At 37.0% G+C, this 248,752-nt stretch overlaps 13 protein-coding genes and 1 long non-coding RNA gene across 30 annotated transcripts; 7 read left to right on the plus strand and 7 right to left on the minus strand.

The window, feature by feature from the left end:
- Positions 1 to 551: 551 nt before the first annotated feature.
- LOC109068141 (syndecan-2-like) lies at positions 552 to 30,438 on the minus strand. The gene is made up of 5 exons (XM_019084999.2): positions 30,017 to 30,438; positions 4,282 to 4,396; positions 4,028 to 4,191; positions 3,642 to 3,762; positions 552 to 2,547 (listed from the first exon to the last, which is right to left on the minus strand). The coding sequence occupies exons 1-5, from the start codon at positions 30,074 to 30,076 to the stop codon at positions 2,384 to 2,386; spliced, it is 624 nt and encodes a 207-aa protein (XP_018940544.1). The 5' UTR covers positions 30,077 to 30,438; the 3' UTR covers positions 552 to 2,383.
- A 1,708-nt stretch (positions 30,439 to 32,146) lies between these two features.
- LOC122140777 lies at positions 32,147 to 35,062 on the minus strand. Its single transcript, XR_006157349.1, has 7 exons — positions 34,689 to 35,062; positions 34,520 to 34,589; positions 34,178 to 34,287; positions 33,933 to 34,066; positions 33,810 to 33,852; positions 33,218 to 33,434; positions 32,147 to 33,106 (listed from the first exon to the last, which is right to left on the minus strand). It is a non-coding gene; the product is annotated as an uncharacterized LOC122140777 (long non-coding RNA).
- Positions 35,063 to 35,975: 913 nt separating this feature from the next.
- LOC109068140 (probable thiopurine S-methyltransferase) lies at positions 35,976 to 40,777 on the plus strand. Of its 3 annotated transcripts, none has more exons than XM_042745493.1 (10): positions 35,976 to 36,133; positions 38,191 to 38,302; positions 38,365 to 38,461; positions 38,901 to 38,993; positions 39,083 to 39,215; positions 39,758 to 39,810; positions 39,895 to 39,970; positions 40,061 to 40,145; positions 40,258 to 40,302; positions 40,439 to 40,777. In XM_042745493.1, the coding sequence occupies exons 3-10, from the start codon at positions 38,367 to 38,369 to the stop codon at positions 40,555 to 40,557; spliced, it is 699 nt and encodes a 232-aa protein (XP_042601427.1). In that variant the 5' UTR covers positions 35,976 to 36,133; positions 38,191 to 38,302; positions 38,365 to 38,366; the 3' UTR covers positions 40,558 to 40,777. The 3 variants fall into 3 exon arrangements, with proteins under 3 accessions (XP_042601427.1, XP_042601428.1, XP_042601426.1); XM_042745494.1 differs by having other exon boundaries at positions 38,191 to 38,268; positions 38,337 to 38,461; XM_042745492.1 differs by having other exon boundaries at positions 35,985 to 36,133; positions 38,167 to 38,461.
- A 1,062-nt stretch (positions 40,778 to 41,839) lies between these two features.
- Positions 41,840 to 92,460, plus strand: LOC109075419 (exostosin-1c). 2 transcript variants are annotated; one of them, XM_042744862.1, is made up of 13 exons: positions 41,840 to 42,089; positions 42,243 to 42,587; positions 50,300 to 51,543; positions 82,102 to 82,195; positions 85,436 to 85,543; positions 87,498 to 87,617; positions 87,913 to 88,045; positions 89,629 to 89,747; positions 89,976 to 90,071; positions 90,193 to 90,279; positions 91,140 to 91,300; positions 91,423 to 91,594; positions 91,934 to 92,460. In XM_042744862.1, exons 3-13 carry the CDS (start codon positions 50,606 to 50,608, stop codon positions 92,117 to 92,119), a joined length of 2,214 nt encoding a protein of 737 aa, XP_042600796.1. In that variant the 5' UTR covers positions 41,840 to 42,089; positions 42,243 to 42,587; positions 50,300 to 50,605; the 3' UTR covers positions 92,120 to 92,460. The 2 variants fall into 2 exon arrangements, with proteins under 2 accessions (XP_042600796.1, XP_042600797.1); XM_042744863.1 differs by lacking the exon at positions 42,243 to 42,587.
- A 1,022-nt stretch (positions 92,461 to 93,482) lies between these two features.
- On the minus strand, positions 93,483 to 97,483 carry LOC109075443 (mediator of RNA polymerase II transcription subunit 30-like). Of its 3 annotated transcripts, none has more exons than XM_042745550.1 (5): positions 97,328 to 97,483; positions 96,734 to 96,952; positions 96,226 to 96,384; positions 95,136 to 95,225; positions 93,483 to 94,131 (listed from the first exon to the last, which is right to left on the minus strand). In XM_042745550.1, the coding sequence occupies exons 2-5, from the start codon at positions 96,932 to 96,934 to the stop codon at positions 94,036 to 94,038; spliced, it is 546 nt and encodes a 181-aa protein (XP_042601484.1). In that variant the 5' UTR covers positions 96,935 to 96,952; positions 97,328 to 97,483; the 3' UTR covers positions 93,483 to 94,035. The 3 variants fall into 3 exon arrangements, with proteins under 3 accessions (XP_042601484.1, XP_042601483.1, XP_042601482.1); XM_042745549.1 differs by having other exon boundaries at positions 96,734 to 96,973; XM_042745548.1 differs by having other exon boundaries at positions 96,734 to 96,973; positions 97,460 to 97,479.
- Positions 97,484 to 98,074: 591 nt separating this feature from the next.
- LOC109075430 (neurochondrin-like) lies at positions 98,075 to 102,176 on the plus strand. Its single transcript, XM_042745085.1, has 7 exons — positions 98,075 to 98,177; positions 98,595 to 98,808; positions 98,889 to 100,016; positions 100,492 to 100,736; positions 100,906 to 101,121; positions 101,204 to 101,346; positions 101,607 to 102,176. Exons 2-7 carry the CDS (start codon positions 98,608 to 98,610, stop codon positions 102,023 to 102,025), a joined length of 2,352 nt encoding a protein of 783 aa, XP_042601019.1. The 5' UTR covers positions 98,075 to 98,177; positions 98,595 to 98,607; the 3' UTR covers positions 102,026 to 102,176.
- Positions 102,177 to 103,458: 1,282 nt separating this feature from the next.
- Positions 103,459 to 113,847, plus strand: LOC109075434 (transcription factor AP-2-epsilon-like). 2 transcript variants are annotated; one of them, XM_019091338.2, is made up of 7 exons: positions 103,459 to 103,634; positions 105,681 to 106,130; positions 108,011 to 108,065; positions 110,563 to 110,788; positions 110,874 to 110,992; positions 111,292 to 111,430; positions 112,632 to 113,846. In XM_019091338.2, the coding sequence occupies exons 1-7, from the start codon at positions 103,590 to 103,592 to the stop codon at positions 112,891 to 112,893; spliced, it is 1,296 nt and encodes a 431-aa protein (XP_018946883.2). In that variant the 5' UTR covers positions 103,459 to 103,589; the 3' UTR covers positions 112,894 to 113,846. The 2 variants fall into 2 exon arrangements, with proteins under 2 accessions (XP_018946883.2, XP_042600858.1); XM_042744924.1 differs by lacking the exon at positions 103,459 to 103,634 and adding an exon at positions 103,904 to 104,297 and having other exon boundaries at positions 112,632 to 113,847.
- A 449-nt stretch (positions 113,848 to 114,296) lies between these two features.
- LOC109075438 (proteasome subunit beta type-2-like) lies at positions 114,297 to 121,758 on the minus strand. The gene is made up of 6 exons (XM_019091342.1): positions 121,531 to 121,758; positions 120,323 to 120,445; positions 119,921 to 119,991; positions 115,291 to 115,453; positions 115,152 to 115,201; positions 114,297 to 114,490 (listed from the first exon to the last, which is right to left on the minus strand). The coding sequence occupies exons 1-6, from the start codon at positions 121,619 to 121,621 to the stop codon at positions 114,389 to 114,391; spliced, it is 600 nt and encodes a 199-aa protein (XP_018946887.1). The 5' UTR covers positions 121,622 to 121,758; the 3' UTR covers positions 114,297 to 114,388.
- A 7,128-nt stretch (positions 121,759 to 128,886) lies between these two features.
- LOC109107934 lies at positions 128,887 to 131,251 on the minus strand. 2 transcript variants are annotated; one of them, XM_019121107.2, is made up of 2 exons: positions 131,113 to 131,251; positions 128,887 to 130,202 (listed from the first exon to the last, which is right to left on the minus strand). In XM_019121107.2, exons 1-2 carry the CDS (start codon positions 131,124 to 131,126, stop codon positions 129,188 to 129,190), a joined length of 1,029 nt encoding a protein of 342 aa, XP_018976652.1. In that variant the 5' UTR covers positions 131,127 to 131,251; the 3' UTR covers positions 128,887 to 129,187. The 2 variants fall into 2 exon arrangements, with proteins under 2 accessions (XP_018976652.1, XP_042601084.1); XM_042745150.1 differs by having other exon boundaries at positions 130,979 to 131,118.
- A 1,506-nt stretch (positions 131,252 to 132,757) lies between these two features.
- On the minus strand, positions 132,758 to 143,141 carry LOC109108369 (claspin-like). 4 transcript variants are annotated; one of them, XM_042745148.1, is made up of 24 exons: positions 143,004 to 143,141; positions 141,794 to 141,905; positions 141,280 to 141,623; positions 141,034 to 141,198; positions 140,886 to 140,942; positions 140,722 to 140,794; positions 140,114 to 140,216; positions 139,515 to 140,017; positions 139,242 to 139,430; positions 138,985 to 139,139; positions 138,660 to 138,859; positions 138,531 to 138,583; positions 138,205 to 138,389; positions 137,420 to 137,945; positions 137,274 to 137,334; positions 137,071 to 137,161; positions 135,209 to 135,327; positions 134,885 to 135,046; positions 134,449 to 134,570; positions 134,169 to 134,296; positions 133,973 to 134,090; positions 133,737 to 133,813; positions 133,407 to 133,568; positions 132,758 to 133,080 (listed from the first exon to the last, which is right to left on the minus strand). In XM_042745148.1, exons 2-24 carry the CDS (start codon positions 141,852 to 141,854, stop codon positions 132,964 to 132,966), a joined length of 3,771 nt encoding a protein of 1,256 aa, XP_042601082.1. In that variant the 5' UTR covers positions 141,855 to 141,905; positions 143,004 to 143,141; the 3' UTR covers positions 132,758 to 132,963. The 4 variants fall into 4 exon arrangements, with proteins under 4 accessions (XP_042601082.1, XP_042601080.1, XP_042601081.1 ...); XM_042745146.1 differs by lacking the exon at positions 143,004 to 143,141 and adding an exon at positions 142,394 to 142,623; XM_042745147.1 differs by lacking the exon at positions 143,004 to 143,141 and adding an exon at positions 142,045 to 142,184.
- A 117-nt stretch (positions 143,142 to 143,258) lies between these two features.
- Positions 143,259 to 161,721, plus strand: ago4 (argonaute RISC component 4). Of its 7 annotated transcripts, none has more exons than XM_019121108.2 (19): positions 143,259 to 143,425; positions 147,279 to 147,450; positions 147,958 to 148,078; positions 148,216 to 148,397; positions 148,492 to 148,628; positions 148,730 to 148,864; positions 152,040 to 152,075; positions 153,063 to 153,150; positions 153,286 to 153,433; positions 153,542 to 153,661; positions 153,810 to 153,971; positions 156,177 to 156,325; positions 156,624 to 156,808; positions 156,887 to 157,046; positions 157,493 to 157,808; positions 157,983 to 158,117; positions 158,889 to 158,990; positions 159,073 to 159,272; positions 159,361 to 161,721. In XM_019121108.2, the coding sequence occupies exons 1-19, from the start codon at positions 143,407 to 143,409 to the stop codon at positions 159,467 to 159,469; spliced, it is 2,676 nt and encodes an 891-aa protein (XP_018976653.1). In that variant the 5' UTR covers positions 143,259 to 143,406; the 3' UTR covers positions 159,470 to 161,721. The 7 variants fall into 7 exon arrangements, with proteins under 7 accessions (XP_018976653.1, XP_018976654.1, XP_018976655.1 ...); XM_019121109.2 differs by having other exon boundaries at positions 156,192 to 156,325; XM_019121110.2 differs by having other exon boundaries at positions 153,810 to 153,938.
- A 970-nt stretch (positions 161,722 to 162,691) lies between these two features.
- LOC109068643 (claudin-4-like) lies at positions 162,692 to 166,884 on the plus strand. Its single transcript, XM_042745152.1, has one exon. It carries the CDS (start codon positions 165,160 to 165,162, stop codon positions 165,844 to 165,846), a length of 687 nt encoding a protein of 228 aa, XP_042601086.1. The 5' UTR covers positions 162,692 to 165,159; the 3' UTR covers positions 165,847 to 166,884.
- Positions 166,885 to 166,987: 103 nt separating this feature from the next.
- Positions 166,988 to 168,716, minus strand: c19h1orf109 (c19h1orf109 homolog (H. sapiens)). The gene is made up of 4 exons (XM_042745153.1): positions 168,180 to 168,716; positions 167,933 to 168,112; positions 167,696 to 167,814; positions 166,988 to 167,293 (listed from the first exon to the last, which is right to left on the minus strand). Exons 1-4 carry the CDS (start codon positions 168,446 to 168,448, stop codon positions 167,253 to 167,255), a joined length of 609 nt encoding a protein of 202 aa, XP_042601087.1. The 5' UTR covers positions 168,449 to 168,716; the 3' UTR covers positions 166,988 to 167,252.
- A 39-nt stretch (positions 168,717 to 168,755) lies between these two features.
- On the plus strand, positions 168,756 to 173,170 carry LOC109107939 (borealin). The gene is made up of 11 exons (XM_042745151.1): positions 168,756 to 168,905; positions 169,034 to 169,134; positions 169,209 to 169,337; positions 169,508 to 169,545; positions 169,659 to 169,731; positions 169,817 to 169,881; positions 170,742 to 170,824; positions 170,940 to 171,035; positions 171,274 to 171,403; positions 171,487 to 171,573; positions 172,877 to 173,170. Exons 2-11 carry the CDS (start codon positions 169,041 to 169,043, stop codon positions 172,907 to 172,909), a joined length of 828 nt encoding a protein of 275 aa, XP_042601085.1. The 5' UTR covers positions 168,756 to 168,905; positions 169,034 to 169,040; the 3' UTR covers positions 172,910 to 173,170.
- The last annotated feature ends 75,582 nt before the right edge of the window (positions 173,171 to 248,752 follow it).

Consider the following 248,752-nt stretch of genomic DNA (forward strand, 5'->3'; position numbering starts at 1 on the left):
AAATAATAATAAAAAAAAGGTATAGCAATTTGGTTCCTATGAATCCAAATACTGCCGTGATCTTATAGAGTAATATTCAGATTTGTATTCCGCCAGACAATGACACTGATCTAAATAAGAGAAGCACTGCCATCAAGCAGTGTTACAGTAATCCCTGAGGAGAACCAATAAAGATTAATAAATACAGAGGTCATCTGCACTGCTGAGCCCATGTGTAAACACTCTCAGCAGAAATCCCTTCAGTTCCCATTTTACAGTCCCTGCAAGAGATTCCAGACACACATTTATTCATGATTATATTCATATATAATGATTGCTTTAAACACACTGAGTTAATTAGATCAAAGGATGGACGGACAGACAGACAGATAAAATGGATGGATGGATGGAACAAACGAATGATAAATAGAACGAACGAACGATACAACAAACAATAGAACGAATGAATGACAGACAGACAGACAGACAGATAGATAGAACAAAGGCAAATAGATGAATAAATGGATGGATGGCTGTATAAACAGATAAAAAAAGAAAAGAAGACCAGAATATTTAGGCCACAATGTTTATTCAGTAGTGTTGTTTTAACTTATAGGTACAATACTGTCTGCTTTTTGTACAACTAAAAAAAGTTACCATTTCAGTCTGCTGTGCTAACACAATACCGATCACTCTAGCTATTCTGGCGTACACATCGCGTCTAAATGACAGACATTTGCACGTTTCCAAATGGTAGGCACTTTTAAGGCAAGGTTTAAAACATTTGTGAATATACATTTATATATAATTCTATATAGATTTTTCCCATACATGAATAACTAATTGGATGCAAAGGTCAGATGTCTACTCAAAAACAAAAACTAACAAACTAACAGCTAACAATGAAAATTCAAATGTGGCCAAAGGAATAAACAGCAATGTGAAAATCAAATGAGTCTTTGGATTTGCCTATGTTTTCTCAGTACCTTGCTTCCTTCAGCTCCAGCTTAGATTAGGTAAGGGTCAGTACAGTCACTTTGGGGTGTTGGTCACAGTTGGGTACATAAACAGGGCAAGGAAGGAAAGATACACAGGGAGTCATGCTTCTCAAGGCAACTTCACAACCTTTATATGGATCTAGAGAGCGTGAGTTTGATCATACTGATCTGTATGGGACATTACTGGCCTCCATAATGGTTTTTGATGAGCACTGAAGAGATACATTAACAGCACTCAAACTGGGCGGCTGACCTTCAGCTTCTTCAAACAATCCCAAACTAGTGGAAACTGTTAAAAAATGAATGATTTCAATGAAAGTGATTACAAGTTGCTAGTTTGTTTGGGCCCAGTAGGAAAGCAAAGCCTCTAACAGTAAAAAAAAAATCAGGTCTACTCTCTTCATGAACTAATAGAACAGATCACTGCAGTGTGACGTGAGAATAAATGCGAGCTTTTCATCACTGAAACATCAGAACGGCGCTCTGATCAAAGGAAATGCATGTCTGGAGGTGGGCAGGCCGTGTCAGATCCCCAGTATGAGCTACCTCAAGCTCTCATCACAGAGGACAGGCTCTGGGCTCATCAGTTTGATAAATCAGCCTCTTTTCAACCATGTGAGAAGCTTCAGAGTTGCCAAGATGAGAACGGATGAAAAATGGCACTGGTTGTTTTTCTTAACCTGCAAACACTCAAGCGCAGATGTAACTCGAATCACTTTGCAAGACATGGGTCTTTTGACGTATTTTCAGTTCTAAGCACCAAAATAAAACAAACGCTGAATTGCGTGTTGTGTAATAATAAAATGAACATTGCAACCTGGAAGGAAACATTTACACTGACTCGTTAAAAGAGTTATTAGACAGAGTTCAGAAAACTACAGAAAAGCATTTTTCAACAGCCGAGAAAATGATAAATTAATGAAACACTTGTGATCAACATTAGACATGCTAGGACAAAAAAAAAAAGATGAGAAATGAAGTCAGGACTGATACAGAACAATTATATTCAATTATTCCACTTTAAAATTTTCTTTACAAATACATACTGCTACAGTTAAAAAGTAGTCAGCGACTAAAAACAGCTCCTTTGACAGAAGACAGATGCAGATATCCTCACCTTTACAGATTGTGTTTCTTTTAAGCCTTTTCAAATACACAGAAAATAATGTTTAAATACAGAGATTTGCCATAAAATGAGCAATGCTTGTTTTTTCATTAAAAAAAAAGAGGAAAGAAAAGGTCTTAATTACAATACTCTATGCAAAAGCTTTCCTTTATGATATTTATTTTTTTCCTCAATCATGTCGTATGTTTTATTCTTTTTTTTTATGCAGAACGAGTTTGTCGTAGTCACTGATATTAGACCATCACTCTGGTTGGTGAAGCTCGGTTGTACATGAGTGAGTCTATGCGTAAAACTCCTTGGTGGGAGCTTTCTGATAGGCCGCTCCAGACGGCTTCCTCTCCCCGAGGTCGTAGCTGCCTTCGTCCTTCTTTCTCATGCGGTACACCAGAAGGAGGATGAGGAAGATGGCAAAGAGGAAGCCGATAACTCCACCCGCAATGACAGCTGGAACAGAGGTTTAAGAAGGCCTAATGAGTCAGTTTGTTTCAATTAAGATAAGCAGACATAGCTGAGTTGCTGCTTTCTCACGGTACATGTGAAATCTCATTCCTGTCCGACTACGTGACTAAAGTGCCATCTGGGAGTCTGTGGCTCATACAAAGCAGACTCAGATTAGGTCCAGTAATCAAATAATTAAATAAGGAACCCCTCAACACTGCTGGAGGGTCAAGAGATTGAGCAAGAGGAAGTGTGGAGGAAGACAGGAAGACATTTTTTCTTCTCATTGTGATTCTGTCTTTATTTGACAGGATATTAAAGCTGAGTGTGCTTAACTTAAGAATTTGACCTTTGAACATTGAAAAATTGATCTGTTATTTTGACAGAGTTGTATGGTAACATGCTCTTTATGTTTTGTGCATCCCTCCTAAGACAAAAGATAAAGTGGGCGCTCTAGTTGAAATGTGTAGTAAACTTTTGTAACTCCCAGTGAGGGCTGCAAATCAAGTTTATGAAAGTGCACACCGCAGCACCATGAATTATAAGCAGGAATTAATTATAAGCAAGAATTTCAAATTTAGTAGCAAAATTATTATAAAAACATTTATGTACACTACCATTTAAAACGTTGGTGTCAGTAAGATTATAATTAAAATTTTTATCACTACTAGTATTTTTTTTTTCAGCAAGGATGCATTAAATTGACACTTTTACATTGTTACAAAAAAAAAACTACAAAAAAAAATCAAGTTGAACATTCAATTCATCAAAGAATGCATTGCGGTTTCTGAAAATATATTAAGCAACACAACTGATTTCAATGTTGATAATAATAAAAAAATGTTTTTGAGCATAAAAAATTCATATTAGAATGGTTTCTGAAGGATCATGTGACACTGTAGACTAGAGAAATGGCTTTTGAAAATTCATCACCTCAAAAAATAAATGATATTTATTATTTTTGAAATTATAGTTATAAATATATTGTTATGTAAACTGTAATATAGTTTACAATATTTTACTGTATTTCTGATCAAACAAATTATGGCATCTTCTAAAAATACTTGATAGCATCTATTTATAAATTATGATTTACAGACCTGCCAAAACCTCTGTCCTCTGGAAGAGATTTTCCGACTGGACATCCAGAGGTGATCGAGGGAGGCTGGTGGTGCTTGTGACTGGGTTTCTACGTAAGTCTTCTGTGGTAGGAACTGGGTCCTAAAGAGAGTGAAGAAGAGGATGTGTTACTCTCAATTTGGAATGATGTATGACTTTATGACAGCAGTGGGCTCTTTGCTGGCTGCATGACCGTATATTAATGTCATCTACACTCATAGATCCACTTGTGACCAAGAGACCCCATTTACACCTGCTTTCAGTTTCAGGCGATCAGATACATGGGACCTTCTACGCCCCTATTACTATCACTTGTGATCAGATCCCCTGAGATGGGTGATAATAGCACCTTACAGCTGGTACCCACCTGTATCCTGACTCGTTTCTTTGTGTCTTTGGGGACATCGCCTGACGTAGATGTCTCCACTTTCGGTGTGAAGTCTTTGGTGGAGTCCTGTGTTGGCTCTGCTTTAGGCACGATGAATAATGTTTTTGATGTGACACTTTCCTCAATAACTTCACCTCCAGTTCCTGAAAGACAAACACAATCTGTGCTTCAACTGCAATATCCAACATGAAGGGATCAGATTGCGCACCTTGAATCGATGAGGCATTTCTCACCTGATCCTGATCCAGAAGTGAAGTCGTCGTCATCTTCAGGGTAGCCTCCTGACCCGGCCTCCTCCAGGTATAAGTCATCGGTCAAGGAGGTGGATTTGGCTGCAGAGACTGCTATCTGCAGAGGTAAAAGTAAAAAGAAGTCATAAAAATGGAGATTAAGACAGAAAGGAGTGTTTTCGTCTTTCATTGTCTGTGTCTTATTGCTCAAACCCCTCGACTCAAAGGACCAGAGGCTATGAAATCGATTTTTTTCAGTAATGTGTTCAGTTTGAAACTAGTAAACTGCCCATCTTGCCACACGATGAATGAGTATTCCCTGTCTCCCCTGCTTACTGCTGAAATCTGAAAGTCAATATTTTCTGCCTTAACACGTATTATACACAGCCTAACCTTCTCATCAAAGACTCGACGCAGACACAAACCCAGCAGCTACAAGAAATATTTGCTCCACAACTGAGCATTCAGAATGAACTGCAGACTCAGCTGTTTCTGTAGAGCCACATTATGACATTTTAAAGCACTGCAGAAACTTTCCAACAACAACATTCACACTCACAAGACCACATCCACAACACACAAAAAAGAAAAAATACAAAAAATATTTTTGAGTATTAAATAACAACAAAAAACAACAACTGTTCGTGCATAAGCGTTTATTTAAATTATGTAATTGTCATTCTTTTCAATACAAATACTCCCACTTTCTATGCCAATTAGGTTTATTATACATTGTTCCCCATTCACAAAACTCACTCATTTGCCATTAACTCTGCACTACTGAACAGGATTTTATTAAGAGTGGCATTTGTGTGCATATTCTAGCAATCATGGCAGCAGTTATTCATCAAATGATGAGCAAATAATGGAGTAGAATACTGTAATCGCGTATACTTCCAGATATGCGGTGTAATGACGTTTAAAGAGTATATTAAGGTGTCTGCTTCACAGTTATGGAGAGAGATAGTCCCAAGTATGCCAGATCATGGTAGAAGTTTTGATGCCACAAACCCCCTAAACCTGAAGTGAAACATTAAAATATGTAATGTAATAAAATGAAAAATACCTGAAAATTAGTTTCTTTATTAAGTTGCTAATTTTTCTAGCCTCCATAAGAGTACTATAAGATTTATAAACTGGGGGAGAAAAATAAAACTATAAAAAATAATTGTAAAAAAAAAAAATTACTAAATAGAAATATATTACCTGAAAATTACATTAAGTTGATCGTTTTTCTACCCAACACCTTACAATTCTTTTAAGAATAAGATTCAGAAAATTAAGGAGACACATAAAACTTTAAAAATAACTGTGATCAAAAATAAAATAAAATAAAATAAAAACAGTCCGAAACACCCTGATCTGAGGGAAATTATGCTGTGCTGGATTTTGCAGAGATTTTTGGCTGTTTACGCAGTTGTGTCCAAGAATGCCCAACTGGAATACTTAGTTGGACAGTTGACATTGTGCAGTTTAAAATTCTAGAACCCATGACCAATCACAATAAATGAATAAACAACAACAACAGCAACATACTGTATTTAAATATCTGTGCCAAATTTGAATAACACTGTTCCAGTGTAGCACAGATTAGGATACACTTTCAAGTGATGATATAATCCGAATGAATGTGTGTTAACTATCTGTAGAGGTTCTTGTGGCAGTGCTAATCATGTTCCTTTGTGTTTTTTGGTCTTTGTGGAGTGGTTTACCAGCCCCATGGCAACCAGCATTGAGCGTCATTCCAACCCTGCCTGTGACCATCTCTCCATACTGATGCATCCTAGAAAAGGGCCCATAATGTGGTCACCATAAATCTCACTACAGGGCCAGGAATAAGGCACAGAGAGTCTGTGGCACATATTGGTATCTTTGTTTTAAGTGCTATCCCTCTTCTCAGCCAAAGTGAAATAACGTGTGTATAGTTTTTTCTTTTTTCACAGAAGAACAGACTGAGAAAACTGTTTTCCTACAGAAAACTTTTTCGGGGAAATTTGTTGTTAATGAATGTATATAAAACTTAATTTTGTGTATTCACGTTTGTGAGACCTAGTATCTTCTTTTATAAAAAAATAAATAAATAAAAGCCTAGGCCGTCTCTCACAAAGAGGTAGAGCTGTACAGAGGATGGTGAATGGACGCAATGATAAAACAGAACAATAACCAGCTCATTCAAGAGCAGCAGTGACTTCCCTCAGAAAAGCATTCAAACCAAAGTCCTGATCAAAGGAGAAATTTGTTCAAAGCAACTTTATCTTAACCTTTCTAACCCAGCACTGCTATTCTCTCAGTAGACAATTCACTTGGCCAGCCCACACGACACTGCTGTTGATCTGGTCAAATTCTTTCCCCACTGATTGAAATGCAAAGTACAAAGAGCACAATTATCTGGGCCACACACACAGGCGCATCAGCAGTGCTCGATATCTTGAGTCAATTCTTTTTGTCAATGGGATTCTAGTCAAAGTTCTGCAACGAAGTGTCTAATGTGTCTTTATGTCTGGCTACGGACAATAAACAGCCCACAGAGCTCTTAAGATCCTTTCAAAACCTTTTGAAGGAATGCATTTTACTTGAGTGCTCTTGAACGATTAGTGTTTAGTTTGAAAAAAAAAATGCACCAGATCGATAAGATAATTTTGTGCTTGAGTTGTGTATTTACATTCTGTGATCAGCATGGAAAATTGAAATGTGCAACAAACAATTAGTGATGATTGCTTAGACAAGCTCTTGAAGTCGGGGCTATTAAACTTCACACACAACTTATCCCACACCATTACTTCCAAGCACATGAATGATACCTAAAATCGTGGTTTGATGAGAAGTTTGCTATTCCTAAGTGCTATTATTTTTGCAAGTGATTCGACTAATGGTGGACCATGAATCAGGCAAAAAAAGTTGCATTTACTTACACAGAAGAAGTGACCCAAGCCATATTTGGGGACAACAATATCAGAAACTTGGAGGTGGACACTTTTGACATAGATGAATGAACAACCACCTAGAAACAAACCAGGCCACTCTAGTTACCAGCCACAACACCTTATGAAACCACAAAGCAAAACACTACAAAAACAGCAACACATTTATTTTTTCATTATTTTTGTCTTGAAAATTTGTGCAAGATATTTTATATATTGTTTAAATAATATTATTTAAAATACATATATTTCAATATATGTGTTTGTTAGGGCTGCACGATTATGACAAAAATCAGAATTGTCAATTATTCCCTTGAAATTGTAATTTTGATTATTAATTATATTATAATTATGTTTATACCATTGTTTGATGCAACTGCATGCGGTATTTTTATATGAAAATAAACAAGCTGAAAACACTCTACCTGAAAAACTTTAGTCCTTTTCTATAGTATTAAGCCTCAGATGTCAAATACGCACCGGATTGGTTTCTTCTTTATATTATAAAAAAGTAAAAATATGAATAGTATCCTAATGTTATACTAAAACTAAAATTAAAATAATGGGGAATACCCTTAAGATAACATGTAGAAAGAAAAAAAAATGCATCTTAAGCACGCAGAATAACATAAGTGGACTTTGAACCATGAATTGCCGCTTTGAATGATTACATAATTGTGGCATCCATAATTGTAATCGCGATTAGAAATTTGATTAATTGTGCAGCCCTAGTGTGTATGTATATAAATACATAGAGTAAATAAAATATAAATATGAACATACAGTATATATACTCGTAAATATACAAAGCGGTTTACTGTGTGTGTCTGTGTATGTATATATGTGTATATATATATATATATATGTGTATATATATATATATATATATATATATATATATATATATATATATATATATATATATATATATATGTGTGTATATGTGTATATATATATATATATATATATATATGTATATATGTATATATATATATATAAAAAAATGTATACATACATTTGTATACATTATATATTTGGTTGAAATAATGATACATTGTCATTCAGTGTTACATAATATTTATGTAAAAATTAATTCAACATGCTTATTCTGATGTGTACATATTAAAATATATAAAAGAATAAGGCAGCATATTAAATTTTGTGTTTTAAATAAGTAAAAGATTCTTACTGACAATTAGGCAAAACCTAGGATAGTGGCAAATTTTACAAATGTAAAATTACAACTAATTAGCATTTGGAGTGAAATGAATTAGTTATTAATTGATTCTTAAATAGATTTTTGTTGTAAATATGCCTGACAAGATTGTTACACTGAATGACATTTTAGTGGGTCTCTAAATCAGGAAAAAATAAATAAATAAATAAATTAAACAAACTGAAAAACTTTTTAATTTTTTGGGGGACAACAGCAACAATTTAAAGCAGTATTACACTCATTGTTTTTATGCTTAGATCCTTTTTCGTCTTTGACCCATATATATATATATATGAACATACAGTATATATACTAGTAAATATACATAGTGTTTACATATGTATGTATACTAGTATATAATAATAATACTAATAATTATTATTATTATTATACATTATCATATATGTGTGTATGTAGATAGATAGATAGATAGATAGATAGATAGATAGATAGATAGATAGATAGATAGATAGATTCAATTTTATTTTCCATTTTAAATTTCTAGACTCTGTTTTAATGGTTAAATTGAATTTTATTAATCAAAAAGCATGCCTATTTAATTGAAATCATGAAACTTACACAATTTAACAGCAATTTATTGAAAGTTGAACAAATTTATTACATTTTTATGGCCCTATGAAATTCTTTTTTTCTCAATCAAATTTATTATTATTTTTATATATTATATATAATAAAATATATATTATATATTACCAAATTCATTTTTTTTCCTGTTAATTTTCTGGATTCCATTTTAATGGTTTCATTAAATCTTGATAAATCAAAAACATCTCTACATAATTGATTTCAATTTGTACTGTGTATGTACATTTTTCTGGTAAATAAATTGTCTGGTAAATGCTTCCTTAAAAATAATGTTTTAATAATGTTTACTATAATTACATTAAGTAATATATTTCTGTCACAGTTTCTTCAAGTTAAACCAAACTTTTATTTTAACGGGTTGCTGTGAAGACCTTAAAGTTTCAGTTTGCATATGATATGAATGTACTGTAGTTTTGGATTCTGCTATTCCATCCATGTTTTATATGAACATATATAGTATTCATATATACATATACATACATACATATATACATACACCCACACAAATTTAAAATACAGGTACATACATTTTGTTGTTTTGAGCATCCTACCATGATTGCTACGTGTTAAGAAAAAACAGAATGCAAGAATGATTGGGGCCATATGAACTGGCCTGATTACACAGGATGTCCTTAAGACTGATTAGTCGACTAGCCGTTTGTCCCTAATATGTATTTTTGCACATCCCTACCTGACACACATTTCTCATCTGTGACTTTGTCCTGCTGGGGAAATGTTGTCATGTACCAAGTGCAAATAAGTTCATCAGTGAGGACACTGACTGAGGGGCAGTAACGAGCACTAGACAGTGGCCTAGTCAGGCAGGGAATCAGCAGTAATGAAGGGGCCAGCAGTTTGTGGCCCCCGTTATGAAACAGTCACAGCATTTACTTTTGTCAGTCTCTAATGAACAGGCAACCAGCAGGAGGCTGCTCTGTTTCCATAGTGAGGCTGGGTGTGAAAGACAGAGACGGAGAAATCAGGGAGGGACGAGCGAGAGGACAGTGACGATAAATGAAATAAAAAAAGAGTGATGGTGGGAGGGAATGGGGACATAGGGGAGCGAGATTACTGCTGCTAAGGACAATCTGCTGCCTTCAGGTTACCATCGCTAAAAGCCTGTCAAACTGCACATCTATGCCTAGCAACCTCTGAAAGGCAAGTTCCCACTGCCTGACATATGCTTTAAGCCATGTCATTGTTAAAGCAGGCAGGGGAGAAGGACAAACGTGGCAGAGCTTTATTTGGTCCGGCTGTCCCCCACTGCATGTTAGCAGAATTTGCAATTCTTAAGAACTGAGGATGATGCATACATCTCAAAAGGAGTGTCAGGCTTGTGTGTGCATGCATTCAGATACTACGCAGGCAGATACTCTGGTTTACACTGATACCTTATGCTAAAACAATATTTTGGACTCTATTTTGTTACTTTTAAACCCTCAAATGTGATGGAGCCTGTTAGTTTATCTGTTTAAAAAAAAAACTGTGAAGGTATAGATCTACACCACAATCAATACTGAAGTCTAGTGCAGCACCCCGGTCCAGCAGTCAAGGTGCGTTTATAAGGAAGTTTGAGGATTAATCACGACTGGTTGGCAACGGCTCTCATGTCACGGCCCAAAGAGAGTACAAGTAAAGAAGCGATGTCTGTAATGGAGATTAGAGAGGTTTATTTTGACCGCTTGAATACTTGAGAGATAAATCACCCAACACTTTCTTTGTTAAAGTTTCACTTATGGTACAGTTTAATTATTTTGTTTAAAACATAGACTACCTTTCAAACATTTGGGTTCGGTAAGATTTTTACAATGTTTCTGAAAGTCACTTTTGCTCACCAAGGCTGCACTTATTTGATTACAAACACAGAAAATAACTGTAATATTGTGAAACACTAACAATTTAAAATAAAGGTTTACTTAGTATGTTTAAATTTAATTTATTCCTGTGATGTCAAAGCTGAATTTTCAACAATAAATAATTCATGAATAATAATAACATAATTCTCCAAAAATAAAATAAATAATCTAATAAGATGCTCACGAAATATTTGTTATTATTATCAATATTGAAAACAGCAGTGAATAAAAGTATTAATTTCTTTAAAAGATAGATAAATAAATATCATACTGACCCTACATTTCTGAAGGTTAGCAATTTAGTAACAATTATGCTTTCAAAAAAAAAAAAAATACCAATTCGCCAATGTAGTAAGCAAAAATAAATGTAGTCAATGTTTATTTTCAGAAAACAAGTCAGAATTTAGGCTACTTCATTATACAGTTTAATAAAACTAAAATAAACAAATAAAATTTCACATTTTACCAAAAAATATTTGTATACTTTTTTTTTTTTAACCAAATTTTTATCAAATAAAAACTTTTATAAATTTTATCAGTTCAATTCAAATCTAACTTGTTTTCAGAGAATATATTTTTTGGAAAAAACAAGACAGACACACTATTTTTGGCAGTGTAACAACAAACAGGCCACAGTGTTTCTGATCTATCAACTCAAAGGGCATATTGTATGTGCCTTGCATACAGAGAAGTACACAGTGTAAAGTTCCCAAATTCAACTGGTGTTCCAATGCAAACTAAACAAACCACAATGTACCATCCAAAAAGTCACCAATCATTGACCAATTATTAGGCTGAATAAAAAATGCTTTACAAAATGTAACACATTTTTGTGTTTTCATGATCATTGCGGTCACTTCCAATTACTTGTGCTAATCCCTAATGGAGAGTCAACAATCAAACGTACTGAATGTAAAGGATTTGGCAACAATGGTACACTGTTGTATCTACGAAGTCACCAGCAACACATCAGCCACACATTAGAGATATTTGAAGCTGTGTCAACACAAATACAGACCTGGAAGTTACAGATATGGCTAATTAAACCGTCAAAGGGACTTTTCATGCAGCGATTTACTCAGGAAATGCTGCACTGTGGAAGAACATAAAAGCAGAAGGGGTATTATCTCTGTCCTTCTAGGCCTGATGTTTCATTGCCTTCCTAAGGTTCATAATCAGGAACTAATTAACAGGAAAATGAGCAGAGGGGAGCTTCTCTACGAAGTGGACACCAATCAAAGTTAAGCCCAAACCCAAGCGGGCCTGGAACATGTCCAGGAGGAACATTTGTGAGGTGACATCATTCACGGGCCACGAGGAGACTGATCTACAAACCAGAATCTCCTCATCGGTCCTGTGAGATGCAGAAGGCCTTTCCTTTTTCTCCACGGGGAGGGTTAAGAAATGCTTTGAAGCTGACTTTGACTGATCAAGGGATAGGAGCTACATAAATTTCTAGAAGTTTTAGGGAAGTGCTCATTGAACTCTAATCCTCAGTCTAACAGCACACAATGAAGAATCAACCGTAGACCTCCAACATATAAGCCTCCACAGCTCTGTGCACCAGAGGTGACTGTATTAATCAAAAAGAAAGCTCACAAAGAACCTCTCCGCGGATTCATTCCAGGCTCTTCATTTCACACAAAGAAAGCCTCTACGGTGAAGTTTGTAGTCCTTCATGCAATATTTCAAGGCCTGTCTTCATGCAGAATCCAAAAAATAAAGTATTTTTTAAAAAACAAATAGAAAACGGAGACAGCTGCCGCTGAGAAAGCTGAAAAAGAGCCCATTTATCACCAACGAATCTGGGATGCAGAGGGTAAATGTAAACAGGGGAACTGAAGTTCTCAGCAGGTGGAGTGTCTTTGGTCTACACTGGCAGTCATTTGTCCGCAACTCGCACTCTCTTACAAAAAACCCCCCAAAAAAATCATGTTCAGCAGAAAAGAGAGCACACTCCCACAAAACATAAATATGCTCTCAGATTCCAAAACAAACGGCTGTCTGACATACACAGGCCGGCGCCACATTCCTGGGCTAGTGCCCCATGTAAGGATACCAAGGGTCTCCTTGCTGTAGCTGCAGGGGCAACAACTTTTGCAACAACAGAGAAAGCACTCCACCAGACCTTATGCAAAACATAAAGGTCTAAAAGGATTTCTATGAAAAAAGTACTTTAAAGTGCACCAAAAAGATCAAACCAATGTTATTCATCAAATATAGTCATATAGCCTAAATAGCAGTAATTTTAGGCAGGTAGCAAAAGCTTTCATGTGCAAGCTTATGTATGGCTTCTTGGCCACCTTCTCTGCTGTAACCTGGCCTTCCACCTCATAAAGGACCAGGCAGCCAGTTACAGCCAGGCCAGATAGATGCCGGCCCCTGAAACTGACCAGGGCCATAAATACCCGATCCCAAACCTGTGGCAGGGGAAATATGTAAAGGCATTCTGATAATATTTGACAGCATTCTGCTACCGCTTCACATTGAAGACTGCATGATTGCTGCATGAAAGCTTGTGCATTTAAAGCTTTTGCATTCTATGTCAAGAACATAGTGTGTAAACTTATAAATAACATATAAATTAAATATAACATTGTAACTTGAAATTTGTTATCATAACTTGAATGATCTCAGCTATGCAAATAAAAAATAAATAAATAGTATTTTCCTCCAGACACATCATACTGCAACTATGACTTCCCGTATGGCTCCCTTGAGAGGATGAATAACAAATTCATGGTTTCCAGGCCAAACAGAAACAACTGACATTCTGCCTGGAGGTGTAAATGCTTAAGAATATTATCTGAACTATAATAACGCACAATACAACTTCAAGATCGACAATTTTCACCCCAAGGTCAAAAGCAAATATCCATATCACCTTTGTTCAATGACGTCCAGTTTGCCAGTAGATTTAAGAAATACTAATTTCATGGGACCCTCCTAATAATTAACTCTTAAACTGTATTTTAAAGGATTTCTAATCCGAGATTTTAGTCATGGTTTTGCTCTCATCTCCAAGGCTTCTTATGACTCCACAGTGGATGGCGCCTGCCCGGTGATTCCTCGACCCAGTTAAACTGCTTTTGATACTCACTAGAAACCCAAGAATTTTTTTGTGAGCCATGAAATGCTATATGCTGGGAAATAGGCTTCACCCTCCCAGTCATGTTTTGAATAAAGATTAGCAGTTACAGTCAAAGAAGATAAAGTTATGGATTTGTAGCTGCGCAGCAGTTCTGTCCCCTCTGGTTAAAGAAAAAATGGGACAAGTGTGTCAACCTTGCAGGGATTTGATTTCACATTTGATTTTATAAAACACCTCTCATGCATCTGCAATTCTTCCTACTATGAGGGAAGAATACAAATCAAGTTTAAGTGACTGATGGGGGGGAAAAAGATATTAAATCACCTCATGCCTCCAGGGGAAAACCTCAACACAACTTCAAGACAGCATTACTTTTTATGAGGTTTCATGTGCAAAAAAAATAAAAATAAAATAAATGGACTGTATTCAAAATAAGCATTAATTTAAAAAGGGCTTTCCAGCATATAATTAGACCACATAATTAACATTTTTCATGTTGCTTATTTTATATTTGCTGAACAAGAAATCTGTACTTGGCCAAGACTTTTTTGTTTTGTTTTACATAAAAAAAAAATCAAATAGGCTAAAATAAAAAGCAATAATAATCAAGACATGCCATTTAGTAAGACAGTCTTAATGAACAGCACTAGTTGATCCTACAGAGAGAACTTTGCACACGTTTACCCAAGGAGAAAAATCATTGATTCAGGAACATAAAATACACACTGAGCAAGATGAGCAAGTAAATCAGCAGTAAATCATTAGGAGATTCAAAGATTTTTTTCTTAGAGATAAAAAAAACAAACAAAGGCATCAACTCCTTAAGACATTGGGGTGGGGTGGGGGGGGTTGTCTATCCACTTCTCTCTGTCCTTAAGCATTCTCAGACATGTTAAACTCTCACCTTTACTTCCATTTCACATAATTGATTTACCTTTCATATAAACCATTATATTATACCTAGGTAGTGTATTTTACTGGTACTTTAAGGCCATATATGAAAGGTTTAGAGAAACTACAAATGTATTCAAGACTACAATGCTATTTGATAGCGTGAAATAAATATGAACACAATAGCAGTCATTTCTTTCATAATTGATAAGGGCACTTGTGTTTTCGATGTGCTTTTAAAGCGCTTTAAAAATACGTGTTTTAATTATGTCCCTTATTTAAACCAGAGTAAGTCAAGAAAATTGGTTCTTTAAAAGGGACTGTTCAGTTAAACAGTTTAAAACAATGCTGAATTTATACAATCACTTATAAATAATTCATAAATATATAGAACACTTTAATAAAAATATGCTTGTAAATATTATGTCATGTAATCAAAGTTATACAAATGATACAATTCCATTATTCTTTCTTATATAACTTACTTGTTACTAAATTAATTTATAAAAATATGATGGCTCTTTGATTGAAACAATGGTTTCAATGATTACAAAAGCCATTTCAGATCAAATATAAATCTACTGAGATACATATTGAATATCATAAAAAGGCTGAAACATATTGTTATTTACTTTACAAAGGCCTGTAATTGACCACAATTATAATAAAAAAAAAATCCCACAAAAATCTAAAAATAAATATAATAGGCTTTTTGAACCGATTATGTGGTGAAACAAATAACCAATAATGCAATTAGCATGGGCAGAGCAGAAAAGATTTGTTTTGAACAGATTGCTCAACAACTTCCAATCAAATTTCTTGTAGCTATGTTATACGTGATCTTTTCTGTAAACCACTTAGGCAAAGGTTTACTAAAAACATTTGTCTAAATATATATTCTGTGCTTTTTCTAGGTGGGTTTTCAGAACATTGACCCCAATGTGACAAAGTGCATGCTTCCATCTTTGCTGCACTCTTACCTGAACCGCTCTTTAAGGTGTTTTAACAACTCAGGTTTGCACTGACACAGACAATCTGCCAAGACAGGAAATGAAAGCTCAGTACAGCGCGCTGGCAGGTACTCTCATAGGAGCCCAGAGAACATGCTGCGCAAGGATCAAGGTGGATGTTTAAGGAAACAGATGCTTTGGCTGTGTAGAGGTTCCATTTTGAAGGCTCCTCAGAGAGAACAGCAGCTAAACGGCATTAGTCAGAATGAACAGAGCTGGACCGGCTGGCCTGCTGGCGTGAAGTCATACTCAGAGCACCTCATGGCTCTGCTCCGTCAATGTTTGAAAGGCATTCAAATGCCTGAGAGAAACACAAAGTCGACACACCAGATCTTCAAAAAAAAAAAAAAAAAAAAAAAAAGACAAAAAACGAAAGTAGCTGGAAATCCCAGGCTAATAGATACTTTAATTAAAGGAATGAGGCAAAGGTTAAATGTGTCAGTTTTTCAATGTAGAACTGAAGTAGTGTATCCTATTCCAATTTAATATGCAGAGACAAATATAAATACATTTCCATTGCTAAACTGATTCAAAGCGCTATCAAAAATTACTCTTGTTTGCAGCCCAAAAGCAAAAACACTGGATCAACCAATGAGGTTATTTTGGGGTGGGACTACCAGGTTGGCTGACCAATGAGGCTTTGAAAGTACAAACTTCACATTTAAATAATGTTCAAAAAACACATTTTGCAGTTTCACATTTTGAATGAACAATAGTAATTATTTTTAAATAATACAAAACGTAAAATAGTAGTAGCCATTTAAAGAACTTCATCTGACATTTTTCCCAACTTAGTGAAGTTACAGGCTGGTACTAACAGTACAAAAAAAGAATCACATACCAAACTCTTGACACTTTAATACCTGGAGAAGCAGAAGGGAAGCACATGTGGCCACATGAATATGTAACAAAGGATAAAACACACATGTTCCTGAGCAGACCTTTGCTCGGGCTGTTCGGTGTTGGCACAGCATCATGAGATGGATGAATGCTGCCTTTCAGGCCAGAACATGTCTGGCAAATCCCCCAGGTCTCTAGAAACACAGGTGGTGACTTGAGAGAAACCCGGTGGGGGGGAAGCATCTCTACAGCATATGTCATCAGCCCTGCCGGTGTGCGGACAAGCAGGGTCAAGAAGCAGGGCTCAAGAATAAGTATGGCCTACTGGCCCGAGGCCAGAGTGAGAGAGTTTCAGGCCAGTAGATGTAATAGTCACTCGCCCTTTTGGGCCAATGCTGCACTGCCATAAAAATAAATGAATAAAAATAGTACATTTGTTGACCTTGTTTATCGGTTTTCCAGCAACAGTTATATTTTAACAGTACAAGTTTTCAAAGTAAATATAAAAACTGATATACACTACTGTTCAAATGTTTGGTGATTGTATGATTTTTAATGTTTTCCGAAAAAAAAAAAATCTCTTATGTTCACCAAGGTTGCATTTATTTGATCAAAAATACAGTAAAACTGTCCCATTATTACAATTTAAAAATAAATGTTTTCTATTTTAATATATTCTTAAAATGTAATTTATTTCTGTGATGGCAAAGCTGAATTTCCTTATATCATGAATTGGTGCTCCAGAAACATTTCTTATTATTATCAATGTTGAAAACCATTGTGCTGCTTAATGCTTTTATGAAAACTGTGATACATTTTTGAAGGATTCTTTCATGAACAGAAAGTTCAAAAGAACATCATTTACTTGATATGCAAATATTTTATAATATTGTAAGAGCCTTTACTGTTACTTTGATCGATATAAAATGCATCCTTTGTGATTTGTGAAAAATCCAAAGAAAAATCATTCAATAATTATTTAATAGAAATATTAAAATCAACAGAAAATAAATGTTTCTAGCAATACACAAAATACATGGCAAAAATCAGAACTACTGTGGCTGGATTAAAAAAAACACCCTTACTGCTGAGCCTTGCAATTTAATTTACTGATTTTGTTAGGTGGGAAATGTCCTTTCGAGATACCAACTGAAAAGGCCTTGACAAAGGTAAAGCTGTCATTAACATATTATCTACGATAAAAAAAAACTATTGTATTCAATCGCTGATTTAATATTAAAGCTATTGGCATGAGTGCATCACAACAACTATTTCACATTGTCTTCCAAATAAAAAAGAGGAGCAGCTAAGATCTGGCATGGTTTTTGCACCACACAAAGCTCCTTTTACACCATTCCCATAATGCACTAGGACAGCGGGTCAAAATGTGGCAGCGTGAGATTGAAGATAACAAACCCCAGTCATGTGACCAAGCCGGGGACAGGCGCCTCTCGCAGCATTCACTTCAAACGATCCATGTTTCACTGAGTCTGCATTGATAAAGGCTTGGCTTCCATCAGCATTAGGCCAGGGCTTTGTGCTCAGACTACTCCACCCCAGCCCTAAAAACTTCAAGCTGCCCGAGGGACAATGATGTATAAATTAGCTGCCAGTTCAAAGTTTAATTTAATCCAGATTTCAGCCACTGCTGAAGTGGAGCAGAATGGCTTAGAAAGTCGGTGGGATGCTTTGTCCAGTCTCACGCCTGCCTCCCCACCTCCCCTTCTCCGACAGGAAGTTCTGGAAGAGTTCTTTAGTTTCAGCTCATTAACCTCTCAGTGGTTAGAGAACCCCGAGCATGCAATAGTCTGAAGCAGAAAAGGAACAAAGGACTGGACACGACAATGCCACAATGTCTTTCTAAGAACATTAAGGAGATGAGCATTGCCTCTGTTTTCTAACACTCTCCGGACTCCTGCAGTGTTGCAATCATCGCTCTACCAAAAGGGAAGTTTTTTTTTAAGTGCCAGCTAGTCAGGTTTCACTAATAGCGGGAGCTTTTTCCTGAAAGTTTGCGCTGACACAAACTATTTTTCGCCCATCCGTTTACATAGGCATCAAAAATGATGACTTGCCAGAGTTGTTCATCACTTGGTGCTGCAAATGGGCCCTTATCTGCAGAGATAAAAGCTGGAGGCGATTTCAACGCTTCAGTGGCTGATCTGTTCCAATCCTCACTCTGTCGCAATTGAATTCCCATCCAACCTTTGCCTTAAGAGGATTTGCCCTCAAGGGAGTCAGGAGGCCACGGCATTTGGGAAAAGGGGGAGGGGAATTGCCAGGAAAAAACTTTTCAAAAATCCCAAAATTGGTGACGAGAGAACAGAACAAGACCTTAAAACTAATGAAAGGTGACATGCTTGTCTCTTTTTCCTATTTCAACAGAGTCAGATTGAAAGTCGAACAGCAAGATATTAGATTGCAGGTAGGGGTGGGACAATATATCGATATGGCGATATATCGTTGTCCTTTTCCATGCGATACGAGAATAGATATGTGGCGCCAAATATCGATATTTTAATTAGTACAACAAGGCACTCTATATAGATATCCCTGCTCCCAGCATCTAAAAATGCATGGAAATCGCAGCCACACCATTTCCACCTTCTTTCCAAAGCGCTCTGAGCAACCATGAACCATGTTCTCTATAAAAGATAGGAAAGCAGGAGGAACCGAATGATAAACAGATTTCCAACCACTGTATTAGCTCTACTGTTATATATATATATAAATATATATATATATATATATATATATATATATATATATATATATATATATATATATATATATATATATATATATATATATAAAATTCATGGAAATGAGAACTAAAAAACTGCACCGGAACAGCTATCAGCATGGACCACAGGCACCGATCACGTTATTACTGCAGCGCGCTTATTCAGTCCATGAGTAGGCTAACCTCTCCGCTCAGATCGCAGGTGGATTTTCATATGAGTGAGAGAACGCTGCCGGCACGTCCAGTTTTATGTGAACAAAACTTGATGCTTTCCCTCTCTCTCAGATATTACAAGTGCGCATTATGGAGTGGGCACCGACCAGCAGAAATGTAAATCTGCACCTATGGCATGGACAACGAAACAAAACCTCATCAGAGCCATAATGTGGCACAGAAGTGTGCAGTGTGTGTGCTTGCCGCGCGTCTACATTTGAAATAACGAACCTGAGCACGCAAAAGAGGCGATGTGAATGGCTATATTTTTCCTGCATGTCGTGTGCGGGGCTCTGTTTTTATGATGAGACGAGAGGAAAGGTTAAGAAAGCACTCCAGGTAAATTTTGAAATGTACCTGGTTTTTATATATATATATATATATATATATATATATATATATATATATATATATATATATATATATATATATATATATATATATATATATATATATATATATATATATATATATATATAGTTGATAAGCAGTTAAATGTGTTGGTTTACACACAAAGTCCAAGAATAAAATGATTAATTTATTTAGCATGTTAAATTTGCTTTACAGAAATTTTGTGCTGTTTTCTAGCAGTTTGGACTTGAATAAAGAGAGAAAACTTGCACTTCACCTTTTCACAGCCATTTTGTTTTAATAGTTAGACAGATATCGTGATGTATCATTATAAAATTGTCTAGCAATATGTCTATTATCGCAGAATCACTGTAACGTGATATTATCGTTATCGTGAGCCATGTATCGTGATTCATATAGTATCGTGAGCTACCCTGCGATTCCCACCCCTAATTGCAGGGTAAAGTGATGTTTCGGTGACACAGGCATCCAGCTGGTCCGTGTGTGTTGTTTTGATGGAGAGAAAACATTTAGCATGTATTAATAAAGTGAACGAGGGATCCAGGCCGCAGGAGAAAGCAGCAGGTGGTTATTTCTGATCCCATTATGTGAAGCTAATCCACAAACTAGAGCACACGGTCTTCTTACAACCTACAATTTCTGTTCTAGGAACAGCAACACCTTTACTTGAAGTGGCCTCGGTCTCATCTGTGGCGAAAACATCTGTTGTTTCGCTTCATCAATCAATCACCTAGGAGAAGCGGTGGATTCTGGTATGATTATAAAGTGCAGGGCATTTTCTCAAAGCATGTAGCAGATGAAACATCATGCTGCTCTTTCACATATAGGCAAAGTTGCATTACGGATTAGAGCTTTGCGAAGACATCGGGGTCACAGTGGCACATGCATCAGCTTAGTTGGATTGCTAGAGTTGACCGGGCAAATCGGGCCACATACTAAAGTATCAACAAACCAACCTATATTCAAGGTTTCAGTAAACAAATGAACAAAGACAGTTATAATACTGCAGTACTTAAACTATATGGTTAAGAAACATGTAGGACAATGCTATATCAAAACAAAACATAGCCTTTACTGTCTTTAATTCACTAAATTAAATGCTACAAAACAAATGCTGCAAAAAGACATTCAAGATAATCAAACCACAAGAGAACAGCAATATAGACATTTGAAAATGTAAAAAAAAAAAAAAAAAAAAAAAGTAGTCACACTACACATTTTTATATAACTTCAAAAAAATATCCAATATTGAAATTCTGCACTATTTTGTTAAGTAAATTTTTAAAACATTAGAAAACTAAAATAAATACTTGCAAATGCTACAAGTGAATTTAGAAATTTAAGCATTTTCGGTTACGGTTTTTGGCCAAGTGCTTCCAGAATAAATTCATGCAATTATTATAATGCATGAAAAAATTACATTAGTTTTGAGGAAACTATATCAAACATGAGTTAACATTAGATGATTGCAAAGGTAATCTGAAAATAAAAATAATTATCCAAAATTGGCCAATATATTCACGCGATACTATTAAACAAAAACAAACACTAATATCAGCCAATAACCAATATGGTACCAATGCACCCTTTAACAGACAATAGGTTCCTACTTAAAAAACACTATTTCATATACTAAACACTTGTAATACAGCAAAGTTTTGGTCATGTGTGAAAAGAACTTGTCAAAAAATATTGTTAAATAAGCTGCAGAAACTGGACAGACATTGAAACAAAAGAGCTTCATTTGTGAATAACAGATGTGGAACATTTCCCATCCAACAATTTAATGTGCTTCATGAGTGAAAATGGCTATTAATCACAATCATCCTGACTTTCTTCTACTTATATATGCTATATTTTGTCAAAGAAAATGGACTGTTGCCTTTCTAAATACATATAGTCTTCCTAACAACAGAAACGGTTTTAAGAGGATTCTTAAAGCATTCGGCCAAATTCAAATTTATATTTCATTCTATGTAAATAATTCAGCTTTGGCAAACAGGAATAGGTCCTGTACAAGAGCTTGTCTGAGCTTTAAATCTTTCATGATGAAGAGCGCAGATGAGCAACTGGAGGAAGAGATGGTTCTTCCCAACAGACCTCAGCCGCTGCAGAGTTTATCAGGACAGAGAGGGACCCGCTCCACAGTCCACCATGCGAGACTGTTGACAAACTGAACCACAAGAAACAAATCTCAAATCTGTGCCAAACCTCACACACTGTTCTACCCTGCTCGTTTTACTCTCTGCTGTAATTCAAAAGGAATGTGTGTGGTTTGAATGAGTTTCCAGCCCCAGAAGCATTGAAAAAAACCCTTCCAACATATGACTAACCAAGAGCCAGTCTGATCCAACGTTTGCTGATAAGACTCATTTTGGTTGTCCTATGGAAACACTGAGACACTTTAAAGGCACAAGTGATGGTTAATGCTAGATGTTTGTCAGTCTAAGTGGTAACAGAAAGAACTAGAACTGTGCCGAATTGGTCTAGTGGTGACCCAAGCCACACCAAAGAGGAACCACCGCATAATGCTTCTGCTTCGGTTTATTAGTGTGTACACAACGTAGAGTCAACACTTAGTTAATTATGCCTTGTGATACAAGCTATGCTTAGATTTACTCAGTTTTTCCATGAAAGGGGCCATGATTACACAGAAATATGTTTGCGATCTCAGTATTGAATGTGTCTGATTTGTACTGTCAGTGCAGCGTGAAAAAAGAAAACAAAGCGAATATTAGCTGGGGAAGTTTGACGAAGGTGATACAAAGCAGGAACAGATGCAGAATACAACAAAAGGAAGTTCACAGTGCCAAAAAGCAATGTTTAATGTCCTACGGTGCCTATATGCAATAACAAAGGACACATGTACATTATCCTGAATGTGATGGATGGGTCGATAACAAATTAAGAGTCCACAATAAAGAAAATGAGAAAAAAAAAAATCTAGTTTAAATCACATGTGCCAAGCTACTAGAAACAGACTCTTTGTATTCATATTCGTCTCATATGGTTTTGAAAAACCTTTGCACATTTTCAAAAAAAGATTTTCGTATACTTTGAATACATGGAAAATGTAGACCTCTTAATTTATAGTGCTCACCCGCGAACCTTACCCGAGTCCACTTAAAAAGGGTGGTCTGGGGTTCGGTTCATATATGGTTCACTGCTGATGTAAACGCAATCGTTTGCAGTACATTCATAAGACAGACGTAAGTGCCGTTATGTTCTGAAGCTTTGGATACCAAACCAATGGTTCAAAAACATAAATACACAAAAATAAAGAGAGCAACTATGCATTTTGCTGCCTTCCCTTGCGCTGTCATTACTAAGCAACGGGGTAAACAGCTTTTGGATTGATGACACAAAGAACCACGATTCGAACCCAAATGAAATAATATGAATACAGTCTAGCGGGGGCAGGGGGAGGGGGGAGCATTTGAACCCGAGTTCGGACTAGGCAAGTGAACCAAGTGTGAAAGCACCCTAAATTGCATTTTTAACATATGCTTTAATAAACAGAAGCAAACCAAATCATTTGCATTACATTATTGACCTGAATTCTGAACACTAACCTGAAGTTTATAAGTGAACTGTCTCAGTTGGTAGGTTATGCCAGAACAACAGAGTTTTCCACAGTTTTATATTGTATGAAATCAGACTGCTGGTCCTCGACGGTCGGCTCAGTGCTGAGCGTGTCAACTTCATTTTGCGAACAATGACAGTGCACTCATTTGGACAGGCTCTTCCGAGTTCACTCTTTTCTCATTTAAACAGTGTGACGGAATGCTACTAGATGAGAAAGGAGATCAGAGTGCAGTTTACAGCACACAAATGGGTGTTAACAGAGTGCATTAGGCCAGATTAACGGCGGCGTGTGGGGCTGTCGAATTAATGCATCCAAGCACATCAAAACTCCCAAAGGGTCTGTATGCTTTCTGAACCACAGTGATTAAAGATCAACAAAATCTCCTCTTGGGCCGCTCGTTTCATTCCCGCAGTCGCTTTCTAAGCAATGTACCCACTCATGGCCTAATTAGGTGGACACAGTTAAAAGAAATTGGATATGGTGGCTGCCACCAGTATCAGTGGGTGCAATCGATAGTTCAGAACAGCTGGAGGGGACCAGATTTCAGTCTTCAGAAACCACCAGAGAAAAGTCAAGTTATCAAGTCTCTTCAGCATCACCTCAAAAATCTCCTAGGATGCTCCGGTGTGTTTTAAGCAAGATCATATGCGACGAAGCAATCGAGACAAAAGGGTAAAATACTCTGCTTTCAAAGTGCAGCTTTTAAGAGGTACGGTTTCTAAATGGTTCCCATAACAACCACTTGTCACATTGTCAGTGGCATGTGGAAATTAAAGAAAATATTAAAATAGCAACCTAAACCTATGGTTAATTACTGAAGTTACACTGAAAAATTATTTGTGCATTTTAATTAGGCACATTCCTAGATGTCAAAGAGTGCTTACATGTATTAGCAAAAGCAATCTAGTATTTCTTCACAGGTACTTGTGGTTTACAAGTTAATCAAAACAGTTGACAGCATTTCTAAACATCTACACTTTACAAACAGCAAGTTCCTTTACTAAACAGCTGAAAGTCACTATATATATATATATATATATATATATATATATATATATATATATATATATATATATATATATATTAGATATAATTCCTCTAAACAAAACCGCTAACATAAAAAACACTCTCATATATATATATATATATATATATATATAAAAATCACTGTACATTTAGAGGAGTGGCCTTTGGGGCTAAAAGGAACCTGCAAGTGGCCATCAAAACATGTTTTTAATAAATTAATAATTATTTATTTTTCAAAATTATTATTATTTTATCCAAGAAAACAAATTAATTAAAAATGCAAATATACAAATACACAAGTCTGTGAAAGACATTTCCAGAAAAAAATATTACCTAATTAATTATAATAAAATAAAAAAAATAAAAAAGTCACATCAATCACACAATCACAACTGATCAGAATGAGCTTTGGCTCACGTGATGAAAGTTGTTTATTTTTTTGCAGAATAGGATGAATTACAGACTTGCAAAACATCAAACTATGAGAAACGCACACTGCAGCACACAGATGGTGTCTCACACTGTTCTTACATTTACACTGCACAAGATGGCTTCTACACTCATCAGCTCACACAGTTAGACGTCTCCTCACTTAACTTTCCAAAAGCTTTTTTCATTATGAATGACATTTTCTAACAGCGGAGAGCGACTAGGCTTATGAAACACGGGATCTCACACGTTCCCCTCATGCACAGCAAATCACTCTGGTATCACAGGCTTTCTTTTTACAGTGTACTTTTGGGTCTTAACCATGGTAAATAGTATAATGAGTACAAGTGGCAGGTGTTTGAAACTTTAACTAGGAAACGAGTTGACAAAAAGATGCTGGCTTCACTGTTTTATTCTTAATGAGACATAAGAAATTACTGTTACACTACTGTTCAAAAGTTAGAGGTTGGTAAAAAAAAAAATATTTTTTTAGTTAAAGACTCCAACGCTTACCAAGAATGCATTTATCTAAATAATAATAATGAAAACAGCAATGTTGAGAAATTATTACAATTGAAAATAATCATTTCCTATTTTAATATATTTTAAATTAAGTTATTCATTTGATGGCAAAGCTGAATTATTAGCAGTCATCACTCCAGTTTTCAGTGTCTCATGATTCTTCAGAAATCATTCTGATATGTTTATTTGCTGCTCAGGAAACATTTCTTATTATCACTGTTGAAAAAAGTTGTTGCATAATATTTTTTGTTGAAACTGTGGTACATTCTTTTTGAGTGTTCTTTGATTAATAGAAGGTTTAAAAAAATCAGCATTTACATGAATTAGCGATCTTTAGGAACATAATAAATATCCTTATTGTTACTGATCAAATTAATGCATCTTTGATGGACATACAGTGTACTAGAATTCACAAATGACTCAGACTACCTTTTCAAGCAAACTCAGTGTGGTTAACTGGTGTGCACCAAAGTTCAGAAAACCACTTTCATACCAACCAAATTCTGACGTCAAACAGACCCTGGCCTGCCCCAAAAGCTGCAGTATGAAAGCAGTTAAAACGAACCCCCTTCCATTTCAACCGCTGTTCTAAAACCACAATCCTCCAAAGTAACTTTCCATTTGCTAAGCTAATAAAGATCAAGAAAAGTCAGACTAGGAGCAAAAGGAACGTGTTTTAAATGGTGGAGCATGCTGAGGGTTTCTTTTTTCCACAAGCCTGTGTGTTCACATTGGGGGGGCTCGGGGTCACGGCTTTGCACCCTTGAGGCTCCTTATGGTCTACAGTAACCAGGCCAAAGCAGTGCGTTGGCAGCAGCACTTTCAGTACTCGCTCTGTATCGAGCATGTCAGTCTGCCACTGCTCCCACTACTTCCGAGCTGGACTCAGCTTGCATTGTTTGTCGATTCACACTGGTATGCATGACTTTATCCCTGTGAAAGAAATGCATCCGATTCTCAAGGGGGGTAAAAACGTGAACAGAGACGCTTTGAAACGAACGCACATACGTGTTGCAGATGTTTGTGGTGTCGACATAAACAAGCACAAGGCATGTGCCATCAGAGCATAGCGAGGCATATCTCCTTTTTCCCTCCCCTACTCTGCCTCTTCATTCTTTCCATCTGCTGGGAAAGAAGATAAAGAATAATGCCACTGTTCTTTGGAGTAACCGAAGACAGGGTAATAATAATGACGAGCTTAGCTGCAGGGAGAGAAGTTGGCTGGGCTGAGGTTGCATGGCTGATGACAAAACAAGAGCACTCTGGGATTCCTTTACAGGCCTAGCGGCCCAGTGCCTGCTGAGACCATTAAGGATTATGCAATGTGGAACAGTTAGAGTCAATCAAAAAGAGCCCCCCCAGGGAAGAGAGGTGGGATGTAAGATTTTCTCCCGTGTGTCCACTTTAAATGCATGCCAGAGAAGAAAAAATGCTTCAATTACATTACCTCTCAAAAGTGTTGAGGGCATTTTTACGTTTATGCTCACCAAGGCTGCATTTATTTGATCAAAAATACAGTAAAAACAGCAATATTGTGAAATTTTCTGTTTTAAAATATAATTTATTCCCATAATGGAACATTGATTATTTTCTTATTATGAGATTCCAACTTTATTCATTCAGCAAGGTGTTAAAAAAAAAAGATAACAGCCATCTAGAAATCTCATTTCCTACTGCTAAAAGGTGCTGACAACCTACTCGCTGATTTGTGGACATGTTTTCATTAACACAAAGTCATCACTGACAATCAAAACCTGAAACTTCAGCATACATCTGCTAAATTCTGTAGCATGTTACACTATTATTATTTCATAAGCCAATATTCCACCATAAACCATTAATATTTACAGGACAACGTAAACGGGGAGCACTTCTGAGCCCTTATCTCGCAGACTCAATACATTTTTTAGTACGCAGGATTATTGCGGATGTGTGACCATCCGCCTTGCTAATCAGGAATAGAAAAACAGCCTCAGGTGAGAGACTGGCAGAAGCAAAGGGTGAAAATGAGGTCAGCATGCTACTATCTCTCGCTCTTGGTCACTCTTCACATTCATTTAATCATGTAAGCATCTGGACAGAGTATAAAAAAATACATTATTATAAAAATAAAGGTTCCTTATTGACGTCTATGGTCCATGAAGAGCCTTTAAAATCCATGGAACTTTACTAATCCATTTTAATTTTCATTATATTGGAAAAAGTTTCTTTAGATTAGATTTTTTTAAAATGCTTCTTTTAAGAACTGTTTACTGAAAGGTTCTTTGGGGAACCAAAAATCATTCTTCTATGCCATCTCTTGCACCTTTTGGCAGCTTTATTTTTAAGAATGTAGAGAAAAAACTATAAAAGAGGTTAAACATAGCGCTGGCAAATATTTAGCTAGTTACCAAATGTAGATTTAAAAAAGCATGTATTCACATATCTATGAAGTGCTTTGAAAAACTAACCTAATTAAGGACAATTTTAAATAAAAACACTTTAGGTGGCTTATGCGTCATTTTATTTCTGATGCTAATTTCTTTCTAAACACACAAAAAAAACTTGGTTGGGTGAAAACTATTCCTTGAGATCTGCCACAGGCAACAAGAGTGCAGTGGCCTTGCAAAACATCTCCATTTTGAAGGCAATGTTCACACTTCCCACCAAAACTTCATGCAAATTACACGGTCAAACAACTGGCCGCAGACAACACACTGTGACAGGTTCGTAGCATACAATTTCAGAGAAACCAGAGGTCAAGAGGCACAAAAACAGACTAAATAACATTCTCAGGTCACATTCGCAGAAAAACCATTTCTTTTTGTTTATAGGAGAAGGGGACGGTTGCTCTCACTGGCAAACACATGGATCATCATGGAGGTTTCAAGCCAGATAACTTTAATTGCTCTGTGTACATGATGCAGGTATAGAAAATCTATAGGCTATGCTGGGTCTCATTGAGATTGATGCTGCCTTTACGCCTCTAGGCCAAAGGAGTGAGTGAGATCCTGATCAATGGGAGGAGACAGTACAAACCAGCATGCCAGTCAACCATGGAATTACAAAGCACGGGTGCCAAATACTTGGCATTTCGTCAAAAAATTACTAGCAATTGGCTTATTCGGGATCCACGTTCATCAAATGCATTGCCAATTAACTGTATAATAAAGCAGGCAGGCAGAAATGCAAAGAAGTCCCTGTGTAAGCCTGTAAGGTTAATGAATGCTCCAGAACATACATTTTCCATCTCGGTCTAGGACAGGGATCCTTAAATCTGGCCCATGAGATCCACTTTCAAGAAGAGTTTAGCTCTTACCCTAACCAAACACTCATGAGCATGCTAATCAATGTCTTCAGGATCATTAGAAAATCACAGGTAGGTGAGTTTGATCAGGGTTGGAGCTAAACTCCGCAGCGCATTTGCCCTCCAGGGCAAGATTTGAGAAACACTGGTCTAGGATTATAAAGAGTAACGGTGGCTTTTAAGAGAGCCTATGCAAAACAGTCAACGATCGCATGTGTGCACATTCCAGCAAACCGAGCCAAGTGTGACCAAGAGAGAGTTAGTGTCTGATTTACAGCTTCTGCATGTTAAGCTGCTCTAAGAAGCACCTGGTCACTTTAAGCAGGGGGTTTATGGAGAAGTTGGATGCGTTTTGACTTTAAACATAAGTGTTACAGATAAAATGGGTGCTATTGGTTTGAAAATATAGGTGTATGGTTCAATCTTAAAGTTCAGATTGCCAACAGTTGTCGAGAAGGCAGTGCACATTTACAAATACTGCTGATAGTTTCCACTGCAGTCACTTACATTTTAAACAAAAAAAGGTTAACCAAACCAAGTTATTTCTGCATTCCCCACTTCATTTTTACCTGTCTAGAAATGTCTCCACAACCAATTTAGTGGTTTTTATGGCCTAATTTATTGTAGCTTTATACAAGTCTGTGACTCTGATGATGTTGAGAGAACACTATCTTTCTCTGCCATAAATTTCACAATACAAGAGTGAAATAACTATCAAGCCTCATTTCTCATTTTCCAAAAATGTCACAAACACATAAAACGCAGTATTCCTACCGTTCATTAATACCTAGCTTAATGTCTTCTTCACTAGATTCTAGTTATTACTATTTAAAAATAAAAATAAACACACAACATTTGGTGTGTATCAGTAGGCTACTTACAGTAGGTAAAACAACAATGCCAAGCTGAACTGAAAAACACTGCCGTGATTAATGAAACTGATACTTGATGCATTACAACTGACGCGATACATATCTAAAACATTAATTATCATTGACACATGGCAAAGTATGAATCAATCCAGTGAAACAGTGTTTGACTGGTTACTTTAAAACGTGGACGGATGCCTGCTTGAGTTTACGCTCAACTACCCCCCAGAAAACTGCTTATTGTTCTCGGTTGAAACTCACCCTTTCCCCGGAAAGAAAGGCTGTCAAGCCGAGGGTTAATATCATCCAAACGTTCCTCATAATTCCTTAGTCTTCGCTTGTGAAAAGGGAAAATAACGTCCCCGTGTCTGTTTCCACTTTTGGAGAAACTCTTCCCTCTCTCGCTCGCTCGCGCTCCAATCTCGCTCTCTCAAGGGACTCAAATCCCACCGGCTACGTGTTGCTTTTTTGTCTGCTTATTCCTCCGCGCACTCTTGTACAGTAAAATAGGTCGTTTTCGATATGTTTCGCCAAGTCTTGCGCGTTGAGTCTTCGGCCGTATGCGGTTAAAGCTGCACTCGTCTCGCAAAGGTGAATTTAACTTGAGGTCTCTTAGCCATATGTCTCAAAGTGGAGCTCTGCTGTCGAGCCACCCGCAGGACTGAGAGGAAAATACGGGTCAAACAGAGGGAGAGCTTGAGCAATGATTGACAGAGAGCGCAACCAAATGAAAAGACGACAACTTCATTTCTGGTTTTCGAAATGTTTGTTTTAAGACGTCAGATTTAAGTACTAAAACCATAATGATTATGACACTATGTTATTTTAATAAGCTATTTATTTGTAAATTTCCAATTACTTAAATACATTTCATTATGTAAAGCATTTTGAGCTCTCTTTAATATTTTGATATGATATATCTGATTTGGACTGAGTCTGATTTTTTCAGTGAACAGGTTGAACCAGATTTCCAAACTGGTTTAAACGGAATGAATCGTTCCGAACTGAGTCAGTCACTCAATCACTCATTGAACTGTGAATCTGAAAGTGACGTGAAATGCGACCAAGTATGGTGACCCATACTCGGAATTAGTGCTCTGCATTTATCCCATCCAAAGTGCACACACACATCAGTGAACACACACACACTATGAACACACACCCGGAGCAGTGAGCAGCCATTTATGCTGCGGCACCCGGGGAGCAGTTGGGGGTTCGGTGCCTTGCTCAAGGGCACCTCAGTCGTAGTATTGAAGGTAGTAGAGAGCGCTGTACATACACTCCCCCCACCTACAATACCTGCCGGTACAAGACTCGAACCTGCAATCTTTTGGGTTACGAGTCTGACTCTTTAACCATTAGGCCACGACTTCCCCCAATCTGAGGCAAATATGTTCCAAATTCTTAAAGGATTTTAAAATGAATACTTTTTAATTGTATTTTTTAGGCATGTACATATTGGTGGCACCAGGGCGGTCACTAGTGGGGTCAAAGGTGGTGACGATTATAGGGGCCCATGGCTGAGAGGGGCCCCCCTGCGATCTCAACCGACTGGCTGAGGCCAGCCTAAAAAGAGCTCAGGACAGTTGACGGGCCACTGCTGCGCATCGTCACGGAAGCTTATCATTTGCACATGTTTTTAAGCCTTGCCAATTTAAACATTCAAAGGAGTTTAAAGCATTCAAACACAAGACATGGAAAAACTCAGATGACTACTCACGCGGTGTTCGGTGCACACGCGGTGTTCGGTGCACACGCAGAGAGCCGCGTCTCACAGACAACAACACTGAACCGTGCTCTCCTTTGCATACTCCTGTAACCGAACGAACAAATACAAATTGCAGTTTAAACATGCAAACAGAAAAAGATGTGAAAGAGCCCAATTCAGCACCCACACACGGCATTCTGTGCGCACAGGGCGCACGCAGAGAGATGCGTCTCAAAGCGATTGAACACCGAATTTGTCTCTTCTTGCTCTTGTACCGAAAAAAACATTTAAAATGATGTCAAAATACCCGTCTTGGAGAGCATCCTTGAAAAAACTGTTGGTTATGTCTAAAGTTAAAGTAAACAGTGGAGAAAGAAATCGGATGTGTATCATTATAATGGATGACTTGTCTTTTAAAGTGACCGTGCCTAATTTACTAGCTGCTGTAATGTTAATCCAAGAAAAATGAAAGAAAGAAAATCACTCACTGCTCTTGACAGAATTACTTTTGTAGTTTTAAGAAAAATAAATCCACAGTCAAACCAAAAATTATTCAGACACCAGATATAATTTTTGATATATTTTTACTAGTGGGTGCAGGACACAAGTTAATTTATGTAAGTGAGTATAAATAAATAGAACAAACATACAAATTAAACAATTTCAAACAGTGCCCACTGGTACAACCTGTACTGGGGCCCCGCAAACCCCAGCTACAGCCTTGGGTGGCACTATAAAGAGTATATCTGCAAGAACTCATTAATTCTCAATGCAATGTCTCCCCCTATTGCACAAATGCGTAGCGCGTAATGGTAAACAATATTGTGCAGACTAATTTTTTTTTTACCTTCTCTGAGTGGTCATGATCTTCATTTAAACACCACAATCTATGAAACAAAATTAAGTCTGATCGTTTTTGTAACAATGCAATGCATTTGAAACGAATTATAAAGCAGTAAATTGTTTAGAGATAACTGGACTCTTGCTTCCTAAATCTTGAGTACTGCCAAAGGTAACCAAATAACCCCCTGCACAAAAACACATTCACCCCTCCCTCTTCTTGATTTGCAGACCAAGATTATTAGCAGTGGTGTCCTAGATTACCCCGGCAATTAAGGTGATGGTAAAGCCTCTTCTGCCAGAACCCTGGGGCCTCTTTTGTGTCCTTAATAAACACTTACATATACATCAAATTCAGCAGTTATCCAATACTAATAACGATACTATAAAATTATTAAACCATTTTTCTAATAGTTGATACAAAGGTAATGTGATGCATTTTATTTAGCCAACTTTGCATACTTAGCTTTTTTAGTTTAATATATTTTTCCATTAATCATTTCCATTCCATCCCTAACATAAGGATGTGTTCACTCCTAAGAGGACTGAACTGAATAACAATATTGAGTGCCACCTAGTGGCATGTATTGTTATTTCTTCTTATTGAACATGATTTTAGTCAACAACCCTCATGCAAAGCACAGTGGACAATAAATAATAGCTGAAAGAAATTTGCATGTTGTAAAACCCACAAACAACAAAAGGTAGTTTTGTTATCCCCAATCTCCTTTTAACTCTGGCCTCCCTGAGGCTTCAGGGTCATTGAGCTGAATTAGATCAAAGGCTTTCCGAGAATTCCAAAGCTAAATGCAAAAGAAAGTACAATCAGACTATTAGAAACACTTGCAAAATAGAAGCATACCATGCTTTTTCATAATTATAAATAATTTAACCATAGCATAATTAAATATTACCTAAGTGATTTTAGCTGCTCTATAAGACCCTCCATCACAGCTTCTAAATCAATGCATTAAGTTGAGGACACTTTAAGATGCCTGAAGCCCCCAAACAGGTGAGAGGCCTTTTCTTGTGGAGTAAGCAGAAGAGAGGCCATCAGAAGGGAATGCTGGGTTATGATTATGTTCAGGGCTGGGCGCCGGTTTGACTTCCTGGGTTAAAGGTCAGCAGACACTGAGCAAGAGTATGAAAGAGAAGACGGGCCAGTAAAAGCATAAATCTTCACTTGAAGTTGCTTGCACACAGAAGTTTATCACGTTACTAGCAACATATCACAAAGAGTTAAGACAGACCTTCTAAAACCTCTACATTAATACATGCATAAATAACGGCTTTTTTCAGGCAAATTTAGTATAAATGTGTCTCAAATCATTTCTATATGTTAGACACGTATGTAGAGAAACTGAGGTAGAGAAAACACACTAATGTCATCATGGGAACCATATATGAAACTCTTGGAACTGCAGGTGGTGGCTTATATAATATTCAAAGACCTCTAAAAATTGTACATTCTTCATGAATCACAATGGTCAAATGACCTGCACATACCTCGTATAGTTGTATGTTACAGTGAGTGGATGACACCTTGATCCTGTAGACATAAATCAGGCTTATTATTTCCTCAAACATGCTCTGATTCAATAGCTCATTAGTATCAATAGCTGTTCTGACCTGTCAAAAGTCATATGGTGCTGTTGAGCCAGATCTATCCCAGCAGCAGCCTGACATGACAGAGGGCAAGCTGCTTTTGTGCCAGCTCCACCTTAGCACACGTTTCTCCATGCATCTGCCTCTCAGTGTCCTCTCTGAAAGAGCAGGAAGGTTAAGGATGGCATGCTGTTAATGCAGTCTCCACAGATTAATACAATTAAAAATTCTGTTACTTAATTCATGCCCGGCTCCGAATTCAAACTCACCCCATGAGAGACTTCGGTCTTTCCTCCAGAGTTTTTTTTTTTGTTTGTTTTCAAAGTAGCAAGAAAAGTAGAGCAAGAGATTGGCAAGAAACCCATCCAGCTTTTTTCTCCTGCAAATATTTTGGCAAAATATATTTGGAATCATAGAGCTGCACTAACATAACTGCAACTAAAATGTACATTTAATTTAAGGATGACTAAGAAGTGAATATATTAGACAGTAAATAGGAAGAAATCAGTAAAACAAGAGAAAATGAAGAGCGAAGAGTATGAAGATATAAAAGTAATCCGCAAATTAAAATACATAGTGAAATAAAATAGAATAAAAATGAAAAAACTAACTTTAGCAGAGAAAGAAAATGAAGAGGAATGGGAAGCCTGTTGTTTTCCTGTAGCAAACAGACTGCTGCCACTGCAACACATTAAATGTATATTAAATCATCCTGGTTATGGGAAAAAGACCATTTTTCATGGCTCATATTGTTTTCATTATGTAGCAAAGTATACAGACCTACATTTAACATCCTGAATTGTGACACATTCCTTTTGTTAACATTTTATTGAGGTCTTGAAGGCATCCAATTGAGCGGGTCTCACAGTATTCCTTTGAAAAATGAAACTGAGTAAATCAGTTGCTCAGGATAATACATCAAAGTCCTGCGTAATGACCACCATGCCAGGAGAATGAGGTTATTAAGCCAAAATTATTTCCTGATGTCTGCCAACCATATGAGCTATAATGTTAGAAAACACAATACTTTTGCCACTTCTATGCTTTCTGTACTGCTCTTGCTATGCAGATGTTTCGGGTGGGGGAGCGGGTTCTTCTTTTTCTTATCCATTTTTGTTTGGCTTCGGAATTACAAACAAATCAAACCTAAAGTACTGATTTTGCTTGTGCAAAAAAATTATAAAATATACTAAAAAAAATAAAAATAAACGCAAAACCATGACAAATAGTGAGAGATTGTTAAGGAACATTATAATAAAATACCGGTTAACAAGACATGGCACCAGTTTTTTTTTTATATTTTACCTTATAAACTCCAGGCTGCGTGTTTTATTACTTTAATAATAATTTAACTTTACATTAATTATTTTGTTTTGTAGGGTCCAGAGCAAGATATTCATACTAACAATTTATAAATTTACATCAAATCCTAACTAAACCACATTGGTGAAAGTACAGACATGTATGAAGATATTAAATACAAATAGATTTTTTTTTTATCGTATTTCATTTTTGTTTCAATTTTGTATTGTGTTTTTATAAAGCCACAACTGTGTTATAATACTGTTTCCCCCCATATATATGCTAATATGTAGCCTATTAACACCAGTTAGGAGCAGCTTTATCCACAAACATCATAATAATTATTAACTGTAATTTTTTTATTGTTGTAATTATTATTTAACAAAAGCACAAAATGTTATTGTCCCCGTATTTTTATTTATAGATAATAACAAATGAGATTGCAATTATATTTTGACCACTGAACTAGGAAATGAGAAATGTTTCCAGTGTTTTCATATAATCAAACTGAATTATCACTAGTGCAAACGGCTGCTTGCTCTAAAACATATTCGGTGTGTTCATATTCATAGTACTGAAATTGTTTTGTAGCGCAGTCCTGAACATATTAGCATGAATTCCTATCGTTTCAGTCAGCGACTCTGCAAAAACTCACTCAAAATAGATTCACTGTACTAGTATGCTACTGTAAACTACGGAACCGGCAGATTTCACGGTATCCTAGCGGCATCTAATCCACAAACTGAAGGCTGCGCCCCTTCGGAAACGGAAGCGCCAGAACTACGCTTGACGTTGTGTGGGAAGCCACGCCCACTGCGCGCAAACTCTTCCTGTTATGAAACCGGTGCATGTGAGCAAAGACTTTGAAAGGGACTCTGATATTGAAGCTGTTATTCGAGTGGTTACTGAATTGGAAATGTGAGGTAACAAATTTTAAATCTTATCAAACATTTACAGTGACTGCGGCAGATTCCTATAAATGTATTTTGCTTGATGACGCTCAGTGCTTTTTTTAAAGACTGGTCAATTGTATTGTTCACTGCCTTGAAAGTGACAGAAAGTTATTTGTTTTGTTTGTACAACATTTATGTTTTCATTGAATTCAGAGTTCGAGTTTTTATAAGATTTTTCTCATAAAACACGTCGCTGCTGCAAAGAATGCAGCCAAAACTGTTTTACAAAACAAAAATAAAACCAGCAATAACACAATAATACAGAACTACATAAAAGGCCAAAGTTCTCTCCTTTCGCCGGTGACAGTCCGTTGTTATGAGTCAGAGAATAAATTTATTGATACTGTGACAGTTTTGGGATTAACAGACAGAGAGAGTAACAATTCAAAGATGACATGATATATGCATTGTCATTGTGATTATGCAAGTTGTTCAGGTTGTAAAAAAAAAAAAAAAAATATCTGTCTACTTACAACACACAGACATGAGTGAGTGAGTGAGTGAGTGAGTGTGTGTGTGTGTCAGGGGCGTTTCCTCCGAGGAGGCAAGGGAGGCAGTGTCTCCTCAAAAAGTTGCATGCGCAAATAATCCATATTACAAAAATTAAACAGCGCAAATAGGACTTAATATGATATTAAAAGTATAAAAGTCACTCGTTTTTATGAAGTAACACTGTCCAACAGCGACACCCGCAGGTAAAGTTACAGCGGAGGCTTGCCTCCCTTCACTCCATTGACTTTCTACAGAGACCCTAAAGCAGGGTTTCTCAAATCTTGCCCTGGAGGGCCAATGCGCTGCAGAGGTTAGCTCTAACCCTGATCAAACTCACCTACCTGTGATTTTCTAATGATCCTGAAGACACTGATTAGCATGCTTAGGTGTGTTTGATTAGGGTAAGAGCTAAACTCTGCAGGAATGTGGATCTCGTTCCGTGCGTCATACGTCATTTCGTTATTTATGTGTCATTGCACATGCGCAGTTCTTTCAGTTTCGTGGTTCAATCCGATCGAGTGTTTACATGCACTCTCAATCATATTAGAAAAGTAATAAACCACCCCCTTCAAATCCGATCGAGCTACAGTAAGGTGTTTACATGAAGGCTTTTCAATTCGATTGAGCCATCAATCCAATTACAAACTGATTATTTGGTTGCATGTAAACATAGCCATTGAGATGAATTGGAGAAAGTCACGTGAGAGGAGGCAATGTCTCCATCTCGCTATAATTGGATATGATCGGTTAAGGTTGGATGTGATTGGTGATAAATCCCAATGTAAATGTGATAAATCCCATCTCTTGTTTTTGTGCGAGCTCTCGGCCTGAATGAAGAAAACAACTTTTGATTTTAATAATTAGTAAATTTTGAAATTAATATGAACTAGGATTAATTAACACTGTATAAGTAGGTTATTGTTTATTCTTAGTTCATGTTAACTAAAGTAGTTAACTAATGTTAACTAATGAAATCTTATTGTAAACTGTATCCAGAATATTGTTCAAATTGTTACTGCCCTTTGTTATTTTGGAATAAATTAAAAAATGCATAAAAACACTATGCATTAAAAATATTGAATAAAAAAAATTATATAATAATAAAATACAAAATAGAAATATATTTATCTTTTTTTATGTAACATTTATATATAAATACATATATACATAAAACTGCCTCCTCATTTTAAAACACCACCACACACCACTGGTGTGTGTGTGTGTAATCCCAACAGTATGCAACCTGAATATGAAAACCAAACATTTTTTCATGCAGAAACACCAATAGAATTGTTCTATTTCATATAGTCTTGATGCTATTTTCTTTATGTAAGTGCATGTCATGCAACTTGTTTAGCTTGACAGATGAATTTGATAAAATAAATATGGGCCACAGTAGCTTGAGTAGATCAACAATGATGTCAACAATGGAAAGCGTTTTCTACATATTTTTTAAATGCTGATCAGCCTATTTATTTTGTTTTCCTAACTATGCATAATTATGTGCTTAGTTGCATTTTATCATTTGCACATAGCAACTGTCTGCTACCCTGAAGACACCAGCTGAAGAGAAGAGAAGAGAAGAGAAGAGAAGAGAAGAGAAGAGAAGAGAAGAGAAGAGAAGAGAAGAGAAGAGAAGAGAAGAGAAGAGAAGAGAAGAGAAGAGAAGAGAAGAGAAGAGGAGAAGAGAAGAGAAGAGAAGAGAAGAGAGATGTCTGCCCAGGAAGACCGAGTGATGGCTTTGTCCGAGTGGGAGGACAGGTGGCAGGAAGGAAGAACTGGTTTTCACAGATCTGAAGTGCACAAGTAATCACACATTTAGTCACCACCAACACTACAGTCAAGTCACCTTATTTCTGTACAGATTGTTTCAAAGCAGCTTCACAGTGATAAACAGGAAAATAACAGAATCAGTGTTACCAACTTAATCAAATATGAGACATTTACATTCTTCTGTAAAGCAGTTCTAAACATAAAATAATGTCATTATTCAACTCAACTGTTGATTCAGTTCAATAACCGTAATGATGTTGCAAAATGCTATGCTATACTATCATTAATCATGCATACTAACACGTCATATACTGTAGCTCCATGATTTAGACACCATCCTGTGTTGCTTATGAATAATGATCCTTTTGAATTTTCCATAAATGTTTAGAGGAACCACACAGTGTTATCAATGTATTCTTTTTCTTTAAAGTCTTGCTTCAATTGTTTCCTATTTTTTGTACCTTTTTGGTAGTTTGCTGAAAAACAACTTGGAAAAAGTGTTATGTGGACGAAAGGAGGTTCGATTCTTCTTCCCATTATGCGGAAAAGCTGTTGACATGAAATGGTATGAGGTCGAAAGTATCTCTGTGTTAAATGAGTAATGTCTAAAATCTTCCTAGCACTTCCATAATATGTGCAAAAAATGTTTCTCAGGTTGGCTGATATGGGTCACACAGTTGTCGGAGTAGAAATTTCTGAAAAAGGAATCAAACAATTCTTTGCAGAGCAAAATCTTGCTTTTGATGAAGAACCAGTACCAGCCATTCCTGGAGCAAAGGTTTTCAAGGTATCTGAAGGTCCTGCATTTGTCATCCATACTTATTGCTGGGCACAAACCAATGATAATATTAGCCCTAAAGGATTATAGTGCCCATAAATCATACACTGAGTTATTATCCACCTTATTTTGCAACATGTAAGTAAGACATTTGAATGTGCAAGACTTCTGATTAATTAGAAAATGTTAAAAAGTTTAGCGCCAGAAAACCAGTCTGTTTATGATTCTAATATTGAATTGAAATTATATGATTACACATACCAGTTTGCATTATAAAGGAGCATATAGCAGACAACTTTTTGTACAGTTAAAATAACTGGAAATGGATGAGGTTAAGCATAACGTAGATGCACTGTTATATGTATTGTTATAATGGCATTTTCTGTGTCTTCGTGGCTTCCTCCGATTAGATTCATACAGACGGATGCCCCTCAGTGTAATACACTCCCACTGTGAGATGGTCACAATGCTTTAGTTTTCTTTAATGGAAGTAGACAGTGTGATGTCTTTGTGTCATGCCCAATCACCTAATCCATTTTCCTTGTTCTCAGAGTGCAGATGGAAAGATCTCCATCTATCAGTGTGATTTATACGAGTTCTCCAGGTACATTTTATACTTTCTAATTTTAGATGATAAAACATGTCACATGAAATGCATTTGAATGCATCTGTGTCTGTCCATATATAGTGCTGTTGGAGGAAAGTTTGGAGGAATTTGGGATAGAGGAGCGCTGGTGGCTATAAACCCATGTGACAGGCAAAAGTAAGTATTAAATAAACGTTTTACATTATTTATTTAATTATTATTTATTTAAGTGGGATTGCATGTAAATACATATTCTCTTCATCTCCAATATGCTACTCTCCTTGTGTCCTTAATGAACTATGACTGCAGGTATCTTGTGGACACACTGGAATATAATCCTGAGCTCTATAAAGGTAATGTTGAGGGGGGAAATAAATGGAATAATTCATTATTATTATTAGTGATTATAAAGCATATGTGTCTTGTCTTTAGTATTTGATATTTGTTGCCATATTTGACATACAGGTCCACCATTTCTTGTATCAGAAGAGGATGTAAAAAAAATGTTTGGTGAGTTTTGGTCACTGTTCTGACATGTCACTTTAACTATTTTGTACCTAGATGTTTTCATCATTCATTATGTATTATAGAGCTTTTATTTCTAAATAGTTGTATCCAATAATCATGGAGATGTCTTATGTTTCAGGAGGTGGATGTGACATTGAATTGCTAGAGTCTGTAGATGCTTTTGAGGAAAAGCACAAATCATGGGGACTGGATTCACTGACAGAGAAAGTGTACCTTCTCACTCCAAAAGCCCAATGATCAATCATAAGATCTACTGGAGGGCAATTAAAAAGTAAAAATTACTTAATAATGCAATAAATAATTGGCAAAAATAACATGGTTAATAGAAGACAATTTGCATTTTTCTATTTTGATAACTGTAGCCTGAAAGTTGTTGATTCAGTATTTGAATGTAATGCAAATATTTTAATAAATTCCATATATATATATATATATATATATATATATATATATATATATATATATATATATATATATATATATTTAAAAATATATTTTATTGTTCATTTTTGTTTCATAACTGTGTGTTTATTTCATAACATAACATGATAAGTGATGTGAGCTCTTAGTTTGAGCACAAGAGGGCAGTAGTTTGTCAGAAGTAAGCACATATTTAGTGACATGATTTGCACCTGCGAGTTCTAAATTCGGTACTGCTACTGAATGTACTGTGCGAATAGTTTCGAGATTTTTCAAACGAATGAAACTCATGAGCCGGTTCTATTGAAACATAACGCCTTCCCGGACTCCAATTTATGATTTTGATATTATGAGATTTGATATTACCAGTGGTATTTTATATAAAAATTAAAATATTTAAGTGCGTTCATGCCGCTTCTACAAAGTCATTAAAAGCCTGTAAACATATTTTTGCAAAAATGAAGCATCTCTGATTTGTTAAAGATCTGATCTATTATGTTTAAATCTGTTCAAATTTGGCAACAGACTCTTTTTGAGGCAGTAAGAAATGTGTTCACATAATCATAACCACAATCACAACCGTATGATGATCACTCCCTTTTAAACTCGGATAAATAGTTTGTCAACCTTCAAGTCGTCAAGGTATTTTCTGGTTCACCGCACAGCGTCGGTTCGCGACCTCCAGCGACAGTGACGCGCACCGCTGGCCAGATGTGCGCCTGTTTACTTTAAATATAGCTCGTGCGAAGGCACCCCGAGTCTCTGAGCCAATCACGAGCGCCGGGGGCGGGGTCGACTGGAATGTTGTGGATGCGAGAAAATGAACAATGTAGCCTTATAAACTGATGCTGTAACGGATGCTATCCATACGCATCAACTGTATATTCACGTGCAGAAGTAGGGACAGAGGGCTAATCATAACAACGCTATTATTTTGCTACTAAACAACATTTGCGGAGTGCACCATTGAGCATCTTCTGAAGAAGCACAGTGAGATACTACCATAAAAAATAAAATAACCTACATACATTGTGCCATCTGCATCGCATTGTTTGCATAGCTCAAGGTTTCTTAAGGTTTTTGTTTTTTTTTTTTTTTTTTTTTTTTTTTTGTGATAATCAATATCATGCTATTTCAGTTCAATTTTAGCGGCCACTCGCAATCCACCCCAAGGGCACTGCGACCATTGTTTCCTTGTCATATTTCATACACAAGGCAGCGACAGCTCCCATCCACCAGCTCTCTAAAATATTAACGTGGCTGCTGGCGTTTCAGTGTGCTTAATGAATACATATACAGGCGGCAGTCTAATCTCTTCATTCATCCACATGATCTGACGCGCAATTAAGGTAAGAAACCCACATTATTATAGCGGAGCAACGCCTCTTACGATGAGCTATTACTGTCTGGAAGCCGATAACTCAAACAAACCAGCCTCAGGATAATTGTAGCCCGCAATGGAATATTAATATTTGCCCAAATGTGCTTCTGTATCATTAAAGAGTGGGAAGAGAGGCAGGGCACGCGGGAGGAGGTGTGAGATTACGCGCGCGCTGCTCTGTAACTCAATCAGGTTGTAGAACTGGTAAAGCGAGAAGACACACGCGCTCCAGAGGAGAGGAGGAGGTGGAGAGAGAGAGACGGAGGTTTGAAGACAGCCGAGGTGTCTACGGCGCTGGTGGACTATGTGGCATGAGTGTCATTGCATCACGTAATATTGTGCTAGGGAAAACAAGCAGGGCCATTTGACAGAGAGAGGAGAGAAGGAAGCGTTCAGTATCGGCAGTGGATGAGGAGGATGAGGAGGAGGATGCAGCCATAACGAGGGACCAACGCGATAAGAACAGGTAACGCACTTAATCCGACCTTTAATCATGAAATAACGGTAAACAAGCCAGAACAGTAGAATAAACGTGTAAATGTAGAAATGGCAAATATTAGTTCAATTTAAAGTGCTGAGACGTGATGGATATCCGGTTATTTAAAATTTTAAATAATCGAATTTAAATAAATATTATTTAAATATAAAAATTAATCGTAAATGCATAAATATTATAAAATAATAATTAGCATAAACGTAAAATATATGTAAAAAAACAAGTAGTAGCCTATTCTGAAACATTAAAATATACTAAGTAACATTAAATCAAAAATAATATATGAACGTAAATTGTTAATAGTAAACAAAATAAGTATATTCCTTAATATAGACTCTTAAATATGAAAAAACTATTTGAATTTTTTTTAAATATTAAATGAAATCATGGGATACTCATTCATTTTTGACAGTGTATTTATTTTTGAAGTGTATTTCAGTAAGAAATAGATACACTTTTTTTATAACTTTATGTAAGAATGGATCATTGGCAGTTGTAGTCTGCATACCGAAGACAGTAGATCAGAGCTTGTGATTGCAAATTAGACATGTTAGGCATCTCAGCTATCACAGGTGTATCCGGATCGTCACAGCATTTTAATGTTGAGCGCTGTAATTGTCTTTTTAATTAGATCCCAAGATACCAAGAAGTGGTTAAGATTCAACAAAACTATCAAATCTGTGTCAGAGCAGTAATAGGGTTTTACAAGATGAGTTATCTGAAAGGCTTGCAGAGGCTTTAGAAGAAAACTAACACATGCAACTGGCCTTGGAATCTGAATAGATTTTTGTTGTTATTGTTGTTCATTTGATTTTTGTGCCATTATGCGAGCGCCACGTGACATGAATGAAGTGTCCACCCCTGCAGTGGAGCTGAAAGAGCAGGGAAACCGGTAGGGGATGCAAAAATGTCAGGAATCTCGGCCCTTTTGACAGGTTCTCATAACTCATTCCATGGCGTCATATAACAAAATGTACATGACTTCATTTGGGCCAGAGGAAGGTAAAAGAGAAGAGGGACTTGGGAATGAACAGCCAGGCATTGTGGCAAGGAAAGCTGTCATTTAAAGCCGTTGAGATTTTCAGCTGCTCCGATCATGCAGTTATGACTACTGCTGATAACCTCCAATTGTCCCAGCCCATCCTGTTTGTTAGGATAATTAGCCCTTGTGGCATGTGTGAGAGGAGCATATTGTTAAGACATAATTAATCAAGCCTGCTGGTAATTATTGTTGTCCGTAAATTAAAACATAAGGGTAGCAGTGGGTGTTCAAGAAGATGTAGCCATCTTAATAACCATATTGCACCTTTTTGCACCAGAGAGCACAAGACAGTTATTAAACGAAAACAACTTCTTTGCCCTCAATTTTTCATTTTCATCTTCCCATCCTTCTTTTCCTTCCTGGCTTTTCGTGAGGATTACTGCAGAACATCATGTCAGATTTTTATAAACATTCCCTACTTTGAAATTACACTGACTTTAGTCATTTGGGTCTGTGTTTTTGCAAAAGCCCATCTGAGCTGAAGCCAGACTGATGTCCCAGCAGGCTCGACCACGAGCTCAGCGTGGGTCAGTCTCAGTACCGCAAACATGCAGCAGAACTAGGCTGGGCCGTTGGCTTCGGCTCTGCTGTCGCTCTCCCTTGACCTGTAATGACAGAGTTTTGTGTTTAATTTTAACTCCGTCTCACCCACCTCACCACAGTATTTGTATTTCTCCAACATCAGCTGCTGCTAACTTTTTTTTTTACACGTTGCAATCCAGGGCAGCTGAAGCTAAGCTGTGGAGGAAATCACAGAATCTGCTGTAAGAAGAAAAGGCTTTGTGTTTGAATATTAGCCGCTAGCTAATACTAGTCACATTGTGCTGGAATACGCAAATCCCATATGAGCTGGGTTTGGAAACTTGTGGTTAAGGATGTGGATGTGTTAAACAAATTATTTGAACAACATCACGCTAAGGAAATGTATTAACTAAGTGTTAATGAGAAAAAAAATTAACACCACATTGCCTCAGGAAGCTGTTCAAGTAAAGTGGTGTACTGTAACTCGCTTTGGTATAAAAAAAAGCTAAATAAGAATAAATAATAGTAATAGTAAATATTATACACTATATTCACAACCTTTCAAAAGTTTGGGGTTTGTAAGATTTTTTGTTTTGTACGTTTTTTCAGAAAGGTCTCTTAAGCTTGCCTGTATTTATTTAAACAGAAATATAGTAAAACATTAAAATTGTTTAAAATATTTTCAATATTAATTTAATATTATAATTATAATGATGTTTAAATATTTAAAAATATATATATATTTAATTTTTTTTTAAATATATTTTAAAATGTAATTTATTCCTGTGATGGCAAAGCTAAATTTTCAGCAGCCATTACTCTAGTCTTCAGTGTCGCATGATCTTTCAAAAATCATTCTAATATGCTGATTTCAACGTTAAAAATGGTTGCAGTGCTTATTACTTTTGTGGAACTGGTGATATATATTTGATCAGTACAAAATTTGATGCTTAGGTCAAAGGAACAGCATTTATTTTAAATACTTTTTTTTTTATAAGAAAGCCTTTCTGTCACTTTTGATCAATTTAATCCATCCTTGCTGAATAAAAATATGATTGCACAGTTTGCATAGTTTGTTTGACAAGCCCGAACAGTCTGACACAGCAACACTGGTTCAGCCAATGACGTGAGTTTAGGGTAGAACTATCTATTTGTTTGACCAATGGCAGATTGGGGAGCACTTAGAAAAACCTATCTGACATTATTTAGCAGGTCTGCATTGCAGAAATCGTACATTTCATATTTTAAAGCTAATGAAAATTTTATTATATAGAGTATAATTTAGATGTGGAAGGAAAACACATTCTCCAAGCAGGCTTTTTAGTATAGATCTGATTTATTGGTGGTAGAGGGAGATGGGCCAGGGGAGATAAGCTATATGTCCAGCTGTCACACACTCGTCATGTGAGAAAACGGCTCAGGCCAGAGCAGTCTGGGCAGCAGGCATGACACAGGAAACTAACTCACCATGCACACAACTGCTGCCTCTTGGCTACATCCACCTGCTCGCTGTCCTTCTCCATATTCACTGTCCATTGCCAAAAGACACTAGCGTAGTTTCTTTACAAGTGGAGAACACTTGTTCTGAAAAAGTTAATGAAGTGTCCAGAATACAGATCACTCAAAGTTTGGAAGGCTTCACTTATTCAGCTGTTTCCTGTCATGGTGATTGAGCAATATGCCATCACATCTCGATCTCATTACACTGCCTGCAGCCTGTTTCTGGAGCCCTACCCCGTTTGAAATACGGTGCAGAGAAAGAGCGGGAGAGACTTACAGTGGCAGTGAGAAAAGAAAGCAAGAGCGTTGATGAATGAGAAAAATAAAAAGTAATTGTGATTGGAGGAAGAAACTGCAAGGAAGAGTAAGAAAGAAAGAGAGAGAGTAACAGTCCCTGTGGGGCTGAAGCTAGTGATCACTCGCTCCCTGTCGATCCAACCTTCTGTCAGCTGGATGCAGGCTTGGGGAATGATGGAATATTTGGAATGTGATTACATAATCTGGATGTAAAAGAAGGAAAGTGTGTTCTTACAGTTACATTAAAAAGATCATTATTTTGAGCTATACTATAGAGAAAAAACCATGACCCATGATTCTGATTTTTTTTTTTTTTTTTTTTGTATAATGATTCCTATTTTAATTTGTGATGGTTCTTTTAATCTGCATTTTAATTCACTGTTTTCCCCCTTGTGTTTCACTATGTGACATTGTTCTGACATGGGGGGCAAAAGTAGGGATAATTTTTTTTAATTATAGATTTTTTAGATATATATGTTTATCATTTTGATATTTACACATTAATTATAACAATTTAATATTATATATAAAAATGTATTATAATGTAATATATTTATATGCTAATAAAAATGCTTAATAAATATTACAAAAACATTTGTGTGTATGCATAATTATTTAGATAAATATTGATAATAAAATTATGTAGTATAAATATAAAATTATAATAAATAAATAATAAAAACTATATACACATTGGCAGCCAAAAGTTTAAAATAATTATTTATTTATTTTCGTTGAAAGACATAATTAATGTTCACAAAGGCTGCATTTATTTGTTAAAAATAGTAAAAACAGTAATATTGTGAAATATTATTACAATTCAAAATAATTGCTTTCTTTTTAAATATATTTTAAAATTTAATTTATTCCTGTGATGGCAAAGCTGAATTTTCAGCAGCAATTACTATAGTAAAAATGAAATTAAAATATACATTTTAAACAATGTAATAAAATAAAAAATAAAAAAGTTATTTTAAACGCTGATGTTTCAAAATATTACTGTTTTTACAGTATTTTTGATCAAATGCAGCCTTCGTGAGCAAAAACATTAAAATCTCAATTATTCTTAATCTTAATTATTCCAAACCTTAACATATAATTTATTTTTATTATTTATTTATTATCATTTTGTTTATTTTTATTATAGTAAGGATGAGAGAGTAAGGGAGACAAAACCCAGGTTCACTCACATCCAAATTTGCATTGTCCTATATTCACTAGGTTGGTTCTGGCATCCCTAGTTAGGCATAGCATGAGTGATCCTTACGTCATGCTAGTAGAAATCTTAACTTCAGTACATTTTCAAAAGAAGACTTGAGCTTAACTTCACCTGTGAGGCATAAAAAGCCAAATGAAAGGAAAGAAGGGAAATCAATGTCCTAACTAAGGGAGTCATGCATTAATAATGAGCAGCTTGTAATGTAATCCTCTGCATCTGTTTCCCGACAAATATGTGCTTGGCCTGCAGTGTTTCGTGAAGGGAGCTTTACCGTAAAAATGCCAGCACGCACATCTTACGCTAGCTTCGTGATCACACACACGTTCACTACAAACAGCATACTGCATTTCACCTCATATTCTGTACCAGTCACACATTATTAATGCATATAAGAGGAGTCTCCATAAGCATACACTCACATGCATGCATGCATGCATAACAACACACAGGCCCTTTATATTCTTTAAAAGCTTTAGATTAGTTTGTGCTAGGTCAGACAGTGGTCAGACAGCTTAAAGAGATAAGACAGAAACTCTAGGGGAATTTAGCAGAAAGGCAGAGGTAGGGAAGAGTGAAGAGAAAACCAAGTGAGGCAGGTGAGACCTGAAAGCTGTCTTTGTGCATTGCCTGGCGATAGAAACACTGACCTTCTCTGTGAGATGCTTCACACAGAGACAGGTACACATTTTGATGAGAGGAGGGCACTTTCTTGACAAACACCTCCCCTTCAAAACCGTTGCGTGCTTCCCGGCAGAGCAAACAAACAAACCGAAAAGAACCTCAATCTGCCTTTAGATTAACAGGCATCAGATTCAGTCTCGGCTCTCACTTTCGATATAGACTTCTCAAAGTGCCTTTTTTTCAGCCCCTTCATCTCAGTTCAACTGGAGCTTGCAGAGGGTAGATGCTATCGCTCCCCAGCTCATGTTTTGCACTTATGCTCTTGTGCACTCGAAACACTGCACCAGTGTGTGTGTGAAAACAGCAGAACCGACTGAGACCACAAGACTAAATACACCAATTTCAAATCAAGCATGGCCTCATACCGATGCACACACAGTCTTTTGTGCCCACCACCAGGGTTGGGCATGTGATGAGACACTTGATAACGCACCCGTGGAGGGCTTTGATGTTGTGCAAAAACTCACTGGACTATGCTGTTTTGTTAACTTCCCCTATTCAAACTGTGAACTGTCCTTTTATACATACAGACAGGCTGAATGGGAATCATAAGGGGCTTTTGCATCAGAGAAACATTTTCATAGTTCCTGTAACTACTGGAGGAAGTGCCCGCTTTTTGGTGTGTTCGCACTGCAGAAACTAGGAACTCCATTTGGGGGAGCTACATTAACTCCTACTTTAGAGTAGGGTCTAAAACAGTTCTATAGGAACTATCATTGATGTAAGTGTATGAGATTTAGTCCAATTTTCAACAAAAAATTCACATTCACATCAAAAACAGCTCAGATCATGGTGTCCCTCCATTCACTGGTTGTAAATGCTGCAAATAAAGACGTCGCTGTTGGCCGCTTTAGAGTTCTTGCTGCCGGTGCGAATGCAAGCAGGAAAATGGCCCAAGGGGATAGTGGCTCTGTAGGAACCACCATGCTGGATAGAGTTCTTAGAATTGCACTGTGCAAAAGTCCCTGTAAGGAAATTTATGGCTCTGGTTCCATGGGTGTAGTTTATCCAAACATGAAATTCTGTCAGCATTTACTTAAATACAAAACCGAACGGAAAATATATTTTTTTAAATTTCCAATTTTGGTTTGGACCCCAATGACTTTCAAAACATTGTTCAGAATATCTTCTTCAGAAGATCACTTCAGGGTCAGCTGAACAGCACTTTGGGCAAGATGGAAGTTCAGTATGTGAGTCTTAAAAAAAAAAAACAAGGCTTTTTTTTTCACAGAAAAATTTAAATGCCCCTATTATGCCTTTTTGACTATTACCTTTCATGCAGTGTATCATGTAGCTCTATGTGAACATAAACTATCTGCAAAGTTGTGAAGCCGATAATGCACGATAGTTAAAGTAATTATCTGTCAAATAAAAGAATCGACTCGCAATTGCCGAAACCAGTCATCATCAGAATCCGGCTCCAGTTGGTAAGCTACAATCCATACAATCTTTTCTATGTATTGACAAATCTCCAGGGCTGTCCTTCTGTCATGGCAATTGGCGTTTAGTTTCCGACACGCGCTGTACACTGTAGACCAATCCAGAGCCATAGAGAGATCTCTGTACAGCTCTGGACCAATCACAAAGGACTCCGCCATCTGGCCAATCACAGCAGTGAGTGATCACGGAAAGGAGGGGTTTAGAGAGACTGATTCTTTGAACTGCTTCGCACGAGTCGTTTATGAATTAAATCTACTTTCTTAGAAAACGAACATGTTTTTTGACCTTGCATGCATATAAACCTGTTTTAGGAGACTCATAAAACAATATTAGCAACCTTGCTCATAGGAATCATTTGTTTGGGAATCAGACTACATTTGGTTGTGCTGTATGGTTTTAAATTAATAAAAAGAACCAGCTCATAATAATAATTTGTTTGAGAATCAGACTACACTGGTAATGCTGTATGTTTTTAATTAATTAAAATAGCAAAATCAGCCTACAGGTTTTTTTTTTTCATTAAAAATAAGTGACTCATGAGTTTCAGACTACAGGTTATGCAGGATTTCAGCAAAAATGTAGACATTTTACTGCATTACAAACAAAATATCAAACCAAGTGGCATTTTAGGAGCTTTATTAACATTTTATGAGCTTTATTATTAGTTAATGCAGTGATACTCATACATTTGACCGGCCTAATTACATGCAAAAAATGTATCACACTGTACATGAGAATGTTGTCTGGTATTCATGTTCATTTTTTTAACCACAGTGCACCACTTTCCAAAAAATGCCTGAAATATGGCCCTTCACACTGTAATCCGCTGCCATCCATGATGCATTGCTTGTTCACTAATGTTTTCATGTGTTTGAATCTGTTGGGTGTTTGAGGATGGGATAAGAGTGTGTGTTCATGGCAGTACTGATATAAATGAACAGAAGGCTGTGTACTGAAGTGTGTTGTTAATTTCTCTGCTAGGGTAACGCAGAGGGGATTCACTGAGCCATGCAGAGAGAAGGACTACCAAGAGAGGAGAAATTGCACTGTATCACTTCCAGCGGACGACAGCGGAGCACACACGTACTTCTGTCGCATGGGCTTACCGTCCTGTGAACACACAACCGAGACGGAGAAAAAGAGCGCATTCGTGTCTCTGGTTTTTGCTGATGGACAAGTGGACATTGGGGCTATGCTGGAGCTTCGGCCCCTGCTGTCCATCCCGTCTCCCCCCTGCTAAAGCTCCCAGGACAGCCCTGGAGCACAAAGGGTGAGAGAGACGGCCTCATGCAGGCACGCAAGAAGTACGTGCTTCTGGGCCTGTGCACGTGCTGCTGGTTGTTGCTCTATTACTGGGGCGGCTTGCAGGAACGGCTCCTGGGCCTCCTCACCCACAGGAGGGGGGAGGTGGTGCGGCCCTGGCCCAACTGGTTGGATCGGGACCTGCTGCCGGGTTACGCCGACCAGGCCGAGCTACAAAATGCTGGGGGTCCGGGTGACTCACCAAGGCAGCGGCGGCAGTCGTGGGCTGGAATCTACAAGGACAGTCGCTGTAGGATGGACACCTGCTTTGACTTCGCCCGATGTCAAGGACAGAGTAGCTTCCGGGTCTACATCTATCCGCCGGAGAAGGGCGAACGGGTGTCCGAGAGTTACCGTAAGATCCTCACCTCGGTCGTGGAGTCGCGGTATTTCACGTCGGACCCTCGAGAGGCATGTTTGTTCGTGCTGGGCATCGACACGCTGGACAGGGACCAGCTTTCGACACAGTTTGTGCCCAACATGGACGAGCGAATTCGAGGTTACCCACTCTGGAATGATGGGCGGAACCATGTCATCTTCAACCTTTATTCCGGAACCTGGCCCAACTACACCGAAGACTTGGGTTTTAACGTGGGCCAGGCTATCCTGGCCAAAGCAAGCCTGAATACGGAACACTTCCGACCGGGCTTTGACATTTCCATCCCTTTGTTCTCTAAAGAACACCCTCAGAAGGGTGGAGAGAGAGGCTGGTTAGTTCGCAACACCGTCCCGCCGAGACGGAAGTACTTGTTGATGTTTAAAGGTAAACGTTACTTGACGGGCATCGGCTCAGACACTCGCAACGCTTTGCATCACATCCACAATGGCAAGGACATCGTCTCACTAACAACATGCCGCCACGGCAAGGACTGGGAGAAGCACAAGGATGCGCGGTGTGACCATGATAACCAGGAGTATGAGAGGTAAGTCATGTAAATGAGCCAACGGGGAGTTTCTGTACTTAATAGCTTGAGGTTTTAAGAGGAATGTTGGCCGTTATGAGATCAGTTTCGGTTTCAGTGACTCAATGGAGTTTGTCAGTTGCACCCTGGGCTATGAACTCAGGTTCCTCTGTGTTAAATACAAGAAGCAGCTATCGGTTACTGCAGGGTGTGGGTTACTTATGTAATACATGGCAAAGTGTCAAGAGTGAATAACGCTGAAAATGTATCAAGTGTTCTTTTGAGGATGACATATACGGGGTATTGTACATCATAAATGTGTTTAAAGAGATTTTGACTTGCTGATGTTAGTGTTACTATTCATTTTTAACATTGCGTATTCAAGAAACATGAGCAGAATGAATGCAACAAGTGATCCTTCGCTAAGCCCCACCTCCCTTGGTTCCTGTTGCTTACTCAGACAAGCTTTACAGAACACCAAATATGAATGAAGTGAAGATTCCCATGATTGTACGTAAAATGTGCTCATAAAGTGGTATTCTTACTTGGACTGGAATGAAGTGTTACACTAAAAATATTTTTTCTGTCTTTTTAAGTATTATTTTAAATTATGCACATAACAAGATTTATTTAAAGATAAAAAAGAAAAAAAAAATACTGCTTATATCCTCTCAAGGTACTTTTTTACCATTATATAGCAACTTTGTTTTATCATGTTTTTTATTATTTATTTATATATTTTTATATATATATATATATATATATATATTGTTTTTAAATTCCTAATAATTTTTTTTTTTGCATCTAAAACATGCAGTTCATAGACTTAAATGAAAAAGAACATAAAGAAGGCAGGATTAGTCAGTGCCATTTTAAGGCGGGGCTTAGCTAAGATTAATTTATATGATTTGCTTCCATTTAATCAGTGAGGCCCATTGTGTTTATATGAATGGAGTATAATTTTATATTATAAAGCATATTTATCCTATTATCCTATCTCAAGTTATTGTGCACAGCTGTTCTGTGAATCAAACCACAAAGCTTAAAGCATTTTTTGTGCTTTTCTAAATTGTTTTGTAACACATGCATGACCAGTGCAATTAAACAGATTTGGTTGGAGAGATAGCTTACTGTAGAAGAAATATGGGAAATGAAGGGAGGAGAACTAGTACAGGGCCACAAAACTAGCACAGAGAATGTGTATCAAATCTACCGTGGGCCTTACAGGATCAGATGCGGCCAAGAAGAAACCGAAGAAATGGTCTCGAACAGTTGAACAGTGCTTCGGGCTTGTTTGCTTTTGGTTTGTGGTGGGGACAGAGCTCCACTCAGAACTGGATGAATGTGTTCATTTATTCCACAAGATAGGTTGGGGGGCTCTCCCACGCAGGAACAAACTTAGCCATACTTGTTAGCAGTACAGGTGTTAGGTGGTCTGGGATCCATGTGAGGAAGAGAAACATTCATGAAATACTTTATTTTTTAACTGGAATGAACATGGTGGCTTGCGTCGTGGAGGTCTAAGCAGGAAAAGTGTGTTTTTTTTACACTGGCAGAGATGATTGTGACTGTTGAGGAGTGGGCGATATGACCAAAATCTTATATGGAGGTTTGAAAGTACAGTATATATTACAATAAAGGTCAATTTGGCAAGAAAATTTAACCCCAAAATATTTTATATATTACATAACATGTAATACATTGTGTATAATTCTGCCATTGGTACAGAAACAGCTTTAAAGGCATAGTTCACCCAAAAATTAAAAACTGTAATTAATTACTTACCCTCATGCCATTTCAAACCCTAAGACATTTGTTCAACTTCGGTACAAAAATTAATCATAATTTGTGTTTCAAGGATGAATGAAGGTCTTACAGGAGGGTGAGTAATTCATGACAGAATTTTCATGTTTGGGTGAACTATCCCTTTAACATTGTGATATTTAAGAAATAACTTATATATAATAAATAGGACTGCATGAGCCATGTTTAAAGCTAAAGTAAAAAAATATGCTGAAATATGCCGAGTTGCACACCTGAGATCATTGTAAAATGTAATTTATTCCTGTGATGGCAAAGCTGAATTTTCAGCAGCAATCACTTGAGTGTTCGGCATCACGTGATCCTTCAGAAATCATTCTAATATGCTGATTTGCTGCTTAAGAAACATCTGTTAATATTATTATTATTATTATTATTATTAATGTTGAAAACAGCTGTGCTGCTGATTTTTGTGCAAACCATGATACATTTTTTTTCAGTATTTTCCAATGAATAGAAAGTAACTATTTATTTAAAATAGAAATATTTTTTGATCAATTCACTGTAATCTCTTTCAAAATTAAAAAAATCATACTGACATCAAACTTTTAAATGCTAGTATATACTGTATAATTATATAGCCTATAAACGATATACCTAATGGCTGAGACATTTCTACTGTTCATACCGCACAGCCCTCTGTGGAGTTTTGAGAGTGTCAGACCCAAAGTGTATAAACTTGAGGAAAAATGTGAAGACATGCGGCGACACAGCGAATTGGGTCTCTCTCTTATTTCACTGCTCTGGTACCACAAAGAAGCTAAGGCGCCAAACTCAGAAATAGAACTTCTAGGAGGTTCTCTCAGGTTAATGATCACCAGCATCTGCTACTTCCACAGATTAACCTGAAGGCACACCGAGCACCCTACTGAACTCTTGCCCAGGGTGGAGAGATAGGGATGAATCCGGGGATGTGTCAGGAGTGAGAGAGAGGAAATTGCTGCAACCAAATGGCCTACATTCATTCACTTTTCAGGGCTCTTTAAAATAAAGGGGATGGGGGGTTGAGGGGGGACTTGCATTGTACTGGGAATGTAAATGAGAAGGAGTGAGAGACCTTGTGTGAAGAAAAATAGGGCAAGCTGTTTCGGGACAGTTTTGGGACACACACAGACGGAGGATTATACTGCAATACTGATTATACTTTCTTCAGTACCACCGTAGACTTCTGGGAAAGCATTAGAATGCGGTTGGATGTGTGTGTGTGTGTGTGAGTCTGAGAGTGTAATAGTAAAATGCGGTAGGTACCTTTCTTGACAGTTAACAAGGTCTCCATGACTACACTCCTACCATGTGCAAGACATTCGTACAGAAGAGGTCATTATTCTCGATTCTCAAGGAGAAAAGAAGAATAATGAGCTGCCTTTTTACTTCTGCCATTGAAAATAAAACACAACTACAGGAAAACACACTCTCCAGGCGTAAAAATACTATTTTTAGTGAATTATCGCCTTGGAAGGGAATGTAAATGATCACAACTGCGCTTAATGAACTTAATAAGGACCTTAACGATGGGCCTCTCATTCGTTCCGTGACCTTGTGTGTGCGTATTTGCGTACAGTCGTTGGCAGGATGCAGTAAGAAACGCTACACCCCACTGTAATTAGGGGGATGTAAAATTGTACCCCTAGAGAGAGTGTGGTTTGTGTGGCTCGTGCACAAGCCAGCACAAACTAGGTTTATTTAGAACAAATAAAGAGAGAGGGAGAGGGCCGTCCATCTTCCTCTCTGGTCTTTTGTGCGCTCTCTTGTGTTTTTTTCCCAAGTTCTCTCATTTTCTCTCACTGGGATTCTAACCCCCCCCCCACCTCCCCATCCCCCTCCTTACCACAACACTCACCAATCCCTTGTCCCTCTTTCCCTATCTATCCAGGCCAAGTATTTTACATACACATGCATTTGCTTATTGGCGTGCAGATTGAGGCATGCTAATTTGCTCTTCATGCATGGACACTTTTTTCAGTCCAAAATGCACCTCAGACACATAGATGTCACATGCACACTTATCAGTGTGTGAAACATGTTCACTCGTTTGTCTTCATGACCAGGATAAAATCATGAAAGGTCAAGGCCATGACCTACATTTCCCAGGATTCAGTGTAGGTTAATCCTAGAACCTGATAAAACTTATTACATTAGGCAACTCAACTCAACTCAACTAAAAAAAAAAAAAAAAAAAAAATATATATATATATATATATATATATATATATATATATATATATATGCATAAGCATCTAAATGCAATTTATATATATAATTTATTAGGTTTAACAATAATTTACAAATACATGTTATAAAATATTAAATGTATTTTATTTTATTTTTCTTTATTTTATAAATTTATAAATTCTTTATTTTATTTATTTATTTTACTTTTGATAATAGGGAATATATTTATGTACTTTAAGCTCAATTATGTATTTAGATATATCTAAATGTGGATATATAGGTAAGACAGATAGTTTATTATTTTATTATAAAATAAAATAATATATATCTAGATAGATAGATAGATAGATAGATAGATAGATAGATAGATAGATGTGTGTACCCTAAGTATCTATACACACACACAAACAACCTGTACATTTTAAGATTTTATCAGTACATGCACTCCATTTTATTCCATGAACTGATCTACAGGAACATCTCTATTCGATGTCGCCTACGCATTTCAGTATCTCACAGAATGTACTGCAGACTATTTCAAACATAGTTGCTGGTTGATACTGTATTGTGTTGTGCGGTGTTAAACTAGGACATTGAGGGCTGTCAAACAGGAATCAAATTCTGCACCCGGTAGGCAGCTGTAGACATGCACATATCAACAATCGAACTGTCAAACTGACTCCATCGATGTTCCTGGTGTGCAGGCAGCCAAAGTTCTTCAAAGTGTATGACATCCTGCCACATTTATTATATTATTTTTGAACCTGGCAAAATGTAGAGTTTACAAGTTGCCAAAATGTCGCATTTTACTGCATGCTAGACAACAGACTCATTCATTACACCACAGAAGAATACTGATTCCCAAAAGACCCATTACCAATATGAGACATATCAGTCACATATGTAAAAATGTATACTCATTGTAAATAGAGGAAAATGTCATTAGGTTTACGGCATTTATAAGGTGAAATAGAATATTATTTATATGCCTTTTGAAACAAATCATTCAATCAATCAGCTTCGACTCGCGGGAAGAGCAAATGTTCGACTCAAGAGCAAATGTTCTCCATGTTAAATGGTGTGTATGAATAGTAGCTCATAATTTAGGGCTCTAATCGGTGCTTTATCTCGCTTTGCAGAGGTGGATTTGAGAGAATCCATCCGTATCACGTCTGTTATTGTCTGTCTCCATTGGAGCTGAAAGCTTTTGAGGAGGCATGAGTCTAAAACTCCAGGAGACTGATATAAAGAAGCATCCCATACCCTCTTACCCTGTTTCTCCGCTTCCTATTATTTAAGCCATGAAATGCCCTGGTTTCCTGTGGTTTGCCTCCGATTGTACAAATATACACAGAACACGTTTCTACAATCACTCTGAACATAATCAGACTAGTTTTTAGAGTCCGTAATATGTAGCCCCTAGTGAAATGCAGCTTCCATTGATATATATAGATATAGATATAGATATAGATACATAGATATATATAGATATAGATATAAAGATATATAGATAGATAGATACTGCACCTGTACTTTGATAGAAAGGTATGTTATGGATTACAATCAACCAAACATTATTCAGACAGCTGTTAGTATGACAGTTTTTACACAACTATCAATACTTAGTTGGGCAACCCTTAGCCTTTTAATGACTGTCTGTAGTCTGCTGGGCATGCTGTCATCCAGGTTCATGCAAACCTGAACTTCAATTTTTTTCCCCAGACTTGGTCTGAATAATTTTTGGTCCCAGATTTGTATCAGTTTTACTGGTAGTCCACTGTATGAAGAATTTTTGGATATAATTTGTCACAGTTTACTTTTTTTGCTATCCTCACTTACATAAATGAACCAATAGTGTCCTGCAACCACTAGTAAAAAAATATAAAAAATTATATCTGATCTCTGAATAATTTTTGGTTTAACTGTATATACTTCGGTTATTTTCACACTTAATTATGCCCATTATAATGTATTTTACAAATTTTTGTTACTTTGTTCATTTTGTTTGCTCTATGGTTCATCATCTTTAATTTAATAGCATTAGAGCTGCTCCATTGCAGCGACTTAGTGCTGTAATCACGCGCTTTGCTGTAATAATGCAGGGAACCACTCGTTATAAATCTCCTGTGATATTTTCACAAATAGAAGTTGCTTTTTTTTTTTTTTTTTATCTGAAACGTGCTGCAATTTATATTCCAAAGCCACTCATATAATGCAGAAACACTCAAGCACGCAAAACACGTGCAACGCATGCATGAATTTGTACTGGTGCAGAACGAGAGGGACCATAGTAATGTACTGCCTAGCGCATTACACACAGGCTGCTAGATTCACTTTCGCCAGAAAGTCATGTATGCCTGAGGTTAAAAATAAATGATCTTTATAGTGAATGCCATTATAAATGGTCTTTTTTATGATTTAATTTTAATCCAAGCGCGTGTGCTAAGTGAGTGAACATCAAAGTTCACACAACAAAAGCGTGCAAACTCCCCACCCCCTTCCGTTAAGTAACTTGTGCATTGTTTTACTTACTTTTTGTCACACCAGAACGAACTACAGACTTTTCCAGTGATGAAATATAGTATATTCACTTGACAAGATCGTGCATCTCCACTGCTGCATGCTCAATCCACTCAGCGTGCTTTATTAGCTATAAAGGCATTAATACTGAATGTTTAACATTATATTTATTGTATAAATATCCTACGTAGACAACCTTAATCTATAAAATTATCTAATAATAATTCTGCTGTCTGTTGTTCTGTTGTCTGTGTTTCTTTGTCTTAATATGGCACTTATCTATGCTGTGTGGTATCGGCATTTGGTATCGGAGCATTTAACGAGTATGAGTACAGGAGCTCAGTATCGGGCCGATACCGATACCATAAACTTGCAACTGCGGTTAGATAGCAGCGATATCACACCACCTTAATGATTAAGTATCTTTATGAAGTCTTGATGCCAAGTGTGCAGAGTATCCATGGAAACAGTGGTCTAAACCCATATATACCAGATTTAAGTCTGCATTTTTAAATAATCCTGGGGAATGGACCGGATTACTTTATTTTAAGTACTGCATAGAAATTTCAACATCAGCCTACCTGTAAAACTCACTATGATTAAAAAATCAAAATGTGTATGCTTGACAGTCCATTAATAAGTGTTGTAAATAAGTACATTTTAAAATATTTAAAATATAATTAATAAATATAAAATTATAATTATATTTTACAATTATTATTAATAATAATAATTTATATTTATACACTTTATATTTTATTTATTTATATAATATTTATATATTATATAATACACTATAATTATATAATGATGTACTTTAATAACATTTAATAAACATTTACTGCTTATATTTCTACAAGTATAAAATACAAATTAATGGAAATAGGAATGGAAATATGGTAAAATGTATTAAAGGAAGCTGTGAGCACTGCACTCTTATTATTGAAATTGAAAATCAGCCAAAATAAGTCATTTATCTAAATTAGTATACTTGATAATAATATTAATAATAATGATATTTCTAAAAATATTTAAAGTTATCAGTTGTAAACAATAAAAAATTATGATCCAGTGTTTACATTTTAAAATACTGACATTACAAAACATGATAAGCGATAAAAGTGATAACATTTTGCATGCAGATTCCTTTCAGGACTATTAGGCCTATTGTTAGCGGTCCGTTTTTTCTTTTTTTTTTTTTTCTTTTCCTTCATTCAACATTTAAAGTGTTTGGATGTGCAGTGAATATTTCATATGCATGTTGTCCAGTTTAAAACCATATTTTAATTTGGGTAATCTGGTTTACTCTAATTTACAGGCAGTCTTTAATGATTCAGTATTACACGTGGATGAATGCTGAAGTGTTGTGCGCCATGCAGCTTGAACAAGCGGCATCTTTGTGTTGTAACTCACTGGTTCACGGCCCGTTCCAAACACATAATTCCCTCTCCCACTGCATGCTGTTGTTGGCCTAATTTCCATAAACATTGATCCCCGGCAATCTCCATTGTCTCCCCCTTGTTTTCTGTTCTCATAAGCAAGCCCTCATTGTTCATTGGCTGCCAGCCCCTGCTCTCCCTGTAACTGACCGCGATCGCACATGCATCCTGTACATGTGGATGTTTTGATATTTTGGGACCACCACTACACGCCCTGTCTTTTCTCAGTGTGTCCCCACATAGCCCAGTGAGCATGCTGTCCTCTCCGTCCCCAGCTGTCTCTATCCCATCATCCCCCTCCGGCTAAATTGGCGGCAGTGCCCGGCACACGTCTAGAGTTGAGAATGCAGAAATCAGAGCCTCCCTCTCTATCTTACAACCCTGCTCTCTTTCACCATCTCACATTCTCATTTTCTGGGTATGGATAACGGTTGACCTGTGCTCAAAGATTTCCACACCCCCATCATAAGCTCTGTTCCAAACCTAGCTGCGTATTGCTTACTTTGGAAGCTGCCTTGTACAGCAGCATCCAAACTGAAATGGAAGCTCATAAGTGAGGATTAACATAGGAAACAGTGTTGCATAGCACACACAAAATGCTCTGCAGGTGAGACTCAACTTAATTTCAATAGAGTTTCAGAGATATCTATCTATCTATCTATCTATCTATCTATCTATCTATCTATCTATATATATATATATATATATATATATATATATATATATATATATATATATATATATATATATATATATATATATATAACCATCTATCTGTCTATCCATCCATTTGCCTGTCTGTATGTCTGTCCATCCATCTTACATCCCTATCTATAGCCCTACAAAAAAAAGAAAGAAAAAAATATATTTTTATGACATTTTTTATGAACTTTTTTCGCTATTTTTCAGTAATGAAAAACAATGTTTAATTAAATATTCAAATTCCCTATTTCCCAACTTTCCATCCTTTCTTCTTTCTCTTCGCAAAGCATTTCTGTAGAATGCATGCAAAACTGCCCTCAGATTTGGCAAAAACAAGGTGTCGAGGAGGCAGCATGTTGCCTTGCTTTTGGAAAAGCCTTCTCGTAAGGAGAGCACCTGTGAGGCTTTAAAATGCAATACTTCTTGGAACAGATCAATTCTCTCTGCTTAAGCAGAACTTGAACGCTAGCTGTTGTTTTTTTCATGATTTTTTTTTCTTTCACCCTCTCAAAATATCTCTGATTACCTCAACCTGCATTACACTTCTGCATTTCCTGTCTCCTATTGTTTCAATATCTCTGACTGAGTCTTATCCTGCGCAAAAACCTCTTTCTCTCTTTCTCTTTCTCGCTCTCTTTCTGTTTCTCTCTCTCTCTCTGCAGTAATGCGATCAGGTGCAGTGAGTGAGTTGTCTCCACTCCAGTAACTGCATTAACTGCCTCTTTTCTGTAGCATCTGCCCTTATTGCCCGTATCACTGCTTGCAAGGCCAGGGTCACAAAGGCCAAAGCTTTTCCTGGAAAACACACGCATACACATACTCCATCAGAGGTTTGTAATGGAGGCCTGGCAACCTCTCTCTTTCTACCATTGGTACATGCGATCTATATTAATTTATCTCCACCACAGTGGCTCTGAAGACGCCAGTGAATCTATAGATCAGATAACCCCGCAAGCCTCACACATGCAGACACACTAACTGCTCCCTGTGCGGAAATCTGGGCACCAGCTGAAGTACAAATGCCCATGATTTACACTTTCTGATTATTGGACAATGTTTAGATTACTGCTGCATGGAGAAAAACAAGTCATTCTATGAAACAAGTGCCATTTCCAGTAAGGTAATTTTTTAAATACTTCTGTTAACTGTCAGCTTGGTGTTCTTTTTATTGCCTTTTTCTTAGCAATCATCGTAAATTAGTTTTACATTACAGAATTTAGTACAATATTTTTAATGAAACTTATTCTAATCTTGACAAAACACATCGGTGGAAAGATCTGAGTCTCAAACTTCCATATTTGGTGATTATTTCACAATAGAAGTAATGTACAAATTTGTAACCTCAATTTTTGTCGCATCAACTTCAAATTTGGAACATAATTCATTTAGATGTATGACTTTATAATATGTTATATAAAATAGAATTTTTTAGTTTTTTTACAGCAAACTTAAACTCCTAAATTTAAATTTTTAAATGCTTCACTTCATCAATAATTGATAGCAATGAATGATACAATGATAGCAATGATAGAATGATAGAATGATAGCAAGTTGAGCTATCATTCATTCATCATTATTGTCACAGTATAAGTATTTAAATCACATATTTATATATTTATAAACGCAATATGCACACTTTAATTGTGAATGTATCTAGATAAACCAAAATATTATATTCACATTATGCAGTATGTAGACTTTTGCCATTAAAAAAATTAAGGATTTGTAATCTTTATTATACAGACAACAATCACTGACCATACTGAAGACAACCCCGTTTTAGTCACACTTCCAAACAGCTCTCTAGTGTGCTGGGCGGCATTGAGCGGATTTCTTCCATGCCAGTGAATTACTGCGTGCTAAGTCAACCTGAAACTTCCGCTCTAGCATCTTATAATGAGGTGCCAAGCCTGCTCTCGCCCCTGAAATTTCCACTAGCATGGCCAGTAACTACACATGTGCATTTATTTACTGTTTACACTCACACATGCACCTTTGAAAAGCATTTGTTTGAAGCCTTATATTTCTATATCATTTTTGTCATTCGAGTGCCCTACTCAAACAGCCTTGTGTACAGTAGCTAGTGACCCTTGAAAAGACAGGTTCCCTTTACACTTCAAATCAGCTTCACGCTATTCCAAACAAGCTCTCAGACTCATAAACAAGCCCTGCTGTGGGTCATTTTTCACAGAAGTGCTTCACTGCTTTTTTGCTCCCCTGCCTTCCATCTTGGAATAATTAAAATGGAGTGTGCAACTCTTGGTTTATCCATGAATGTCACCACGCTAATGCACAAACTGATGCCCGCTTCAGTCTGCTTTCAATTAATTGGACATTCTACTTAACAAGGCAGCCTGGCACATGGCGGCTGGAGTAGCACGGAAGAGCATGAATGATGTGGGTGATGGTGCATCGCACACACACACACTCACAGAAAACACTGAGGAAGAGAGTCACTACACTAGTGGTGGTGATTGACAGTGCCAAGCTGTGAATGTCTGGCACCCTGCCAGTTGTTTCTCATTTATGGGCGCACTCACCAACCCACCCTCCTGCCGGTCTGTTCACCATGACTAGATTCACTTGCATCAGTATGGAAAGAAACTGGTCGCATTCACTCTAGAATGTTCTAACAGGGCTCATTCATACAGTAATGCATTGATCCAGTGTGAGGTAGCTTAGTACTTTCGTTTGAGCCTAATTGCTTTTAGAAGACGTATCGGAAGCCAAAGCGGCGGCAGTGCGAGACAAACTGTCTGTTGACTAAAAACTGAACTAAACAACTGTCTCTGCTCTTAAATATAGCAAGGTTTTCAAGCTGTGCTTTTTCACATATAACATTCTGGGCTCCCTTAGGTGGAAACCCAGGGACACATTCTGGACCGTAAGGCTGGGTGGATTATTTTGAGGTGTACATGCATGAATAGTTCAATGTCGTCCAAGGGAATGGGCCATCTGACGGCTGAATATATCAACCCTGAATTTTCCATTAGAATAGAACACAACTAGGCTTTTGCAACGGCCAGTGTGGGCAAAAACAAGAGCAGTGTTTACAGCCTGAATGATGGGTGACATTTCCAAATGTTACATGCAAATAGACTCGCCGCTGACCTTCTCGTACTCTACTTTTGGACCGTTTGCCCAACGGCTGGCCAAACTCTTTCTAATTGACTCCGGGACCGCCACGGCCAATCAATCACAAATCAAGTTTATTGATTGGCTGTCAGTCCTGGTAAGGACAAGCATGCTGATTTTCTCAAATAAGACAGATGCTAGAATCTGAGCATCACATTTGGGCGCTAACAATGATCATGATAACTAAACATCAGATTTAATATGGAAATTGTTATAAAGTAATTAAAACAATTAAAGGGATAGTTCACCCAAAAATGAAAAATCTGTCATTAATTACTAGCCTTCATGTCGTTCCAAATCTGTAAGTCCTTCGTTCATCTTCAGAACGCAAATTAAGATTTTTTTGATGAAATCCGAGAGCTTTCTGACCTTCCATATACAGCATACAACATTTAAGGCTCAGAAAGGTAGCAAGCAAGGACATCATTAAAATAGGCTAGTCCATGTGACATTAGTAGTTCTTTATGAAGCTACACAAATATTTTTTGTGTGCAAAGAAAACAAAAATAATGACTTTATTCAACAATTCATCTCTTCTGTGTCAGTCTCCACCGCACGTTCACGAGAGTACCACAACACATGCGTTGGTGAGCCAACATGAGGGTGAGTAATTAATGACAGAATTTTTCGATGAACCATCCCTTTAAAATAGTCTTCAAAATATCTTCTTTTATGTATCACAGACAAAAGTAAAGTAAGTAATAAAGGTCTAGAACATGAGGGTGATCAAATGATGACAAAATTATCATACTGCAATACAACATTCATACTGCGAAATGTTAAACTAGTTAAAAACTAATTGACCTAATTAATCAATTAAAAAGTTCTAGTAAAATCAGCATCATGAGCATTAAGGATAGAGACCAAGATTTCTGGTCATTTCTCATCAGGCAGAGCTGCTGGGCTTAACATTCCATTTACAGAGTTTCATGTCTTTGTCAAGGAAAATTTGGCTCCCCTTGAGCTGACCGGAGGGCTTGGATCAGTATGGTAGGCGTTATGTCATGTTTCCCTTCATGGTGCTAAAACAGTTGTCTGCACTGTACCGCAGTATGCAACTTGTCGCTATGTGACATACGCTTATTATGAACTGTAAAACAGGATTATTTTGCATCCATATGGCACGCAGATGTTAAATAGATGCTAGTGTCTGTGAATATTATGCCATAATCATGATCACAAGTGAGAAACTGATGCAAATTGACAAATGTGCAAATTTTTCTGTCTTGTAGCTCATTTTCTTCTTCTTTCTGTGTGTGTGTGTGTGTGTGTGTGTAGGTTTGTAAGTAAGCTGAGATAGCAACTCACTCATCTGCAACTTCAATTACGTGTCAACAAACAGCCAGCTAACACTCATGTGCCCCAGTGAGCTTTTAGTCACTCCCCGCCAGCTCGATTACACACACACACATAGATTTTTTTTTCCACCATTACCACGCATTATTTATGAAACCTTTTTAAAAATTAAATTTGAAACCAAATTTTTAACAAGGCCTCAAATAGGAGCTCAGAAATCCATAACTAACTTTAAAGAAAAAGACCTGCTTTGACTTTCTGCTGGTTGGTTTGAAGTGTGAAAAAAAGCATTTTTGATAGATGAAGTGTAATTTTTCCAGTGTTAAAATAACTTTTCTAGTTTAATACACAGAGACAATTAAAAGTGAAACATCAACTTCTAACATTAGAAACCTTCAGCTATATGAAATTATGAACATTTTGATTGAACAAGCTGTTGTAGACACTGTGGTGTTTGCACAGGGAAAAAATGAATGTGGTTTGTGTGTTTGTTTATGTGCGCATGTATGTGTGTTTTCTCGCCTCAACATACCCTGAACTGCATTGACTCAACACATTTGGTGTTGACACAGGCAGTGTTGTGATGTCATGTTGACATATGTCTCCTTGTGTGGGTAGGAGTATCCTTATGGACAGAAAACACTGCCAGACTGCATGTTTCTGGAAAGAATAGTAGGCAAGGAAAGAGACTTGATATGCATTTTGCAGGTCAGCAATTTACAGCATAGATGCGATGCAGACTGTGCCAGGAGACGCTTTACAATAAACAGACAACATTTTAAGTGCTATAGAGGCCTATAGCTGAAAGCATATATGTATTGGAAAGGAATTAGAGTTTATTTCACTATACAGTGAGATAGAGAGAGTGAGGGAGAGCAATTCTGCCTCATATTTACAATGTGAAATCATCATTTTTGCATGAGTAAAAGACAAAGTTTGGCAAGCAGTGGTGGTGAGCATCGATCAGCGTCACAAACAGCAAGTGACGGAGACTAGCTGCAGCCATCACACCTTCTTTGTGCGTGTGTGTGTGTGTCTCATACTGTGACAGCACTGTATCAGAGCTGGACAGATGTGAGTTCTGTAACCATAGTGATAATGAGGAAGAGAAGATCCATGTTAATTGCTACTAGCGAGGCTCCTCTTCCATCTGTCATCTTATACACAAACACATACACTTTCACACTTGTACATATTTGGCAGTGTTGGTGCATTCTGAATGATGTTTGGTTGTGGATCTGTTCATCTCATGATTTCTGCAGGTTTTCACTGTGTGAACCTAAAACATGAATAAAAAATAGAAAAAATAAATAAAAAATAAAAATAAGCAATACATTTAGCTAGATGTTAAAGCAAACAGTACACATCAACCTAAGTCTAAGGGTGCTATTTGGTCCAGAGCCGGAGATGTTACAGAAACTGTACAACACTCTGGGATGCACTGTGATCTCCATTACCACTGAAAACTAGTCTTCATCAGCCTCTCTGATAACCCCAGACTCTCTGCTGGACAGGAGGTGAGCAGGTTCAGGCTGCTGGTTCTGGAACTCCGAGAGGCTGGATAAACAATATCCTCCTGCTCCTCTCCATTAGAGTCCAGCCAGAAGGTCAGACTCACCGTCTGCCTCATATGAATGAAAGGGAATTCTTCACATTCTTACTGGAGACTGTTTTTGTGTGTGTGTGTGTGTGTGTGTGTGTGTGTACAAACACAAAGCCAAAATCTGTTGACGAATGGCGGTCACGATGGTATGAGATCACGCTGAGTTCTTTCTCCATGCTGATAAATGACGTCAAACGTGCACGCACGCACACACACTTATCCTTGTCCTGACCTCTAATAGAGTTATTTATCTGTTCAAATAGGTTTACACAGGTGTCACACACTTGATGTACCTCTCTGCATGCTCAGGCAACACACACATGCACAGCAGCCCACCAGACAGCTGTGGCAAGTACAGTCGTGAGGAACGAATCACCATTAGCCTGTAGGAGAGATGTCCACAAGCACGATCCAAAGTCTACAGGAGCACAGAGGTGTCACGTGACCAAAGAAATGAGCGTATCCTGCCGGGCTGAACTATAATAGTCATTTTTGGAGCTGCAGGGGTCAGTGTGATTACTAGAGCGCCAACTCAATAATCCGCTGAGAAATGAATGGAAGTATTATTGAGGATAGCATACATATTTCATAGGCTTAATCATATGCTAGTCGCCAGTTAACACTCTTCTAACTTTTGCAGGAGCAGCTTCGTCCCTGGAAAAAACATCATTTGGCAAATGTTTTTGGTGAAATCTTAAGTGTAAATGTGAGGATGCCGGTAAAGGTGTAGCATTGCGTCAACAGCGTCATGTGATGATTAAAGCACACAAGTTGTAGATGTGTCAGGACTATAAAACATAGCAGTAATGTGAATTACCTGTCAGCCGTTTTTACGTGATAGATTCTCCTACATGTTCATCTGTTCAAAACAGGATATTTAATCTCTCTGCAGCTCTCTCTCTCTCTCTCTCTCTCTTTCTCTCTCTCTCTTTCTCTCTCTCTCCTTATCCCCCTCTTATTCTTGTCAACCGTGACAGATGAAACGTATTTATCCTTCAACCACACATCATCTCTTCCTCTCCCCACATCTTCTTCCTTCTCTCTCTCTGACTCTCAATATGTGGTTTATACTTAAAATAAAATAATATTTTAAGCATAAATCATAATTTATTTTAATTTGATATAAAATCTCCCTTTTTGACTGTATATGAAAATTAAATTCATGTAGAAATGTCATACTTTCAAAGGTTTTTATGTTTTTTTTTTAAACAAATATTTTGGATCTAATATTTTTCTTCTTCATCCTTTAACTTCATATTGGTGAAAAAAAAAAGTTTTTTTAATGTGATATTTGTTCTTTATATGTATGTATATATACATGTTGGTATATACATACATAAAAAATATGTGTGTGTGTGTGTGTGTGTGTGTGTGTGTGTGTGTGTGTGTGTGTGTGTGTGTGTTTTAGGATTCAAGTTCTGACTTGCGCACACACACACACACACACATATATATTTTGTACCCTATATTAATAGACCTTAGTGCCTTAAACTCTATAAGGGTAGAACACTGCATTATGTAGGATTTCTAAACATTGTCACCACATGCCATAAAGAGAGACGTCATAATTCAAGACAAAACACAAGCAGACTGAGACGGAAAAACAAGACATCAAGAGGGAGGGAAAATGAAGAAAGGTTTGATTTTTCTTTCTGTTCTACCTCCACCTGTGTATGGGAGTGGTGTTAGTGCAGCTGCTAAAGTTCAAAACACTATTTGTTTAAGCTCAAAAACAGTTAAATGAGTATTTTAAGAGTTTGAAAGAATAAAAGCAGGATTAACTGGCATATTATCAGGGAATAAAGTGAATCCCACACTGATGTAATGAGAGAAAACGTGTTTATTTTGCATTGCACGCTGCAAGGTTTTAAAGGGTGAGTGGTTTTTAATGGAGTGCATGGCCCAAAGCTGAGGGATGAAAGGAACAGTTTGTCTAGCTTTGTTATTTGCCGTTCTTTTAATGGCGAAAGTACACACATACACACTATATGTACAATTATAATACACATACGCTCATAGTGTCTCTTTGTACACACAGGACACACACTCTCTAGCACACTCCCACAGCCATAAAAACACAAACACAAACACAGAGGAACATAAATCTCAAGCGTATATTCAGCCACTCAGAAAAAAAGATTTAAGAATCAACATCAATATAGTTGTGAAAAAAGAGAAATATAGAAGAAGAGGGAGCTAGAGACAGATAGACGGTCATTGATGTGTAAATTTGCAATAAATAATTCAACAGCAAACCAGGAAGAACTGAGATGTTCTCAAACTCCTCTATCTGTCTGATTATTTTCTCACAAATTTTCTTCTTTTTCGTCCCTCTGTGTCTTTGAGTAACAGGCCTTTTGCCTCTGTCTTCATTTCACTTTCCTTTGCATCTATTATTTTTAGAGATTTGACAGAGACTTTTATCTAATGAAATACGTTTTTAAAAATCGTTTTCTTAGTTTTTCTTGGTATTTTGGTCTTGTTGGCGAGTAAAAATATTGAAACATCCTTAAAACAAAATAAATATACTTGAAAAGCAAAATGGCATAAGATATTAAGATATGTTTATGGTTTATGCCTAAAATAAAACTACATTTTAATTTATAATTGATTTTTTTCCCCATTTATTTTAAGAATAAGCCATAAATACTTGTTTCTATTTTATTTTATTTTTTCTGTAGGTATTTTTCTACAGGAAAACAAATCATAATGTATGAACAGTTATATAAACACACACCATGTGTTTGTCTGCTGCATATTTTACATTGGAAAAAAAGAGAGATTTAGCTCAGAAATATGTCACTGTGTATCATTTTAATTATGGTATGTTTACATTCCATACTGTAGGTTTATATCAAGAATTTGTGTGTGTGTAATAGGATCATGTGGAAGAGGTTTGTATCAGTCCAGCTTACAGAGCTTAAGATCTTCATTCAAATCCCATCGTAACTGAGAGAGAGAGAGACAGAGAGAGAGAGAGATGACCAATGAAAAAGCTTAGCAGAGAGAAACACTGGACTTCATACTGAGACACATTTTGGGAAGCATCAGGTCCAGATCCAGGACAAATAGCAGAACAGTGCTAGACTGAGCCCTGTGGTTTCCTATAAGAAGGGCTAAAACAATGAACTTCATACAAACACATAATCATGTGCAGGTCAGGGAGGAGAACAGTGTTGCCAGGTCTGTGCAACAAAGACACCTCTATCACCAATCAAAACTGGCCTTATACCAAAAAAAAAAACCTAATAAACACAGATTCCCTTTTATGCCATTTCAAATTTCCTTTTATTTGTGGAACTACTGTATAGTGTAAGCAGCAGCATTACAATTTAAAATGTAAAAAAAAAATAACATTACATTTACAACCACTGAAAAAATATCAAGCCTTACAAAGTCAGAAATGTCACTGAAAGATATACATTAATATTTAAAAAGTACGACTGAGGCATGCCATAGGGGTTGCTTGGGTTAAAAATATATACAGCTTTTACTTCATATATAGGCTTATTTCACTTGTAAATTCACTGTAATATTAACCACACTTGGTCTGTCAGTTTTTATCACAAATAGAGTCCATTATAAATGGTTTGACTTTCAGAACTCTCAAACCGCAGGATCAAACCGTAGACCTGGCAAACCAGTAAAGGCAGTACTGGTAAAAGGTGTGTAATAACAATAGAGTGCTGCAGGAATGAGTCCTAAAACCAGAAAACAAGTTAGCATTTGCACTTTTAGTTCCATCGTCCTGAAGTCAGTGGTTTAATTTAAACAGGTTTTAGTATGCCTTAAATAAATTATGTAGTTAATACAACATTTTTTTTAAAAAATTGTTTCATTTCTACAGCATGAAATAATCAGAAAAACCTTGCTTTTCAAATCTTGGCTACTACAGAGGTTGTGGGGGGAAGGGGTCATTAAACGTCATCATGCCAAACAGGAAAAACATCAACTCACTTGTTCACTTTCACAGCCTTGTTGTTTTTATACTCGCACCTTGCAAACTATTCTAAAACATGTACACTTTAAATAAAGATTAAAAGAAGCAAAGTGGTAGTGATGTTTAAGTCTTGCAACCATGGTGTAGTTTGTTTATAAGCTAACTTTAGCTTTTTACTTCTGGTGATTGCATTTAGTCTTGGAAAGCCAATGGAAAAATCCTGCTTGGCTTTTGTTGAGGGAACCAGGGTGATGCTAACTTCCAGATTAGCCTTCAAAAATATGTCATTACTGCAGCACACTTCTGCAAACATAATAGTGTAAACTTTTTTATATTTTGCACTGAAATCCACTTATATTGTCAATCAAGGTTTCTTGCACCAAAAGCTGTTAGCATTCCCAGTTATCTCAATGAATTTATCAACATACACAGCTACTTATGAATGGTTGTCATTGAATAAGGTAACCATGCGTCCTCTTTTTCCCGGACATGTCCCGGCTGGGATTCCGAAATTGCCAAAAGTGTCCTTCATGCTCTTTACAGTCCCCATGCAATGTATATACGTGTATTTGCATTGCTTTGACTGTTCTCTGTAGATCCCACCTCCTTGTAAACTACCATTAGTCAGTTATGTGCAATGCCTGCACAATGAGAGCATGTCAAGAAAAGACAAAAAAAAAAGGCGCAGATAATGTAGTTACAGCATTTTACAACACAAACAAACCTAGACCTCTTTGTTATGGCATGTCATAACCGTCACTTTTTCTCAACGAAGTGTTTCGCAATTTCGACACCAAGCCGGTTTTGAAGCTTAAAGTTATTAAATAGATGTGTGAACAGAGGGAGCTTTGCATTGTGAACGTTAGCCTGTGTCCATGTATTATTATTGCACTCTTTAGTTTCAGCATTGCAAAATAATCCAGTTTTCCATTATATGATCCCATTAAAACACACATACAAAGTAAATAGTTTTGGTGTAAATGTGTGTTGAAGGCTGATAACAGATGAAGGTGTCAGCGGTGGGAGCTAATGTGACTGCTCTCAGTGTCACCGCATTGCTGCATGACTCATAAAGCAGGCGGGGTGAAAGGTGTGTGTTCACAGAGGGCTCTGGGACACCAGCCAAAGTTGTCTGGAGTGTGTGACAGAAAGTGACACGATGAAAAGAGAGAGGATTATCATACTGTTGTGTAGTAAAAAAAGAAAGAACCTCAGATGAGATTAAAACATCTGCCTGGACACGTAACCACACACGCAAACCGCAACATCCAGGGTTTACCACGGCACAAACTGAGAGAAAAACGGGCTCTGGAAGGAGTAGGAATTGAAGAACCACAACAGAGAGAGAGAGAATGAATGTGTGTATGTTTGTGTATGTCACAGATGGCATCCTGTTTCTGCTATAATAAGATGAGGTTTGGACTGGTCCTCTCCCACACTCTCTCCTCCTTCTTGCTTTCATCCATTTACCCGTCTCTTTTTCTGCAAGAGGATCATTTAAGCTTTTATTTCACTCAGGGGTGATTCTAGGATTGTAGCCATATGGGGCTGAGCCTAAAGAAATCAAAATCACTTGATATGCAATGTTGTACTGTAGCAATACAAACGGCAAATGTTTCTTAGTAAATGTGCATCATCGTCTTGCATTTTAATCTGTAATTTCACTTTTTTTTGTGTGTCACATGGCATCCCATAATACCATAGAGAACAGTGGCATTCCAGGCTAATTTTTATATTTCATGGTCTTGTATCAGCATGAAGGGATTTATTTTGTGATAATAGTTTTGTGATTATTTTATTACTGTAGACAGAAAACAGCTATGTAGGTTTATACAGTGTTGCTATGGGCAACAGTTAATATTTAGAAATATTTGACCACTGAATGATGCAACTGACCAATCAGAATCAAGTATTACAGGGTGCTGTAAATGCCAGAATACTTTATATAATTCATTAAATTTCATTTAATTTTATAACATTTGGGAAGGGAAGATTTTGTGTGAAATATACAAATTTTCTCTATCATTCTCTCTCTCTCGCTCTGCTCTGTCTTTCTCTCATTCTATTTGTTTTAATGTGCTTTATTGACATTCCAAATGATTGTACATTTGTATTGCCAAAGCATTTCCAGCTCAGTCGTGTCCCAAGAAAATGGTGCAAAACAAACAAAATGTAAAACAAAACAATGGACTTAAATTATGGAAAATAGTGACATACAAATAAAAAAAAATATTTTATATATACATAATATGATATGCTGTGTTTGTGTGTGTGTGTATGTGTGTGTATATATATATATGTATGTATGTATATATGTATATATGTATATATATATGTATATATGTATATATAGATATATATATATATATATATATATATATATATATATATAATGCGGGGTTAAAAACAACCCAATTTGGGTTATTTGGCAACCCAGTACTGGGTAAATATTTGAAACATGCTGGGGCATTTTGTCCCAGCTGCTTGGGTTAAACGTTTTTACCCACCATGCTGGGTTGTTTTATTTAAGTCATCTGTTCTTTAAAAATTAATATATTGCTGGCTTAAAATGGGCTGGAAATTAAAAATCAAACACAGAATTACTATAGCCGGTGAAGGGCTGCTGTTCGTCGGGGGAACTGTGAACTTCAGACCGCGTATCACTCGTAGCTGAAATAAGCCGCGAGGCCCGCAACTGACTCCAAAACATGCCCATACACAAACAGTACTAAGATTAAAGAACAGTATTATAATGAATAAAATCCATTTATGTTATGCAAGGCAAAACGCATTTCCAAGGCAAAACAACCGCTGCTGATGCAGCTGACTGACATGATCTCATCCTTATGTTGCGTTGCGTAAAATAATATAATTTACACCACATTAAAGACTTTATAAATGAAATAAGATGTATACAAATCTTTATTTCCCGGAAAGAGTGCACCAAATCAGCGGTGGAAGCGCTGAGATCCTTTCTCTCCTGTAGGACGCAAAAAGCCCGTGCTCTGACTGTAACTCAGCAGCTGGGTTGTTTTGTCGGAGACAGGCTAAACCCAGCGGTTGGGTAGAAAAAAAATAACCCAGCATTAAAAATGACCCAGCAACTTAGTCACAGAAAAACTACCCAGCACCATTTTGTTTATCTTTTGCTGTAGAGTGTCAGTAGGAAATATCAGTTTACATTTCCAAACATTCATTTTGCCAATAATTGTAATAATCCAGTGAGATTTTTGTTTGTACAAGGAATCTGACAACAGCCAGCGCTCCACACAGAGATCTGATCTGATCATCATCGAGTCTGTCTGGAACGACAAGAAGAAACAGAACAAATTTAAACACACTAAATCCATAAGAACTTTGGCAACGTCTCCAAGATGCTTCAAGAAACCTACCGGCAAAGCTACAGTACTGTTAAAAAGTTTTAGGCACTTGTGTAAAAATGCTGTAAAATGAGGATGCGGTCAAAAATAATGTCATAAATAGGTTTTCTTTATCAATGAACTTCTATTAACTAAATTAAATCAACATTTGTTGTGACCATCCTTTGAGTTTAAAACAGCTTTTGCTCTAGGTGCACTTGTGCATTGTTTTTCACGTAGCTTTGCAGGTAGGTCTCTTGAAGCATCTTGGAGATGTTGCCACAGTTCTTCTGGATTTAGTGTGTCTCAGTTTGTTCTGTTTCTTCTTGTGATTCCAGACAGATTGGGTGATGATGAGATCAGATCTCTGTGTGGAGCACTGGCTGTTGTCAGACTCCTTGTGCAAGCCAAAACCTCACTGCATTATTACAATTATTGGCAAAATGAATGTTTGGAAATGTAAACTGATATTTCCTACTGACAATCTACAGCAAAAGATATAAAAATAATTGACTTAAAACCATTTTTTAGCTGGTGAAAATAATAGTGTTCTAACAATTTTGGCCACCACTGTATATATATATATATATATATATAAATATATATATATATATATATATATATATATATATATATATATATATATAAATTGTAGTCCGTTACTGATTACAAATTACATGGCAAAAATTGTAGTTAGGAATGTAATCCATTACATTACACATTTTTAGTTACATAATCAGACTAATTTTTGATTACTTTTAGATTGCTTTTGACCTAACTTGTTTATCATATTGATTTAAATAACATAATCTTGTACCCTGTTGATATAATAAAACAGAGAAAGAAAATATATTCCTTTTGTTGTTATTATCAACATGAAGGTTTTCCAAACTGGGGTTTCTGATTTTAATTGAATTATTATTAATAATAATAATAATAATAATCTAATAATGTATTACTATTGTGTGAATAATATGTAATCATGTAATCAACAAAAAAGTAACTGTAGTCTGAAAAAAAGTATTTTAAAATACAATATAATCCCATTACAAGTACTTCATTTTTGGAATCTGATTACATAATCCGGATTGCATGTGATCAGTTACAACCCAGCACTGTATATATATATATACATATACACACACACACACATATTTTTTTTTTGTTGCAGAAGTTTTTATTGCAGAGGTCATCTGAATACCAACTCATCCAACTTAAACCAGCTGAGATCAGCACACCCCTTTTAAGTTGTTTATGTTGTAAAGAAAAGTAAAAATTATATTAACAACTGAATAAAAACAAGAAATAGCAATAGAGGTTGGTTAGAGAAAGAGACAGAAGGCAGATCACTCACTGTCCCTCATACTGTGGCAATCACAGTGCTCCTAACTCTCTCTCTCTCAGTAAGATGACGTAAAATGAGTAACATTTGGTTCACAATGGTTCACAGTACATTTAAGAGCTGATAATAACAGATTGTCTGACTCCAGGGCTGGAAATAGCCTTTGGAGACACACCCTTGTTCCCTATACATTTCTGTTGTGGGTATGTGACGATATTTCGGTCTGCCGTGTAAGTCGTATAATGCAGCCTGAAAATAATGTCACAGGGATTTTACTGATCTTAATTTCATGTTACATGATGTGAAAATAACAGCTCTTGTCAGAATAATAGCTTGTTGATATTTAAATGTCCTAAATGTGTTCTTGGATTTATTACATGTACAAGTGTAAATTTGAATGGAGATCTAAAATGTCCCTCAACCATCTCTCTCTCTCTCTCTCTCTCTCTCTCTCTGTCCAACAGAATATTTTAATTGAATGGTTTTGCCCTGAGCTGCATTGTATGCCAATACATACGCATGGCCAGTAAAACCAGATTAAATATCTAATCCTGCAGACAGCAAGAGAAGGACAGAGGGTTTGTGTGTGTGTGTGTGTGTGTGTGTGAGAGAGAGGGGGGTGACAGAGGAAGTGAGAGAGTGATTAACACATGACCTTTGTCCCTCTGCAACGGATGAGAGATGAAGATCAGCGGTCCACTGGTGGCTCTCTGTCAAAGACGACAGGACACACCCATCTGTGCGCGTGTGTGTGTGTGTGTGAGAGAGAGAGAGAGAGAGACAGCTTCAATCTGCCTGTCTCTGCATCATGCTTTACAAGCCTCAATATCTGCAGCACAGAAACAGAGCCTAAGTCAAGGTGTCTGTCCTTTACATAAACTTGTTTTGCTATAGGACCCATTTTTTATATTGGACAAGTGGTGACCTACAGTATAACAGTAACTAACCACCATTTTTCATATATTCAGGGTCATATTTTCTTTTACCTTGCAAAATGCAATTGCTTTTTGAGAATAATAGGAATGTTAAATAGAAAGCTTTTTCTTCCTCATTTTAGAATTTTTAAAAAATGTGACTTTATCAGAACAGACTGTGCTACATTATGCTCAAATCATGGTTATGTTATATATAATATTAACATTTAATAAATAAATACCATTTATCTGATCAAAAATACAGTAAAAACAGTAATATAAATTACTAAAATTAAAAATAATTGCTTTCTATTTTATTTTTTAAAATAAAATTTATTTGGTGCTCAAGAAACATGTATTATTATTAGTAGTAGTATTAAAAATTGTTTTGCTGCTTTATATTTATGTGGATATTGTAATGCATTTTTTTTCAGGATTCTTTGATAAAAATAAAGTAAAAAAAAAACAGCATGTTATGTAAAATATAAATCTTCTATATGCACAAACTATATGTATATATAATTATGTTATAAAGGATATTAACATATAATAAATAAATAATATTTAATTTATTTAAAAATACAGAAAAACAGTAATATTATAAAATATACTAATTTATATATAAATCTAATTTATTTGGTGCTCAAGAAACATTTATTATTATCAGTTATAAAAAATAATTTTGCTGCTTTATATTTTGTGGATATTGTGATACACTGTTTTCATAATACTTTGATAAATATAAAGTTCAAAAGAATAGCAGTTAATTTGAAATATAAATCTTTATGCACAAACTATACGTATAAATTTGTTTTAAATAAAATATTAATATTTAATAAATAAATAACATTTATTTAGCAAAAATACAGTAAAATAGTAATATTATGGAATATTACTATTTAAAATAATTGTTTTCTACTTTATACATTTTAATGTAATTTATTTGGTGTGCAAGAAACATTTAGAATTTTTGTCGATGAAAATAGTTTTGCTGCTTTATATTTTTTATGGATATTGTGTTTCACTGTTTTCAGAATTCTTTGATAAATGGAAAGTTCAAAACAACCGCACTTATGTGAAATCTAAATCTTTCCTAACATTATAAATCTATATAAATATTTACTGTCACTTTTGATCAATTTATTGCATTCTTGCAGAATAAAAGTATTAATTTCTCTCAAAACAAATCTTACTGACCTCAACAAGTGACTTACTTATAGTTGCCTCTGCATATTGCACTGAATGTTTTTTCTTTAAATTTGAAATTTTATAAAATTGCACACATTAAATTTAACCATCTCATAAATGAACTCTGCCAGTCGTAATAAATGCATACTATATGGGTATACAATGCACAGATACAGTTCAAATCATCAGCATTCAGCAGTATGAATACTATCTTTCACACTCACCACTTGCAGCACAAACAGGCTCTCTTTCACCCACACTCATTCACACACACACATACACAGAGGCCTCCGGTCCACAGCCGTTGATGACAGCTGAGCAGCCAGGGAATGTTTAGCAGCTCTGATACACAGACAGCACAACAGCTGCCTCCTCAGTGCTCCTCTCAATAACAGAAAGAGATACAGACCAGCTACTGGCACTAGCTAACCTGACAGGAAGTAGCAACCTGAAACGGGAAATAAGTAAAGAGTGAAACAGAGGTGTGAAGCCAAAGGAGAAAGAGAGACAGAGAGGGATTTCCTCTATATTCCATCTTAGATATTTCACACACTTTTCCACCTGGAGAAGGTAGATATCAGAAGCATGTCTGCAAGTGCTTTCTTGAGCATATGTCTGTGCATGGGCACACACACACACAAACACACACACAGTGTCTGCCATATATGAACAGAAATAACAGCAGACACACACCTGCAGCTATCTATTCTTAACTGAGTGTGACATGGCCCTGAGTTTACTTAGCAGGGGAACCCAAACACACACAGCAGACTCAGACACCCCGCTGGATATTTCTTTGTTTGTTTTTGTTGTTGTTTTTTTGTTAGTGATAAGACAGTGGCAGGGGTTAGTTAAGTTTTTAGTGAATCTTTCTGCAAGTTACACTGTTACGCCAGTAGGTTTGAACAACTGACCATCTTTATGAGTGAGCCATTTGAATTGTTTAATGAATAGACTGAAACAAAAATGCTGATTCATTGAGGAACGAAACCGCTGACTATCCGTAATAGTGAGTCATTGAATCATTAATTTAGTCAGTTTGTTCAAAACACAGATTCAATAAAATGATAGTTCACAAGTTCAAAAATCTAAATTCTGTCATTAATTACCCACCCTTATGTTGTTCCAAACCCATAAAACCTTTTTTCATCTTTAGAACACAAATTAAGATCTTTCTGATTAAACTTGAGAGTTTTCTGACCCTGCAGCAAGGGTACTACCATATTTAAGGCAAAGAAAGGTAATAAGGTCATTTTTGGGTGAACTATCCCTTAAACAAACAAAACAAGTGACCGTTGTTATAGCTGCATCACATTCTGAGTAGGTATACCTCATGACCGTTAAAGGAATATGTTCCAAATTGTGTAAATGTGTGTATGTGCCGACTGTTTTATGAGGCAATGAATCATTCACTCAACTGATTTGTTCAAAAACATTGATTTCTTTAGGATTGGAACAAGTGACTGTCATATGAGTGAAATATTTGTATATTTCAAAGTTTTGATTGATAATTTACTTAAATTTTACTTAATACTTAAAGGGATAATTCACCCAAAAATGAAAATTATATAATTATTATATCAATATATCCTTAATTATAATAACTCACCCACACATCAAACCCATGATATGTTTGTTCATCTTCGAAACACAAATTAAGATAGTTCTGATGAAATCCAAGAGCTTTCTGGCCCTCATTAATGGCAGCAGACAGTGACACAGGAGAGAAGAAACTGTTGAATAAAGTCATTATTTTAGTTTTCTTTGCACACAAAAGTATTTGCATAGCTTCATAAAATTACAGTTGAACCACTGATGTCACATGGACTATTTTAATTATGTCTTACTATGTTTCTGTGCCTTGACCGTGGTAATTCCATTGCTGTCTATGGAGGGTCAGAAAGCTCTCAAGTTTCATCAAAAATATCTTAATTTGTGTTCTGACGCCGTAAGTTTTTTTTTCCTGTCCTGGCTGCTCTTTTCCATATAATGAATAGGGATAGCTGCTTTTGAGCTCTAAAAAGAACAAAAAAATGTGTTAAAAGTAGTCTGTATGACTCATGTTATATATTCAAGGCTTCTAAAGTCACGGGACAGCATTGTGTGAGGAGCAGACTGAAATTTAGTCTATGACTATGACTAAACCCTAAGCATACACACACATTACCAACATGACGACGGTACAGAGTTTAGATATATTTGATGTAATTTTATTGTCTCATGACCAATTTAGAGAGACATACTGAACACACACAGATATCCCAGCAGAACTAGCCTTGTTCCATGCATGTGCCAGTATATGCATGAGAATCTCATTTATTAGCTCTTCAAAACAAAACACTGTTAAATGATTTATTTGTTCCACTATTTGCAAGTAAATGGCTTCATTAAAATACACTAGAGCAGACAGAGGAAGAACACACACAGTGGGGGACGTCAGCGGGCCAAAGCTACCGCACATAAACACACGCGTCATTATAAACACACCGTGCATATAAACCAGCCCTGCCTCGTTTTTCTTCATCACAGACACTCAGAGATGACTGATGTATTTACTAATATACAGCGGTTCTCTTAACAGGTAGTAAACAGGAGAGCAGATTAGAGTGTCTCCTAACAATCCAGCCTCTTACAGCGGCCGAGTGCATAAAGAGGTCTGATGATTGCAGGGTAAACAACCAGCCATTACACTCGCTGTATCAGAACATTCTCTGCTGAAAAGAACTGTTTACATTAGTGCACATTCCCAGGCTAGTTTATGATGGTTAGTGTCCAATTCATATTGACATAAAATGTAACCATAAAAAAAGAATAATAATTTTATTTATGTATAATATATATATGTATATATATATATATATATAGTGTGTGCGTGTGTGTGTGTATAGGCTACATATTTTTTTGTATAATCACAGATGAATTGTACAATTCACTGTTGCCTTGCAGATGTTTCATGTCTCTCATTCATGCTTCTCTTTTTATTCATACATACTAGCATCAATTAAACTCAAATTAATATTTAATGTCCATCTATGTATTTTTTTTTTCTTTTTTTGGTGCAGTGAATTAAGCGGGATGTACAATCAGTCAGTCATTATCACAAAATAAAATAAAAAAGTCCAGAACAACTTACAGAAAAAAAGTCCAACTGGGTTTCTATTTAGGAATTTAATACAATCTCTCTATGCCATTTTTATTTATTTGTGAAAATGCACTCTGTTTTGTTGCTCAAAGATGATGCATGTTGAAAAAAATAACTGAAATTGAAAGGCAGGTCAAAAGAGATTGGCTCTTAATTTTCAGAGTGCTTTGAGAGGGGTGCCAAGACAGAAAGATGTATGGTAGCAGTGTTTACTCCACTGGCACTCCGGTAAATAAACACACCTCCTGCTAAATGCAGATAGAGACGCTTTCATACAAGTGTGTTTACACTCCCATTGGAGGTTTCACTCAGGGCCAGGTGGCGTGGACTTGTTCTGCTGGGCTGATGGAGAACATTTGGTTCTTTCAGCGTTGTAACGGTCTACCCACACATGGATAACCTGTAGCCAAGCTAAATGAGTGGTCTTACAGTAAAACCGAGACTCAAATGATATCCAGTTAGAAGCACACACACAGTTTAGCACTTATACCAGAAGCAAAACATTCTTATGTGTCAATGAGAGGATCATTGACATGGCAGAGATGTTGACAAGTAGAATATACAAAGCTGGAGATTGATATAAACAGCTTCTCAAGAACTAACCACAAATATTAGAGCTACACCTGCATGGAATTTTCAATCACAGTGTTTGTTATTTTAGTATTATTAATATATTATTATAGTATTTTGAATTAGTTTTCATTTTTATATTTGTAATTTCATTTTATTTTAAGCAATTTTGTTATGTGCTTTTGTCAACTTTTTTACTTCTAGTGAGTTTTAGATTTATTTGTAGCTAACAAAACTGACAATGATGTCCAAAGTTACTTTGCAAGGCCCTTGAGAAACAGTTTACATTATTCTTTTTTTTTTCTTTTTTTTTTACTTTCCCTGTGACTTTCAGCAGACAATTAATATTGAATATGTCAGGCTGCATCAAATGTTTTTCTGTTCAGGGCAGATGGCAGCTCAGCACTTGCTGTGCTGACAGAACATCTATCTGGGATCAGATCTGTTGTACAATACCCAATTTCCATACTCATTAACACACTCTGGGTCGACCACAGTTTTTTCCCACCTTCACCCTCACTTATCATCCAGCGGTGGCAATCACACAAAGCTTCTGGATGCAGCGTATTCTTAGAAACCATAAATGGTTGCCAGGGACAACAGCTTGAGGAAAAAACGATGGCTTGCTTGGATCAAAACACCCTTCTAGCATGGCTGCATTTTAAGTAGTGCCAGTGTGGCTCTCAAAGAGCCTCTCTTTAAACAGCATTTGAACGGTTGTTCTTTGCGCTGGGTAATGGGTTTCCTTAATGTTGTTGTTTTTTCAATTTACTTTCAGCTTTTTGACACTTTATTGATAGCACAGAGAGAAAAGAAACAGGAAATGACGGAGGAACTCATGTCACTTATATGATCACCACAGATCAACATGTTAGAGCATGTTCACTAACCGCCTTTATTATATATATATATGTTGGTCTGTAATTTTTTTTTAAAGAAATTAATATTCCTTAATCACCATGGTTGCTTTAAATTGCTCAAAAGTAACAGTAAAGACTTGGTTTGTTAATAAATGCTGTTCTTTTGATCTTTATATTTATCAAACAACCTTAAAAAAATCTATCACAGGTTACACAAGAGTAAGCAGCACACCTGTTTTTAACATAATATAACATAAAATCTTGAACACCAAACTACAGTTTAAAATACATTACAATAGAAAACAGTTATTTTAAATTGAAATAATATTTCAGTATTTCATTACTGTTCTTACTGTGTTTTTGATCAGCCTTGGAGAGCATAAAAGATTATTTTCTAAAACATTAAAAATTCTCACCGACCCCAAACTTCTGAATATTAGTTTATCCCTACTTTTGTTACTTTTTGGATCAGTTCACGTAAAATCTGGATTCTGTTGCAAATCCTAAGCACTAGGCCATGACTGTGCGTTTGCCATATTTTAACCTAATTTTATTTGTTTCTATTTTCCTTCCTAGATTTGACTATCAAGAGCTGCTCCACAACTCCACCTTCTGTCTTGTTCCCCGCGGTCGGCGCTTGGGGTCGTTCCGTTTCCTGGAGTCTTTGCAGGTAAGACATTTTTTAATTGACCCTGAAAATTGACTACAGCCAAGTATGCTTCAACAAGCCTTTTAGAGATGCAAGAAAGGTTTGGTAGATTATGAAAACAGTCAGGTCTCGGAGTCTCCCAGATAAACAGCACATTAGCCATCGAGTGGAAAAACTTCCCAGGCGCATATATTCTTGGCGTCCTGGTGGTGTGTGTGAAAGGGCCGGAAGCTCATGGAGGGTGCCCTCGCTTCGACTCTGCCGAGCTGTGCTGAATGGATAAATCCACAGAACGGTGGGTTTGGCAGCCAGCTCGGCCCTCACACTGATTCCTCGGCACTCCCTCGCTCTACTCCTCTGTCTTTTTCTCTCTCTGTGCTTTTCCATATAAGCCCCTGTCTGAGTTCCATAGATCTCTTTTCTTTGGAGGCAGCCAAAGCCACAGAAAGAACTGGCAATTACTAGCACTGCTGAAAGTTCTACAACAGAGGTTCACAAACATTTCAGGCCAAGTAGCACCTAGTCAGGGGTAAAAACTGGTGAGGTGAGGTGGCTGGCACTACACATTTTCAAATCAAAGATGAGGGACCGTTACAGCCCTGTTACACTTTTTCATATTCCTTTTAATTTTTTCAGCAGTGGGTACATTGACATCTCTGGGCACAAGCCTACAGACTGTGTGGGTGACATAATGCCATCTTTTGATTAAAGGGGTCATATGATGCGATTTCAAGTTTTCCTTTCACTTTGGAGTGTTACAAGCTGTTTGTGAATATATAAGATCCCTAAAGCTGCAAAGACTAAAGACTCAAACCCAAAGAGATATTCTATTTAAAAGTTAAGACTCGTCTGAGCCCTCCTAAAACGCCTCGTTTAAACACGCCCCCACATGTCTACATCGCTGTGTGGGAACACACACTCCCCAAATGTTTTCACAAAGAAAGAAGACGTAATTTTTATTCTCACCATAGTGTTGTTGCTACTGCCGCCCGCCATGTTGTGGAGACGCAGTATGTTTAGTTGTGAGAGCGAAACTACTTTGTTTGGCCTTCCAAAAGAGGACACAACTAGAAATCAGTGGTTAAGTTGTATTTACAACACTGTTTCAGAACAGTTCAAACCAAATATACGTGTGTGTGCAACACATTTTATGAAGGACTGTTTCCTGAATCTGGAAGAGTAGTCTACAATGCCATCTGTTCTGACTCGCAGTCTGTAAGTACGTTTCATATTTAAAGAATTTGCCACTGACTATTCAAACTTGAGTTTTGAGCAATGTAGAGTAGTGCTTGTTGTTTGTCTTTTCTCTGATCACAAATGCAGACATGTTTATTTGCTTACACGGCACAATGCAACGCGTAAAAAGATAGTATAAGTCATTATAATCAGTAATTATGTCCCCACTGGATGCAACAAATGCCTCATTTGTAATGGGTTTTATTGGTTTTGTCTTGTCTCGCCATTGTTGTGACCGGGACACGCATCACATTATGGTAAGGGACGTAACATTTCTGTCACACACTTGAGGTATTCAGCCAATCACAATGCACTGGATAGCTGGCCAATCAGAGCAAACCTTGCTTTTTCAGACCGATGAGCTTTATAAAAATCGACGCGTTTCAGAAAGGCGGGGCATAGAGGAGCAACAATAATGTACAGTACATGGAAAATAATGTGTTTTTTGAACCTTAAAACCGCATAAACACATTTCATTACACCAAATACACAAAATAATGTTTTTTTTTTAGCAATATCATATGACCCCTTTAATATACATATTCGTATAATTAAGATAAATCATGTTGATGTCTCATCAATCCCCTGACTGCCCTTTTTGCAGATTTATGAATGGATGCTACTAAAACAGCATCTGAAAGACACCTTCTGAAAGGATTTCAATGAAAAATCAGCCAACGTTTCAGTCCAGTTTAAAACATTAATACTATATTTTGGAATTCTGTCTAGTCTGACAAGAAGTGCTTGGAACACATGATGACACATTTAAAATTGAGGGATAAAATAAAATAAAGTAAAATAAAAATAAAATAAAATAAAATAAAATAAAATAAAATAAAATAAAATAAAATAAAATAAAATAATTAATATAGTACAGCCTAACTGTAGGCTATTTATGGATGTAAGCAATGTAGCAACTACAATAACATTTAAATCTAAAAAAAAAATGTAAATGTGGTCATGTGTGGTCACAGGTTTGAATTTTACATCGGCTTCAAACCTGGCTCATCCAATTAACAACAGAACAATCTTTTTTATAAATGTATATGGATCATATCTACAGCAGTTTAAATAAAAAATCTTAATACTGCAAATTAGTACTGCAAAAATCCACATGCCACAGCATTAGAACTGCTGTTCTAGGACATCCTCTGACCCCTATCATCCAGATCCTGCTTTTTTCCTCTCTAATCTCACAACCTCTCTCTGGTGCTGATTCCTCGACACACTCCTTTTAGAAAAACGGCTGTGCAAGCAACCACAGAATGGATCGGTGCCAAGAGGGATCCGTGCTAGTCGGGCGGCCCTAGAGCCATCATCCCAGAGCATGAAACAAAGGCCAGCTCCTGCATCTCTGTGGGCTTAGTAGGCCAAGGTAGCAATCAGTCACCTGAAGCAATTTGTTGCTGTCTGCCCCTGTGTCCTCTAACGCTGTTTAGGATGAAAGCATGGCTGCACACAGCTAGAGGGGTTGTGTTTGATCTTGGCCCGTTCTTAGGATTGCACTCTCTTGTGATTTAATTAAAAATCTCACTGTAGAGCAGAATACGAGCTGAATGACGAAAAGAAGAAGAAAAAAGGCAAACAAGGAATCTGGGAGGAAAAGTAGAGCAACATCAAGATGGAATAGTAAACAAGAGGGAAGGCGAGCAACTCCACTTCAATAAATCATGGACCCCTGTTTCTCTCCTACCTCACCCTCCTATTCGGGGTGAGGGAGATTGGGTAATTAACACATCTGTCTGGCGGTGTGTCTGATAAAAAAGCTGGATGGGAGCAGTGAGTCATGCACAGGCCCCTCTGAGACTTCTTAAACAACCAACAGCCTTTTCATCACACGCTATATATCTCATAACCTTGCCTAAAGGGAAAAATCAGATGCGCTATGTCTATTTTTCAGTGCATTTGGGGTGAACTTGGTCTGTTTCTTGTGTGTGTTTTTGTTTTTCATTAGATGAATTGATTATGCTGATGCTAATTAAAGTCTAAGCCACTGTCTGTCTCCTGTGGTTGTATCCCTCACAGGCCGCTTGTATCCCGGTGTTACTCAGTAATGGCTGGGAGTTACCTTTCTCTGATGTCATCCAGTGGAACCAGGCAGTCATCGAGGGCGACGAGAGACTGTTGCTACAGGTAACAGACCTTCGTGTGAAGAACTCGAATGTCACTTTTCTGAGAAGGGAACATGAGGATGGAAGAAACTGCTAATTAAAACATGTTGGTAGTTGAAAATAATATGCACAAGCACTTTTTTATCATGAAGATTTCATATGAATGTATAAGGGAAAGTGTGTGTTCTTTGTCACCATTATCTAGTTTAATAAAACATTTTATTAATGTGCAATTTGTTAACATTAGTTAATGTATAAGGTATCATGAACTAACAATGAACATTTTAGAGCATTTGTTCATCTTGGTTTGTGTTTATTTATATGCCGTTTCTTTGAAATCAAAGAATCCTGGAAAAATGTTACACAGTTTTCACAAAAATATGAAGCAGCATAACTGTTTTCATCATTGATAATATAAAGAAATGTTTCTTGAGCACCAAATGAGCATATCTGAATGACTTCTGAAAGAGCATGTGACACTGAAGACTGGCTAATGAAAATTCAGCTTTTCCATTAAAGGATTAAATCACGCTTTAAAGATATATTTAAAAAAAAAAAGTTATTTTAAATCATATTAATATTTCTGAACATATCTGTTTTATTGTATTTTTATCAGATAAATGCAGCAAAAGACATCTTTCAAAAACAAATAAAAACAAAACAATTTTTTTTTTAAATCTTACCAACCCCAGATTTTTGGATAGTAGTTAAAATTAATTATATATATATCTATAATATATATATTATATATTAGAATAATATATATATATATATATAATATATATATATATATATATATATATAATAATATATATATATATATTTATATATAATTATTTATACAACTTGAGATGTTAATGTATTAGTATATGTAGAAATTAACATTAACCAAGATTAATGAATAAGTATGTAACAAAATATATATTCCAATAACGACAAAGTGATCAGAACCCCTATGTGAAAAAACATGTTTGCTAATTCAATTGCACTTTATAGTTATTGTGTATTTATAAAGTATCTTGAGGCTAAAAACACTGCACTAGAGCATATACCATCGTTTTGTCATGATAATGACCAACTGGCTGTAAATAAATACAGTACGTTCACAAAAAGATGATGTGATATTGATTATTGTTTGAAACTATTGTATTACTTTACCTGTATGCCTTATCTTTCCTCTAAAAACAAGTCTAACAACAATGTACAAAACACTTGACGTTGCAATAAACAATAAGACGAACACTGCAACAATATTACTGTAATGAATGTAACTGTAATGAATCTAACTTTCAATAAAATCAATAAATGAGAGATTAAAGATGGCACTAATGAAACGAGCCAGCTGTATCAAAATGATGCGACAGACATAAAATTAGTGTCGGTTTCAAAAATACAGCTTTGGCACAGACGACGATGAATATATGTAATATATATATATATATGTATGTATGTATGTATGTATATATATATATAATATATATATATATATATATATATATATATATATATATATATATCGATATATATAATATATATATATATATAGCCATTATAAATACTATCTATAATATATTATAGATAATATATTATAAACTATTATAAATACTAAATACTTCCAGTTTTTCATAGGTCTATTTAGTTATTTTTAGCTCTACAAAACTGCTCGTTATGTTGCTTGAAATGGAAAACAGGTATTCCCTTCATTATTTTAATGCAATGTCGTAAATCCAAACACACTAGAGCAACTAGTTTCTACTGTTTACTGCACTTTGTTATTCTTCTAGTAAATAAATTACTTCCACGTTGAAAAATAAGGTGGGTACTGTAGCATCTCACCGCAAAACACTTTTGTCAGTGCTGCACATTTGTGTCTGGAAGAGTTTGTGGAGGTGGTCGACAGGTAAAAACTCAACTAAGGTTTTTATGGGAACACCAATTAGCCTCACCAGTGAGTTCTTGTCACTTTGTTCCCTCAGGTACCTTCCACGGTGCGGGCTGTGGGCACTGACAGGGTGCTGGCTCTCAGACAGCGTACACAGATGCTCTGGGAGGCCTACTTCTCCTCGGTGGATAAGATTGTACTCACCACACTGGAGGTGAGAGATGGGTCAGCTTAGCTGTGTATACAGCGGCGGATCTGACAGAGAGGAAGGTCTGTCAGGGGAAATTAAACCAGTGCAGGATGCCATACATCATTAGCACATACTTAGTCCCCTGCCCTTAGGTTAATTGGCAAATGTACTGTCAGTTTTGAAAAAAAGTATGGCTTTGGTCTGCCCTCTGTTGGCCAGCAGTTGAAAATTGACATCTTTAAAACCAATAGGGATTAAACGTGCTTTTGTGATTTGATATGATTGTTATATTTAATGCTGCCGTCTTGATGTCTGTCAGATCATAAAGGACAGAGTGAACTCGCACATCTCCAGAAATAAATTCATGTGGAATGCCTTACCTGGAGGGCTGCTGGTTCTGCCCGAGTACTCAACGCACTTGGCACACTACCCCTTCTATTACTTAAACCTCGGTAAGCCTGTGCCAAATCTTTTGAAATATGTTGTAGTATGCATATTTATTTGGAATGGAATACTAGATGTACTTCATTCTGTGCCATAAATTATGCTCTTAAGAATAAAAGTTTATTATTGGCATCTATGAAACTCCAATCTTTCCATTGCACAAAATGTTCTTTATGATGGGTGGGGTGTGGGGGGATCATTAGATTATTAAAATGTTCTTTACACTAATAAAAAGGTTCTTTGAGAATCCCCAAATGGTTCTATGACAGCGCTGTAAATCCCCTTTTGGAACCTTTATTTGTAAGAGTGTGTATTGCCTGAATACGAATTCGACTGGAACAACAAGCAAGCAAATAATGAATAATAACAAAATGCACATTATGAACAAAAACTATAAATATGTTTACACATTTATATTCTATGTTGTTGTCACATGACCTCATTATTGTATATTGCATGTTTTATTCTGGGAACTGAATCCACTTATCACCTTAGCTATTTAGCATTTTTGTCATATTTTTTGTAAATTGTGTTTATAATATATAAATCAAACAACCAGTCAAGAAAGATGTTAATAATCATGGTTGATATTCAATCATCATTCATTCATTTGTCACACTGTAAGGTTGATTGTATTGCATTATGGGATACAGTATTTCACACAGTATGCTCTGGTTGTATACTGCATATTTTGACAAATTTAACAAATGTAATGATTTGACTGTATGCAACAGTATGCATACCACAAAAAAAAAAAATGTATTAGTTGTTTGGTAGCAGTGTTTGTTATTAACCAAAATGAAAACTATTAAAATAAAATATAAATATTAGACTAAAATCTTAAAAATTAATTTACAAAAATGTTTTATATGGAAATAATAAATATTGCCTTGACAGTTAACAAAAATAAGTCTGAAATTACTAAAACTTAAATCAAAAAAATAAGTTAAAACTAATTAGAAATGTTAAAAATGAAAATGAATAAAAACACACAAACTGTAAAAAAAAAGTACTAAAACTTAAACTAAAATTAAAATGAAAACTGAAAATAAAAGTTAATTCAAAATATTAATAAAAATACTATAATCTAGTGCTGTCAAACGATTAATCACGATTAATCGCATCCAAAATAAAAGTTTTTGTTTACATAATATACGTATGCTTTCTGTGTATATTTATTATGCATATATAAATACACACACACGTTTATATTTCAGAAAAATATGTTAACTTTATATATTAAATATATTTATTTATAATATAAATTATATGAATATAAATATAGACATGTAAATACATCTCAATATTGTAAAAAATATATTCTGTATGTTTGTGTATTTATATACTGTATTCATAATAAATATACACAGAACACACACATATATTATTCAAACAAAAACTTATTTTGGATACAATTAATCGCAATTAATATTTTGACAGCACTACTATAATCGCATATAAATAATATTAAAATAACACAGTAATAGTTTGCCATTTCAAACATTGCGCAATTGAGCGCTATACTAAGTATATATTAGGGATAGTGTCTCAATGGCAAAGCACGCTCACTCTTTTTCCTCTGTTGATGTAGGTATCAGTCCAGGTCAGGAGTTCACTGCAGTAATTCATGCCACCTCACCTCTGGTCTCCCAGTCTCAGCCAATCATGAAGCTTCTTCAGGTCGTCTCCAAATCTAAATACTGCTCACAGGTACAGTACTGCAAAGACAGTGTTTATAAAAATATAGAGCAATACAGATTTTTACAAACTTAAAGTAGCAGTTATTGCACCACTAAAGAATGGCCTTTTGTCAATGCAGATCCACATCAGTTCAGTGTTAATATAGTTGGACACAGACAAAAGCCAACAAGAAGACACCTCAACCAGTTTGGTGTGCATGCTGTGATAGTGTGTGTTCTTGTTTGGGTTTCTTGTCAGATCATCATCCTGTGGAACAGTGAGAAGCCGCCCCCTCACCGGAGTAAATGGCCGCCCATGCCAGTGCCCCTTATCATCACAGATGGCAGAAGGAAAGTGAGTATTCAAGTGAGAGAACAGTCAAGTCATGTCTGTGAGAGGTGGTGAGATCTTGCGCTCTCTCTCTCCACCTCGTGTCTCACGCAGCTCTTTTCTCTGACACCTTCTGTGCTTGCAGACGAGCAGCCGTTTCCTGCCTAATGCAGCTATTGAGACGGAGGCAGTTTTGAGCCTAGATGAAGACACAGTGCTGTTGACCAGCGAGGTAAAGAGTTCCCTCTTCATCCTGCATGGTTTTATTTCACTTTAATCTATTTGAAATTAAACTTTCATTTATTTATTAAAATTGTGATCATTATTTTATTTATTTATAGCATACATCTATAGTATACATTTTTTTAGTTTAATTTAATAAAAATTCACTGTAACTGTAAAAACAGAACTAGCCACCATGATTCTTGGGTGTTCTAGGCGGTTGCTATGGTGCAGTGTTGTTTTAGTATATCTGAGATGCTATAATAATTTTTTAATAATAATTTGGATTAGTTGAAATTTTCATATTTTCAATTTTCAATCTGTTTTAGTTTAGTTTTAGTAGTTGTGTTGTGTTTTTATATATTTTTTAATGTTTATATAGTTTTTATTCATTTTTATTTTACATTTATGTATTTTAGTACATCAAGTTAAATTAAATGAAAATTAAAAATGTTTGTTTCATTTTGTTTTATCAAATATGCATTTTATAAATTCTCTAATTTTCATGTTTTTGAAGTTTGTTTTTATCTAATATTTATTATTTTTCAGCTGTACATATATATACATGTATATATACACATACATACACACACGCACACACATATATATAAATATATATATATATATATATATATATATATATATATATATATATATATATATATATATATATATATATACATACACAAGCATATATAAAATAAAATTTCTCATTTTTATGTACATTTTTGAAGTTTGTTTTTATCTAATAGTAGATGCCCCTGGGTCATAAAAAAAAGAATCTAAACTAAATGAAAAAAATCAGATTGCATTGTTTTGACACATGACAAAGCTAATTCGTGTTTTTCCTCTGTAATCTGACACTTCCAGATCAATTTTGCTTTCCATGTGTGGCAAAGTTTCCCCGAGAGGATTGTTGGCTATCCTCCCAGAAGCCATTTCTGGGACCCTGTAAAAAAAGCCTGGGGCTACACCTCAAAATGGACCAACGAGTACTCCATCGTCCTCACCGGAGCGGCGTTTTATCACAGGTAATTGGCTGCAGCTGACATATCCTGACAGTGTTGACATCTCTCACGCTTCATCAAGCTCTCTTACATGATCAGCAGAGACAGTGCCCTTGATTATGTGTTGATGTCTTTGCATCTCACAGGTACTACCATCACCTGTTCTCTCATTACCTGCCCTCCTCTCTGCGTGCGCTAGTGGATCGCACCTCTAACTGTGAGGATATCCTGATGAATTTCCTGGTCTCCTCTGTGACACACCTGCCACCGATTAAAGTAGCGCAGAGGAAGCAGTACAAAGAGATGCCCATCCTCCAGGTGAGGCCAGAGAGCCAACACTTTGTACTTAACAATTCTGCTTATAGGTTTACATACCCCTTGCAGAACGTGGTTTACATACCTTTGAATCTTAAAGAGATAGTTCACCCAAAAAAGGTGTTTTTAGGTCATTGTTTTATGAGTGATAAAGTGAGTGCTTGTTAGTGTTATGGAAGAATGACTTGATTTGAAATAATTGAGATAAAAGTGTTTTGGTAGTTTTAGTCCATTTTGGAAATGAAATGTATTGCTGTGCCAAGCTGAATAATAGTAATGAGAAGTGTGTCCTAGCAATTAAGTGTGATTTATTTTTGACGTCTTATTTCCTGTCCATTCTAAGGCACTAAGATGGCCCCATGGGCGAACCCTGAGCACTTCACCCAGAGGCAGGAGTGTGTCAACACCTTTGCAAGCTGGTTTGGATACATGCCTCTAGTGCACTCTCAGTTTCGCCTGGACCCCGTACTCTTCAAAGACCACGTGTCTGTCCTGCGCAAGAGGTACAAAGACCTGGAGCGCGTCTGAGCCAAGATGAACGAGTGGCGATGGGTCACAAACTGATACTAATGCTGATGCAGAGACTTATCTCTGTCCCTCCGTTACTGGCTGCTAGCTTGTGGTGGCCAGCTGGTGGACAAGAGACAGGTTTTTGCCTCTAATGACAAGTTCTCAATTTATGACTGACAGCTTCATGGATGAGAAAACATCATAGATCTGTCAATCATTCCAGCTACTGTTTGACTGGAGGAGTTTGTAGCATTAAGGGTGCCTAATGGTGCATTGGACTAACACACGAGTCACAAAGCAACTGACTGATTACATGAAGTGGTAATTACCTGACCAATAAAATAATTCCAAAATGCAAACGCTGTGTGTGGCTGTATTTGTGAAATTATGGTATTATTTTGCTGTTCCCAGCAACTGTGCCTAAAACTATTACCCAAAATGTGGGTAGCTAATAAATTATAAAAGCCATTTTACTCTTCGATATCAAGACATTAGATGAAAAGTATTATTTTTTGTCATGAATCTTTTATTTTTTTTAGACAATTTAGAGTTGAATTAGAAGAATACAATTTATATGAAAACATAAGGAAAAATTGTATAATTACAGATGCCCAGGCAAAGGACTGAAAGGGACGTTTGTAATGAATTGTTCAAAAACATTCTTGAACTCAGGATTCACCGAATTAAATCACAGACAAATCTCAAAGAGCAGTTACTGAATCAACATTGATTTGAAAATGAAATGGAGCTTTGTGCACTTAAAAGTTTGTGAAAATTAATGTTAATTTTAATGTAATTACTGACTGGTAGTTTATACAACATGTAGTTTAAGATGAAATGTTGCAGTTTTATTCATGGCTGGTATGAGTTTTTAAAAGCATACACTACTGCTCAAAAGTTTGGGGTAAGATTTATGTTTTTGAAACAAGACTTTTAAGCTTACCAGAGCTGCATTTATTTACAGTGTAACCAGAAATGTGAAATATTACTATTTAAAATAACCATTTTATATTTGAATATATTTTGAAATGTAATTTATTCCTGTGATGGCAAAGCTGAATTTTCAGCATCATTACTCCAGTCTTCATCGTCACATGATCCTTCAGAAGTCATTATAATATGCTGATTTGCGGCTCATAATTTCTTATTATCATCGATGTTGTAAACAGTTGTGCTGCTTAATATTTTTATGGAAAATGTGACAAATATTTTCAGAAATCTTTGATTGATAGAAATTGAAAAGAACAGATTTACTTGAAATATTGAACCTTTTTTTAAACATTATAAATATGTTTAGTTTTAGATGCATGTTACACAGAAGGTAATGTCAACTGCTGATGTTAATTCTGTTTTTGTATTTCCTAAAAGAAAAGACATGACAAAAGAGTTGTTTTTCTTTATTATTTTGTATAAAAGATTTTAGTTTACAAAAATCATCCTGCAATTCAGACGAACCTTTCCCCAGAAGGCAGATATCAGGAGTGTAATGCAGAGCGCAGGGAAACACACACTCTACCCGAGTACATATTTGCTGAGGAGCAACAGTGTGAAACACATCACACAGTTCAATGAATGCACAAAGGATCATATTAGGCACTATTATTTACAAAGCTTAGTCCGCAGTGCTCATTTATCATGCCAACAACATGGTTAGCTTATATCATCTGCATGGCTTTTACATTACTTCCTATTTCTGATGCTAATTCAGTACTTTGATAAAGCCGTTATTAATCAGAGCATTGGGATTTAACACGTAAATGAGGCAGGACCAGAAAAGAGCTGCCAAGCCTGATCTCATTTGTCAAGATGAAATATTATACATTTCTGCCGTACACTGCTATCCATGTGAAAGCACCTGAACGTGTGAGAGTGAGAAGACCGTAGATGAGGGCTGACGGAGGACGGTCAGATGTTTACTAGGAAGCGTCCCGCTGTCATTTTCGCATGGTGAGCATGGCATTGACGTCCCACAGGAGGTTCCTCATCTGGTCCATCAGCACCTTCATTTCCTGGTTCTTCTGCCTCACTTTCTGTTAAGAAAAAAACATGAGAGGAGAAGCTCAGAGCACTATTATTACATGCAACCTTATTACATGGCATGCAAGTATTTTTTTAAGAAATTAAAACTTTTATTCAACTAGGATATATAAAACAGATAAAAAATTACAGTAAAGACATTAATAATGTTACAAAAATATTTTGTCAATTATTTTAAATGACCTAATTTCAGACCTTGATCTAGATCACAGACTGGAACTGTGACCATGAGGTTATGTAAATCTGGCTATTGTATTGTTCCCAATGTTTCAAAAATAAAGAATAAAAAAAAAAAAAAAAAAAAGAAGGAACTAATTTCAGAGAATCAAAGAACCCTGAAAAATGTATCCGTTTCCACAAAAATATTACCCAGCACAACTGTTTTCAACATTGATAGTAACAAGAAATGTTTCTTGAGCAGCAAATCAGCATATAAGAATGGTTTCTGAAGGGTCACGTGACAATGAAAACTGGAGTAATGATGCTGAAAATTCACCTTTGACATCACAGTAATAGATAACATTTTAAATTGTAATAATGTTTCACAAAATTACTTTTTTTTTAATCAAATAATGCAGCTGTGGAGGGCATTTATATTCTACCTTTTATGATTAATTTATATTTTAACCTACAAATTACAATTCCTTAATTTAAACATACATTATACATATTTGCAGATTTTACACATTTTATACATTTACAGATTTTATACATTTGCAAATGATAGCAAATAAAAATACTTTTTAAATTATATAAATCCAAATTTGAATATTTTATATATATATATATATATATATATATATATATATATATATAAAATATATGTACATACATACATACATACATACACACACACACACACTTCTCATCCACAGTTGGTTCACCCTCCGCCCATAGTTATAGGGCTGTTTTTTCACCCAAATAAAAGAGCAAATATCTTGTAGGTATATACTGCAGTGTAATAGTATGTTCAGAGATATGAAACAATAAAACAAACCTCTAGAACCTCCTGTCTCTCCTGAATAACAGCTGGGTTGCACGGCTCCACTCTCACAGGTGTCGACTCCTCCCCCACATAAGGAACCAGCTGGAAGAATGAAAGGAAACACATTATTGAAATTATATCTGTAATAATAACAATAACAATAAGCCCACAAATAAGCCCACAAAGTATTTCAAAACACTTGTTTACTGTTCACACTGCCCTGATGGATCAGGATTCTTGAAAGATTAACTTTTTCCACACTATTCTTAATATTAAGTATAACAGCTAATAATACACAACATCACAGCTACCTCTGTTGGCATGAAATGAAACTTTGGGGCTTTACTGCTGTGGGTGGTCGCTGGTAAGTTAAATATTGTTGCAAGCTTTATACAAGTTTTTAATACATCCACATAAACTCTGTGAGGAAGTTGTTTATTCAATTTACATAATACATACAAGTAACCTTACATGTAAATCTATTTTAGTTGTGCAGTCTGACTATATGAGACGATATGAGGCCAAGTAAGCCTAGCCGCTTAATTTGCTATTGTTTAAAAATGTTTTTAATAACATTATTTTCATAATCTACACTATTGTAATGAATTCAGCCAAGCATGACATGTAATCTCAAATGTCATGTTGATACTCACCTCTATCATTGTATTAAATGGTATCTATGACTTTGGCATTACCAGTATTTTGCACATCTAAACCCTTTATGATCAATTCATGTTAATAAGTAGTCAATTATTCTGCTATAAAGATCTCACTGAATTACATTACATGCTATCAAAATTTCATCTTCCTTTCTGCCATATAAATAAATACCAGCAACTGCACCAAATTGAGTATGAGCTCCATACTCTCATTATACCATACTTGTGCTGGATGATGATTAATTGCATCAATTAACAAATAAAATACAAAAAATACTTTAAGATCTGATGTATCAAATATGATACAAAACATTGTAGTGCTGGATGATGATTAATTGCATCCATTAATATTTTAACTAGGAAAAGGGCTGAGTTTATCAAAAGGCCAAATGAACAAACAGAAGAGGCTATATTGTGCATCAAAAAACATGGATGAGCCTCACCTCAGCTGTAGACTCCTGGAGGTCAGGTGTCATTTCTACACAGCGTTCATATAGCAGACGCAGCTTACGGAAGAGCAGTGTCAGCTGACGCAGATGCTCCTGCAGCTTCCCAAAGCGGTCCTGATAAGCTGCATGACTCTGTGTCACACCGTTGGGAAGCTAGAAGAAACACAACCAGACTTTTCATTCTATTACGTATTAGTGTGTTTGAATTGTGGTGCATGTGCTTTTTAAATGCTGCTCTGATTATAAGAGATATTGATATTAAGTATCAAAATATGACATTCATTGAATAGTTTTAACTTTCAACATTTCTTATTTCTTAATCCAAATGCTGAAAAAAAAATATATATAGTACTAATAGTATAATTATATGTCTTGATTTGATCAAATGTTGCACTTGGACCATTATTTGATAATGAAGCAACTAGGAATGATTAGCTACTAGTACTGTGCACTAGCGTTCTCAGAATCCCTGTATATTTAAAAATCGTGGACGCACACTCACCTGAGTGGCCCGTGTGATCTGGAAGATCTCCATAGTGCGTGTGACGATGTCCTGGACAGTCTCCTGACCGATGCGGCACAGATACACGGGAGAGATTTCCCGCAGGGCACCTTGTGGGGGCACCCCGGGCTGCGCAAGGCCAGGAGGCATGTGTGTCTGCTGCTGCTGCTGCTGCTGCTGCTGGGGGGGCATGACAGGCATACCCGGACCAAGTCCCTTCTGCGGGAGTGGAGCAGACATCTAAAAATAGACATCATTCAAATATAAATCAAACCAAAAACAAAAAAAAATCGCTTTTTACGATACAAATTCAATTTAATTTAATTCAAGTTTATTTGTATAGCGCTTTTTACGATACAAATCATTGCAAAGCAACTTTACAGAAAATTAAGTTTCTACAATATTTAGTAGTAGTACTGAATAAATACTATTTAACATTGAATAAAATATTCAATGTTAAATATTCAAAATGTAATATTGAATAAAAACTATTTAACATATCTGTCTATTTATGAATGGATGAGATTGGATGGATGGAGGGAGCATTGAATTCCGCGCTCAAGTTCGGAGCACGGACTTTGTGTAGAAACTCACTGCGCTTATTGTTGTAGCTACTGGTCCGTAAGAAGTTTACTTCTGGTGGATAACAGTGATTATTGCTGAATAAATGCGGGACTACTCCACTCGCTCACATTCGATTTCAAACAGAGGAGCATTAGCCATTACCTGTTTCATCATTTCCTGTTTCCTGTGTTACATAGTCAGGAAAAGCAAAGCAAAGCACTATTTATTTATTAATGAATTCATTTGTTTTAGGTTTAATATTTTGGGTTATATTAATGTTATAGTATGATATTAATGTAATATAAATATTATAATTATGAATAGTATATTGTATTGATATTATTTATATTTTATTAAAACAATTATTCATGTACTATATTAAATCAGTCTTGTTTATCTTTTTAGTATTTTATTTAATTTCATTAATTTATTTTTAATTAATTTTAGATTTTGGTATTATTAATGTTAATATTTATATTACAATATAACATAATATTGATATTTGCACTGTAAGTATTCAAGTGCCTAATGTAATTTACCTTGCTTTACTATTTATTATTTTGTTTTTGAGTTATTTGCGTATGCATTACTCAACGTGCTTAATAAAATGAAAACCCTCTTATTTTCGCAGTCTGGCATCATATTTGTGTTATTTCATTCAAAATGTGCACATACACAGATATTAAGGCTTTTCATTTCTTTAAAAAAAAAACGGTTCTCAATATTATTCGCAAAATCAGCCGCACACATCGCATTGCTGTTTTTATTTTGTTTACCGAAGACTATTATTTTGAAATCGACTTCTCTCGTTATGTCTCACGAGCGTTTCCGCTTCCACGTAGCGCCAACGTGTGTGTACGATAATCCTGCCTGCCTCCAGGTTTGTTCTTGCATATGGTTTATGTTTATGGCTTTTTTTATTATTTGATTTACACTAGTCTACATAATTTAAGACATGTATATGTGTTGAATATGGTTTTAAAATATGTTTAGCTTAACGTTTGTTCGCTACTTAGTACACTCTTAACGTTAACGTTAGTTCTTTTACACTGCAATTATAAAACATCAAACAACAGTCATTTACCTTCACAGCTGTGTGATTTAACCTTACGTGAACTCTTAAATCTGTTAACCTGCGGACCTGATTATGCCTTAGACATTTTTTCAGTCCCGAATCTAACATATTGAAGCACTATCAGTAATTACACACCGGTCATTACATGCATACATTTGGACTAGTATCTAAAGAAGTTGACAACTTCTGATGCATGAATAAATATCTGATGGTTGTTTACAGGTTGGCCCAGAAGATGGCAGAGAATGGGTGTCATCTCAACCCAGAGGAAGTCCCTACCCCGCAGCATCCACCCAGTACGGAGCCAAATGCAGCAGAAGGGAGCAGTTCTGAACCCAGTGGCCTGTCTCCGTCTCAGAGAGAGGTTCTGGAGCGCTGTCTACATGCTCTCACTCATGCTAAGAATGACAGCCACATTTTAGCAGCACTTCTCCTGGTAAACAACAGCTTATCCTCCTCATCCACCCTACACCGAAAACATATATTGTATAGCTCATTGTTTTCTCTTGCATTTAGATCACAAGGTTGTGTCCACCAGGACAGCTGGATACTGGGACTCTACATCAGATTTTTGAAGCGGTAGGATTTAATCTTCCCGCACGCCTTCTGGTTACAGCATTTCGGGGTGACGACAGCTCCGGGTTGCCCCCGGAGGAGTTGATCTCTCTGGGCACTGCTCTATTGGCTGCTCTCAGCACGGATGCAAGCATGGTTGCTCATCCACAACTTCTCAGCACAGTACCTCTGATCCTGAGCATACTGGAGAACGGACCCAACTGGACAGAAAAACAGACAAAAACACTTGGGAATGAAGACCAGAGCGGCTCTGGATCTCAAACTGGAAGTGCTACAGATCCCCAGACCACTTCTAGTACGTCTGCCTTGGATGAGGCTTTGGCTTGTGACTGCTATCAGGTTCTAAATGCTGTATGTGCTTTACCGCAAGGCCCCGAGCAGCTTCTCACCCGTGGTGCTGTTCTGGCTCTATGTAGAGCCGTAATCAAAAAACAAACTCTCAGCCATGAAAAAGGGCTTCCGCTGTTGGGACACCTGTTGTCATCAAGCATAAGACCACGGGCTTGGGCTAAACACTCGTCTGATCTTCTCTTGCTGTTGCAAAACGTTTCGCAAAACTTCTGCCGAGTTTCAGATCAGGACAGGTTAGAGATATGCTCTCAAATTCTACCGTTTCTTCCTCCACCCGGGGTCGAGTCAGAAAGCCTGGTGCTTAAGGAGATTGTGGGTAATCTATGGGCTTCTCTGCGGCCTTTGGTTCAAGGCAAGCTCAGTCAAGAGCATTTAGGCTCGGTTTTGGTAGTATCTGCCTGCCTTCTGGACCTGTATGGATGGGAGTCAACAGGACCTCCTAAATTCTGCTGCTTGCTGGTGAACCGGGCATGTGTGGAGGTGAGGATGGGTCTAGAAGAGCCGCCAGGTACAGAAATCTCCCCCCAGCTGCAGCACATACTTACTGCCTGCTATCGCATCATGGAGGCAGCTATGGAACAAGCCTGTAGCCAAGGGACAGTTTCAAACCCTGCTCAGATACAGACCGCTATCACTGGCCTGAGTCTTCAGCAGAGCAGACAGGTCCTAGGAGCTCTGGAGGAGGCATTCTCAGCTGAAATTTACTATCTGAAACAGGTGAGAATGCAAGTGTTAAACATATTCATCAGTGTATTATGGTTCAAAAGTTTGTGGTCTGTAAGAATGTTTCTGAAGAATCTTTTGTGCTCACAGGGGCTGTTTATTTGATCAGAAATACAGTAAAAACAGGAATATTGTGAAATATTATTACAATTTTAAAATAACTACTTTTCTATTTCATTGTATTTTGAAATGTAATTTATTTCCGTGATGGCAAAACTGAATTTTCAGCGATCATTACTCCAATATTCAGTGTCCTGAAGATCTTTCAGAAATAATTCTAAGCTAAATGGGTGCTCAAGAAACATCTCCGATTAATGTTAGTTATAATGTTAAAGTTTTCTTTAGAAAAAATCATACTGACCCCAAACTTTTGAACAAAGGTGTATCGTTAGAAGTCTGTTGGAAGAACTTGAATTAAATGGGAAAATACTTAGAATTATAAACCGTTATTCATTGTTTCCCCATTTAGGTGGAGCAGACCAGCTATGATGATCCATTTCTGTTCGCCACTTTTCGCTCCCTCTGTGCATGGCTTGCTGAGGAAACCTCATGTCTGAAGGAAGAAGTCGTTGACCTCTTGCCTGTTCTCGTCAGCTATGCTAAAAGTCACTTCAAGGGAGGGGAAAAAGGCAAGGGACTTGCTGATTGGATGTCAAAGATGTCCATCAGCAGCAGTTCACAAGATGGGACCTGGAGCAGAGAAGCTGCTCTTAGGTAAGACATTACTATGACTTTTTTAATAGAAGGTTCCCACAGTCCTGAAAAGCTCATGGAAATGAATAAAATAAAGTCTGCAAAATATGTATATATTAATTCACTTTTGATTCTTTTTGAGATCTTATGCTGTCTGTTTAAGTGTATATATGTTACTGCTCTTTCTTAGATATCTTCTCCCATCTCTGTGCCACCTCTCCGCTGAAGATGGGCCGAGGCGGGTTCTTCTCTCTCTGGATACTCCAGCCTTGCTTGTGGATTTTCTGAGTAAAGGTTGGGCGTCTTTGAGAGGTCAGAGCGGGAAAACGGTGACCCGAGACCCCAGTCTGGAAACAGCGTGTTCTGCTTTGCTTAACTTTGCCATCACAGAGCCAGAACGAGTCAGGTACACACAGATCTTCACTCACATACTGGATAAGCTATTCCTTTACCATGACTTGATTCACTGCTCCATTGCGCTCTCTCAGGAATGATCCTTGTTTCGTTGCTCTGGAGAGCATGCTGAGCGAAGCGCTGCCTGTTCTTCTCCATAAGCCACGCCTCTTGGTCTTAGCAGCAAACTGTTGCACTTTGGGTCTCATGATTGCCAGGCTGAAGTCAACTTCCACAGGTACTACTGGCTTGAAATGATACAAATTGGTTAGTAGGATATACCATTTTGTAGGATGTATATTTTAGTAATGATGGATTTCATAAAAAGAACTAAAAAGAAAACAAGTGCTTGGCAGGGTTATTATTATCTAAACCAAAACTTAACCATAAAAAGTCATTTTCATTACTTGAATAAAGACAATCTAAATGTAAAAAAAAAAAAACAGAATATGTTTATTGTTGCTGCTTAATAATAATGGGTGTCTTGAATCTTTGCAGACCCTGTAGAATTAGGCCAGCGGCGTTTCTTCTCCTCAGTTCTGTCTTTTCTCCTGAGTGCTGTGCAGTCTGGACAGGCTTCTAAACCGGCACGGATCAGCGCTCTCTGGGAGGAACACTGGGAGGAGGCTGGAGAGCTCTGGAGGCTCAGTTTGCAGGCTTTAGGTGGTTGTGTTCGAGCTCAGCCCTGGATAACCACCCTGATCAGAGATGAAGGATGGCTGCAGAATATCTTCACTCTGCTTGGATCCAGTGGACGTCTCCCAGACCAACCTTCACAGGATGCTCTCGAGGAAGTCCTCTGTGCCATTGCCAAGCAATGCCCGTTGTGTCGCAAGGACATTATTGAGCTACTCAAGAGTGTAAGCTGTGAATCTCTTCAGGGTTTGCCACAGCTTAGCAGAATATTGGTGGAGTAGAATTTGTAAAATACATATTTAATAAGACAGATAAAGCACTTATTATGCTGTCATATTTGTCTGTTTGGCATATTAAATATGGAAAGGATTTGTAATACACTTTTTGGCCAAAGTATAAACAAGAATGTTGAATAAAAATATTTCTGCTTTTGAGGTGATTTATTATTTTATGCATAAAGTTTGATTTCTTAAGAAGCACATTCTGATAAAACGTACCTGGAATTCACTGCTTTGAAACTGATTCATTTGGAAGGTGTATTTATGTAACCCGAAATGTATCTGATGCACTGACCTGCCGGTGTTGTGTGGTATTATGTCCACTAGGTGGCATCCTTACAGCAATCTATAGTTATTCACAAACAGCCAAGGAATGATTTAGTTACAAACTGTCGTGATCAAATTCACAGCATGCCATAAATGTTAGCACCAGAACAGTTGTTAGAAACCATGGACATATTATTTATCATAAACGTTTTGGGTTACAGTCACCATTCTTATAAGTTTTTAATTTTAGATTTTTGCAGTTCACTTTCACGGTTCTGGTTTGAGAAGTGGCGTTTTGTAAGTACAAACCTATAGTTTTTCAATGATGATGAGTTTTTAAAATGAAACGTTTCAAGTGAAAACAGCATGCCACAATAAAAACACTGCTCTCGCGACTTGAAATAACGCATAGGTTAATCTGTCGTGTCCTTTCAGCAAATTAGTACTCACTTGCTATTGTGGCCCTTTATAACTACACGTAATGCTTAAGGGATTGAAAGTAAAAAATAAAAATCAGGAGTTTTCCCTGATGTCAGTACTGCTCGCTTGCGGCTGTGTCTGCAAACTTAGTGAGCTGCCTACCTAGACAGTATCTTCGGGCACAATGTTTAACTTATTTGATTAAAAACATATTTTGATTTTAAACATATATACAAAAACAAAGAAAACTATGCCATTCATTATCATGGCACATGTCCAGAAATGAGAATGTGAAACAGAACAATAAATGAAATGGCAAAAGCGTAGCTTAACATACAGAACATCCTGCAATTAATTCTATAAAATTCCAACATGTGTCGACCGGACATAGGTTAAAACGTCCTTGACCAGAGAACACAGTCAAAACATTTTTTATAAAGATGGCTTTTGGATGAGATTTATTGTGGACATTGTTTATTCAACAACTATAAAATATGACGCTGCTTGAATATTAGTTGGAGAGTAAAATTACCAAAAAACATACTGAATGGCTAAAGCATTTGGGCCTTATAAAACATGTTGAAATGAAAACAAACCCTTTTTCTCCGCTTAACATTCCTCAGTGCTCCTTTCCATCCAAAATCAGTATCCTATTTGCCCCCACTTTTGTCTTCCCAAGTTTATCCTCCGCCCATCAGCATACGTCTCTTTCTCTCTCTCTCTTCCCCTCTCTCTTTCTTTCTCTCTCTCAACTCTTGTCTCTTTTTGTCAATAAAACTCCCGTGTCTCTCCGGTACCTCTCTCTCACCGTTCATCTCGCAGGGCACATAGTCTGTTCTCTCCGTCTTGAATTCAACAAAGGACAACTTTATCCAGAAACATGTTGTGGAAATCACGGACCAAGACAGAACCTTACTGCTTACAGGTAGGCTTCAGTTCATTATTATTATTATTTTTTTAGTAAAAACAAAGTTTTTGTTGTAGATTTAGAACTAGTAGAACTAGAATGTGGTTTAAAAAAGTATCTATAGACCTACTTTTCGCATTAAGCAACAATGTGATTTATTTTCTAAAATTCAGTTTCGCTGGTAGGACTTGTAGAAAAAAAATGTCAAAAAAAATAGTCTAAGAACCTAAACTTCAGGCTTATTATCATTATTTTCTGTGATGTTTATAGAAATAACAATTAATTACAAGCTAAATAAATAAACTGTGGAAATTTTCAAATATTCATGAAGTTTAATAAACTTTTTTCCTGCAAGAAAACGTAATAAAAAAGAAGGATTTTTCAAATGAATGTAGAGAATGAATTAATTTAGAGGAATTAATTATTGTCCCTTTAAGGTGGTCTACCCAACCCCTCCCCCCATAGTGTAGCGCTATAAGAGCGCTCGGGTGTGATTAACAGGAACAGTTTGATATAGAGCATCATCCAGAGAGGAGAACATCACTGGGACTGTCTAGTTAATGGATCGAGATCCCTGGGTTTTATTAACTGCTAGGCTTTAAGGAGGCTGTAAAAGTCAACGCGTAAAAGGCATATTGGAGCTCTTGTGTCCAGATGTTAGTCCACACCTACTCGACCATGGTGAGTTAAACTGATGCAAAGTTCTTTTGATCTGTTGGACTCATCATCGAGATGACTGTCATGTGACATCAGCTGCTATGAGTGTATAGATCGTAATCGGGGTCAATGGTATTAAGTGTGCGTAGAATATGGAAGCGCAAAAGTGTGCTGGAGTGTTTCACTGCAAATGTCACATGCTGCCATTGGTCTAAACGGAGATAACAGACTAGTCTTTGTCTAACAGTGACTTGAAAGTTATATCTTGCGTTTCAACAAAGAGAATCATTAAACTCGGTGGCTAAAAAAAGGCAAGACAGAAACTTCGGTTTGATTTGTTTTTATCACATGCGATGGCGTTTCCCTCACTATTTTGACGAAGCTGAAAAACTGCCAAATATTTTTTCTCGCCCTAGAAGAAAAAAAATCGAATACTAAATAGAAATATAATAATAAAACAAACCAATGTAAAGAAATAAAAGGTTAAATGAAGGAATAAAAATCTGCAAAAGTAGAAATGAAAGATGCTGTCACATTCATTTGTTACAGTGTTTCAGTCGTTTCAATTATTTTTGTACTAAAAATATCCGAGAAACTGGAAAATGGCAAGGAAAATTATAGAAGCACAAAAAGCTAAATTATTAGGCCTACGTGTTTTTCTGTGCCTGTAATCCTTTAAAGCAGCATTAATTGTATCTATTGTCTGTCTGTCAGTCCTGATTGTTTAAAACAGTGGGTATCGTTCAAACACCTGGCACAGACAAATGCTCTGGAACATTTCTGGAACATTTGTTAAGCTATTAGCATTTTTAATTAGTATGATTTTAACGAATATAGGCTAGTACGATTAACAACCATTAATTTAATACCCAGAAATCCAGAAAATAAAATAAAAAAATTAATTAATATAGAATCTGCAGTTATTTTTCCTAAGACTTGACATAACAGTTACACACATTACATGTAAATTCTATGTAAAATGTTAGAATAGATGATTCTAATAACAATAACTGTATTTACCCACAGCTCATAAAAAAAAAAGACCCAAAAATACTCCTCATACACTATATACCATATAAAAAAAAATACACCATACAAAAAATAAAAAAAAAAAAAATAAATAAAAAAATCTTAAATATCCAAGATGCTCATCATTGCACTTTGATTTTAATTACTGATGAAGAAAATCGAAACTCTAAAAAGATCAATAGAAATGTCAGAAGTCATTGTAAAAAAAATGGGTGGACACAGGGATCAGCATCAATTATGACATGATGAAAACCCTTTACGTTTACAGTGTGATCTTTTCTTTATAAGTTTATTGCCAGTCACTTTTATTGGCTATATGGCGCACCATAGATTGACAAAGTTATGATGGATTTTCATGAAACTGATTTCTACCCACAGGACCGTGCGGACGGACTGTCCAGCTCCTCTCCGAGCGGGCGACTCTCGCAGCTCTCTTCGCTGAACCAGGCAGCGTATTCCTCGGCTCCCCCGCTCTGCCACACTCCGGCGTCCGACTTCCAGCCGCCCTACTTTCCACCTCCATACCCCCAGTCCTCACTTTCTTATTCCCAGAGTCAAGACACCGGATACCCGCATTTACCGGACCCCTATCCGTCCATCAATTCCCTCCATCAGCACCAGCAGGCAGCGTGGCACTCCCAGCGCTCGCGCTCAGAGGACGCGGGGCTTCTGTCGCAGTCACACCGCGCTCTGAGCTTAGATCCGCGGCGGGAGTATCCGGGCGTTCCGCGGCTGCTCCATCATGGATTGGGTGAAGGAGCAGCGGCGCTCGGTGAAGGTCCTCTGGGAATGCACGCAGTGGGTCATCACGGTCTGGATGACATTCAGGTGAGTTTAATCACTTTTATAATTATTTAGTTTTATTATTGATTGTTCCGTATAACAAACATTAATGCGAAATAGTGAGCAAGAATCATGCCCAATCAAACATGAAAGCATTGATAGGCTATTGTTTTTAAAATTTCACGAATGTTTTACAGATTTTACAGCTGTTTTTCATCAAATGTAAACTACACAGTTAAGGCTCTTCATAACAATTTATCTGTTTTGTTAGGCTATTTATTTAAATTTGTTAGGCTATTTATTTTGGCGTGTTACAAATGAATGCTAAAATGTTTATATAGCCTATGTACATTACATCAAACGGAAATGTAAATATAAAACTATTTCTTTTATAATCTTGTTTATGCATGAGTGTTTTAAGTGTCATTTCTTCCGCGATGAAGATTTCTTCTAGTGTGTTTGTGTGAAAATGCATTTTATAGCCACTTTAAAATATATGATAAAACACTGTTTTTTCTTACTAAATATGAAATATTCTTAGTGCATAACGTTGTCTAAAACAGATAAATATTTTTACATATCATTTTAAAACGTTATTTAAAAGATTACAAGCCAAAAATAAATAAATAAAAAATACTGCTCCTGAAATTAAAAAACCCGTAAATATAAAACCGTGCTTGATTCTCCAGTGGGCTCTTCTGACTGCTTGATCTTTAAAAAATAAAACTTAAACATGTTAATATCTGCTGCAAAATGGATTTAGGTTATAATGTTTGATGGTTTAGATTTTAGATATCATGTGGTAATAATGTGAGATTGGTAATGACATTTATCAGAGAAAAGTTGGATAAGCCTTGGACTTAAAAGTTAACGGACAATTAATTTCGTAGAAAAGTAAAAATGTGTTTCTTCTCAATTAAAATTCTCCAGAAGAACGATATGGTATGACACATACAAAGCAAATAATGACGCAAAAGTATTTATAGGCTACTTAAGGAATACATATAGACTACTTTTTTAAAAATAAGCTTCTTTAAAACCATCTTAGAGGATGTAAACGTCAGTGGCACTAATTGAAGAATTAGGCCAATCCATTAAACTGACCATTCCACATAAGATTCTTAAGAATCTGCTTTTAATTCGTTTGATTTTCGGCTCGAGCTATGATGGCTTGTTCTTTCACTCTTTCAGGAGAGAAAACAACAGTAGTGGGCAGGTGCAGAATGAGTTCGTGTCAGTCTGTCATAAGAAATTTACAGCGCGTCCAATCGGTTTCCTCAGCCAATTATTCAACAAACAACTGGACCCTCTCTGATGATACGGAGCATTTCCCAGAACTGAGTTAGACTGGAACAAGCCTGATAGTTTAATTTGCCATACATAAAGCTACAAATAAGCGTAAACAATATTTATTTACTTGGTCATTCCTGCGACTTTAAATGGACAAGTATCTGATGTTAATTGTCAGAGTGTTCTGTAGTTTTATTAATGCATTGCTTTCATGTTACAATAGAGAAAAGCAAATTCGTCGTCTCATTACGAACTTTTCCTCGTTTATTTCTGAGTAGAAAATAAATGATATTGCTGCATGTGACGTCATGAAATCTCTCATTCATTTTACTTTATATATACAGGTATATACTCAAATCTAATAAAATATCTCGTTTAAATTAAGAAACATATAGTAATACAAAATATAGGCTAAATACAAATATTTATAAATACATTATTTAATCTGTAATTATACAGATAAAATTAATATATTAATTAAATCAGGATTTTTTTTTTACCAGCATCCTAATAATTTAAATAATTAAGAAAATAAATAATTGCAAGTGTTTTTCAAACCTGTTCAATAAATACTCAACCATCAAGCAAGTTTAAATTAAGTTAAGTAATAGTATTATGCTATTCGGTTTTAACAGGGTATGGAGGAGGCATCCGCTTTGGGGATCCTGGACCATTCTGTTATCAAGAAAGGTGAGAGTCTGTACCTCTGATGCATATAAAGAAGAGAGGGTGACCTCTCCTGCTAGGAAAAAAAAAAAAAAAAAGATTTTATGTGTTGCTCAGACACCATAAAGGATTCAGTCAAGCACACACACACACGCACACACGCACACAATAATTCAGCTCTGCAATTTCATTTGAAGTCAAGAAATCCTGTAGCACTCTGCCTCTGCCTTCACCCTTAAGGCAGTTGCTGTTAATGAACTGTTCATGGTCATATGAGAGAAAGAGGGGGATTAGAGAAAGGCGAAATGGAGGAAGAGAGCAGATAATAAGTTATGAAGAATTCAGAGCATCACTATTCCTTTCCACTTACCATTAAAAAAATTCAGTGGATAGTTAACGAGGATAGCTTCTGATATCACTTTCTGCAGTGCAGTAGGCTACAGCATATTTTCATCAATTACTTATGCATTTATTTTAGATTTATTTAGTTCTCTATGAAATCTAGCTTATTTACCGAGCAACAGAATGGATCAATTATGTACTCATGGGTGTAGGGAGATTTCTGTGTCGAGAAGAAACTAAAGCCTACATGAATAAACGGATCTACTCTCACAGCTTATGTGAGATGCTTCCAGCACCTCGGCCGCGCGCTCAGAACTGTTTGTGTTCGCAAATCAGTGCTACACAGCAGGGCATAGCGAAGACGCGCACACCGCCCACGAAGAGGAGAAAGCCAATACTACAGCGCATTTTACCTCTACAATAAGGGATATAGATAATATAAACAGTAACACAGTGTGTTATGTGCCAATCCTTGCAAAAGGGGGAGGAGAGAAGCGCTGCTTCAGCGCCACATCGCGCGAAAACACGGGAGCGCAGTGCTAGCTGTGGCATATGAAGTATCACTTCATAAACATTCAGCATTCGACATCACTTTTTGGAGGATGGATGATTACTACACTTGAATAATGTGAATTATAGCTACAAATACTTTCAGGACAGACGATTTTTAAAATCATTTCTGTCAGTAGTTTTCTAACTGTCCTCTAACAATCTTAAAGAAGGCCTGGCTAACTTTTGTACTTATGTTGTCGATGTATTCTGTATAATAACGTGAAAATAACTGCATTTTTTAAATGAGAAATCGGCCGATACTGCATAAACCTAAAACATAGGCCAACCTCAAACAAACGCGAGTACTTAGGCTAAAAGTTTTGTTGAGTTCTTTTGAAGGGATATGGGTGGAGGGGTTCATTCAACCCAACTTTGGGTCAAACATGTACTAACCCAGCTGTTGGGTTAAATTTTTACATTACATTTTTAATCCAAAAGTTGGGTTAGTCCATATTTGACCCAGAGTTGGGTTGAAACAACCCAGCATTTTTTAGAGTGTACCCTTATGAAAATTAACCATGGTTTTACTACAAATAAAACCAAAAATATAGTTTAACCATGGGTAACCACAAATTAACCACGGTTTTGCTACACTAACCAGTTTAACCATGGTATTTGTAGTAAAACAGCGGTCAAACAAATAGTGCTATAATAAAACCATGGTTTATTTGGGTAAATTAATGCTGGAGTTAGTTTAGATGGTCTCCCAGCTTGGCAAAGCTGTTGCTTACCTGGTCTCTTAGCCCGATTATGCTAAAGGTGCCCAAATCTCTCAAAAACCAGCCAACAGACCAACCGAGCCAGGTAAACCAAGCCACCTTGTGCAGTTTTTTCTTAGCCAGAATGTTCCCCCCAACCCTCCACATTTTGAATCATTCATACACCCATGTAGCGTAATACATGCATACTCTGCATTTTCTCCAGTTCTATTGAAGTGTGCTTGAAAATCCAGCCCACACAGATGTGGCATAAGCAAATGCTCGATTAAGCGTCTGCATACAGGATAATCTTATGAAAACAAATGAAGGTTTTTAGGAATGATGTAACAAAAATACTTGAGCTCAAATTAAAAGCCAGTGGTAGTCTGTTCTTCCCAGAACACTAATCATTATTAGAGTTTGTATGGAGGTTTATGTCTCATTCCTTTTAGTGCCTTGGTTTAATGGGGCAAAAATCTTTATACAATGTCTGCTTTAAAATGGGTTAATGCAAAACAGCTTAATTTTCTGTATTCTGTTTGCTATTTTATTACATTGTGTTATTTTCGACACAGTAATCGTTGGATTCATTTAAAAGTCAGATTTTTAAGGAGCCAGAAAACTTTAATTACAAACACAACAAGTGAAAACGACTGTGTGCACAACAGATGGAATAAAGCTTTCCCCTAATGGTGATGCAACACCCATTCGAAAATAAGAGTGAGAAACAGAAATTAAACACAGAGACAACAGATGTCAACCTGTGGGAGAGCATCTTAAAAAGGTTTTAGAATAGAGGGGCAAATCCAAAAGCACAAATTATCACATTTTTATAAATCGTCACTTTCTTTAAAGTAAGATTTCACTCTCCTGTGGTAATTCTGGCACACATACCCTAAACTGCTTTCTGTTTCTTCTAACGATTCCAGTTCCATCAAAGCTAAATGGTTCAGCGGTCTCTGCCTTGTCCCTCACTAAAGAAGGCCTGGGTCTGGGCTGTGTGTCCAACCCCGCAGAGGTTTTCTGCTCTGTCCCGGGCCGCTTGTCGCTCCTCAGCTCCACCTCTAAGTACAAGGTCACAGTTGGAGAAGTGCAGAGACGCCTGGCTCCACCTGAGTGCCTCAACGCCTCTCTGCTCGGAGGAGTCCTGCGCAGGTGAATAGAAGGGATAGAGGAAAAAGAACACCAGATATCTTGGATAAATCTGTGGTGTTAATATTTTCTAACTGTTCTCGTTCAGAGCCAAGTCAAAAAACGGAGGCCGCTGTCTGCGAGAACGTCTGGAGAAGATCGGCCTCAACCTGCCTGCCGGTCGGCGAAAGGCAGCCAACGTCACACTCCTCACAGCGCTGGTGGAAGGTACTAAAACATTTAATAAAAACCAGACACATACACATTATCAGATTACGTCTGAGACACCGCCTCGTACTTGCGGCAGTAATTGTCCCAAACTCAGCACACACACTACATTATCAGTCACTTATGGCGAGAATGTAGATGTTAATGTCAATGTGAAGCAATAATCTTCCAGTGAGTGCTAACTCAAAATTATAAGTGCCTAAGAAGTAATTTTTAAACGTTCGAGAGCCTATTATCACCTTAAGCTTTCAGTCAGCACATTCAAGTTCCATTTTTCAATCTTCACGCTCTCTTCTCAGGTGAGGCGGTTCATCTCGCACGGGACTTTGGGTACGTGTGTGAGACAGAGTTCCCCGCCCGGGCCACAGCAGAGTATCTGTGCAGACAAACCGACCCAGATCAGCTGCCCACACGACGCAGTATGCTGCTGGCCACCAAGTGAGTACTAGATCTGACAAGATCTTCAATCGGTTCAATCACTTCTACTTACTCAAAAAGAATAAGTAATTTCAATCATAATAAAGACATTTGAATGGCGTAGATATACTTAAATATAGATTCTTTGAACCGGGAAATAAACCTGAAGCAGTCAGGTATAATTCATATTTAAACCAGGCATTGTTCACAAATGTAACTAAGTAGTTCTCAGTTATATTACTAAAGTCTGTATCAGGGGTTTTCAAACTGGGGTCCAGTGGGTGCTAAAGTTAAAAATGTTCTTTTGTGCATGCAGTGGTCAATCACAATAATTGTATTCTATCAGCTACACTAGTTTTATGCTATTCTTCATGTTTACCTAAACAATAACTAACCATAATTTCAATATTCCATAAATATTTTCCAGATGTTTTATAAATACATGCATACATATACAATTTTTTTACTATACATTTATGTATATATATAAATAGAGAGAGAGAGAGAGAGAGAGAGAGAGAGATAAAGAGAGATAAAAGCACATTAAAAAATTAAAAATTGTTTTACACACACACGCTATAAATTTGTGTGTTTGTGTGTGTATATATGATTTGTATGTAAATATATGTAAATATTACACACATTCTTAACACAATAAAATAATATAATAACAATAAATTTTCGTTTTTTGATGAGTCAAAAAAATTTCATTCATTTTGATGAGTCTTTATAAAATAAAATATATGGCTGGCTTTATATTATAAAAAGGGAATCTATGGGCTCTATGGGCTAAAAAGAATTATGTATACTGTAAAAAATCTGTATCTGGCACCCAACGGCGGTTGGGTTTATGTAATATGTAAAATGAGAATATGAGAATTTTTACTAAATATTTTAATTATTTTTAAAATAAGCCCAAAGAAAAGCATAAAACTAGGTCAGTCAATAGAAAAAAATAATATTTGTGATTGATCTCATGATTTTTGATAATTTTTTAATGAAATGGTAATACTTTTTTTTAACCCTCAGCACCCTCGAGGGGTCCCAGTTTGAAAACCCCTGACGCAATCTTTAGTAAAATAACCGAGAACTACTTTCATTTTTACGTGTGAACACATTTTTTTCCTCAATTTATCAGTTTGTTCTTGCAAGCCAATAATAACTGTTTATTTACATGTTTCGCTTGGCATACTCGCGCTCACCTCTCATTTCATGTCTTCAGGGAGATTTGCAAGGAGTTTATGGACCTGATGTCGCAGGACAGGTCGCCGTTGGGTGCCAGTCGCCCCACCCCCTGCCTGGAGCCTGGGGTGCAAAGCAGCCTGACCCACTTCAGCCTCCTCACCCACGGTTTCGGCACACCTGCCATCTGCGCTGCCCTGTCGGCCTTCCAGAGTTACTTGCTAGAGGCTCTAAAACTGCTGGATAAAGGAGAGGGAGGAGGAAAAGGCCACCACGACAAGGAACTCAAGCACCGCAAATGAACAATCGGGAGAGAGACACTACTTCCCTAACTTTTAGGAGCGTATGAGTGTATTTATGTGTACGAATGTGTGCGTTCACCCCACCGTTTCGCGCCTGTACGAACCGACTGCATTCATCTCTGATGAAATCCAAGATCTCCAGAGAAAGAGGAAATGCCACGATGCTTCGCGCTGCATGCGGACCACAAACTCCCAGTGGATCCCCATGACTGACTATTACGGGCCCTACACGGTGCTCTCTGGAGATCAGGCCCCTAAACCAATCAAAAGATGGCACGGACAATTAATGATGGGGGCGTAAAAGTAATTAGGCATTGACAAACAAATTTCATTGTGAAATGTCATTTTGTACTTCATGTTGTATGTTTATTATCAATGTTACTGTTATTCTTATTGCCGTATTGCAATGTAAATGTAATATATTATTAAACCAACAACTGAATTCAACCAAGTGATGCTGAGAATGACTTCCTGATGAAAAACCCCCCACCACTTTTTAAACACAACTAGCAGGTTTTTGCTTTGCATAAATGGACTTGTTGGCATGGTACAAATCTGGCATGATTACAAAATTAGCGTGATACAAATTGAACACCCAGAGGGATGTTTGAAATTTCTAGCCCCATTTGCTAAAGGCAGGGTGACATTAACCCAAACCGAAACCTCAATGTGACACAGTGGCAAATCCGGCAGAATTACCTCTGAGATAAAACAGTCCTGACCACTAACCCCCGGGGGCTCTGCAATCACTACAGTCAGCGAACGCAGCTAAACAGTTGCTAGGCTCTTCTCTTCCACCGCTTCTGTCTCCTCTCACCCCATCTGTCACTCTACCTTTCTTCGTCTGCTCAGGGGCATCCATCTCCATACCTGCCCCCCTGCCGGCTCTCACTCACACAAGCGCACACACGTACCCATCCTGAGTGTCAATTCCCCGCTTCCCGCCCGCCGTGACCCCCTCCCTCCCTTCATCTCTCCTGTCTCTCTGACACTCAGCAGGGCTGCTCTGCATTTCTCTCTGCCTGCAGGCGAACATATGCTGCTCGTCCCTTTAGATTCCGGTGTGTTCAGGAGAGAGGGATTGTTTAATGTTTATTAATCACCTGTCTGTGGAGGAGAGAGAGGGGAAGGAGACATGCTCGTGCGAGCGCAAAAACACTTGTGTACAAAGCAGTGAGGAAACAAGTACACATCCAAAGATAGCATAAGTGCACGCCGCTCCTTTTTCTCCCCTCTTTGCCAACTTCTGTACTCCGCAGTACGACACAAACAGATCCAACAAACTTTTGAGTGCGTTTTGGTGTGGAAAACAGCAAAATCTACAAAATGATGAGCCTAAATAAATGTTCTACTCTATATAAAAAAAAAAAAAAAAAAAAAAGAGGGAAAATAAGACGACCGTATAATTAACAAGGGGTCATTGTTTTTATTAGAGCACAGAGGGTTGCATTTGCAGTACAAAAGAGTGTGACTAGCGGGGAATAACAGTAGTTGCTCATTTAGGGCCTATGGGAAGCTTCTCCATGTCGTGGATGCCGTCTTTGTCGATCAAACGGACGGTGAAGGAAGGCAGGTTCAGGATGAATCGTTTGTTGAGCTGTTGGAGAACAAGGAAATATACAAAAACAGTTACAAAAAGTCGCAAACATGACAAAACCCATGATGGAAATAGCTCAGAGGTGGTTTGTATAACCCACTGAACCAAAACAGAAGGATTTATACACTTTCTGAAGAACATGTGGTTCTTGCTGGTGAGAAAAGGCACAGCCACAGTGCTAAAGTGGTCGCCATCTTTGTTTGTTTGTTTTTTTTAAAGAAAATAATACTTTTATTCAGCACAGATGACAGTAAAGACATTTATAATATTACAAAATATCTCTATTTCAAATAAATGCTTCTGTTTTGAACTTTCTGTCAAACTATTGTGAAAAATGTTTCACTAAAATGCATTGATAATTTAAAAATGTTTCTTGAGCAACAAATCAGAATATTAGAATGATTTCTGAAAGACTGTGTGACACAGAAAACTGGAGTAATGGCTGCTGAAAAATCAGCTTTTCCATCACAGAAAAAAAAAAAATCAAAAAGTAAACACTATATTTTCATTTTGAAGTATGTGGGAAATTGGAGAAGTTTATGGGATATGTTTGAATCTAACTCCAAGTGTGAACAATAGTAATAGTGATGCTTCCCACAGCAACCACCAGTAATTATGAAATTACATGGATGAGCAGACCAGCATATGGAGAGCAACTTACCTCCTCTAAACACTTCTTGAGCAGATCCACAGCCTCCTCGCGAGTCAGATCTGGAGGGAGAAGAAAAGACAAACAGGATTAGAACTCAGTATATAAAATAATAGTAATTATACCCTCGTAATTGAAATTGCAGAATCACCTGGTCTGTAATATCGGTCCAGGATGGAGAGAGTGAGGAAGGCACCGTATCCGTGTGCGGCGAAAGGGGCTTTGGCAAGCGCTGACAGGTAGTCCATGTAGTACAGTCCTGGACCATCGGCCTCATCATATCCTGCCAAGAGCAGGTTCACATGGTATGGAGTCTAAAAAAGAGAAAAAAGCTATTTTAATCAATCTTAATCCACAAATGAAGAGATGTAATTACAGTCGAATATGTGTTTCAGTAAGTCATTACCACAAAATAAAGCCAGACAAAAAGGTTATTTTGCAACGATACAAATCTGACTGTACATTATTCAGCTCGTCACATGGCTACTGACCAAATACATAAATAGACACTGAATTTATAATTTGTGTTTAAATTATGCAAGATTTTTTTGCCACAGAAAAAAAAAAAAAAAAAAAAAAAAAAAAAAACAATGATTTTTGTCACAATTATTTTATCCCCTTGTAATAGAGTTTTTCTCTCATAATTCAGACTTTTTTCTCTCATAATTCTTAGATATAAACTCAGAATTGCGAGAGTTGAACATGGAATTCAGAACTTGTACTTCTGAATTTTTCCTCTGAATTCTAAATGTACATCTAAATTTTTTTAATGCCACAGACTAGAAAATAAAAAAGGTAAATGTTTTTTTTTTTTATCTCACAATTCTGACTTTTTTTATTTCTTGGTATTTCATGAGATATAAACTATAAACAAAAGTCAGAAATGTGAGAAGGTAAAATTTCCTTTATTTATTTTTATTCTGTGGTGGAAACTGGTTTCCCTAATATGGGAGATCTGAAACTGGCAGGCTTGTGTAGAGAATCAACTGCCTGGGGGAAAATACTTGACAGCAATTGACCAATCAGAATCAAGTAGAGTCATGTAAAAAAAAAAAAAAAAAAAAGTATATAATAACAATCAAATGAAAAGGAAATGTTGCAAAATTCAAGCATAGACGCAAAAAATCTGACTAAAAACACCAACAACCACCAAACTTGATACGTTAGATGGAGGGAGAGAGAGAAGAAGAGAGAGGAGAGCATAGGGAGGGGTGTGAAACAGCCGAGAAAGGGGAGAGAAGAGGAGGGAGGTGAGTGTGGAGCGGTCTGGGGGGGGGTCGCTGGTGTCACCAGCAGTGTGACATCTGCAGGAAGACAGCACCCCTGCTGCCGCGAGCACCTACCCACCTCCTCTCTCCTCCCCTCCGTCTCCCGCCCACACCCCTATGCCCTGGAGCAGTGCCAGCTCTCATTAAAACTTCTTTTAGTCCTCTTCCTCCCTCTATCTTGCTCACGCTTGCTCTATCTCAAAACTCTGTTCAGCTGAAACTACATTCGCTTTCCCCCACATTTCCCGGCTGCACAGCTCTCAGATAGGGAGATTTCAATCCACATTCTGCCTCCACTGCAGTTGGCCAAATTTGGTGCCATCGGGTGGATTTAAAGGTGAAGCGTGTCATTTTTCCAGTGTTAAAATTCACAGTATAATGTGCAAGTGTAAGACATCTGTAGGACTTCCAAAGTGTGTTTGAGAGACCCAACATATAAAATTTACGCCTAACTAATGATTTAAAGCAACTGTAAGTTTTTTACCTTCAGTTTCAAAAATCATTCTGATGGTTCACTGACTTCTAATAAGGTGAATGGCTTCTGTTTCTTTCCCACACTCTTCCCAAAACCATCTGTTCTGGGGGTTTGGTGAATGGGTACAAAATTCTGTGAAAAGGGTGGATTGCTTTACAGCAGCAACAAATGCTACAAGTGTTCGAATTACAGCGCCACATATTGGTCTGGCATGTATACTACATCGGTTTCAGAGGTTTGTGTGTGCGCAGATATTTCTTGAAACAAAACTGTTTACAGATTTATTTATTTTTTTCAGAACGAGGGAAAAAAAATAATTGGATAGGGAAAATTCTGGCTTCATGTGGACGTGGCCTAAGAAACACTCCACACAGCAACAATCCAGCAAAAAAATGGAAGTGCAATTTTTAAAAGAAATTTGCAAAAAAAATTATTTACATCTATCTAAAAATTGTTCTTTGTAGCAGAAAAATGTTCTTCACACACACACACACACACACAAAATGGTTATTTTAAGAATAGTCTACTGAAAGGTTCTTTTGGGAAGCCAACATGGTTCTTCTATGGAATCAATGTGAAAACCCCTAATCAGAAGCTTTATTTTTAAGAGTGTAAATGTGAATATATCATATCACGTGCAGTTCCTTCCAGCAAGGATGAGACTACAGCAGATCCGCCTCAAGTCACCTGAGAGGCTTTAATCTGATCTGGGCCATCCCCCTGCTCTCGGCGGGTCTCTGGGGCACGTTTGGGTAAGTAAACACCCCCTAGAGAAGCTCACCTATGCAATATGCTTCACTCCCAGCAGGGAGGGTTTAGAGGAACAGGGGCTTGTTGAAAGACAAGGTTTGAGTTTGTACGAAATTCCCCCGAGTGTCATCTACCCCTCCGTATAAACTCAACACCTGTTTCCCACACCTTCCACCAACCTCATGAGCTACGGTTCAAACATTACAGCCTTTCCTCTCACCTGAATCCCTGTTATAAAAACTGAGGGACACCAAACAAAAGCTTCGTACAGAGACTGATAATTGTACCATATCATTAATTCATCCTGCCTTTTGCTTTCATGTTCTGTTCTGCGCTCCCAGTCCCTTTGCCCGCTGCCCCAGGACATGTTCTCCTCTTTGGCATCTCTGCCCAATCTGCCGTATTAATTGTTCATCTGTAGCGGAACAGGGGAATGCCTCGCAATATGGCACCAGTAATTATTTGTGCCAGTGTGCTGGGAGAGAACAAGCGGCCAATAATGTTTCATGGGTGCCAATGATGGCAAACTGTTGCTGGACTGCTCTGCGGAGAGCTTAAGGGGATGTTGGATGCAGCACATGGTTAAAATAAAAAGCACAGCACATAAAACACTGTGTTTGGCTGTTCTGAACAGTACGTGGGACTCTATCTGAGCATCTGCCACCTCTTTCTTTCTACGTAAAGATCTGTCTGAGGAGCCACTCCAGGGGAGCCCCAAAGGCCCAGTTGTTTTTTTAGAAATCTGGTCCTTAAAGCGTGCATGACATCTCTCTCATTTAAACATCCCAAAGGGTTAAAGCACAAATGAAATGGGTTAAATAATATGCAAGGTTGTACCCATAATCCTTATTTTAAAGACAAATCTGAGACTTTACTTTGGATACTGTTACACATCGTGGAGTATGCAAGTATCAATATGTGAACAAAATCTATTAGTCAAATGTTCCTCGCTTTGAGGCACATTCGAGGAAAAATATTGAAACCGACTCATTTATTCCCTAGTTCTGTGGGCAAGTAGCATTTAGGTTAAGATGAACTAAAAGTGTGCAGAATGATATATGAACTTGTAGCACTTTCTCAGCCCCCCCAGAGACCACCCCTCCCAACCTCTCCCCCTTTTGGCTTGCTCTAATTGTTTTTTGTAATCATTTTCTCCACTCTGCTATTGTGACAGGAGGCAGTTACACTCTTCCTAACAAATTAACACACACACTAGCAGACAAAAGAGCCAGGACGGCAACAAGCCCTTTTTTACACAGATGGGTGCACTCCATGTTGCCCTGAGTTTAACACACACACACATTTGGAGAATGTATCATATAAGCAGGATCACATTACATAGAAGGCGCAGGTGTCAGCGACCTCTGAGACCTTGATATCACCTCCACACATTCAAAACATACTGGCATCTGTTTTTAAGCACACTTTACACCGGCTGCATTCAGATATACTCTGTGGCACACCGCGCTTTGCTGTCGACAAAAGGACTGAAGAGAGAAAGTAAAGCAATGTGCAAGAAAAAGTGACTGAAAATGTGTTTTTAACTGATGTATAAAAACACATTTTTTTACTACCATTCAAAAGTTTGGGGTTAGTAAGATTTTTTTTACAAAAGAAAAACAGTAAGGAAGCATTAAATTGAATACAAATTTAAAGTAAAGGCCTATATAATGTTATTAAAGATTTTAATTTTAAATAAATTCTTATATTTCTATTAACTGGATTTCTGGAAAAGATATATCAGTTTCCACAAAATTATTAAAAAGCACTGTTTTCAGCATTGATAATAATAAGAAGACACATTTCTGAAGGATCATGTGACACTGAAGAAGTAATGGCTACGGAAAGCACTCAAAGTACTAAAATTACATTTTAAAATATATTACAACAGAAAACAGTTATTTAAAATTTTAATTATATATTTTTTTACGACATTACATTACCAACCCCAAAGTTTTGAACAGTAGTCACTATACACTATCTATTGCATATAATAAAGCGTTTCATTTTATGACATTTCTATTGCTTTCACACAGGTTTCCTGTATAACCCTTTGAATAATGTAGATCAAGTGTAAAAAGGGGGAAAATTACTGTTTGGTCATTTTACAAGTAACACTATGTTTGATTCATTCTAGATGCATCTCAGGTTGGAACTCACTGGTCTACACAATGTGTAATTAATCTATTGAAAAATTAAGGTTTGAAAACAAACTATCCAATATTTATTGATGTGCATTCACAGATCATAGCACATTCTGGGCTTGAACGCAGAGATTCTCTACCAACCCGACTCCGCAGGTAGTCTGCTAGGTTTTTCCTTGTGAAGTTTGCAGCAGCTGCTGGGCTGAGCTCATATCCTGCAGAAACAGATAGAAATAACAGAAACAATTCATAAAACAACAGAAAGAGTTGCCATGTCCAGTGTATGATCAATTTTAAACAAATTACAATTCTAATGATAATTTGTAATGTAAACTAAAAAAAAGTATTAGAAATCTTCTGAACTAAAGACTGAAATTAAATGTATTCCTACCATTCAAGTAAATTATGTTTAGAGTTACAAACGACAAAACCAAGATACAGTGTATAGCTTGACGCTCTATACAGGAGTGTGATTTCAGGATACTTTCCATTACAATCAGTTAACCTTCAGAAAAAAAGAAGAAAGAAATGAAAATGAATGCTTACCATTTCTCATTTTGTAAAGCTGGACATTTTTCTGAATGTATTCTGCAAACTGTACTGTGTCACCGGCTTCACCCACACACAGGAGCAGGATCTTTTCGCTGAGCTTGAACATCTTGTCATAATCTGGTAAATATATACAACAAGTCATCTTAACATTATGTCAAACACAACCCTAACACATTTTGGTAGTCTGGTGGTCTATGAGAATGCCGGACCTGTACATTTTTCCTGTATTGACATTTTCTGTGGAAACAGAAACTAAGACTACTTCTTCCTACAGATATAGTCAGTGGCCTTTAGTTCACAATAAAGTGCATTATTTTCTACTAGCTATTGCTTGTCAGGCGCAGCTGGTATTAGGGGGTTATGGGTAGAAGGGATACAGCTAAATTTACTGGGCATGTAAATTTAATCAATATAGCATAATTCTTCTCACACTGTACAACAATAATTACTCGTAAGGGGTAGATATAGACGTTAATAAAACACAATCTAAGAGGTAGAATTTTTTATTTATTGTTAGCTTCAGATTTTTGCTGCATCCCTTCTAGCCACAACAGTATTAGGGAAAGGGACACTGCTCTTCTTAAGAGCACTAGACAAAATTTTGTGTATGGAATGTGCAATATTTCACTATATATCTGCTAAAAACGTCCGAATCTTAATTCTAATATGATGGGACTTGGATGAAGTAAGGTTAGGTTTTAACCTAGACCATAAACAGCAACACTAACTTTGATTTATGGAGTTTTCTTTGTGGTAATAACTTGAATTTTAATATTCCTTCTTCGTAACGATGGAGGTTTAGAGGCGATCTTACTTTCACTTTCAGAAATAAATCGCAAACTCATCCGAGGACGCTCAAATGACACTCGAGGATAATCACAATATAATAACTGACTTGTTGCTCCCGTTGAAGTTTAAAGTGTATTCTAAATGAAGTTTTACAGGCTGATTTGAATATATTAACTTCATATGTAAATCAGTTCAACGCACAAACTGTGTTAGCACGGGGTAGCTACTTCTGCTAAAACTTCTTACCAATTGCCATATATTCTGAAGTGTTGACAACATGTAAATTAACACAGATATGTATAAACATTGAAAGGTGGTTAATTGTTGTGGTCTACAATACTTTTATAGTTTATCGTGAATTGTTATCTGGCCGGTTAGCATGCTGCTAACATGCTACTACATGTCAAACTCACCGTGTTTCATCTGGATTATACTGCTGGCTGCTACATTATCTGCCGCAACCAGCACAAAGTCTGGCCCCTGAATCCCGATCAAGTACTCCATGTTGCAGACCGAGTCTAGAGGCAAAAACACGCTCTGATCAGTAAGTAGACTGACAGTGCAGCTTAACCAGATATTACACAGCAAAACCTAAATGGAGCTCAACGGCGGCGCACTCTTCAGACGTCATCAGAGAGCGCGTGCTTTGCTGTCACGTGATGACCTGTTATGGACATGGTAAACTGGTGTAAGCCCTAAAAAGGGACAATCTGGTGGGCAGACACAGAAACTCTTGGAGAATATTACAGAGTGCACAATGTTATGTTCATTAGAATATAAAGAAATATAAGGGAGTTTTTGGTGTTTTTCAGACCTGGAAAAGTGAAGGTAATTAATAAAATTTTAAACAGACTAGTCATATGACATCTGATAGAAATTACAACCTTTAATGATATTAAATCTCTAGAATGATATATTCTGTCTCTCAAGATAGAGATAGATAGATTATGTTTTGCAGTGCATTAGTAAAAAATGTATAGTGTTATGCCTGTTCCATTCCCATAGAATAGCTTCAGTGAATATGAATGATTGATCATGTTGTCTAGACAGAAGGGTTTTAGATCTTGTATACCCTCAGCTGCAGTAGGAACTTCTATAGCCCCCAACCACTACAAAGACTCTCATTCATGTTCATTAGTTTTGCCTCTTTGTGTCACTTTCCTATACTGTGATGCAATTAATACACTTCATAGTATTTAGATATATAGTGAGAAAAATAATATCTTCTTTTGTCTGAGAGCTTTCAGTCTTAGTTTTGTTTATATATTGTGCAGATAGCTTTACTGCAGCTTTAGATTTTTTTTTAGACAGAAAATTGTGCATCCATGTGATGAAAGTATTCCTCTCTCCCCATATCTCTCTTTTGGTAGTTGTCACTGGTTCAGCTTGACTGCTTCGTTAGGACTCATCATTTGCATTCAGATTAATTATCTAATTACCGACAAATGTCCGGCGGCCACCCCACACTCCGGCTCGTCAGCTCTGCGCCTGTAATTATTTTAATCATTTACTTTCATCTGGAGTGTTCCTGCCATACTTCTGTGTTTAGAGGCCATTCTTAATTACCCTGCCAAGACACTGTTCCCCTCTTTTCATGTGAGGAAAAGGGGCAGAGAGAGTGAGAGCCCGATGGGGACAAAATCCAGGAATCTTGACAGCATCATAAAAGCTCTGAGCTCTGCTGGTTGTTCACTCTGTTTTCCCCCCTTCAACTTCTCTCTCTTCGTTTCTCTGTCTCTGACTCCCCCACCCCTCCGCCAACCCACATCCTTCTCCAATTCGAACTATTCCTCCCTCTCTCTCTCTCTTGCTCCCCACCCTCCCTCACTTCCTCCCGTTCCCCCTTTATCGCAAGCACACACAGGAATCGCCTCCGGGGCCCAGTGCTCTGACTACTAATACACTCACACACACTGTGACATACATCATGCGCCACGTTCCCTGCATATTATCTGGTAAATCTATACACCTCTCTCTCCACAGCTTCTCTTTATTTAGGCACCACCAGTCTGGTTCTCGAGTGCATCTGGTTTGTGTCTGGTAGTTGTTGGCTCAATTTCTGCCATTGCTGCTCTCGCTGTTGTGCCCTCTCAGCAATTGTGAGACACGCGCTGTGCACTGGTGCAAATATATAAGCTATAATTGGGGCCCCTGGCTGTTTAAGGATTATTCCAACTTTGGAATATCTAAAGTCTGGATGGTGGTGTTTCATTTTCATTCAGTTCGTACTCAATAACTGGAATTTTTGTTTTCTGTCATCCGAACATAAAATAGCGCTTGAGCACTATAATATATGAGTTCAGAGTGGTATTCGGGGGAGAAAAAAGCAGTTTGTGCTTCATCCAGATAAAATGATGTGTGGTATTGTCTTATTTTGAGATCAATTCTTCAGCCAGAGACTGCAGAGAAAGAACAGTGCTGAGCATTAAGAGACACGTTGGCTCCGGAGGGACTCGTCTGAGTTTGGGGATTATGGACTCATAGCCCAAGGGTAGTTTGTTAAGAGTAGGGTATGTTTTGAACTCAGATTAAGAATATAGGTGGTGCATGAAGAGGGCAGAGCAAATTAATAGTATGGTTTTGTGTGGGCCCCGCAGTGGATGAGAAATATGGATGTTGCACTTTTCAGTGTAATAAATAGTTACAAATGCTGAGTGTGTGGGGGGATTTGCGATCACGCAATGGACTGAAAAATGTTTATTCTTTACAACAGACAAGAATGTAATTTTATTTTTCTAGAACTTATTTTTAGTTATTAATTAAATCTGTAATTTTGATATGCATTATTCATCTCTTGACTAGAATTCTTTATATTTTTTAATTACTAAATAAATACTATATCTTTTCAAGGCAGTAGCATCTATTTATTAGACACTATTGGGTATTCCAATTGTTACAAGTACCATCGTACTACAAGATTTTAATTTTATTATTTTATTTTTAAATCTATAAAGTATAGCCATTCTGACTAAACAAGTAAAAAAACAAGTATAACTTCAGTATACTAAACTAAAAAAACATACTACCTATGGGATAGTTACAAGTTACTGGGATGAGCTACAATGAAACTGGAATAGGCACCACTAACAATTGGAATACAGTTTAAAGTGAACAGCACATAATTCCATAAAATTCATTGGATTAAAAGACAATTTTGAGCATTATTATCCATTAAACTGCGCGGAAACTATCAGATGAAAACAAAATTTAAATTAAGCTTAAGCTATTTCACAGCTGAAATTGAATTTGTTTCATTATTGATGAATTCTGTAGCAATAACAGTTATTTTCCCGTTTATTGTGAAGCTGCTTTGGACATAATCTGCATTGTACAATGCCCTTTATTTAGCTGACTTGGCAAACATTTGCAACTGAATAGTTAGCTATTACTCAATAGGAATAGTGAAAGCGAAGGAATCAGTAGCTACATTAAGTTAAACTGATAACACTTTGAAGGAAATTGTTAAAACGACTTGCCACATCCAGTGTGTTGCTGTAATATCATGCCTTTTCACTTTATCTAGTCAAAACTTTGACTGGGAACAAAAGTTGCATCGGGGAAATATGGACAGCCGTGATGTGAGCGTGTTCAACATTGCAATTTCCACATTTGCATTCTTTAAGAAACACAACGCCGGTGTCACCGGCACCGCTTTTTCGGTTTAATCAGCAATTTCACGGTGCTGAGAGCGGGCCGGGTTGAATTCATTGTTTCGGCCTGTCGTCGTTTAGCGGCGCTTTGCTTTTGTTAAGTGGCAGAGGGCGTCCACAGGACCTAGGCACGAGAGGGACCACTTCATCTGAAGGGGTGAAAAAGAGCAAGCTAAATGGAAGTGACAGCCTCTGAAAAAATTCCTACCGGCAGCTGGGAGGATTTGACATGGCGAGCTCCCCCACCACCGTCGGCCCTGTGACCCCCGTGCCTGGCACACGCACCTGCCGCTCTGAGGCGCGCTTTCACCGGCAGAGAGATTATCGCGGGGCGTGGTGTGGTCGACCCGTCGTCAATGAAGTCCTGTGAAAACCCCCTTATGCGTGAAAGAGCCTCTATTCAAGCGCCTTTGTTCAACACATTTTTATGGGACAACATTGGCCATTATGAGGTTTCGAGATTTACATGGGACTCCATAGAAGGGTATAATCCTTTCAAGCAGCAAACGAATAAAAGTTTAAACCCGCTGTTTTCATATTTATTAGCTGGTTAAAGCAGACGAGGCAGCTGATCCCACTTAAACCAACAGGCTTCAATATGTCTATAGGCTCTTGCAGATTATTAAACACAACCAAAATTTAATCAAGACAAGTTATCTTCACCAAACCTTTATTTCGAATCTGTCTGTCTATCTATCTATCTATCTATCTATCTATCTATCTATCTATCTATCTATCTATCTATCTATCTATCTATCTATCTATCTATCTATCTATCTATCTATCTATCTATCTATCTATCGTGCATGGACCCCAAGGCTGTCCACATCCCCCTGACTCTGCCACCCCTTCTCTGTCCAAGCTGATTGTTTCCACGCCGGTGGAGTGCTAGGGGCTACTTCACTGTCACACTGCATCATGAAGAGGGAAAGATGAGGGGAGAGGTAAGAAAGACAGAGAAAGAGACTTTAAAATCTTTGAGGGGCACGCATGAGAAGGGGTACAGTTACCAACAGTGATGCCTATTCACTTGAAAGTGACTGATATTGCCCCCTCGTGTTGAGGAATGTTTAATGCAACCAGTTCCTTTCGCTTTACATATGCATTTTAAGCACTAACACTTAGAATAGTTGCGAATTTTACGTTGGAAATAATTTTATTCTGGAATAATGCCACATACACCTTTGCAAAAATGCAATGCCGGATTAAAAATAGTTCACGTTTTGACAAAATGGGCTATTAGCCTATAAAAGTACATACATATAGCCTATGAAATATGTAGGCTATTAATCACACAAATAAAAAAATAGAATTATATTATTATAAAGCACAGTAGTCGTGCCAATAGCTGCTAATAATAGCCCATAGTTGCTAGCTAGATAGCCTATTGACGGATGGATAATAAATAAATAAATGCATTTGGTTTGTTCAACTTTTTTTAAATATATATATATATATATATATATATATATATACATATATATATATATATATATACATATATATATATATATATATATATATATATATATATACATACATATATATATATATACATACATACATATATATATATATATATATATATATATATATATAAATATATATATATATATATAATATATATATATATATATATATATATATATATATATATATATATATATATTTATTAGGCTATAGCTAGCTGTCTATGAACATATTACAACATTTTATCCTATTTAGGCTTTATATGTTGAAAATATTTGAGCTCATGGTAGAACTTGAGAGAACCGGTGTTGCATATTTAAGTAGCCTACAGTTTCGTGTTTGCTGTCACAGCGGTGATACTTTCTTAAGTTCAGCGTATATCTTTATTTTGCGCGCAAAAATCAGCGGCTCCGCATCATGAGAAACACGGCGTTTCATCCTGCAGCACACCCGTATCTTACTTCATCTCCTCGGGTGCAGAGACGTTCTCACCGATGCCGTTATTCGCGCCCAGCGGGGACCTTCTCACTCAGCAGTTTGTCCCACTGCCTACATTATACAGTGTGGCTTTTAACTTATTTTTATTTTTTATCTTTTCTGGGTGAAGACACACCGAGTCACATCAAAAAAAAAAAAAAAAAAAAAAAAAAAAAAAAAAAAATTAAAATAATTTCCGCTGGCCTTTCAGGATCGACAACCCACCTCTTCTTTTCCTCCCAGAGTCATCCCAGGGTCCTTAAAATCAGGATAGCAGAAATAACACTGAATTACAAGGGACAGTTTCTAATATATTAATCAAATTATTGCCTTAAAACGGGTAATTAGTCAAAAGTCTATCCTCAAAAAAGAAATAGCCTAGTTAACCCAAAAATGAAAATTCTGTCATGATTTACTCACCCCAAGCTGTTCCTAACCTGTATGTTTTTTTTCTTCTGTTGAAAATAGAATAGGCCTATATTTTGAAGAATTTGAGACTTAAGTTACAGTGGGAAAAATATGGAAGTCAATAAACATCAGTTCTGGTTACCCACATTCTTCAAAATATCTTTTTGTGTGTTCTGCAGAAGAAAGAAAATCATTGGAACAGTTTAAGGCTTTTTGGTTGAATATTGCTAAGGCTATTCCTTAAAACAACCAAACGAAATTACTGTAAGTTAAGAATGAATGGAGCTTACAGTAGCCTACTTATTTCGTAAAATTATATTATGTTTTAACATAGTTTTCAAGTAATCACTTAACTTAGATTGGGCCTAAAAGTTAATGGGCTCTAACTCAACAGATTAACTTTTACCTGAAGAAGTTACGTTACTATGGCAACAGTAGGCGATTCAAGCGAGAGCTTTACGTTAGCCTTTACCTGACAGTTCATCGATAAAACGTAAGTAACTTACTATCATTATTAACCTTATTATAGATTCAAATAGTACAAAAACTTTAAGTGCTGTGTTTAAAACGTTTTCAGAAAAGTTGACGGTTAGCAAACTTTGCGAGAAGCGCCAAAAAATTGGGTTGCGCGTGTAATCCTCGACAGATTTCAGAAAGACAACACTATTCTAAAATGATAAATTATTTCCCTTTTTTTCCCAATGTGCTGCATATACGTAAATGAGCTGTCGTTATTCGTTAAACGAGAAATGTTATCCCTTGTAAAACACACGTTTTCTTTAGCATTTTGTATCTGGTTAATTCTCGCAACACTTGCGCTCCGAGACAAAAACGCTTTCAAAAACGTGTAATTCTCTTAGCTCGCACTTTTGGTAGTGTGACATTGAGCCAAAGACGACAAACCAAATCATTAAACATGTTAATTCTAAAGTACATTCGCAAAAGGGTGTGATAAGCGCACACGGTTAGTAGTAAAAATTCGCTCGGATTATCCCTGATTTCGCCCCGGGCTTTTGGCTGCCGAGTCTAACTGGACCTGCAGGCTGCTCACCGGGCCGGATTGGACCAGGTGCCCCCAGGCGCGCTCAGTCCAATATCCCTCAGGGACAAGGAACCAGTGCAACTCTTACCCTGCAGCTCTGCTTTGACTGTGGATTATAGGACAAACACTGGTATCTCCGTAAACACTCAAGACACATGCATACACAGAGAAAGGCCAGACGCTCTCAGCCCGGGGCAACAAGATATAGAGCCCGTGCTATTTAGATTAATGTAGGCCACTTTGATTTAAAACTCTCATCCAGCACTTTTTGTGTGTGATAAGGAGAAACAATTGAACACTGTGTGGTTCTTAAAGAAAGCATTATCATTAAAGGTCAAGAGAGGGTCTTGAATATATAATGTTGAAGCAATATCAAGCCTTAGAACATAAGAATTGCCAAATATCGTTATATGATGTGTCAGTACTAAATTTGTCTGAATTGTTTTTACACACTGGCTGGAAATGTGATCAATTAAACATGTGCTGTTGTTACCCTAAGGAACAATTTCGACCTGATCTGACTTCTAAAATTATTTATAACTGACGTAACAAAATAACTGATTTAGTCAAAACAATAGTGTGTTTTAAATTTAAAATAATTTAGATGTTACCACAAAAATTGCATTTTTATGTCAACAGAATATATATATATATATATATATATATATATATATCTATCTATCTGCTCTTCAAAACTGCATTTCAGAAAAAGACACAGTGCATTTATTGTTAAATATAATTTATTTTATACCACACAAAAACATTCATGACATATTTAAAAACATCAGGTTGGAGGAGTTCAGAGACATCAGTAACCACATGGGCACAGTTCAAGGTGATGTTCTGGAGAACTTTTAACCACATTTATAATAGTGATAAAAGTTTAGCATTATGGAACATTATAGGGCAAAATAGTTCAGAGACCCAGGAGGTAATTTGATTCAAAAGAATAAGATGCACAAAGATTACTTTTCACATGATAATAGTCATCAGCAGATCTCATGACTTTTCTCAGATTGTCTGTTATTGGGCAGCAGTGGCAGCACCCATGCGCAGAAGCTCTTTCCTATGCGTAAGAATGATGTCGAAACTGGACTGGAGCCGGTTCTGCTGCTCCTGGACACGGTTTTGTAAGGTGCGAACCCACCGGATAAGGGCCAGGCGACGATACATAGTCAGTTGGACTTGATGCTTCTCCATCTCCTGTGCCTTAAACCTCTCTCGGTCCTGTAGCGTCCAAACAGCCTCCATAAGGTCAGGCAGCTCAGAACAGGGGTCGGTGTCTGAGTCCGACGAGCCGTCTTCAACTGCATCAGCGCCCTCCAGGCTCTCTCGACGCCGCTCTGCCTTCTTATCTATGTGGTTTTGGTTTTTCATGGTGTCCACAGATGTATTCCCATTGTCTGCCGTTGAACGTTCTCGGCAGATTTGATCCCAGATGGAATTGTGGGCCCCTGCACCCCCGATGTCACCACTCTCTGTGCTGAGTGGGGAAGAGCTTTCAGACCTGTAACTGAATTCAAACTCTTCTTCACTGATAGCCCAGTCTATCACACCATCCTCCTCCTCGTCCTCATCCAGCAGGTCCTCTACTTTCTCACTGTCTCCCAGTGCCTTCTCCTTTTCATCATCTGTCACTCTCCTTATCTCTTCATCAACCTTGCCTTCTTCTGCACCATCTGGAGGCACTCTACCTCCCATATCGTCTCCGCTTTCAATCTCAGGAAGAGGCTCCAAAGGGCTCCAGCATGGCAGACGAGACAAGGGGGAGAGGGGTCCAGGTCCATAGTGGTTGGCAGAAAGGGGCAGATCGCGGCCCAAAGCTCTTGGACGCACCTGGTTGCGATTTTCATCTCCTGTCATGGGGTCATCATCCTGCCCCACGAAGTTAAAGTTACCATCTTTCTCGCATCTCTTCTGACTGTTGGTATGGATGCGCAGAGTTGACGGTGGTCCAACCACAGCTTGACTTCCAAGGACAGGGTTCACAGCCCGATCTTGCTGAAACATTTTCAGTTTTGTTTGAGATTCACTCGCTCTTTGAAAAGGGGAGATAAAAAAAAAAAGTTAGTGGTTTGACAGAAGAGTCTTTACAGGATGCAAAAGCCAAGTAATACATTATATATTATTATACTTCGGCTGTGAATATAGTTTCAGACAAAACAGAAAAGTGCTGAAAGGCCACTAACACACTGTAAATAATATCTGTGGCTAAAATCCCTCGCTAATAATGGTTAAAATAATACATGAAATATTCAGTGGTGCAATTCCACGGCATGTTCTCCATTTCGGTGACATGAAATATTCAGATGTCCTCTCACAGATATAGTCCACGTAATAACTTCGGGGGCCTGTCAATCATTCGGCGTGACAGGCGCTGTGGTGCTGAAGAACAGCAACCAGCGATTCAGGGTTGCGCGCCTGAGGCGCAAATAATAAAATGATTGAGGACATAAAATCTGCAAGTAGTCCAATTCTGCCCCAAGAACAGGACCGAAAATGTGTGCTAACCTGAACGGCTCGGTGCATTTCGGTATATTTAAAATTCCTGCTATAATTTACTTGACGATTCTTGCAATTCGATTGGAATAGCTCGAAGGGCCGCGTTATAATAAATTTATACGATGCATGAAGGAAATCGATGAACGTTAAACCACCAATCAAACGCATTTTTTGGAGCTCGATGCTCGACTAGCTGCCTATAACGATCACAAACGTAACAAACGCAAAAACCAAGAAAAAATATATTGATAAATAGAATCCAAATAAACAGGTTGGATTACGTAAAAGCGAGCGGCGTTACGCTAGTCTCACCCCATCTCTCAGCTTCGCTCGCTCGGCCGGGAACGCGGAACGCCTAAATCTCCTCCAATTTTTATCTAGCCGTTACATAAATGGCTGATTGACAACAACATTTGAGAATCGATTATTAGAGGGCATTGTCTTACGGTTTGTTGTCCATTTTTCGTCCGCGAATAAGATACAGTGTCCTCCCCGTTTTCCCCTCCTCCACCTCCGACCGACGTTAATCCGATTCCTCCTGTCTCCCTCCCTCCCATCCGCTCTCTTTTCCTGTGTACTGTAACGGACCACTGGGCTATGACTCACTTCCTAAACTGGGAAGGGACCACATAAGATGGAAACCGGTGAAATGAGTGGAAAATAGTGTGGGGAAACTAATTCAAGTCTTGAACAAAGGAGGAGGCTCTAAATTAAGGCTCGAACCCTCCAAAAAGAGGTCAAAACACATAATAAGAGTTATAGGGTCTTAAAAGTATATATTTACTTCTCATTATTATCAATTCTGGCAATACATAAAATATACGTACTGTGTCATTATTATATTATAGAATTAAATATAATCACAGAAACCTTTGTTTAACTTGAAATAACAGTTGACGGTTAGCCATCTGTGTAGATAGCGCTAAACTACAATTTAATTTTGCGGAGATTTCAGGAATCTTTTTTTGCAAAAACAAACACTTACAAAGTGTAAAATACCCTCAACGTCATTAAAAAAAAAAGAGTTAAGGACGACTATATTACAACCAGGTTTATACCCCTTAATGGGCCTGCAGTTTTGTTGTTGTAGGTCTATGATGACTTATCATGAGGCACTGTGTGACTGTGTTTTGGTGCTTGCACATCAGACAGACTCAGTAAGTACATTCCCTCCCTATCCCATGACAAGCAATTGTTGGCGACAGAAAAGAACTCTTCTCTCCCCCCTCCTCACTCTGTCCAACAACATCCCCATTCAAGTGTGCACCTTCAGGCTGTCTCTACACTCTCCCCCTTCAATCTCTCAATAAGAGCCTTAACACATGAAAAATACATCAAATAAAAAGACTGCCTGCGGCTTCGTCACATGGAAAATCATCTACATCAAGCAAACAATCTGGGGAAGGAACGGGAATGAAGATGAGAGCAAGAGACAAGAGATGCTTGAAGTTGCCTCGTAAAATGAGCTTTAACACTTGCTGCATGAGTTCAGAAACATATTACCTGTAAAACACTATGGGTTAGACAAGTTTATGCCACTAAATAATAATAATAAAAAAGCTGGATTGTGTCTCGCACATACATGATAACTTGCAGTAAAAGCGTGCTGTTGCCAGAAAACTGAAGCACTTGTTCAGATGCGAGCAGCCTGCAGTTATGACCCATTTCCCTCAGTTCAGTTGCACGTCTCCCATCCCGGCGGTTTGAGCAGTGACAGAGCCCAGAGGGACTCACCCCTGGCACGGCTGTCAAAAGCCACCACTCAGATCCAGTATGGCAGCTACTGCACATTCAACCAGTTGCCCAGAAGCACTCCATATATACACACACATAGAATACATGGCTTGCCAGGCAACATGGAATTAGTTTTCTAGTTTGACAAGGTCAATTATCTTCAAAAGAGCATTTCTTTTTGGGATCATTGGTTAAAAAGAAATGAGTGATGCGGAGGCTCAACGTGTTGCTGGAACCAAACTCGCTTAAAAATCGCATGTTACAAACGTAAACTGAAACATAACTAGACAAATGTCTTGGTATCTGTTTGAGCAGGTTAAATAGGAAAGATTCTTGGCAGAAAAATGCAAATAGCAGTGAAGATTTAAAATACACTTTAATACACAATTTAATAAAAACAAATAAAATTACATCCCTTAAAAGGAGAAATCACAATATTTACATGATACAAGAAACAAATAGTCTAAAACAAGCCAAACTCTCGACATCATAGCATTTAGTTTGGACAATTGGACAAATAAAATTATGTATTGTTAGTAACACTGGGAAGTTTGGAAGCAACTTCAGTTTTCCAGATAGCTGAAAATACTTCGTGGTGGTCCTGTAGGTTTGAGGGAGTTTCCGAGACATGGCCGCTTAGCAGCAGGGCTAAAAGAGTTCATCTGTCCTCTTTTCTTAATCTGCAATGTAATTTACTCATTTTTACTCATACTTAAGAACAAATGTCATATAAAGCTATCATTATACAATAAAACATTTATCTTGAGTGCTGAAGTAATTAGACAGACATCTCAACTTGTAGTGTCTTATTAATTAACAAACATTATGACTACAGCTCCATCCGGTGGTAGAACTAATAACTACATGTAAAACTCATGCAACAAGGAAAACTCAGCATTTCTTTTGGTTCTACTCCCTTTCCATAAAATGTTATTCTAACTCCATAGTAAAATATCCTTGTAAAAATGTAATTAATAAATAAAAATCTAACGATCAAACAAAGTACCTGTTTTCTAGGACCCTCTGATGCAGGTGGCTCTTTTTCTGGTGACAGGGTTTGGAAGAGGAAACCTCGTGAATTACGAGGGGCCAAGGGGTTGCTGTCAGAGATGCTGGCTAACTTTTGCAACATTGCTCGAGGCTGACTGAGTAATGAGCCTCTCTTGACCTGGAGATAAAGTACAAGTCAAAAGATTACAAATTTCAAGCATTTCCTCTTAAAAGCAGTTTAAACAAGTTGACAGTGGAATTGCTAACACAAATACTAAAAAAAAAAAAACTAAAATTTACACAGGAAGTAGAGAACAGCATGAGGGAGTGTGCGGTGGTTACTGACCACAGTGGGCTGAAATGGCTTTCGGAACTGGTTGGTATTGGGAGCCACCTTCTCTTGCAAAGGAGCAGCTGAAGGGTCTGTAAACAGGTGACTGTTTTAGAAGTGTATCCAGGAGAAAATGTCCATCATTGGACAAACAAATAGTCAATCAGCACTACAGTCCTAAATACTGTACGAAAACCTGAATTAGTCAATAGTGATTCTGCAATCTTTACAATCTCAGTGCATGTCAGTACCTTTCTTTTGAAGGGTCTTAGCAGTTAGCTTCTTAGCTAGCTTCATAAATTGACTGTCCTCCTCTTCAATCTTTTCCTCATCATCTGCATCCTCTCCCTTTTTGGCCTGAGCTTCAGTCTAAAGAACAGGATCCAAGTCAGACACATGCACACAAGCATGAACACATAGCATTTTTTTTCTTACACACACACACACCTGTTCTCTCATCCACTGTTCCCTTTCTAATCGTTCTTTACGTCTTTGCAACTCCAGTTGATCGATTTCTTCATCTTCCTCTTCTTCATCTCCATCAGGACCCATTCCACCAAACTCAAAGTTATCATCTGGACAAAACAAACCGAAAAAAAAAAAAAAACTACATGAATACAGGTCAGACACATCTACTCCAGTTAGTTGCTACAAGCACTGTCAAGTTCAAACACTCTTCATCATCAGTTTACTGAGGGATGGGATCCTGATCACAAGCTGAACTCACCAATGTTTTTCCAGCGGAAACGCCGAGCTCTTCCAGGTCCATCAGAATGCAGATCTCCATCAGCGAGGTAACGCTCCTGATACAGCCGCAGTCTTCGCTTATCATCATCCAAGACCTGCTTCCTGTAGGAAGAATATAATGAGCCTCATGTTCTTAGTGAAAGACTATGACAGTCTACAAAAGCAACCAGGTTTAAGGCATTTATAACACTTATGGAGTTGACTGATCACATGGCATGACAGATTACCAAGCTTAGCTTTGATAAAAAGGTTGCCTCCCCCATGTGGCACATTGATGTTACAACAATTTCTAGCAGCAGACAACTGTAAAATACAAAGCTACAGAGAAAGCATTTCAGCTGCTTTTGCAAGTACTCACCTGTTCCACCACCTACTAAAAGAGCAAGTCAGTGGAGGATTAAGAAAACATTTCTTACATGTGAATCTTGTTAACTTGGTCCATCAATTCCTCATCTGATGGTAATTCTTCCTGTATCTCCTCCTCCTCGTATTCATCAGCACCACCATCATACTCATCCTCACTGCCCACATCACTGCCAGACAACTCCGCCTCGGATTCCACAAACTCTGCTAAACGGCTGTTGGGACACAAATAACATGTATAAATATCAATACACACACATAAAATCACTGTCACATAAGATGAAATACATTCATTAAGCAGTAATTCCCAATCTCTACCACACTAAAATGGTTTTACATTGTTTATAAATATCTCTGAAAAACAAAAATAGGCATACATTTTCTTTTTGCCAGTGTGTCGTCCAAAGACTGCTTCCCTTTCCTCTTCCTGCTCCTCCTCCTCCTCTTCATTCTCAGTTTCCTCTTCTTCAGCATCTGATTTATCCTCATTTTCATCCTTAAATAAAAAACAATTTTTTTATTTATTTTTTTTTTTACAGCACTAAGCACTGAACAGGGGTTAAAGCAAAAAAAAAAAAAAAAAAATTGACTGAATTTTCCTTGGCCAAACCCCATTCCACAGCCATACCTGTCTCACACCCAGTTTAAGGGAGCTTTTGTCCTCCTAATTAAAAAAAAATTTAGGAGCACCTTCTTATCGATTAAAAAAAAAAAAAAAAAAAAAAAAAATTCTGATCAAGAATTAGCCTTCCTAATACGAGCTGACATTTGACAAAGTGATTTCAGGGGCATTTTCTTTTTACTTTTGTAATTGCATTTTTCTAATTTTATTAAATGTATGCAGTGTTTCCTCTAGGATTTTTTCCAGCTGTGGTGGCAGGACTATTTCTCATGGACCATGCCCCCTCCCCTCTCCACCACAGAATCTTATGCACTCAGAATTGAATTTATTTTAAATCTATTCAACTGTAAAATAAAAATGGATAGTCTTTGCTGTATAATGAAAGACAGCAGTAGGTTTATTAAGGCTGCTGTCTCTTTAAGACCTCATGCACAGATCTAATATACTGATACACATGGCTCTATTCTTACTTTTCTTTTTAGGAGTGCTTGTCCTAATTAAAAAAAAAAATTTAGGAGCACCTTTTGATCAATAATCAAAAATTCTAGCCTTCCTAATACGAGATGACATGTGACTCCTAAAAGTGACTTACAGGGGTATTTTCTTTTTACCTTTGCAATGGCATAATTTTCATCTGTCAAATTCAAAGATGTATGTTTATAAGCTTTTTAAAATTTCTATTTAAAACAATATAATAAGATGTAGAATAAGACAAATAAGTTACCAATCATATGAAATTAGTATTAATAAAAAATGTATTTGTACTACAGGGGGTGCACAGAACAACACCCAAAGTGGCTTGTAGGTACATTTTCAGACGTTTAATGAGGCTCAGAGATGGTATGAGTGCAATTAAATTCATGTGGAGATTAATGTTTTAAATATAAAATTTTGAATACAGAAATATTAAATGATTTAAATAACTGAAATTATACCTAAAAATGAAACTGAAACCGCCAGCAGGTGACACAAGTCACTGATTTAAACACTAAATCATTAAATTGATTTGGCCGATCCATTCAGGAATGAAGTAAGTGACGGTCTTTATGAATGGGTAATCATGAATCACTGACTCACTAGATTCGTTCAAAAATGCACTCATGAATGAAACACAGCTGTGTTTGCTTTTAGAGATGCGCAGGCAGCTCAGCTGTTACTTTATTTGGAACTATTTTCGTTGATGACATCAAAAATCAGGCAGTACTTGTTTATTGAACTGTTGTATTAAATCAATATTACATTTGCAAACTCCTTTAATAATTTTTAAAAGCTGTTACTTCTTATCGCGGATCTGTGGGCGCACAGAAAATGAGAGCATGCGAGTGAGTTCTCAAGACTCAAAAGCACATGCAAATGATACATTCAGTCATCTGTCATCACGTTATAAGCGCGGAACCTGCGAGAATGAGTAGAATTGTTATTAATAGCCACAATCCCGTGCCGAAATTCAAGTCCTGCTCTGTGTTCTCTGCTAATAACCCGACTGTGAATGATGCAAGCAGAAAAAAGACCAAGTTTTTTGGACCAACAGGTAGTCCCACCCCAAACTCACACCACTGGTTGAACACATTGGGCAAAGTAACAAATGTTTTCTAAGATCTTTTATCTGCTGAGTACCTTATCACTGAGGCTGTCTACATCTGACAGGAGCCGGAACTCACATTCACCTTCCTCCTCTTCCTCTTGTTCATCAATTATGTTCTTGTTCCTATGGGGACAGTATGAGGGTATAAAGCATTTATTATTTGGAGCAACAAAATACAAACCATAATTTTCAAGGATATGCAATGAATCCATGTACATTGATTATAGCTTAGTACCTGTTCGTTTCAGATGGCTTTTCAAAGGCAGGAACTGAAACTGATCGCAGCGACGAAGCAGCTAAAAACAGGTTAAATAGAGTTTGTTACCTACAAAATTTAACAAGTATCATTTTAACCCTCAGTATAAACACCACAAGACTTACACGGGCTTGCTGTGAACTTGCCAGAGCAGAGAGCCAGCAGCTGGTCCATATCTGCCTCTGAGCTGCCTTGACTCTCATCTCGTTGCACTTCTGGCTCCAAGGTCTTGTTCTTCTCCCTGGGCTTGACGACTGGCTCTTCAGGCTGTGTGGTAAAAGCTCCAGAGCACAGTCCCAGCAGTTCATCCTCTGCTGCAGGCTGAGAAGCCCCTGGCTGGGTCTGCCCAGTTCCGAAGCCCCCTGAGCAGAGCCCTAGGAGCTCACCCATGTTAGCATCCATGGCATTTTCATCCAGACTGTCTAGTATAAGCTGCCGTTTGTGGGAACGGCTAGGCAAACCGCGAGGACCGACGTTTAAGAAGCCATCGGCATCCAGTAGCTGGGAGTGGGTGTCCTCCTCCAGTGAGAAGCGACCCTGGGAGTCCCCAGCCGGAGGGAGGGCAGACTCACTTGGGGAAGATGGAGCATAAAGGTCTTGAGAATCCTCCACAGGGAGGGAGAGTGAGGGTTCAGACATCTTACCTGAGCTCTGAAAAAATATAGTGTCTGTTAAATTACTAATTTAATAACTAACATGGCAAATCATCATCAGTTACAAATCAAATTCAACTGTCACCTTGTTGTGTGTATTTAAGATTTAGAAGACACATTTGTTACATTCAGTGAAGATTTGTTTCCGTTGCATGGCTGTTGAAATGACTAGACATCTCCCACAAAATTTTGCTAAACAGCTGTAAAATGATGTGACATCTTGCAACTTCATTTTGGGACTTCCAAGTGACCCTCACCTTTGAAGCAGAGCCGAGGAAGCTGGATCTGAAGAGGCAGGGAGATGGAGAGCGGAACGCACTGTTGGACAGACCTCTGCCTGCAGCTCTATTGACTGGCTGGTATGATGGGATCATTGAGCCCATCAGCTCAAAGCTACTGTTATGACTGCTGTCCTTAGCCAATGAAAGGGTGTCATCCTCCTCTGTGAAAAGAATGAAAATTCAGACTGATTTCACATATATTTGATACTACCAATAATAAAAGAGTGGCCAACAGGTATAATAACTTATTGTTTTAAATAAGACACAGTAAAACAGAGTAAGTAATATCCATGTGCACTCACCCATTTTATTGTCGGCTTCATGGCCAGCTGCACCTAATCTTCTTACACCATCCCTGGATAGATGACGACATTCAGTTAGTAAACACTATAGAAAGTGTGTTGCAGACCAATTAGGAAACATACACATACCCTGTACGGGAACAGGAGCTGCCAGCAAACAGCATCAATGTTCCATCAGTGTCTGCTGGAGTTGGAGAGGGACTTTTGAAGCCAGGGGAAGGGCATGTTTTTACTGAAAATTCATCTTCACCTTCCTCTTTGTCCACTGCCTCTTCTCCCTCCTCCACTTCATCATCATCACCACCATCACCCAACAATTCATCAACACCCTAAAAAATGAATGGAAATAAAACTAATGACTATAAAATTAGGAAAGTCATCTTAAAGAGTAGTAGATCTGAAAAAAAAAAAAAAAAACCTTGACCAATCCAAAAGTAATGCCAATTTTTAGTACCTCTTCATCCTCTGACTCAGTCATCTCTGCTTCCTCCTCTTCCTCACAATCCTCATTGTCAAGGCGATGCAGAGCAGCTCTGCGCTCCCTCTCCTCCTTCCTGCGGATGGCCATGGCTTGTTGCAAACGAGACTTCAACAGTACCAGTTTCTCACCTACAAATAAGTAAACAATGAACAATAATTTAAAAAAGAAACACATTAAAACAGCTTCCATACCTGGAAATCAAAGCACTGTTGTAAAAATTGTGATTGTACCTGGTTTGACATTTGCAGGCTCATCCTCTCCCTCGTTAACAGTTATTGTGATTGATTCAGAGCGTAGTTCTTCCTGTCCTGAGGGGGCGCTGTCTTTCCTCACCACATTAAGCTGCAAGGTGCGCTCCCTTTTAGGGCGAGGAGCAGGTTGGATGTGCTTCATGAAGCGTTCCTGTAGTGCTTTCAGAGCTGTATTACATACACAAAATCAATCACTAATTGTGGAAAAGGGTGAAGGACATTTAAAAAGTGATAATCCAAATGAAATCTCACCTGGGTTTTCCTGAGGTGGCTCCAACTGGACAAAAGCCCCATCATCTGCACACAACTTCGCCACAGGAGGAGGATCTAGCCCAAGTTCTCTTAATCTGGCTAGTTTATCCTTGCGAGGTTTGAGCATATGAGCAGCAGTCTGGGCCTGATCAACTGAGACCTGTTGCTCTTCTTGGTCCTTGTCTGAGTGTTTAGCTCCCTCAGTTTCTTGCTCAATGGGAGTATCTTTCTCTTGACCCACAGGTTTGGGCTCGTTAGTGCTTATGTCATGTTCTACTTCTGCTTCGCTTGAGGTCTGTGGGTTGCTATTATTGGATGGATTGTCCTGATGAGTGCTGGTGGCTGTGTCTTCTAGAGGTAGGGATGTGGTGGAGGACTGGTTACCCAGAGATGATTCTGTTGGAGGGCTTGAGTCCTGCTCTGCCATGTGCTGAGATCTTGTGGTTTGATCTGAAGGTGGTTGTGTAGTGCGCTCTAAGATACAAGCCTGGTACTTGGCAGACTTAAGGACAAGTGAAAAAGATTACACTGGTAATTTCTACTGTATGAAAATATACAGGAGATCAATTAGTTCATTAGTGATAGACTTGATCTCATACTTGAGCAAAGCCATTGCACAACCCTCAGGACGAGGTTTTCTCTTGAAGAACTGGTCAATACTTTTGGGCTCTGGCATATAATATGGGAGATTGAGCATAGACTCTGCAAATGTATAAAAAGACAGCAGTGTCAGAGAGCAACTTTTTTTTATTATTATCCTGAAGTGATATTTGCCCCATCTACTCCACACATTTGGAGATGTATATATTTTTAAAAGAAGTCATGTGATTGCCAAATCTAAATTTATTTGATCCAAAATACAGTAAAATAGTAATATTGTGAACTACCATTACAAAAAAACAACAACAACAGTTTTCTATTTAATATATTTCATAATGTCATTTATTCCCATGATGACAAAGCTGCATTTTCAGCTGTCATTACTCTATTCTTCAGCATCACATGATCCTTTAGAAATCATTCTTAATATGCTGATTTGGTGTTCAAGAAACATTTAGTCTTATTATCAATGTTGAAAACAGTTGTGCTTCTTAAAATGTTTGTGGAAACCGTAATACCTGAACAGACAGTTCAAAAGAACAGCATTCACTTGATTGTTTTAGTCTAACTGAAATCAAACTCCTAAAGTGCATGTAAGATGACTGACCTCGCACAAGTCTCTGACTCTCACTGTGAAGCATCTTGAGTGCCTCCTTGCTGGCTTTTGCTGCTTTCCTCTCCTGAAAACAAGTCAGTGATTTTATTATACACAATTAACACAATCAATGAGACTGTATCACTATAATAAAACTTTTATTAAAACTATCTCACCTTGCGTGGTGACCTGTTCCCTTGTTCCTCATCTCCACTGAACTCAGACAGATGAGACTAGAGATAAATAATATTAATAAGTAACCATAAATAACAGATTCAAATAATGTGGTGACTTCAGACAGTCAAAGCAAACGTCTGTGCTTACTTTGTGTTTGGCCTTCTTTTTCACAGCTGCTCGGATAGCATCTAGAGACTCTTCCTCTTCACCTTCCAATTGTGGATCAGAGTCTTCCTCTAACTGGGCGTCAAATAGATCAGAGTCTCCGAGCAAACAGCCGCTGTCATTAAATGCTTTGATTGGAAGGGCCTCCAAAATAAGTAAAAAGGAAACAAAAGTGATTAAAACAAATAATTCTGAAACTGCAAGTTGTTAAATGTTCCAAGTACCCACCTCTGTTTTTTCTTTCAGTCGTTTTACAAGGGCAACGTTGCGTTTCTCTTTTTCTTTGCGTCTCTGTGACTTCTCCCTCTTCTTCTTTGCTTCTTTTGGTTTGACTTGGACTTCCACTTTCTCTGTCTCACTCTCATCACTGTCCATCAGGATACGGGACACTCGGTTTCCTCGCTTCTTTTTGATGCTTTCAGTCTCATTAGTCGTTGTCTCCTCATCACTGGACTCTGACAGGACCAGAGCATTTGCCATTCCAGCCTCTTCCTGCTCCCCATCGCTGTCACTGTCCTGCAGTGCCTTCCGAGAGCGGCCCTTCCGACTAACCGTGATATCTTCATCTGAATCTGAAACACAATAGTTGAAAAATCCGTCATCCCACAATATATTTTAGGTGTCGCTATTCAGAAGTGTCAAAAGCATTCCTTTTGCTTATTCATCAACAAATAAAAATGAATCAAATTCTCAAATAGTTGTTTTTCTGCCATTAAAAAAACAAAAATCTTATTCAACTAACCTTGTTGGTCTTCAGTGACCATGTTGGTGTGAATCACAGGCTCCTGCATTGGTGAGCCCATTCCACTATCTGAATCACTTTCAGCTGTTCCCGCCTCAGCCAGATCTACAGGCTATAAAATATCACATTCGGTATGCATGTTAATACTTATTTGACAGACATCCATTGCAAAAATAAAACTAGTTTAATTTGATAAATCGCGTGCTTTTGTAAACACGAGAGAATGTAAATACCGCAATGTGACTATATACCTTTAACGAGCACTACATTATAACTAGAAAGCAAGCTACACCGTATTTATTATTCTTTTCTTTTGCTGTAAACACTTACTTACATAGAATATAATAAAAAGAAATTCGACACTGGCAACAATTAAGACAAAATAGCTAATAAAGTGTGCACAATTCCTCTGGCCTTACGTGACAAAAGACAGGATGAACAGCTAAGCTGGTTAGCTAAACACAAATAACCTGATGAATTCAATCAAAATCTTCATCACCTGTTGGGCGAATTAGTTGTCAACTAGTATTTGTTCAACAAATGTAGTTATTTGCATGTATTTTGGGAGTAATATATTGTTATTTCGCTCTGATACGTTACCCGCTCAGACAGAAGAGAGCTCATCTTTAGGTTGTGTCTTGAGGTTTATTCGGTACGAAACTACATCAATCGCACTCCAAAGCCGTATAAACGTAAAAAAAAATATTTTTAACCAAAATATCATACAATCTAAATGTGATTAAACGTTATTTATATAATGCTAAAATGTATACATCCATCTCCCGCCCGATGGCGATAAACGAATAGAACTTCACCCTTCGCGCGCTGGGCTCGAGCCCTTTTCTTTAACTTTCTCCGTCATTCTTTTCGAGCATCGCTATTGGCTGAACGGTTGTTAGGCGCTTTTGGGCTGTGCTGATTGGACAGGATGGTTAGCGCTGAAACACCAATGACGCGTCGGATTGGTCAACGCTGGCTGTAAATGGACAACAACAGAGTTCCAGTAAATAAGGCGAGTTGCCACATGGGGGCAGGATATTTCTATAATAAAATATGCAGGAACTTTCAGTATGCTTCATGTAAACTGTTAAGATTACACCTAAAGAGAAAGAAAAACATCCACAACCTTTTGAGTGCTTGTCAGTGATTAAACCTTTGACCATCCACATGGATTTGCTATTAATCAATACACGTGTCAAATAGCACTTATAACTGAAATGAGTGTGCGCGCAGCAGATTTCCCCTGGATTTAGATGGCCAACTGAACTGCATTAATTTCAGTGCCATGAGCCGTTGTTCAAATGAAACTAATTCATGCTATACGCAACTTGGCGAGCCTGTGTATCCGTGTACTTCGCCCAAACCTTTATCATTTTCTCCGTGTGTGTCAATATGCGAGTCCACCAACCGAATTTCGCGTCTCCGCGCATGCGCACTTACAAATCCCATGGATCTGCTTTAAATCACTCAGAAGACAACGCAGGCAAGCTGCACATCTACGCATCCCTCCATTTCTTAAATTAGCCACTTTAAGCTTCGAGATACCGCCCCCAATTTCAGTGTCGGTACGGAGCCGCCAGGCCGGGACAGAGACGGAGAGAGAGCCCGCGGCCATGGAAGCGCTCGGACCCGGTAAGTGCTAAAAAACGAGCCGTATGACAGCGTAGTGCGGCCGTTGCGCTGCCTCACCAGGGCCCGCGGTAGCGCGCTGTTTAGGCCTCGACGGAAAAAACGAAAACAATCCCCTACCACGCTACGCCCGTTCGTCAAAACCGTACTAACGACATAAAGCTGTTGATAATCGTACTCAGCCTCACCGAAGGAGATTTTGGGAAGCCAACAAGTGTTTGTTTATTACTGAATGAGCGTTAAATGGTTCTAGCCCAGTGCGGAAGACAGGACGGCATTGTGTGGTGGTGGGGATTTAACCACACGCATCTTTCTTCCGCGTCTGCCATGAACAAGCCTGCATATTATATATCACGTCCTCTGCTTTAAAAGTAAAACATTTTTAAGGTTTTATCGCAGACGGTTTGATAGCGAAGTGTGCACATATCGTTATGGATGTCTTGCGCGAGCTAGAAACGCTAAAAGAACACTCGTGTGCGGTGTAGTTGATACGGGCGCGGATGTCCCCCCTCTTTTTTTTTTTTTTTTTTTTTTATTGTTGGCGCTTTGTGTGATCCCCATGTGCGTTTGTTTATGCCTAAATGCTGATCATGTCAAAGAATAACGGTTGATTGGACTTTAAGCGCCAATGTCACGTATCTAACTCCATGCACAGCCAACGACCAACTGTTGTCACTATAAGAATGAACTCTCTGACCTCTGAAAAATCGGCTTGATTATGATCTTAGACCATGACATGCATGAGAATTAAACGATATTGGTACAGTCTCATTTTTTTGAGAGCTAGCTCGCTTTGACTTCTTCAAATTGCCGTGCATTTGTTTTCATATTGTTTGTTAATGCATCAGTGCTTTCGAAAACAACTGATGTGTCCTGCTTCTCTCAAGTGATGCTTTTCATTAACCTTGCAGGTCTTCTGATTCATTAACTTCATTTTTATTCAATCAGTTTTGTCTATAATCACGTTTGTTTATCGGGCAAATGTGAAAGCCTTATGAATGACTCTTAATTAGCACTTTGTTTAAGAGCATGCTTTAATAAGGAAATGAATAGGGTGCATGTTGTAACATTCTTTTTTTTAAAAGCTAAAACGACTGTGTGTTTTGGCAATGTTTGCTCTGTAAATGTAACTTGTGTTCTTCAGCTGTGAGGTCAGGCAATGCCAAAGATCTGCCATCAAAGTGTTTGCAAGAAACACAATGTATGTTGATTGCAATATTAAACTGTTGTGTAATTCTGAGTTTGGCACAATAAAGCTCTGTACGCTTGTGTTTGTTGACATTCTGTGGCTGTCAGAGCCTTGTGGCCTCTGCCAGCCAAAATCAGAATTGTTTTTATCTGTTACTACAAAACAAGATTTTAAAAGTCAACATGGAATCAAAATTGACCTTAATGGATCCTGGTCTTATTGTGAACAGTTCATAGAAAAATTGGAATCTTAAAAAAAATAATTGAATAAACAACTGCCAAACATTGCGTTGTTTTTCAATGTTTAGCAGAATGCCCATACTGCTAATAATGTCCACTTTTCACCATCTGTTCAGTGCCTGATGAGAAATTAAACCCAAATGTGACACATTGAAGGAATAAAATAGGTTAAAAGCCACAATTCTTTTTGATGTTGTTGCAATCTTACATTGTTTTGTTATAATTTTAATAAGTATTATGTGGTAATCTAAAATTAAAGGGGACGCATATGAAAGATCAACAGCCCCACAAGCAGCTCTTGTGTTTGGGTAAATGTAGCCACTTACAGATCTGGATGTATTGATTGTGGCTGAGTTGTGTGATTCAGTAAAGTTAACATGGATCCTGCATATCTTTGTCATGTCTAGCATCCGCTGTGTAATCCAGGTGATCTGCTTGTGTCATGAGACTCGGTGTCATTACTGAGTCATCACTTAGTCCAGCTGCCCCTCAGTTTAAGCCTATCATGCCATTTAGCTCATAGCATGACAGTTTTAGCCTTTTGCCCCCCAGTAGAGAGATACTGCAATATTCAGATTTTCTGTATGCATAAAATACATAGATAACCCATTATGTTTGTCTAAATATTTTCATTTCTGCTTTATTTGATGAATGAACCAGAATAAATTACAATTTTTACATGTCATTGTGATTGATTATTTGTTTGGACTGCCAAGTGTTATGACATTTTTAAACAACATGAATTAAAAACCAGTGCTGTTTTCTGTGGGTCTAAAATAGCTCTTAATTGACCCTTCTACAAATTAATGCCTTAAAAGGTCTTAAATCAGAGTAGAACGTCTTAAATTTATGAAGTCATGGCATTAAATGTTGCATGCACTGAAAAAAAAAAAAAAAAAAAAGATTATCTTAGTATTTTTTTTTTCCCCAATACAGATATCTCTCTATCCTGAAATCAAGGTCCATTTACTAGAGATGTAAATTGAACATGAAGTATTGTTTTCTGATAAAATTGAATTTATGCTTAAGACAGAATAAACATCTGTTAATGGGGTATGGAAATGTTTTATTTTTCTGAGCCAGCTGGCTGATATTTGTTCTTGTTTTAATCACAAATTCACTTCATTTTGATTGATTTCACATCAGTTCACAAAACAAGACTTATCTAATGTCATTTTGTAAATGCATCTTGTTTTATGAATCTCATAAAAAAAAATATGTGTGTGTGTGTGTGTGTGTATGCTTGCTAAACTGTATTTAGTAGATGCTGAAATAGTATTCCATTTTGAACATACCCTTATACTTCAGATGACTGCTAGACCGTCAGGCAGTTGTTAGATGTTCTGGATCAAATAAGCAATCCATTGCCTTTTTGTTCATGGATTACTTTACTCTTAATGCAATTGAAGGAATCAGGATACCACAGAAAGCACAGGCTTGATAATGAGTGCCGTGAGACCCTGATTACATACTGAAGGCAGTAGCTGCCCACTTTTAGCGATCATGTCTGACACTCCATCTTGGTGTGCTGTGAAGTGTAACAGCTGAGTGGCCTATATAAAGAGTCCTCTTGGTTTTTGATGAATGCAGGTTTCCCCCATCTCCACCCCAGCCGTGTTCATGCTGTAGTTTAGAGAGCTTTGTTGGCATTGAGGAGGGGGAGCCATAGGCAAGACAGTATGTGGAAGGGATGAGAGAGCGGTTATAGAGGCTCCCAATTGTTCTCCCTGGTGCTTTGCTTGCTAACTGGAGCGTGTAGGTCTGTGAGGGGCTTAGACCCCTGCAAACCACAGCGGTTTGACAAAAGGGTACATCACATCTCTCTGATGGGCCCCAATAGCCATCCATCCCCCCCAAAAAACGTTGAAAATTTTGAAGTATCATTGCATTGAAGCTGTTTCTGCTTATCAGTGTCTATTTGGATTAAATAGGACTAACTTTCAATTGGTCATGTTTTGCTATTATAACAAAGTTTTTTTTTTTTTTGCAGGCAAATGATTTGCTGGGTTGTGATAGCGTCATCCCAGATCGCAGCACCCCCCCTTCCCATATGACCCTGCATTCATCTGTCTGCAGTGGACACACAGTCTTTTGTCTGATAGCTTGCGTGGGGCTGCATGGAGGCGGGACATTAATGATTGGCTATTATTGTTTCTTATTTTGTTGGGGTTTTTTTTAACCCCGTTTGTGGGTTAAGGGTCAAGTCATGTCGCCTTGTTAAGTTGTTTGTATCTCTGCCATTCTGTTCTTCCCCGTTAATCAATCTGAAAGCCAAGCATTCTCTGTATTGTGTTGTTCCATGAAAGAAAAGGGCACGTCAGTGTATGGTATATGTCAGATGAGAGCTCAGTCAGTAGCCACTACTACGTTAAATGAAGGTTCAGTCTTTTGGCTTCATCTGAACAAAATGATTGTTTGTTTCTTCCAGGCCCGCCTGCCCCTACCTCCCTCTTCCAACCACCACGCCGGCCCGGCTTGGGTACAGTGGGGAAGCCGATTCGCCTGCTGGCCAATCACTTCCAGGTGCAGATCCCCAAGATCGACGTCTACCATTATGACATTGACATCAAGCCTGAAAAGCGACCCCGCCGGGTCAACAGGTGAGTGCAGTTGGTTTTTGTTATTGTTGTTGTTGTTTTAATTTATATAAGTCTTATGCTCACTAAGGCTGCATATATTTATTTTGCTTTTAATTTCATTACTCCAGTTTTCAGTGTCACATGATCCTTGAGAAATCATTCTATTATGCTGATTTGGTGCTCAAGAAACATTTCTTATTATCAGTCTTGAATACAGTTGTGCTTCCTAATGTTTTAGTGGAAACTAATACCTTTTTTTTTTTTTTTTTTTTTTTAGATTTTTAGTAGAAAGTTTAAATAAATCTTTTGTAACATTATGTATGTCTTTGTGGTCATTTTTTTTTATTTTTATCAATTTCATGCATCCTTGCTGATTAAAATCATTATTTTACTAAAAAAAAGTGCTGACTCCAAACTGTTGAACAGTAGTGTGTGTGTATATATATGTTGAGGATGTATTCATGAAAATGTAGCTAGCAGTGGAAATGTATTCAAATGATTGTAAATTTGGGATGTTTTATTCTATAGAGAGGTGGTGGATACAATGGTGAGACATTTTAAGATGCAGATCTTTGGGGACAGGCAGCCTGGTTATGATGGCAAGAGGAACATGTATACGGCTCATCCGCTACCCATCGGGAGAGACAGGGTAAACAAAGCATGCTCAAATATAGTATTTGGTTTTTCCCAAATGTTTAATAAACATAACAATATTCTTGTGTGTTACTACTTATTGCGAGAAGAAAAGCTCCTTTTAAATCTAAGCATTCTTGACATGTGATGCAGGTGGATCTGGAGGTGACATTGCCAGGTGAGGGGAAGGATCAGACCTTCAAGGTGTCTCTGCAGTGGGTGTCAGTGGTGAGTCTGCAGATGCTCCTGGAAGCTCTGTCTGGTCACTTGAATGAGGTCCCGGAGGATTCTGTACAGGCTCTGGATGTCATCACTCGTCACCTGCCCTCCATGCGGTAAGCCACAGTCTCTGAAATCCTATTTCCCCATGTTATTATTTTTTTTTTTTGGGGGGGGTTGACCTGACATCTTTCATGCCTTCTGATACAGGTACACTCCAGTAGGTCGTTCCTTCTTCTCACCACCAGAGGGGTATTACCACCCACTGGGAGGAGGGAGGGAGGTTTGGTTTGGTTTCCATCAGTCTGTCCGTCCAGCAATGTGGAACATGATGCTCAACATAGATGGTATATTTTGTCTTTCCAAATCTTTTCCTTCTATGTGTTTTGTGCATCTTTAGAATATGCCCAACTCTGCCTATTTTAATTTTATTTTCCACACAATGTAGTTTCAGCTACAGCCTTCTACCGAGCACAGCCTGTCATTGAGTTCATGTGTGAGGTTCTGGACATCCAGAACATCAACGAGCAAACCAAGCCCCTTACAGATTCACAACGTGTCAAGTTCACCAAGGAGATCCGAGGTGAGGGGGTGAAGCATGTTGCTGTAAAATGGTTCATAATGTCATTTACTGTAGCTCAAATTTAGTTTAAACTACCTATCAAAAGTTTGGAGCTGGTAAGATGCTTCTTATTTTGTTTTTGAAGAGTCTTTTATGCCAACCAAGTCTACATCTCTTTGGTCAAAATTACAGTAAAATCAGCACTATTGTGAAATTATAAAAAAAAAAAAAGAAGGTTTTCTATTTTAGTATATTTCAACATAAAAATTATTTCTGTGATGGTAAAGTGGAATTTTTAGCAGCCATTACTCCAGTGTTACATGATCCTCCATAAAAGTTTTCTTATATGATTTAGTGCTAGGGCTGTTGCGATATTGTAATACCGCTATATTAACAAGCCAACTGCAGTGTATGACAAGCAACTGAGTGGAAAAAAAATTAGTTTGCCATCAGTTGTTCTAAGATGACAGCGATATATTTGTCGTTGTATCCTTTTTAATTGATCTCTGTAAAGTGAAACATCAGCTTCAGCGTTACCCAGGTGATGTGTCCTTTGAGCTTTGTAAAGTGGCACTCTGAGTTTTATTTTAAACACATTATTTCATTCATGAATGAATCAGCCTCTTTTTTTTAAGTTATTAGTTGACTCGCTCATAAAGACAGTACTCCAGCCACCTGCTGGCATAACCATGTAACTGCACTGACTGACAGCCTGTCTGGAACATGCAGAGAGCTGAAACTGGTGAAATATCAACACTCTTTAGAAAGCCTCTTGTTCAGTCAGATTCAAGAATCAGAACTAACTGTTATGCATATTAGAGAATTTCTTACTATTGGGAGATAAGAGGATCTATGTTTGCAGCGGTGCCCTGAGCACAGACTTGATTAAATGCCCCCATTGATTGATATTGCATACTTTTGTTATTTTAAATATTCCTAAACGTGTTAACTATATCATGAAAAATCTTGAATCTCAAATATAAGTCAATGCATTTTACACCTTTATAGATGTACATAAAATGCGAATTACATTTAACATCATCAGGCTTTAAGACCATATTTGCAGATTTAGAAATAGTTTATTACTTATACCTTATTATATTTATAATACTGAACATGAAAATATATATTTTTTTAAGAGTAAAAATCTGGAACAAAACATTGGATTAAACGATTGTTTTGCTATATTGATGGAAAAAATGCATTCATACTTAAGAGTATTGAACAAACTCAAAATGCTAAAACTCAAAACATTCTTGAGCAAATATAGTTCATCAGTTTCTTTAGAAAGAATATTATTTTTCATATTTATATTAACTATTTTATCAATATTCACTTTTCTCTCACCATGATTGAGAAAAGAACAACTAAACAAAATTACATGTAATTTATTAGAGTTTCTAGTAAAATTTGCTGCAGTCTATTTATAAAATACAATATTCAACGAATTGATATTATTTTAGTTAAACAAATAATTCCCTAATAAAGACTTCACTTGTTTCATTCCTGAATGAATCAACGTTTTTGAACGAATCTCATTTTAAGTCACTTTTCTCCACCTGCTGGCATTACGTTGAAATTGATGCAATCTTTATTTGAAGCATCATCACTTTCAAAAAGGTGATTTATTCTATTTTGATCGCTTCTGTAGACAGCAGTGTTTATATCTGAACTATAAACTTATTCCAGTACTTGTTATTATTTGAATGTTTGTAACACAGAAATAGCGATACAAAAGACTTTGTAAAGATGTTTCATGTACGTAAACTGCTCTCTCTGGATAAGTGGCAGATTTGAATGACACAGTGTCATTCAAGGTTTTAAAGGGTTAGTCTGTTTTGCTCACCCCCGAGGCATCTTGGGTGTATATGACTTTCTTCTTTCAGACAAATCCAGTTGGAGTTATATTAAAAATCGTCTTTGATCTTTCAAGCTCTGTCTTTGCAGTCAGCAGGTGTTGCAGTGCATCAGTCCAACAGAAGTGAAATAAAAGCGCCCTTCCATAAAACGTTCCTCAAACGGTTCCGGGGGGTGAACAAAGTCCTCCTGTAGTGATTCGATGCGTTTTTATAAGAAATATATCCATATTCAAAATGTTATAATCACTTTAATCTAGCTTGTGCCAACAGTTGTACACAGAAGCAGTTCAGGGTGCATGACGTATGAGGTCAGCACTGCACCGGTGAGTCTCGTGAAAACTAATGTTTGCTTACAGGATCAAAAGAAGCAACGTTTCCTTACTTGAGGAAAGGAAAACCAGTCTCCTCTTGGCTTATATGTAATTACTGACCGTTGTTTTGTTTTGATCTCTCTGCTGCGTTTCCGCATGCATCACTTCAGAGCAGCGCATGCGCAAAGCTTACCTCATACGTCATCTGCCCAGAACTGCTTCCGTTTACAACAGTGAGTGCATGGTAGATTAAAGTGATTACGGTTTGAATATGGATATTTTTCTTACAAAAATGGATCGATTTGCTACAGAAGGCCTTTGTTCAACCCCCGGAGCCGTGGTGTTTTTTTTTTTTTTTTTTTTTTTTTTTATATAAATGGAAGGGCACTTTATTTCAGGTCTTTTGGACTGAAGCAATGCAACACCTGCTGACTGAAATGAAACAACTTGAAAGATCAAAGACAAAAAAAATGATATAACTCCGACTGCATTCGTCGGAAAGAAGGATGCCTCAAGGGTGAGTAAAACGCAGCCTAATTTTCATTTTTGGGTGAACTAACCCTTTAATAGATGTATAGCTGAATCCTGTCATTTATGAACAAGATTGCGTGGGTGATTGAATCTGTTTATTTAAATATCCATCAGTATATGACAGGAAACATATGACACGACAATGGTACACACAAACCATCTGCCTGAGTAAATTGTACCATGTGAATTTTTACTGCCCAAGTGATGTAGTAAAATTACAGAGCCTGCATACATATATAGCATAAGAACTGAAAGTCTGATTTGTCAGTCAGTCAGAACTTTTTTTTTTTAAACAATGGCATAATTAAATAATGTTATTGCAGCCATTTAGCCTATGAATCGATGAAAGTGCATATTTTTTAATGAAAGAACTTAGAGTGTGGGCTGCTTTTGGTACTTGAATTTATTTGTGCTTTAATAATGAGATCCAAGTTTAAGAATACACTGGAAGCTAAAATTTTAAAAATGTGTCTTTTTTTTCTCTCTTTTTAACAGCATTTACTTACAATAGTGAAAGACGTCTTCCCTCAGGTAGATTGCATGTTTTCTTGGCTTGCTGGATGTTGGGCTCATGATTGATAATCACGCTGTTTGCTTTCGCCCAGAATGATTTGCTGAAATAAAAAAACGGACTGTAAAGGGAATTGCCATTAGCGCAAGTCCCGCTCGTTGTGAAGTGGGAGCGACCAGCTGGCAGAGGATTCTTCAAGATCTTGAAATCATAAAACAATGATTTGTCTGAAAAGAATGATTAATTATCAACTGTGCTAATTTTAGCTACCCATGAATAATAATAATTCAACAAGCTTATTTATATAACTTATTAAGCAAACAATCAGGCATGCATAAATAAATGCGTTAATATTGGTTACCGTGCTATTGAGCCACTCAAAATCACCGCAAGGTAAATTTCTTCAAAGCAACAGCCCTATTTAGTGCTCAAAAATGCTTCTTATGCTGCGTTTACTGCAATTGCAAGATTTCAACTAAACTAAAAATCGTTCATGTTCTCGTAGGCTGGAAGTTTTCTGAGAGCTACAATGACCGCAATACCACCTGACTTCAGCAGATTCATTTAAGCACTATGTTTAGGAGTTGATAGTGTTGCCATAGGAAAGCATTAGTCCAAAGATGTGAGCATCTCCGTGTAGAACGTTACATGTTGTCAATCTTGAGCCTGTGTTAATTTAGACAGGGCGTGAATGCAGCTTTATTATCAGTGTTGAAAAAAGTTGTGCTGCTTAATATATTTGTGGAAACTGTGATGTTTTCAAAAGAACAACTATTTTTTTTAAATAAGTCTTTTGTAACATTATAGATCTCTTTACTGTCACTTTTGATCAATTTAATAATAATTATAAAAAAAAAATTCAATGATAAAAGTATGAGTTTCTTTTAAAAAATCTTACCGACCCCAATCTTTTGAACGGTGGTATATGTTGCACCACATCAAGGGCCAAGACTGCTTCAGTTGTGGTTATGAAGTGAATTGCTGAGTTAATATCATTGTGTGTATAGGACTGAAAGTGGAGGTCACACACTGCGGCCAGATGAAGAGGAAGTACCGTGTGTGCAATGTCACACGCCGCCCAGCCAGCCATCAGACGTTAGTGCTTTTTACATTTTTACCAGTGTTTGCAAAATTTGCTGTAAACTATAGTTAAGTGTTTAACACTATTTTTAAAATTTTTATTTTTTTGCATTGTTATACCTACCAGTTATTTTCTGCACATTTCTACAGATTTCCTTTGCAGCTTGAGAATGGACAAGCTATGGAGTGCACCGTTGCCCAGTATTTCAAACAAAAGTACAGCCTGCAGCTCAAATACCCCCACCTGCCCTGCCTCCAGGTGGGGCAAGAACAGAAGCACACCTATCTACCCCTTGAGGTAAGAGACATGCACATCATATAAAGTGTTTTCCAGGCTTTCACATGTACAAAAATTAATTTGATTTGACTTGGCACTCATTGAATCCTTTCTTGTATCCTCCATTAAGTTTGTAACATAGTGGCAGGACAGCGCTGTATAAAGAAACTAACAGATAACCAGACCTCGACCATGATTAAAGCTACGGCCCGCTCAGCCCCAGACAGGCAGGAAGAGATCAGCAGACTGGTGAGTGGCACCTGTTGAGTAAGAGTAAGATCAGTCACAATGCTCAATATGACAGCAGTACAAAGAGAAGTCCAGCCTTATAGTTAAAAGAGCCAATTACTTTGTTTTTAAAAAGAATTTACCACTAAAACTCCTGTTATTCTTTTAGGTCAAAAGCAACAGCATGGTGGGCGGGCCTGACCCTTACCTGAAAGAGTTCGGCATTGTTGTGCACAATGACATGACAGAGGTGACTGGGCGGGTCCTCCCAGCGCCCATGCTTCAGTATGGGGGCCGGGTGAGTACAGACACTGGGAGGGACTGTAGCAGGGTGAGTACTGGGGCTCGGGTGCAGGGTGAGTACGGGTGGGCTGGGAGCAATGGCATGTGTGTACGTGGGTGTGTGTGTGTGTCTGTGTCTGTGTTGTCATGGGATGAGTGGACTAACCAAAGGAATGATGATCAGACTCCACTTGGCCAATGCTGTTCAGCATAATCAACAATCTATTTTAACATCTCGGGAACTTGAGGAGCTCAATTCTAATGCAGTTAGATCATTATAATTACTCCTGTAAACTTCCATACATCTTATTTATTGTGGTTTAATATTATTTAAAACTACAGCTGTACATAAACATTTCATTTTAACTTTCACAAATTGATGTGAGATGTTACTCATGTAGAGAAGCATCATTGGTAGACTTTTTTTCTTGTTTAAAATTAACCTACCAGTAGAGACTTATCTTCATTCCTGTGAAATAACAACCTCTTGAGGGATCGCTCTCTCTTTGCAAACAGTACCAGTTGTTTTGGTTAATTTGGAGAAACTGTTGTATGTAAAGAGATCTGCAACCCCATGTCTTTGTTTATAAATTCTTAATCACTGTCACTAACTTATACTGTGCACTAAGTACGGGTGCAGTCAATACTATCACTGTAATTAATTTGTTAATGAGCTCAACTGAAAATTGAGTTATCTCTAACATCTTGTTTGTATGTGTGCTTATGAGTGCTTTTAATCTTAATGTGTTTTCAGTTGCTCTAGTCTTCAGGGCCTTTCATTATATTATATTATTGTAATAAAATATAGTATTTTTTTTTCATTGTTTAAACATTTTTAATTTAGAATTATTATTATTATTATTATTATTATTATTATTATTATTATTGTGGACCTTTAAAGGGATACTCCACCCCAAAATGAAAATTTTGTCATTAATCACTTACCCCCATGTCGTTCCAAACCCGTAAAAGCTCTGTTCATCTTCGGAACACAATTTAAGATATTTTGGAGGCTTGAGACTGTCCCATAGACTGCCAAGTAAATAACAGTGTCAAGGTTCATAAAAGGTATGAAAGTCGTCTTCAGAATACTGCATCTGCCATCAGACGTGCAATCTGGGTTATATGAAGTGATGGGAACACTTTTTGTAAGTGAAGAAAACAAAAATAACTTTATTCAATAATTTCTTTGTCAACGGTCTTCTCTGTGTCTCTCCATATCACTGTATGCTATGTTTGCTCTTCTGTGTCATCCACGCCACAAGGATGCGCTGTTTTATTTCAAATCAAAGCTAAATACACGTAGAAACAGCGCATCCTTGTGGCTCGGATGAGCATACACCGCATACGGCAGGGATCTCCAACCCTGCTCCTGGAATGCTACCGTTCTGCAGACTTCAGTTCCAACCCTGCTCCAACACACCTGTCTGTAATTATCAAGTAGCCCTAAACACATTGATTAGCTGGTTCAGGTATGTTTGATTGGGGTTGGAGCTGAAATCTTTAGGAAGGTAGCTCTCCAGGAGCAGGGTTGGAGACCACTGGCATACGGTGATATGGAGAGACACAGAGGATACCGTTGACAAAGGAATTATTGAATATTTATTATATAATAATTATTATTGTTTTCTTCGCTTACAAAAAGTGTTCCCGTCGCTTCATATAACCCAGATTGCACGTCTGATGGCAGATGGAGTATTCTGAAGACGACTTTCATACCTTTTATGGACCTTAACACTTATTTACTTGGCAGTCTATGGGACAGTCTTAAGCCTCAAAAATGTCTTAAATTGTGTTCCGAAGAAAAACAAAGCTTTTACAGGTTTGGAACGACATGGGGGTAAGGGATTAATGACACAATTTTCATTTTAGGGTGGAGTATCCCTTTAAGAGTATTTCATAAGCCCTGAACACTAGAGCAGTTCTTTTCTTTTTTTTTTTTTTTTTTTTTTTTTATTAAATTCAAATAACTCCTGTATTGATATTTCAGATGCATTCCTCCTTGCATTAATTTACTTGCTTTATGTTTAACCTTTACAGCTAATTTGTATTGCAGTTTTAGACTAAGTTTTATAATATAAAAAAATTGTGATTGTGTGTTTAACCAATGGGGAGGTTGGTGGTGGGTCTTTTCGGCATAGTCTGCTTTCTGCTATTAGCCCAGGCCTGTTAGAGTTGGGTGGGTTTGGCAGTGGAGGGTATTGTGTAGAATGTGTATCTCAGGATGAGAACGAAGGATTCACTAAGAGTGTAGGGACTCTCTCCCCAGAACAAGACGGTGGCCACACCCAACCAGGGTGTCTGGGACATGAGGGGAAAGCAGTTTTATGCGGGTATAGAGATCAAAGTGTGGGCTGTGGCCTGCTTCGCCCCTCAGAAACAATGCAGAGAGGATTTGCTCAAGTAAGGATTACTCTCAACTATTTTTTTTTAATATATAAATTTATAATTTTTCTGTAAGTCTGTTTTAGTATATTTAAAAGATGCATGATTAAGTTATTTTAATTAAAAGCTTATTATAAACCTTTCATGTTGGAAAATTTGTTTTAAATTTGTTACAGTTTGAGGAAGTTTTGACAAGGATTTAATTCTGAAAGCTTTTTCAAACATTTTTCAAAACCAGAAGTGCATGGTTAAAGATTCTTTTGTGTGTGTGTGTGTGTGTGTGTGTGTGTGTGTGTGTGTGTGTATGTATTTGTAGGAGTTTCACTGACCAGCTGCGCAAGATATCCAAAGACGCAGGGATGCCCATCCAAGGCCAACCCTGCTTCTGCAAGTATGCCCAGGGGGCAGACAGCGTGGAGCCAATGTTCAAGCATCTCAAAATGTCTTATGTGGGACTACAGCTTATTGTGGTCATTCTGCCTGGGAAAACACCAGTCTATGGTAAAGAGAGCTCCTTTAATGATGAAACACAACAATAGTCAGAGAATATGATGCTGAAGTGGTTTTGTGTCTCTCCAGCGGAAGTGAAGCGTGTGGGAGATACTCTGTTAGGAATGGCCACTCAGTGCGTTCAGGTGAAGAATGTGGTGAAGACGTCCCCTCAGACGCTGTCCAATCTCTGTTTGAAGATCAACGCCAAACTAGGGGGCATCAACAATGTGCTGGTGCCACATCAAAGGTGGGTTTTGGACTAGGGATAGTTTATGATGAGGTGAGAGTATGTATGTATGTGTTTATGTACATATCAATTACAGACAGTAGGTATTCATCATTTACCATGAAATGCGTTACATATTTTGTAAAAAAATGCATTATACATAAAGGCTTCAAATAAAGTGCTACCAAAAGATTTAGATGCCATCTTTAGTTCAGGAGTTTTTCCCCATTGTGATTTCAGATTGTAATGTCAAATCTACATGATTAGACTGGGGCCCAAACAATGCTTGCATAAATTGTTCATTTTTAGTCCACTCAGAAAAAATAACCATGTCACCTAGCAACACCACTGACAATCCTAGGGCAATTTTAAAGAGCTTTAATGCATTTTCAACCTGGAAATTCCCTGAACATAGGAAGGAAACTTCTATTCTGTTCCTTCATATGTCTATGTTTGCTTTCCATCAGGCCCTCTGTGTTCCAGCAGCCGGTCATCTTCTTGGGGGCCGATGTCACTCACCCACCTGCAGGCGATGGGAAGAAACCATCCATTGCGGCTGTGGTGGGAAGCATGGATGGGCACCCCAGTCGCTATTGTGCCACTGTGCGAGTGCAAACCTCACGCCAGGACCTGTCCCAGGAACAGTTCTACAGCCAGGAAGTCATCCAGGATCTCACCAACATGGTGCGAGAGCTCCTCATTCAGTTCTACAAGTCTACCCGATTCAAGCCCACACGCATCATCTACTACCGCGGAGGAGTCTCTGAGGGCCAGATGAAGCAAGTGAGTCATCCGGAGGAGATGCATTGACTCAGACTGCTGCAGCTGCATTGATGATATTTGAAAGTTTGATATTTGATATGATATTAGAATGAAATGAAATAAAATGTGATTTAGTGACAGAAAAATTACATGTTCAGTTTTTCTTCCGTTAATATTGTTCATTTTCTTGTGCAGGTTGCCTGGCCAGAACTGATCGCCATCAGGAAAGCTTGCATCAGTCTAGAAGAGGACTACAGGCCAGGAATCACTTACATTGTAGTGCAGAAACGTCACCATACCAGACTCTTTTGCTCTGACAAAGCAGAGAGGGTAAGTATTTTATTTTTGTATTTTTTTTTTTTTACAAATCTACTGTAAGTTATAAGTTATTTAGGTTCACCAAGGCTGCATTTATTTGATCAAATACAGTAACATTTTCAGCAGCTATTTCATTAGTCTTTAGTGCCACATGTTCCTTGAGAAATCATTCTAATATGCTGATTTGCTGCTCAAATGTTAAAAACAGTTGAGCTGCTTAATATTTTTGTAAAATGTTTTTTCAGGATTCTTTGCTTTAATAGAAAGTTTCAGAAAGTTTTTTTTTGGGAAAAAACAAAACAAAACAAAAAAAACTTACCCCCACACTGAACAGTAGTATATGATTACATATTTCTTCATTCTTAATCTTAACACTGTAAGTGGCAAAGCTTAAACATTTTTTGGGGGAACTGTGCTTGTTTAACTGTTTAATAAGACCGCTTCAGAGTGTGTTTGCTTGTTTTTCATCCTTTAAACTGCCTCACCTTCGGTTAAAACAAAAACTGTGGTTTGTCGATTCTAACTGTCTAAGTGGGCGGTTCATAGTCAGAATATGCGTCGTAGACTGTGCAGAACCAGACATTTGCTCAATGTTTAAAGTACCGGTGTATGTAAAGCAAACTATTGAGATTTCAATGTGGATGGACAACCTATAGCAACGCACCTTTTATATAAACAACGCACAAAATCTTGCTTTATAGGACATTGTGTTAATCTTAAAATCAACATGAATGATTCATTGCATTCTCTTCTAAACCTTGTATACAAATTTCTTTGACTCAGGTTGGGAAGAGTGGCAATGTCCCAGCAGGCACTACAGTGGACAGCACCATTACACACCCCTCAGAGTTTGACTTCTACCTGTGCAGCCATGCTGGTATCCAGGTGAGTCACAGCCCAGGTGCTTTTTTGTTAATTAATCCGTTTGTCCGTTCAAGATTCACACAATTGCATTTCTTTCCCACAGGGCACAAGCCGTCCCTCTCACTATCACGTCTTGTGGGATGACAACTGTTTCACGGCTGACGAACTGCAACTGTTGACTTACCAGCTCTGCCACACCTACGTGCGCTGCACCCGCTCCGTCTCTATCCCCGCACCAGCCTACTACGCCCGGCTTGTGGCGTTCCGTGCCCGCTACCACTTAGTGGACAAAGACCATGACAGGTTATTAGCATATCATTATTAACCTGGGACATTCTTATAAAGTTAATGAATGAAATTTAATGCTTTCTGTATCATTTCCTGTGTGCAGTGCTGAGGGCAGTCACGTATCAGGACAGAGTAATGGCCGAGACCCTCAGGCCCTGGCTAAGGCGGTCCAGATTCACTATGATACCCAGCACACTATGTACTTCGCCTGACATCAACCAGCAGGAGACGCACTTCTACACTCCCTCTTCAATCTGTCTCTCTCTCTTCCTCTTCCTGTTTCTCTCTATCGCGTCTTCATCTGCAGCAAAGCAGTTCTGAAGCCAGGGGGCCATCTGTCAGTCCAGTCGAAATTGGTCGGCCTCGGAAGAACCAACCTCTACCAGCAGTCCTGCACTGAGAGGCTTTTGGCCTCCAATGCACAGAGAAAAAAAATCAAATTGAGCCATTTTTAACTTTTCATTTCATATTTTGATTTTGAATGTCTTTTTAATTTGTAATATACACTGAGTGTGAGCAAACCTGCGCCATTGGTCAGGGCAGCTCTGGCTCTCTCAGCTAAGCTGGACTCTGTCTACTTTTACCTCAAGCCACCATCGGCTGAATCTTGTCACATGTCTTTTGGGGCAGGTGGGGTGGATCTTGCATGTTGGGGTGGGGGTGGGGGGGGGTTTGACTTTGATTGATTTGTTTTTCTCCTTTTTATGGTCGTATTTGGACTCTCTACTCTCAGTCTTTTACAAACGAGGTGACCTGGATATACAAACCCATTACCCGCTCCCAATTTGTGCGCTCGTGTGGATGTACGTTCGTGCGTACGCATGTGTGTGTGTGTGTGTTTGTGTGAATGTGGGTTCATGTCTCATGGCAGGCCACTGAATTGTAAAGGGAAAACTAGGAGCAAACTGCTGTAAATGCCTCTTCTTTTTTATATTAACACACACATAGATATATAAAAAAATATATAAATATTTACAGCTCTATAAGCATATTCCACTTAATGATCTAAGGCTTTCATAAGCTGATGGTTTTGTGTAGCAGTAGCATTACCCATGGTCTCCTCTGTGACTGTTGGGGTTGTCGGACCTGGGCAAACAGGGCTTGGTACAGGTGCCATTCCGCCTGTGGCAAGACCGGAAACGCATGCGTCTTATTCAGATAGTTATTTTAGAGGGTTGAAAGGTATGGCCATTGCACAGTTCCAGATGTAGCGCTAACGCGCCGTCTGATAGGCTAGGCTTGCAACACAGCACTCTCCCTTCTTTTATGCATTTATACATAAGATTCAAATCAGATTTGTAAGAGTTTAATATAAATGTTTTTTTTGTGGTAAACTTTTAACAGTTTGTTAGAGTAGATAATCGTTGTTCTCGTCGTTCTTAATGTTGATATTGATCAGTTTTCTGCAAAGTGGTCACATAATTATTTGATCCAGGAGTCAGTGTGGTTGTTAACAGATTTTTAATTTTTTTTTTTTTAAATACAGCTTAATTTCTTGTAGCGTTGTGGCAATGGTAATGAGGGCCCAAAATGCTTTGGTTTGTCCACTTACAGTCTTTTTTTTTTATGTTTTAACTGATAAAATTGAGTTTTAGCTCATTTCTGAACCAAGTTAATGGGGGGAAAAAGTGGAGTGACAAATCAGAACTTTTTGGGGGTAAATCTTAGCAATGTTCTGCAGTTATATGAATTTTACACTTAAAGAGTGTTTATTACTTCTGTGTGTATATGAACTTGAATCTATAATATAAATCTGAATGAATTTTCTCTTGCGTATTAAAAATAGGACACCATACATTAAGACACGTGAGCATAAGCACTGCCTTTGGACTGAACAGCACCGTTGGTGCAGTTTGAAGGGTCTCCAGCGCGCACGCCACGTCGGGGGGTCGCTCTGCAAAAACCCTTTTGTAATAAACCATCCCTAAAGCAGCAGGTTTGCTATGAATGAGTTTGAGCACCAGCCTGTCGTTGGCGTGGACGCTGGTCCCATGAAAGAAGAACAGGAAGTGGGCAAGGGCATCACATGCAATAAATTTGATTTACGCATTGAATGCTAAATGGGTTCCTCGATGTCACGGCTTCCAGAGAATAACACATTTAATTAGAGTGTGTGTGTTCTTTTTAGGCATTTCCGCTAAATTGTTACATGGCATTTAATTCCAGTTTGTATCATGATATCATTGCAAAGCAATATAACCCAAAATCTAGAACAATTTAAAAGCTGTAATCCTTTTTTGTCAATGTAGCTGTTGGTTGGATTCTTATTGCCATTTGTGTTTATGTACTTACTTTGCTTGTATCAATCAGTGGGAATGTGCATATGGTGGACTAGCTCTTTAGGCTGTGTGGAAATTTTTCAAATTTAAACTGTGCTCGCCTGCATGCCAGAGTATTGTTCTAATCTCTTATAAAATATTTATTATGGCGCAGAAGTTTTTTTTTTTTTTTTTTTTGAGTAAATCAATACAGTGAGACTGTTTTGAGTAGCGATGTTGTCCGGTCTCTTTTACAGGATTTTAAAAATTTCTCCAGAAATGTCAGTAACTCTGAGGGATAGATTCGGGGGCTGAAGGGGTGCGCATGTCAGTCTTTGGGAGCTCCAACCCAAACGAGGTACTTTCTTCAATCACTGGGCCACTTAGACTGACTTCCTCACCCTTTCTTTCCATCCTCATGCCAGTGAGGAGCCCTCTTACCCACCGTCTTGTTCCTTCTCTGCTCTCGGGCTCTCCAGTGCTGTGGCGCCGCCCTGGTGGCACCTCCACACATGCATTTCCTCTCTGCATGTGGTGGGCCCTGAGGGTCCACTGCACAAGGATTACCTCTTTTAACTTTTTTTTAAACCGTTCTCTGTCCCAATTTAAAGAGAGCATGATTTTTTTTTTTTTATTCCTATTTGATATATATGGCTTTGTTATTTGAAAAATGTGTATTGTAATTTAAGTTTTTGTTTCTCTTACTGGTGTGTAGCTTTTTTGTGCCGTTCTATTCTCGTGTTCTGAGCTGTGTTACTTGTCCGATAGCAATGGGGCACTTTCTTTGACCTGCTGGGGAACGCTCAGGACTCCTGTAGCTTCTCCTATCCGAGTGCCCCGTAAGTTGCTGTACTGCTTTGTGACATTTTAAACGCCCCCCCCCCCCCCCCCACCCCTTCCCTATAACACACAACTTTTTTTTAGCCTGCAGGGAATATTTGTGTTATTGTGCAAAGTAATAAATTGGTATTTTATGCCTATAACACACAACTCAGTCTCCTGTCATTATTGAGGTTCAGAAAAGGAAACCTTGAATTTTATTGTACAGATATTGATTTTCAATCCTATAATTTATTTGTATTTTTATTATTTATATATATATATATATATATATAATGGAATGTTTTCTAAAAATAGATTAAATTTAAAACCACTAGATGGCAACACCTACTTAGATCTACAAGGTAAACCACTCACTGTTGTGATGCAGCACTATCCAGCTTAAATGGTTTTCCTTGCTGAATGTTTATGAATGTGTTTGGTATGTTGATGTATTAATGCAATTTAAATTTAATGCATTTAAATTCACAGAAAATCTTGCTTTGCAGCTTTGGTCACTATTGACCAAAGTACAGCTTGGTAAAGTATTGGTAAAGTACAGCTTGGACGTTCCACTTCAAACAACTCCTGATGTGCCCCCCCATCTTTAATGTATTTATTTATTTTTGAAAGTCATTTTAAAAGTATATACTTAAGGATACTTAAAAATCAGCTGTTGTTATCACGGTGTTCACATTTCTTTATTATACAGTTTGCCTTTTTAAAAGCTCCATTCTTGTATGAATTCTATTTGAACTTCATTGTGGGCCATCAGTAATTTGTCTGCTCTCTCTCTCTCTTTTGTGTACCCACTCTCTCATTTCCTGTGTCCTGTGCTGTTGTCATGACAATTGTTGCCAAGGAGAGGCAGCCACAAGAGAAAGGAAACTTAAACCAGAGATCTTGTAGCCATAATATTTAATTCATCACCTCAGACGCTAACGTTTGCATGTTATGGAGCAGAATGAAACAAAGAAACCGGGCAAAACGACACAAAAAAAAAAAAAAAAACAAAGCCTTTGGAAACAACTTGGTGGTAGTTCCTTTATCAATTAATTATATTATAAAATGTAAGTTACAGTATATATACCAAAAAAATTACTACAACAACACTATCAATTCATCTTTAATCACCTCGAAAGGTAACCTAATATTGCTGTAATCGGATCATTTGTACCTTTGTAAAATATCCCTTTACAACTTGACAGCCATGTAAATTCACACTTCTGCCTAAAATGCTGTTACACTGAGAGCATTTTTGAGAGGACGTACATTACTGATGTTCTCCATCACAAAAGAAGGACTGGCATACGGTTTCAAAGTGTGAGGATTTTGGTGTTAGTCATCACAGTCGCCCTCAGAAATGCCCACAACAGCAAACATCCTCACAAGCCTACTCTTTTAAAGCAATTTCTTCGTCTCCTTAGGGGAATGGCAAACACTCTTTTGTCGGCCTTTCAAAAGCACTGAACGCTTTGAGGCATGTTGTTGACGGCCCCTAGATTGTCTTTGTGTTAATTGATCTGCTAGCAGACACCACTCTTGCTCTCCCTCCTCTGTCTCGCTCCATCTCCCTTTATATCCTGCCATCCGCTGTTTTGTTTTCAGGATGAGAGTGGCTTTGCTCAACAGTGTTTCTAAAGATGGATGAGACTAGCACACTTGAAACACCTGTAAGGGTTTTAGGGGCTGCCCAATAAGTGATCGGCACTCTGACAGAAACCAACCAACCAGTGAAGGTTTTGTTGCAGGGAAGAGGACATTTCTTTTGTCTTTGCCTAAGTGGCCTGAAGCACAGCACCCGCTTTTGTGTCTGCTCTCCTTACGACAAGAGCATCAAACCTAAAGAGCTTAAAAGAGGACAACGTATTTACTTTTGGCATCTATCCGCACAGGTGTCACGTCTGAAGAATCTTTCTTTTTACTTCACACAAAACTGTTGGATAATTTACGAGGGCCTTTGCCATAATTCAGACTGAAGTTTGGGTTCTGTTTGACGTTTGTTGGGTGCTTGGAAGTAATGCATCTTTGACAGCCACTGCATCCACGTCATAGTATCAAATTCAATCGGTGTGACCTGTTTGGGTAAGGCAACACCGGACTGGGTAGTAACAGAGACACATGTCCTTGTGATAAGAGCTGATCTATCTTTACAGAGAAGACAAGAAGTCCACCACACATTGCAGTGGTGTGAGATCTACTTCTACCCTCCGGACGTTGCCTGTGATAGTGGGACTCTCACTGAAGTTCAATCAATCCTATGTGGGTGAGTTGAGACAAGAGGCAGCAGTTCTTCAATTATTCATCTCTTCAAAGAAAGACCAGGCGAAAGTGAACACAACTGTCCGATAAACCAAAAGAGAGACTAGAACGTGGCTAAACAAAACTCAGTTCCAAGAATTCTGAAAGCCAAATCTGAGAGGTCTGGCAAGGATCTTTTTAAGGACTGACCGAGACTTCTTGCGGAGGATTGGGACCAAGTAACGGACTAGAACAGAACTTTGCTCTTAGAATTTAAAGACACTCCAAGAAGTCCAGCAAGGAACTTTAAAGGTGGACACGAGGTGGACTGACCAACATAAGACCAGAAGACGGACTAAAATGCATCTGAACAAAACTTCGCTTCAAGAAATTTGAAAGACAAAACCCTAACAAGTAACTTTCAAAGAAGGACTGACCGAGACTTCTTGCTGAGGATCGGCCAACGTGCCAACCTCTTTGAGCAAGGAGGGCTGAAGCTATTATCTATAGTTGGAGCATCTGCAAGCGGAAAAGTGTCGTCGAGTTTGTGGCCCGAGGAGGCGTGGTACTCAGAGGGTGGTGAGATGGTGAACACAGGTATGCAGCTGATCAGCTTCACCTTTGCTGTGACAGGCTGGGTGATGGCTATAGCAGTGACTGCACTGCCCCAGTGGAAGGTCACGGCCTTCATAGGCAGCAACATCTTGACCTCCGAAATTGTTTGGCAGGGGATCTGGATGAACTGCATCTACCAGACCACTGGCCATATGCAGTGTAAGACCTACGACTCCATGCTAGCTCTACCGCCTGATATCCAAGCGGCACGGGCGCTGATGTGCATTGCTATCTTTTTGGGCTGGTTGTCCTGCACCGTCTCTTGCTGTGGAATGAAGTGCACCACCTGTGCCGGGGACGATCGCCATGCCAAGGCTGGCATAGCGCTGTCCGGTGGGGTGCTCTTCATCCTGACGGGCTTGTGCGTCCTAGTGCCGGTTTCCTGGACAGCAAACACTGTGGTGCAGGACTTCTACAACCCCAATGTTCCCCTCCAGCACAAGCAGGAGCTGGGTCAGGCCATTTACCTGGGATGGGCAGCAGCAGTGATTCTTATGATCAGTGGGGCAGTGTTGAGCAGTACCTGCCCGCACATAGAGAGAGGAGGGTACAGACGTGGATACATGGGCCGCAGTTTTGCAAACTCAAGGCCTTCTGCTCCTGATCTGCCGAAGCCAATTACCACCAGTACCCTGCCTCTTAAGGAGTATGTATGATAAAGATAAAAAATGAAAGCAAATGTGGGAAGGTTTGGCTAAACAGGGATAATGATTAAAGGTGCACTCAGTGATTTCCGTTTCAATGGACAAATGCATTTTGTGTCGTCACTCTGATGATCATGTCCATATTTGCCATTTGAAATTCCATTTATCTGCTTTTTCTTTCATTGCTTATACATCCGACACATATTGGTGCTGTTCACTCCAGATCCTTTGTTAAATTGTCTGTAATATACAGATTGTATTTATTGTTATATTGTTTGGTTTGCTTTTGTTTAGATGTGTTTTTATGTTTATGTATGTAAAGCACCACTAGTGGCACGAAAATGGAATTGCAATCTGCTATTTTTTCAGTGGAACACTGGCACAACCAGTGATGCGAGTTTGGAGTCGAACTATTAGTTTGTCAGTGGTTAACTCGAGTATTTGAAACCTGTTTTTTTTTTTCATTTCTGTTTGGTAACACTGGTGGAACAGAAATTACACACTTCAACTTTAAAGTACGTAATTTCTGCACCACTAGCAAAAATGGAATTGAAAACATAATGATTGGCACTAACACTGAAAAACAGATAGATTCACCCCAAACAGTGTGACACACTTCAGCTTTAATTGAACTGAAGTGTAAAACACAGCAGGCCATATAATCTTTGCTTGTGTGTGTGTATATTATTTTTCATTTGTCGTAAGTATTATTCATTTCTTCAGGGGTAAGGATTACTGAGTGCACCTTTAATTAAAGACAGTCTAGTATCTAGAATTTGAAGCATAGTGTATGAGTAGTAATATTTGTGGTAGTATTGCAGTGGGTCTACGATTTTCAGAAACATTATTTTAACCTTGTTGCTTGTCACTCTCTCTGCTTATTAGTGTATTTTTGTCCAATAGTATTAACCATGGACTATTTGAACTCTTAGGTCCATTTTCCAGTGTCTTTTTCCTTTCTTTTTTTGTAAATGGTAATCTATCTTGTTTTGTAGACAACTGACAGTACACCTCTGCTGTCCTTAGAAACAATACACCCACTTTTACTATGTTGGATTGCTGTGTTCATTGTGTTTTCTCTGTATTTATTTATTAAAATTATGTGAACTTGAACCATTTGAGGAAAAAAATAAAAACGAAGTGTGATATGACATTCAATGACAACAGTGCAATTGTTTTATCGATATAAAAAAAGCATAAATTAAATAACAACGTTTATTAAAACAGAGCACTGCTCTTACAGTGATGTTGATATTCAGTCTTTGACAATTAACTCCCATAGCAAAACAAAATTATTCCAGGAGTCTTGACTTCCACCATGACTATACAGCTGTCCTTTTTTTAAGGATCCTTCTTTGCCAAACTGAGAACAACAGCCAACACAGGATGTAGAAATGACTTGATAAAATAGCTGACATTCATTCAGTCTCCATGAAAAATGAAACTTGACACAATGCATCTAAAACACAAAAACATGAATAAACACAAAATATAGAATTAGAGACCAAAATCTCTCATTTTACCATTGTATATAATTGTATACTTCACATGTACATACATTCTAATTTATGAGTCTTATCAAATGTCACACAACAAACAAAATCTATGATTAATAGATGCAGCCAAACTATTACACAGTATCAAATTCTCTGTTTACACCTGATATCAATCTATAGTATTAAATGTGTTTTTATGGCCACTTGTGATAAGAAGGGACCATCAAAAAATGCTCTGGACCGCTGTTTACACGTGTATTTAGTTCCAACCACTTGTAATCAGATCACCCAAGACTGACATTAATATTAGATGAAAATGGGGCCAAAGAGTGTAACCTTATCTACTCTAGGAAAAGGGGAAATACCTGCAATTCTCTCCTCTCCACTAGCTGAATGTAGAGATTCCCATCTCTTTGGAGCCGTTTCCATTAACGTAAGGTCACTGGGTGTCAGCGTCTGCAGGAGGTTCCTTCTCTGCACTAATCTGACCAGATGAATTTAGGATTCATTGCAAAATAATGAATGTGCCTAACACACAGAGAGATGAAGCATCAAATTGATGGCAACAGTGGTCATGATGAGGAATGAGACTTAAAGGATACTGTAGGCGGTAATAGCGATCTGCATCTTGAAGCCACTCTAACATATCTGAGATGGAGGGACAGATGGCTGATCGGGAGACACAACCAGCAATGTCAAGAGTGTCTGTGTTCTTCTCATAGAACTGGAAAACAGCAGACACCTGTTGACTGATGGCATCCCGTACCCTCTGAAGAGCATCCCTGGAAATAAAGACCAAATGAAGCATTGTTTTTATGTGCATTAAAATGACAATCAAACAGGACTTACATTTTCTCAGCTAGTTTTCCCAGAACTGCATCCACAGCCAGTGCCAGTTTGTAATGAAGGCGTTCTTGTAAACTAGGGAAATTGGCAAGAGGTGTGTTTGCAATCTGAACGTTTTTCAGTGCCTTCAACTGCACTGCAAGGTTTCCAAGAGAGCTCATGAGAGGTTTACATTCAGCTAGTTCACCGTCCCAAACGATTTTATCCGCTTTTAGCATCTCAAAGCATTTTTTGAGTTGTTGGTGCAATGATAATAAAACAGCACTGGACATTTTTTTTAAAAATCCTTTTCAGTGACAGAACTTGAGAAACACTGTGAGCGACGTTCTTTTACAGAGGATTCATATAACTAACTAATATATTAAATATATCTATTTAAAGCTATAATGTTAATCATACTCCGCAAATATTTACATTTATCTGATAAACTACAAATCATATCTGTGAGAGCGAATAGAATCGTCCTGTTTTCATCGTAAAAGTACATGTGATAACTGCGGTGCACTCCTTCCGGGAACATGCATCATCATCCACCAATCCACTCAACCATTGGCCAGACTCTTCGTTTAAGAGAGGCGATATCTTATTGGTCAGAGCACGAAGCGACGGTCAAAGCTGCATGCTGATTGGCTTACTAGCGTAGTAGCCTTAAATTTGAAAAGGCTGTTCCTAACTGTTGATGTCCGCTACAGTGAGAGACACAGTTTCGACGTAGACCGGGTTATTAGAGTAAGAAAAATAGAAAGGCGCTTTTTTTTTTTTTTTTTTATTAAAGTAACTAGATATGTACCTAGTACAAAATATATAAGCGCATAATCGCCGTGGGGTTGAAGACATTTATCGTCTTTGTTTTTCAGGTTCATCATGGCACCGAGAAAACGCACCCAGAATGCTAAAACCAAGAAGAATCCCAAAACACCGAAACTAGAAGCGTTTCTGCTAGATTTTGACGATGAAGGTACAATTTGTCGATAGTGTCTGAATACTAAGTTTTTGTGTCCATGCGTTGAAAGCTTTACTCTTTGTTTGTAGTTCATACCATTGTTGAAAGACTGAAGGAGAAGACGAACAACCTTCTCAAAGATGCAGACAACCTTTACAAGACCGCTCTGATAAAGCTTCCCATGGCAGTGAGGAAAATGAACTGGATCGAGTACTGCAGTAAGGATTTTCCTCTTTGTTGTACATGTCATATGTGATCATATGTCAGTTGCTCAGTTTTTCACAAATAGTTCATGCAGCCTCTGTTAATATGGGGTAAAATAGCATAGGAAGGAAAACATATCGCACATACTTTGGTATTGTCTCACGGTTCTTATTTTACACTCCAGATATAGAGAAGCCAAAGTCCCCAGTGGATGATTCAAAGGTACTTGAGTTAAAAATGTTTGTTTGTCTGTATGTTTAACATGTTGTAAACTAATCGGTATTGTTAAATCAATCACTGTTGGTCTTGATTTAAAGTGTTTTCTCTCTGAACAGGTGAGGGAGGAAGCTGCTCAAGTGGCGCTTGCTATTGCCGAGAATCATGTGATTCCCAAGTTTGCTGCCAAAGGTACATTTTGCATCCTCTGTCAGCTTGTAAAACCTTCTTTCTTGTATTTTCAAAGCTGATCTTCCAACTTTCATCTCATTTACAGAAGCCAAGAATGGTGCAAACTCAGAAGATGAAAACGTGGCACCCCTTAAGTCTGCTGTCAAAAAGGTTTGTGGTAGTATGGTCTTTGAAATCTACTTGGTAGGGCGTTCAAATCATGTTGAAGTTGATGTATTGACAAAGATGAGCACATGATTTCCCTGTCACTGTCTAGCAGTAGAAAAACTCTTTGAGCTTCAAGAAATAAATGTAAAAATATGCATATAATGTTCAAATGTTTATATTGCATCTAAAATCTGGAATACCATTTTTAAAACATCTAAGTAGGAGATTTTGAAGGCATTGTAGTTCACATTTACTTTGACTTGAACATTTATGCATTTGGTGGAAGCTTTTATCCAAAGCAACTCGCGTTGTGGTATACATTCTGTCAGTTCATGTATTTTCCATGCAAAACCTTTATGTTGCTAGTGCCATGTTCTACTGTTTGAACTACAATTATTTATGTTAAAGGGATACTCCACCCCAAAATGAAAATTTTTGTCATTTATCACTTTCCCCCATGTTGTTCCAAACCTGTAAAAGCTTTGTTCGTCTTCGGAACACAATTTAAGATATTTTGGATGAAAACCGGGAGGCTTGTGACAGAATTCCATGTTGATGCTTTTCATACTTTTCTGGACCATGACAGTGTAACTTAATCAGCAGTCTATGGGACAGTCACAAGCCTCCCGGTTTTCATCCAAAATATCTTAAATTGTGTTCCGAAGACAAACAAAGCTTTTACTGGTTTGGAACGACATTGGGGTAAGTGATTAATGACAGAATTTTCATTCTGGGGTGGAGTATCCCTTTTAAAAAAAATGGTTGGTAATACTAGTCTTTGAAGGGTCCTTGAGAAAATCTGGTCCCTGTTTATGTGTGTACAGGAGCCTGACCCCTTTCTCTCTTTAATATGTCTAATGTAGAAGAAAGCATCAAAGAAGGCACCTTCTACCTCAAAGAAGGCCAGAGCTCTCTCCATCAGCAAACAAAGCAACACCATTCAAAGGTAAAGAAAATCAACTAATATTAAACATACTGATTTTGTCATAAGTGTTCCCTCACAGAATCCCAATGGTTTGTTCTGGGGGTCTGAATTCATATTTGATTTTTTTTTTACATAGGTCTACAAGAAAGCCTCTAATCACCCCTGCTAGAAGTTTACTTGAGTCTTCAATCATTGGTGCCACTCCGCTTATCACACCACGCTTTGACCCAAGGTAAATGCTTACACATGATATTATGTGGCTTTGATTGTGATTTGCCTGAATATATTTTGCTTTCACAAATGACACATTTACTAAAAAAAAAAAAAAAGGTTTCAATCTACAAAATCCCATTTCAGTATATCAAAATAGACCTGAATTTACATAGTTCCCATCTATAAAATGTAAACACAATTTTTACATCCCTTAGGTCTTAGGGCTATTTGTGTAAATGTCTTTTTTTGGTCATCAGATTGCCCAAGACTCCAGCACTGAGACTTGCACATCACAGGGAGAAGGTGTACAGCATGTCTGTTAACGGCTCGCCTATTATTGGCAGTGGAGAGGACATTGTCATTAGTGTCCCCCTCGGAAACGGAGAGGTGGGTGATTTGCTACCGCTACTAATGAAATAAAACACATTGTGTACGTATGCATACATGACATGTTTTCTTTATCATTTCAGTGCATTCAGCTGCTGGCCAGTGAGATGGACTCTGTGGATCTGAGTCAGCTGGATGAGAAGGCCCTACGCAGTATCAGACACCTGCAGGTATGTGTTGCTGTGACTGATCTATAATAGAGAACTGGATTGCTCATGATGTCATATTGGTATTCCACTCTATTCCCATACATTCCATTGAATTAATACGAAATCATACAAATTTAATGAGAAAAAAAATCTAACATCTACCAAGTTTTTTTTTTTTTTAAATCTGAAGTATCCTTGTACATCGTTACAATGCAAACACCCTAGGCATGTAAACGGTTATTTGTTTAATGTGGGGAATTTCCCCTGCTTATTAAAAAGTTATGTTCATATACATACATTACAGTAGCGAACATCAGATGAACATGATAAACATCAGATGGACGAGATCCTCAACATGTATATAACAAATGACAAAGTGCTCATTCTGAAATCTGAATAAAGATTTATGCTTTGTATACACATACCTTTATTTGCCTTGTACAGTTGTTTATGTAATTTTGTTATAGTGTTTTAATACATACTGTAGGCACTAACTGCAAATGTTTCAACAATGATTTCTTAAACGGCATGCATTTTGAATCAGGTAATGATTTAAATGAGGGTTAAGTTAATTATTAATATAAAGAACATTTTACATGGAAACGCTAATGTAGTAAAACGCCATATTTGCATGATCTTGGAGAGTCTGAAATAGATGCTGCTCAATCAGGACATTATAAAAGCACATCATAACTTATTCTGAGAAATAACTGCCTGCATACAGTACGGACTTAAATGAAGCTTTATTTCCAAGATGGAGCAATATAGTAACCGAGGATACTAATATGTTCATGTTTAATAATGCCTGAATAATTCGTACATAAAGAAATAGGCTATATTTTGTGTTGGATCAGTTAACGTTACCTGTGTCGGCCAGTGTGCTGCAGCAGACACCCCCACTTTAAGGATTTAAACATATCGCTTATCTTGCCCAAAAAGACCATAAACATTGCTCATAACTTCTGAAGTAAAAATGAATTTACATACACATGACACAAAAACTAATCCTGTGTGACTGATTCGCTTTAAATCAGGTGATTTTAGGTCAGCGGTATGCCTGTGACTCAGTGGTACTCTGTCTGTAGGGAATAGTATGATGTTGGCAGTTTAGAAGGCAATGAGCGATCCAGTCATTGTATATAGATCAGTGGTTGCTGTGTTAATTCTTAATGGAACTTCTAGGAAAGCATGGCTTTTTTTTACTGAATTGATTTTAGATTAAGTTAACTTTAAATGTAAATCGTTTTTATAGTGATACCACCTTCTAAATCGGAAGAAATTAAAATAAGTTTTTTTTGTTGTTGTTGTTTTTCCCCCAATGCAGAATCGTCTCACAACTCTGTGTGGAACAAAGTGAACGCCCCGTCTCCAGTTTTGTACAGCACACTGCATTGTAATATCACTTCAAACTATCAGCATTGTTTACTTGTATTCTTTCCCATTTTATTTTTGTAATATAACCATGTGGATTTTACTTTTTACTTTCATGCTTTTAATATGTGCTATAGTTTCATTCCCATTAACTTTTAAATGGTAAATGTAAATAAGATTAGTTGTGGTCATAATCCGTGTTGTACTGCTTTTTGTAAATGCGAATCTTAAATACCATGATTCCACATCCCTGACGTCTCCTGCTTTTCCTTGTCCTTTGTTTCTTTTGAGTTTTTATTTATTTAAAAAAAAAAAAAAAACTGGTGAATATTTAATCAAGTATATGGTAACCAGGAGGTGTCAAGCTCTTTAAAAAAAAAAAAAGAGAGAGAGAGGTAGAAAAAAGCCAACAAAAGCTGTATGATGGCAAAGAAAAAAAAAAGTTAATAGTGCTGGGTAGTAACTGATTACATGTCATCTGTATCACATAATCAGATTCCAAAAATGTTGCCCTTGTAATTAGAGTATATTATAATTTAAAATGCTTTTAATCAAATTATAGTTACCTTTATGGATTACATATTCATACAGTGGCAGTAAATTATTCATTATTTCTTGATCCTGGACGTCTGTACAAAAACTTTTCACACCTGAAAGACTTTGGGCGTGTCTTTGTTTTCATGTTTATAAATGTGTATTTAATGCAGGGCTTCCCTAACGTTGTCACCTCTTAAAAGATTTGAAATATCATAGTCATAATATTTCAATAATTTAACAACATATTTGCATGTTTAAAGTTTTCTGATGTTGGTTAATGGCAACAATAACATGCAGGTAAACAAATACAATATTTATATTAATATTGTTCAAGTGTTTAAACTGCTTTTATTTAAAATTTTTATGATTTCATTTAGTTTGAGGTTTTTATCAACTCCGTATTCCCCATTCACTCTCTATTGATTCACTAATGTTTAATGCATTTTATGTTGACATCAAAACAGGAAATATGTGTTTTTTTTTTTAATATCAATATGGTACGTTTAATACAAGTTTGATTTAAAAAAAAAAGTAATCTAACAGTAGTCAGATTACATAACCTAAAATGAATAACCTAGATTGTGTTACTAATTACAATTTTCATCATGTAATCTGTAATGGAATACAATTTTTAAGTAATCTGCCTCTAGTTGTTAATCTGATGATATTCCAATTAGATTCAGATTCAAATAATTTTATTGGTATGGTGAAAATGATCTTATGTTACATACAAATTTAGAACACACACACACCTAGATTGAAATATAACATGGAATGTAACAGAAATGTTTTTTCAACTTAAAATATTTCTAAAGTTGTCTATATAGTGCAGTATGAAGGTAGTTCTCACGTTGGATACCTGTCCCACTGGATGCTTTTCACTGGCATGTTTAAATATATATGTATAAGAATTATATTTCAGGAGAGGAATTTCTGATCTATTCTAAAGGATTTCTTTAAATGGACAGCCTAGAAATACAGACAGCGCCTGTTCTATAGTATTGTTTAAACTAGATTGCCATCTGCTGGTTGCAGTATAAAACATTGATGACAGGTGGACTGATGTCAAGTTTCAAATCAAATTGGCTCCATGCTTATGAAAAAGAAAAACACTGCCAGTCCTTCTGACTGCTGTGCGAAGCCAATTGGAGAGAACATTAACTGAATGATTGTGAATACCTATCTTGAATCATGACAAATAGAAAGCCAATAGGCCTATATTCTGTGAAATAAAGTGGAGTATGTTCTCTCTAATATGCATGAGCATGTTAGTTTCATTATTTTTGAAATTTAACAGGATAATTGAATTTTTTGCAGTTCTTTATTTGGTTGAATGTATGAATTTATTTATTTGTTTGTTTATTCATTTTAGTCAATTGTATATTGCTTTCTCCTAAACACTCAAGCAAACTAACTTTTCTGTATAAATTTTCAACACATATCCCTTACATGTGTGTGTGTGTGTGTATGTGTATATATAATATATATATATATATATATATATATATATATATATAGATATATATATATATTATATGGGTCAAAGACGTTAAGATATCCGCATCAAAAGAAATTAACAAAAGTGATTTTGTGTCCATAGAAAGCACATTAAATGTAAGTAAAAATGTCTACTTTTAAGGTTTAAAAAAAGTTTTTTGGAGGATAAAATGTCAAAATTTGGTTGAAATAATGTTACATTGTCATTCAGTGTAACAATATTTATGCAAAAATTCAAACAACATGCTTATTCTGACGTGTACATATTAAAATATCTAAAAGAATAATGGAGCATACAAAATTTTATTGTGTTTTAAATTAGTAAAAAAATTCTTACTGACAAATGGGAAAAACCTAGGATAGTGGCAAATGTTAAAAATGTAAAATTACAACTCACTAGTATTTGGGGTGAAAGTAATTAGTCTTTTAATATGTCATAAATTTATATTTTTTAAAAATACCCCATACAAAAATGTTACACTGAATGACATTTTACTGGGTGTCCTCTAAAAAACAGGAAAAAATTTAATAATTATATTTTCGCTCAGAAAAACAAAATTGCAATTAAATAAAACAGAAAACTTTTTGCATTTTTTGGGGGAAAAACTACAACAGTTTAAAGCAGTATTACACTTTTTTTATGCTTAAACACTTTTTCGTCTTTGACCCATATACTTGTTTTTAGTGCAGTCATTTAAAAAAAATCCTCATATATTATTTAATTTAAGTATTATAATTTAATAATATCATATTATTATTTTTTTAAATTATATTTATGTTTTATTTGAATATTTAAGTTGCCATATTTATTCCTGAATATGGGACATCCACTGGGCTGCCAGTGTTTGTATGTCACTAGAGGGCAGTGTGCACATATCCATACAACACCATTGTGCAGAGAATCGTCCAAGGACAAAGCAGAACAGCTGACTGCAGCTCCTTTCCAAAGATCTCGGTCCGTTTAGTCATTATTAGAGTTTCCAAGAGCTTTAAAAACTTTTTTTTTTTTTTTTTTTTGTGAAAGGTTATTTCAGTTGAAAAAGAAAGAGAAATAGGCCTACCTTACAAATGAATCACAGCTGATACACAGCTTACCTTCCTTTCTCTCTCTCTCTCTCTGCTTCCTGCAACACACAGCCCACAGTCTCCTCTCTTCCTCTGTCTCTGACCTTCAGGGTTGGGAAGAGCCAGTAAAAATGCATCCAATTAATGCTTGTTAATGCGCTGCCCTCATTAAAGGAGAGAGCGGGAGATGAGTTCAACATCAGCTCCATACTGAGTCCTGTTGCTGCTTAACAGCTTCTGGCAGGCTGCGTCTCCTCCAGCACATTCATTCACGACATATATGCTCTACATCCACTGTAGACAAACTCACTGTGCCATTAAAGATCAGTGCTGAAGAACTGTGGCTTTATGGGATTGAACAGATGCTGTACTCACTGAGGCGTTGAGTTCAGATCCCCTGTTAGCAAACGTACACTAGCGCACCTGCTTCATGAATCACATTCACACTGCTGATATGCTTCAGCTATTGAGCTGGAAAATATTTTGCTCCCTAGATACATGACTTGATTTACAGAATAATACATGCTGATATAGTCCATTGGACAAGTAGGCCCTGTCCCAAATAGCACACTGGGTATACAGTCGTGAGGTCAGAGTATTTACATCCTTGCTAAGTCAGCTAACTGTGTTATCCTTTTAGTCTGAGCTTCCATATTTTTCCCCCCTAAACTAAATTTGGTTTTCATTACAAACAATCGTGCGTCACATCAGAGCTGTGTTTTCTATACATGCATCATCACCAAAAATCCAGAGGAGACGGGTGCCTAATTAGGCAGTAGGATGGAGGAAATTGGCAAATTTGTGGGGAGATGGATTGCCTTGGCACCGATCTCACCAGCCAAATGAATTCCTCTGTCTGCCCTGTCCCCCTTACGAGACCATCCGTCAAGTGGGTCCTCTAATCGATTTATTCACAGCGTCTCACTCAGTCTGCCACAGTGGCATTTCCTTCTCACTTAGTGGAGCTAGAATACAGCCACATGGAGTTTGTATGGTGTTTTATGAGCGTACGGTTGTTTTGGTTCATTGGAGGCATTTTGAATTGTGTTGAATATAAAAAATAAGTAACTGACAGTTGGTTGAAATTTTGCTTAATACTTAAGCTTCCACTGTATGGATGTGTACAACATGTTTTTATGAAAAGTAGTCAAAATAGTTCAGTTCATGCATTTAAAGAGATAGTTCACCCAAAAATGAAAATTCTGTCATTAATTACTCACCCTCATTTTGTTCCAAACCCCTAACACCTTTGTTTATCTTCAGAAGACAAATTAAGATATTTTTGATGAAATCAAAGAGCTTTCTGACCCTGCATAGACAGCAATGCAACTGACACATTCAACGCACAGAAAGGTAGTAAGGACATCATTAAAACAGTCCATGTGACATCAGTGGATCAACACGCATGAGTGTGGTGCTGCTGATGCAGGAGATGTCTGGTTTAAATAAATGCTTTTCTTTTGAACTTTCTATTCATCAAAGAATCATGAACAAAATCACGGTTTCCACAAAAATATTAAGTAGTATAACACTGCTAATAGTAAATGTTTAGCACCAAATCAGCATAGGCTATTGGATTGATTCAACTTTGCCTACCCATAAATAAATTGGACGTTAAAATGCAATCAAACTGAAAACTGTTATTTTAAATTGTAAGAATTTTCACAATATCTATATGGCAATATCACAAAATCTAGATATCTGAAATAGACAATATTTAATATTTATTTATGTTTTAAAACTTTTTCTCCAACAGAATTTGGTTATACTTTCTTTTATGGTGTTCTTGTTACAGTGTAATTATACTTTTAAGTACTGAGTAATATTAATGAACAATATACTTATAGGGTTAGTGTTAGAATTATGGCTTGGTTTAGGGTTACTGCATGTAATTATGCATAATTTACTGTTAATACTATAATAAGTATATATAACGTAACAAGGACACTTTAAAATAAAGTGTTACCCAGAATATATTTTTTTTTAAAGGGGTCATATGATGCTTATGTTATGTTACGCAGACTGCGTGCGCTCTTCTGTGTCAGCTGCGCTGCACCGATGTGCTGTTTTCATTCAAACCAAAGCATAAATACACGTAAAAAACATATCCTTGTGGCGCGGCTGACACAGAAGAGCGTAAGCCGTCTAAGTACTGCTCAGATTGGTCAAAATGGCGCTACGCTGATTTGGAGAGACAGAGGAGAGGAATTGTTGAATAAAGTCATTATTTTTGTTTTCTTTGTGTACAAAAAGTATTCTCGTCGCTTCATAATGTTACGGTTGAATCACTGATGTCAGATGGACTATTCTGATGATGCTTTTCATACTTTCCTGGACCTTGACACTGTTATTTATTTGGCAGTTTATGGGATAGTCTCAAGCCTACCAGTTTTCATCCAAAATATCTTAAATTGTGTTCCGAAGACAAACAAAGCTTTTATGGGTTTGGAACGACATGGGGATAAGTTATTAATTACAAAATTTTCATTTTGAGGTGGAGTATCCCTTTAATTTTGATAAAGAATATCTCTTTGGATTTGAGACTAGTCTTTGCAACTTTGCATCTTGCACTCCAAGAGAAAGGAAAAATTGAAATCGCATCATATGACCCCTTTAAATTAGCACATTTGTTTACTCACAGTTGTTTAAAGTGAGAAGTAAAACATGTGATGTGATGTGTGAAGAAAAATAGCTAAATATCACTTTGAGTCAGCCATATAATTCCAAAAATGTTTAGAATATAAATAACACCATGGTAGTTTCCATCACATAATAATAATAAGCACTATACATCATTTGAGATGCTGGAAATGCCACTGTGGTGGGAATGTTCTTTCTCAAAGTATGACCAAAAATGTCAGAATTTTCCTGGTGCATGCATATGCTCGGTTGAAGATTGTTAATTGAGAGCTTCAAAAATGGTAAGAAATGTGTGTTTATTTTCTAAACGGTCAATTCTAAATCTAGTTGAGCTCAGTAAACAACTATGCTGGATCTATCCCAACATTTAGTCATTTGTTTTAGCAGACGCTTTTATCCAAAGCAACTTACAAATGAGGACAATGGAAGCAATCAAAATCAACAAAAGAGCAATGATACGCAAGTGCTATAACAAGGCTCAGTTAACTTAACGTAGTACACCTAGCAAGGTTTTTTTTTTTAAAATCATATAACAAATAAAAATAAAATGAAAAAAATAAAAAGATAGAATAGAAAAAGAATAGAGCAAGCTAATGTTAGAGGCCTTTTTTGCTTTTTGTTAAATGTATAATAAGTATAAAAGAAAACTAATAGAATGCAAAAGAGTTTAGAGAAGCTAGTGTTAGTTTTTTTTTTTTTAAAAAGAAAACAAACTGTTAGTAAATGAATAGAGTCTAAAAGGGGCATGCTTTTCTTTTTTAAGAATAGAATTAGAAGAGAGAGTGCTAGAGTTAGAGGGTCAAATAAAGATGGAAGAGATGTGTTTTTAGCCGATTCTTGAAGATGGCTAAGGACTCAGCTGCTCCAACCTTAACTGTTCCATGGAGACAACCCAATGGTTTAATTATGTGGTGAAATGTCTTGCCCAATTTATGACCCCAGTAATTAGATAATAGAGCCTGACGTTCCCATAGATCAGAGGCTGATGATACTGCACCAGTCTGGGCACGTACCCTCTGCCAAACGGTCTGAGCCTTAATAGTGTTTTGATGGGCCACCCCTCTGTCACCACAAACCCGAGGTGGTGCAGAAACAAGGACATCTGCTGCCAGAAAGTCATGCTCCTTTACAATCGACTTTTCAAATGAATGTAAAGGAGCCATCAGCAGACTCTCAGGACATGTTTTGCCCTCTTGGCACGTCCAATATGTTGTTTTATCTGTCAGCAACACTGAATAAGCCACGGAACATCAAAGAGACAGAGGAAGGCCCTCAGAGGTTCTGATACAGTACAACAGAGCTCATGCTAATTCTTCTATGCCAGCCTCGGTCTCCGAGGACGTCCTATTATTTGAGAAATGTGAGCTGCGAGCAGGCGAATTAGCATTGGTTTTGATTTTTTTTCTTATATTTTGCGTAGGTTTGGATGACAAACTTCCTTACCTTGACACTGAGAATGAAATTAGCTTAAAAAAAGTACTTGCAGTCTTTGAAAAAGCTAAGTCTTGTAAGGTTGGCAATTGTGCTTTGGTTCCTCTTTCCCTAAAGTGCCTCAATAAAGTCTATCACCTTATTTGCAAAAGTAATATGGCCCAGTGTGATCCCAAATTACATATAAATGACACAGCAAATTGGAAAATTAGAAGAGGAGGGAAGGGTAATTTGCAAGCAAACAGGGTAAAACCAATTTATTAGGAAAGAAGGAAGAAAAATAGCCACAGCTACTGTCGTCCATAAAAACATCAGACTCTCATTCAGACTCGCAGGTTTATCTCTAAAATCCTCCTTGGGTCAAATATATGAATGTCTATTATCATTGAGAAGGATGCCGTTTAAATGAAATTGAATGATTGTGTGATTAGTTTGGTAAATTTTTTTGTTTAATCTGAAGGAAAGGCCATTAGTGTTCACTCTGACTGTGTTCTATCACTTCTGTCACTCATTTGGCACTTGTCCTTCACGGGTCATGCTTCTAAAGCGAGGGTCACATGTCAGGTGAGGACACATCCATCAGAAGTTGAAAGCATCTTTTAAATCAGCACAGCTTGGGTCATGTAATCACTTCATAATACAGCACCAAAAAGTATTTAGACATTCACAGACCTTGAATATATGTTCTTTTTACCTATTTATCAGAAAATCTTGAAAAATTTATTTGTGCAGCACAACTGTTTCCAACATTCATAATAAATCAGCATTGGGCATTGGTAGACAACTTAAATAAATTAGTCAAGGTGAGAAAAGTGTGTTTAAAAGTTTATTTATCTTAATGTCCACAAATGGCCATACAGTAGTTGCATACAGAACAGAGATAGTCATACACAGGTAAATACTGTTTTTGTGTGTGTGTGTGTGTGTGTGATGTTTGCTTATAGTTCAGCTGAAATGCTGACCTTACTCTTTGAGGAGAGCAGCCGGCGCAGCCTTCACGCTTCTGTGAACCTTCAGGTCCTGAAAAAGACAGTTTTATATAGTACAGGTCAGTCCAAAAACACTTACACACTCCAGAAGCAGCCTATATTTATTCAGATGCCGAGACAGATAGTTGGATATTGTTCAGTTTCTGCATCCTGCTGTGGAGCTCTATGGTTTATGTTTCTGACAGTGGTAATGATACCCAGAGCATATATAACAGCTGAGTCATTTGACTTTGTGGGGTTGCCATGTAGAAAAAAGCAAGCGGAAGCGCGTTGCGATTAAAGACCTGCCTTCAATGCCACATTTCAATCAAAGCTCAAAGCAAAAGCAGTTTTTAGCTGCACACATGTGGTCAAAGTGCTTACTACTGGCACAAATTAGCATGTTGTTTTCTTTTTAGAACTGCTGTTAGTCCCTCAAACCAAAGCAGCTAAAAATTGGTCAAAGCAAGCACTGAAGCCAAATGTGTAATTTAAAGTAGTGATAACTGTAAACATACCTTCATTATCATTCAAACACAATCCCACCATATAATTTAGGCTACCATAACAAAAATTATTCATTGTGAATGTAACAAATAAAATTGTATAGTTTTTAAAAACAGAATTATAGGTTGTTTTTTTTGTTTTTTTTTACTTTTTATAGTTTATGTAGGGAGTGAAATTAAAGGTTAAAATTAATGTTTTTTAACTTTAAATAAGATCTAGAGGTAATATCACAAGAACAGAGACTCGATTAGGATCGCGGGAGAGAAGGAATGGTCGGCGCATACTGGTGTGAGTGTAGAGAGAGAGATGACACACACTGTGTGATCGGATGTGGCCAATTATTGATGTTCACCTCCTTATGTTTGATAAATCAAGTGTCATGATCTGCCGAGCTCCCTGTCGGTGTCCTCCTTGCAACAAATCCAAGAACCCACGAGCCATCGTATGGTAAGAACCGTGAAGCTCGCATAACTACGCGCGTTGCAGTTTATATTACTCTTTTGACTTCTTCAAATGAATAATTATGAATCAGTCTATTTTCTAAGGGGCCCTTCACACAGAATGTGTTTTTGCATACCTTTGAGCTGATTTTCTATTGTTTTTCTATGGAAACATGCACAATAGATGGCCGTCTTTGATGTTTCACTCATTGTCTTTTAAAGTGACTCACACATGACACAGCATTCTAAAAATGAAAGTAGTTAAATTATTAAAAAACGTGTTTCTTAACCTTGTGTTTTTTTTCCCCATTCCACTGCCCAGTGTCTTACATTTTTAGCAAAATGTTTGTATTGTTAACATTTACTGTCTTATGGTGCATTCACACAGAACCTGTTTTTGCATCAACAAATGCAAGGAGTTGTAGCTTTTAAAAAGGGAAGGTCTTGAGATTTTTTTTTTTTTAAAGTTAAGCTTAATTTAACTTGAGTGCCATGTTTTTAGAACACTGTCATGCACTTAAACTTCAGCTCGTAACTTTGTAAAATTGCAGTATGTTTTTGCCTCCCACTGCAGTTATTGTTTTTCTAAGTAAATGTGCTTGATGCACATGATTGACAGTTGATTTTTTAAACACAAAAATGTGTTCTGTATCAATGGACCTTGACTCTGTATCATAGACTGCCACTGTCATGACAGTCATTGTGTCTTTTGTAATATATTGTGAGCCATTCTCACTATTGTTGCATTGAGATGCACGCAGTGTGTGGGACCATTCTATTGCTCATATGGCTAGTATTTCTTAGTAACTGAAACACAATGCTTTATTTAAGTTACAAGAACAACCTTTGCTGTTTTTGTATTTTTAGACATGACAAAGCACAGTGAAAAGTGAAAATCTGCCTATTATTCTCTGTCACATTATTTCTGTCTTCCTGCCAGGTGATTCTCTGTGCTCCATATATGGAGGCTTCACAAGCTGCAGACGGACGGTCAGTGTGAGTCCAGAGAGTTTGAGGTCCCTGGTCTGAGGTTTCTGACCATCAAATGGGCCCCGTGGGTTTCGCTGCAGAACCGGCTCCTCTCAAACCATCTGTCAGCCTGTTCCTGATATTGACACCAGGGAAACCTGTCCAATCAGTAAGAAAAAGGGCAGCCATGTTGGATCACAGCCATTCTCATGCTGGCCTTGTAGCAGCATATTGTACTACTGCATATTTTTTTGGTTAATTTGTACAAATAATGGATCAATATGTTTTTCCGTCTCTCAGCAAGACGTCTTATTCAAGACTGATGTTGAAGCAAAATTTTGATAAATATTTCCTTAAAGGTTCTTAAAAGTCTGTATGGAGGACATCTAGTTATTCATTCAGAGTTGTATCTGCAGGAACAAAATGAAAGCTGATGCTACAGACAGAAAAGATGGCTGGCATATGCTCACTTTCTTTGTAAAAATCGGGAAAATATATCATAAAGACTTTCAAGTATCAAAATGATGCCACACTTAATAATGGATGTTTTTCTTTCTCAGAAAGTTCTTTGGATACTGTTCTGACAGAAGGCCCCCGAAGGCCTGTATAAATCTGTAAAAATGAAATCGATACAGCGGCAAGTTTAGCTTTTCTCACAGTTTGCCAAGTTTCTCTCACTCAAAAAACTGGGAAGGGCATTTGTAGTTCCCAGCATGCTTTGCATTGGGAGTAAATGTTGATTATTTTAAAAGTGCTTTATAAGTGTTTTTGAGCAAGATGAAAATGAGGGACACTTGATATTGTTTAATGTCTAACATATGCTCTTGGAAGTAGTTAGCTAGTTAGTAGACACCGAATTATGTTACTCAAAAAGGTTATGTAAAGGGAATCATATCAGGTGTGTGTATATATATATATATATATGCATGTATGTATAACCAACACTGAATAAATGAAGTATAGAAACAATTTTTACATAAAAATGGCTGGAAAATTTCACAATAAATTACAAAGAATTGCATGTAATACATTAAACATGCAATTTCAAAGTATAAAAACTGGCATAGTATTTTCTTGAAAGTGAAAAAGAAAGTGAAAGTCGTGACATTTGCCAAGTATGGTAACCCATACTCGGAATTGGTGCTCTGCATTTAACCCATCCAAGTGCGCACACACACAGCAGTGAGAAGTGAACACACCGTGAACACACACCCGGAGCAGTGGGCAGCTATATCCAGCGCCCGGGGAGCAACTGGGGGTTCAGTGCCTTGCTCAAGGACACTTCAGCCATGGGTATTGAGGGTGGAAGAGAGCGCTGTTCAATTCACTCCCTCCCACCTACAACTCCTGCCAGCACCGAGACTCAAACCTGCGACCTTCTGGTTACAAGTCCAATTCTCTAACCTTTCTACTATTAGGCCACAGCTGCCCCATTAGGCCATCATTGTAAACAAATTATACAAATGATCTTTGTTTTATTTACATTGTATTTAAAATAAAAAAAAAATTTGTTTTACAGTGTGTATGTATGAATTTGTGAATAAATTGATTCAAACAATTCAAAATAAAAGGGAAAAATATGATGTACCTTCATTGATTTGTGTGCAACTGATGCATTTATTATTGCATTTTATACACACTTGGAGATTATATAGTAAGGACATGAAAGCATTGGGAATGATAATTCAATAATAATTATTTAGCTTTTTTTGTGATGCATGTCCCTGTCTTTTACTAATGTTCTGTGAAGTATATACATACACACAAACTTATTATTATACTTCAGCATTTTCATAATAAAACTGACTCTTTTTCAGACTCTGCTTTGACACTGTGCTTAACCTTGAAACCATAAAATGGATGCTTTCATCATTTTTGTTTCATTCAGTGATGCACTCTACATTAAACATTGTCATTGCTGTGTGTTCACTGCCATCGATAAAGGATAAAGCGTAAGTTTCTTTACCCCTAGTGCTGAAGCCTTCCATTTCATGAACATGGAAGAGTGTACAAGGTCTATTGCTTTAAATTTCCCTTCGTGTTCCCTCTTCAAATCTGTCATGGCCTTATCTTGCTCGGTTATCTATGATCAAAGCAATAAACTGGCTTTACTGCGGCTACACCACAGACATCAGTCAGCTTTGCCTCCGAGTCACTTTTATTGCAAACACATATCAGAGCATCCCCACTCCTTACATTCTTACTAGACATACTGGAAGATAACACTTTCACACTTACTCGGTTTTACAGTAACCAGGGAAACTGGCAGGAATTAGTGGAGGCTGTTGGACAAAAAATGAATAATTTCAATTAAAGGTAATAATAAGTGAATGATTCGGCAAGAAAAGTTCAGCACTAATTTGACAGAATTTCGATATGTATTATCCAGAGCCATGTATTTGTGATGTTTGAGGGCATTGTTAAAATCTTACACACCTAGGCAAAGCATCAAACAATATATATATATAAGCACACTTAGGGATATTTAAAAAAATGGCCCCCTTTAAATCAGTCTTGACAGAATGGCTGCCAAGGTAATGTTGCCATTTTCTGCTGTACTACTGCTGGGGTTTTAAAGATAGGGCTGGTTGGTTTTATTGATAGGCCAGGCATCTCAAAATTAAGCAACCTGAAAATGACCTAAGCAGCCTTCTCATTACGAATATTAAATTGTGTAGTGAGAGATGTGCGAAGCTCGCTGTTCTGACATGAGTATGGAGACTTGGAATTGGAAATTCTTGGCAAATTGGGGTGACGTGAGGTGACTTTGTTTATTTTGGCAAGGATGCAGTTCTCAGAAAGAATAGATAATGCATAAATTAGGATGAGGCATGGATCTGGATTGCGGGGACCAGCTTCACGCCTCAGCATGTGTTTTCTGGGATGGTGTGATGGATGGGGTGCTGCATGGCGAGCCGGTCTTTGTGTGCCTGACATGCGGCGAGCAAATTAAGAACGCCGACATATGAGGATGAAGGTCACCGCTATCTTTGAGCGAAGTGCTCAATCTTAAGTGTGAAAGTGAAAATTCTTCTGTCAGAGCACATGATGAAGAGAAATTATGCAAACTTAGCATGTTGTGAGGCTCGCCTGTTGAGTGCAAGATGTTTTGGTCAGTTTTTATACATCTTTGTTTAAAACATATATAAACATTCGTGGTGGGTTTACTTTATTCTAAGGACATTTTTTTTAACATATGTATTTATATTTCCATATTTATCCAATCAGATTCTCACAGAATGTTCATTCTCTGCATATGAAGTCTACAAGGGGGAACTGTGCTCCCTGCTGAAAAAACAAAACAAAAAAAAAAAACAGGTCATCCAGATCATAACTGGTCAGCAGGCTGGTTTTAGAGGGGTTTTTGCCACTTGCTTAGCTGGTCAGGCTGGGAGACCAGCTGGAACAACCAGCTAAACCAGCTTGACCAGCATGACCAGCCTAGCCAGGCTGTGAGACTAGCTAAAACCAGCTACTTCCAGCTTAAACCAGTTAAGACCAGCCAGCCATCTTAGGCTGGTTTTAGCTGTGTTTTTTTCACTTCAAATAATATGGCCTTAATTTTTAAAGTAGAATTCTTAAAATATGTTTAAAAAATTGTTGAATGAACTGTTGAATGAATACTTTTCCATGATTTCTTCGGTTTGTTTTCATAAAACATTTCCTCATTTTCTAGGGTAAATACTCAATTAAAGTGTCATTTTAGATTTTTAAATATAAACCAATTCACAAAATTAATTTTAAATATTTTAAATATAAAGTAACCACAATTAGGTAGGGTGAGCAGATGTCCCGTTTTTGCTGGGACAGTCCGTGTTTCAGCTCTAACTTTAGTGTCCCGACTTATTTGGAAAAAAGCATGTTTTGTCCCGTATTTAAAATTTCTTTATGACTGGGTGAATTGAACCATGAGAAATATGGTCACCCTTCAATTAGGCCTATTAGGCTAAATTTAAAAGTCCTTTTATCTTTATCTCCTTTTATTTTTATATGGGGTGTAAGATTGAGGCCCAGTAGCTAAAATTATTCTGTAAAGCATAAAATCCTATTGATTAATCATTTTCCCATAATAGAGATTAGTGTATAACAACATAACAATTTAGAAAATATTCTACTTGAAATATAATAGCAATCAATCTTTTCGGCGGTTTGAATCAGAATCGGCGATACCCATTTGCGAATGAATCATTTGTTTTTTTTTCAGTTAAATATCCATATGTGCCTGCCAAACAATCTGAATCGGTTCACGATTCAGTCTGAATTATACAGACAGTTAATCATTTGGCGCGTCTCTCACAGTAAACAGAGTAGCCTTCATCCACATTGCTGAATGAAGTGGATGTTTATCTGCAATCCATCGAAATCAAAACTAAAAATGTGTACCAGCGATGAAGATGAACTTGAGCTTGTAAATGACTCCGTACTACAGGTTAAGTCTATCTAAGATATTTTAAACACTATAGTACCTGGAAAAAAGTACAATGTTTTGGGTGGCTCAGCACTGAAAATATTGCTTCGTTTTGTCATACTTGCAACTTCAATTATTTAAAGTACAGAGTAGGCTACAGACTGTAAAACGAACCATTGAACTTTATTGTTTTGGAGTTTCTTGGAAGCTTTCTTGGGACATAAACACATTTGCCTACTCAGCAGTTCAGCCTCATTAGAAGACTTCCCAGTGTTCATAAGTGTGTTTATCATTTAACCTAGACCCTAGACAAATATTTGCTTGCATGGCAAACTGAATGCTTACAGTTGTGTGATTGTTTGTTTGTTTGTTATTTCACATCGAAGCCACAGTAAATCAATAATGATGGTGCATGAGGCACTGGGCCCCACTGGAAACCCATCTGTCATTGCAGTGAAAAATATGTACCCTGTCAATGTATACATTTTCATATATGTGCTCTGGTTGCTTTAGCAGATGTCTAATGCACACATCTTGGCACCTGTGGTGTCAGGAATCTCCCTCAGTGCCCACCCTCAAGATGTAATAACACCAACTCAGTGAGATAAAGGAAGCAGATGAAGGAATGGGGGCATGTCATTCGTTTAGAGAAGAAACCTCCAAGGCGTCAGCAGAAAAGGTGCTTGCTTTGTTTCTTTTGGCTATTCAGCACTTTTTGAGCAGATGTTCTGTTCTCATATCAGTGTATGTGTATTTCCTTCCCCAGATGAGGCTGAGCTGTAGTCACAGGTATGCGGGCAGCCTGTGCTGATGGTGTGTTTCCTCTGGATCTCTCGGTCTTACCATGTGGAGTGGGGTGGTGTGGGTGGAGTGTGAACTGGGCTTTCATTAGTGCTGAAGAGGTAGTTTAGGGGCTTCAGAGGGTCCAAATTAGATAAACATACAAACACTGCCTTTCCTTCTGTTTCTCATTCCATCTCTGTTTTTTTGTGTTGCTTCTTTGTTATCATGTTATCTTAGAGGCTAGTGAAGTGCTTGAGATTATATTCATTTTTGTGACCATCAGCATATCAGCTAAAGACCTTTCATGATCGTAGCGCTCTACAATTTAATTTAATAACCTGTAGTCAGAACTGAATTTTTTATTTATTTATTTATTTGTTTTTATTTGTTGTTTTATTATAAAGATCATTATTCTTGCTTCAACTGGTTTCCATGTTTTATGGGGACATTTTATAGACATAATGGTTAAAATACTGTACAAACTGTATTTTCTGTCCCCTATACTCTACCACACCTACCCCTCAAACCAAACTCTCTGCATTTTTGGATTTTCAAAAAATTATTAAAAATTATTCTGTATGATTTAGGAGCTCATTTTAGAAAATGTCAAACATTTACACACATGCACATATAATTTTTTTTTTTTTTATAGTCTCCTATGCATTTGATTTTTCAAAAACGCAGTATTAGTGTGAAATATTATTGCAGTTTGAAATAACGTTCTTTTTTTTTTATTCCTGTGATGGCAAAGCTAAATTTTCAGCAACATTACTCCAGTCTTCAGTGTCACATGATCCTTCAGAAATCATTCTAATGTACTGATTTCCTGCGCAAGAAAAATCAAAATTGCAAACAGTTGTGTTGTAGCATTTATTTGAAATAGACATATTTTGTAACATTATAAATGTCTTTACTGTCACATTTAATCTATTTAATGTACCCTTGATAAATTAAAGTATTAATTTCTCAAAAAACAAACAAACAAACAAACAAAAAAAAAACTTATGGATATCAAACTTTTGAACAGCAGTATATAGTAATAATAATGATAATAATAATAATAATAATAATAATAATAATAATAATAATAATAATAATAATAATTTCCCCCATGTATTTTGCCATTTTTTTCACCATTGTATAAAGAGTTCAAATGTACTTTAAGTGTTTTGTCTTGCTTTTCAAAGAAAAAATCAATTACAAAACAACAGTTTAAAAATATTTAACACTGAACATTTTTCAACATTCTAGCAGACATTATGCCAACAAAGCACAATTTAACTTAAATTAATAAGTAAGTAAATTATTTTTTTGGTCATTTTTGGTCCCAATTTGAACACTATGAGTAATTTTGTGATTTAAATAATGACAAATGTATTTTCATCTTTGTCTTCAGCTGTGTATAATTGTTAATCTACACATTTCCTACTTGAGTAAAATGAAAAGAAAAAAAAAATCCCAAATGATGCATTAAGAAAAGTTTTATGCCATTTATTGGTAGATGCACAATCAAAGACCCATTTGAAAAGTGACTATCGGCCTAATATCGACTTAACTGCAGCTTTCCCCAGGTTTTAGACCTTTTTCCTTTCCTTAAAACCTTTCTGATTAGATTTTGTATGAGCCATTTGTCTTTCAGATAGCTGTTTGTCATCCTCTCAGTCTTTCTCTACCCCACCCCATAGCATTATTTAGATTTTTCTCAGGGTCCCTTTTGGCCCCAACTCCTCCTCCTATCGGTTTTTCTCTCTTCTTCCCACTCTTCTCTGTCTAATGATGCCTACTAAATGCTTACTCTTCTCTTTCTCTCTCTTCTTCTCTATCCTTCCCCCTCTCACCCTGCCAGACCCCCCAAGGTTAAACGAGCTCCTTTAATTGCCCGTCATCAATTAAATGTTGACTCATGAGCTCCGGGGTGTGCAGGATAGATCTAGTTATTCTGCTGAAGACCCCTCCTTGGACCCTGTTATGGAGTTTCTCTTTCAGAGTTCTGCTTAAACAGATCCTACCGGTTGTTGGAGGAGGGTTTGTGGTGGGATCTCGCCCCAGGGATGGGATCTTAATGCATTTTTAATGAGAGTAGTCTGCAAAGTGACACTGCATAAATGGCTGATATGATGTGTGTTTACGTGTAGAAGGTTTGCTTTTTCCCAGGTGTTTATCATCGGGGCCTTCTCCGTTCCGTCCTCCTTTGTGATTCAGTAATGACTGCTTCAAACAAAAGCCTCTGTGTTATTTGCCTATTAATGGCGGCTGTATGTTTAATATCTCTCGGCTCTGCTCCGCTTTAGAGGTGCATAATAAGAGAGAATTATTTTAATAAGATGACAGCGATTAATATTCTCATTTCTCCAATGTGAGGAAGAGAGGGGCGATGCACGGCCTCCGGTGCGGCATATATTACAGTCTGTTCATAATATTAATATGTAATATTAATATGATTTGGCTGGATATTTTAATATGTCTTGGCTTAACCGATGGATGGCATGGAAAAGATAGATGGCTGACAAAAGAAAATTTTGCTGCTTCATTATTGAGGCAGTCAATTGAAAGTAAGGCGGGCATGAAAGAGTGTCTGAAATATGAACTAAGAGTCTCTTTAGACTCACACACTTCAGCAGATCAGTCAGCCATGTGCACGGTGCATTTATATCACCAGTCATGCCGCCACCTCAAATGCTGTGAGTTTTAAAATTTGAGACTTAAATTTGGCTCTAAACTTGTGCTTGTCTGTGTATGTAATGCAGTTTGTTAGCAGATTTCAAAATTAATATGCATCTTTCATAAAGTACATTATAACGCTGTGATGCCTAAATTTAGCTGTAGCAATTATGTTTCCTGTGTTTGTGTTTCTGTAATTTTTGAAGTGTATTTTAATGTTTTAGTCAAAATACAATTTTAGTAGGCTATAGTATGGAACTTCACATACTCATATAGTGTACACATATAGTATGGGACTTTCACATTACTAGTAATGTGAAAATAACCGTGTTTTAAAAAAAATATTAAATTATTAGAAATTATTCTAAAAAAACGGTACTAATTACAATTAAATACTAATAATTTGATATTTAAATACATTATATATAAAAAATAAGAGTCTAAAAATTACAGTTGTCATTCTTCTACATCTTAAATGAATCAAAGGAATAAATGCAATATATCCCTGCTCACTACTGATTTTGGACCAATTCTTAGTTATATAGACGGTTTCAACAGTAAGAACATAAACAAACGTTACTGCGCATGCACGCTTTTTTGGTCCTAACTTAACTTCCGGTAGACTTCCAAATAGAATCAATAACAACAGCCAGGTAGTCCCTGTAGAGTAGACTATTTTTGATAACAAGCAAAATATATTTGCTGCGTAAATCAGACTTGCTGAAAATGCTAATTCATTCTCTGCCAGCAGGAGGTGTTTTAAAGAGGTTTCTCCATTAACTGCTGTACACAAAGCAGCGCTGAGCTCACAAACGCTGCTTTATCAGGCATATGCAAGATGAAATTAAAATGACATCGAAAATTTAATAGACTAATTAAAGATAGCCTTCCTTCAGAAATACAGTGATATAAAAACACCTGCGCCTCGTTTTGATTTTAAACCTGCTGTATGTGCTCATGTTTATTCAACAAAGCCTTTTGGAAAATGGTCAACTTTGATATTGTGAGCACCACGAATAAATAAATGTATGGGAAACACATCCCACAGCACAACCACCTGAGCCCAACTTCAGTTTACTCATCACCTTAACTCATCACCTAAACAAACACAGACCGGAAGTTAACTATAGGGCCATGTGCGTGCGCTCGATGAAACGATCTATAAAAAAGAATGTCAAGTGTTTTCTTCCTTTGCAAGCCAAAGTCCAGGTATTCAACCACAAGGCATTTCAAGTATGCCTTCACCGTCCTCCTGTCGAGTAGTAATTGTGTTGGTGGTCCTGCTCATTTTATAATAGCATAAATGCGTAGTTTTCCCTTGGCCCTTTATAAGATTATTATTAAATGGTGCTCTGGTGTTCAAAACCAATAGGTGCAGTTGATTTTAGAGGTTGTGGATATGGAACTCCAGGTCATGTTTTCAATTTTACCCCTGCTTCAAAACAGAAAATGATATAGACTGCAGCACGGACCCAGACCTTTAGCCTCAAGAGTAGCGGTTTCAGTGCAAATGTACTTCTTTCCCTTGCCCCTTTGCTCTGTTCATCAGAGGGAGAAGATGCAACAACCTTCTCCAGGTCTTCCTATGAGAATCCACAGGCAGTGATGAATGCAGAGGTTTGTGTGTCATCAGTCAGTGTCATGCGCATATATCTCTTTGGGGCGAGCCTTCTGATTTTCAGCCCCAATCCCTCTCGAGGAGCTGCTGTGTGCCAATGCTAGACCTCTTGCTGGGAGCTGTGTGAGTGTGTAATGAAGCGGATTCTTTTCATATTTGGACTTTTGTTTTGGAAGTCCTGAATAACAGGAATCTATTTCGAACCAGCCATCCGTCCGAGAAAAAATAGAGACCTTAACAGTCAAACAGAGAGCAAGTGAGAAGTTTTCTGCTTGCTTTATTTAATATTTTTATTTTGTCTGTTTTTATTTTTAGCATTTTTAATCACATTTATTAAAATGTAAAAATATTATTTTAAATTAATCATTACATTTTACACTATTTAATTATCAAATTATTACATTAGTCATTACATTTGGGTCGGTAATTAAAAAAAATGTTTTTGAAAGACGTCTTTACTGCTCATAAAATCTGCTGTTATTTGATCAAATGTAAAGTAAAAACAGAAATATTTTGAAAAAGATCTGAAATGTTTTCTATTTTAATATATTTTAAAAGGTAATTTATTCCTGTAATGGCAAAGCTGAATTTTCAGCAGTCATTACTCCATTCTTCAGTGTCACATGATCATTCTGAAATCATTCTAATGTGCTGATTTGCTGCTCAAGTAATATCTATTATTATTATTTATCAATATATATATATATATATATATATATATATATATATAATATATATATATATAAACAAAAAAACAATTGTGATGTGTAATATTTTTTTGTAAAAACCATGATACATTTTAGGATTGCATGGATTGCAATTTTAAAAAAATGTTTTTATCATCACTTTTGATCAATTTAATGTGTTCTTGCTGAATATAATTATTCATTCCTTTAAAAAAAAAATGTAAACACCTAAATATTTATTATTTAAATATCAATGTTACATTTTGTATTTAAATAATTTATTAAAATAATATTTAGAATGTTTTAGAATTCCAGTTGAAAATTCTATAAGATTGACAGCCATATGCTCTGTACAAAGGAAGACAGTAAAGCATTGAATAGAAAGACAGGTATGAAATAATAACAGAGGAAGGGGGCAGTTGAAGGTGGTAAATGTGTCGCTGCACTGGGTCACATGTGCCTGAACAAGTTCCCCTCTTTTTATTATACAGCAGTGAGAGAGAGAGAGTTCTGCTTCATGGAGTATGAATTGAGGTAATGTACCTTGATAGCTCTCTTTCCCTCTCTCTCTGTCTCCCTGCTGTTTTTATGTTCTTCTCAACACCTACATGCCTAACTGCAGCTGTCAAGACTGTTTGTACCCTCCTCTACCCTGTCATCTGTCCTGTTTCTTTCACTCTCTCTCGATTATTTCTTATGTGGTCCCCCGCCTATACTGACGTGAGAAATTACCAGTTAAAATGAAAGCTTGTGTGTATATGTGTGTGTGTGTTTGTGCATGTTAATGAGGTGCCATAATGTTCTGTCCAGGGAAATAAATCAGCCTCTCTCCTTGACTTTGCTGCTGTGGCAGGACATATACAAGATAAGAGACAGACAAAAAGAAAGAAAAAACGAGAGACTTTGACATCCTAAAGAATTTTAATGAACTACTTGGCAAAATTGTTGAAATGTTATTTGAAACAGACTCAAAGAATTATACTATTGTTATTAAATATATTGGAATATTTTCCAATTGAATTGTAGGCTATATACACCAGAATCACACTACAGTGAGAATATCTTCATTTTCAGTCATGTCACATGGATTGAGGTCTGATTTGGAAAGTAAGTGGGATGGACTTCTTAAATTCTTATGGTTCAAACAGAAGTCAGTTCAACTCAATTAATAGATAAATTAAATAGATGGTTAAGGGAATTAAATATGGATGTCTCTAGTCATCCTGGGGACTGTCCCGTAGCGTGTTAACATTTGAAGTAGTGTTTGCAAAGATTCAGCAAAGGAAAACGATCCATTTGCTGCAGGGAGAGAGTGTGAGAAAGTCAAAGAGAGGAAAAGAGAAGAATACGAGAAGAGAAGAGTTTGAACATTTGCCTTTTGGGATTTAGGGTAATGAGTCACACTGTAAAAGTTGCAGTTTTCATTTCATAGAAACTTAGAAACAAGCTTCTACAGAAAATGCATCTATATAAAGAAAGATTGATACTGTAAATGCAAAAACAAAGAGATACTAATTTAATTTTGCATTGAAATGGTTTATTATATTTGTTTATATTTATATATTATATTATTATATATTATATATTAATTATTATATTATATTAATATATATATATTTTTAATGTTTTCTTTTATATATCTAATTTACTTATATAAAACTTTAATTTAAAGGGTTAGTTCACCAAAAAATGAAAATTCTGTCATTAATTACTCACCCTCATGTTGTTCCAAACCCGTAAGACCTCCATTCATCTTCAGAACACAAATTAAGATATTTTGATTAAATCCGAGAGTTTTTTGACCATCCATAGACAGCAACATAACTCAAGGCCCAGAAGGACATTGTTAAAATAGTCCATGTGACATCAGTGGTTCGAGAATACTTTTTAGACATAGACATATCTCCTCTGTAATTGGAACAAGTTTCTATCAGCTTCGTTTACTGTCTAAAATTAAAAACTTTCTCACTCCAAAAACTCTAGAAATGGCTGTTCATGCATTTGTTACGTCACGTCTAGATTACTGCAATTCTTTATATTGCGGTATATCTAAATCTCAAATTGCGCGACTTCAGCTTGTCCAAAATGCTGCAGCCAGACTTCTTTTAAATTGTCGTAAACATGAACACATAACTCCAATTCTTAGATCCCTTCACTGGTTGCCGATTTGTCAGAGAATAGACTTTAAAATTCTCCTCTTTGTTTATAAATCCCTTCATAACAAAGCTCCTGTCTATTTATCTGAACTTCTTCATCCTTATACTCCATCTAGAAGCCTACGATCCTGTGACCAGGCTTTGTTGGTGGTCCCTCGTGTTAGGCTAAAGCGTAGAGGGGAGCGGGCATTTGTGGTGGCAGGGCCACGACTCTGGAATACCCTGACTTTAGAGATCAGACTGGCCCCTTCCTTGTCTATTTTTAAGTCCTTGCTAAAAACTTTTTTATTTACCTTAGTGTATTGACTACTGTGATATGCTAAATTTTTTAATGGGTGGTTTTAAATTTTTGTCTGGTCTATTTTTCATGTATGTGTAATATTCTTGCTCTTCTGTAAAGCACTTTGGTCAGCCTGGAGGCTGTTGTAAATGCGCTATAGAAATAAAATTGAAATTGAAATTGAAATTTTTGTGCAAAGAAAACAAAAGTAAGACTTCATTCAACAATTTCTTCTCTTCCTTCTCACAAACAAATCTGCGTTCATGAGTGTACTACAACGCATGCATGTGGTGCTGCTGACACAGCAGACGACTTTCTGATAAAGAACGTCTATCTCTCTTAGTTCATCATCTGTATATTCTGGTTCAAATAAATAAGGCTGGGCAAAAAATTGTAAGTCATCATCGCTGTCGAACATTTCAGACATGTTTACGAAGACACTTCAGACATGTTTTATGTACAGTGTGCGTCTCTCTCTGCTTGTGAACAAGGCACAGTGCATCCATGTTCCACGTCAGAACTTTAATTTAGAAAACTTACATTTATTATTTATATAAAACGTTGTCATCATGGAATCTGGCAGTAGCCTGGAAACAGCAGGAATGTTACATGAAAATGATGTCTTTATATTTTTTATTGGCAGATTCCATTTTGACTTTACCCCATAGACTATGACAACATTTTCTGCTATTGGGGCATGTTGTCACAAAAGGAAATAACTTTTGTTTGCAATCAAGGCTTAACAGTAGGTACCTGTACAGAAATATATATTATCATTGTGGCAACAACTGAATTTGTAACCGTAGGGGACTTTTCAGTCTCTCTCGAATTAATCTCATTCATTCCTCAGAGACTCAGTTTATCATCCTACACTTTCTGTCATGTCATTATTTCCTTTCCTCAAGCAGTGAATCATAAATGTCAATGACATTTTGATGTACCGCTTGATAAAACTTGAACTTACATCGGTTTTCGTACAGTTGTTTGTATCTGACTCTCTCACATGAATGAATTGGATGAAGTTCAGAGTGTCACTAGCTCTCACATCTCCGAAAGGGGAGATGCCGAGAAGGATGTTGTGTGTGTGTGTTTGTATGTGTGTGTGTCCTTTTGTCATGTTTACAGCGCCTCCAGTTGTTGTTAGATCATGCTGTCTTGTTCAGTGTGTAACCCGCTGCCCCTTGAGCACTCAGATGATCTAAACACACTTCTTGTGGTTGATGCTTCAGTTTTCTTTTGTGTTAAAAAGCCTCTAGTGTTTGCCAGTAATCTCTTTGTCTCTTTCTCTCACTTTCTCTGTCTCATTTTGTAATCGCTCGCTAATCATAGACTACAATAAAGCACCTTAGAATTGCAATTTGTGAAGCCACGTGGGAGGGGGGAGAGCAGCATGAGATGGTGGTTGACTTTGTGTGAATTAACTGAAGAGGAAAAGAGAGAGAGAGAAAAAAGATGAAGATAAAAACACTCTCATTCCCATAATGCCACAATTACAAAACTGATTGAGAGATCAAAAAATGATTTTTCATCTCAAGTGCCTGGGTACAACAAAACTATTGCAAATAATCCGCCATGGCCTACCACATAAATAAAGTGTTTTGCCAAACATAACACAACGGTGTGTTTTGTTTCACTCGTGAGCAAATGTGTTTTTAAAGAAATCTTTTAATTGAACAAATCTTTATTATTTTATTGGTTTGACTTATTGCATGAATGTGGCCTATACACTAAACATTAAGACATGTGAGTCATTCAGCTCGTTCATTGTGTATAAATTATAACCATTAGTCGACCAGAAGAGGCTTGGTTGACAAAAATTTTATTAGTCTTTTAGTCGCTTAAAAAAAATAAAAAATAAAAAATAACGCAGTCCGTGATGGACAGATCATTAATGGCTGTCTTTGTGGTAATACAGTAATCCGGCAGTACATCCAAATGCTCGCCTGTCATTCATAGATCTAAAATATGGCTTATCATCTGAAATATGTAAGCATTTGCAACTTTACATGGCCGCTCAATCTAATGTTAACCTAGCGTTCACTTCATCTCTTGAACTAAAACCAAAGAAAACATTAGTGTATCAATACATTATTAAAATGTTAATGCAGCCTCCTTACTGTTTTTCCCTCACACATTCATAATCATTACTTCTGCCAGTGCACTGTGGCAAGCTTTACAGTGGTGTGAAAAAGTTTTTGCCCCCTTCCTGTATTTTTTATTTTTGCATATGTCACATTGAATGATTCAGATCATCAAACAAATTTTAATATTACACAAAGATAACCCGAGTAAGTACACAATTCAGTTTTGAAATAATGATTTCATTTATTAAGGGGAAAAAAACTGTCCAAACCTGCCTGGCACTGCGTTAATAGGAATTGCCCCCTAAATATAATAACTTGTTGTGCCACCCTTTGCAGCAACAACTGCAATCAAGCATTTGCGATAACTGGCAATGAGTCTTTCACATCGCTATGGAGGAATTTTGGCCCACTCTTCTTTACAGAATTGTTTTAATTCAGCCTCATTGAAGGGTTTTCAAGCATGAATGGACTATTTAAGGTCATGCCACAGCATCTCAATCGGATTTAAGTCCGGACTTTGACTTGGCCACTCCAAAACCTTAATTTTGTTTTCTTGAGCCATTCGGAGGTGGGCTTGCTAGTGTGTTTGGGATCATCGTCCTGCTGTATAACCCAAGTGCGCTTGAGCTTGAGGTCACAAACTGACATCTCCTTTAGGACATCTCCTTTAGGATTTTCTGGTAGAGTGCAGAATTCATGGTTTTATCAATTATGGCAAGTCGTCTAGGTCCTGAAGCTGCAAAGCAGCCCCAGACCATCACACTACCACCACCATGTTTGACTGTTGGTATGACGTTCTTTTTATGAAATGCTGTGTTGGTTTTACGCCAGATGTAACGGGACATACACCTTCCAAAAAGTTCAACGTTTGTCACATCAGTCCACAGAATATTTGCCCAAAAGTCTTGGGAATAATCAAGATATTTTTGGCAAATGTGAGACGAGCCTTTGTGTTCTTTTTGGCTTTTGCCTTGGAACTCTCCCATGGATGCCATTTTTGCCCAGTCTCTTTCTTATTGTTGAATCACGAACAATGAACTTAATTGAGGCAAGTGAGGCCTGCAGTTCTTTAGATGTTGTTCAGGGTTCTTTTATGACCTCCTGGATGAGTTGTCATTGTGCACTCTTGGAGTAATTTTGGTAGGCCGGCCACTTCTGGGAAGGTTCACCACTGTTACAAGTTTTCTCCATTTGTGGATAATGGTTCTGACCATGGTTCGCTGGAGTTCCAAAGCCTTAGAAATGGCTTTATAACCCTTTCCTGACCAATACATGTCAACTATTTTGTTTCTCATCTGTTCTTGAATTTCTTTAGATTGCGGCATGATGTGTTGCTCTTTAAGCATGCTTCACTTTGTCAGACAGGATCTATTTAAGTGATTTCTTGATTCAGTGGGTCTGGCAGTAATCAGGCCTGGGTGTGGCTAGTGAAATTTAACTCCGCTTTCTAAAATAATGTGTTTAATCACAGTTGAAAGCAATGAAAGACTCATTATAATGATTTAAATGGTTTATTAATAAACGTGTGATTAGTCGACTACTGCTTAAAATGAACGACTACTATAATCAACCAAAAAAATATTTAGTCGAGGGCAGGCCTAATTATTAATGACTATTCAGATTAATAATGATGAAAAATACAATTGAAAATCCCTGATTGAACTATTGTTGTTTTATCTGTTTAGCAGTTGGCACAATTATCTGCTTTGTCACGTGGAGCAAATATGCGCTCAACATTAACAAAATTTAAGAAAAATTTTCTGGACAAAAATGGTCCATTGTCAGTAGTGTTGTAACAGTGTATGCTCACACAGAAGTCACTTTCAAACCAAGTATGTTTCTGTTGATCAGTCTGGTGAATATGAATAGCCAGCTTGAACATGAGTGATATCTGTATGGGGATCTTTTTCTCCTTCACACGAAACTCCCCAGTGGACAATTCCTAAAAAGTTAATTAAACACACTATCTGGAGTCTGTTAGTTAGTTTAGTTTACACTTTTAAATCACCAATAATAAGGATTGTTTTGATCATAAACAAGCCTTTTTTTAGTGAATCAGACAGATTCAGTGAACATGCAAAGACTTAGGAGATGATCACTGGTCATCTACTGACACAATGTAATCTGCATGAATGGTTACGGAATGAATTGGTGAACACTCAATGATTCTAAGTATTCAAGGCACTGAGATGAATCAATATCCCCCACCATTATCATAAACATCACTATTATAAAAATGTATTTAGAATTTCCAATTAATTTCTTTATTTGTAAAATTTATTAAAGAGAAAAATATTTTATCAGGAAAGAGAGATAACCTGCTCTTTTTGAGAACCTGAATAATTCAGTGAGTAAATAAACAACATCCTTTATAATTCAAACCAGCTTACCTGTCAGTCAATGCGAAAAGTTACGTTTTCACAATGGTTTTTACATCATGATGTGCACAAGAGTCTGCCAGTTACTGGAGTTCAGTGTGAACCTGTTTATGTCTCATCGGTTGTCATCCTGAAGAGTGATGTCCCGTGTCTGCAAGCTCAAGTGAACCATGTCAGCAAATGTATTCCTGATAGTTCTTTGTCAAATCCAAAATCAAGCTTGGGATTTGGAATTTTTTTATTGGTGAAAAAAAAAAAAACAAAAAAAAAAACATTGTTTAGTCTCTCAGACCTACATTTGTTTTGTTCAATTACACATGGAAAGAAATTGTAGACTCCCAGAACAAACAAACACGTCAGTCTTCTGCCTTTGAAATGCTGATTGATTAGATAGGCCTTTTTTTCTTATGACCAAACTTCTTATTTCGTTGTTGTGAACTGCTTCGTGTGCACCATGTTAATTCTCTCTGTGTTTTGCAGCAGAAATCAATGAAGACGTTTTCAAACAAATGTTTGAGTGCGTTTGTTTGTCTCGGCTGACAGCGCAGCAGTGCTTTAGTGTCTGCTTTGACATGTTTGTCAGCTTTCCTCTTCCCCTCTGCCTCCATTGACACGACCATGAGCTCTGTGATTTCATTCTCTCTCTCTCTTTCTCAGTTTTTCGCTCTTCCTGTTTCACCGATGTGCCTGAGCAGACATTTTAAAGCTGCGTGTGTAGTTTTAATGGGAGTTTTTGATTTCTCTCAAAGCACTAATATCCATAACCATTCATATTCATGGCCTGTATTAATAAAGAGGAAAATGAGCAAATCCGGGATCTTTCAATGTCAGTTGGCCTATTATCCTTCATTATCTTTTTTAAATGGCCTCACTCGTGAATGGAATCAGAGACTGCTGCTGTAACTTAATAGAAAACTGGAGAATAGATGTAGAGAACAAGGGAGCACTGACAGATTGGGTGTCAGTTTTCTTGTTACTTTCACAAGAAAGGAATATTAAAAGCCTTAAATATTCTCTAGATGATTATACTGTGAGGTCCAGTGTATTATAATATTTCATTGTGTAATACCTCATATTGTAATATTTGTCATCAATATATCATGATATATTTTGTTCCAGGTATAACCCGTATAATATTTGTATATTGTTCACTGGTTTTGCTTCAGGATGCATGAGATGTATAAATTATTGCTTGAGTTTTTTTCTGATTATTGTGCCCGAAATTATTGAATTTGGAGCAACTTTTCTTAGCTGTCATGCTATTGTTGCTGTGGAGTGAAAATCTTTCAATAATCATGTTTATGATAGTTGGTGTGTTACCTGAAATTATTGTATTGCATAGATAATTAAGACACAAACATTTATTTGCTTTTCCAAGCTGAAACGTGTTTTTTTTATTTTTTTATTATTATTATTATTTTTTTTTAGGTAAACAATCTGATATCCTTAACATCAGTTTTAACTGAACATTAAACATTATTTTCATTAGTTTTCGATAGTTTGCATTTAACCAAAAACTTATTTGGTAATTCAATGTGGGAAAATGGGTAATTGAATTAATGAAATTAAACATTTTCATTTGATGAAATTTCGTTGCATCATATCTTCGTATGGAGTGTAATAATTTTAATTTTATTTATTTATTGTTTAATAATTGCAAAATTACCAATAATTTGGAGAATGGACATATATGGACATATATATATATATATATATATATATATATAATGTTTGCCATTGATAATCCTGAAATTGTAATTGAAATGGTATTAGTTAGCCACGTAAAAGCCTTCTTCCCAGGACCCCATCAAAAGAGATTTTTAGCCCATATTCTGGGTCACGACCCATCAGTTGAGAACCACCGCTTGTGCAAGCAGTGTGGATGTATATTAGTGATATTGTGTACTGAGCACATGCATGTCGAGCTCTCACTGTGTGTGAAATACAGGCAGCAGTATGTGAATCTGGAACACAGTGTTTGGAAGATGCACACCATTGTCAGTTGGGCACCCAGGACTGTTGTTGAGGGGCACAGGAAATCACATGGTCACGTCATGACTCAAGATAAGAATGGTTTCCTGAAGGGTTAGGTGTAGCTTGAATCCCCAATGGGAGACTGGGAATTGAAGGAAATGACCAAAGGCAACTATCCTCTGTATGTGTGGATGGTTTTTTGTAATAGTTCTGTCTTAGGATTCTCTGAATGAAACACATTTGTTAATGGACAAATAAACAAGTCCCAGACAGACTTCTCATCTCAGGTGTTTCAATGACAGCCGTGTTGTTTGTAGTGTCTTCACATATCCTGTAAAACAAATACACATACTTCTGTGTTGTACTAACTGTAAGATTGATTGAACTGCTTTCACCCCTTTGGTCTCCCGCTTCCATTCACATGCGTTTGATCTTCTCATCTCTCTGTTCTCTCTCGTCAATCCATCAGAGTGTTTGTCCTTGTAAATTCCTGCATTATGAGTTCATCCGTCACAGCTGGAGGCAAAACGGCTCAAACTGCTTCATGCAGTGAGTGGAGTGCCATTTGATCACAACTGGACAGATTAGTAGGAAAACGTTTTGGGTGACAGCTTTAAATTGGAATTTGTACCGTGTTTACCATGAAGGATGTGTTTGAATATGTTTACCTCTTTGGGAAATGGTTATTTTTGTCTCCTGTGTGATTTGTGATTCAGTGATGTCATTCATTCCCACGCTTGTGTGTTGGTGTTTCTCGTGCTGTGTTAGCTACTCTGATGGTGGAATTCATGACTGAATGAGGTGGTTATGTGGACACTGTGTTTCTTTAAGTGAGAGGATGACTTTTGCCCCTTGACAGACTGGTAATAACTCCACTCACCTATAGAGGGTGCTCTTTAACCTCTCATACGGCCTTTGTCACTCAGACCTCAGTCACTGAGTTTGCCTTCAGAATAATACATATAACATAAGAACAGAGGTCAATAATAAATACTCTTGAGATAACATTTGAGTTATTTAGATGCAACATTTTGTGTTTCTGAAACAACATTCCTTTTCAGCTGATGTTTTCAGCCTCACATTTTGCTCCATTTTGTTTTATAGTGTTATTTTGTTGTATAGTTATATAGTCAATGATTCAATCTCATCTTACTGTTCATTTTTGTTTTTGAACATCCTGTTTCACTATATACATTGTAAATGGGTTGTAAATTATAATTCTTATAATTTGTCAATCCATCTTTTTTTATTTTTCTTATAAATATATACAGTATTTATTTTTAGTTTCATAATGTGGTGAACCACATTTTTCAACTTTAAAATGATATACATAGTTTTTTTAAAGGTCTTTAAAATGTTATACAACGCTGTATTTATTTGATTTTAAAATACAGTGAAATATTGTGATATATTTTAGAAAACGGTTTTCTATTTTAATATACTTAAAAAATAAGTAATTAATTTCTGTGGCGGCAAAGCTGAATTTTTTGGCAGTCATTACTTCAGTCTTTCACATGATACTTTAGAAATCAGTCTAATACGCTGATTTGCTGCTTAAGAAACACTTATTATTATTATTATTATTATTATTATTATTATTATTATTATGGAAAACAGTTATGCTGTTTAATATTTTTGTGAAAACAGTGATCCTTTTTTCAGATTCTTTGATTAATAGAAACCCCAAATTTATAAACAGTTGTGTTAATTTAAACCTATTATATAAACAAATGGATTTGTTAATATTTAAAAATATTTTTTTTTCGAAACATTGACAAATATATTTATATTTATTTAAATGTGATGAAGATGTTATAGTTTTCACTTTCTGACTGGAGCACAATTTTAATGGGGAAAAAAATTGTTTTTTGTTTTAAAATCATTTTTATCACACTGCAGTGTAATTATTTCTCTTATTTTATTTTTTGTCAATTCTGCCAGTAATATTGTTGGAGAACTTAACACTGGATGTGCAGCCCTCATTGCTGTGCAACGTGTACAGGCCTGAACTGTCACGTAACACATTGGGTCACGAGGCCTGTCTCCTGCGGGCCAGCTTAAATCCTTTCATATGAAGTCTTCTTTAATATTAATGCCTGCTGATTAAACTGTCCAGAAATTATAATGAACCTGACAGAAAGTATCAAGTTGTGCTGCTCTTTAAAGTTTAATGTTAACACTCGTAAATGCCATAAAACAGCTAAATATAGAGGTTTCAAGGGACACTCCGCAAATGAGGCCAATTCAGCTGATATTCTAGTTTGCTGGAAGTAAACATTTTCTGTGATGGGCAAAGTTTGAAGATTAATACAGTGAGTGTAGTAACTCTTGTGTAGTGGGTCAGTGAGCTGTACTTTTATATCTTGTTTTAGGCCTTCTTTATAGCTGCCTGATGGGCCTGTGGATGGGATCTCACTAATAGATACATGGTGTAATTTGTAAGCAGTGTAAATCAATGCGAGTGGGAGCGCCAGCAAGATAATAAATCAGGTGATCATGGACGAGCACTAATAAGCCATTTCACTCTTAACAAATGACCTTGTGTAGTATCTGTGTGTCTCTTTAATTGTGTAGAGAGCTTAAATGGAAGTGTGCGAAAGCGAGATGAAATGTAATATTATCATAATGATATACATTTGTTTTACAGATAACAGGCTTGAAGACATACAGTTTCCCTGCTTAAACCAGCTTAGCTGGTCTCCCAACCAGTTTGATATAATCTGGTTTGCTAATTTTAGAGGGTTTTGTGCACTTGTCATATAGGGAAAACCGCATACTGAACACCAGGTTGGGAGACCAGCAAACCACTTTAAGTTGTTTAAGTGCTTGACTTTCAATTCTTCTGCTGCTTAAACAATTAAAATATGGGTTTCCAAAGGGGTTTTCACAGCAGTGCCATAGAAGAACTGTTTTTGGTTCCTTTCAGTTCTCAGAAAAATAATTTTTCTTAGTGTGAAGGACATTTTAAAAATCTAAAGAACCTTTTTCCACTATAAAGAACCTTTTTTGGAATAGATAGCTTTAGTGGATGTTAGAGGTTCTTCATGGAACCACCTATAAAAACTTTATTTTTAAGAGTGTAGATGTTTCTCCTGAGAACAGACTCCAGTAACTTCACATGTGACTTCTGCATTTAGGAGTCATTTCAGTTATTTTAAAATAAACTCAAACATTTTAGATCATCTGAGTTGTGCTAGTCCTTGTATAAAGAAATGCTGTTTATTAGTTAATATTACATTTACATAACATTTGCAGACGCTTTTATCCAAAGCAACTTACAAATGAGGACAATAGAAGCAATCAAAACTAACAAAGAGCAACAATATGTAAGTGTAAATGACAAGTCTCGGGTTAGCCTAATGTAGTACATGTAGCAAGGTATTAAAAAACATAGAAATATAGAAATATAATGTTAATATACCATTATTAAATTAAGTTAAAGAATTGAATCCATTGTTGATTGTGTTTATGAATGAAAATGATGAAAGAATCACACATGCACAGAAAAACTGCAGAAACTTCTATCAACATCATGTGTCTTTTGTTCTTAGAGCAGCAGTTTGATGAGCATGCTCAGCTCAGATCAGACCAGCCCCAGTGGACAGCGCCGTGTATTTGGATATTTTATCACCCATGTGAGGCCTTAAGCTATCCAACGCTCTGTCCATTCAAAGCAATATTCAACAGCAGCTTAATCCCATTACTGGAGCTCACCCAGGGGACATATCAGTCTCTCTCTGTATCTCTCTCACCTTCTCTTTTTCTGTCTTTCTTTTAGCGATAAATGAGCCATGCATTTAGGGTTGAAAAAGATATTATATGAAACTTTATACCATTGTTTGAAGCAACTGCATGCCGTATTTATTTTTGAAAATAAACAAGCTGAAAACACTCTTCCTTAAAAACCTTTTCTATAGTATTGAGCCTCAAATATACATCAGATTGGTTTCTATAAATTCTAAAAAAAAGATAACCCCTTAAGATAACATGAAGAAAGAAAAAAATATATCTTAAGCGTGCAGAATAACATAAGTGGACTTTGAAGGATTAATTACCGCTTTGAACGATTACGTAATTGTGGCATCCATAATTGTAATCGTGATTAGAAATTTGATTAATTGTGCAGCCCTCGTATATGTTGTCTATATAGTCTGGTAATATACACTGTGTTTACTATTATGTTCAATAGAAAAGTTCATTCAAGTGCATTTCTGGAAGATTTCTTTTTTGTTGTTTTAGGAATAGATCACCCCAAAATAAAAATGCATTTAATTTATTAATTCTCTAAACCTATTCATCCTTCTGTGACATCAAGCATTTAACATTTCTTTATGTGTTTTCCAAACAATGATGGTTCGACAGATCAGTCAGAGGTTCAGTGGTTTAGTATAATTCTATCATATTTATTGATATTTTGAATTGGCCTTTTTTAAATATTTTTTTAATAGTTTTTATTATGTATAATTTAATTATGTATTATTAGTTAGATTTTTTTCCTGTTAATTTTCATTTATATTTAACTAATAATTTAGCCTATTTTCAGGTACTTGACAGTTTTTATTTAATATTTAATGAAAATTGTTTTTAATATTTTTAGTTTTATTTTTATATTTTTTACATTACATTTAGTTTTATATATTATATACCAGTGATTTTTTTCTGTGAAGAGGAATATGTAAATTTTGTCATTTTTTATTTCTCACAAATCTATGATATGACTTTAAATGTATTTGAATGTAGTGCAAAGGCCATATGTATATGTAAAAAAAATTGGAAAAACGCATTTAATTTAATATTTATATATATATATATATATATATATATATATTTCTTGTGGATTATTCATTCTTAATAGATTTACATTTTGCAGTGGCCTTTTGTTTGGCTTGTTGGTGTTTTTTGTCCATTTTGTTTAGCTTGACAGATAGAAAGTATTTGTGAAAATTCTTCACAATTCTCTTTTTCTGTTTCCATATAAAAAATAACATTATTTGACCTATTGTTGAGTAAATATTGACAGATTTTACTTTTTGGATGAGCTGTTCCTTTAACTTCAGACCTGAGACCAGCGGCAATGTCAAGGACACTGGAGTGAAGGTCGGTGTTTATACGGCTGAATACTGACGCCGCATCAGTTTTGAAGACCACGCTCTGATATTTCAGAGCCGAGCTGAGTTATGTGGGACATGAGTGTGTATGCTTTTCCCTCCCCTCCGTGCCTGCCACATCTCTATTCCCATTTCATGATTTATTCTGCTGGAAAGGTTGTCATAACTGCGCGGGACCAGCCTTCATCTGCTCAATGCATAATTCCAGTTATTAGCAACATATATTGTCTTCACCCACTGTTTGAAGTCGTATTTAGTAGTATTTAGTAATAACTGTATTTAGTTATTTTTTGGCTTTTGCATGAATGTTTGTCCATATACTGGGTTTGTTTGTGATTGTGTGTGACTTTTAGTATGTTTACCTTGACTGCTTACATCTATTCATTGTTTGTTATTAGTTTACTTTTCTATTTAGACCCATATGAGGTGTCTTGGTGATGTGTGTGCTTATGTATTTACACCCCCTTACTGCATCAGTGTGTGTCCATGTGTTATGTACGTGTTCTCTGAGGGTTGAGAGAGGCTGTAGTAATCAGCTCCCTTTCCCACACAAACATCAATAACGCTGTATGTCTGGTCCCACATGAGCCGGCCTGTTGTTTAGCTCTCAGTCCTGATGAAAGTCTTGATGAAAGAATGATATTAAAACTAGTTCAGGCTGCCCACATCATCTGATGCCCTTCTCAGGATTTCAAAGTTTATGAATCACGATTCAAACTCAAATGAATCCTGGTGAACTGAACCCATGACCTCAGATATAACACAGAATAAAGAAAAAACAACAAGAAAAACTTAAAGCTCAAGCTTTAATAAAAATATAATATAATAATAAATATCATATTTAAATAATTCTAATGATTTGATAATAAATTAAATGTAAATATAAATTTAAAATATTAAATATTTAAATGAATATTTAAAATTGAAATTTTAATTAATATTAATTTAAGAAAACTAATGCTACAATCTGTGGAAGGTTTTTTTTTTTTTTTTTTTTGCATTACAGGACTGAGAATATGGGTTGAATGGGTTTGTAGGGGAAGTCGTGGCCTAATGGTTAGAGAGTCGGACTCCCAATCGAAGGGTTGTGAGTTCGAGTCTCGGGCCGGCAGGAATTGTGGGTGGGGGGAGTGCATGTACAGTTCTCTCTCCACCTTCAATACCACGACTTAGGTGCCCTTGAGCAAGGCATCGAACCCCCAACTGCTCCCCGGGCGCCGCAGCATAAAATGGCTGCCCACTGCTCCGGGTGTGTGTTCACAGTGTGTGTGTGTGTTCACTGCTCTGTGTGTGTGCACTTCGGATGGGTTAAATGCAGAGCACTAATTCTGAGTATGGGTCACCATACTTGGCTGAATGTCACGTCACTTTTTTCTTCACTTTCTTTGAATGTGATCAATTTTTATGAAAATAATTTATAAAAAATTTCTCAAAAGTTTTCACCCCCTGGCTCTTAATGCATTGTTTTTCCTTCTGTAGCATCAGTAAGTGTTTGAACCTTCTGTAATAGTTGCATATGAATACCTCAGTTGTCCTCAGTGTGAAAAGATGGATCTCAAAATCATACAGTCATTGTTGGAAAGGTTTGAAATACATAAAAATGCTGGAAAACCAAAGAGTTTGTGGGGCCTGAAGGATTTTTCTGAAGAACAGCAGGCAGTTTAACTGTTCAGGACAAACAAGGGACTCATGAACAACTATCACTAAACAAAAAAACAGTTGTGGATCATTCAGGTAACAACATTCAATCAAGAGTATGTAAACTTTTGAATGGGATCATTTTTATAAATTCAACTATTATTTTCTCTTGTGGACTATATGTAAACGTCTTTTATGTGAAATATCTTATTCAGGTCAGTACTAAATAAACAATAACATGCATTTTGTATGATCCATCTTATTTTGGTAAAATAATTAACATTTTGCAGAGTCTGAAAGGGGGATGTAAACTTTTGACCTCAACTGTAATATGTCTGTTATTGCAATAAATAATGATTTTGTTAAATGAGTTCAAAGTGGCCTGTGCATCTTCCTGTGTGAGCGTGAGAGCCTCTTCATGAAGGATGTGATCCCATAATAAGCTCTCTTCCCTCCGCTCATCATCAAGGTGACTAAATATCCCTCGGGAGACAAGAGCTCTTTAGAAAAGTGTGTTCATGTTTTTGAAAAGACTTTGAAAGTCCAGTTTCAAAAGTTTCACAAATTGTCTTTTTTTTTCTCTTCTCAGGGGACTAGAAGAATGAGGTCTTTTACGCTCCCACCATGGCGTCTGTCACTATGATACCCACTCTCTGTGTGTAAACTCCATTACTGCTGTATGCCCATCTCTGTCACTGTCATCACCGTCACACACATACTCACAAGCACATCGAGTCACTCTGAAAATCTGCTCCTGTGGTGTCCATCACAAAGTCTGTGGGTTCCATCACCACCTCAATCAAGCAGAAGAAAAGAAAACCTCCACAGTACGAGTTAACACTCCCACAAGCTCTCGCACATATGTGCTACACGCTGGTCTGAGCTCACGCCATCTCAGTGACTTCATCGGGTCTGATCAACCAGCAGAAAAATCAAAGAACTCCCACACATCTGGTTTCAACAAACAACTCTCCTCCCCTCCTCCACAACACTTTTTAATGGAAAATACCTCCACTGAGTGGTAAAATTGCATTTATGTAGATGCTATCGGCTTGTATGCGAAAGCAGTAGTACTAAGTACAATGCTAATGTCTCTGTGGAGGCAGAGGATAAGAGAGGATTTGATAATCCAGGGCTTCCAAGGAATCACATGGAAGGTGTGAATGTTCACTCAGATTGCTGGAAATCTGAGCATGTGGTCCTGGAAAATAAATGTGGTTATGTATTCTGTTATTAACATTTATATTTTAACTTTGTTTTTCTGTTGTAGACTGGAGACAATAGATGTTGTAGGAAACATTGGGGAAACCAGGAAATTACCCAAACATAATTAGAATACAAGTGTCACCGCATGACATACCAGAACATGCGCGATACCCATAAGGCCTATGACATTATTTGCGAATGTTTTCAGCTACAAATAGGAGTCTGTTTACGTGTGACCCATTTTTTGTGTTCCAAAGCTACTAGATTGCAACATAAGAAATGTTTTGAGATCTATTGTTTAGCTTTTAATTGGACATGTCTTAAAAACTCGGCCCTCATGGGTCAAAGATGTCCATCTAGCGTATTTGCAAGTAACAAAAAATGGAAAAGCAGTTGCAAGGACACTTTGTGAATGGTCCATAAAAGAGTGGGACTCATTCTCTAACTGTGCACAGTGCGTACACTTGAATTTGTTGAATTTGGACAGAAAGACAAAGTTACTAAAAAGTTACTACAAAATTAATAGCTTTAATGAGGAAAATAATTACATCCCATGAAGCATTGCAAATGAAATTCAAATGAAAAAATGACTGTTAAATGTAAAACTACTGATTTAAAGGGATACTTCACCCAAAAATTTAAATTACCTCATTATTTACTCACCCTCAAGCCATTCTAAGTTTATATGACTTTCTTCTTTTAGACGAATACAATCATTAATTGTAGGAGTTATATCGTACGCCATCCTCTGGAACGCCACATGGGGCCCACACCAGTTTCACCCTAAGGATGACCCTGTATTTAAGTTTGAGAGCAAAGGGAGACTCACTCTTTTACATCTTTCGAAATGCTTCATGGGAGCTCTGTGAGTGTTAATGAGATCTTTTGACATGATTTGCTCGTTTGGTTTCTTTCATTGGTGGAGTTTTTGCAGAATCATGGGTGATGTAGATTTTCATCTGGAATTCTGCTCTTAAATGCAATTATTTATAAAATCAGTTATAATCAGTTTTCCCGCAGAGAAAATGATTGGGATTTTCTATTTCTATTTTCTGTTCAGCTAACATAGAAGTCTTCTGATTGGCTTTTTTTTTTTATTTTTTTTTTTGCGATTGCATCAGGCCACACCCCATTTTTTCTTTTAAGCTGCTGGAATTTTGTAATGTCATTCCTGGTTGAAAAGCCCTCATTCTGGTAGCCCCCTTGAGAAGAAAAAAGACAAAAATATGTGAATTTTGTCTCGTCATACCTGGTTAGGATACAATAAAAGAGTTTGGCCCTTCCACCTTTTTTATTTTAAATTCCTCAGATTTTTTCCTCCCAAACAACATAGAAAATGAGCAGTGGGCAGATTTCACGTGGGCTTGATGAGTAACTGTTTGATTTTGGTTTACGGTGAAGGGAAAAGAAAGGACAAATACTTGCAGCACAATTTTGTTTTTCATTGTCCTACACTAATGTGAAACAACCCATGTCCTTTATCCTTTTTTGCCTTTCATTATTTCTGAATATACTTGAACTCTATTTTTAAGATACACAATGGAAAACTAACCTAAACCAAGAATAGAAATGTTCCTCTTGTGGATAAAGGATTCCATGGTTTCCATGACCGTCACCCTTTCTGGATACAATATCTCCCAGGGGTTTAGGACTACAATGCTGTTCGGGCGCAATCAGTCAAAGGGAGGGTGGAAAAATGTTTTAATCATCACCTTCCAATCATACAGTCTGAACAATAGCACCTGTCCCGACAGCTGTTGAAAGGACAGGGAAGACATGTCCACCCTCATGTTGCCGAATTATTCTACAAAGCCTAAATTATGTCTGCAGCAGATGAGACCAAGAGAATTCTGCATCCCGTCCCCCTGCGAGACACTTGCATTCATCAAGCTGACCTGGATGCCACAGAGCTGCGGCCCTCAGTATCCCCCTGTTCCTCTCCCGGTCTCATCTGTTCATCACGCATCCTGTTATTTATTTCATCCCCTTCTCGCACTTCACTCAGCTCGTATTATTACTAATGATAATGGCGTCACGAGGCCAGACACTTCATTGTTCTCCACTCTCTCCTCCTGCACCGGCGTGCGTTTATCTTTTCTCTGCGCTCGTTTGTTCTTGCTTTCCGTCTCGTTGTTTGTCGGCGCTAATGGAGATAAGGAGACTGATTGTCCCGCTTTCATGTGCAGAGGGGAGAGACAGGCAGATCAACATGGCACTAATTGTTTTCCACCCTCTCCTGTCAACTACGTCAGGTATGCATTCATCATTAAGGTGTATCAGTTGGGGGGCAAGATGACTTTGTCAGATGAGCTACCCCATCGCTTCATCCATCAGACCGCGGGTGCTGAACACGCCCACGTACCTGAGACGCTCATCAAGCATCCCGTTCCCGGCCTCCGCCTACCAGCACCAATCACGGTCTGGCTGGGTAGGCCATTGCCTTGGCAACTGATGTCTGGCCTGACATCTTATCTCTTTATTTCATTTTTAACATTAACTCAAAAAAGTTGTGTCATAAAGCAGAGTGGGTTTATGTGGGTTGGGTTGAGGTTTGCGCTCATGACCTATTAGGAAGCAATTCGATTTTGGACAATTAGAACAGTTCACTTAGTGAACATTGTGATTTTCATATAGATTTCCATTCAAAGATTTGGTGTCGATAGAACTGAATGTTAATGCTCACACTTACGCTCACCATTATGCTACATTTATTTGATCAAAAATACAGTAAAAACAGTAATACTGTGCAGTGTAAAATAGCTTTTTTCTCTTTTATTATATTTTAAATATTTTTTTCTTTCTTTATTTTTGTGATGGCAAAACTGAATTTTCAGTATGATTAGTCTAGTTTTCAGTTTCATGTGACACTTCAGAAATAATAATATGCTCATTTGGTGCTGAAAAAACATTTCTTTTTTTATCATCAATAGTGAAAAAAGTTGTAGTATTTAATATTTTTCTGGATTCTTTGATTAAATAGATAAGTTCAAAAGGACAGCAATTATTTGAAATGGAAATGTTTTGCATCTTTTAACATCTTTTAATATTTTTGCTGTATTTTCTCATCAATTTTATGCATTTTTGCAATATAAAAGTATTATTTCTTAAAAAAAACAAAAACAAAAACTTACTGACCCTAAACTTTTGAACAGCCTGTATATACATCTTTACATTTATCATATTACTCATATATTATTTCATTTAGCTTTATATATTTCATCTAATCATGTTCAATAATTTGAGTAAATTTTACTATAATTTACTATAATTTTTGTCAAATAAAACATTTTGTGATGAAAGGGTGCAGAATTAACCCAAATATTAACTCACTTTCTGTATTAACACATTTATTAATTCATCACATTTAGAAAAAACAAAATTAATCTATGCAGCCAATCTGATCTTGTGAGTTCAAACCTGTATGTTTGTCTAATTTAATTTTCCACGCCTCTAACTTAATTATTGCAGCTTTTTATGGAGTGAATATCCGAGAAATTGCATTACATATGATGAAGTATGGTAGTATCCCTTGGGAAGCTTGCCAGTAGATTGTTTAGATTCATTCATTTGCAGGCCTGGTATTCAGCAGGGCGCTTTGCACTGAGAGGGTAGCATAAGAGATATATGTTCTTGTTTAATTAACCCCACTGCTTTATGTAAATGAACTGACCAAACTGGAGTGGTGAGGAAAACTGCAGAAACCACTGATGAATGAATTGGAGAAACTGGTCAACATTTTCTCTTGATTAGTTATTGTTGAAATACCTCTTATATTAGCATGCAAATTAACAAAGAACTACAGCAAAAACTCAATAGTGGTTTATTGCACTAATAGTGCAGCTCAGATTTGTGAATCCATAATGAGCCTAATTTGCATAGAAAGCAAGGATTTGTGCTATTTAATTTAAATATGGTGGAGCACTATTTCAACTAATTTAGCACCTGGTTAAACTGAGTTGTGGGTAGTTAGTGAATGTGATGTGTAGTATAACTGTTCCATCTTTTCATTTATCTGTTTCTCTTCCTGTTTTTCTTCTCCTTTTCCTTGCAATGCCCTTGGTTTAATTGTGATGAAGTAGATTTATGCCCTGCTCTCAGCAACATAGCGATCATGTCGTAAATTACCTCGGTAGCCCCTCAGCATCGATTCAGCTGCAACAACTCGGTGAGCAGACACAGCTTATTCCTTCACAGTCATTTTGATACCTTTATTCATCTGCTCTCTTATTAGCATTTAAGCCACTCCCCCTCCAGCCCAACCGCCCCCACCTATGCCACACTGCTCCCTGCCATCACCTGCTTGTCTTTGAAGACTCCTTCCTCCGAGGTCTCTGTAGGGCTGTGTCAGCGTTATGGGGATCTGAGTAAGACATCAGGGATTTTAACCTGTTATTGGTGCTGCATTGCATCAGAAACAAAAGGCTAAAGCTAAGGAGGCCTGGCTTAAAGGGATAGTTCACAATTTCAGTCAGTATTTTTTATCTTCATGTAATGACATTTTTTCTGCTTGATACTAAAGGAGAAATTTCATGCTGCTCGTTTCTATGTGAAAGTTCAAAGTGACCACATCTTTTGAGCTACAAAAAGCACCACAACACTGGTCCATACAATGCTGCAGTGATATAATACTGTGTATCTCAGTGTATTTTTTCACGCAAAGACTTGAGACGACTTAAGATGTAGCACATGTTGAATTGACTTTCCATGATGCTTTTCTTTTTCTTTTTCTTTTTGTAGCTTGTGGTGGAACTGTTGTTATACTGTATGAAATGAGTAGCATTAAAATATTTAAAATTAGCTTTTTGTTCAATAAAATAATAACAGGTTTGAAATGACAGTTTGAAAATTTCAGTAAAAATGTGTTAAGCTACAAACGGGTTACATTAAATGGCATTATTTACCATCAATGTTTCTGAGCTTATATAAGAATTTATTTATTATAACAATTAACATTTTATAATAAGTGTTTATGAATTTATGGAGTTTATATAAGAATTTATTAGATATAAATAAATAATTATATAAAATATATATATCCAACTAAATTTATTACAGTAATTTTGAGCTTGTTGCAATTTTTAAATAAAAAAATATGTAAATTATAAAGTAATTAACATTGTCAACATATAATTAACATTGTATAATAATAATAAATAATGAAAATGGTGTTTATGATTTATTTTTAGTTTATTTAAGAATTTATTACATATAAATATATTAATATTACATTAAAATAATTAATATAAATCCAAATAAATTTATTACAGTAAGTTCCAGCTTGTCGCAATTTTTGAATAATTTGAAATATGTAAATTATAAAGTAATTAACATTGTCAACATATAATTAACATTGTATAATAATAACAAATAATGAAAATGGTGTTTATGATTTCTTTTTAGTTCATATAAGAATTTATTACATATAAATATATTAATATTACATTTAGATAATTAATATAAATCCAAACAAATTTATTACAGTATGTTCCAGCTTGTTGCAATTGTTTTGTAATTGGAAATGTTATTATAGACAATGTTATACATTAGTAATAATATACTAGAATAAGCATTGTAAGCAATAAAAATAATAAAAATTCAATTAAAAATAATCTTTTTAAAGGGGTCACATATGATGCGATTTCAAATTTTTCTTTCTCTTTGGAGTGTTACAAGCTCTTGGTGACTAAAGAAGATCTGTGAAGTTGCAAAGACTAAAGTCTCAAATCCAAAGAGATATTCTTTATAAAAGTTAACACTCATCCACGCCCCCCGAAACGGCTCATTCTAACACGCCCCACCCCCAACATATCTACATCAGTATGTGGGAAGATTTGCATAACGCCGCCCAGATGTTCACGCAAAGAAAGAAGGCGTAACTTTTATTCTCATTGTAGTATTGTTGTTGCCGCTGCCGCCATGTCGTATAGACGCTGTGTGTTTCACTGTGAAAGCGAAACTACTTTGTTTGGCCTTCCAAAAGAGGATGATATCCGCTTTGTCATGCCTGGAGCTGATCCGTGCTGGTCGCTGAGGAAATATATCAACTTTGCACTGTGGATCGCTGAATCGGCTTTCACCGTGGATGAAGCGGAGTCCAGCCCGGGGTGATCACATGTGGTTGCTGCAAGACCAAGGTACGCTCCTTCGTAGAATCCGCCTCAAGCCGCCCGCCTCTGCTCACTCAAGGCCGCGGTGTGTGACGCTGTTTGATTGAGAAAGCGAAACTACTTTGTTTTTGCCTTCCAAAAGAAGACACCACTAGATATCATGTTTATATCACGTTTATAATGGGTTTTATGTTTATGTCTCGTCGCTCCGGCCGGACAGGGTATCACAATATGTTAAGAGGTGTAACATTTCCGTATCAGCCAATCACAACGCACTGGATAGCTGGCTAAGCACAGCACACCTCGCTTTTCAGAGAGATGAGCCTTGTAAAAATCGACGTGTTTCAGAAGGCGGGCTATAGAGGAGAAACAATAATGTACATTATGTGGAAAATGTGTTTTTTAACCTTAAACCACATAAACACATTTCATTACACCAAACACACAAAAGAATGTTCTTTTTAGCATCATCATATGACCTCTTTAAAATATTGTTAAAAATGCATTATCTTAATATTTAATAAAAATATAAATGAGAAATACAGAATATAAGAACATTGCTAAAAATTCAAATGGAGCATTCTTTTGTGATGATGAGGCCTGTGAAACGTTGAGCTACAAGCCCAATGATCCTGAAAAAAAATCCTTATTATTGAGCCATGTGAAATATTCTTTTTCTTCTAGGCTCTTTGTCTGTGTGAATACTGCTAGTGGAGACTAAAACACTTCAGATCTCCCGGTCTGGTTTGGCACATCAGATGAGTGCGTTCGTGACTGGCTCCCACATTTTCTAATAAGATCAACGTGAAGTAGCTCGGTTAAATGAGTGGCCTAGGCTAGCTCAGTGCTGCGTTTTTATTAACGTGTGCTAATGCCGACACATATGGGCCTGTGGCTCAATTTGCCAGCTGTAACAGATAATTATGTCCAAACAAATGCTCCCCATGGTGAGCAGCTACCATCCATTTGCAATGTTCATTAAAATTCCTCCAACTGTGCCTCTATCTAACGGCAGCTCCTGAAAAGCTGGCCCACCTGAAAGCTAGTAAAACAGATAAGGATACAAGCAATTGGCTGAAAAGAGACTAACTGCCTGTATATGTTGGAACCAGCATCTTGCTGGGGTGATGAAATTGAGGTAATGTATAGTTACTGTTGAAATTGCTGTGCAGGAGACACCAAGCTGACCTACAGATGGCTCTTGGAAACCTTGGGGATCTGTTGTGAAAGGTGTGTGTATGTGACATGAAGTCATGAATTTGGTATGAGGTGGACGGCATTGTTTGGACCCAGACAGGGTATGGTCTGCTTCCTGGAGAGTGAGGTGTAAGGTTTTGGACTGCAAATGAGATGTTTAACTCTGGATGAATACAAATAAAATCTGCTTACCAAATCTGTTTTTGCTTTGAGTGTAACTGGAATAGTGATAGAAACTAGTAAAGTTTTTCTAGCAAAAAATAAAACATAAGGACAGACAGAGAAAGAAAAGGCTATCAGAGTGCAAGAAACAGGCAGACGGACAGGAAAGAGAGGATTCCAGAGAGTTAGACTGGCACACATACTAGAAGATAAAGAAAGAGATATATAGAGAAGGAAATAGAAAACAAAGGCTGTGTTTTTTCACAATCTGCCCACCTCAGAACAGCTCAATATTAGACACAGCCCACATGCATCTCTTTATTGAGCTCCTGCCATAGAGATCCACACATTCTTCTCTTTACTATGAACTGAAGCCTCAGGAAGCCAGGAAGGGTTTTTACAGTGTTGAGAAATGAAAGCTTATCCAGTGCAGTTAAGTTGAACTATGTTAATGTTTTGTGTGTGTGTGTGTATGTGTGTGTGTGTATGTGTGTGTGTGTGTGTGTGTGTGTGTGTGTGTGTGTGTGTGTGCATTTACTGTTAACCAGCTGGGTACAGTCAACTCAATACAATATATACAGTATATTCTTTTGCAGTTGCTCTTAACCAGTTGGTTCTGATTAATTTTAGCTCGCTCCGTTTGTTTGTTCATTCATTTCTTTCTTTCTTTAGTTATTTTAGCACTGATGAGCACAGAACTCTGTTTAGAGTCCCAGCCTCAGAGGAGACAACAGATCAGTGGATTTATTGGTTTATTATTACGCTTTTGCCACACACGTCTAATATAAACATGCAATTTCATTACCTTCATAAACATAACTGACTGTTTTTGTAACTTGTGTTTTTAACATAAACTTGTGTGTATTTGACAGTTTAAGCGCAATAAGACATAAAAGAAAACTTAGTTTAGTACTCACATGCCATGTGACAGCCGCTTTCTCTGCGCATGCTTCAGATGTGTGTTCAGAAAACCGTATATCAGAAGTTTAAACTAATATGATTTAAAACGTATGAGATCAGGGGATTTTGCTCTTTCCTGTTGTGTCTTTAGAGAACATCAAAATGTATTGTTATTTAACAGTCACATAGCTTAATGGGAGACAGACTTTTTCATCTATTGTGCACCTGGTGGTGGAGGGGACTGACTGTCACGTTGTTGGTTCAGTTAATGCCAGATGGATTCTAAAGCAGCATAGTTGTGTGATTATATAAATATATGTGTGTGTGTGTGTGTGTGTGTGTGTGTGTGTGTGTGTGTGAAGGAGGGAGTGTGAACTGGCTGGTAGCAATGAATGCTGCCTGCTGTTGAGAGGAGTGTGTGTATGAGCAGAGGGGCTTGCAGAGACTGGAACTTGGCTGCAAAATTGTAAGAGGTGTCAAGAAGTCTGAAATATATATGCAGAAAGAAAAACAGAAAGATTTACTTGCATTCCACCTAATTACAAAGAAAGTTTGCATCCCTTTCACTGCCTTATTTTGGTGTACTTGTGAAAACAAAGTATTCAACAAAAATTATAAAGGATTTGTCTTTTTATACATCAGAAAAATTGATAGGAATGGGAATTCTAGGGAATTCTAAAACATTTTTTGCAGTTCATGCACAATAATGTGTATTAAGAAGGTAAATGGGATCAGTTTTGATTTCATGTTGACTATACATTACTTGAACTATCATCCAGCTCTCTCTCTCTCTCTCTCTCTCTCTCTCTCTCTCTCTCTCACACACACACACACACACACTGCACACTACTGTATAATGACTTGAGGCTGTTTCTCTGTCCTGCACTGCAGAGACAGCATTAAGACTGACATGTCCAATAATCCTCAGCACAAAGCCTGAACTGTGCATGGTGCATAAACACACACACACACACACACACACACACACACACACACACACACACACACACACACACACACACACACACACACACACACACACACAGAGAGTGCAGTGATGTTTGCTATTTAATGTGTACAGTATATGTCAGTGCTGTGCAGTTAGCCTACTTGATCTGACTAAATATGCAATATTTATCATTAAACATGCTTCTTCAGTGATGCCATTTGACCTTTAACTTCATGGAGGGATAGAGAGGAAGACAAAGGGAAAGAGACTGATCTAATGAAGTAATAGAGAAGCATGGATTTCTTTTTTAATGTTGCCTTAATCTTGCCGAACATGTGGTGTTCTAATACATTTTTCATCTTTATGTAGTACATTGTGTGCAAAAGTTTTCACACATGAATTCAGGAAAAACCACACCAGATTCCTGGGCTTAGAAACAATGACTGTGTTTAGCCCAAATTATATACAGTACTTTTATTTATATAAATCCAACAGATAATTTTGCCTAAAATTTACTCCTATCATTTAAAAAAAAAATCACTAAAGGAAATAAATATTTATTTTTTTATTTTTTTAAATAAAGTGTTATTTTGTTGTGTTTTTTCACAAAATTAATTATGACTTTTAATTTGAATTTTGACTTTTCTTTTGTTATAAATATATTTTTAAAGAACTTAATGTTTAAATTCCACTTCTCTTATTCTTTTTGCGTTAACCTTCATATCAAACAATATTTTCCCTCACCTGTCTCCATCTTCAATTAAACCATGTTAATGGCCTCCATTTCCACAACCATATATGGAGATGTTGGGCTTGTATTATGCTAATTAATGACTGTAGGCACAAGGTCCCTCAATGAGAATAATACAAATTCAACAGAATTACATTGTGTCTAATAACAAAATCATGTGATTACACAATGATTGTGTATTCAATTGTTTCTATACATATACAGTGAGACATTTAGCCAGTCATGAGTGAATTAGACCCAGTGTCAGCAGTGTAGGATTGTGCCATACACCAGTACAGTAGGTTTGTTCTGCTGCCATTCTCAAGGGGTCTTGACATACTGTATTGTCTTCATTGTTTGAGGTGGTCTTGCAGCATTAGATGCCTACTGTGCCTTTTCCATGTTCCTTCCCAGGCTCCAGAGAGGAAGTGTCAACCCTGAGATAGAGAGAGCAATGTCATGAGACCCGGCGTCAGTCCCGCGGAATGATCTGGGTAATGTTGCATGACGGGATTGTTCCATATTCATTGGAAAAACACAGAATCGTTGTAAGGAGAGCGCCTGTCTCCCTTTCCAAAGTCAAGCAGAACATGTCATCAGCTGTGTGTCTCTGGCATGTCTTCCTTCTCCACCTCCCTTGCTTTCTTTTTTATTGTAGTTATTCTCTGTCAGGTTCAGTACCTCCCCCGTGGGCACGTGGATGATGTCACTCAAAATCTGTTCAGATTCTTCTCTCCGCTGCAGTTTCAGGTGGAGGCATACATGTGTTCTAGGGACACGGTATCTGTTTTTCGTGTACAAGCTTTTTGGGGATTGCATAAACAAGATACATGATCTGCAAGTTACATAGTAGTATTTCTAAGGAGAAGCTGGTTATATGAAAAGTACGTGGGAGTGATGTGAAATACATGGTTTGAAATTAATCCTGGATTAGGGATTCATTTTATTTTTTATTTTTTTTATAAATCAATCAGATCTGACAATTCTGTTATCTTGCAGATGACACCACCTGGCCCAAACCTCCATGAGGGAGAGAGAGAGAGGAAGACTGAATGTCTCTGCAGACTATGCTTGAAGAAAGCGGTTGACTTGGTTGGCTTATACTGGTCTGTAGTATTTTTTTTAATGCACACATCTTCTATAGCCCCTTTATGGACTGTCCTCTGCACTTTAGATAAACATTCCAATGCAAAATGCTCTCTGGTGAAGGTGTATGTTTTTGAATCACTAAAAAGAACCAGTTCTTAAGAGTAATTTGTTTTGGGAATCAGGCTGCACTGGTTTGTTTTTGCATTCAAAACTCTAGAAAGGCAAATGTTGCCATTTTTCATTCAATTTTACTGTTCAAATGAAGATCACGGTTTATTGGAAAATCAATATTTTTAGTCGGCCCTACAATTTTCCTGGTGAAATTAACATTGTGCTTTTTCCAAATAGCTTGTGCTGCCCTTCTGCTGAGAGCATGCCAGTCTTCAAATTTTTCAGCTGTGTGATAAATATTCATCTTGACACCATGTCCCCCAGAAGTTTCTGATTTAAGTTTCCATCTTTTTTTCTGGGAGGCTGAAACAGCAGTACATTCTCTGCTGTCTTAAAAAACAGAGTACAAACTCTTGTCCTTAAATACCTTTTAAATTATTTTGGATTTTGTTTGCCTCTCGATAATACGCCTGTCCTCAAAATGTCCCAGAGATGAGAAGTGGGAACAGAACATATTGAACTGTGCCCATGACACCCATGAGACAGCAAACTTGATTATTGCTTTCTCGTAGAAGAAAAAAAAGAGACTTCCTAATGCTCCCCATTGTGTCCCTCTAAAGCAATCAATGAATTTATTAATTAATCATGCCAGCACCTTCTTGCATTTGTACATTGATCTTCTGCGCTTAGAATGGAGGCGTCATTCAATTTCAATTTCAACCTTTTTTGGTGATCGATCACCCACACAGCCCCAGCCTGGGGAAAGTCATATTGAGACAGGATGATACGGAGATGGAAATTGATTGAACAAATGGAAGGGTGGATGGGAAGAGCTCTGGAGCTCTCATGGCATGTGACCGTGGGAGTCTGATGCCGCATGGGGTTCAGAAAGGCCACCGACTCATCACTCTCAACCTCTCATCCTCCTGTTTTTGGAATTTCTTAGCCACCTTAAAGGAGAAGTTCATTTAAAGATGATGTCATTATTTACTCACGCTAATGTCATTCCAAACATTTATGATCCACAAAATGAGAACTTGGAAGAAAACACTATAAAATCACATCATAAATGATACATACAACTGTTGTATGTATCAGAACTTAAATGGAACAGAGGGTATATACTATAATTATAATTATAATAAATATTATTATTATTATTATTATTAAAAGATAAAAAGCATGAAAGTCATGCTGTCCAAAAAAATGTAGTTCAAGTGCTGCATAAAACATCTTTGGATGGTTGAAGAATATTTGGATTATACTTTATGACTTGTATAAGTAGTACTTTCGTTTGCTTTTCATCATTTTTGAGCCATGATTGCTTTTATGAAAAAATAAAAGCAAAACGAAACAAATAAAAAAAAAAACTGCATACAGGATTTTCGCTTTTAGCTGGTCTGTTCCTTTAACGTTTTTGATACTTTTCAGATACCTAGTCTGTCATGCTAAAATAGTTTTTTTGAGATCTGCTCTTGTTCTGTCCTCTACATTTTTTTCTTTGAAACTTTCCCCCCCAATCTTCTGCCTTCTTCTTTGCTCTTTCATTTTCTCTAAGCCTATATCTATTTTTTTCCTGTCTTTTTTTTTTTTGGCCCTTCATCCCGGCAGGTCAGGAGGTTCAGGGCACTCGAGGCAAAGAGATGGATAGACCTGAAATGCATTGAGGGGGGGAAGGAGATGCAAAGAGAGAAAAACCATTACATGATGTGCGTAGTGGGGGATGAAGGGTCACAGTGTTTGAGACCCTGTTCTTTTTCCACCAGCCCAATGCTGTAATGGAGCCTTGACCATTTCAAGGTTGTGTATCCCATTTACACAATCTACTGGTGCTATTTTAGCATAGTAATAAACAGATTATGAGTTTTCTCCTCATGTTCTGCTTTTTATAAGGTTACTGGAGCTGTAATGAACACTGCAGTCCTGACCTTTGAATAGATTGTGCATGTGTAAACAACTGATGTATTGGTTGTGTTCAGAATACAGTAACCTACTAGCATTCTGCTCTTACATTGCTGCACTGTCTAGTATGCATACTGTCATATGTGATCGATTTGGTCTTCCATTTCTTGTGTGATAGGTGAATCAGAAATAATGCACCAGTTTCACACTCATTGTTTTGCATTTAATTTTTACAAAAAATGGATCAAAATGCACAAAACTTATTTTTTCTGCTGCAGATAGAAAGATTAGTTGAAGACAATGATAATGATATGAATATTATGATTATTAAGGAAATATTAGCAAATAATAAAAGTTAAATATTTTTATATTGCTGTTTTAAGTCTAGTATTAAATGACAGGACAACAATAATTACAACATATTATAATAATATTAATATAATATTAATAAATACAACATATTATTATTATTTACATTTAGTCATTTCGCAGGACAATGCAAACAATCAAAATTAACAAAAGAGCAATGATATATGCAGTAATATTAATCTCATCATAGAACAGCAATTAATAGAATATTATTATTATTATTATTTTCTCATCTGTTAAATTTTTATGTAAAAAATTTAATTATTACTAATAAATATTTTTTATTCTACAGTACAAAAATATTACAAGTAGTATTTTTTTCTGTCTTCACTTTTGTAGTACATCGTCAAGCTTTTATTTGTGATTTATTCTGAATGAAAACAACAAAGTGAATCTGGCAGGTTTTGTGTTGTCAGTGCAAGTTAATCGAATTACATTTTGGACTTTAATGGACTCTGAAGTGTCAGTCAAAATCTGAAAGAACTGACATGTTACAGTGTCTTGAATGAGTCGGACATGCTGTTGTCCTTAAGGCGAGTCCTCTGGTCTAACCTTATTAGCACAATGGAAAAAGAGACATAATGGAGCCTTTTTCTGTACACAAGGAGGGTGAAAGAGCACCAGACAGTCCAACGAAGCCATTACGATCCTAATGGGGGCAATAAAAAAATAAAGCAGGAGCAGTGTTTTGCCTGCCGGCTGTGTGGTTTCATCCACCGTACATCTGAGTGGTCTTGAAAGTGGCCTGCTTATCTACTCTGTTAGACGTGAAGTTTCTATCAAATGTTTGTGAATTTGCCTTAATTTTGAGTGATTACACAAGGCCCCCTCCTCCTCAATTGCTCAGTTTTATAAAGTTAAGCCAGGCTCAATTAAGGCCTGTTTGATCTTCTCCGGCGCATTCTGCCCCGCTAGCAATATTAATGAGGCTGTTTAGTGTCAGCACCTGTGGAGGGTGGGGCTCTGCCTGGCCAGAATTAGAGACTAATTAGAGATAATCTATGCTTCCTAACGAGCCAGGTGTGCCAGAGAGCATTGAGAGAGCATTTAGGTACTTCGCTCTCCCTTACAGATAATGACTGCCGAGACAGAGAGGAAAGACATATGAAAACACAGACATTGGCAGCGGTTTAGTGTATGTTGGGCAAACTGGAGTATGAAAGGTTATAGCTGAAAGTTGCATCCGTTTGTAATTACTTCAACAAGCATGTGCGAATGCAAACATTTTTGAGCTTGTGTGTTCACGTTTACTAAAAGAATGCAGGAGAAGCCGCATCCATCAGGGAAATCTGTGGAAAGAGTTCAGGAGTCAAGAGGCCGGGAAGAAGCAAGTGTGTGTGTGTGTGTGTGTGTGTGGGAGGGCTTGTGTACCTCATTATCACTACCTGTAGGCTCAGCGCTGGGAAAGTGTCGGCTGTAGATAGACCGGGAAGATTAGCAGTAAGATTTGAGCACATGCAGGGATTACAGGAATCCCTCGGCCCTCCTAGCAGCCATTAAAGCGAAACTAATTATTGAACGCTGACCCAGAGGAACCGCAACTGCAACTTCTGTCAAGGACCTAGATAGAGAGAAAGAGAAAAAAGAGGGTATTTGTGAAAAAAAACTGGTAGTGGTTTGCAGAGTTATTATCAATAATGCAAAAAAAGGATGCATAACTGTCGTAAGCACAAAGCAGAGGAGGCAACCAAGACTCAGCCCCAGATGGCTCATCTGTGGACCGTATGATGCATATTGTGCACTAAAATAGCAATAGCTGAAAAAACACTGCAGATGTAGTCTAATTGGCTTGCTAAAGAACCTCTGGGAGTTGGACAGGTTTTTATCACTTCATTGGAAAGCGCAACGGTCACTGTACCTCCACTGTATTTTCTGAAGTTTGCAATGTTTGTGGCATCAAGGATGGAAAAATAGTTTGAGGCTGCTAGTGGCACTGAAAAGTACAACTCTTCCTGTTGGAAAAATCTAGCTTAAGATGGTGCTACAGCTGTGTTTTAGAACATGGGCTGTTGGGTTTTAACTGGTCAAAGCTGGACTATAAAGCAGTTTCACAGTGATAAACAGGAAAATAACAGAACCAATAATGGAAATTCAACTGTGAAGACAATTCAGATTCTTCTGTAAAGCAGCTTTAAAAGACAATAGCATTATTTAAATAAGTTCAGTGTTGGTTCTGTCCATCAGGTTGCATGATTAATCGTGATAACGATTTCTGCTTCTCTCGATTTATTAATCATAACCGTCTACAATATTTGCCGCCTCGTTATTTATCCTGAAAATGTTGCATCTTAAAAGACTGATGCAATGAATGACATACAGTACCACTCTATTGCATATCAGGCCGTTATTTCTGTGGTTAATGATGCACTGATTTCTAAATACTGATACCAATAGCAATAATCTGCTAATTATTTTTCTGTTATAGCCATTGACTGACTATTAAAATTCTGTTTACCTACTATAAGTAAAAACAAATTTAAAATAAAACAGTAAAAACTGAATTCACTTGTAACTTTTTAAAGTTACAAGTGAATTAATGAACCACAAGATCAAAAAAATGGATATTCATTTTAAGATTTATTAATTTTGTTATGAAATTGTTAGTTTTTAAAGATTAACTTGTGTCCATCTTTTATGGATGTTGCATATTTTGAAATCACTCATTTGATGTTCAGAAGTTTGGGATCTGAAAGATTTTTTTAAAAATGTATTTGAAAAGAAGCCTCTTATAATCACCAAGGCTGAAATTTATTTATTTATTTAATTATTTATTTATTTATTTGAGACTAAGTAATATTGTGAAATATTATTACAATTTAAAACCACTGTTTTCTGTTTTAATAGCTATATTATGTAATTTTCCTGTGATGGCAAAGCTGAATTTTCAGCAGCCAGTACTCCAGTCTTTAGAGTCTTACAATCCTTCAGAAATCATTCTAGTAAGCTGATTTGGTGCTAAAGAAATATTACTGTTATTATCAATGCTGAAAACTGTGTTGGAACTGTGGAAACCATGAAATGGTTACTGTAAATAAAGCAACTTTTGTTGGAGCAGGATATTGCTGACTACTGCCGTTTTGTTCATCTCTAGAGTATTCTATTCCTGTAGCTAGATCAAATTTAGAAAATGGGACACTGAATACACATTAAGGATGGTGTGAAATGTCCAGCAATGGCATTTTCACCAGGTGTTTCTGGATCGGTTTCTTCACTTAAGCATATTAGTGATCTGTTTAAATGGGCAAGGCCTGTTCCAAAATCAGCAGTACGTTTCAGAGTGCATTTTAAAACCGAGTTCTGGGGCTCTTTACTCAGCTGTGGACTGTTGCAAACTCCCTTTACTGCTCCGACAGAGATCAATACTTCATATGAGGAAGGTGGGTGTCAGAACTCTCTCCAGTGATCTCTGATCTCCCGAATTGTTCCGCACCCTTGTTCTCTGAGGAGCCTCTACTTGACCCGGAGTCTGAAAGCCACCGTTCCTCTGATCTCATTGCTTCTGGTGGTTTCTCACTTCCACTGCAGATGTTACGAGTGATATCACTGTATTAAAGTAGGCAGTTACGAGGTCTCAAAGAGATAAATACACATTTTTGTGTGTGTTTTGACTTCCTGTTTAGATGCTATTTTCTCTCAGAGTAGACAAACTTTTACGTAAGTTAGGTCACAGTAAGGATGCAGTATTTTGTGTTATGTAATACTGTTATGGAATCTAAAAACAGCAGCAGCAACGAGTTACTGAGAGATTAATTCATAGGGCATTTTCATTCAAATTTGACTGTATTCCTGAAATCGTATTGTATGTATTGAGCAATCCGATCTCAAGAAGAAAACGTACTTGTGGGAACTTTTCCACAAGACGCGAAAAACGTACTGCCATGTACATTTCGTGACCCATTCGATGTGGAATGTCCACTGAGTGATGCTAAAAGTGGCGCTTTTATTTTTTCCTTTGGTTTTGTACTTGAAATGTCAGTTGAGTGGCGCTATAACTAATTCTCAATAACGTCTTACAATAACATACCATCTGCACTACACCTAAACCTACCCGATAGTATGTACAAAAGCAAATGTGACGTATAAATGTAATCGCAAGTCAGTTTTAGCTTGTTTTTCAGTCTCCTATCTTTCAGCTCTTTCATCGTTAGACGGGAGTCATATTATTCACAGGATTTGTACCCAAGGATTCTGCATACTAAGTCCAATTCCGTGCAAGTGTCCTCACATTTTATCCTACCTGTCAGATTGTCCCACCAGGGTTTCCTGCGCATGTGCACATCAATATTGCATCCTTTTTCTCATGCTGAACAACAAAATTTAATGGTTCAGCATTACTGTAAGGGTAGGTTTAGGGTAGGTGTAGACTTTAATAAAAACAAAATCTAATAGGTAGAAAAATTATTTATTGTTGGTTTCCTGTAGCTGTACCCCTTCTAGCTACAATATAACACATAATTACTGTATTTGCATTACTGTTAGGGTAGGTTTAGGGTTGTGGTAAGTGTAGACTTTAATAAACCATAACTTCACAGTAGCATTTTTCATTGTCGAATTGTACTACCTACTGTTTTAATAGGAGGTAGCAAAATCTGATGGTAGGACAAATCAACAGAACACCGGCTGAGCTACCGAGCAAGCATGTTACATTCAGAAAGTGAAACATATGGAGCTGTAATAATATCTGTGTATGAAAATGATTACAAGTCCTCGCTGTTTTACCACCTATAGTGTTAATTTCTGTTTTAAACTGCAGTTTCCACAGGCACGTTTTCGTCATGCGATCAATTGGATATTGAGACCTAAATTTTAACTAATAATCTGTTTTATTTATATCTTTTTTCCCCCCAGTCATTAAAAAGGCACAATCAAAATTTATGGTAACGTTATAGGCAAATCAAGAACATAATATTTACATTTAGGCCTAAATATATTGTATATAAAATAGTCTTTTAATCCATCCCACCTTTAAAAGTCACTTAAAAACTTGGGCTGGTTGTTTAATGTGTCATTCAAACTCTTATTTCCTGTCGGTTTTGGCCAGATTAATCCAGAATCAGTTCCATGAAGCTTTTGAAGACTGAAGAGGAAAATGAAGAACTAAAAAGAACTGAAGATCCACAGGTGTAAGGTTTCGCACACCCAAAACCATAGCATAATTTACTTTTCTTTGTCACCATCATCAATTGGGATATGAAATATCCTGCTGTCTAGTGCTGTGTACTGTAGCCAGACTTTTGACTTGCAACATAAACTCTGGTTCTCAGAAGGCCAGCATGATTTACTGACACCCTTAAAAGATGACACCTTCATGCACGGCGCTGTTTCTGTGAGTGATGTGACACTTCTCTGAAAAGTAAGAATAGTTATCTGAAAAAATTGACAAGTTCTTGGAGCCTGTTCTGACGTCTGCTGAGAAAATATGTATCTAAAAGCTCAGTTTCTTTTTAAAATTGTGGCCCTCTGTGTCAGTTGTGGTTTAAATTGTCCTTTTTGACTTCTGAATGTGAGCCTTTCTTGATTTTTTTTTATTTATTTAACATTTGCATGTAATTGATGCAAGATTAAATTTCCGTTTTTTTCATTACTTAATGAACTGATGTTACTGGATTGAATTTCTCACTCTGTGGGATTCAAGGTAATTATGTGAGATGTGACAGCCAGCCTTAACAAGCTGTCCATGATGCAGTCGTTGAAAAAATGAACCACAAGACTACCTTCACTCTTTGAATGAAAGCTTGTTAGCTGTAATTTGTAAACTCCTTGGAAGCAGCTGGAAACATCAAGCAGTAGATTTACTACTTTTTTAAAATTGCGAGACGATGTATGTATTCTGCAGACTCAAAGAGATTTTAGGGAATAGAATAAATCCTTCCTTTCAGTTTCTCTCAGCTGTGGAATAAACATTAATGCACTTGTTTTAATTCCCTGAAAAAAAAAAGAAAAGAAAAAAAAACAATCATAATTAGCCGGGGTACGCAAGCGAACATGATGTATCTAATTAAAAACTGATGAAGTAAAACGGATCTTAATTTATTCCAGCTTGCTTTTTATTCCAATTTTCAACCACCGCTATCAAACAATTAAATGTGTGCACGCACACCATGGGGTCAATTCCTTCTACCATTAGACACAAATGCATGAAGATGAACATGAATTACAGGATGCCATCATGGCCGAGGAAAGGAATGATTTGTTTACTGAAACCCTCCTATAAATAAAGTCTTCATAATTAGCTGTCTTATGAGAAATTTTGTGCTGTTAATTGCCTCTTGACTGCTTAGAATGGGATTTGAATGGATAAGAGATCTCTTTTTTTTCCCAATCGTGTTAAGAATTGTGAAATTCTGTTTAATGTAAAGGATAAGGGTTTTTAAGTATGAAATTATAGTATTTTATTTCTTTATTGTATTAATAAAGTGAATAAATGAAAAACAAAACAAACAAAAATAATAATAAAAAAAGTAAACCTAAAAATAAAATCTGAAATCAGTCATTTTAAATGTCACAAGTGAATTTAGACATCAAAACATTATGATGTACAGTTCAAGATTTGCTAAATACTACATTTAAGAGTGTTCTTAAAGATCAACTTTATGTGAGCATTAAATAGCAAATGTAGTAGGAAAATGAGGATGAATAATTATTAACTGACATTATAAATCTAAAATTTTTCATCCTTTTAAGTGCAATAATCTTTTTCCATAGACAGACGTTTATACTTAGTTTGTGCAAAGAAATTGATGTATTTATGTAAGTATACTTACTTTTTGTGTTACACAGAAAGAAGGCCATTGGTCATTTTAAAGCACTGTGTTCCATTTAACAAATGAGTGTGTGGTAACTGTGTGTATCAGTTAGATCCTGGGATTTTCAGGTTAAAGTCATATACTGAAGGTTGCGGTCCCGGGCAAGTGTCCTGGGATAGACCGACAGGGTTCTCATTACCTCTGGAGCTCGTGCTCCTTTTTCTCATTCTCTGCTCCCCTGATAGAGGGAAAATTAATTAAAACTTGTCTTATTAACTCAGAGCTCCCAGGAAGACTCAGCTCGGCTTGAAGCACCGGGTCGACCTGAATTCACCCACTCTGGATCTTTTGTCCACAGGGACACACGCACACACACTTACAGATCTCTCCAACCGGTGATTTGATGAGCAGATAAAGAGAGGAGGAACGAGGGAAGGAGAGATGAATCAGGACAATACCGCAGAGGAGCGAGATTGAGAGATAGGAAAGAGGAAAGAAGCAGTTAGGACCCTCAGCCAGTAAACTGCAAGATCCAGACCAAGACTGGACCCCCTGAAGCCCTGATTCAGACCAAAATATTCCTAAAAATCCCAGACTACAAACCAGGCTATATGAAATGAAATAGAGAAAATGTTGCAGTTTATGGAAGCATATGGGTAGCATTATTCAATTTGGGATGTAATATGCAAAATGACAATGTAATATGTAAAATGGCAATGCATTTCTACATTTACATTTACATTTTCCAATACATTTGTGCAACGTTTGGTGCAAAATGAAAATGAAAATTAAATTACATAATTTTCATTTGCCATTTCCTACACCAGTTTTAATATGTAAAATGAATACTAAATTTTAACGCTTTATAAGTTGCAAAATGAAAATGAAAATGTATTACAGAAATGATTATATATGTCTAACATGTTCAAGCAAAAAAACTGTGGCAAAATGATCATTTAAATGTTATTTTTCTTAAATGCATTACACTCACAGTCAAGACACTTACGATTGCATTTTCATTCAATGACCCGCAATGAATGTAGCAACATTCAAAGTGCACATTGAAAATGCATTCCGAGCCGATCACGTCTCCGCCCCCCTCCCGCCCTGTCAATCACTGCGTGAACAAGGCGGGGCTTACAGAAGGTCAGAGACTCAAGTGAGAGAACATGGACAAGACAGTTGGCCCGTGTACATTTTGATCATTTCGGTTTATGGCTTCAATATTTCATTCGCACTTTTGGGCGGAGCTGAAACGCTGCTTTTCATCTGATTGGTCGAATCGCTCCGCTTTCAGCTCGGTCTTTTTATTCTTTCAGGCAGAATAAGAGTCAGTGCAAGTGAAGCACTGTAATGTCTGAAAACCACCGCTCACTGTTAATTAGCATAATATTTGAATCAGATGTAGCTGGGCACATAATTTGTGCTGCTGAGACCTGCAAGAGACCCCGTTAAATTATTGTATAAATATTTTACCCCTGATAAATACAGTGCAAATAGTTCTGTCTCCTTGGATAACAGTGAAGTGGAAATAAATATAGTTAAATATATGAAATAAAATTAAATATGATTTTTTTGGGAAGGTAAGTCTGGCCAGTTATATAAGCAACACGAGTCTGACGAGTCTGAAGATCTGAGCTGAATTGGGTGAAACATTTAAGTTCCAGTCTGTGTCAATTACTCTCATAATAAATAATAATAATAATGTTAACTGTATTTTTCGGTATAAGTTGCATCAGTCCAAAAATACGTCATGACGAGGAAAAAAAACATATATAAGTCGCACTGGACTATAAGTTGCATTTATTCAGGACCAAGAGAAAACATTACCGTCTACAGCCGCGAGAGGGCGCTCTGAGGTAGGCTACAGGAGCACTGAGCAGCATGAGCACTGAGCAGCATAGAGCTAATTTTACTATTTTTATTTAGAAATTTAACTATATTAATTTTTACAATTATTTATTAATGTCACACACACACACATACCTAGTGCCTTATGACTTAAAATATGAGAGTGGTAAATGTTACAGACATGGAACTGGTTCAGTCTATTATTGATTTTTATTTCCACTTCACTGTTATCCAAGGAGACAGAACTATTTGCACTGTATTTATCAGTGGGACAATATTCATACAATACTACAACCTAGAAATAATTTGCAGGTCTCTACAGCACAAATTATGTGCCCAGCTACATCTGATTCAAATATTATGCTAATTAACAGTGAGCGGTGGTTTCAGACATTACAGTGCTTCACTTGCACTGACTCTTATTCTGCCTGAAAGAATGAAAAGACCGAGCTGAAGACTGAGCGATTCGACCAATCAGATGAAAGCAGCGTTTCAACTCCGCCCATAAGTGCGAATGAAATATTGAAGCCATAAACCGAAATCATCAAAACATACACGGACCAACTGTCTTGTCCATGTTTTCTCACTTGAATCCTCTTCTTGAGATTTGAGTCTCTGACCTTCTGTAAGCCCCGCCTTGTTCACGCAGTGATTGACAGGGCGGGAGGGGGCGGAGACGTGATCGGATAGCAATGGAAACTCAATGTGCACTTTGAATTTTGCTACATTCATTGCGGGTCATTGAACGAAAAATGCAATCGTAAGTGTCTTGACTGTGAGTGTTAATGCATTTAAGAAAAATAACATTTAAATGATCATTTTGCCACAGTTTTTTGCTTGAACATGTTAGACATATATAATCATTTCTGTAATACATTTTCATTTTCATTTTGCAACTTATAAAGCGTTAAAATTAGTATTCATTTTACATATTAAAACTGGTGTAGGAAATGGCAAATGAAAATTATGTAATTTAATTTTCATTTTCATTTTGCACCAAACGTTGCACAAATGTATTGGAAAATGTAAATGTAAATGTAGAAATGCATTGCCATTTTACATATCACACATTCATCAACCAAATAACATCACAAAACAAATAACCCCACACATAAAAAAAAAAACCAGTTGTTATAGCATTTGTTTCAAACACTCAAGTTTTAATCTTATTCTTTTGCTGGACATGTTTTGTATCACCACATCAACCAGTGACCAGGCAGTTATCAGCTTTAGAATGATTCATTCTCTCACATTTATATCACAATTACATCAAAAGACAGAAAATCCACAGTTTTTTGCTATAATGAACAAAAGTGAAGTGAACCTTGCCAAAAAGATTAATGCTGTTAAACTCCCTCTTGTCAAGTTGAGCATTAGCGAATTGTTTTGAGATCCAATTGTGATATTAAGATCAACTCTAGGCAAAATTCATAAGGAAGAGTCTGCTAAATCATTAAATGTAGATGTATGTGTTGGAATTAATGAAAGTGGAATTTACTGAAGTAATAGCATTCTGGGAAAATATGTTCTTCCACCATAGTTCATAACTTGTTAAATAATAATAATTAAATATAAAATAACTTCACTTATTATGGTTGAATTAATTTGGTAATATATATTTAATAAATATGTAAATCAGTTATTTTAATTGTGAAAATCATAGCATTTTGATGTGCAGGATGAAAAGCGGATAATTTAACACTTATTACATTATTAGTGTTTTTTTCAAGATTGATGGCAAAGGCAAAAAAATATATTGAATATGAAACAATAAAAAGTCTAATAATAATATCTTTTTGAATATAAAAATTAAATATAACTTTTACTTTATACTTATTATAGTTCCTTACTTCATAATATTGTGTTATTCTAATATCATGTCTTATTTATTTATTTAATTATTGCATTAATATTCTTTCATTTTTTAAAATAAATTTCAATTAATTTTAACCAAACTTGGTTTTCAATTCTGAGTGACGCACAAATGTGATCATGACGAATGTAACGTATTTGTGGAATAAGTGTCTCAGTGTGTTTTGTGAGGTAGTTGTGGGTGTTTTGGGGTTTCTATGAGTCTTGCAACATTCATCGTGTCCCAGGAGTTTACTTTTATCCCAAACCATGTCAAACACACTCATCCTGCCCTGTCACTGCAGGTCTTGCTTCCTTTCTTATCTGTCTCCCCTCCATCCCATCATCCCTCTGGTGTCGTCTCTTATGATGTAACCCCAGCATCAGACTCCACCGGCATGTCATGAACTCAACTGACTCCGTAAAGAGCAAGCGATCCTCTTCAGCCTCTAAGAGCCTCCAGTGTCAGGCCTGATGGGGCTTTGAAATACAACCCCATTTTCGCTCGAACCTCTTGAGTGTGTGAAAGTGTCACGAGTAGACGAAAAACCCAGTGTGTCAGAGACCGTGTGTTTGTGTAGGAGTGTAACGCACGGCTAATTCTAAATTCCTTATGACTCCTCAAATGCTTTGAAGATGTGTGCATTAGTCCCACAGGAGTCAAAACGGTGTGTGTCGGGTTCAGGTACTTCTTTATTCCGTGTCTTCTAACATATGTTGGAGAGATTCAGCCATGGCCAGATTGATACATCACACAGCTGATCTTTGACATGCTGGCAGCTGCTACTGTATCTGTTCTGCTCGTCTCCCTGCGAGCACTAAGTGGATCCGACGCAATTAGGCTTCCCTCATCGTTCACATTCTTCTTTGTTCTTTATGGTCCTTGTTAACAAGCTTGAGAAATTGGCACATAATCTGTTGTTATTTTGCTTTCCTTTTTAATTTGTCAGAGATTAAAAACTTGGCGTAAAGCAGCAATCGAGCAAACAACCGCTTCTGTTCGCTACGAATGGGTGCAACGCTGACAATTAGCACTTTCATTTCATATTCCATTTCATTCCATCTGTCAAGTGCATGTGCGCAAGTGACTATTTTGCATCCTGGGACTGTGGAGGTGAACTCAGATACAGCGTACACAGTCTAACGACTCCAAACTGCCTCCAGAGGCCCAGACCAGGACAAGAAGCCCTAAAAAAACCTATACACAAGAAAAAAAAAAAAAAAAAATAGAAAAGAAAAGAAAAAAAAAAAGACAACATCTTATAAAATAGTTCTACTAATAATAAAAAAAGATGATTGATATCACCCTGAATAAGCTGACAGTCCATAAAGGTCATATTAATAATGACAGCTGGGGAGAGAAAAAGGAAACGAGGCATGTGATGTGGGAAAAGCACACGGGAAAAGTGTGCAGTCAACAAATCTACAATGTGTGGAGGGTGATAATGCACATTTTTAAGATTTATTTTATGAGTGGAGTTTTAATAGACATTATATTTGGATACACAGCATACAGAATGACACTAACTGTCCTATCAATTAGTTTTGTGTGTGTGGGTGGGCACATTTTAACACCCCTGCAGTTTATCATCACTCTTTTTTGGACCCCACCCTCTTACTTCCTCTCCTCCTCTACTTTCTTTCTAAATGATCTCAATCTCAATCTTAGTGGGCTTTAAATGTGCTTGGGAGTTTTGACAGTGCTTATTAGCATAAAGCAAATAAAGCTTCAGTCCTCCCACTCTCTCATACTTCACAACTCCTCCTGCATTTCTCATAACATCTTTTCTTCTTTCTCTCACTCCTTATTTCTTGCGGTTAACCCTCAAAATTCACTTATTAGTGTTGATTGAGGGTGCAGTTGGGCATTCTGATATTTTTCTACATAGCTCACAGGCTATTTGAGATCTACCTGCAATCTTTCGTACAAGGATAATAGTAATACCAGTAATACAGTTTTAAATATTTTAAAATACAAGCAATTTTGAGATGTATGTCATACACAGTGTGTGTGTGTGTGTGTGTGTGTGTGTACTTGTTTATGCTACATTGTGGGGACCAAATGTCCCCACAAGGACAGTAAAACTTTACATTTTTGACATTGTGAAGGGAAAAAAATATTCAAAACAGTAAATGATGTTTATCTGAAAGTGTAACAATGCAAATAGGTTTTCTGTAAGGAGTAGGTTTAGGGTTAGGGGATCAAAAAATATTGTTTGGTCAGTATAAAAGTAATTGAAGTCTATGGAAAGTCCCCACATGTTACAGAAACAAATGTGTGTGTGTGTGTGTGTGTGTGTGTGTGTGTGTGTGTGTGTGTGTGTGTGTGTGTGTGTGTGTGTGTGTGTGTGTGTAATATGTTGTTTGAATCAGTTAATCAGTCAATGTTTTTTTTTTTCATTGCCCAATTTAACAACTTTTTTTTTTTAAGTTTTTATTACAAATTTATGAAGGTAAACAGATAAAAAATACATGTATTTGTACATTAATGAAGGGTATTAGTAGTGTATCAGACTTACTGAACATGAAAAAATGTGACATTTAAAGATTTCAAATACTGTAAATACATATATGTAGGTGAATGTGAATTGTTATGATGTATTTCAGAGCAGTGTTGAGTGTTAAATTAAGTTAGCAGCTCTCAATAGTTTGAGAATTGGTTCAGTCCTCTGTATGTATATGTGAGTATAGACATGATCACACACGCTGCATGTACCCTTGATTCTGTGTAGGTCTCGTAAATATATCATTGAGAAAATCCTGTTTCAACCAATCACCTTCTGTGTGTCACCCTGGATGAAAGCAGCTCTCCATGATATGCTTTAGTGATGGTCCCGGCCGAAGCAGAATGAGCACATATCATTAAGCCACTGGTGCTGTCAGCAGCTGATGTGTAATACACAATCCCGTTAGGCTCTGAATCGATGGCTATATTGCTAGAACAGGCCAGATGGCCCTCAAATCTGCTTCATATTCTCAGAAAAGATGACTTGCTTGGATTACCTTCCTGGAATCCGCGTAAACACTTTTGGTTGTATGTGCATGTGTTTGTGTGGTGTGTGAGGAAAGAGAGTGTGTGTTTGCATGAGGCAAACTGTGTTGCGATTTGGCAGCATATCATATAAAAACATATTTGAAAACACTTTTTGTATTTTAAGTTCACAGTGATTTGCTAAATGATTTTGATGTAGTGATGTCATTCATGAATGAATCGTTTTTATTATTATTATTTTAGTGAATCTGTTAGTAGAATGATCTGTTGACAAAGCAGTGATTTTTGAACAAATCATTCTTTTGAGTTAGACCTTTTCAGTGAATCAGTTAAATAAGTTCACAATAATTAATTGAATGATTCAAACACTAAGTAGCGATTTTTGTTTTCTGATTGAATCCTCCTTTTGAGTAGGATCTTTTTAATGAATCAAATGATTAAGTTTAGTAATGTCTGGTTTATGAACAAATTCTTTTGAGTCAGATAATTTAAGAACAAAATAGCAATTTCTGATTCATAAATGAATCATCCTTTTGAGTAGGATCTTTTCGATGAAGCAGTTGATTAAGTTCAGAATGAATCGATGAATGATTCGTTCATGAAGTAGTAATGTCTGTTTCAAGAATGACTCATTGTTTTGAGTAGGATCTTTTTAATGAATCCATTTGATTAAGTTTACAGTGATTTCTTGAATGATTTTAGCTAAGTAGATTTTATGAAGTAGCAATGTCCAATTCATGAATGAATCTTTATTTATTTATTTTTGAGTTACATCTTTTCAAAGATTTAGTTGGTTACAATGATTAGTTTAATGATTTCCCCATTACCACTACCAGTGGATGAAATTAATTCTTAGTGAACTCAGTGAAGTTTTGTGGCAATATACCAGAAGTTTCTCAGAAGCATTTTCATTTTTCTCTGTTGACATTTCACATTATCGCTTACTTGTGAAAAGAGGCTTGTCAAAGTGGCTTCCGACTGACGCTTACAGAGATCTGACATTTGTGGGCCTAGCTTTAAGACAAAAGCTGTTATAAACTCTTTTAGACACAGTCAGATGCCTGAAGAGTTTCTCACGTTGTAGCTCCTTTCACCATCAGTAACTGCAAATCAATTAGCTCCTTGCTAACTTCCCTACATCAGAGCCTGGAGATTATCCAGAAGTGAGAAGCTGTCTCTCCAAATGAGCTGGATCCCTTTAGCATGCAATTAGCGCTCAATCACACAGCCAGTGATTAAGGCTTTTGCTGATGTATAATTTCGTAAAAGAATCAGACGTATGACTGAACAACAGGATGTGTCAGCAGGCTAATAGCAGCTCATCTCACATTCTATATCTTACACAGAATCTCTGTGTGTGGTGTGGTAAACCTGTTTCAATTTTAGTGCAAGTGAATGCCATTATGAATGTGTTCACATTGTTTTCTAGAGATTTAAGTAAAATGATCTCTTTTAATAGGAATGATCTTTAGCATAAAAGATTAAAAGCTATTATTTTGTTGCAGATCCCTTGTGCGCAATCATAGCAGTGAGTCTGCGACCCATAGACATCACCAGACTCTTGGTCTCATCCTTTAAAATGCTTTCCCCAGCCTTTAATGCAGCCAATTCCAACTGTTGCCGGGGAGTTTGGGGAGTTTCTGCCTTTAGTCTCTTCTTCAGCTGGTGAAATTGGTGTTCAATCAGATTTAAATCTGGCTATTGACTTGGGCAATCTAAGACTTTACATTTCTTTACACTGATAAACTCCTTGATTGAAATGGCAGTGTGTTTTGGGTCATTGTCCTGATGCAATACGAAATGCTATCTGATAAGTCTGATGGCATTTTCTTGAATATAGATAGCCAAGATGGTTATTTACCCTTCCAAATTCATTGTGCTACTGTCATCATACATTAAATCATCATGAAAATTGAAAGGGCCTGTTCCAGAGACAGCCATGCATGCTCATGCCATGACACCACCTCCACCAAGCTTTACAGATGAGGTTGCATGATTAGGATAATTTGCAGTTCCCTTTTTTCTCCACACTTTTGCTCTCCCATCACTTAGATAAAGGTTAATCTTTGTCTCATCTGTCCATAAAACTCTGTTCCAAAACTCTACTGGCTTTTGCAAACTCTAATCTTGCCTTTCTATTTTTGGTGCTTGTCAGAGGTTTGCATCTTGCTGTGTAGGATCTGTAATTCTGTGTCAAAGTTTCCTGCGAACAGTAGATTGTCAGAGCATCACCACAGCTTTCTGGAGGTTGTTTGTTATTTTACAGACATGTATTTTAGGGTTCTTTTTCACAGCTTTTTTGATTTGTCTGTCATCAACTACTGTTGTTTTTCTCAGCCGATCAGGTCATTGTTTGTTGCTGATGTTGCCGGTGGTTTCCAAACTCTTGATTTCTCCATGCCCTTTGTTTTTAATTGACTTGCTCTTTTCTTTTAGCATCCAAATTCCCTGCTTTTAATGTCTGAAGAATTAATGTGATATGACACAGCTGATCACTTAGAGTTACATAGATTCAAGAGTTTTATTGTCATATGTACTAGTGCAATGAAATTCTTAATTTGTTTACTCCTCTTGAGAATGACAGGGTAGAAGGGGAACAAACATAACTTACTAGGACAATTTAAATAACAAATTCTCTGACACTTTATAAAAAAAATATTCCTGCAATCTTTCTCTGTTTAAATATATTGAAGCAAAACTATATATATTGATAATACAAGCCAGGTTTATTTCTCAACAAAATCCTAAAAAAATCAAATGTTATCCACATCCATCCAATAAAATTTCTACAACGCTATATTATGTTATGTTATTATTTAGACATCAATTTTAGACATCAAAATGGATTAGTTCACAAATCATGCACTAAAAGTATTTCATAGTAGGTCATAGCATAGTACTGTGCAAGTAACAATGTGAAAATCTAAGTCTTTATTAATCGATAATCTGCTCCTGTTATCATAATTTGTGTAAAAAGGAATAAAGTTTGTTGGTATTTTACTTCCAGTAGAGTACATTTGCTATCTGGTCTCATGGCATAAATGTACCTGGGTGCACTTTTTAGCAAGACGCGAAATACGTACCAATAAGTACAAATCACTTCAAAAACAAAAAAAAACTAAAACCAGAAAAAGCAAAAACATCACACCATTCATTCCCACACAAACAAACATACATACTATCAATAAAATGAAGCATAATTTTCGCACAATTACTTGAAGAATATCATGTTATGACTTCAAAACAATATTAATATGCCGGGAGATTTGAAAACTGATGCTTTTGAATGTTAGCATCACAAATATCCAGCTTCATATCTATGGGTTTTCATAGACGGTAGGTTTGTTCGGTAGCTCAAGGAGTAAGGAGATGTACTTGAGAGGTGAGGAGCTCCGGTTTGAATCCTGTGTAACCACGGTTTGACAAAGCAGTTGAAATCTGAAGTTCTGGTTCCTGATGAAAAACTAAACTACCCACAATCCTGAAGAGAAGAGCCAAAGAGCCACAAATCAGAGTCACTTTTTGCATTGCAAATCATACAAACTTTAAACTCATTCTGACGTGTATTCAGTAGTTTCCTAATATATATTGTTGTGGACTTCATGGGATGCGCAGTTATTTTCAAAAGATACAAAATACACAATATTGAATCTTTTTTTTGTGTGTGTGTGTGTTTAGGTTTTCTAAATGCTCTTTGCTCTGAATCTAAGTTTGTGGTGCTGTGATTGGTCTTAGAGCTGGTTCGTTTGGTTCATTGCTTAAAAACTCTTTGCTAAAGAATGTGAAGATCTAATGTTGATGATAATACTCTTGATGTTGTCTGATCTTGAGTGTGTGATCTTCATTCCCTTAGGTGACCTCATTCCACTGTAACACTTGTCAAACATGACATACAATTATGTTGTAATGCCTCCTTTCCCTTCCCTTCCTTTTCCCTTTCCCTCTCTCTTGCACTTTTTTTTGTTTCTGTGGTGTTTGCCTGTAAGACAGCCGGGCAAATGGCAAGACTAATTGAGAAGGTGGAAATTAAACAGGCTACAGAGAGCTATCAAAGAGCCTTTCAATTAGGCCTGTATTTATCACCCCTGGCAACAGGAAGACATCTTCTCTTGTTGTGTCGGACATACACATACACACACACACACAGCATCTGAGGCAAAAGAAAGAGCAGACAGCTGGGAAAAAAAGTCTAATTTCAGGCTGCAGTCTCAGTAGAGTGTGTGTGTGTGTGTGTGTGTGTGTGTGTAATTCTTTTCATACCCATGTGGGTGTTTTTATTACAGTATTTAAATCTACATGGTAATATAATTGTCTGTCTTGTTTTATACTCTTGCTTAATCTCTCTAGTATAGCTCAGATTAATTGGGTATAACTGGTACAATTAGATATAAACTGGAATCTTTAAATTTATTTCAAATTATTACTTGGATAATGTGTTGTTATTTGGGTGTATGAATCTGTGGATGATACAAAAGCTGTACCTTTTACTGTTTATATAAAAGATAAATACATATTTCAAAATGTATATATACAATAAATCTTATAGTATTAATATACATATATTTTATAAGCATAGTAAGATTGTAGTTTATAGTAAGATTTTTCTTTTCTTTTGTGCAGCAAGGATGCATTAAATTGATCAAAATTAAAAAAAAAAAAAAGACATTTGTAACAAAATAAAATTTACTCAGGCCATTCAACATGTAGATGACTTTGTTTCTTAGTCAGAAAAGATTTGCAGAAACTTAGTATTTCATCACTTGCTCAGCAATGGATCCTTTGCAGTGAATGGGTGGCCTCTGAATGAGAGTCCAAACAGCTGACTAAAGTTGAGTTTTTAGCAAATTTAATCTATTACTTTAAGCAGCACAACAGTTGTCAACTACAGTGGCCCAGTAGTGCACAACACAACAAAATCTCAACAAAACAACAGAAACAAGCCACAACACAACAAAATTAGCACAACACAATGCAAACAAGCCACAACACAATGAAATTAGCACAACACAACTGAAATAGGCCACAACACAACAAAATCAGCACAACACAATGCAAACAAGCCACAACACAACAAAATTAGCACAACACAATGGAAACAAGCCACAACACAATTTAATAGAGGGTATGCATTGACGTCACTTTCCCGCCGGGACATGCCCCTCACAGACGGACTGAGTGGCAAAAGATGCAGCTGCATTAATAGATTTAATAGGGAATCTTCGAAAATGTGAGTAAAACAAACAAAAATCAGTTTAAACTAAAGTTTGATGGACTCTATATAATGTCTAACAACTTATCAAATATCCAGTGTTCCATGGATATTGATACAGTCAAGAATCGTGTTTTCTAACATTTATGTGTCTGATTTTGACACCGGGGAAATAAATAAAGCAAATTTGCCTGTGAACTCATTTTGTAAATACAAAATAGGTTGGTCTAAACCCCAGTGATCACTGTTTTATATATATATATATATAGATATATATATATATATATATATATATATATATATATATATATATCGTCATATTGTCCACCACAGGGTATAATTGTTTTGAATGCAAAATTCAACATATTAACATAAAAATATACCAGCTCAAAAACTTAAATCGTTTTTGTCAGTGTTTATTTACTGTAACATCCAGTTTGCAGAATTTAAGATGGTAAATACTTAATTGATGAGTTGTCAATACAATATACTGTAATACAATATATAGGGTATGATTTCACTGCAAAATTCAACATATTAACATGAAATGATAACTGCAAATCTGTTTCACTGCCTGGAGTCCATTTGTTTCTGTGAATTGTAATGATTCATTTGCTTCTCTTTTCTGTAGCTTTCAGCAGTCTGTAAAAATATACCTCATATTTCTTGTGAAATCTCTTTGTACAGTCAATCGCAAAGCTCCTTCCTGTTTTAGATGTGTTTTGTGTGGTCTATTGCAGCATTCACGCTGAAAACCAATGCTGCCACTCTGTCTTTTTGCCCCTCAGTGGGTGGAGCTGCAGTCAATCCAGCTGACAGTGACGTCACGTGCATACCCTCTATTAGCACAATGGAAAAAAGTTGCAACAATGGAAACAAGCCACAACCTGGTGAAATTAGCACAACACAACAGTAACAAGCCACAACACAATGGGAACAAGTCACAAAACACATCAGAAACAAGTCGCAACACAATGGAAACGAGTTACAAAACACAATGGAAACAGGACACAACACAGTGAAATTAGCGCAACACAACGGTAACAAGCCACAACACAACAGAAACAAGTCACAAAACACAACAAAAACAAGTTGCAACATAACGGAAACAAGTTACAAAACACAATGGAAACAAGCTGCAAAACAACAGAATTAGCACAACACAACAGAAACAAGCCGCAACACAACAAAATTAGTCCTTTGTGTTGTGTTGTGCCGATTTTGTTGTGTTGTGCACTACTGGGCCACTGTAGTCAACTGATAATCATAATATATTCAACAGATATTGATAATAATATATATGCATATGTGTGTCAATATATGTCCATTTATTGCAAGTTTATGTAGCCTGTATGTATAGGCCTGTCGATGTTGTAGTGTGTGACTGATGTAATCTCACAGTGTGATATGCTGGACAGAAGGAGTAGATGGGAAATGTAGATATTTGGCTGTGCGAATGTCCTCTCTCAATCTTTTTCCTGTCTAAAGTGGCTGCTATAGCCACTCTCTTTTTTGCTCTCTCATTTTTTCTTGTGTTTCCCCATTATAAAACCTCTAGGGTTTTTTATATTGACTAGAAAAGAAAAAATGGAAAAGGAAAGGCAAACTTTGACATCGACTTTCGCTGTGTGTGAAAAAAAAAATGGTGAAAAGTCTCCAATAAGAAAGAAGCCTTTTTAATATGTATACATCAAAAACCAACCCATCTTACACTTTCTAGGCTCTAATGCACTCTTTCTTGCACACACACACACACACACACACGCATACACACTCCTCTCTCTCTGACAAGGTCCATTAGAATGTCTCTCACGGTATCTGCACTCCCCTTTTATAGATGACCTCACACGAATATTAATTTACTATAACATTAACAGCATCTCAGCTCCATTCTACTCAGTCCAACCTCCAAATACCCTTCATCTCTCTCTCCTTTCTGTAGACATACTGTAACTGTGCACAGATAGGAAAGTTTGAGGGAGTCACATACAGTACAAACACCCAGAATCTTGATAACATCATCATTACATGTATCTAATCTTTTTTTAATGTGGGAAGTTTGTTGTATTTGAATATACAGTACATGAATGTGAGATTTGAGAGCTATAACACAACCTTGATGGCTTATGGATTGACACATGCAAAGTATGAACCTACAACATTATGCTTACCATTTTATCCGCTCCAGCGCACCACCTCTGGGAGTGGGTGAAGGTTACCAAGACGGACCTTTTTTCTTTGATTTACGGTACATACATTGAAAGATGTTTTATAATTCATAAGAATGCACATATACAATCATATATTATGCATTATAGAAGCTGTCATGCACTCACATAGAATTACTGTTTATCATTTGCCGCACTCATTTATCCTCGGTCTACACACTCTCTGTGATGGTCTAACAGATGCTTCATTAGCTCAACCTGGCCAGATGAGACAGGAGTGATGAAAGAAATAAGCCACCAATCACTTCTCGTACTGTATGTGGCCACAAAAATAATGTGGGTTCTTGAGAAAACAGAATCTCAATTTTGTTGCATTAGATAATGAAAAATGAAAAGTTTGAGGTTCGTTTTCAAGAAATTAATACTTTTATTTAGCAAAGATGCATTAAATAGATCAAAAGTGAAGTTAAAACAATTTTTCTATCAAGGTCTTCACAGATGTTTTTCAACATATTAATTATTAAATATAAAGAAATATTTCTTGAGCAGCAAATCAGCATATTAGAATGATTTGTGGAAAATCATGTGACATTGGAGACGGGAGTAATGGCTGCTGAAAATTCAGCTTTGCTTATATGAAAATATGTTAACAGTTATTTTGAATTGTAATAATATTTCACAATATTACTGCTTTTACTGTAATGTTAATCAAATAAATGCGATAAAAGTTACAAAATCCAATAAGCCATTTTTTTGTGATTACTTTCGTTGTGTATGTTTAGATGGTTTTATATTTTAATTTCTTGTGCAATGGTATTCATACATCTTTAAGTGTGGTTTAAAGTAAAACATCAACAGCTTTAAACACCATTGGTTCTCAAGCACCATGATGCCATACTTTATCATAGGTGATTTGTTTGTTTTAATAGCTACACTTATGTGGCTTCAAAATATGTAAAAATATTGTTCTTTTTTATAGCCTATAGACTGATCTTTTATGGAAAAATGTGTCAAGATTGTAATAATTAATGATAATTCCTTTTTTGTTTCACAGAAAACTGTAATGAGTAAGTAATGTCAGAACATTAATTTTTTTGGGTGAACTATCCCTTTAAGCGTCCAAATGTATTTGCTGGGGCACCTGCACTTCACATCACTGCAGGCTAATTTGCCGATATTTTTATTACACCCGCTAATCGCATATTTATAGATTATATTTAGCCAAAGTTCAAAACATCCAGCAGAGAGTCTGACAGAGAAACAAAAAAAGCTCAAGGAAGAAAAATGAACTGAGACACCGCGACAGGCAGAGACGGAACGGAGTCATTCTTTGCGCTTCATTCACCTGTTTCCACAGTGTGAGGCTGAATTAATGAGTGAACAATCGCTCCATAAGTGAAATGAGGTGTGGTGAGGGACGAGATGATGGGAAGGGGGGAACGTGGGCTTGCTTATCAAATATGCACAGGATTATTACAGTATCGCAGTCTGGCACAGAGGAGAAATCATTGTAATACAGTGTGGGTGAGGGGAGGGGGATATCAGACCTATTCATTTCCTGTCTTGCATTAGTGCCATGCTGCAAACTGCATGTTTTCCGCACAAATGCTTCTCATCATTCCCCCAGCCAGTCACAGGAGGCCGATGATGTTGTTTTTTCCGGAGCAAACTTTAAGAGAGAAACAATGCTTGAAGCTGCTAGCCTCATTTGTTTGTTGAAAATCGTGTGGCGTGTTTGAGTGCTGTGAAGGAGAGAAACCAATGGAAAGAATGAGGAGGAAAGAGGGATGTTGATTTTCCTGTGGGACGCAGCTGGTGTGCTGTTAAAGGAATAACACAAAAATGAAAATTCTGTCATCACTTACTCACCTTATGTTGCTCCAAACCTGTAGGGCTTTCTTTTTACTGCAAACCACGAAAGCAGATTTTGAAGAATGTTTCTGTTCATACAATAAAAGTCAATGAGGACCAAAACAACACTGGACCATACTGAGTTTTATTGTACGCACAGAAAAACTCAAATGCATGAAGAAAGGAAGTCATACAGGTCTGAAATGGCATGAGGGTGACTAATCTTCCTCATCTCTCTTGTCTCTCACTTTCTCTCTCCCTTTACACTTTGATATACGCTCTCAGATTGAGCTTAAACCCAAAGGAACGCTCAAATTCCCTTAAGCACACATGCATAGTGGGGTGTCAAAAGCAGCCACAACCTTGAAACGGTTGGATTTAACAAATAGTATGTGTGTTAGAGAAAGAAAGCAAACGAGAGCATGGGGATCTTCACATGTAGGTTTTACTTAAGAACCGCCAGCGTGCAGGTTACCAGAGCAAAGACAGGAAGTAATATAGGGCACTTTTTATGAATATGGCACACTTTTGTGTTCAGTTATTTTTTTTAAAGCATTAAAAGTACAATCACATGTATTTTTGTGAGAACTACTAGATATTAGATTAACTATTATCTAAAATATTTAACAAGTAACAGTTGTGTTGTGGCTTGTTTCCGGTGTGTTGCGGATAATTAATTGTGTTGTGCATTACTAGGCCCCTGTAGTTTTTATTTCAGATGCTAGTTTGTACCTTGTTAGTGGAAAGTACCAAAACAGCTGAGTTGCTGGGTGGCAGAACAAAGACAGAAAATAATATAGATATATCTTGTCTAAATCGATTAGTGTTCAAGTAAATGTCCAATTAATATGCTTTGTGATAACAGCATGTGCTTTACAGCATGAAATATGCATGAGTGATCCATCACACTAGTGTTTAAAAATTCTTTTCATCTTCCACCCCGAGGAGAAGTGTCAGACTGGAGCCGTGTAAGAGTATGGGAGCGTGCGGGTGCTGATGAGCCCCTTCTGTCTGAAAGCCCTTCCTGTGCTACTCTCTCTGGGATATAACATAGGAATAGGCTGTTGGGATAGAAAAACACGTGCAATCATTTTCTATCATTTCTTCTCAGCCCTTCATCTCACAAACATTTTTCTTAGTGCGCAGCCCACATGCAGTCCTTCAGTAGGTTTCAATAGATGGTCCTCTCATTCAGACCGCACAAGGAATGACAAACAAGAGAGTCTGTCCGTCCGTATACGGTTATCACTGTGTTTAGTTCAATGCAGATTCCTGTCCTGTAAACAGATTAAGGCCAAAAACACACTCTATGCAAGTACGCAAATGCAGAATAGAGAATGTATTGCGTTAGAAATGGAAGAACTGGCTCCTTTTCAATTCTTATTTGGAGTCCATCCATTGTTCTGTCCATCCATCTATCTATCCATCTAATGTTCTGTCCATCCATCCATTGTTCTGTCCATCCATACATCCATACATCCGTCTATTGTTCTGTCCTTCCATCCATCCATCCATCCACCCATCTATTGTTCTTTCCATCCATCCATCCATCCGTCCGTCCGTCCGTCCGTCTGTCTGTCTGTCTGTCTGCCTGCCTTTCTGTCTGTCTATCTATCTATCTTGTTTGTCTGTTTGTCCGGCTGTCCAGTTGTTGTTTTTCAAAACCTACATTTTTACTTTTTAATGCTTCCTCTATGCATCTTAATACATTTTCAGATGTTTCAGACTCATATTCAGATTTTGGATTGAAATTCAGTTTGCATTCACAAATTGAATTGCAATTTAAAAGGCATTCTCAGTTAAATTTTGGTAAATCTGGTGTCCAACCAAAGAAGTTCATAATACTCATAGATAGCAGTTTGTTAGCATTCCCATTCATCTCAATCACTTTTTTTTTTTAAGCTGGCACAAGTTTTTTTTTTCTTCTTTTACCAGACACCTGAGCACTGAATACGGTACTATTTTTTATGCATTTCAATGCACATTTTAGTTTTGACTGAAATTATTATGCTGATAATATATATTTTAAATAAAAACTTGTAGAAAAGGATGTGAAATATAGATAGTCTAGACTTATGTTGCCCACTGTACTTTAGCAAAAAATGATAGTCCTATCTTCAGTGGTGATGCACTCTCAGATAACGTTGGCTGTTAAAGAGCCTACAGCACATCTCTCTTTCCTGGAGTGCAGCAACCGCCACCTGAGTTTTAAATAAACACTGTGTGGGGGGGAGATTAAAAAAAACTGTCTGGGTAGGGCAACTGCCGATTTTTCATTCTCGGGCCATAAAGTTCCCTCATGAAAAATTTCCCCGCAGAAAGTTAGACAAATTGCGTATGATCGCAATGACTCAGCTAGACTATAAGGAAAGAAAAGCGTATAGCATCTGACAGATTGTCTGAATTTCCATAGATTTTCGTTTTCCTTTGTCATCTTTCTGTTATCTCAGCAGTTGCTGTTTACCGGGAGTGAAAAAAAGATCTGCTTTAGTTGCACTTTCAGTGACTGGACAATAAAGTGTTTGTCATGAGGGAAACGGCTTTTGTCTTTAATGCGGACATACAGTACAGTATTAACCGTGTCCAGATTCTGGAATGAGCTGGAATGAGG

This window comes from Cyprinus carpio, chromosome B19 (assembly GCF_018340385.1).
Source record: "Cyprinus carpio isolate SPL01 chromosome B19, ASM1834038v1, whole genome shotgun sequence".
Classification (NCBI taxonomy): domain Eukaryota; kingdom Metazoa; phylum Chordata; class Actinopteri; order Cypriniformes; family Cyprinidae; genus Cyprinus; species Cyprinus carpio.

Excerpts from the sequence above, each read along its gene's own strand:
- LOC109068141 (XM_019084999.2), bottom strand. The coding sequence starts at position 30,076 with ATGAGGAACGTTTGGATGATATTAACCCTCGGCTTGACAGCCTTTCTT. Across the intron at positions 3,763-4,027 it reads AGAAACGAGTCAGGATACAG|GACCCAGTTCCTACCACAGA; the intron begins GTGGGTACCAGC and ends CACTCTCTTTAG. Across the intron at positions 2,548-3,641 it reads GAGGACAGAGGTTTTGGCAG|CTGTCATTGCGGGTGGAGTT; the intron begins GTCTGTAAATCA and ends CCTCTGTTCCAG.
- LOC109068140 (XM_042745493.1), top strand. The coding sequence starts at position 38,367 with ATGTCTGCCCAGGAAGACCGAGTGATGGCTTTGTCCGAGTGGGAGGAC. Across the intron at positions 39,971-40,060 it reads ACCCATGTGACAGGCAAAAG|TATGCTACTCTCCTTGTGTC; the intron begins TAAGTATTAAAT and ends CTTCATCTCCAA. Across the intron at positions 40,146-40,257 it reads TAATCCTGAGCTCTATAAAG|GTCCACCATTTCTTGTATCA; the intron begins GTAATGTTGAGG and ends TTTGACATACAG.
- LOC109075419 (XM_042744862.1), top strand. The coding sequence starts at position 50,606 with ATGCAGGCACGCAAGAAGTACGTGCTTCTGGGCCTGTGCACGTGCTGC. Across the intron at positions 88,046-89,628 it reads CTTCTATTACTTAAACCTCG|GTATCAGTCCAGGTCAGGAG; the intron begins GTAAGCCTGTGC and ends CTGTTGATGTAG. Across the intron at positions 89,748-89,975 it reads AATCTAAATACTGCTCACAG|ATCATCATCCTGTGGAACAG; the intron begins GTACAGTACTGC and ends GTTTCTTGTCAG.
- LOC109075443 (XM_042745548.1), bottom strand. Across the intron at positions 96,385-96,733 it reads AGATCACACGGGCCACTCAG|CTTCCCAACGGTGTGACACA; the intron begins GTGAGTGTGCGT and ends TGTTTCTTCTAG. Across the intron at positions 95,226-96,225 it reads TCCAGGAGTCTACAGCTGAG|CTGGTTCCTTATGTGGGGGA; the intron begins GTGAGGCTCATC and ends TCATTCTTCCAG.
- LOC109075430 (XM_042745085.1), top strand. The coding sequence starts at position 98,608 with ATGGCAGAGAATGGGTGTCATCTCAACCCAGAGGAAGTCCCTACCCCG. Across the intron at positions 101,122-101,203 it reads ACAGAGCCAGAACGAGTCAG|GAATGATCCTTGTTTCGTTG; the intron begins GTACACACAGAT and ends GCGCTCTCTCAG. Across the intron at positions 101,347-101,606 it reads GCTGAAGTCAACTTCCACAG|ACCCTGTAGAATTAGGCCAG; the intron begins GTACTACTGGCT and ends GAATCTTTGCAG.
- LOC109075434 (XM_019091338.2), top strand. The coding sequence starts at position 103,590 with ATGTTGTGGAAATCACGGACCAAGACAGAACCTTACTGCTTACAG. Across the intron at positions 103,635-105,680 it reads CAGAACCTTACTGCTTACAG|GACCGTGCGGACGGACTGTC; the intron begins GTAGGCTTCAGT and ends TTCTACCCACAG. Across the intron at positions 108,066-110,562 it reads CCATTCTGTTATCAAGAAAG|TTCCATCAAAGCTAAATGGT; the intron begins GTGAGAGTCTGT and ends TAACGATTCCAG.
- LOC109075438 (XM_019091342.1), bottom strand. The coding sequence starts at position 121,621 with ATGGAGTACTTGATCGGGATTCAGGGGCCAGACTTTGTGCTGGTTGCG. Across the intron at positions 120,446-121,530 it reads TATAATCCAGATGAAACACG|ATTATGACAAGATGTTCAAG; the intron begins GTGAGTTTGACA and ends TATATTTACCAG. Across the intron at positions 115,202-115,290 it reads GGACCGATATTACAGACCAG|ATCTGACTCGCGAGGAGGCT; the intron begins GTGATTCTGCAA and ends TTCTCCCTCCAG.
- LOC109108369 (XM_042745146.1), bottom strand. The coding sequence starts at position 142,417 with ATGAGCTCTCTTCTGTCTGAGCGG. Across the intron at positions 138,584-138,659 it reads AGCTCCTGTTCCCGTACAGG|GGATGGTGTAAGAAGATTAG; the intron begins GTATGTGTATGT and ends TCATCTATCCAG. Across the intron at positions 133,814-133,972 it reads TAAGACCCTTCAAAAGAAAG|ACCCTTCAGCTGCTCCTTTG; the intron begins GTACTGACATGC and ends ACCTGTTTACAG.
- ago4 (XM_019121108.2), top strand. Across the intron at positions 148,079-148,215 it reads TACCCATCGGGAGAGACAGG|GTGGATCTGGAGGTGACATT; the intron begins GTAAACAAAGCA and ends CATGTGATGCAG. Across the intron at positions 159,273-159,360 it reads GTGGACAAAGACCATGACAG|TGCTGAGGGCAGTCACGTAT; the intron begins GTTATTAGCATA and ends TCCTGTGTGCAG.
- LOC109068643 (XM_042745152.1), top strand. The coding sequence starts at position 165,160 with ATGGTGAACACAGGTATGCAGCTGATCAGCTTCACCTTTGCTGTGACA.
- c19h1orf109 (XM_042745153.1), bottom strand. The coding sequence starts at position 168,448 with ATGTCCAGTGCTGTTTTATTATCATTGCACCAACAACTCAAAAAATGC. Across the intron at positions 168,113-168,179 it reads GGAAAACTAGCTGAGAAAAT|GGATGCTCTTCAGAGGGTAC; the intron begins GTAAGTCCTGTT and ends CTTTATTTCCAG. Across the intron at positions 167,294-167,695 it reads TGGAGAGGAGAGAATTGCAG|ATGCATTGTGTCAAGTTTCA; the intron begins GTATTTCCCCTT and ends TTTGTGTTTTAG.
- LOC109107939 (XM_042745151.1), top strand. The coding sequence starts at position 169,041 with ATGGCACCGAGAAAACGCACCCAGAATGCTAAAACCAAGAAGAATCCC. Across the intron at positions 169,135-169,208 it reads GCTAGATTTTGACGATGAAG|TTCATACCATTGTTGAAAGA; the intron begins GTACAATTTGTC and ends CTTTGTTTGTAG. Across the intron at positions 171,574-172,876 it reads GCAGTATCAGACACCTGCAG|AATCGTCTCACAACTCTGTG; the intron begins GTATGTGTTGCT and ends CCCCCAATGCAG.